Below are 248,923 nucleotides of genomic sequence, written 5' to 3'. Positions count from 1 at the left end.
TGTAATTTACATTATTCGCATTTTTAAAAATGTAAACAAGTGGATGTTATTCAATATATTGTTATTTCTCATAGTGTTGTTGCTTTATATTTACTCATCTATGTTATTTAGTATTTAAAGCAATATTTATTTAAGATATTTATTTTGTGTAATATTTATTTAAGATGATATTATTTTTTAACATTATTGACAAATAATGTTATATGCATACATTTAAGCATACATTTTACATATTTATCAAATCGAAAAAAAAGAAAAACACACACACACTTGTTACAATTCCAATACATTGATGACTTTTTTTGTTGAAGGGTTATTGTTGTTTTTTTTATTTTTAATATATTTTTATAACTAACTCGGAATTAAGAAATTAAAAAAAAAATTTATATATATATATATATATATATATATATATATATATATATATATATATATATATATATATATATATATATATATATATATAAATGTATCATTGTTTTTATAGTTTGTATATTTATTAATTCTTAATTGTAGAGTCAATAACAGGTCAATGAGGATATAAAATTATACAAAACTAAATTTTTGATTTAAAACATCCTGACATTTTTTAATCGAATATCGAGATCAACGGATCCATGTTATGGTCTTTTCGTACTAGCGGTAGAATACGTTCAAAATATGATTTTTCTGTTTGCCACAAAATTCAGCACTTGTGAACAAGCAGGGGTTATTATATTTTTTTTTGTTTCTTTTTTAAATGTTGTTTCAAGGATCATAGAAGCCATAGTCATGGATCTTTAAATATATTTTACGGGGTAACAGACAGTGAAATTGTTATGTATATTAACGAATGTCATCATAAGGTTCAAAAAATATGCACGGGATATTTAGGACATAATTGTAGATTGTAGAATTTTTTTTATAAATAAAAAATGAATCTACAATTCTGGATATGTTCTACGATTTTTGGCAGTGAAAATTGAGGCCAAAGTCGAGCATTGTTGTAAACGGGAGCTACAATTTCATGAATTTTAATTGTTAAGGGAATGGCAGTTAATTTTTTTAGGGCTATAACTAATAGTCGTATAAGACCTCAAAGAAAAGAACTTTAAAAAGGGAAATTCAAGACGTAATTATCATTTTTTTATTAATTTTGAAAAAGTGTGCTGCAATCCCGGATTTGTTTTAGAAAATTCTGCTCCGAAATGTCAAAACATAGTGGATTTTTAAATAATATTAAACAAGTAGGAAATGCAATAGATAGTTTTAGAAATAATTTAAAGGGAAATAATTGTCATTTTACAGTTGTGGATATTTTAAATACACATTTTTTAAAGCAAATCTTTATTATTTGTTTTTTCATCTCACCCTGTATGTAAGAATTATTTATTTTTTCATCTCACCCTGTATGTAAGAATTCCTGGCGTTTAGGTAAGATATAGATCCCTGAGGTCTACTAAGACCTATAGTAGAAGTTTATGACAAACAATTTGGTGGAATATTTTAACTTGCTACGATCCCGTTAAAATGGGAGTTTTCAACCATATTTTAAAGAAGAAACATAAACATTTTCGACCAAAATATTCCGGTTATTTTTATCTGCAATACTGCCGAGGACACTGTGTACCTAAAATGCACGGATTTCAAGGAATCTTAATCAGAAAATTTCCAAAAGTGTGGGAGCGGGGGGATGTAAGCTTTCGAAACCCCGATACACGGGTCTTCTGTTTTTATACCTTCCACCTTACGTAGTATGGAGGGTATATTAAGGTCGTCATTTCGTTTATAACTCATCGAAATAATAATTTTAGACCCAACAAAGTGTATATATTTTTAATCGGCGTCCGTCCGTTTGTTGTAATCACGCTACAGTCAAAACGAATTAAGATAGGAAGCTAAAATTTTGCACAGATCTATCTTTTGTCTGCAGGCAGGTCAAGTTCGAAGATGGGCTATATCGGTCCACGATATCGCATAGCCCCCATATAACGGAACCCCCGATCTCGGTATTTTAATGATTTTAGCCACATTTCAATGGAATTGCCTGAAATTCTACACTAGGAGTTCTTTGTGAGTACTTTACACCCTGAAAGAGAAATGTTTATATAGGTCCACAATATAGTAACGGTACCCACTATATTCGGTATATTTAATGATTTTAGCTACATTTTCAATGGAATTGTCTGAAATTCTACACAAGGATTTCTTTGTGAGAAATGTCTATATAGGTCCACGATATAATATATTCCATATATAACGGTTCCTTCCGATATTCAATATTTTGATGATTCACCGGAATTGTTTCAAATGTCATATATAAAGTCGGAAAAGTTACTACAGCCTATGACACAAATTACTTATGCAGGACCAGTTATAGCCCCCATATAACGGTTTTCATTTAAGCGGTATTTTCCAGCGGATCTTTTTTTTTTGAAAATTTTCAAGTTTCTTCCAAATGGTCGAGGGTATAAAAGTTTCGGCCCGGCCGAACTTAGCTGCTTTTTTACTTGTTAGCTCTCATCTGTTGGAATTTCCCCGTTATTATTGAAAAAAATTAAATTTGGGTTTGACCTCAATTTCTAACCAAATCAGCTGCCATTTGACATTTCGGCTTCTCAGTGCGGAGTTTAGGGCACATAATTTTTAATTCTTTTGAATTTCATTTAAAAATGTCTTAATTATTATTATTTTTTTTATTTTTTTTCTGTTGCACTGTGTAATAAGTCGCTGAATTAAAATTCCATTGATCTTGATCTATACCTTTATTACGCTATATTATAGGCCTATTATGCTTTCTATTTAAAAAAAAAAAAACTGAATAAAAAACATAGCAATATTTAAATAAAAAACAGTAAAAATTAATATTAAATTAATTTAAGTATTTAAATGTAATGTAACATTAAGGATATAAATATATAATTAAGAAAACTATAGATATTGAAATGTCTAACAACAGGGTGTTCGGTAAATGTCTCTGGTTTATAAGCAATATTTATTTACACTGTATGTTTGTATGAATGTATGTATGTAATGTATGATCAAGAAACGTATACGTATTGGAATAAATTAATAAAATTTTCAAGAAATTAATTTTTCTGTTCGAATGATTTTTCAATATTGCCGAGTTGAAGACGTATACAAATATTTCATAAATACGCTCGTCTAATTTAGTTTTACTATTAAAGAATTGTAATTGTCATTTGTAATGAGTTCGGAGAGTTCAAAGTTTGCCTACATTTTCTCTTTCCATTTAGTTGAGAGAACTTTTTCACGGAGAGTAAAAAAATCCAGCTCTGAGCTCTCTTCATGTGTTTTCCTTAATGTTTCCTAATAGTTTGCAATTTCTTTGAACAAAATCTACCATAAATAAGTAATAACATAAAATAATTTAAATTTTAGTAAATTAAGTGAGAAAAACAATAACATCCCAAAAAAATAATTAAATGTGAATTAAATGTATAAATGTGTGTTTTGTGTATAGGTTATAACATTAACATTACAATTAAAGTGAAAAAATTTAAAACAAACATTAGCAAAAAGAAAATATGAAAATAAATTAACAAATTACATTAAATTAACAATAATTGAATTTAGCAATCCGAATGCTGCAAAAAATTTATTGCATACAAAATTATATTAAATGCGAAACGAAAAGAATTAATTAATTAAAACAAAAAAACATCATTTCTATCTCTATTCTAATGCAGCAGAGACAATCTTTCAAATGATACGAATTGAAAAAAAATTAAATAATTTAAAGTCTTATTTTCAAAACAATTGTTTTGTTTTTAATCTTTTTTTTTTTTTTATTAGTATTATTATTCTTGAATTGCTGAATAAGAAGAAGAAGAAAACAAAAATCTTAGAATATTTCATGAACAAAAAGGAATTGTTAATTGTGTTTAGTATTAAAAATAAAACTGTAAATTCTTTTCAACACAACTGAAAACTATAAACTATTAAAAGACAACAAAAACAAGAAAATGGAAATTAAAGAAAAAAGATAAAAAACAACATAGACATGGTGTTTTCATTGGAGGCAAAGGGAATTTCTTGGAGGTAAGGCATCGCCGACCCAGAAAAATTTAGTCGTTAATATGCTATGCCATAATCATGGAGTTAAAAAAAAAAAAAAACATATTTTTTCAAAATCTATCACAAAATAGTGGATTTAATATTGCTCAAACATAATCACAACTATTGAAGATTATTGTAGTTACAATCGTGGGATTGTTCTTAAATATTTTTCAAAGACTATCACAACTGCAAACTTGGACTTTTCTTAATTTTTTTTTCAAAATCCTAACAGTAATTAATTAATATTTTTTGTTAAGGACCACACAGAAATAACAATATTTTTATAAATATTTTTTCTAAGGCCAAATCCTAATCCATGGTAGAACTAAGAAGGTAAGGCCATGTAATCATATGTTTATAATTTTTTCAAATTTATACATTGTATGCACACAAAATCAGATATGGAAATTGTTTTTTATGCATGGAAATTTGAAAAGGTAAATTATAGAAAATGCAGAGCTGGGAATGCTAATTTGAAATGAGGTTACCTCTATATCATTGTACCATGCCCTAATCATTGTTTAACATTTTTTTTCGAATACCAAACAGTAGTGAACGTGGATTTTATAAACTGTTTCATAAAAGAACAGTGTTGGCTTGTTTGTTCGGAATACCATAGTATTTTGTTGTTGCAAAATGGTTAGTGTTAATCCCTTTATTGTTGTATTGGTGGATCTTTCCGAAACCTAGCTATTCCCTGCCTTACCCCCTGGTAAACATTACCACCGTTCTCCACTAATAAACAAACGATGTTTTTATAAAAAGAACAATAAAGGGATTAAGCCTGTTTCATAAAAGATATATACGTTTTTTTTATTAATTTTTAGTATACTTTTTTAACATTTTTTTTTAATTAAAAAAAAATCTCAAAGACTCTCACATAATTTTAGATTTTATAAATATACTTTTTTAGACTTTGAAGAATCGTGGATCACCTATAAACTTAGTTTTTATACCCTCCACCATAACATGGACGTTTATAACATATCGTAGTAGTAATCATTTCACACCCAACAAAGTATATACAGATGAAAAAACTGCAACCAACTTCAAAATGCTGTCATTTCTAAGCCACTCGTCCGACAGCTGTTAAAATTATTTCTGTGACAGCTCATTATATCGGTTACAAGCGTACAAAAGCATATTGGTGAGAATTTTCTAGAAAAAAAATTATTCGTGATGGAATTCAAGAGTGATAGTGTGATTTCTTTATAATTGGCTGGAAAACCACAAAGTGGCTATCGTTAAAGAACTCCAGCAATTAAATGTGAATAAATCTTTTGTGTCTCGTGCGATCTCTCATTACCGTAATACTGGTAGCGTAGCCCACACGTCAAGGAAGTAGACCCAAGGAAACAGCAACATCAGCAGAAATGATTCGAAAAGTAAAGAAGCGACTTGATCGTAACCCGCGTCGCAGTGGCCGAAAAATGACTCGTGAGCCGGACATATCGCAATATTCCATTCGACAAATATTGAAAAATGAGCTGGGGGTAAAGCCATTGAAATTCCAAAAAGTGCAACAACTTACACCGCATTAGAAAGAAACTAAACTCAAAAGAGCTAAAGAGTTGCTTCGCTTGGCCGTAAGTGGTGAGCTGTGGAATTTGGTTTTCTCCGATGGGAAACGAATGTTTTCCAGCAGTTGGTAAACAAACAAAATGATCGTGTTTTTTCTTGCCAAAGAGGTCAGCTGAAAATGCGCACCTTCGGTTGGCCACCAGAACTCAAGCGCCGGGCATGATGGTGTGGGTCGCCATAACAGCCAATGGTCGCTCTCCGCTTGTATTAATCGACCGTGGCATCAGAATAAATGCCGAATATTATCGCGAAAATATTCTGGAGGGTGTATTAAAGCCTTGGGCACGCAAACATTTTAGCCGCAGACCTTGGACATTCCAACAGGACTCTGCAACATCGCACTCAGCATGCGCCACCCAAGAATGGTTACAAAATGAGGTCCCTCGCTTCATTTACAGTACACAATGGCCATCAAAATCTCCGGATACCAATCCGTTTTACTATTGCGTCTGGAGTATTTTGGAAAGCAAGGTTGGCACTAAAAAATACCAAAGTGTCGATTACCTCCATTCGCCGGGAATGGGTCAAAATCCTGCAGAGCAATATTCGGGCGGCGTATGACGGCTTCATTGGCCGTTTGAAGATCATAATTCGTACCAAAGGTGACCAATTCCAACAAATGTAAACTTATTCAAAAATTTGATGCTATTTCCAATATTTTTTGCTTTCATTCAATAAAATTAAAAAAAAAACAGTAAACATTATGGCGTTTGACTTTGTTGCAGTTTTTTATCTCACCCTGTATATTCTTGATCAACGTAAAATTCTAAGACTATTTAGCCCTGTCCGTTCGATCGTCTGTTGTAATCACGCTAGAGTCAAAACGAATTAAAATAGGAAGCTAAAATTTTGCACAGATCAGTCTTTTGTCTGCAGGCAGTTCAAATATGGGCTATATCGGTCCACTATATCGTATGGGTCTCATATAATGGTACCATCGAAGTTCGTTGTTTTAGTCACATTTTTCAATAGAATTGTGTGAAATTCTTCTGAGTACTTTGGTGTACCGATATTCGGTATTTTGATGATTTTAACCTGATTGTTTACCGGAATTGTGTTAAATTTCGTATTTAAAATTTCTAATGGGCATTACAGCCTATGACAACAAATTGTGTATGCAGGTCCCCATATTAGGATACCCCCATACATAATACCACCACCTTCCCCATATTCGGTGTTATGATTATTTTAACGATTTTTTTCACCGAAATTGTGTCAAATTTATGACAAAAAATTACTTTTGCAGGACAACGTTTTCGTAAAGCCTCTCTCCTTTGAACGGTATTTTACGACATATTATTTGGGAATTTTTCAAGTTACTTTAAATTGGTGGGTGGGATTAAAATGTCGGCCCGGCCGAATTTACCTGCTTTTTTACTTGTTGGACTTTTTTGTCAAGAATTTTTTACAATCTTTGATATTTTAAATACATTTGAAAACATGTTTTTTTAATTAGTTGTCTTTAAAATCGTTTTTGTTTTTAATTCTTGGATGACATTCAATATTGCATTGCATTCAAAATTGTAATTTTTTGTTTTTTTTTTATTATTATATTTCTTTTTTTTTTAATTTAACGTCCTATTATTTAAAATCATTTTTGTTTTTAATTCTTGGATGACATTCAATATTGCATTGCATTCAAAACCGTAATTTTTTGTTTTTTTTTATTATTATATTTTTGTTTTAATTTAACGTCCTATTATTTTAAATCGAGGATTTTTAGGAAAATTTTATATCTTTTAATGTTAATTTTTATAATTGCTAAATTTAAACATTTTAAAATAGTATTTTTAAAATAAGACTATGTATCTATGGCAAAATGCTTTTATCCAACAAAACTTTCACATTTTAGAAATATGTTCTGTTCAAGAATTGCAGGAAAGTATAATTTTTAACTAGGATAACCAAATTTTCCTTTATGATATCAGAAAAAATAGCAAAACTGGAAGATTCTTGCAGGATGTGGAACAGACCAATAGTAAATCGGTTTATGCCAAAACGAGTTGAAATTGTTTTTGTTAGGTCCTTATAAGGTCGGCCAAGAAGGCTACTTTTGTCAACAATAAACTTTGTAATCAAATGGGCTTATTTGTCGACGTTCCATCAAAAACCTGATACGGGCATTTAAAAAATATATTTTTTTAAAAAATGTATATTTTTGAGAATTAAATTTTTTTAATATCTTTATTATTACAAATTTGTTAAATAAGATGAGCTTATGAAGAATACTAACAGGCAAAATAAAGATGTTAGTGATCTAAAAAAATGACTTAAAAATTACAAATCTCAACTATGATAATTTAATTTTATTCCTATTCTAAATTCATGGCAAAGATCAAGATGTCGTCGGTCTAAAGAAAGTTGGCCCGGCGTACCAAACCATCACTGCAGGCAATGTAAACGGCTTTATTGTTGGCACAACAACACAAGGCATTAACACAGCTACCCGTATCCACTTCACCCAAGGCCTTAAGTTTGCCCTGGCTCAAATCCGACCAACCTTTGACTTTGTTGTCATAGCCGCCCGTATACAAATGGGTGTCATCGGTGCAAATTGCATTGATGATCATTTCATGGCAGTCCTGGAATATCACAAAGAGAAAAACATTAGTAACATTCTTAAATTGTTTAAAAAGAAGTTGCACACCAACCTGTTGTTCGATTAGCACTTTAAATCTATCCGCCATCGAGTTGCTGGCAATGAAGAAACCCTTACCGGTACGATCGGCCACAGCAATATATTTGTGTCTACCATCGTCTGTGGACGTTACAAGACATAGAGGAGATTTTCCCGGCAACACCGCCTTCGTAACATATTTTCCCGACTTGCCTTGAACAATTTCCGATATAACCATATCCAAATCACGCACCGTATAAATCCAACCCTTCTCCGCCGCCAGTGATTTAACCTCCTCCACAAGATTATATTTGAAAATCATTTTGTCATTTTCCCAATTCGACACCACACCTTTGTCATCGCCCGTGAAAAGGACATCTCCTTCACAGTACATCGACTGGATAACATCATCACAGCGAAGGAGTTCTTCAACCTTGTCATAGGGTGGCTGCATAAATTTGACACAGCCATCACAGGAACTGGAATACAATTTACCCTTGCTGTTAACGGCCAGGGCGTAGATGTACGATTCGTGGGCATCGACACTCTTCACAAGATTTAAATCTTTATCCCAAATCTGTAAGTAAATAAAGAAAAGAGAGATGTGAAATTTTCAATTAGACCAAATGAAAATGCAAGGGGTCTCTATTTGATTTTGACATTTTATGTTAGGTTTTTATGTGCATTGGCTATATTTTCGAAATTCTTATGCAGTTTTTTACGGGAAAAACAATTTTGCATAAAACTGTTGATATTTTTTAAAAATTATTTTTTTACTCTATACCGTACACTGTAGGGTATATTAAATTTGTCATTCCGGTAAATCCAGATTTTCGATATTTCGAAGGATTCTGCGAATTTCCAACCAAGCCAGCTGAAACTTTACATTTGTGGTTCTTTGTAAACTTGTTCTCTTCCTACAAAAAATATTCACTATAGCTTCACTAATTGGTATAACCCCCATATAACGGTACCACTCGACTTTCGGTAGTTTGAAGGGTTTTGCCACAAATCTCAGCTGAAACTTGAGATTTAGAGTTCTTGAAAGGTCGGTTCTTTCCTTGCGTAAAATTTTCGACTAATATCCATTATGTGGTATATAACGTAACCACCCAGTTTTAAGTATTTTGAAGTTTTCTGCCACAATTTCCAACTAAATTATATTAAACTTGAAAGGTATGTTCTCTCCTTGCGAAAGTTCTTAGACTAAGGTCCACTAATTGGTGGAATTGGAGATTTCTGCAATATCCACCCAATTTTCTCCAATATTTTCTACTCTTTTATTATTTCATTTTTCTTTGATAAAATAGTCGAATTTAAATCGAATTTTACTTATTACTGGGACATCATGGAAAATTGAGGAATTCAAAAATTATTTTGAGAAGGACTTCTTGTACAAAAATTATTGATTTTTATATTCTTAGTCTTATGGCTACAGAGGTTATATATCATTAGATACGATAAAAACCTGCCTCATCGAGATAACGTTTTTTCACCCTAGGTCTCTTTGGCCCAAATACAGGGTGAAATAAAAAAAACTGCAACAAAGTCAAACGCCATAATTTTTACATTTTTTTTTTTTTTTTTTTTTTTTTGAATGGAAGCAAAAATTTCGGAAATAGCATCAAATTTTAGAATAAGTTTAGATTTGTTCGAATTGGTCACCTTTGGCACGATTTATGGCCTTCAAACGGCCAATGAAACCGTCACACGTTGCCCGAATGTTGCCATTGTGCACTGGAAATGAAGCAACGAACTTCATTTTATAACCATTCTTGGGTGGCGCGTCCTGTTGGAATGTCCAAGGTCTGCGGCCAAAATGTTTGCGTGCCCAAGGCTTTAATACACCCTCCAGAATATTTTCGCGATAATATTCGGTATTTATTCTGATGCACGGTCGATTAATACAAGCGGAGAGCAACCGTCGGTTGTTATGGCAGCCCACACCATCACCATGGCCGACGCTTGTGTTCTGGTGACCAACCGAAGGTGCACATTTTCAGCTGACCTCTTTGGCAAGTATACACGAGCATTTTGTTTGTTAACAAACTGCTGGACAACGAATATATTCTCATCGGATAAAACCAAATTCGGCAGTTCACCACTTTAGGCAAAGCGAAGCAACTCTATAGCTCTTTTGAGTCTATTCTGTTGCGGCTCATTTGTCAATATTTGCCGAATGGAATATTGCAATATGGTCAGCTCACGAGCCATTTTTCGGCCACTGTGAGGCGGGTTTCGATCAAGTCGCTTCTTTACTTTTCCAACCATTTCTACTAACGTTGCTGTTTTCTTCCGTCCACTTCCTTGACATGGGGCTACGCTACCAGCCAGTATCACGGTAGCGAGCGATGGTACGAGACACAAAAGATTTATTCACATTTAAATGTTGGAGTGCTCCAACGGTAGCCACTTGTGGTTTTCCCGCCAATTATAAAGAAATCACACTATCACGCTTGAATTCCATCGCGAATAACTTTTTTTCTGGAAAATTCTCACCAAAATACTTTTGTACGCTTGTAAACAATATAATGAGCTGTCACTGGAATAATGTTAACAGCTGTCGGACGAGCGGCTTAGAAATGACAGCAGTCTGAAGTTGGTTGCAGTTTTTTCATCTCACCCTATATACAGGTCGCAATTATCGTCCGATCATCACGAAATTTTGCATGGGGGTAGGGTTAGGGTCAAAATGAAAGCCTATTGTTGTGGAGATGTACATTTTGATGTTCAAATGGACCAAAAATTAAAATTTTCCTGATTTTGCAGTCAATCTATAGGTCATCAATCGACACGGAATTTTGCATGAGGAGAAAGTCAAGGTTTTTGAATTCGCCTCCTTTGGGACCATATTAAATTGGCCATGACCTTAACCATACACAAGGGCACCTCAATACTTTGAGTTATATTTCGCAACATTTAGATCACTTCAAGAATCATTGTATTAAAAATGGGACTTTGTGGAATGGCCTCTATTCCAGAACCTGCAAGAATCCACAAGTATTACATTTTGTTTTTCAATATCACAAAGGCAAATTTGGTTATCGTAGTAAAAACTTTTACATTCTTGCAGTTATGAAATATACCAAGGGTCAACTGCGATTTCAAGTATATTTTACATTTTATTAATATTTTCCATTTAATTTGGCCAAGTGTTGGTATTTTGAGTTCTTATTATGTAGAAATCCTACTTGTAAAATATTATAACATTGGTCAATATTTGGGTATAGCCCTTATATAAAGATTGTAATTATTACGAAGTTCTTTACCACATTCTCCAATCGATTTGACAACCAATTTTTATTTTGGTTTCTTCATTAGTTCTTCTTTTTTTCAATTTACTTTCAACCATTTCTAAAAGTTTCGTGATAGGAAAGATTTTAGACTGGAAAACACTAGAATTGTCAAATGAACAGTTAAAACTCCTTTCTTCTGAGACCCCTTTCTTTCTTCCATTTTATTTGTTTACCCTTTTATATTAATTATTGCATATGGAATATTTCAGTCACACGATGACGCCTAAACAACTTTCTAGCATTTTCCTTATTTTTTTAATTAAAAATTCAAAACATTGTTTTTCTTCAATACCAATTAAAATGATCGGAAGTTTTTTGCAGAGCAATAACATTTCTGTCGGCAAAACACCCACCACAGCGCAAAAAGAGAACATTCTCTCTCACACACATTCGCACAAACATTCTTCAAAACAGATGTTTTCCTTCATAAAAAAATGCTCATTTTTAGTGAGGGAATTTGCCAGAATTTTCCCAATTTTTCATAATTTTTTAATTTTTTTTTTTTTAATAAATAACAAATACTAACTTTAATTTTACCATCGGCACCTCCGGTGAAAATCTGATCTCCATAGGAGGCAATGCAGACAATATCACCTTCATGTTTTTCCGTTGAAACTTTGTCAATGGCAGGCATTTTTTGTACTTTTTTACTTTAAAAAATTATTTTTTAATCTTTGTATTTATTTTATTCTTTTTCACACACAAATAGTGTTATGGTTTTTTTGTCGCTTAGCGCCTTTATTGTTTTCAGCTGAAAATTCGTTGCAATACTAATTTCAATTCACTTATGCCGCGAGAGGCAAACAGATTTTTATACTGCCAACATCTTTACGTAGACATGATCTATATTTAGATTATTGATGAGATACATTTGTGTACAAACATACATACTTGTGTATGAATGTCCTACATACAAGACTAGACTATGTAGTAATGTATGCTATATATGGCATAATCGGTTTGTTTACTCATTGGTAAGCAGTAGAAAAATATCGAAAATTTCATTATGGAAAATATGAGAAGAAAAATAAATCATTGAGTCTTACAAATATTTATTCCATAATTTATTTAAATTTACAATTTTTATGTAATTGAAACAATAAATGTTACATAGAAGAAGGACTGTTTAATATAGCAAGGCGGAGTTCAAGTAATATGCAAAATCATCTGTTATACCTGGCAATTCTGTGTAAATAACCTTAATCAAAATGTAAAGCATAACCTAAGGCGCATCGTTATTTTGACTTGTTACTCCTTTTTAAGTTATTTAAAGGTACTCGAAACAATTGTTCAAAAAAAGTGATAAAATGTATTTGAAATAACAAATTCATCCGAAAAAAATTAGAAATTACACAATACAACGCTCTGCTCAACATCATCCTCATAAATACTTTTTCATAAAAAATATGAGAGATTTTGTAGGTGGACAGGTGATCTGTTCTAGAACTGCAAGAATGTCAAAGTTTTTAATACAATAACCGATTTTCCCTCTATGTTATCGAAAAAAATTGCAGGTTCTGAAACAGAGCATATTTTTATAATTTTAAAAGGGTTGTGAACCCCACTAACTCATTAGGCACTTGTGTCTACAGCTGTCAATCGATTAAAATATCGATAGCATCGATACTTTACTTTGAAAGTAACTACAGATTGTAGACTTTTTTATCGATATTATCGAAAGAAATAACAGATGCCATGTTCTTAGAAGCATTGAAATTACATTACACCCTTTGGAATTAGTCACTGCTGGGACAATCAACTGTCAAACTAATATTGGAATTGAAAATGCTGAATGAAAAATTATTTAGATTTGTAAAAATTTTTAAAAAATGTGTATTATAACAACCTCCGATTTGCTTCGTAAAAGAAATCATTTAAAAATTAGATTATTTTCGAAAAAAAAAAAACATTTAAATTTTTTTGACATATCAATGTTAGTACAGAAATTAATAAGTTCATACCATGGCACAGATACAAAACAAAGCTACCTCCTAAATATTTTTTTCCTTTTATGTATTGTTTTGAATAAAACATAAATTTAAAATTTTGGGACAGAGCAATCTTTTCTTACTATCTTGGATTCAATTTTGTGGAGATAGCCCAATATTACATTCAAGTTTTGTGGGTTTTCCTCATTATAACAATTTTATGAAAAAATCTTAAATGAACAAAACCACTTTGCAAGTTTAAAATGTCTATTTGGCGCAGAGTTGCATAAAGGGAAAATCGGTTATGGTAGTAAAAACTTTTACATTCCAACAGTTCTGGGACAGAGTAATTATATCAAAAAATTGCTCATCTAGTAGTTTCTTGCAGATTCAAGGACAGAGCAATAGTTATTACTTTGTTAATAAACCATTTTTAAACTGGTTATGTACCAAATTACTATTTACATACACTTTTTCATTCATATTTGAGATTTATTAATATTTTTGTTTTAAACTACATCTTCTTTTGACACATGGTACAATAAGGAGGTAGAACAGCTTCGTAAAACTACAGAAATACAGCCATGAGGGTATGCCAGCTTTCTGTCAGAATTATTCAAAATTATAGGCAACAAGTTGTTTTTACGTATTGGATTTTTTTTCCATTTATGAAATTAGTCAAATAGCGCGAAAGATGAATGAAAAGCTTGGATGTTCTCTCAAAAATATGATCCTAAGTGTTCAATCTTTCAATTCCATGGCAAATCTCGTTAATATTATTAATGCGCCCCCTCAATTTAATTTTCTTTCAACAACAAATACACACACAAAATTGGCAGAAGTCGGGCACACTTAGAAGAAAATTGTAATCATCTGGGAGCTCTATATACCTTTTTATTGTACGATGTTTTGACATATCTTTCTACTGTCAGCTACGTTGATGCGACTACCTAACACATCTATCTTCGCACTGGCATTTCTTTCGATGGAAAAATAACTAGCAATCGATACTCCTCATAAACATAAAATATCGATACTATCAAAAGTACCATCGAATTTTTGCCAGCTCTAGTTACGAATGTGAGGAGAAAAACGTCACACTGCACTACGAATAAGAAAATTTCTATGCAAAACTAAAAAGAAAATATTTTATAAACGAATAATAATATTTATTTATTGATCCCGAATACCCCCCAAACAAAACGTCCAATGTGTGCTTGTTGTGAATTGAATAAATTAAATAAACAAACAATAGCTCTTTGCCGCAGAGGAGGAGCTAAAGTGATTAATAGGAGTGAAAAATAATTGGAAAGCAAAGCATAGCCAGCGAACACAGCCAAGCAAAACAAAACAAATTCATACAAACACCAGGAGACAAATTTTGTGGCCAAAATATAATTATTATGTTACAAGAGGAGAACAACGAGGAATATCAGAAGGAACGATTTCTTTACATACTATTGATGACAGTGAATGTGTCCATAACATTAGTTATAATGTTGGCGGCGTGTCTCTGTTGCAAGAAAAAATTGCCAAAGTGAGTAATAGAAAAAAAAAAAACGACAATGATGATTACAACTACTGCAGGCAGTTTGTGTCACAGAGGTGACTGACAGTTGTGGTTTGGAGAGTGGGAGGGTATGTGTTTTGTGGGGCTAGCACATTTGATGGCCCAGGGGCAGAAGGGGCAGCTTACATTGTGAATTTGCTTGTTTCATATGTATTGGTGCTGAAGCCTTTCTAAATCATAGCGTATTGATGGAGTATCACAGTAGTCATTTCATTGCTGCTATTTTGCTCAGTACAAATGTTGTTGCTGCTGCTGCTGGTTAGCTAGTTGATTTGAGTTTAGGTGTTTGCATCGCAATGTATGTTCGTCGTACTTGGGTTGTGTGCTGCTCTTGGACAAACACACAGTGATGTAAACATCACTTTGATTTCGGGGAAAGTATTGTTAGTCCCCATGAACAACAAACTGTAGAAAAGGTGGCACATAACAGACGACGAAGATCTATGTATTTGCTGTCGTGCTATAGTTTTTTTCGATAGTGGATGCAACATAATTCCATTCGTTATGGTTGCAAAAGCATTTTTTTCAGATGTCATGCTTGGTTTACTTTCTATTCAAACTTCCAACAATGTCCAGTACTAAACTAATTACCTTCACCATAGGATAGATTGTAAATTAGGTATATTTTCCACAAGTTATAGAGCCACATGAAAAAGCTGGAAAGTACGGTCTGTACGAACTTTTTATGTCCTGCAGCGTGAGAAAAAAAATTAAATTAGCAAGACGTTTGTGAGATTAAGTTTGCCTCTTACAAAACCGAAATATAAATGACTTTTCTTTCGTTTGCAAAATGTGATCGGGGCTTTCCAAATGTCAATACTAAAAACGGATATAAATTATGAACTGGACCTTTGTTGAAAATTGTTAAAGTTTGAGTTGGACATTCAAAACTTATACTGTGGATATCTATGTAAATCTCTTAAGGTCCTAAATGCAAATATATAAAATCGTTTTACATAAAAGTGTCTACTTCACCACACACAAGGGCCTTTCACTGAAAAAGGAAGGTTTTGTTGCACAGGCCTTGTTAAAAATTGCTAATAGCTTAACGTTTTAAATGCATCAATAGATCAAATCTTCAAATTCTGATAGCATAAATTGTTACCGAAAAAAAAAAAAATATTCCCTGAATGCACTTTCGGATTTCCACCAGGAAATGCTTTTCTAATAATCAAAATATTAGCAACCATCTGTGCTGATAATTTTTTATACAAGCTGATATTGTGCTGGAAGGGATAGAGACATCTAAATTTTACAAATCCAAAATCTGATTAAAAAATGTCAAAGCTCTATACATATATTTCTTTTGTATCGTGATTACGTCATATATAAGTTGTTTTTCCAACTTTAATTATAATTTCTAACGAGTTTTGCATTTGTCTGCAGCTAACGGCCTTAGAGATTACTTAAAAGCAATATCGCCCCAATCATATACATTCCGATTCTTGTGATTATTTTGAGAACGTAGCTTTTACCTTTGTTGTCCTTAAAGATATTACTTCAATTATACCCTTCTCCGAACGTTCCTTCCGGCCCTTAGTCACAGCTATTGGGAAAATTTGAATTTCTTAGAACTGACTCAATGGTCTTAAGTCTCTAGTCCCTAAATATAATTGCCATGGAGCTAATTGAACTCCAGGTTTATAAATTATTTTATTACCCGATTTAGGGATCACCTTAACCAATATTTTTAGAATATTATTTAATTTCATGTTTATTTCAATTTTTTCCAGAAATGACCTGCTGGGTTTGGAGGGCATGGTTAAATTAAAAAATCCCGATGAAGTAGTAGTTGTGACACAATTGAATGCCAGTGAATCTCATGTCGATCTTAATAATTCAACTGTATCTCAAGCGGATTCTGAAAAGAGGTTAGTCAAAATAATCAACATTTAATACCGTTGATAATATGCATTCCGATTTGTTCTTAGGGCCAGCACAGCAGCCCATCGTTCCTTACCCGATATACCAGTGGCTGAAGCAAACGGTGATACCGGTTCTGAGCTTTATGAAACGGTGGCCGACAAAATGCTTATGGATGCTCAAAATCAAAATAAAAGTCGTAAGTATCGCTATACAACAGAAAAAAATAATACAATTATATTACATTACTATACAACATATTAAACTGATTTAATAAAATTGGAACATAAAGATGCAGATACATGGCTTGTGTCATCGGCTGGCTTTTTCGTAAAAGAACAAAGGAACGTAGGGTAAACAAATATAAATTATGAAACGCAATTAAACAAACTCAATCTGAAACTAATTTGTTCTTCTTCGAAGAAGCTAGCCGGTGATTTAAGGCACTGAAAAAAAATCGTTTTTGTATCTGCATCTTAACAGCAAGGATTACAAATGTAGGAAGTCATTGGAAAATGTCTATTGCCACAACATTGAGAATGGACAAGCAAATTACTATTATTTGTTTCCTTACAACTGTTAAATAACTCACAAAATTTTAGTTAGAACTTCCTTACATTGAAATGATACTAATTTAAAATCACAAACGCATTGCCATTGTTTTAGCCACACCAAGTTTAAAGAAACAAATAAGTGTTTCTCAGCACAGTTCCATAAGTCAGGCAGATGATGTTAGTTCCCCGTACTCAAGAGTTAAGAATTCACCACATGACTATGCTAAGGTATGCGATAAACAAAAAAACACATAATACCAAGAAAAAAAACCTAACATTGTCTTTGTTGTTGTTATTTCATAGGTGCGTCCCACAGAGCATCCATATGCACAGTTAAATGCACCGTCTACTTCACATTTAGCATCATCGGCGCCTTCTTCAAATTCTATTGTTGACGGCGCCCAGTCACAACAACACCATCATCACCATACGTCAGGTACTCAACTCAATGTAAGCAATAACGAATCGATCCATCAACAACGCACATCACATCACAGTGATAATGCGGAACATGCTAACGACAATGGTCAACATGAAGCTGAAATACCCGCTGCTTCGGCCATAGCCGGTATGATTTCGGCTAGCCAAGATTTGCCGTATATGACGCCACCCATAGCTAATCAACATTTTAGTGGTGATTCACAGGATTCGTCAAGTGAGATAATTCAGCTAACAAAATAATCGTATATAAATATGACAAACTCTCTTTAATTGTGCTATTTTTTTATCAGAAGGTTATACCAGTATCAGTGTACGAGAACCATTGGCAAATATATTGGCTCAACAGCCACAAGTACAGTCAGCAACACGCAGCGCTGGACATTCGCGAGATGTCAATGATTCACACTATGCTACAGTATCAGACGATTCAGGTATGAACATAAGGCAAGAAAATGGCAATTTCAAAAAATCTCGCGATATTTTGTAAGGGAAAGAGTTTCTAAAATTATCTGCCTGATGCATATAATGAACAAATGAGAAATATAGACCGAATTTGTAGATTATCTATACTCGGCGTCGAAACAATTTCAATTCGTTTGAGATGCAAGAAATGGTAGATAGGTTCATGTCTCAGGGTTTAGTTAGACAGCTATGGTTTCACAGAAACTTCAGCTGTGGCTTTCTTGAAAAGATATTTCAAAAACTCCAAAGTATGAGTACATGAGTCCTGGTAACATTTGAGTTTTCTTCAATTTGAGAACAGAACTGCAAAACAAAAGTTTTTAGAACGATAACCGATTTCCCTTTATGAAATCGAAAACAATTGCAAAAATAGTAGATTCTTGCAGGCTCTGGAACAAAGCAATAGTTTTAAAATAAATGAGTGTGTTCATAAACTCTGTAAAACCCGAATAAAACATCAATGCCACGAGATATAGGAAATGTCATCTGCTCAAAAAAAATTAGTTTTATTGTCATGAAGATTAAATTTATTAATGGCTTTTTCATTGTTTCAAATTGGGTTTAAATTATATGCATTGGATCCTCTAGGAAACGCGCTCCTAAAACAGAATCCCAAATCACTTGTACCCATATTTAACAGCATCTTTTGGATGGAATATAAAAATATTAGAAGAACTTAAGGACTTCAACGAATTTAATATTGTATCAAAACAAACAAATTTAAAACTTATAGTAAGTTAAGATTTTAAGGCATTTTACACGAGCTTAGCAATGGATCTTTTCTCGGCGAGACTAGAGCAATCGTCGTTTTTTTTTTCTTCTACTGTTGTCCTGCAACTGGTTATGGGCTTGCGCTGCGTAGTTAAGGTTAACTCAACACCCCCTAGGTCTCAACTTTGTTAGAGGAAAGCAGTAATAAATCTGCACGCTAAAGTGGCAGTACATATCCTGATGTTGATCAACATACTTTCCAGCATTCAATATATCAATCTATTGCTTCGAAACCATTTCAGGGAAACAGACGAAATATAAGCTTTTCCTAGCAAAATGTTTAGAAAATGTCTTAAAATTAATGAACTCTGAGGAAGTCAGGCAGATATATATTATTTTTTTATTTTTCGATGCTAATCTCATTCGGCTCTATTTACAAGGCAGTTTTTGATAGAAGATTACTGATGACTCTAACAGACATTTAAGACTATCTTACAAAGCCTTGCATCTAAGGCATCTCCCTATTCTGATTTTCTGAAAAATTCCATTCAAACTTAAATTGCAGATGCGGCCATAGCGCCTCTATTTCGAATTGTCTTGCTTTATTTCGTATTAAATTTCAAATTCATTAATTTTAGATGAAACTTATGCCGCTATTGAAGACCCTAATAATCGACCACAAACCAATGTCGCCACAGATATCTATACCAGTGGCTCCGAAACTTATGCCCAAATTCAGCCTATGCAATCACCAAATTCAATGGTAGTCTCCGTCGAAATAAATAACACAAATGCAAGCACTGTGCAATTGCCAGCCAGCAGCAGTGGTCATCTGTTGGCAACAGGACAACAAAATCTTTCTTCACTATCTTCACATTCTACAAGCGATCATCATAATGCATCGTTCAGTTCGCAACATTCCACAAATACATGTGTAAATGTCGGTGCAATGCGTTCAAGTTTAGAACTTATAACAAACACTACAACAGCGACACCAATACCACCACCCGTTGATAGTTTAAGAGCACAAATGCATTCGAGGCAGGCCTCAGCATCGTCTAACAACAGTACTTCTCTGTGTAATCTAGGTTCACCCAAGCCAGAAAAACGTCAAGCCAATTCACCGTTACCGCCAACACCAAAGTCCAATGTTTCGTCGTCCACAACACAATTGCAAGCGCTGAGTTCGAGTAATTTGACGTCGGGGCGTAACTCGGTAATATCTGTGATTGAATGCGCTGGAGAGCTAATGGAGGAGGGTGTCACAGATGTACCACTTGATAGTTCACCTCAGAGGAGAAACAAAAGTTTAAGTCCTTCAAAAGACATCGAAGGAATGTATGCCAAGGTATGGTAAAAACCCATCATTTTTTCAATGGGGTAATAACAATTTTTTATTTATTTTTGTTTTAGGTTATGAAAAAGAACAAATTCTCACGCAATTCACCCTCATCACAAAACAGTTCACCCATTCTGCAAAGAAAATACAACACCGATGACAGTGCCTCTGCTTTGGGTGTTAGTCCCTTGGACAAATTAGAGAGTAATAATTCGTATGGTGTTAATACCATCAATGATCGTCGTTTACGTAGCAATAGTTATGGAGCATCGAAGGATCATGGTTATGAAACTATACCCGCCGATGCTATGCGTGGAAACTCCACACAAGGTATAATAGAAAATCGTAAATCGGACGGATATGCTCATGTCCTACAGAAAGAACGACAGCGGGAAAATGGTGAGTAATAATGAAAGGTCTTTTATGCCGCTATTTTATATAACTTGTATTCCTCGTTATTCCAATCTTATATATTCCATGTGTTTCATGTGTCTAAACATTTTTCTTTCTTCCTATACAATATTTTCCAAAAACAAAAAAAAAACTACAAATGCTTATATGCTTCTCCTTCGTCCATTGTTAAACCAAAATCACTGAACCACATGTTTTGTCACCGTATTAATTTATTTAAATCGTCACTTTTTTCTAAAACAAATCATTGTTAGTAATACAAAAATGAAATTCTCAACGCATTATTTCTTTCCTATTTTGTGAAATTGAACGTAAACTCAAACAAATCTAAAAAATCCTAACGAATTTGTTAATTTGGAACCTGTGGTTAGTATTAACGAAAACCCTCCTTACAAAGGCTGCATGCTTTAATTAAACAAAAACCTTTTTACGGACATATTTTGTATGACGTTGTTTTGAAAAGGTGCTTGAACTTAAGTTTGTTATTGTTATTATTTTTAGTAAAAAACCCATAGATTTAAATTTTAATAATTGGAATTATGAAGTAGAGAATATCGTTAAAGCGTAATTTTATTGACTTCTAGCCCAATCCTTTTTTTTTTTTTTCTTTAATGGAATTTTCTTTTATCCTACTTTTGCGATCATTTACACCAAGAGTGTTGTAACTCAGAAAAATTGATTAAAAAAAATCTTTTAAGAAATTGAGTATATCATATATTAAGATGATAACAAATAGGATATCTTGGCTACATTACAGGGTGAGATAAAAAACTGCAACAAAGTCAAACGCCATCATTTGTGCATTTTTTTTAAATTTTATTAAATGAAAGCAAAAATGACGGAAATAGCATCAAATTTTAGAATAAGTTCAGATTTGTTCGAATTGGTCACCTTTGACACGAATTATGGCCTTCAAACGGTCAATTAAACCATCACACGCTGCCCGAATGTTGCTCTGCGGTATTTTGGCCTATTCCCGACGAAGCGCTTGCTTGAGGTGATCGACACTTTGTAATTTTTTTGTGCCAACCTTGCTTTCCAAAGTACTCCAGAAACAATAATCCAACGGATTGGTATCCGGAGATTTTGGTGGACATTGTACGCTGGAAATGAAGCGAGGTACCTCATTTTTTAACCATTCTTGGTTGTCTCGTACTGCTGAGTGCTGAGTCCTGTTGGAATGTCCAAGGTCCGTGGCCAAAATGTTTGCACGTCCAAGACTTTAATATACCCTCTGGAATATTTTCGCGATAATATTCGGCATTTATTCTCATGCCACGATCGATTAATACGAGCGGAGAGCGCTTGAGTTCTGGTGGCCAACCGAAGGTGCACGTGCACGTACTCAGCACCACCAGGACTCAGTGCCTGTTGGAATGTCCAATGTCTTCGGCTAAAATGTTTGCGTGCCCAAGGCTTCAATTCACCCTCCAGAATATTTTCGCGATAATATTCGGCATTTATTCTGATGCCACGATCGATTAATACGAGCGGAGAGCGACCATCGGTTGTTATGGCGCTTGAGTTCTGGTGGCCAACCGAAGGTAAAAATTTTCAGCTGACCTCTTTGGCAAGTAAACACGATCGTTTACAAATGGCTGGATAACGAATGTTTTCTCATCGGAGAAACCCAAATTCTGCAGTTCACCACTTTCGGTCAAGCCAAGCAACCATTTATCACTTTTTAGGCTATTTTCTTTCTGTTGCTTTTTTTGGAATTGCAATGACTTTACCCCGAGCTCATTTTTAAGATTTGCCTAATGGAATATCGCGATATGTCTCATCGGAGAAACCCAAATTCTGCAGTTCACCACTTTCGGTCAAGCCAAGCAACCATTTAGCACTTTTTAGGCTATTTTCTTTCTGTTGCTTTTTTAAGATTTGCCTAATGGAATATCGCGATATGTTCAACCCACGAGCCATTTTTCGGCCACTGCGACGAGGTTTTCGATCAAGTAGCTTCTTTACTTTTCCATCCATTTCTGCTGATGTTGGTGTTTTCTTCCGTCCACTTCCTTGACATCGGGCTACGCTATCAGTATCACGGTAACGAGCGATGTTACGAGACAAAAAAGATTTATTAACAGTTAAATGCTGGGGTACTCTAACGATAGCCACTTGTGGTTTTCCTGCCAAATATAAAGAAATCACACTCTTGAATTCCATCACGAATAACATTTTTTCTGGATAATACTTACCAAAATGTTTTTGTACGCTTGTAAACAATATAATGAGCTGTCACTGGAATAATTTTAATAGCTGCCGGACGAGTGCCTTAGAAATGACAGAAGTCTGAAGTTGGTAGCAGTTTTTTCATCTCATCCTGTATTAAAAATTGATAATTTTTGTTTTTCTTAAATCAAGGTTTGAACAAAGAGTTTCAAGGACACATTATATGAGTAGAACATGAAACTCCACAAAAGTTTTTTTTCTGAATTGTTACACTCGTTGAGTATGTAAACGCTTTGGTGACTCTTTTCCAATTATTTGTGTGTAAAATGTTGTCAAGATTTCTTTCATTCCCCTAAATTTCTTTAATAGTTAATATAGTATTCTATATCCCCGATTTTATACTCATTCAACGAATTTATTTTCGCATTTGTTTATTTTACGTACTTCTTTGCTATATGCGCTAATATGTTGCAGTTCATACCTCATCATCTGTACCACCGATAAATGTCTACAGTGTACAATTAAATAATAGCGATAAACATTATGAAACTATAGCTCAACCGCCCAATGCCGCCAGTTCAAATGATCCCGGCTATGAGACTTTAGAGAAACCAAAAAATCTTCACCACCATCAACAGCAACTGCTACAGGATGATTGTGAAAAGAAATCATCGGATTATGATCCCAACTATGAAGTACTCAAGGGTCCAACAAATTCGGCCGGAGCCTCCGATGATGGCTATGCCAAGGTTTTGGAAAAGAAAAATGTACTTGTCGACGGTGAAGATTCCCTAGATGGTTATAGTAAAGTGAGAGGAGAAACCGAAACAGCAGCTGGCTATAGTACAATAGCCGACGTTAAACGGACCGATGCCAATCATAATTATGCCAGTATTTTGGAAACAAAACGTGAAGCAATTGGCGGCGGCGGCGGCAATTCCGATGACAACCAATTAGAGACTGACAGTGATCATTATGCACGCATTGCTGAGAAGAATATTGCTGCCGGCGAGCAAGCAACGACAATACGAACACCACCCAACCTACCGCTGAGTGCTTCACAAAAATCAATGGTAGATGAAGAATTGTTAACACCACGCACAACCACAGAACTCTCCATTACATCACCAACGTCCATTACCAGTAGTTCTATGCTTAATACCACCAGCTCGATCAATTCCACTTCCACAAATTTAACAACCACTAGCACAATTAGTTCTCGCCAAACACCTACCTCATCTTCTCAATATGAATCCCTTACAGGCAGCGAAACAGATCCCAACTATGAATCCGTCTGCTATTTGAACACCTCAGGCCAAGAAGGGGAGGAGAATCCCTATGAACGTTTACATACGGAAATCTCAGATGACATAACTCAGCTAAGTAGTCCTGAAGCCTCTACCCACACAGCTGGAGCAACCACCACCACTACAACAACAAACAGTAGCAGCAGCAGTAGTAGCAATAGTTCGGCGGCAGCAGCAGCAGCTATGGCGGAACAACATTCCAAAATGTTAAAGGCAAATGGTTCCAAAGTAACTATAACAAACCAAGATAATACAGCAAATGATATTTTGGTCAATGACTATTTTCAAGTATAAATAGGAACTAAGAGTGATTCCATTATTGATTTTTACAACAACAAAAACAACCAAGTATATACAGAAAATCTCACCTTATACAGGGGGTGTGGTAACAAGTAACTACTATACTATTTTAGGGCTTTTTTGCTTAGCAATTATTAAGTATTGGCACGAACATATCATTTCACCGATGATATAGAAATATTATTTTTTTTAAATGATTATTGTTTTATGTGAATCTGTTGTTTTCTTTTTTCATGCTTTGAAAAAGTGTATGTATATTTTAAAATTATTTTGTTTTACTTTGTCGTTAAGTATAAATATAAATTATGTAAATTTCATTATAACATATGTATCAATATATATATATATATATATATATATATATATTTATATGTGTATTAGATAGTATCATTATTTTAGAATACATTATATACCACTCTGTTCCGTTTAAAATTGATGGCCAAAAGTGAAGATTTTAAACTCACTGGAAAAAAATCCAGTTTTGTATTCATTGAAAATGATCCACAAATAAATCAGTTAATCAATGGCTACAATAAAAATCGTCATTCAGAGGACGGTCCAAAGAATACCCATTAGCCCAATGCAAATTGAACGTCAAAGTAACTTTCTTAAATGAAAATTTCACTAAAAATTAATTTCCCAAATTATAAAAAAAAAACAATTTAGAATGTGTTTATTGGTTTATCGACAGATATAATCCCTTGGCATATGACCCTTTCGGCGATTAATACAATTCACAGCCATATGGAAGTGCTTTTCATGGCTGGTTTTTGTAAGACAATTCGAAAGTGAACTCTAAAGAAATACACGCACTCATTGTATTTTTTCAAAAGTATTACATTTAATAGATAAACATGGAATTTGTGTATTTGGTTCTGGTTCTGGTTCACTTCGTATCGTCATACAGAAACAGATTTCTAAAAAAATTTTGGGAATTTATTCGATATTTACATATTTTAAATTCCACCATTTTGGAGAGAGGGATAAATACAAGCCATTGCAATAACCATTTTTCAGCTATGATAAATTTTATAGCATAAATTTTATAATTGTCGAATAACTTCGAATATCTTCTTTACCATATGTAGAGGGGTTTCCAAAATGTTTTGTGTTTCAGAAAGGTCAGTTCTTTTTTACCATATTTTCCCACATCTGCTATTTCCGTTAGAAATATAAAGATTTGCAATATTTTGGAAAATATTAAGTTGTTGTTTATATTTCTTCTTATGAATATTTGAGGTTTATATGCCCAACTATCATAGCTGTCAGTTTTATACGTTCGGGCACTTTTTTGTCTCACTTTTAAAACAAAAAAGTAGAAAGTAGGGATTGTGAATTTCGCCTAATCTATTTTAATTTACCTGTGGTATTGTTAGACAAATTGGTTTCGCAAATGTCGCAATGTCTATCGGTCGGACTCTGTAAATATACGAATGCAGCTTTTTTGATGAGTAAATTATATTTGAATACTGTAAAGTATTACAGGGTAATTGCTATTTATATTTGAAATTTAAATTTTTTATTCTATCACTTCGATGCATTAGTAAGTAGACTATGAGTTAAAAAAACTGCAACAAATTCAAACGCCATAATTTTTCCTTTTTTTAATTTTATTGAATGAAAGCAAAAAACGTCGGAAATAGCATCAAATTTTAGAATAAGTTTAGATTTGTTCGAATTGGTTACCTTTGGTTCGAATTATGGCCTTCAAACGGTAAATGAAACCGTTACAAGCTGTCCGAATGTTGCTCTGCGGTATTTTGGTCCATTCCCGGCGAAGCGCTTGCTTGAGGTGGTCGACACTTTGGTATTTTTAGTGCCAACCTTGCTTTTCAAGATACTCCAGACACAATAGTCCAACAGATTGGTATCCGGATATTTTTGTCCAAGGTCTGCTGCCAAAATGTTTATGTGCCCAAGGCTTTAATACACCCTCTAAAATAGTTACGCGATAATATTCGGCATTTATTCTGATGCTACGGTCGATTAATACGAGCGGAGAGCGACCATCGGCTGTTATGGCGGGCAGCCCACACCATCACCATGGCAGGCGGTTGAGTTCTGGTGCCCAACCGAAGGTGGACATTTTCAGATGACCTCTTTGGCAAGTAAACACGATCATTTTGTTTGTTTAAAAACTGCTGGACAACGTTTTTTCATCGGAGAAAACCAAATTCAGCAGTTCACCACTGTCGCCCAAGCGAAGCAACTCTTTAGCTCCTTTGAGTCTATTTTCTTTCCTTTGCGGTGTAAGTTCTTGCACTTTTTAGAATTTCAATGGCTTTACCTCGAACTCATTTCATGTCGCTTCTTTACTTTTCGAACCATTTCTGCTGATGTTGCAGTTTTCTTCCGCCCACTTCCTTGACGTCGGGCTACGCTACGCTGCCAGTACCACAGTAACGAGCGATGGTGCGAGACACAAACGTTTTATTCACATTTAAATGCTCGAGTGCTCTAACCATAGCCACTTGTTGTTTTCAAGCCAAATATAGAGTTATCACCATATCCCGCTTGAATTCCATCACGAATAACTTATTTTCTGGAAAATTCTCAGCAAAATGCTTTTGTACGCTTGTAAACAATATAATGTGCTCTCACTGGAATAATTTTTCCAACTGTCGGACGAGTGGCTTAGAAATGACAGAAGTCTCAAGTTGGTTGCAGTTTTTTTATCTCACACTGTATATACACCAGGATGCTTCCACTGGCTATCATCGAATTTTGCCCTTTTTGCGATATTCCAGGTCTGGTATTGCAAATGATCAGTAGATAGAAATATTCGCTATAAAAATTTTTCAAAATTTCTAGATGTTTTGCATAGACCTCACATTCCAGTATCGATCAACGCAATCACACAATAGTATTTATAATTACTACACATTTTGCATATCCTTATTTCTAATTCCGAATTTAAAACCCCTTCATTTGTTTGCCATGAAATCATTAGATTTCTATATTCTTAAAGTAGAGATTCGCACTATATTTAATATAGGCGCTCAAGTTTCTCAAACGCAATCGAACATTTAATGGTTTCAACAAACAAACAAATATTGTTTTCAGTTTATATTCGGTGTAACATTTTTTAAAAAAAGAAAATGAAAAAGTCTATCTCTTAGAACAGAGTGGTATCCTGTATAATATAATTACTGGTTTTTCCCCCAACATATTTTGTTTTCCATTGAATTGTTGTTTTCGTTGATATATATAAGTCTTCTTATATACTTAAAAGAAAAATAAAATTAACAAAATACCAGAGCACAATTCAACGCACTCATTCAATGCACGTTGGCCTAGAAATTAATTAAAAACAACACATAAATATAGATATAATCTTTTGTAATTTTTTATTACTTTAATTCTTAGTATTGTAATTGAACGGATGATAAGCCAATTATGTGTAGCATATTTGTCAAGATAAATGTTTACAAAACACACAAAAAAAAAACGATAAAACAAATGACATAATAATTTGTATGTATTTTTTAAGAAAGAAAAGGATGAATTTTTATTTATTTAAAAAAAAAAAAAAAAAACAAGAAAAAATGAAGCGAAGAGAAAACAAAACTGTATTAAGAAGTATAAAGGGCCTTTTTATATTATGCCTACCATACAAAAAGAAAAAATCTGTATTTTTTATTGCTCCTCATGCAGCCGGCATTTGGAAGCTAGTTGATTCAAGGTATGTATGATGCAAGGTATGTATGTTTATAAATTTAATATGGTATTAAATCGAATTCCTTTGTGGTAGGTAAGGTATCAAATAGTTTAATTTCTCAATAAACTCCAATAGCAGTGGGCAAAAACAATGGTTCTTTATCATTGCCATTTGATGGCAATAGTCATTGCAAACGCCGTTTGTTTTGTTTCTTTCATTTTTGTTTATTAATAAAAGGAAACATATTGCAGCAATAACAAAATTATAGATAAATTTATAAATAAAATTGATAGGCGCATTAAACAAATGCGCTGAACTTTCTCAAGCATTTACCCTTATCTTGATTGGAAGAAAAATTAGTTTATCAATTCTTCTCCAATCTATGACGATAATGATCATATTCGAAAATTAATTTTACTTTCTTTACTATGTGCGTAGTTTGTATTAAATATATTTAACTAATTTTAAAGATGAAATCATAACCATGCACAGTGGATGGTCTAATTTATAATTTTTTGCAAAGGACTTTTCATATTCTTTTGAGTAAATATCTTCGGAGAAAATCGTCCTATGAACCAAATCCAAAACGTATGCCATCACTTAGTAATATTTTTATGGGATATGGCTGGATATGTGCCGATTTTTAAAAATGTCTTTTTCTAATCAGTGCTGATTATTATATCAATAAAAATGTTCCAAAATATGTGCATAATTTTATAAACTTTTTAAAAATAACAGACTGGAGCCCTAAGATTTCAAAAAAAAAGTACAACTGTCTATGGGCAATTGCTTAGAATTAGAAATGAATACAGACATTCCACTTTTCAATCATAGTTAATTATTATACCCTTAAACGACATGTGGGCTATTTGAAATACTTCGAAATATCGGTCCTAGACGTACGATGTTACATATCAATCTTGCCATCTCACTGAGCTGTCAGTCTAGCTATGTGTGGCTGTCCTTTCGTCCGATACTCGCGAGACTTTGCATGGAGTTAGAGTTAGGTTCAGAATAGAAGTACAGGGTGAGATGAAAAAAACCACTCGTCCGATAGCTGTTAAAATTATTCCAGTGACAGCTCATTATATTGTTTACAAGCGTACAAAAGCATTTTAGTGAGAATTTAAAAAAAAAAGTTATTCGTGATGGAGTTCAATACTGGTAGCGAAGCCCGACGTCAAGGAAGTGGACGGAAGAATACAGTAACATCAGCAGAAATGGTTCGAAAAGTAAAGAAGCAACTTGATCGAAACCCCCTCGTAGTGACCGAAAAATGGCATCTGACCTGAACATATCGCAATATTCCATTCGGCAAATATTTAAAAATGAGTTCGAGGTAAAGCCATTGAAATTCCAAAAAGTGCAAGAACTTACACCGCAACAGAAAGCAAATAGACTCAAAAGAGCTAAGAGTTGCTTCGCTGGGCCGAAAGTGGTGAACTGCCGAATTTGGTTTTCTCCGATGAGAAAAAAATCGTTGTCCAGCAATTTGTAAACAAACAAAACGATCGTGTTTACATGCCAAAGAGGTCAGCTGAAAATGTGCACCTTCGGTTGGCCACCAGAACTCAAGCAGCCGCTCGACGCTCGTATTAATCGACCGTGGCATCAGAATAAATGACGAATATAAATATTCTGGCTATCTTCTCTTACCGACCCTTGACCTAGACGTGCGCGATGTACTTAATATACTTAAATTTAAATCTGAACAAATTTCCAGGTCCAAGGTTACTTGAGGTATTCATTAGAAAGAAAGTTAATGCTAGGTTTTCCGGATTTGTGAATCAAGGTCATCGTTACCTCTTTCCACAAGCGGGATACGAGGCACTACCTTGGACAAGCCTTAAATATCTCAAGCAATGTGACCGACACCGGCTTAGATACATTTTGCAACATTGACGGTATAATGTCATCAGGATCAAGAGACTTGAAGGTGTGACCGGTGTTGATCGACCTTTAAATCTTTGGGGTAGTAGTTTGTTTCCCATTCCATAAGACTCACATCTTCCGCTGGGCCATGTAGGAGACGATTGCTGATGTGTCTGATAGAAGGTCAAGAGAATATGGACCAGATTTGTTCCATGTACCATCACCTCGCTTTATACTGCCTATTGACTTGGGGTGCTTAGACAGTATTCGACGAAATCTGGCAGCAATATCCACCCTTCTATAGTTTCACAAGATGATTTTTCAAGGCAATACCAGATAATTTTTATAATTTTAAAGCACTCAATCAGCAGCGGCAAGACATAATTAATTATCGGCCGAATTGAGTTTATGAGCCTCAAGACCGAATAAGGGGTGGTGACGTCTATGGAATATCCATAGGAGTGAACTTCCATAGATACCGAATTTGAGTAATTTCAATCCTTTCAACTTTTGGGGTTGGTTCAGAAAACAACAGCAGAGATCGTAACAAATTTAAACGTTTTGCAATAATAACCAATTAAAATGTATGTGTATATATTTTTTATTAACTATTTATGTTTCCATTAATATGTTTATATTAATAAGAAAAATTAAAACAATTTGTATATAATATTGAACAAACCATCATCATGTTGTTGTATTGTATGTAGCAAAACCCAGTCAGATTTTTGTGAGAGAATTATTGACTGAAACTAAATTAAAACCAAACAAAAAACACAATTCCTAACACAACAAAATTTTACATACAATTTCCTTCTTTGCTGTCGCACATTTACTGGTAGGATGGTTCACAATGGAATTTCTATCGAAAACAATTATATCTAAATAGATAAAAATGGAGAATCGTATATAATTCTGAATAATATATAACTAGTCTACTAATTATTTATTTTTGTTAAGTGTAGAGATAATGCATTAAACCTTTTCAAGGTTTTTCATTTCGTTTTGTTTTTTGTTTGTAATTGAATATCTAAAAGTATTTTGTTGCTGGTGGTTTTTATTTCAGGGAAGATGATATTGGTGATTTTTGTGTTTATGCATACCATCAGGGTGCTATTAGAACGCATAACATCATAATTGTTAAATAGAATATAGTAAAAAATACAATACGCAGACATTTACAGCGAATTTGTATGTCATTCAACGTTAGATGAAACACTGCAAATGATGTATTAATACGCCCGACCAACGCCGCCTCTGGGAACGTTGCTACCGTATTTCATTCGCTGACATTGCCACCGCCATGGCCGCGTAACTGCCCCGAAGAATGCGAGCCCGGTTGTTGTTGCTGGTGCGGCGCATGTTGTGATGACAATGTCGATGTTGACGCCGACGAATTTCCTGTTGATGATGACGATGCCGGCTGTTGTTGCTGCAGAGATTGATTGAGCAGGGCCAAATTGCTGGCTTTCATACGCGCTATAGTGTTGTTGTGTGCCATGCCTGCCAAAGCTGAGAGACATGGTGACATACAAGGCGTTGAGCAGAGGCTATTACTGATCTCACATTGGTCAAGTAGGCGGAGTAGCTCGTTGGTGTCGGGTCCGCCGTTGATTTTCTGCTTCTGGTGGTGGTTTTCATCCTTTTTGAAAAACAAAGCTAGCGCCGTAGTGAGATCCCACATTTGTATGTTGCCATTACAGTGACCCGTCAGTATGAAACGAGATCCCATGCGTGAGGATACCTCACATTCGTGTACACAAAACGATGTAATTGATGAGCCGTCAACAGATTTTATAACACAAACCCGTTCACCGTTCGAAGCAAATCGAACATACAATTGATCCGTTTCCGGGACAACCTTTTGCACAAAGATCTGTTCATCATAGTCACCATATGGTCCAAAATCATTGCCCGCAACATAACTATAATTGGTTTCGGTAGCATCGAGTGATACAATTTTAAATGAGGCCTCCGGAGTAGATCCCGGCTGCGTCGATAACATACCACGAAATCTTGTCAGACTCCATGTACGTACATGATGATATTCACTGCATACTGAAACCAAATACTTTTCGGAAAGCATTACTTTGGTGACCGGACTCTGGTGCACTGTAAACGTCTCGAATAGATGTGGTCCATGTCCAGCTGTTTCTGGATGCTGTACAATAATGCGAACCGCACCACTTTTAGTACCGTAAGCAATTTCAATCCAATTGCCGCTAATACCTAGAATACAAAAAGAAGGGAAAAGTTATCTTTATATAACACCAAGTAAGTTTTTGTTATAGGATTTGCTGCGTATTTAAATCGTTTAAAATTTTAGTCCAGAAGGGTCAGGTTTTCTTATCCATTCAATATGTGTTTAAGGCTCCTGGATTATTTAACCAAGGTCAAAGATTTAATAAAACATACATGGGAAAGCGCAATCACTAGATTTTTGTGCATCCATGTTGGTTTAATTCAACCTCCAGAACAGTCCAGATCCCATAGTTTAAAGAGTTTAGACGAAATACATCCCTGTAACTTCCTCGTAGTGGAAACTATATCGGCAGAATAAAGAAACGACGGATTAACGCAATTCTTCTCCATTAAAACAGAAGATGAAAAGTCCCGTCTTGGCTGCGATTTTCTTAGATATATAAGACTGATTGATAGGCCCTACACCCATCATTCCTCTCCAGAATGAAAATATCAGCTGTTGGGAGCCATAGAGAGTGATCAGTTTGCCCCCTCTTCTTCTAAATGTTAACATTTTTCTTGACTTGTGATACCCTGAAAGGCTTAAATTATTTAGTAACTATATTTTACTTACTTGATGTTTTTGGTGTTAAATATACTGATATGGCTGTGATTGGATCCAAATTTGGGTCTTTATACAATTCTGTTACCAATAGGTCATTATCTTTCATGCGCAAGGGGAATTTTTGCATATCTAAAAGGAGAGGGTACAAAAGTTATTATTATATTCATATTTAAATGATGCATAACTCACCAATATAATATATAGAACCATTATTGCAACCCAACAAAAGAAATGAACCAGCTGAATCGAACGATAAAACCGGTACTAAATCTTGTATTTGCCAGTGTTGAGTCATGGCATGCCAAACGCCAATCTTGCCAGAAGAAGACGAAGACAAAGCCACTAGTTGACTGCCAATGAAAAATAAATGTTCAACTCTCACATTTAAGTTGAATGTTCCAATATCGGTTTTATCACCACCCTCTTGAATGCTCCACAAACGTATTTGACTGCCGTATGAAATGGCAACCATTTTACTAGGTATTGCCTCTCCGGTGGACATATTAACTTTGGAATTTATGGCAATACGTTCAATTGTGGAATCGATATAGGGCGAAGTGAAGACCAATTGCCAACCATTGGAATCTTTGACCCGATAGCAGGCCACAAAATGAGCATAGGCCACGGCAAACCAGTTTTGATGGGCCTTGATAATTTGTACCCGAAGTGGATCGACCCAATTCGAGGTAAGAGTTGGCGAAAACACCAAACCCACATCATTGCGTATCAGTTTGTTCAAATCAGCTGAAGAGTTTCGAGAATGACGCATAAAATCTAATGAAGGATTTCGAGAGTGTTCACCACGTGTTGTAGAAGGCCAGCAGCGATTTTCGGGTGCTGTCGAGTTTCCACGACCTACTCGCAAATCCCATGATGAATTGCGTGAATGAGAAGAATGACGATTCGAGACAACGTTTGTAGGTTCCGGTACACGTACCATGGAACCGGGTCTGGCATTGCCACTTGTGGATGAAGCTGCTGCAGCAGATGTTGATGGCAGACATGGTTCCAATGGGATTGGTGCAGCTGCTGCTGCTGCTGACGCAGCGGTAGTAGTATTACTTCGAGAAGAATTTACCGGTTCCTGGTTCGGAAGGCCTGTTGCTGTTGATGAAATTGTATTTGCAGCCGGAACATTCTGCTGCTGATTAATTATTATGTTATCGTTTGGTGGTATAGGTGGTGCTGGCAAGAATCCATAAAACAATACATCCCCACACGAGGAATGATTTAAGTCTTCGCACAAAGCCAAACGCTTTACTAGTGGTGTCAAACCATAGTATTCCGTTTCATGCCTCAAAGCTCGTATTTCACAATTTTTCACATCAATTTCCTTGGTGCGCAAATAGTTTAGAATGATGGAAAACAATGCTGGGTCACGATCAATAAAAATTGCACCAGTTTCATCTTTTAAACTTGAAATGCGACCACTTAATAAAGCCGTAAAGAAAGTATCGGGTATCCATGTTAATGTTTGTCTTGAAGTTGAGAATCTGAAATTAAAAAGTGAATGATGCTTAGTGATCCTGGAGCAAACCTCATATTTTCCAGAAAAATAGTGAGCTGTAAATGTTGGTCGCTTTGGTTAAATCCCAAAATGTGGCCAAAAATTCGTTTAAAAATCTAGATATTTACATGGAAGTTACTAGAAAGATTGGGACAAATCGAAGGAAGCAATTCCTCAATTTAAGACTTTAATGCAATTTATTATTTAGATTTCATTTTTGCATTTTTCTTCGTTAAAGGGTATCTGGACCTATATTTTCCCTTTTTAGTTCAAATATAATTCGGATTGAAATGTTTTAAAAAATAATAGACACTAATGGTCCATCTTCGAACTAATTAATATTTGATAAAAATTCATATTAACTTAATTTTGACTTAAGGTCAATTGAAAACATCAGTGTTTTATTTTTATAATTTTAATTTTTTATTTTTCGATATTTCGACTGTCTTTGACAGTCAAATATTACAATGTGGTTGACAGACACCGATATAGTATCTAGCATCCCAAGATTATTATCAAACTTGATATAATTTATCAAAGCTCCATGAGCTCTCAACAAATCGAAAAACGGAAACGGCAATATTGGCCCATTCCTTCGGAAACTACTCTATAGAGGGTCAACAATTTGAATAGTCCAGTCAGAAGTCCTAAAATATTTTAATAATCGCACTTGGGCTGAGGGTATACATCTGTCGGCAAATCCGACTGATACTTTATAACTTATTTTACTTCATTTTACATTCCAAACAACATCACGCATCATCACAAAGCACAAATGAACATTTGATTATTCTTAAAATTACAAGCTCAACATATAACTTGTTGGCGACTCTAAGAAATGTGATAGGTACTTGTTTTCGAAATGAAGAATGATACAATAACATGCCACGCATCATAATAACAACACCACAAGACAAGTGGTACGTCCCAACAGAATTTGTTGAACAGAGCTTGACTAACCTGATATCAAAGTAAGCGGAAATATGAATCTATATTCAAGACTCTTCGCAAAACTAATCATGTATATTTTTACATTGACTGATGTGTATATATTTTTGCATCCATTCATATTTGTATTTAAAACTATCACCCAAACATTTCATTCATAACCCATTAAACTATTATTTGCTTGTGGTGGCATCCGTCTCGGTCGTCGCGGTAAAACAATAACATTCCCTGCGTAGATAAGCCGTATAAAGACAAAACAACGATTGTTGTTGTGACCCCGAAAAAAACAACAAACTATGAAAAACAAATGATTCAGTACATCTGATGGAATGTAGTAACAACATTCAACAGTACTCTGCTGCTTGCTATGTATACACAAATATCATTTGACACACAAATTCTGCCAGATGATGGAAAATTTCTGCACAATCCATTTCTTTTAACAGCAGATTAAACTGATCCATCCGAAATAGTTTCAACTCACCTCTGACCCCCTACATTGAGATTAACCAAATCACCACTATGAGCAAAGTAGGACATGTCTTGCACAATCCAATTCCTACTACAACGACCCACTAATATTTGTTGGCTTCTTAGTGGGGTCTACTCCCTTAGTGGTGATTTTTGTTGTCTTTTTTCACAATTCTTTTAATATTTCTCGTTTGTTACTTGACGACGTGTACACAAATTAATGTCACTCTTTTATTTGTGTCTTATTCAAGTGCCAATACACAAATGAGATGTGTTTTTAAACAAATTTATTGACAATTATGACGTTGTTGCATTTTTCTAGAGAATTATCGAATATATCGATGTTATCACTAAACGATTATGTTGATTTCGATTGAAAGTTTATAAAACAAAATCAGTGAAAAATGATAACACAGTTTTCTACTAATCAGCTGATACATATGAATTACACCATGTTCTCACTGGCCCTTGAAGTACTTTTTTCGGTCTGACAATTATGTACACAAATTAACGTATTAATAATGATAAGCAAAGCAGAAATAACCAACGTAAACTCCTGCAAACATATGATATAGAATTTCTCTATACAAACTACGTAAATATGTCAGGCCACTTTATTTTCTAGTTTGGGAATTGATTTTGAAATTTTTTAAAAATGATATGACCTATTCCAAATGCTTCCAAAATTTGCTATTTTTATATCATAAAAGAAAAGGTTTACATTCTTGCAGACGTGGAATTACTTATTACCAATGACAAGACACTTTTCATTTGTTCTAATCAATTTTATAATTTGTATATACATTCAAAATAGGCGGAAGGTGAATATCCTAGAAATCATTCTTTAGTTTTTTTTCAGATTTTCATTTTTTTTTTTTTTTTGTATTTTCCAGTAACTGCTAGAATCTACTATTTTTTACAATTTCCTGCGATATCATAAAGAGGAAATCGGTTGTCGTAGTAAAAACTTAAACTTTCCAGCAGTTCTGGAACAAAACAATAGTTTCTGGCTTTATAGGCAAATAGGAAACCGTGCCCAGGCCCGCTCCCACTCGAAGGCGAGTGATTATCACTCTTTGTACAAATTCGAGCGAGTGTAAAGAACTTTAATCACTTTTGCGACCAAAAATCATTTGTATCACTGCCTTGCGTAAACAAGAGGTATAGCTATATAATTATTTTTAAAAAAATCTACAGTTCTTGCTTTTCACCCTTCTCTTCAAAATAATAGCATTTCATTTTAAGCTTGCTTTATTCATTCATCGATACCACCAGCGTATTTCTCCAACAATTCTTGTTTACGTTTTCTGAGTAAAGCTTCTTCTACATCCTTTTGTGTTGGTACTGGAACATGTGCGGTAAACTTCGGAGCTAATAACTCCATAGGATTTTCCTCCTTATCTAATGGTTGTTCAGAATTTTTCGCATCTTCAGCAGCTTCTCGTGCAGGTATTGATAATGGATAAATATCATCATCACCGTCATCATCATCTAAATCGATTCGACCATCTCGAGCCATTTTCTCCTTCCATTCTCGTACAGCACTTTGGACGGCTATTTGTTCGATACGTTCCTCCAGTGGTATCAAAATGCCATCGTCGTCGTCACGGTAGCCATAGTATTCGGCATCGACATCTTTCATTAATTCAGCACGTGTCTTACGCGGTGGTGGTGGAGGTTCTTGTTCAAATAGTTCTCTTACTCCCGGCAAATCTTTGGCTGCACCAAAATATTTATAGCCACGATTTCCAGGCACTTCTCGGCCTTCAGCATCAAACATTTTTGGGCCATATCTGCGATAATGTGGTCCACCCAATGCTGATATTTGATTTTCCCAATGACGTTTTTCTCTTAGCAATTTGTTGATTTCGTCATTTAGGTCACGTATTCGGAATTCACCAAGACCGGCTAAACATATATATGAAACGATAAATGTATGTTGAATTGCACATAAAGCAACGCTTACCGTTTTGTATTTGTGCCACTTTGTTCGAGATTTCTCGAATAATTTCCAAGCGATACTTTTCACATTTCGGTAAATCTTGACATTCCGATGCCAAGTATGGCCGTCTATCCTTTTCCCCGGATTCAATCTCCTTAGCGGCACGCCACCGTGCCAGCGTGGTCCTGCATGATGGGAATGTTTAAACATGTTAACTGTTTTAGAATGTATAACGTTAAACTTACATTGCCTTTTCAGCATTTCGCGCCTGTAGACGAGAAAACAATTATGCATAAGATTAACATTTATTTCAATTATACAAATATTTACCATATTCCAAAGTATTTAATCAAGACAATAAAAAACAAAACGTTTGTTTACTATAAAACGATAGAAATAAAAAATCGATTACAATATTCTTGCACTATCGGGTTTTGGCGGTATTGTGTTCCCGTTATTATTTTAACCCATATTTGTGCCATGTTCTTACGGCATTTAACAAATGTTTTAATTTCCCAGAAATACATGAAAACACACGATACGATTGTTTAAATATTTACAGTTATGCTATGTTTACGTTAGAACTTTTTGCAGGGTTAACCTACTTCAAGAGGATTTATTTGAAGTATAAGTAATAAATATGACAATTTTAATCCAAATCCAGTGGGTTAACCCATTAATTAAAGTAAAGTCATTTCAAATAAGCATATCCATTTTAAATGATATCCAAGATCAAATGATTTGTCTATATATAAAGAATTTGTAAATACATATTTTGACAATGAGATGTTTTCAAATGAATAATTTTCGGAAAAATTGTAAACACATGATTGCATGACTTTACCAAATGATAAGGTCCTTAACATACAATAATCTTAAACTTTGGGAACGTGTTCCTTTACATATACACACTGTTGCACTGTTCTAGAACTTGCAGAAACTACTAGTTTAGTAATTGTTCAATATCATAATAGAAAATTCGGTTTGGTATACATAGGCAGCTTGGCATTGTTGCTTGTTACAGAACCTGATAGAATATACCAGTTTTGTTTTGGAAATATTGATTATTGTAGTAAAAATTGAGATTAGAGCTACCAGGTGATTACAATTTTTTTCTAAGTGTGCCCGACTTCTGTCAATTTTGTGTATGTATCTATTGTTTTGAAAAATGAAAACAAAATATTTTCAGAACCAATTGTTGGAAGATACATTAAAGCCATTGATCAGTTTAGCCATGAAATTGAAAGATTAAACAGCTCGGATTATATTTTTGAGAGAAAATCCATTTTTTGCGCTCTTTAACTCATTTTAAAAATGAGGAGAAATACGAACACAACTTGATGTATATAATTTTGAATGAGTGTGACAGGAAAGGGGTATAGTCACAGGGCTGTATTTCTGTAGTTTTACGAGGTTGTTCTACCTTCTTATTGCACCATGCAACTTCCTATAAAAATCAACAAACAAAAAATAAAATTATGTTACTATGAATTACGAATCGTGCAGTAAGAACGGGTTAATTCGTGTACCTAATTTTGAGAGCGAACAACGTGATTGAAATTTCAATGAGAACATAGCATAACAACAATCGACTATGAATAGTCGAGTACTCGGTTTTCACCCAAGTCCATAGAGGAGTTCGTGTTTCAGAACTTTAAGTCGATTATTCGATTAATCGAAAGTCGACTTACCTATCCCTAGTGTATGTTTACAAGTGGATGTAGATTGTTTACGTTTCATACTGATTGATTTGATTTTGTGATATTGATCCAAAATCGGCGTTTTTCTTATCCTATGTGATGGTGCACACATTTGGTGTCACATCTCAAGTAGATCTTGAGTCGTTCAGATCGCTGCCGCTTCGACGCTTCATACATTTTGAGAATAAAAATAATACAAGCATTTTTCCAATAGATTGAAAAGCAGTGAAAATGCATGAACTATCCGCTGGTGTTTTGCCGGTAAGTAATGATCGTGAATATAAACAGAGTTTTCAGAACATATCTAATAATTATTCCACATATTAAATATTTCTAATTTTATTCCTAATTAATTTTAATTTTTTTTTAGCGTATGAAGTCTGGCGAGTACATAGATAGTCCTGTCCTTCAATTACTGACCAGTAAAAGCCATGCATCCGTTCCTGATAAACGCATCTGTCTACTTCTTTCGGATGGGGTATATTTCGACAAAGATGTGAAGTTGACCGCAGACTTGAATAACATATATGATGTGGGAAAATTATCCAATTTCAGTGTTCTTAGAGTGGACGAATACAAAATAGCGGACAAGTAAGTAGCAAAAGTAGAGTTTTTCAGTGTAAAACATAAACCCAATAGATAATACACAAATCTGAAGCCGAAATCTTGCAGTCGATATTGAAAAAATTCGATCGAAATGAATTGGTCTGTGCTCATTTTAGATCAAATTGCGGTAGAAATAACTATTGATTAAAACTAACAGTTGGTTTACATATAAATGGTAATTGGTTTAAAATAGCCATATCCTCTTAAATCCTTCTCTTAAAGTAGGTTAACCCTACAAAAAGTTTTAACATAAGCATGACATAATTTACAATATTTACCGGAAATTCTCTCGATATTCAAGGAAAGAATTTGGCCCCCGCTCTATTAAAATAACATAATGTTGCCATGGCCTCTACCAATAAGACAAAAAAAGATTAATGGAAATGTAGTATGGAATATTGTTCCTGTCCCAGTATTAAGTGTTCCAATGAGGCAACCTCAAATATCCAGAATTTCCAATTTATTAAATTATCTTCAAAAGAGTTTTTAAATGTGATGTATATTACATTATATTCTATCCGCTGACAGCCAAATTACAACCAATTTTGATTGGGACATTTGTCTATCGATTACTATTCAAGCCGACGTTTTATTCAAAGTGGAAAATTGCATTTGTTTTTCCCATCAATTCTGAAAAATGTAGTTAGTTACCTGTGTTTTTTTTATATTTGATATTTATAAGAAATGTAGGTGCCTACAAACTTATCAAAGATAAACATGAAAATGTAAAACAAAATGTCGTTTTATGCTGTACTACACAGTTAAGTGCACAACATAAACTAAAATGTAAATATTTAACCTGAGATGTGTTTGTGTAATAAACCGGACATCATACAAAATAACACAAAAGTACAGTGCACAATAATATACAGCAAATGTCATGGGTTCATAAATGCAATATTTTTGTGGACAACAGTTTGTGTTCATAATTACTTCTGTAGTGTTTCAGTTGTGCTGCGATGTTCATTATGTAGCACATACATATGTGTGTAATTAGGTTTCGGAGAAAAACAAATACTAGTATCATGTATTCATGACGGAATAATGATGCCCATCACAAAAATATATTTCAGTTTATTTATGATTATTGTATATGTATATAAGATAAAGAATTTTGGGAACACTCTAAAACAGAACCATGAAACATGGCGCGCTTTTAAAAATTTGAATGTTTGAATTACATAAATAATCACAAATTACAAACATTACATTGACGCACGTCGAACGGAACCATAAAAATTGTTAAGCCTTAAGGTCATGGTTTATCAGCAGGTCACGCAGAATGGCCTGATGAGTGATTTCGAAATACTTTTTGATACTTTTGATTTGATAAAAAAAGTGAAAGCGGATTCTGTGCGACATCAAGAGTGTTTTTGATTTTTGGAATGAAATCAGAAAATGTTTGTATTTATTTTTGGAACAATAGGTAGCATTTTCATTAAATTCTTCTATTCAAACCACGTTTCAGATTAATAAAAAAAGAATTTTGTGACATCAAAATTGATTTCATGCTCAGTTTTTAGTTTCATTATTGCTTTAGATCTCATAAATTTTTACACTACATAACTTTTCGAATTTGTTTCAAAATCATTCCCAATTTTTATTTCCCAGGAATATGCTGATTATTTGTAAAATGACAATTCTTACCCCTGGGCAAGAAACAAATGGAAAAATTGGCGAACCTATTGATTGCAACAATGCCTTGACTTTAATTGCTTCCACAAATGTCGAACCAGATCACACTGCTGCTTTAACAAGTGGTGCCCTCTTGGTTAGTATTGCTGAAATGCCTTAACATATAAGTTCACTGTGACCCAATCTACTTGTCTTTTTTTTATTTTTCTTTAGAGTATGATGTCTGGTAAAAACATAACTAGACCCGTTCTTCAAATACTGGATTCGAAACTTATATGCGATGGGCGTGATGAGCGTATCCGTTTATCAGTTTCGGATGGTAGATTTTTCCATACTTATACTTGGTTAAGCTCGACATTGAAAAACATGTACCATGAGGGAATATTATCGGATTTCTGCATTGTTAGCTTGGACGAATACTTAATAACAAGTGCCGGTACGATAACAAACCGTAGGTAAGTATTGTTGAAATTTGATTTTTATTTTATAATGGGTTATTCCTATTTATAGTAGTTTTGAAAAACGTATTTTTGTGCACTGCTGAAAAATATTTTTAACTCTGACTTACGTCTTAAGTCTCAGGTTTAAGTGTTATGCCTAGTTCCATATGTTCTGTTCGCTTTTTAAGCGATATGTGATTTTTACAGAAACAGAAATGGCCATTACGCATATAAACATTGATGAGAAACCACATCTACATCGAATATTCCTTTCCTACCAGCCAGGCATAAAGAAGAGCTTACGAACTTGACTACATCGACTCCAAATGTCATAAATATTTAAATATTTCGTCCATACAGGGTGAGATAAAAAACTGCAACAAAGTCAAACGCCATAATTTTTAAATATTATTGAATGAAAGCTAAAAATGTCGGAAATAAAATCAAATTTAAGAATAAGTTTAGATTTGGAACCGTCCCACACTGCCCGAATGTTGCTCTGCGGTATTTTGGCTAATTCCCGGCGAAGCGCTTGCTTGACACCTTTGGTATTTTTTAGTGCCAACCTTGCTTTCGAAAATACTCCAAACACAATAGTCCAACGGATTGATATCCGGAGATTTTGGGGGCCATTGTGCGCTGAAAATGAATTGAGGAACCTCATTTTGTAACCATTCTTGGGTGGCACGTGCTGAGTCCTGTTGGAATGTGCAAGGTCTGCGAACGAAATGTTCGTGTGCCCAAGGTTTTAATACACCCTCCAGAATATTATCGCGACACTATTCGACATTTATTCTGATGCCACGTTCGATTAATACGAGCGGAGAGCGATCATCGGCTGTTATGGCGGCCCACACCATCACCATGGCCGGCGCTTGAGTTCTGGTGGCCAACCGAAGGTGCACATTTGGCAAGTAAACACTATCATTTTGTTTATTTACAAACAGCTGGAAAACGAATATTTTCTCATCGGAGAAAACCAAATTCGGCAGTTCACCACTTTCGGTCAAGCGAAGCAACTCTCTTTTGAGTCTATTTTCTTTCTGTTGCGGTGTTAGTTCTTGCACTTTTTGGAATTTAAATGGCTTTCCCCGTGCACATTTTTCAATATTTGCCGAATGAAATGTTGCGATATGTTCAGCTCACGAGCCTCTTTTCGGCCACTGCGTGGGTTTCCATCAAGTCGCTTCTTTACTTTTCGAACCATTTCTGCTGATGTTGCTGTTTTCTTCCGTCCATTTCCTTGACGTCGGGCTACGCTACCTACGGTAACGAGCGATGGTACGAAACACAAAAGATTTATTCACAATTAAAGGTTGGAGTGCTCCAACGATAGCCACTTGTGGTTTTCCAGCCAAATATAAAGAAATCACACTTTCACACTTGAATTCCATCACGAATAACTTATTTTTCTGGAAAATTCTCACCAAAATGTTTTTGTACGCACAGCTACACGAGAGTCGGCAACGTCTTCTATTGGATACCTTTTTGGTCTCCTACCTTGTGTTCGTCCTAGGTAGAATATTTTTGTTGGTGGTAGGAAAGATATTGAAGCGAAAATGATAAGTAAGAGTTTATAAAGAGAATTATAGTTAGCAAATCGGTCTGCATACCCAGGAAAAGCTTTTAGAAAACTTGTAGATAATGATGAAATCTATGACTGAGAAGAACGTTAGAGTTTATATCTGCAAGCTGCCAAATAATCTATGCCTCTTGTTGAATAGCATGGGATATTTGCATAATAGGTGTCTAATCGCTATGGCAGTAAGCACTCTTAGATTAGACGTACTAAGACGTAAAATGTATTTTACTCTTATTCTCGATATTAACGAATAGATGGCTTTGCAACTGGTTTCCAAGTGTCATCTTCTTCGAACTTCTTTGATTAAAGACTTTTTGAAGCAGCAGTATCATCAATCGGAGTCTCCCATCTCGAGCTAATTCATCAGCTACCACCACTATTTTGTTATGTCTTGCAACCCATAAAACTTAATGACTACGTATTTCAAGGAGGATTTTCTTTATTTATAGGGAGACTCTTATGATTTTAAAAATGAGTCTTCTTGTACCTGGAGACCAAGTGAAGGTGAAAATTGGCGAACCTGTAGTTTTGGAACCATCTGTTACCACACGTGTCAAATCTACCATTCCTACGCTGACAACTGGTGCTTTACCGGTAAGTATTTCTCAGACACTTCAACCAAATATGTATAAACTATAAATATTATTTAGTTTAGTTTATTTCATACAAGTAATGCAAGAAGCCGTATTTAGCCGAAAATATACATTTATTGGACAAATCTAATGATATCCACATATCTAATTTTTCTAAATTTATCCACGACTTACACCAAATTGTGTGAATTACAACCCGAATACTAATTAATTTTACTTTTTTTTAGCGTATGAAGTCTGGCGAATACCTAGATGGTCCTGTACTTCAATTACTGACCAGTAAAAGCCATGGATCCGGTCCTGATAAACGCATCCGTCTATTTCTTTCGGATGGTGTTTATTTCGACAAAGATGCGAAGTTGGCCACAGACTTGATTAACATATATGATGTGGGAAAATTATCCAATTTCAGCATTCTTAGAGTGGACGAATACAAAATAGCGGACAAGTAAGTAGCAAAAATAGAGTTTTTCAGTGTAAAACATAAACCCAATATATAAGACAAATCTGAGGTCGAAATCTTGCATTTGATATTGAAAAAATTCGATCAGAATGAATTTTTCTGTGCTCATTTTAGATCAATAAAAAGTAAATTTTGGTAGAAATATCTATTGATTAAAACTAACAGTTCATTTACGTATAAATGGGTTAACCCACGACATTTGGATTAAAATAGCCATATCCATTATTTATACTTTAAATAAATCCTCTTAAAGTAGGTTAACCCTACAAAAAGTTTTAACAACAACATGACATATGATACAATATTTAGCGGACATTTTTTTCGATATTCAAGGAAAGAATTTGGTCTCCGTTCTATTAAAATAACATAATGTTTCCATGGCCTCTACCAATAAGGCAACAACATTTATGGAAATTTAGTATGGAATATTGTTCCTGTTCCATTATTGAGTGTTCCAACGAGTCAAGCCCAAATATCAAGTATTTCCAATTGATTAAATGATCTTCAAATTAGCAATAATGAGGAGTTTTGATATTTGGGACTATTTTTAAATGTGATGTATATTACATTATATTCTATCCGTTGACAGCCAAATTACAACCAATTTTGATAGGGACATCTTTGTCTTTCGATTACTATTCAAATCGGCTTTCTGAAAAATGTGTGTTTTTTTAATATTTATTTATTATTATTTTTAATGTTTATTTCTATAGAATATGTAGGTGCCTTCAAACGTATTAAAGATAAAAATGAAAATGTAAAACAAAATGTCGGTTTATGCTGTACTACTCAGTTCAGTGCACAACCATGGTAGAAAAATATTGATAACAGCAAGTGTTGTTGTACAACAATCGCAACAAGAACCACATACAAATTTGTTTTTGTACGTAATACAAGTGTCAGAGTTATGTGTCCAAAAATGTAAACAAAATAATTAATTTTTAATAAATTATTTAAATTTAAAAAATATACATTTTTGGAATTTGAATTGTTAAATTGAAAATGCAGAAGAATAGTTCTTAAAATATTTAATTTTAATGCTTTCACATCAGCTGTTGGTCCTAATCTCTCAACATTTCAAGCAATCGCTAGAAAATCGTGGAAAAAGCAACATCACTTTCAAATTGAAAGCAAACTGCATACCCACATAAAGTATACTACATTTTGCAATTTTGGAAAACATGAAATATACGAATATATTATCTAACGTGGTGTCGCAGTTCCTTAACCGCAAAAAAAGTTTAGGAACCATCGCCTTTAGCGTTTTGTTTAGTACAACAACGATTTTTTCTATTATTAGGCAAAAACTATGTTCACACTGCTCTGCCGTTAAATTTTTATATCAAACAAGTAAGCAAGGGCTATAGTCGTGCGGGGCCGACTATGTTATAGCCTACAACACTACAATATGTTAGAAGCCCCCTTATGTCCAAATCCATATTGGAAGATTTCGCTTTTGAAATTAGGATTTTGACTAGGGACATTTGCCCAATATTTACGCACTTCGTAATGCTGTTAGTTGTTGTGGTCCATATTACAGCTAAATATAATCCAATGGTCATCCAAAATGCTAGAATTCTACCCTGTCCTTAACTCTCTTCACAGGCGGTTCGATGGGCTTCAATTGTGTGATCGGAAAAACATTTCTGTTGTTGGTTAATTTGAACCCCTAAATATTTTGCAATCATCTCCAAAAGCAAGAAGCCCCTCCGTATCTCCAAATTTAGACTCATCTATATGATTTGCTTGTCTACGATATTTGACTACATTCGTCAACGAAATCAGCATAAAAAAGCCAGAAGTTCACCTTTTGTGTATGTCGGATATCGCCTGTAAGTAATGCTGGTATTTTTTCACGCAAAATTAGTTGTCCATTGTACCCGATGTCCTAAACTCTAACTTTATGCGAGATTTCGTGTCCATTGGTTTCTATTTGTGACCTTTATAACGGCAGCAAAATCAGGAAAATTTTTAGTTGTTGGTCCATTTCAACCCCTAATATAATGCGGACATCTTTGAAAACAATAGGCCTAGCCCTTCTAAGCCCCAACCTGTGTTGTAAGGTGAAAAAATATTACAAAATATTATAAGTCAAATTGAAAAAATCGCATGCGATAAAAAATATGAAAAAATAAAAATATTTCACAAAATACTACAAAATCTTAATTAACAACATTATTTGCATATTTTTCTGCGGTTTTTTTATTCTTTATACTTTTATGTCAAGAGGGCATTCTGAATTGACAAAATTTGTCAAAACCGGTCCAGCCATTCTTGAGATACAAGCATTCTAACTAACATCACCTTCCTTTGTATATACACATTGTATATATTTCGCTATATATAACCGATATATTTACTATCGGCATCTACGTAACGGTCAGAATTGACCTGTCCGTCTATTTGTGATTTCGCCGGGATAAAAAATATTCGCGGTTTAATGGAAAATTTGACTTTTATTTAACGCAAAAGTTGTGGCCTATCTCACCCACTAAATATTATCCGATAACCATTAAAATCGGAAGGCTTCTTCCCAGCCCTATGATCTAGCCCCATGCTAACTTCCACTTTGATTGGTCTATAATTGCGACCTGTAGAGCAACTGCAAAATCAGGATTTTTCAGTTTTTGGTCCATTTCAACCCCTAAATATTATGTATTCTGACCCTAGCCCCACTTCCATTCTAAATTTCGTAAAGATCGGACCATAATTACGACCTGTAGAGTGATTACAAATTAACATGGACAGACGGACATACATAGTTAGATCGACTCAGCTCCGCGAGATAGGAAGATCCATATATACTTTCCTCTGTGGGGAACCAATATTTCGTGGTGTTACATAATTTTTGGCCCAATCAAACTTATAATACCTCCAACACATAGTGTTGAAGGGTATAAAAAGTATACCCCTTTTATATGGTAAAATTAAGAATATACCCATGGTAAAATTAAGAAGGTAAAGTCATTTCAAATAAGCATTCCCATCTTTGCATTTTCTGTAATTTACCTTGTCAAATTTTACTGCATAGAAAGCAGGTTACCATCTCCGATTTGTGTATGTACAATGGGTTTATAAATAAACATTTGTCATTGTCAAATAATTATTTATGATTATTGTAAATGTATACAAAATTCTTGGGAACAGTCTAAAATAGAACCATGAAACATGGCTCGCTTTATTTCAAGGCAATTAATTATGTTATAGGAATAAGCTATTCCATGCGCTAAACATTTTAAAAATTCTAATGTCTTAAAACTATAAATAATCACAATTTACAAACATTACATTGATACAAGTCGGGCAGAAACATAAACCTTTTTAAGCCTATGGTCTATCAGCAGGTCACGCAGAATGGCCTGATGAGTGATTTCGAAATACTTTTTGATACATTAGATTTGATATAAAATTGAAAGGGTACAAATCCTGTGCGACTTATTTTCGAATTATGTTCATGCTCAGTTTTTAGTTTCATTATTGTTTTAGATCTGCTAAATTTTTACACTATGTAACCCGATTTTTAATTCCCAGGAATATGCTAATTATTTGTAAAATGACAATTCTTACCCCTGGGCAAGAAATAAATGAAAGGATTGGCGAACCTATTGATTGCAACAATGCCTTGGCTTTAATTGCGTTGACAAATGTCGAACCACATCACACTGCTCTAACAAGTGGTGCCCTCTTGGTAAGTATTGCTGAAATGTGTTAACATGTAAGTTCACTGTGACCTAATCTACTTGTTTTTTTTTTTAATTTTCTTTAGAGTATGATGTCTGGTAAAAACATAACTAGACCCGTTCTTCAAATACTGGGTTCGAAACTTATATTAAATGGGCGTGATGAGCGTATCCGTTTATTAGTTTCGGATGGTAGATTTTACCAGAGTTATACTTTGTTAAGCTCGCCATTGAAAAACATGTACCATGAGGGAATATTATCGGATTTCTGCATTGTTAGGTTGGACGAATACTTTGTATCAAGAGTCGTTACGACACCAAAACGTCAGTAAGTAGCATTTATTTTGTTGAAATTTGATTTTTATTTCATAATGGATTTTTCCTATTTATAGTAGTTTTGAAAAATGTATTTTTGTACATTGCTGAAAAATATATTTAACTCTATAAGACGAAAGGCTGGAAATACATAAAGAGCATATTTGGCTGGCTTAAGTCATCGCCTGGCTACTTCGATGAACAAAGGAGTTTTAGGTTGCCTTATTTCGATTTTGGCCCCAGCCGATGACTTAAGCCAGCCAGATAAGCGTTTTATGTATTTCCACCTTAAGCCTCAGGTTTAAGTGTCATGTCTAGTTTGACATAAATACAAAATCGTTCCATATGTTCCGTTCTCTTTTTAAGCAATATGTGATTTTTATAGAATATGGCCATTACGGACAGGAACATTGATGAGAAACCACATCTACATCGAATATTTCTTTCCTACCAGCCAGGCATAAAAAAGAGCTTACGAACTTCTTGACCAGATCGACTCCAAATGTCGTAAATATTTAAAGATTTTGTCCATAAATTATAAACCCATGCAAAGGCTCTGTCCTCGTCAATTCTGTAGTTGTTCAGCTGTTCTGTTCTGTTCGCTTTTTAAGCGATATGTGATTTTTATAGAAAATGGCCATTACGGACAGGAATATTGATGAGAAACCACATCTACATCGAATATTCCTTTCCTACCAGCCAGGCATAAAAAAGAGCTTACGAACTTCTTGACTAGATCGACTCCAAATGTCGTAAATATTTAAAGATTTTGTCCTCTAACTTCCGAACGAAATGAAGTAGGTTGATAAAATTTTACTCAAATGTGTATTATGTCTGCTGGACTTTTGGTATTGAAAATGGATGATTTAGATCGTTTGGGATAGCCCCATATAATGGTACCTCCCTTTTTTCTGTATTTTGGTGATTTAAGCGACTTAATTCACCAGAAATGTTTCAAATTTGGTATTCGAAGTTTGTAATGGTTACTACAGCCTATGACAGAAAATTGTGTGTGCAGGTCCACGATAGCCCCCATATAACGGTACCTCACGATATTCGCTATTTTGATGATTTTAGCGGCATTATTTCCCGGAATTGTTTGGTATTTGAAGTTCGTAACGGATGCTACAGCCTATGACAGGAAATTATCTGTGCAAGTCCACGTCTTCATATAGCCCCCATATAACGGTACCTCCCGATATTCGGTATTTTGATAATTTTAGCGACATTATTCACCGGAATTGTTTCAAATGTGGTATTTGAAGTTCATAATGGGTACTACAGCCTATGACAGAATCTGGTCTGTGCAGGTCCACGTCTTCGTATAGCCCCAATATAACGGTACCTCTCTATATTCGGAATTTTGATGATTTTAGCTGCATTATTCACCGAATTTTTTATTCAAGTTTTGCTTTTGGATATTGTAATGGTTTATGGCAAAATCTGCCTATGCAGGTCCACGTTGTTGTATAGACCCTAATATAACGGCTACATTCGGTATTTTTAAGATTTTAACAGAATTTTCAAGGATTTTTTTTTGAAAATTGCCAAAATCGTCCCAAATGGTGGATCGGCATGGCCGAACTTACAGCTTTTCTACTTGTTTAGTGTACATACTAACTTGTTTATCAACCAGAGTAATATTTAGATTATATGCATGGTAACCATGGCTTTAGTCTTGAACGGATGCAATGTCAATGAATTTTCAAGACACCACTGATTAATATAAACAAGACGATTATAAATGTCACTTTCCAAAGCAATGGGAAAAATATTTGCATCGATTTCGTTAAAGGATGCATTGGTTACCCTTGTTGTCCTACCTTGTGTTCGTCCTAGGTAGAATAGATTTGTTGGCGATCGGAGAGACTTAGAAACGAATAAGATAAGTAAGGGTTTTAGGGAGAAGTATAGTTAGCAATGTGGTCTACGTACCCAGGGAACGCTTTTAGCAAACTTGTAGATAATGATGAAATCTATGACTGAGAAGAACGTTAAGGGCTAAGTACATAAGAAGCTTGAAGTCATGGCTAGGCATATTTTGTGACATTTCACAAAGGGATTACAGAGCCGCACTAAAATCCAGCCGTCGTTTTCCATTATAATTTGACATTAATATGCCTAGCCATGACTTCAAGCTTCTTATGTACTTAGCCCTTTAGAGTTAATATCTGCCAGCTGCCAAAAAAAAAAAAAAAAAATCTATGCCTCTTGTTGAATAACATAGGATATTTGCATAGTAGGTGTTTTATCGCTACGGCAGTAGGCACTCTTAGATCAGACATACTAAGTCGTAAAAGGTATTTTATTCTTATTCTCGATACGGCCTTGCAACTGGTTTACAAGAGTCATCTTCTTCGAACTTCTTCGATTAAAGACTTTTTGAAGCAGCAGTCTCATCAATCGAAGTCTCCCATCTCGAGCTAATTCATCAGCTACCACCACTATTTTGCTATGTCCTGGAAACCAACAAAACTTAATGACTTTAAGTATTTCAAGGAGGATTTTCTTTCTTTATAGGGACGTTCTTATAATTTTGGAAATGAGACTTCTTGTACCTGGAGACCAAGTGAAGGTGAAAATTGGCGAACCTGTTGTTCTGGAACCATCCATTACCACAAATGTCAAATCTACAATTCGTACGCTGACAACTGGTGCTATAGCGGTAAGTATTTCTCAGACACTTAAACCGAATATTTATAAACTATGAATATTATATAATTTTACAGGACATAAGGGCAGGTATAAAGAATAACAATCCAGTTTTGAAAATTGTAGGCGCAAAAGTTAGAAAAATTGGAGATATTGAACAAATCTGTTTAGAAGTTTCGGATGGTAAATACTTTGAAAGCAATGTACTCGTTTCTATCGGTTTAAATTACTTGTTCTATGCCGGCAAATTGTCGAAAAACACCATTATAAAGCTAGACGAATATATGTATCACACCAATTACCAGAGGTATGTACCATTGTCGTTTTTTATTTTATATTTGCTTAAAATAATTATATAAGTTTCGAAATGATGTTTTCCCCCGATTCAATTGTGTTGATATGATCTTTTCTTATAGCCCTACATTCTTGATTTTAAAAATGACTATACTTGCCGCTGGCGACAAGGTGAAAAAGCCAGCACGCACTGCTATGCATTATATAGAGGATTTAACCAAAGAGACAACCCCAATGACTAACTTGCCTGAACTTTGTACAGGATACCTGCCGGTAAATATTGATATATTCAAAACTGCCAAAAAAATGGAAAAATAATTATGACTTTTTAGATTATTATGTGTGGTCTTAACTCCAATATCTACCCAGTTATTCAAATTTTGAAAGCTGAAATCGTAATGTGTGCAGGCGCCGAACGTATTCGTTTGTTAATTTCAGATGGCAAATTCACTAATAGCAATACGTTGTTGTGCGAAGATTTAAATTTCATTTACCATGAGGGAAAATTAAGCAACAATGCTATTGTTAAGGTTAACAAATATCTTATGATTGCACTTAACCACGATCGAAAGTAAGTATTGCTGCTGATGTTATTAACATTACAATTTGTCTATTGTTGACATACCATGTTTCTAATCTACGTACTGAGCCACTACTAGCTGGAAAGGTTTATAATATTTTATATTTTTACATTTCATTCCTGATATTATATAAAAAAATACGTAGAAATGGTTTAAACTGAAATGTACACATCTTATTTGGCTACATATAGATTACATCAGGATCTATTAACATTTATTAATTTATCAATTTACATTATTTAAATTTACATTAATTTTTTTAAGAACAGAAATTATAAGAAATGACAAACAGCATTTGTCATTAACTGTCTTTAAAATTTTTGCATAGAGGGTGAGATAAAAAAACTGCAACAAGTCAAACGCCATAATTTTTACATTTGTTTTTAATTTTTATTGAATAAGCGAAAAAATTTCGGAAATAGCATCATTCTAGAATAAGTTTAGATTTGTTCGAATTATGGCCTTCAAACGGCCAATGAAACCGTCACACGCTGCCCGAATGTTGCTCTGCGGTATTTTGGCCATTCCCAGCGAAGCGCTTGCTTGAGGTGATCGACACTTTGGTATTTTTTAGTGCCAACCTTGCTTCCAAAATACTCCAGATACAATAGTCCAACGGAAATGAAGCGAGGAACCTCATGTTGTAACCATTCTTGGGTGGCGGGTGCTGACTGCGATGGTGCTGAGTACTATTGAAATGTCCAAGGTCTGCGGCCAAAATGTTTGCGTGCCCAAGGCTTTAATACACCCTTCAGAATATTTTCGCGATAATATTCGGCATTTATTCTGATGCCACGGTCGATTAATACGAGCGGAGACCGACCATCGGTTTTTATCACGGCCTACACCATTACCATGGCCGTCTCTTGAGTTCTGGTGGCCAACCGAAGGTGCACATTTTCAGCTGACCTCTTTGGCAATTAAACACGATCATTTTGTTTGTTTACAAACTGCTGGACAACGAATGTTTTCTCATCAGAGAGGGAAAAAACCAAATTCGGCAGTTCAACACTTTCGGCCAAGCGAAGCAAGTCTTTAGCTCTTTTGAGTCTATTTTTTCTGTTGCAGTGTAAGTTCTTGCACGTTTGGAATTTCTATGGCTTTACCCCGAGCTCATTTTTCAATATTTGCCGAATGGAATATTGCGATATGTTCAGCTCACGAGCCATTTTTGAAGTTGGTTTCGATCAAGTCGCTTCTTTACTTTTCGAACCATTTCTGCTGATGTTGCTGTATTCTTCCGTCCACTTCCTTGACGTCGGGCTACGCTACCAGTATCACGGTAATGAGCGATAGTACGAGACACAAAAGATTTATTCACATTTAAATACGGAGTGCTCTAACGATGGCCACTTGTGGTTTTCCAGCCAAATATAAAGAAATCACACTATCACGCTATCACGAATAACTTTTACTTTGGAAAATTCTCATCAAAATGCTTTTGTACTTTTGTAAACAATATAAAGAGTTTTCACTGGAATAATTTTAACAGCTGTCGGACAGCAGTCTGAAGTTGGTTGCAGTTTTTTTCATCTCACCCTGTATTCCTCCTCATGTACCTTTAACCAAAATTTAAAAAGCTAGGAGATCATGCCCATATTTGCTTCTAATTTTTTAAATTTCCCACAGTGGATGACATAACAGTAACATTACGTTTATATATATGAGGTTTAACCCACTGGATTTGGATTTAAATTGTCATATCCATTACTTTTACTTCAAATATATCCTCTCAAAGTAGGTTAACCCTACAAAAAGTTCTAACGTAAACATGGCATAAGATTGGGACAAAATTATCGCATTTATTCATGTACGATCCATTGAAACAAGTTTTCCGTTTAATATTAGGGAGCCCTACATCTAGCCTCATCAAAGACATAGAAGTATAAAGATGGGACAAGACAGAGTCAAAATATTGTCACCAGGTTTAAATACCTCATAACAACATACTCACCAATGTTAAAGGAATTTAACAGCAAATGCAATTTTCAATTAATTGAAAACGTCAAGGAATGCAATTTTTAGTCCAAATTTTTGGTTTACAGAAAATGTTATTCTTAAAATTGCTCTGTAAATATGATTTTTATGCCAACATGTCACTGTTGTGAGCAGCGCCCCTATATATTTTTCACATTAACTATTTTTCCATTATGCATTTTGTCCAGTCTTTACCATTTGAGGTCTTTGGCCTTATTTATTGATATTTCTTTTTTATTTCAGACAAACGGGCATACTTATTCAAGAGATGACCGTTCTCACTCCCGGACAACGTGTAAGTAAAATAGGCAATCCTATTGATTACAGAAGAGCAAACGAAGGTAATGAAACTGAAAGATCTGCTTCTGACCCCCAACAAAGAAATATATTTAGAAGTCTTAGAAACCTCAAATTTTATAATCTTCCGAGTGTTCTTCCCAAAACAAGGAGAAACAAACCAAAGACCGTAATAAAGTATAAATATCAAATCAAGAAGAACTTAAAGGCAATTGTCGATGGTGGACTTACATATGACCTTGGTGGCTTAAGGCCAAATGAGGACAAATGGACGCTAATCCTTTTGTTGTTGTATATGTATTCACATCAACGTCAACTCTTAATTGTCAAAAGCACATACAATTAAAAATGCCGTTTTTTTTATAGTTCGCCTCAAAAAAATCGAGACATAAAATTTCTTCCATAACTTTTATACAATTTATTATTATGCTATCTAGTTGTAAGGCATTTATTTTATTAAAAATAAATCCATTGAATAGAAATCAACTCGAAAAAATTTGTTTTTTTTATTTTTTAGATATGGTTTTTGGTAAAATATCAATACCAAAAAAGTTAAAATGTATTTAAGCATGGATAACAAAAAAACGATATTTATTATGATTGATGATTTGTAAAGAAAAACAACCAAAATTACATCAAACAAGTGAAAAAGCAGCTAAGTTCGAAAAAATTAAAAAAGTAGTCAAAAAATGTCGCTCAAATAACAACCTTTATATGGGGGCTATACAAAGACGTGGAGTGGATAAGTAATTTTTTGTCATATTCGAAACAATTCCGGTGAATAATGCCCCTAATATCATCAAAATAGCGAGTAAAGAGAGGTACCGCTGTAGGTGGGTATACTAAGACGTGGAACAGACCTGTAGTATCCATTACGAACTTTAAATATGAAATTTGGCGCAATTCTGGTGAATAATGTCGCGAAAATCCCAGAAATACTGAATATCTCGGGGTAGCGTTATATGGATGCTATACTAAAACTTAGACCTATATAGACAATTCTCTTCCAGGGGGTAAAGTACTCAGACGGAACTCCTTGTGTGTATTTTCAGACTTTTCCATTGAAAAATGTAGCTAAACTCATGAAAATACCGAATATCGGGGGGCACCATTGTATGTGGGTTATACGATATCGTGGACCTATATAGCAAAATTCTATTTCAGAGAATTCCTTGTGTAGAATTTCAGACAATGCCACTGAAAATGTGACTAAAATCATAAAAATACCAAATGTAGGGAGGAACAGTTATGTGGGGGATATATGATATCGTGAACCTATTCTCTTTCAGGGGATAAAATACTCAGAAGGAACTCCTTGTCAGGATTTTAATCTAATTCCGTTGCAAAATATGGCTAAATTCATTAAAATACCCAATATCGAGGGGCATCATTGCGTGCTTTGATATCGTGGGCCTAAATACACAATTCTTTTTCAGGGGGTAAAGTAGTCACGAAGAACTCCTTGTGTAGAATTTCAGACAATTCCATTGAAAAATGTGGTTAAAATCTGTAAAATACGAAATATCGGGTGTACCTTTATGTGGGGGCTATACGATACCGCTATTGCCCATCTTCGCTGATCAAGGATAAATTGATTGTAATGCAGAGCAAGCTAAATGCCATGGGTCAAGCATAAGCTCCCTTTGCAATCAGGCTGACTACCAAACGAAATGCGTTATTGTGATTGAAATACAGAAGAAAAGAAAAACGACAGGCAAAAATAGTGTAAACATGGTAGAAGAATATAGGTAGATGCATGGTACAATAAGGAGGCAGAACAGCTTCGTAAAACTACAGAAATACAGGCTATGCCCGCTTTCTGTCAAACTCATTCAAAATTTTATATTTTTATTTTTTAATACTTTCCTTTTAATGAGTCAAATAGCGCGAACAATGAATGAAATTACCGGATTTTCTCTCAAAATCATGATCCAAACTGTTCAATCTTTCAATTTCATGGCTAAGCTGGTTAATATCTTTAGAACATTGATATGTCACAATTTTTAAAATGTTTTAACAAAAATAAGCATATTTTCAAAATGTTTTCTTATACGACGCAAATCGGTGGTTGTTATAATATGAGTTTTTGAACAATTTTGGCAAATTTCAATAATTTTTATACAACATTTTCAATTCCAAAATCGGTTTGACAGTTCATTGTCCCAGCAGCTGTGTCGATGCGACTACCTGTATTCTCTACCATGATCTGGTTTTTAACATTTTCAGGAACACCTTGTTATTGCGTCACGCTAAATGCCATAACAAATGCTCTGTTCCAGAAGCTGCAAGAATCTACTAGTTCTGCAATTTTTTTCGATATCATAAAGAGAAAATCGGTTATAGTAGTAAAAACTTTTGCATTCTTGCATTTCTGGAACATTCCGAAAATGCGTAAGGCCTACATAAGGTCGCATGGCAGAAGAATACGGGTAGATGCATCAACGCTTGGGAGCATTGATATGTCAAAAAATTTAAATGTTTATTCCAATATAGGTAGATTTTTATATGTTTTCTTATACTACGTCATTCGGAGGACATTATAATTTGCGTTTTTCAACAATTTTTACAAATTTAAATAATTTTTCATTCAACATTTTCAATTCCAAAATTGGTTTGACAGTTCATTGTCCCAGCAGCTGCGTCGACGCGTCTACCTGTATTCTTCTACCAAGTAAGGTCGCAAGAAGACTACTTTTAACAACAATTTGACAACAAACTTAGTAGTTTTTGCACTATTGTGACTTAACTCTCTTTTAATTTAAACTTGGTTGTCAGCATGGTAGAAAAATACAGGTAGATGCATCAACGCTTGGGAACATTGATTGATATGTCAAAATTGTTTAAATATTTCTGCAAAAATAAGTACATTTGTCTATGTTTTACCACACAACGCCAATCGGAGGTTGTTATAATATGCATTTTTTAATAATTTTTACAAATTTGAGTAATTTTGCATTCAAAAATTTCGATTCCAAAATTGGTTTGACAGTTCATTGTCCCAGCAGCTGTGTCGAAGCGGGTACCTATATTCTTCTACCATGGTTGTCAGACGTACTTACTTACTTACTTACTTACTGGCCGACCTTTTATAGGCCACAGCATGGCAGAAGAATACAGGTAGATGCATCAACGCTTAGGAGCATTGATATGTCAAAAAAATTTAAATGTTTTTTAAATATAGTTAGATTTTTAAATGTTTTCTTAGTCTTATTATTTCGGAGGTTATTAAAATTCGTGTTTTTCAACAATTTTTAAAAATTTAAATAATTTTGCATTCAACATTTTTAATTCCAAAATTGGTTGTTACATTATCGATAACGATTAACAATAATCACCATGCCCCAAAGCGTTCCTTTTCATGTTGCCTTATTATCGCGCCATTGAAATGGCTGGATTTTCTTTTAAAATATGATTCAAACTGCTCCATATATTTTATTTCCTTGGCAAAACTGCCTAAGGTGTTTAAAGCTCGCCCAGCAATGTACGTTTCTTCCCATAATTTATTTGTATTTTATTTATTAAAACACAGACACAGTTTTATTCGATATCATAAATATCGGTTATCGTAGGAAAAACTATTACATTCTAGCAGTTCTGAAACATAGCAATTAATATACATACATGTGTTTTACTTGTTTGGCGAAATACGTCTACCATGGTAGAAGAATATAGGTAGACGCATCGACACAGCTGCTGGGACAATGAACTGTCAAACCAATTTTGGAATTGAAAATGTTGAATGAAAAATTATTTAACTTTGTAAAAATTGTTAAAAAAAGCGAATTATAATAACCTCCGAATGATGTCGTATAAGAAAAAATATAAAAATCTACTTATGTTTGAAAAAATATTTAAATTTTTTTTCTTCTGCCATGTACGTCTACCGAGAAACATTAGTTGTGTTCCAGTACTTTTTTAGTAGTAAAACTAGCAGAAGAGAGAACAGTTCGAAATGTCATTCTCATTTAGGTTTGCTCAGAAAATAAGGGAACGGAAAATTAGCAGAAATGCGATAAAATGTCAAAATTCAAAATTCCAAAAGTAAACAGCCTAAATCGGACTGGTGAAACCTTACTGAAAAGAGCTCCAACATTTAAAAAATGAGTATTGAAGACGATAAGTTAAAATAAATAATTTATAATAATAATTAATAATCTGATTCCTCATTCAGCCAGTCCTCTTCACTTTTCTCTTTTTGTTTTTTGCACGACAAATATTGGTTTTTCCTTTAGTTTTCAAGTTGATCATTTTCTTTATTGAAATGTATCAATACATTTTTCAGCCTTGTTAGCCCTGCCAATTAAATGTCAAATTTACAATATGCACATTTCTGCTCGGCCAAATTCATGTAGCTAAAACAAGCAGAAATGTGCACCACTCAGCGCCATTTTTTTCTCGAGAGAGCTGCAAGTTTTGCTAGTTTTTGGAGTACGGGAACACGTTGTAGCAGAATTAGTGCTAATTAGTACTAATTTGCAGGTTCTGGAACACAACTAATATCTTTTGTTTCGACCAAGTATGTCGAATTTTTGGTAACGCTATTATGCTGGTATATTCACACGCCTGTTTTACGCCACACGCCTTTCATGAAGGGTACTCATTTGTCATTCACATGAAATTTCCCAAATGATAACATCAACAATATATTCCCGCCTCATTTTCGTTTTGATGCAAAAAGTTTTGCAATTACAAGCAAGAAGCATACATTCTAAACAAAGGCGTCGAATTGATAAGTTGCAACATCTGCTGGTCTCAGAAAAAATTGCTGAAAAACAGTACGATAAAATAGATTTCATTTTTAACTGTCTCTTAAATTAATTTCAACAAATTTAACCATGCCCGGAATTCCTCCATTGTCAACTGGCGTTTTACCGGTAAGTATGGAAGGATTTACCCAAGTTGTGAAATGTAATGAATGCTTATTATTCTTTTAGCGCATGATGTCTGGTGAAGAAATTGAGGGTCCTGTTTTTCAAATAATGGGTGCTAAACGTATAAATAGCGGCGATTCAGAACGTGTCCGTCTATTGGTTTCGGATGGTACATATTTCAATAGTTATGCGATGATGGCTACCCAGTTAAACACGAAATATGCTGACGACCAATTAAAAGAATGGACCATTATTAGAGTGGACAAATACATAACATCTGTGGTCAATAAAAATGATGCCGGCAAGTAAGTTTATATGATATTTTATCAGCAGCCCGATATACATTATTTTTTATTACGCGATATAATTGTCTCATATTTGCGTATTATTTCTCGTTCCGAATGGACAAGATTTGCGTTTTCTTAATAGCTATTCTCTGCGAATAACTATAGATTGATGTAGAGGAATTTTTCAGGGTAACCATACAATAATCGCTTTACGGTTTTCATCAGATATTTCCAAAGCCTCTGTCAGTGGTGTTTCAATTTATGCCTTCTAAATGGTTATCCTGTGCGAATAACTATGAATTGATGTAGAATAATTCAGGGCAACTATTCCTTCATTAATCACTACGGATTCCATTAGATAGATGTCATTGGTATTTCAAACATGAAATGAAATCGCAACCCTTCTTAACAAATAAAATATTTTATTTAATTTATGATATGATAAATCGATTTTCTCTCAAAACGAGTTGAATTAGTTGCCATTATAAAGAATAATTATCCGCATATGTTTACAAATCTATTCAGTTTGATATGTCTTGACTCGTCTGCGGTTGGTTCTAATGTATTTTTCTTATTTCTTAAAGGCGAGTGTTGATCATTTTGGAAATGACTGTTCTTATGCCCGGCTCCCAAGTGAAGCATAAAATTGGTGAACCCGTTAATTATCAAGAAGCCATATCAAAAGGCGAAGTTTCAGCTGCAGCTCCTTCTCATAAAACTATTGAGAATAAACCTAAACCAATGTACACTAATCACAACAACAACAATCTGGATTCGACCATTAATTCAGGCCTTACACATCCCATCGCCAGTCTTAGTCCTTATCAAAATAAATGGGTTATAAAAGTTCGTGTAACCTGCAAGTCCCCGCTACGTACTTGGAGCAATGCCAAAGGTGAAGGTAAACTATTCAGCATTGATTTAATGGATGAATCCGGTGAAATACGTGCGACTGCATTTCGCGAGCAATGCGATAAATTTTATGATATGATAGAGGTCGACAAACTCTACTACATCTCCAAGTGCCAATTGAAGCCAGCAAATAAACAGTACTCTACATTAAAGAACGATTATGAAATGACATTTACCAGTGACACTGTGGTCCAACCTTGCGAAGATGATGATGATGGTGGAGTACCTGTTGTTAAATACGATTTGGTTCCTATATCTCAGGTTGCAAATATGGAGCCAAAAGCTGCTGTAGATATTGTTGGCGTTTGCAAGGAAGTTGGAGAATTACAGGCCTTTACCTCACGTACCACCAACAAGGAGTTTAAGAAACGGGATTTGACTTTGGTAGATACCAGCGAGGCTGCTGTGACGGTAACCATATGGGGCGATGAAGCTGTTAATTTTGATGGACACGTACAACCGGTAGTTTTGGTAAAAGGCGGCCGGATCAACGAATTCAATGGCGGCAAATCTGTTAGCGTTGGTAATGGTTCGGTTTTGAAAATAAATCCCGACATACCCGAAGGTCATAAGCTCCGTGGTTGGTTTGATAATGGTGGCGGAGCCAACATTACCAATTCCGTTTCAGCCAGGTACGAATCCATATCATTTCTCATTTGTTTTTGTCGTAACTAAAATTAAATATTTCCATTAGAACTGGAGCTGGAGGTGGCTACAGCACTGAATGGCGTACATTCTACGAAGCCCGTAATTTGGGCACAGGAGATAAAGCGGATTATTTCCAAACTAAAGCTGTTGTACATTTGATTAAAAGCAATAACGCCTACTACAAAGCTTGCCCACAACCAGACTGTAATAAGAAGGTCATCGATGAACAAAACGGTCATTATCGCTGTGAAAGATGTAATGCCGATTTTACCAATTTTAAATATCGTCTCCTGGTCAATGTAAGTGTTGGTATATCTCGTTAATCATTTGTAGTTTCAACAAAGCAAATATTTTTTTTTTTCAGATGAGTATTGGTGACTGGACTTCCAATCGCTGGGTTACCTGTTTCAGTGATATGGGCGAACAGCTGTTGGGTCGTAGTGCCCAAGAAATTGGAGAAGCCTTGGAAAACAATCCCACAGAAGCTGAAGAAATTTTCACTTCAATAAATTTCCATTCATATGTTTTCAAACTGCGTTCCAAAGTCGAAACCTATGGGGTAAGTAGTAATTAAATTTTCATTCAATTACTAAAAAATAAATAAATATTTCGTTTCGTTTTTTTTCTAGGACATGAGTCGCAGTAAGTTGACCGTACAATCAGCTGCCCCTGTCAACTATAAAGAATATAACAAATATTTGATTGATAGTCTTAAAGAAATGACCGGTATTAATAAGGCTTAATTAGATTACGTTGTATTTAAGAATTATTTTGTTTATTTGCACATCATAGAATTTAGATTTTTATTGTTTACCTTATTTGTACACGTCGTTTATAGTAACATCCAAAATTTATACCTATTGTAATTAAAATTATTTACACCTACTTGGAGGCAACATGTTTGTGAATACATTGAAGCATTCATTAAAATTATTCCTATCTTTAATATTAAATTTGAAGTATTTTATTTGTGACAACCCTATTGTTGTCACAGAATGGGCAAAGTTGATTGCTGGATTTATTTTTGGAGACTGTAGTTGGTGATTGGGATTTTCTCCTTCCAAGTTCCCCAAATCTAACATAAAATTCTTTTCATATATGATTTTGTCTTGTTCTAAACAAAGTTCAATTGTGTGGTTATTTTACTTGGGGAAAATGTATGTACTCGGAAGGAGGTAAACAGGGAGATTAGAAACTCCCCAATAAATGTTGAGGTTAATACTTAAAGGGTTCGCAATCTAATGTCTTTATTTTTTTAACCAGTGCATATTTCGTGAAATGTAATACTTAAATCATGTCTGATTTGTAATATAATTAGTTTATCCTTCGAATGTGAACGTGTTAAAGAATGTGTACGAATTTGTGAAGATAAGAAACTATCATCAGCTTTGTATATAAACAGCGATATTGTCGTGTTTAGGGCACAGAAATCCCGACCGCATCCGTTGAAAAGCCGATGCAACCGAAACGAGACACTGTTTGGATCGGATTTTCCATTTTTCTTCGAAAATGAGTAAGGAGTGGCCGTTATAAATTGGTCGTCCTGGATTCAACAGAACGAAAAACGTAAATAGATAACCAACATTTTATGGAAAAGAAAAGTGAATTGCTTGGGATGTAATAGGATTGAAATGAAGTTCTCCGACCAAAAAAAACTAGAAAAACCTGTTAGGGGAAAAGGTAAAAACGACGGTTAGTTAGAATATTGCATTTTAACTAAATGGGTTGTCCTCTAAACCCTTGAAATGTAGATTTTATACCCTCCACCATTCTATGGAAGGTATATTAACTTTGTCATTCCGTTTGTAACTCCTCGAAATATTCATAATAGACCCTACAAAGTATATATATATATTCTGGATGAGCGTAAAATTCTAAGACTATCTGGCGATGTCGTATGTCTGTCTGGTGTAAACACGCTATCTTTCGAACGAATTGAGATAGAAGTCTAAAATTTTGCATACATGCTTAGTTTACCAGTAGGCAGGTAAAGTCTTAAATGGGCCACGTTGGTCCACGTTTTCGTATAGCCCCCATATAACGGTACCTCCCGATATTCGGTAATTTCATGATTTTAGCGGCATTATTATTTAAAATTTTGTATTTGAAGTTCGTAGTATAGCCTATGACAAAAATTTTTGAATGCAGGTCCAAGTCTTCGTATAGCTCCCCTATATAAGGGTACCTCCCGATATTCGTTTTTTTTGATGATTTCAGTAACATTATTCACCGGAATCGTTTCAAATTTCGTACTGGAAGATCCAAATGGGTACTACAGTCTATGGCAAAAAATTTTGTATGCAGATTCAAATCTTAGCATAGCCCACATATAACGGTACCTCCCGATATTCAGTATTTTCATGTTTTTATTTATTTCGAATTTCGTAATTGAAGTTCGCAATGGGCACTACAGCCTATGACAAACAACTACAGTCTATGACATAACGGTCTTCATTTAAATGGTAGTTTTCGGATTTTTATTTGAAATTTTTCAATTTCTTTCGAAATAGTGGAGGGTATTAAAAGTTCGGCCCGGCCGAACTTAGCTGCTTTTTTACTTGTTAACTTTTGCATCAATTGCTCTTGGTGTAACTGTAAATCTTTATTCAACCCACGTTGAGCCAGGATTTTTTTTGTTGAAAACTTAAATTTCTTTTATTGAATTTAGTTTTAATTCCTTTTTAAATTTTTTTCCTTAAACTCATAATTTTCCCGTAATTGGTTGTCTGTTTTTAAAGCGCAGTGGCAAAATCCACTACCACAAATACGTAGTCTTAACTTATATTAATACGCAGTAGTCGCGTAAGAATCATTCCCCGCTGATAAGGATGGCTTTTGGCAGATGTTAACAATTTTCTGTATTTTTTTTAATATTTCCCGCAGTGTAACTTAAACGTGGTTTACCGGTTCAAGGCATGTCTGTTACGATGCCAAGTTGGTGATGACGATCAATTATGCAACGAATCATTTCTTCTGAAGGCAAAATTCTGACATTAATACATCGACGATATGCATAAAATGATAGATCTCTGTAGTGCAATTCTATAATTAACGACAATTAATTCAACAACAATTAAAACTTTTTTTATTAAATAAACATTCTACTTTCGAAAGATACAGCATTTTGTCGGTAACTGCAAAAATTGGTGGAGATCCCACTACTGATTTAAATAATATAACTGTATTTTTTGAACAATTGCATAACTCACCATTGAAACACAATAAATAAAACCAAAATATATTTTTTAATGTTTATTTTTTTATTTGTTAAAATTAAAAACTATGATATTTTGAAGGTTATGAGTAGAACATGATTTGTTTGCTTTGTCCATTTGTTTTTCTTCTTTTTTGATTTTACTTTTAAAGATATCTCTTTATTTGTGTATGAGTGTATGTATCTGTAAATGTATGCATCTATTCAATTCGTTAAATATAAATTTATATAAGTATAAATTTATTATCTGACTAGTTTATATATCGATAATAACTTGCATATATGTTTTAAATATGTTATTGTATTAAAATTTTTTAATTCCATTTGTTTTAGTAAGAAATATAAACAGCACTCTAAATAATAACAGAAATTATCAGATGATTTTCTGATTAACAAAAACTAGAAATAAAATTAAAAAAAAAACATTAAATTTTTTAAATAAGGTAATATACAAATTCGAATGCCAAGGGGAGGGAGGCGTGATACAACAAAACTTACAGAATAATGTAAATATCTTATACAAAAAATATGTCTTATGTTTCATTTGCGCTTTTTTTTTTTTGTTTTAGCCCTAAGAGTATGCATAATTGTGTGCGTATGTATGCGTTTTTTAGCACTTTATTGTTGAAGATAATTTGTCTTACTAGTTCGTTTGTTTTGATTTGAAATATTCAAAAATTGTATTTATTTTTATTTTCTTTTGAAATGTTATTCTTATAAAATTATGTGTATAAACATTATTAAATTTTGTTGTTTTTTTTTTAAATATAGTTTATGTATTGCATGTTTGTTTGGTTATATAGTTTATTTCAATAAAGTAATGCCTGCATTGCACAAAGTTTTCAATTCTAAGGTAGTTTTTTTTTTTAATTTTTGAATGTTGTTTTTGCTTTTATTACGTATGTGGCTTTTGTTTTTCTTTTGCTATAAAAATGTGGTGTTTTTCGTTAACATGTTTGCAAAAAGATTTTCTTTTGCCGCATAATATATATTTTTTCCGATACGTCATTGGTTTCACAACATTGGTATTTTGATAATTGTTGCTGCGTTGTAAATTATTTTTTGTTTTATTTTAGGAATACACGTTTTGATTTGTTTCGTTTTTTATTCATATAAATAATTTGTTATTATTAAAAAAGAAAAAATAAATTTGTTGGCGCCTAGAAGCATGCTTCAATTTTGTCTCCTCAATAATACATTGTATAAAAGGTTCATCAAGTTCTTCATCGAAATAATCATTTCTGACCCAACAAAGTATATATATTCTTGATCAGCGTAAAATTCTAAGACTATTTAGCTTAGAATTTTTCGTCCGTCCTATGTAATTACGCCAGACTTTAAACCGCATGTGATAGAAATCAAGCATTTTGCGTTTTGCTATCTTTCGTCTGCAAACAGCATTTGATTTTAGCCATAATTTTTAAAGAAGCTGTTTAAAATTCGGTATTTAGATTCACCGGAAATGTTTCAAATTTGGTATTTGAGGTTCGTAATGGGTATTACAGCCTATGACAGAAAATTATCGGTGCATGTCCACGTTTTGTTATAGCCCCCATATAATAGTTCCTCCCTAAATTCGGTATTTCGATGATTTTTCACCGATTTTTTCAAGTTTTGCATTTGAATATTGTAGTGGTTTATGACAAAAGTTACCTATGCAGGTCCACGTCGTCGTATAGACACTAATATAACGGCTACATTCGGTATTTTTAAGATTTTAACAGAATTTTTAAGGGTTTTAATTTTTTTGAAAATATCCAAAATCGTTCCAAATGGTGGAGGGTATTCAAAGATAGGCCCGCTCGAGCTTACAGCTTTTTTACTTGTTTTTAAGTTACTTTTCAAGTGGTGAAGGGTCGGCCGAACTTAATTTCTTTTTTACTTGTTTAAGTTTACTTTATCAAAATTTTGACCATTTGTATGGAAGTTACCTCAAGGATATTGTATATTTGTATATGTACACTTGTCATTTTAAAAATTGGATAATCACTTTCTGTTGAAAATTTAGACGTTTTGTGTGAGAGGTACCATAAGGAGTGGACTTATATTGTCCATCTCATAACTCGATTTAAGTTTAACCATATTATACTGATGTACAAAATTTGGATAACCCCTTTGAGAATTCTTTTGCATATCAGCCAGTCGGACGAACACCTCTAGATCTATTCCTAATCTTCGAAAACAGAATTCGTCCTAAAAGATCTATGGTTTTACGTGGTACTTTTTGGCCGTATCAAATGACATTTAATAGTTTGGCACTTTTAAATTAAGATCATTTCTGACTCTCCTGGCTAGGTCCATTCAAAATTTCTTAAATCAATCATACCTTCGCTTCTATAAGAAGATATTCCTCATGATATATAGATCAGTTGGTGGTTTTGGTAATGAACTATTTTTACATGGACCAAATGACGATTGCACGATTGTAAGACGATGGCAAAGCAACATCTTAAATTACTTTTTACCACACGATGTGGTAGCAACAACGATACACAGCAACCGCCATATTACCCAGCAAGGATTGTTCACGTTACATGTAGCTCAAGTAGGATTTAGCTTGCATTTTTTTTTGCAAAAATCAGACATAATTTACAGAGATGTAAAACTACCTGGAATTTTTTTTGGAGATTTAGAATTGAATGAGACCGTCATAAGGGCGCTATGACCAAATGTAAAAATATTTTGAAACATTTTCAAGAGGTGGCTTCCCAACCATAGTTTTTTAAATTGCTTGGGCCATTAGAATATCTTATATCTGTGTCGTACTGTCATATGTGACAAACTTGTAAGATACTGGATTAAAATTTAAATAAAAACTAAAAAATATATATTTATTCATTACACAATTTGTATACATACAATGATTTATAAATTAAATTCAATAAATTAACTGTGACCCAGCACAAATTTAGACAGGCCTTGGTATTGACTTTTGATTTGGGTTTCCAAGGGAAATGGAAAAGCCTTTTATTGAAAATCGAATATGTTTTTGACGGCACAAACAAAATGAATTCTAAACTCCAAGAGCATAGTTCTTCAGAACAATTTCTTCTTTCTATGACTTAGTCAGAAAAGAACTATATATCAGTTCTTTTATAGCTTCAGATTGTGATCAACAAATTTCTGTTACGTTTAGTCCAACCATTCTAAGCGATTTGCAATTTGAAGGTGGGAAACTTGCAGACTTTTTAACGGCATGACCCATGCTATTCGACAAAAATTCCGCTTTACCTAATGAGTTATAGGAGTTTGGGGCAATGATTGCCTTAACAGATCCCAATCTTTCACCGAGTCATACAAAATTAGATTATCTAGATCAATAATAGATAAATCACATACAAATTGCAAATGAAAGTGGGTCCCTGTTGTTAGGCCCATATGGGGATATATCTAAATACAAAATGTGAAATTATAAGTTCTCTACATCTTGGGATTCCGCAACACATCTTACATTTCTCATTTGGAAGCATGTCATCGCTGGCCATAGCTAAAATCCGTTTGGGCATGGACATGTGAATGACGATGACAACTATGAGGCTGCGGCTGCTGTTGTTGTTGCTGTTGCTGTGGCTGCGTAGTAGTAGCATGAGGACTAAAAGCCATTGTGGCCGTATTGGTTGTCAGCGATTCCTGGGACTCCTGAGAAAAATATTCATGTGTATGAATTTCGGGCGGTTCAGTTGGTTGGTATTGCATCAAATGTGGCACAGCATAATCGTGTGAATCGTGACGCCTATGATGACAATGTCGAGCATGCTGCGGCTTATGGTGATGCGATTTACTCAAGTACGATTGCCTCTGACTACTGTCGAGCAGAGCAACGGAGCTACTGGTTTCCAGTGAACGTGTGGTACTGTTATCGTTGTTATACTGATAATGTTGATTATTTAAACTCAACAGAGATGTCGAAGTGGTACCCATCATTGCAAGATTATTTGTATTTCGATCGACTTTAAAGGAAAGGCCACATGAACAGTGTTCAATGTTGGAATTGAAATTGTTGGATATATCAAACATGGACGATGTTGTTGTTGTTGTGCTCTCCATTGTCGTTGTGGTCGGTAAGGAGGATGGTAAGGTGTACGAATGTTGTTTGGCGGCATAATTTAATTGTTGTTGTTGTTGATGAATTGAGGGTGGAGCATGAGTGTGTGCATGAGAATGATGGACATGGGAGTGTGAGGCGAATGCATTGTGTTGTTGTTGTTGTTGGAGAGTCTGAGATTGTGTTGTTGTTTTGTGATTTATATTTGCATGGTTAATGGATGATCCCTTTAAGTCATTGTAATGGTGATGATGCTGATGACTGGGTGAACCTACTGACGTATTATTGGTATTTGTGGTCATATTCATTGTCAACGATGTCATTGACTGAGAGGCATGCACCACCGCCTGTTCCGTGAACATGGTGCGCGTTGGTGGTGGCGAGGTGCTATTTGGCGTCGATGATGTCTCGGTATTTGTATTAAAGTCTATGCTAGATGTCGATGTTGGCGATTGATGATGGCAGCGACATATTGTAACTCAAAAAGTGTTGCCAAGTTCGTTATGAGTTTCGGTTTCTGTGTCGTCCAGGCTTGCTCTATTCGTCGTCGCCGATTGGGCTTTGTTGCCCAGGGCATTTGCCATAGTTGATTTGGGTGAGACATAGCCATCGTTGTTAGTGTGACCGTTTTGGGCATGAATATGACTATGGTGATGATGATGGTGCGGGTGTACATGCGGTGTTGTCGAGTTGGATGATGCCGTTGCTGTGTGTTGCAGTGTATTGGAATGAGTGTTGAGTGTCGAGGGTCCCTCCAATGAGGCCGATGAGGATGATTCATTCATTGCCGAGTTACCAATTATATTTAGGGATTTTGGTGGTATAGGTGGTGGAGGCATGGGTAAATCTTCCACATCAAAGGAACTTGAAGAGTTCTCTCGTTGCGTTGAACTTAAGCCACCGCCATTGTTGTGGCTGGATGAAATATATTGGCCATTTTCCATGCTTCCGCTGGAGGAGAGGCGACAGTGATCACGATGATGTACTGTGCTCATAGAATTGGTGGATGATTCCTCACTTAGATTATTTAAATGGTTCAACTCATGGGCGCTGGCTGTGGAAATTCCTGAATCACGAAAATCATTGGGGGCATACGACAGTGTAGACAAATGATGGTTATCAGAGGCATGACAATTCAGTGAATGTGCCAGTTGTTGTTGATCTGCCTCGGGATCATCGAAACTAATATCAACTACGGCATACTTTTGATTGTGTTGATGCGAAGTGGAATGTGGTCGCCTGGGCATACTTGAGACGGGTGACTCGCTAGAGAAATCATTGAAAATCATGGGATTGGAAGCCCTTTTGTCGGGAGTTATACCCCTTGGCGGTAGAGGCGGGGCTCCCGGTGAGCCTGGTGCCTGATGATTACGTTTTGGTGGCACTTCTGGTCCATCCATTGTAAGTGAATTGGAATTGGAAAAGTTTTGTGATCGGGGCCTATTTGGTATGGGTGGAGGACAGACTTCGGGATTTTCTTTGATTCCCGCTGCAACCTCCGAATGGCCAATGCTATTCGATAAATTCTCTTTGCTTAGTGTTTGATAAGAGTTCTGGGCACCAAATCTGTTCATGATTGATTCCACAGGTCTCAGAGTGTCTCCGGGTCTTGTGTAAATCTCATCGTGTTCGTAATAATTTGAAGCCGGTATAAGAGAAGTTGAGCCGGTGTTATTGCTGGCCAAACGTTTTTCTGTGGGCAATGGTGGTAGCGGTGTGTTAACTATACTCTCAGAGGCTTGGCGTTTTAATCGTCCCAGCCCTGAGAGGCTTTGTTTTAGCTGTGAAAAGCGTTCCAATAAACGATTATGCAACGGCTGTACTCCAGGCGGAGCCAATTGGCCATGTAATTCCAATGCTTGATCTAGAATTTGTATTTTCTCCAATATTAAAGCTTTCAACTTTTGTACATTGGCCTGTTGACCCTGACCCTGGGGTGACTTTAAAAATTGTTCCGTAAAGAATGCCTCTTGATACTTGCTAATACCGCCCATAACATTGGCATCTATGACGCCCTGTAAACGCATCGAAAACGGATTGATGTTACGCTTGGGATCTTGACGATATTGCTGTATCAAGTCCCAGATATCTTTGCCCACATTGTGCATAGTTTCACAGGCAAATTCGACGGGTGTCAATTCCTGCACCGACTTCTGTTTAACTTCAAACCAACGCAGTATGCCCGGCAATGGCGAGGCAATATCCAAGGTGGTACGTTCAATCCATAGGCTTTTGAATTCGTTGTCTTTGTCTACGGGACCCTTGTGGATGGGACGATCCGATATGAAACGACTCACGTCATTCACTTCATAAAAGCGAGCGATTTTTTCCGGCACCGTAACCATGGCTGTCTTCAGGGCCTGAGCATCGGCCACCGGTCGTACATTGCTTATTTGTATATACTGTTCGGGAGCCGATAAAATTGAATTATCCGGTGGACTATTTGTGTTGAGTGTTTGGGCAGCTGGAAATTCGGTTTGTAAACGTTGTGTAAATGCACTGATGCGTTCATATTCGAGGCCACGATAAACAAATTGTTTATTCTAAAAAGATATTACGATTTAGGGGTTTTAATTGAAAAAATTATAATTTGATGTTGCATTTACTTACCCTAACAAAAAGTGGAAAACCCAAACCATAGAAACCCACACGAAAATATTCCGGTTCGGGTCTTAGTTGAGTCAATATATTCTGAAAGAATTTAGCTTCCAATATCAGTATTTCACTTAGCTTGTTGTAATCGAAACGTTTCGTTTCGTAGAGTAGGGCCAGTTCCTTGCACAGTGGGATGCCCTTTTCCCAGCATTTGCCTTTGTCGAAGTATTTTAGAATCTAAAATAAAAATTGAAAAAACTTAATAAGGTTGAATATAAGTTAAAGAAACAATTGCAGTTTATTTGTTTGGGCATTGCACAAACCCCGATTTATAAAAGCAAATATATTAATATTCCAAAACGGCGTTTAATGTACAAATTAAGACTATATAGCAATCAGATAATATAGCAGTCAGTCATGAAGCCTATAAGTATTACATTTTGGGAGAAAGTTACAAAAGCAATGCACCGAAACAGTACAACTTCATATAATTTTTTTAGATATAGAACTACATCGCAGTTCTGATATGTAGAGTCTGTAAGAAAGAAAAGTGCGTTTTTGGGGAGGTGGAAGAAAAAGTGAAATTTTCAATGTTCTTCTTTCCCATAAATCTAACTTTTAACTTTTGGAAAACTTTCCCCGTGCGAGGATTGGAATTTTTAAAATTGTTAATAGCTAACTGATCTCGAAAGAGAAATAAACTGGGCTAAACTTTCCCTTTGAAAACATCTTGTTTCCGTGCAGGCCAGGTTAAGGTTAATGAAGACTCGATTAGGGTAATCATTTAGGAGGCTGACAGGACTGAACGTAAGCGTGAATAACATTAATTTTTAAAGTGATTTTATAGGAAATCCGGATCGGACGAGATGACTTTTTTCAAGCGTAGTCTCCAAACACTGTTATGAACGACAATAACCATAAAGATACAAGCGTCCAAGAGCCAATAGTTAGTGATAAGAGCTAATAGTTGGTGATGGAAATCAAATGGGGGGCTAATGATGTGCATCTAACGACACATCCCGATGGTAGTGGATGGATACTGCTTTTGAGACAATCGAAACCGATCTGGGGGAAGTACAAAAACCATTCCTAATTACCGAATGAGGATGGGAAATTAAAATGCAGAGATGCATCTATTAATGGTGTACATTAATCATCTACGATTCTAGTGGCTTTTGTATCGGTAGCACTCAAAAAGATATTGCTTCGAAGACTGAAAGTCTATATTGAGATAGGCGAATAAATTCGACTTATGTTCCAATCAACGACACCGTAAAAACCACCGATAATCTATTACATTGACTGCTTTAAGAAACTCATTTAAGAGGAAGTTGACTTGAGGTGTCTCATGGAATCGGATAGTGTGGTATCCCCGACAGTTCGTCCAGAAATCACGGGAAGTAGAATCACTTTTCTTCTGGTTCGAACTGAAGGTTTAAAAATTCGGCTACCTTCGCAGGCTGTAAGCAAAGATCTTCTGGAGTGAATAGTACCCTATTCACAGGGTAATTAAAGAGGTGCACCGTAGTTGATTTGGGTGAGACATAGCCATCGTTGTTAGTGTGACCGTTTTGGGCATGAATATGACTATGGTGATGATGATGGTGCGGGTGTACATGCGATGTTGTCGAGTTGAATGATGCCGCTGCTGTGTGTTGCAGTGTGTTGGAATGAGTTTTGAGTGTCGAGGGTCCCTCCAAAGAGGCTGATGAGGATGATTCATTCATTGCCAAATTACCAATTATATTTAGGGATTTTGGTGGTATAGATGGTGGAGGTAGAAGTTGTGCGAAACATCTGCCCGCCGTGTGATATGTGGAAGATTTACCCACCACATATCACATGGCGGGCAGATGTTTCGCACAACTTCTACAATTCGTGCCCAATACGAATTGAGACGGATGCACCATGCTGAACATAATTGTGCCAGAAATACAGGGTGAGATGAAAAAATGCAACCAACTTCTAAGCCACTCGTCCGACAGCTGTTGAAATTATTCCAGTGACAGTTCATTATATTGTTTCGAAGCGTACAAAAGCACTTTGGTGAGAGTTTTCCAGAAAAAAAGTTATTCGTGATGGAATTCAAGCGTGATAGTATGATTTCTTTATATTTGGCTGGAAAACCACAAGTAGCTATCGTTAGAGCACTCCGGCATTTAAATGTGAATAAATCTTTTGTGTCTCGTACCATTGCTCGTTACCGTGATACTGGTAGCGTAGCCCGACGTCAAGGAAGTGGACGGAAGAAAAAAACAACAACATCAGCAGTAAAGAACCGACTTGATCGCACCAAAATCTCCGGATACCAATCCGTTGGACTATTGTGTCTGGAGTATTTTGGAAAGCAACGTTGGCACTAAAAAATACCAAAGTGTCGATCACTTCAAGCAAGCGCTTTCCGGGAATGGGCCAAAATACCGCAGAGCAACATTCGGGTAGCGTGTGGCGTGTGGTTTCATTGGCCGTTTGAAGGCCATAATTCGTGCCAAAGGAGAACAGTATAAACAAATCTTAACTTATTCTAACTTTTGATGCTATTTCCGCCATTTTTTTGCTTTCATTCAGTAAAATTTAAAAAAATTACAAATTATGGCGTTTCTCACCCTGTATTATGGGAAAAAAATCGAAACCCCCATTTAACATACCTCATGATATAACTGTTCCTTGCGCTGCCATTCTGGTTGGCCATCATTGCCATTTGGTGATAGACTCGATGATTCACGATCCCAACTTAACATATCAGCGTAAAGTTTTAGCGTAAAACCAGCTTCTGTATAATTTTCCGCTTGTAAATGCAAATCGTGTAATTTGTAAATGTATCTGCAATAAAGACAGGAGGTTTAAAGATTTTGATATGCTACGAAGATGTACTTTAAATAATTACCTCAAATACATTTCCTTGCGATTGATTTCATTTTTATAGAAATTCAAGAGATTCACGGTGCAGGACATACGTTTATCACGATTCTCTTCACCCTGCATAACACTGCGATAATCGAGTAAACGTTCCAATAGCCGTGTAACCGAGGCAATGAACGCTGTGCCGGCATCCTTCCAAATGGGGTTTTCATTTTGTACCTTTTCAAGGAGTCTTTAGAATAGAACAGATATATTGAGACATTAAGGAATGTTGGGAAATTAGAAAATAATATTTAAAAAGCTACAGAAATAGTTTCAAAAGTTTTAAATAAATTTTTAGAAATACATTTTTAAAATTCAAATATTATTAGAAAATTACAGTTAAAACTACTTAAAAATATCATGGCCTAATTTAAAACTTGAAAATAAAATATTTTATTTTGCAATATTTTTGCACAAAAAAAGCAACAGGCAAATGCATTTCTATGAAAAACAAAAAGGAAAACGAAAATAAAATGAATGAATTGAAAATCAAATCTATGCAATGTGACAACGACTGATGATGAGATTCAAGTTAACTTACACCAGACTTAGATGTTCCCTTTTTTGTAGTATGTTTTGGGTTCGGTATTGAATGCATTGTTATTTAGAAGAAATTTGAATAATGACAATGATGAAAAGCACATAGTTTAAGAAGAAAAGTTGATTATAAATATTGTGTTAATTATCAAAATTAAAACGAAATTAAATAAAAATGCAACATTTGCAATGAACAACATCAAATGGCATGTGTTGATGTTAGTAGTACAATTAATATGAGTAGGTATGTATGTATGTTTGCTCCTCTTACAACAACAAAACACTTACATTGTACTGAAAAGCTCACGATATTCATCGTCACCCTTATTTTCGCTGATTAGCAAATCCAATTTGTCAATCAGTTCACTTTCAACCCAACGGAATGAACCACGGGCACTCTGAAAGAAAATAAAATACACACACACATATGAAATAGACAATATAAAATTCCATGCTGAAATTTCTTATAATTTTGGAAAGCTATTTCTAAAAACTCCAACATTTCATTGATACATTTTTGAAAATTATTCCTAAAATACAATTCATTAGCTCTAAAAATTCTTAAAGATATTCCTAAAAATTTCACTTTGATAGCTCTGGCGAATATTAAAAAAATATTCTTAAAAAGTCCAAGTTAGGAGCTTCTATATATCTTGACAAAATATGCTTAAAAGGAGCGATCTGGAAATTAAAAAAAAATCTCCAAAAGCCCAGTTTAAGATTTGTCACACATCTTCGTAAAAAATATTCTGGAAAAACTGTACGTTGATGATTCTGATAGTTGATTTAATAATGAGATTAAGCCTTGAAATCCCTGCATGAAACACGTGGATTCATTAATCTTAGTTGGGTTTCAGAACATAGCAGTATAGTGGGGAATGAGGTGGCTGATGCATAAACTCTAGACGGAACTTAGTCGATTTATCTACCGATGCTTCAAAATATCTCTTGGCGTCCGGTTGAAGGGTATCCAAGGTAATTTGGTCGGTAACCTCAAGAAGAAGAACAAGTAAAAAAGCAGCTAAATTCGACCGGGCCGAACTTTTAATACACTCCATCATTTGGAAAGAATTTGAAAAATTTAAAAAAAAAAAAAAACTTCCGGAAACTACCACTTAAATGTAAACTGTTATATGGAGACTATATGAATACTAAAAATTTTGTCATAGACTGTAGTACCCACTACGAACTTCAAATACGAAATTTGAAATTATTCCGGTAAATAATGTCGCTAAAATCATTAAAATACCGAATATCGGGAGGTACCGTTATATGGGGGCTATACAAAAACGTGAACCTACATACGAATTCTTTTTGCCATAGGCTGTAGTACCCATTACGAACTTTGAATACGAAATTTGTTACAATTCCGGTGAATAATGTCGCACAAATTATAAATATACCGAATATTGGGAGGTACCGTCATATGAGGGCTATACGAAGACGTGGACCTGCATACAAAAATTTTTGTCATAGGCTGTAGTACCAATTACAAATTACAAATTTCAAATATGAAATTTGAAATAATTCCGGTTGATAATGTCGCTAAAATCATTAAAATATCGAATATCGGGAGGTACCTTATATAGGGGCTACACGAAGACGTGGATCATATGATTTTTTTCCACAGGTTGTGGTAACCGTTAAGATCTCCTAATACGAAATTTGGAACGATTCTGGTGAATAATGTTGCTGAAATCATTAAAATACCGAATATAGGGAGCTACCGTTTTATGGTGGCTATACGAAGACGTGGACATGCATACAAAAATGTTTGTCATAGGCTGTAGTGTCCATTTCGAACTTTAAATATGAAATTTGAAATAATTCCGGTAAATACTGCCGCTAAAATCATGAAAATATTGAATATCGGGAGGTTCCGTTATATGGGGGCTATACGAAAACGTGGACCGACGTGGATGCAAAATGTTAGCCTTCTATCTCAATTCGTTCGAAAGATAACGTGATTACAATAGACTGACTGATCGTCTTAGAATTTTACACTGATCCAGAATATATATACTTTGAAGGGTGTATTATAAATATTTCGAGGAGTTACAGTTTTAGAATGGTGGAGGGTATAAAAAGCTCTCTTCTATCACTAAGTAGTTCTGATCTAAGAATCGCGGTAGGGATACTGACTGGTCAATGATAAATGACCCCTAGATGTGACAACAATGTTCATGACTACTGTGTGACTACTGTGAAGGCGAAGAAGAGGTATAGCTGATTGACATAGGCTATTTGGCAGATGGGTTAACTTAAACTTCTCTCTATAAATCTTTTCTTCTGCTTGTCGTTTCTATATCTATCCTATTTCCGACAATTTTTAGCTGCGCTCTCTTAAACCGAATCAACCAACCAAGCTTGATAAGAAACTCCCAAGAAACTCCCAGTCAAGACACCTATATCGGCGTTTTGAAAATCGACGTCGTAAAGTAAGCCAATTCCTCAGTTATTGACATTTTCGGATAAGATTCCTCGGAAGCCATGCATTTTAGGTATATAGTGTATTTGGCAATATTGCAGATAAAAATAAGGACAATATTTTGGTTGAAATTTTTAACCCTTATGCAATGCAACAAATGTTTTTTTTGGTCCTTTTTTCAAAACATGTTTAAAAAGTCCGCTTAAATGGGATCGTAGTAAGTTTAAAATTCTACTATAGGTCTTAGAAGACATCAAAAGTCTTGATCTTATTTCAACGCCAGGAATTCATATATATTACAAAAACATTTTAGGGTTAAAGCAGTACTTCACGCGAGTTTATGGATAAATATCCAACAAAGCATCATTTTTGAATAATGACATCAAAGAAAAAATATTCTTCATAAAATTTCGCAATAAGCCACTGAAGAAATGAAAACGCTATTTCCATAATATATCTGCATCAACATTGCCAAAAAAACGCGAAAAAATGTCCTATTTTTTAATAAATTTTTCCTTGGCCATTTTTCGAGTTGAGTAACATAATTTTTTTTTTTTTTTTTTGAATTTGATAGTATTCTGTTTGAAGATCAAAAGCCCAAAAGATTTTCAAGCTCTTAGGTCAAGCTATTTTAAGGCCCCTATATAGCCTCAACCATATACTAAAGGAACTCAATATAAATGTCGTAACTTTTAAATATAGTGCGTTGATAGATAATTTTGGATTACTTCAAGAATAGAAATAGGTCATGGCGATCCACTTTGTTTGACTTGTAAGGATCCTGTTTAAATGGAGTTTTTAACCATATTTTGAAAAATATATATACAAAAAAGGCCCATGTGGTAAATCGCCTTTGGGTCACATTTATCGTATTGTTATCTGTATATGGTATAAGTAAAATAGTAATCCGCAAAATTGCAAAAAAGTTTGAAGAGGGGGAACTTGTTTCATAATCTACTAAGTTTTTCCTGTTAATATTTTAGAAATTAATTCGAGCATTCTTTTAAAATACTGATTTGAGTTATATTGCAACTTACCTGTTCACATTGTATCATATCGTAGAATACGGTCAATGTAGCCTTTCTCAGTGATGGCTCGGGAACCAGTGTAACCTCCAGGAATGGCCCCACCATATATGGTATAAAATTCAGCTTTTGTTCACCCAACTGTGACCACATACTCAGTATTTGAAAACCCATCAAAACACGCATATCCCCGTGCGAATGTAAAATTTTACGCCGTTTCGGTTCACGATATTTTTCCAATTGCAATGAGGGTTGCGTCAGAAAGATCACAGCCAAATGGAAGTATTTTCGCCACAATTGAAAATCGAATAATTTAGATGACAAAAAACGATAAACCAATGGTTTGGCAAATTCTTCCAGAGATTTGCGCAAAACATCGTTACATGCCAATTTCATGATTAACCAATCGTTGGGAAAGACCAACCAATCCTGTGACAATAGCTCCTCGAAAACTAACAATGAACTTGAGAGAAAATCTTTGAGATCACGTGGATCCTTGTTGGGACACAATTCATCCCAATAACGTTTGTATTGTGTCTCGTCCAACAGCTGCAACAGGCCCAACATACAAGCCACCAATTGTGGTACCACCGGATTGGAACCTTCAATTATAATGATAATCGTTTTGATTAGTATGCCCAAGATGTTTTTACACAGCGAATCTAAATCGTGTTGCAGCGTATTGGTGACTTTGTCTTTTTGCTCCTTTTGCAGATCATATAAATGTGTTAGGATTTCTGCCAGAATATCGGCACAAAGTTTCAATTCATTACGGCGTCCCAAATGCATGCGTAGGTGTTTGCAGGCAACCGATAGGATGACTGTACGGGAATCTGAAATTAGAAAAAAAAAACATTGTCACCCATTAGTAAAGTTAGCTCTTTAGAAAAAATCGTAAAAAATGCTTCTAGTTCCAAAAACTCTTTCAAAAACTTCATGACCACTGTGCTAATAGTGCTCCAGAAAAAATCTTGAAAAAATGCACAATTGTGGCTAGGGTAGTTCCTAATGAAAAATCATTAAAAAGGTCACAATTGGGACTCGTAAAATTTCCTACCCAAAAATTCTTGAAAACATCCGTGTAACCCATGAAAAATTCCAGAAAATACAAGATTTTTGCTCTTCTAGTATAAAAGCTCCTTAAAAAGTAGTCTATTGTGGCATTGGTGCTTTTTTACAAGGTTGTTTAAAATATCACTATTACAGCTCTGATATACCTTAATAATATACCGATTGGGGCCCTGGTAGTTTTTTCTACAAAAAATCTTTAACGGGTTTTCTACAAAAAAATTAAAAAAATCCACAATTGTGGCTTCGGTAGTTTTTCTACATTTTTTTTTTAAATTCACGGTTAACCCTGATAGTCCTTCGAAAAATTAATTAAAGGTTTTATAATTATGGTCTAACAGACCTGTATAAAGGTTCCAGCACTGATAGTTCTCTAAAAAATCTTAAAAAAGGGCAGATAGTCCTCTACGAAAAATCTCTACAACAATCCATGATTTTGGCTCTGATTGTTCTCCTAAAATTCCCAACAATTTTTACGTTTGCGGCCTGACAGTCTTTCATAAAAATTCCTAAAAATAACATATTCAGACACTGACCGTTCTCGAAAAAATTCTTAAAAATGGCTGATATAGTTCAAAATAGTTGCTCCAATAGTCCTCCACAAAATTCTCTTTAATATAATCGAAATTTTTATCTAATCGCCCGATATAAAAATTCTTGAAAAATCCACGATTGTGGCTCCTAAGTCTCTACGAAAAAACCTTTGAAAGCCGTAATTATGCCTCTTTAGAAATCGACCTTTGTTCCTCTCATAGACCTCTAGAAATCGGGATCTACACAACTAACAGAAAGTGAATTGAAAAAAAAAAAAATACAATGAATCGACCATTGTTTTCTTACTCACCATCCTCATGGAAAAGTTCACCAGATACCAAATCCTTAACAGCCTGTAGTTTGGCCTGAATCAAACGGACCGGAGCATCCCTGGGTATGGCATCTAACATATTACGGGCCAACATTCCCAATTCCGGTGCTGGTAGGGTATCTTTCAATTGTTCCAAAACCACTCCCGTTGAACTTAGCAGAGCCTCCTGTGTGGGTATGATAAGATCATAGGATGGCACCGCCAACATACCATTCAAGGCAGTGAAAAGTGAATGCAAGTCCCGGCGAAATGAATCTTCGTATTGACCACCGGTGGCTCGGGCAAACAACTTGCGAGATTGTATTAAAAGTTTAAAAATATATTCCAAGGAGCCAAAACACTTTTGAAATGGATCTGGATGTTCGGCTTTCGTTAGAAACACGGCCATATGTTCGACAGAGGTAATAAGGCCCTTGTAGACCAAGGCGGCGGCAAAATGGTTTTCAATGTACTCATTCATGACCGGGCGAAAATGTTGAAATTTATTGCTTTGCAGGAGACTAAAAATGCTCACCAGCACATGGAAGACTAGGCCCGAATGTTGGGTACTGTTGCCCTCCTCATTGGAGAACATGGCAAAGAGGGCGTCCAAGACATCTTGCAGAAATTTAACAAGTTCTTCATCGTTTAGACGCAGCACACCCGTCAACGAGTCTTGGATCTTTTCGGGATGGGCCCGCCATTGTAGCAGCGACAGTAAATCGGCATTTTGTGTTAGTTTTGTGGAACACAGCAGGGAGCGCATAACAAACACTTCCTTGGAGCTACGATGAAACGTTGAGCTACATTCCACTTTGGCATGCGGATCTTTGGGTTTACAGGGTAATATCAAATAATTGGCAGTGGTTAGTTTTGCAGCATCCTCACATTTGTAGACATACAGTTCATGTTGGCCATCAGCCAGTGTGGCTCCGCTGGGATCCATGAGACGGGCAAAACTGAAACCAAACAATTTTGGTTCCGATTTTTCCCTGGTCGAACAGTGGCGAAACTCAAATCGGACATGGGCTGCAGAGAACTTATCAATGGGTACACTCAGCCGTAACATTTCATTCCAGCAAGGAGCATTTTGATGATATAGAATCATGGATTTGTAGTAATTTTGGGTATCCATACCCGAAGCACCCCATAGACATTCTGTCAGGACATTGCCAGCAACGTCCAAGACCACAACCGTAACGAGAATATTTTTCGCTGTATTTTTGCCACCCCGCTCAAATTCACCTCTTTCCAGGGTGATGAACATATCGTTGCGTACATCACCGGGCATTATTACATCGGGGAAGCCCATTTTACGGGTAATCGTACTACCTTGGAAGAGTAGGGGTTGTTCCTGTCGGGCCTGGCCTAAACCACCGTGCAAGAGTTTCAATGACACAATAATACCCTGATTACTTTGATTAATTGTTGTAATCGGCTGGAATTTGCTGCTGGATTTCTTAATGATCAGTTCATGTAGCTGATGGAAATCTTTCTCATCATTGTGATAGACCAATTTGATATTGTGATCCTTTTCCTCTGACTCAATGGTGGTATCATAGTGGCCAATATCGGCCAGTGAGAGGACACCCACACCGAAGGGACGCCGGTATGCAGCTGTGCCGGTACAACAGGAATTATTGCTTGACTTTTCCGAGGGGAGAATTTTTCCCACACGCATTACAACGGCCACCAAATAGAGGTCTTCATTCAAGTCGGCAGCACCTAGAAGAGGGAGGGAGGGAGTTTTAAATTTCATTTGGAATCGAAGGAATCACACCACAAACATACCTAAATCTGTGAATACTGTACAATTACTGTTGACCCTTTCAATATAATTCGCATAGCCATCTTTACAGATCTTCACCACAAATCGTTCGGACACGGCTTTCATGTGATTCGCATCGTATAGATAGAAATAGACTTCGGCATCATCGCCACCACCAATGCGATAACCAAATTCACGCATGCAAAAATACAAATGGTGGGTGAGAATTTTTCGTTGGGTTTTTCGGCGCAAAGTACCTCGACTCTGGGAAAGAGAAAAGTCAGGAAATGAGGTTATGTATGTCAAGTAAATATTGCATGTTGGATATGGTGGGCATTAACTTACCGACGAGGCTTTGGCATTATCGGCACTTGTGACATGAACATTGTATAGACCAACAATTCCTATGTTATGGGGATCCACAGCCAAGGGACCAATACGTGGCACCAAATCAAGGCCTAGTTTTCTGTAAAGAAAAAATAAAATTTAATTTTTAAATATTTTTTTGCAGAAAAAAAAACTATTTTTTAAAGAAATTTTCAAGAAAAATATGTTTGTATAAAATTAAAATATTTTTTTAAGAGAAAAAACTTAGAAATTCTCCAATTAATTTTTTGAATAACTTTTTATGAAATTTAATTCATAAATATTTTATTTTTTATGAGATATTATTTTTTATTATTTGTCATATAATTATATATTTTTATTCATAAAAATATAAAAAAAACTGCAACAAAGTCAAACGCCATAATTTTAACACTTTTATTTATTTATTTAAATTTTTTTGAATGAAAGCAAAAAATGTCGGAAATAGCATCAAGTTTTAATATAAGTTTAGATTTGTTCGAATTGGTCACCTTTGACACGAATTATGGCCTTCAAACCAATGAAACCGCCACACACTGCCCGAATGTTGCTCTGCGGTATTTTGGTTCATTCACCCCGGCGAAGCGCTTGCTTGAGGTGATTGACACTTTAGTATTTTTTAGTGCCAACCTTGCTTTCCAAAATACTCCAGACACAATAGTCCAACGGATTGGTATCCGGCCATTGTGCGCTGGAAATGAAGCGAGTAACCTTATTTTGTAACCATTCTTGGGTGGCGCGTGCTGAGTGCAATGGTGCTGAGTCCTGTTGGAATGTCCAAGGTCTGTGGCCAAAATATTTGCGTTCCCAAGGCTTTAATATTTTCGCTATAATATTCGGCATTTATTCTGATGCCACGGTCGATTAATACGAGCGGAGCGATCATCAGCTGTTATGGCGGCCCACACCATCACCATGGCCGGCGCTTGAGTTCTGGTGGCCAACCGAAGGTGCACACTTTCAGCTGACCTCTTTGGCAAGTAAACACGATCATTTTGTTTTTTTTACAAACTGCTGGACAACGAATGTTTTCTCAACGGAGAAAACCAAATTCGTCAGTTCACCACTTTCGGCCAAGCGAGGCAACACTTTAGCTCTTTTGAGTCTATTTTCTTTCTGTTGCGGTGTAAGTTCTTGCACTTTTTGAAATTTCATTGGCTTTACCCCGAGTTCATTTTTCAATATTTGGCGAATGGAATATTGCGATATGTTCAACCTTTTTTCGGCCACTGCGACGCGGGTTTCGATCAAGTCGCTTCTTTACTTTTCGAACCATTTCTGCTGATGTTGCTGTTTTCTTCCGTCCCCTTCCTTAATGTCGGGTTACGCTACCAGTATCACGGTAACGAGCTATGGTACGAGACACAAAAGATTTATTCACTTTTAAATGCTGGAGTGCTCCAACTCATCCTGTATTATTTTCAACATAATTTTAAAAATCATGTTTTTTAAATCTCAAAAGTGTTGTAATTTTTTGGAAAGGAAAAAAATAAAATTTGATTTTTAAATGTTTTTTTTTGGCAGAAAACCCATATTTTTTAAGTGTTTTTAAGACAAATTTTTTTTGTTTTTAAATTAAAACAATTTTTTTTGAAGAAAAAAAAAAACACAAAAATTCTGCAATTAAAATTAAATTGTTTGAATAACTTTTAAGGATAAATATTATTTCCGAAACTTAGGTATTCCCTGCCTTATCCCCTGGTAAACATTACAATCGTTCTCCATTAATAAACAAACGTTGTTTCTATAAAAACAACAAGCTTAAACAAGATTATTTTTCTTATCTTATTTTTTTATAAAATATTTTAATTTTTAACATAATTTAAAAAAATATATTTTTTTTCAACAGAAGAAAAAACTCAAAAAGGTTGTAATTAACATTTAATTTCCCACATTTTTTGGAATTTTGTTTTTTTTTTTTTCAATTTCTATTTGAAGATTCCATGATTTATTATGTGTCGTCGTTCCAGTGCTAATAGCATCCACCACAAATGACCACAAGTATGCCTGTCCGATTGTCGGCATAGCAGTGACCAAAAGTGATAATTTTTCAATCATTTATCTCAACCAAGAACAAAAAAAGCTACTCATTGCGGGTGGTTTAAGGCCAAAGAGGCAAATCGAACCCAACCAAGAACCAGTATCGAACAAACATTGCCAACAAACATAACAAAAACAAAACAAACGACAAAAAAAATAGAGAAACCTCAAAAACCACTGAAATCGAATATTTTGACATGAAACCCATTTAAAACTAATGGGTTTCCAGCCATTCCTGTGGCCATCAATGATCATCAATTGCATGGTAACGTTTTGTATGTTTTTATGTGTGTGCGTGTAATAGGGTGTAATGAGGGCGAATGAGATTTTTAAAATTATTTTCTATCCAAGGCTTTTAAATGTTATTTAGAAATTGTTTTTAGTAGGAGGCTGTATATCTTGTCAGGAGTCCTTACAATTGCAGCAACCCAGCTGAATGAAAGTTCACGAACACAAAAAAAATGAAGAAATAAAATTAAATAGGAAGATAAAATAACGTTTATTATCGAAAATGGTTTTTGCATACCAAATTTTTCGAGATCTGAATCAATATACCTTATATGGTGTAAGGTATACAAAAACCAGTAAGGAAAGGTCAAAAGTCGGAAGGGTCCGACTTCCTGATATAGAGTGAGTGGTGAAAAATAACCGTAAAATCGGATGAATATGTATATCGAAGCTATATAAAATTCTGATAAAAATCTGCATCCGGTACCAAATATTATTATTGTGGAGTAAATATTACGCATGTGAGAGACTTAAAACCCCTAATAGGACGAAACATATATATGAAAGCTATAGCTATATCTGAACCAATTTTCTTTAAATTTGATGTAATTGCTTCTAGACTGAATTCGGAAGTGCCGAAATGCAAATGGATGCATGGTTTTGTATTCCACCCTAATGTCCATACATTCGTGCAGACACTAATGGGCGTTGAGACTATCGAATAAATGTGTGGTAAATGTTTAAAATGTAAATGTAATTAACACGAAAAGAAAAAAAAAGGAGTCTAAATGAATTGCTAAGTTTTATACGAGTTCAGATGGTGTGGTTAGTGGTAAAAAAATGTAAGAACCATTATATGGAAGCCTCAGCAGACCGTTATGTACTACGCAAAATTTGGAAAATAAAATATTTGGCGGTAAAAAGGATATGGAAGAAAATACTTAAAAACAAGTAAAAAAAAAAACAGCTAAGTTCAGGTGGGCGGACCTTTTTATATCCCCCACCATTTCGAAGGAACTTGAAAATTTTCAAAAAAAAAAAAAAAAAACGTAGAAAAATACCTCTCAAATAAAACCCCGTATGGGGGTTTCATAAGTAATTTTTTGTTACAGATTGTAGTACCGATTACGAACTTTAAATACAAAATTTGAAACAATTCTGTCACCAATTGTCCCTAAAATTATCAAAAAGCCGAATATTGGGAGTTACTATAACATGGGTGCTGTACGTAGACATGGACCTGCATGGACACTTTTTTTGTCATATATTGAAGTTCCCATAACGAACTTCAACTATGAAATTTGAAACAATTCCGGTTAATAATATCGCTGAAATCATCAAAATACCGAATATCGGAAGTTATCGTTGTATGGGGGCTTTTCGAAGACGTGAACCTGTGTACTCGATTTTTTGTCATAGGCTGTATTAAGTATTACGAACTTAAAATACGAAATTAAATAAATTTCGAAATAATTCCGGTAAAAAATATCGCTAAAATCGCCAGAGTACCGAATATTGGGAGGTACCGTTATATGGGGGCTATATGAAAACGTGGCCTTGAAAATTAATCCATAATTATAGCTTCGTCAAATTCTGAAATTATCATTTTGAAAAATCCACCTTCTGATGATTATCGCAACTTGTACTTAATTTTTTTTTTAAATCCCCAACCATAGCTCTGATAGTCCTTGAAAAAAATATTAAAAAAAATACCCAATCCGTGAAAAATAATAAAAAAAATTAGAAAATATCAGTCGGTTTTGCCGACAGATGTATACCCTCAGCCAATGTTTGATTATTTAAATATATTTTGATTTCTGCTATGATTATTCAAATTGATGGAGTAGGTTTGGAAGGAATATTGTCCATTTCGCATCGGGATCGGGAGGGGTTCGCAGATATATATCAACTTTACATTATCAACATTACACATCTTGTGTTAGAAAAAATGTTTGTATGTGTGAAATTTGTTTTTCAAAATCTTGAACCCTATATGCGGGAGGTACCAGAATTAATGGTGCGATCTCTACCATCGTTATAACAGATCTTGTGTTGATAGAAATATTGATATGTACCCAGTCTTGAATGGAATCGGATGTTAATTTCGCTTTTATGAGCTTCATGGATATTTAAAATGTTTAAAATGTTGTTTGTGGGGGAGGTACCAGAAGGAGTGGACCGATGTATTCCATATTAACACCAGACCTAGGGTTAATAAAATTATTTGGAAGTGTGAAATATAAAGACAATCGGACACTCACATCACATTTTATAAGAGTTGTTATTATTCAAAATTTTAACCCTTTGTGGGAGAGGTACTTGATGGAGTGGACCGCTATTGTCCATTTTCGCACCTGACCTAGAACTGACGCAAATATTAGCATTTGCAAAGTTGGAGCAAAATCGGATTACTGTTTCTCTTTATGTGTAAAAAATATATTTTTTGAAAATTTCGACATTTTGTGGGGGAGGTGACAGAAGGAGTGGACCGATATTGCCCATCTCCGAACTTGATCTAAGTTTTACAAAAATATTACGATGTATCAACTTTGGGCCAAATTTGATACTACCTTCGAGAGTTATCGTGCACATCAGCCAGACAGACGGACGTACATCGCTAGATCGACTCCAAATGTCCTGAAACGGATTTGGAAATCTAGGGTCTAAAACCGTCATTTCGAGGCACGTTTTGAACGTATCAAATGATATATACCTTCTGTAGCTGAAGGTATAAAAATACCCAATAATAGCTCTGTTAGTTCTTAAAAAAATAATCCATGATTCTTCAATTCTTTAAAAGAGCCCTTAAAAATCATAAAATCTTTAATTATATCTACTTCAGTTCCAGATCTAATGATCTTTGGAAAAAGTTTTAAAAATCCATGATTAGTTTTTGAAAAAAAAACTCTGGTAGTATTAACAAAAATCAAGATTATAGCTCTGATTGTTTTTGAAATTATTTTTTTTAGAAAATTCACGATTATCGCTCGGATACTCCGTGAAATTATCTTCCACAATCATATGTAGCTCTGATACTCTTTGAAATCATACTTTTAAATTCTGATTTTAATATTCATGTTCCTGGATCTGAAAGTCCTAAAAAATTATAAACAAAATGGCTTGAAAAAATCACAAATAAGTTCTGCTAAATTTAATTTAAATAGCTACCCGTTTTTCAAAATTTTAAACCAAAATAAAGTGCGGTTTTAAATTCATTTCAATTTACTGCCTGCCTTACGTTGATTCAAGATGCTGCTGCTGGTTATACGCTGGCCTCCGTTCAGCTGGGTTTACCTGTCTTACGCATAGAAAGAGATGGCAAATCGAAAAGAAACCATAAGAAAACAATTCACAAAATGAAATTGATGATTGTTACTAAGCGGCGAGGGGGTTAACAAGTAGTAGATGCTCACGAACAGCGTATTTGCTGCAACGTCGTCGATACATCGGCTGTAGCGACGACTTCACCATGTAGATCGCGTCGTCGCCATTGTCGTGATGATCGTCATAAATGATTTTTTTGCTTTACATGGCGTTGCTTTAAATGGCTGTATAACAAAACATAACTACTGCATTCCGCACAACCACTTTACGAGCCGAACGAAACAACTGCGCGGAGTACAGGTAATAAAGTTGTTATAACTGTTATACGACCGCTCTTAAGAGATGTAAATAGTGTTTAAGAGAAAAGGTCTCCGACGATAGTCTTCTCTGCCGTATTTACGTATGCAGCCTGTTTCAGTGGTGTTTCAGATTTGTTTTGTTGTAATATTGAGGTTATCCATAATTTAAAAATGTTGTTGTTGGTTCTCGTTGTTGTTATCGAATAAATTATAATGTCGTTAGAAATGTTTTAAAACGGTCCGTTGAAATTTATGATGATAATGATGTTTTGTTTTTTTGGGAGAAATGTGAGACATGTGATTTTGAAATTCAATAGATACCAGATAAGGGTTGCCATGAGAGTATTTTCTGTATTTGTGGACATAAGAAACAAAAAATTGAATTTCTAAAACTATTTTTCAAGGACTAAGGGTAAGGTTAAAATATTTGTATAAGGACTTTTGAAGCTATAAGCGTAGATTTTTTATGAATATATTGTTTAAAATACTATTTGAGCTATAATCGTGGGTTTTTAAAATTATTTTTCGAGGAAGTTAGCTAAGTTACAAAAAAAGATTTTTAAATATTTTTAAGGGGCTAACGAAGCTATATATTCTTGATCAGTCTAAAATTCTGAGTCGTTCTATCTTTTGAACGAATTGAGATAGATGGTTAAGTTCGTAAATGGGCCATGTGGGTCCATGTTATAACGGTACCTGGCAAATTTGGGTTTTTATGATTATAGATAGGAATTGTTTAAAATTTCGTATTTAAAGTTCGTAATGGGTACTACAGCCTATGACAAAAAATTGGGTATGCAGGTCCACGTCTTCGTATAGCCTCCATATAACGGTACCTCCCGATTTTCGTTATTTTTATGATTTTGCAGTCATTATTGACCGGAATTGTTTCAAATTTAGTATTTAAAGTTCGTAATGAGTTCTACGTCCTATGACAAAAACAGAGTAACGGTTGCTCCCGTTATTCTGTATTTTTATGATTCCAGCGACATTATTTACCGGAATCGTTCCAAATTTGGTATTTGAAGTTCGTAATGGGTACTACAGCCTATGACAAAAATTTCGTAAGCAGGCTTACGTCTCCGTATAGTCTCCATATAACAGTTTTCATTTAAGTGGTAGTTTCCGGAAGTTTTTTGAAAATTTTCAAGTTCCTTTCAAAAGTTCGACCCGGCCGAACTTTTTGCTTTTTTACTTGTTTTCATTATTTTTGTCAGGACTATCAGATTCATAGTATTGTTAAATTATATTTTAGCACATTTTGAGCTATAATTGGGTTGTTTTTAAAGACATTTCTTAAAAATTATTACTTCTATCGCCATTAATTAAAAAAAAAATAATTTTGGTTTAGAAAGTCTCACCCATCTTCCACACTTTTGGAATTTTTTTCGGATTAAGATTGCTCGGAAACTAAAGTGTAAGGTTTCCTAGGAATATTAAGGAATATTTTGGTAGGCAATTTTAACCGCAAAGCATGTCACCAAAATGGCCTTTTTGGTCTTTTTTTAAATATAGTTAAAAACCCCTATAAACGGGATCGTAGCAGGTCAAAATATTCTACAAAGCTATTTGTCACAAAAAATCGACTATACAGGGTGAGAAATACTGCAACCAACTTCAGACTGCTGTCATTTCTAAGCCACTCGTCCGACAGCTGTAAAACTTATTCCAGTGACAGCTCATTATATTGTTTACAAGCGTACAAAAGCATTTTGGTGAGAATTTTCCAAAATAAAAGTTATTCGTGGTAGCATGATAGTGTGATTTCTTTATATTTGGCTGGAAACCCACAAGTGACTATCGTTCAGAGCACTCTAGCATTCAGAGCACTCTAGCATGTGTATAAATCCTTTGTGTCTCGTACCATCGCTCGTTACCATGATACTGGTAGCGTAGCCCGACATCAAGGAAGTGGGCGGAAGAAGACAGCAACATCAGCAAAAATGGTTCGAAATATAAAGAAGCGACTTGATCGAAACCCGCATCGCAGTGCCCGAAAAATGGCTCGTGAGCTAAACATATCGCAATATTCCATTCGGAAAATATTGAAAAATGAGCTCGGGGTAAAACCATTGAAATTCCAAAAAGTGCAAGAACTTACACCGCAACAGAATGAAAATAGACTCAAAAGAGCTAAAGAGTTGCTTCGCTTGGCCGAAAGTGGTGAACTGCGAATTTGGGTTTCTCCAATTAGAAAACATTCGTTGTCCAGCAATTTGTAAACAAACAAAATGATCCTGCTTACTTGCCAAAGAGGTCAGCTGAAAATTTGCACCTTCAGTTGGCCACCAGAACTCAAGCGCCGACCATGGTGATGATATGGACCGCCATAACAGCCGATGGTCGCTCTCCGCTCGTATTAATCGACCGTGGCATAAGAATAAATGCCGAATATTATCTAGAAAATATTATGGAGGGTGTATTGAAGCCTTGGGCACGCAAACATTTTGGCCGCATACCTTGAACATTCCAACAGGACTCCGCACCATCGCACTCAGCACGCGCCACCCAAGAATTGTTACAAAATGAGGTTCCTCGCGCACAATGGCCACTAAAATCTCCGGATACTAATCCGTTGGACTATTGTGTCTGGAGTATTTTGGAAAGCAATGTTGGCACTAAGAAATACCAAAGTGTTGATCACCTCAGGCAAGCGCTTCGCCGGGAATGGGCCAAAACACCGCAGAGCAACATTTGGGCATCGCGTGACTGTTTCATTGGACGGCACCAAGAGTGACCCTCGTGCAAAATTTTAAGATTGTAGCTTCATCTGTTTGGTTTGAGCGTTGACTCCCAATCAGTCAGCCAGTCAATAGGTCCACCTTTTGGTACAACCCTTTTATAAGGATATACTTTGATTTTAGTTATTTCAAGAGTCTGGGCCATATTTCCAGTTCATATGGCTCTAACATGGTTTCTAAGTACGAAGAACGCTTTTTCGTAATCAATTTCAATGTAGTTCTATGTTTCGGAGTAGCGCCTGGATTAAAAGGTTGTTTTGTTTCAAATTCCAACCAAAGTAAAGAAAACTTTTGCTGGACCTGGCAACCCTATATGATCTGGTTGGTAATGACATATATATACAGACGAAAAAAACGCTGCTCATATATGTAGAAGGAGAAGTTAAAAAACAGGCTAACCAAAGAGAACGCAAGTCCATGAAAAAACCTGGCTGTTTTGTATCTCAAAACTTGTTTGAGATTTTTTTTTTTGATTTGGTTTTCGAAATTTATCATTGTATATGTAACGATAAAGACAAGTTCAAACCAACACACATTAGTCGATGACGAATATTCTTTAGAGTAGAGTATGGGTGTTGAAGACCGGCAGCGGCACAAACTATGGATCCATTGGTTGTGTATGGAGAGCGTGTAAAGAAGTCTATGGTATGGTGGACCAGATAGACGAATGGATGGATACAGACAACTTGTTGGCATGTCAGAGTAAAATTTTAACCAAAATTTTAAAGTCAAGAGATCACGATCAAAATGGTCTGAGAGAAATTTGGCAAAATTGCCGAATTCGCACACACACATAGTTTATACCTATGTGTTGTAAAGTGGTTTACCAGATTCCAATGGCAGTTATTAAAATTTTGCCAAAAAAATGGTAATAAAAAATTCTCGAAAAAAGTACTGAGAGAAAGAGACTAAAGAACTCCGAAGAAGAGGCCAAAACCAGCTCCAAACTTCTGTTTCTTCTTCTTCAGCAAAAAGCAAGCACAGTAGCCGAATGGTAGTAATGAACTCTTTTTAAGTCAGTTTTAATTAAGTACCTTTATGTAGACCACTGACCGACCAACCGACCAGCGGCTGGAATGTACTGCCTGACTGACAGCCAGTCCGCATGATTTGGAACATCTTTATGGAACTTGTTGTTAAATGGGGGGAAATATGGTTTATTACCACTGAATTACGTTGGCCATATGTCTTCTGTCCGCCTATGCGGCAGCGGCGGCGGATGCTTGAGGTGATCTTCGTCGGTTGTTGGTCGTTCGGTTTTTATTTTTCGTGGAGAGATAGGTGCTAACATGGCATTTTGCTTTTTAACTTGGCATGTGGTTCTTGTTTAAATAAAAATAAAAACACAAAAAAATGAAAAGCTCAAATACCACAACAACAACAAACATAAAAATAAATTAAATCAATTCATTTTCAAACAACCAAAGGCAATAAAATGAACAACAAACAACGACAAAAAAATAAACAATTTCAGATAAGTGATGTAAATTGGATTTGACAACAAATTGACTCAGAAAAAAGGGAAATTAAATCGAAAAGTCATATTCAAATGTTTTATGTCAACAGCATTTAACTAAATATGTAATTTGTTTGTACATAGTTGGTTTGAAACAATAAATAATTGGACAACACACATTCATCGTCATCACGGGTGTTTATTGCGACAGATTCATGATGGGGTTACGAGGGTCAATATTGACAATTCTACTTTACATTTTAAGTTGATGGCAGTGTTAGAGCTTCAAATTAAGTAGAAAATTTTGAAAGATTTAGAAATAAATTTTATCTATCCTTCCTTTATAGGGTTGTACATAAATGAGTACAAAACTGGATTAAATGGGTATTAGTTGAAAAAAGTACTTTTTCCTTAACTCCAAACTTCTTGATTACAAAGCGATCTACGTATCAACAACATCCATCATTGCATTAAATACAGACAGTTATGTCTCCTCAGACCATAAACTTTTTTATGAAATGTTATTTAAAATATACACACATACACAAAGTCTGATGCATTTATGTTTGTATGTAGATATCTAACAGACACACAATTATTATTGTATTTACACATCGATAAGCAAAGGTAACAACCTCGACCAACAACATTTGATGAAAGCATGCTTTTTGGAATGGATACGTGAGTTACATGCGTCAATGCATGTAGAAAGTACGTAACTATGTGTGTGTGTGTGTGCGTATTTACATAATTACAATGTAAATTGAAATTTGTGTAAATTTTCATTATTTACATCTAAAGACAAAATAAATACTATTCATAAAAGAAAATATCATAAAGTCATATGATATCAGACGAGCATAAGGTCCTCAGCAGAAATTCATAAAGTCTTCACTAAATGGCTATGAGATTTTCAGGAAATTATCATGAGGTCTTTAAGAGAAGACAAAAAAGTCTTGAAGAGAGATCTCTCAATGAGATCTGCAATAAAAGAGCGAGTCCTCAACATATAGAGAAGTCTTCCAGAGAAGACCTAAAAGTCTTAAAGAGAAGACCTCAAGGTCTTCCAGAAAGGACCTTCAAGTCTTCTAGAGAAGACCTTCAAGTCTTCTAGAGAAGACCTTCAAGTCTTCTAGAGAAGACCTTCAAGTCTTCTAGAGAAGACCTTCATGTCTTTTAGAGAAGACCTTCAAGTTTTCCAGAGAAGACCTTCAAGTCTTCCAGAGAAGACCTACAAATCTTCCAGAGAACACCTTCAAGTCTTCCAGAGAAGACTTTTAAGACTTCTACTGAAGACCTCTATATCATACTACTGTGATGACCTCCAGTTCTTCGTCCAGTGAAGACCTCAAGGTATTCTAGTGAAGACTTCAAAGTATTATAAAGAATACCTTGAGGTCTTACAGAGAAGAAATCTAGTTCTTATTGAAAAGACCTCTAGGTCCTATACATAGGAAGGACTATAAGAGCTAGAGGTCTTCGCTAGAAGACCAACTGGTCTTCACAATAAACCATAACTGTCTTAAGGAGGGGACCTAGAGGTTTTCACAAGACAATCTAGAGGCTTTACTTATGTTCCCGTGAGGCTTCACTAGAAGTCCTGGAGGTTGTCAATAGAAGACCAAGAGGTCTTCACAACAGGACCTAGAGTTTTTCACTAGATGACCTAGAGTTTTTCACTAGAAACCTAGAGGTTTTCTCCGGAAGACCAACAGGTCTTAACAAGTCGTTATAAGAAGACCTAGAGGTTTTTACAAAATGACTTAGAGGTTTTCAAAAGAAGACCTTGAGGTTCCTAAAAGAAGATCTAGAGGTCTTCATAAGAAGAGCTAGAGGTTTTCACATGAAGACATAGAGGTTTTCACAAGAAGACCTAAAGGAGATCACATGACGTCCTATAGGCCTTCACTAGAAACCCAGAGGTTTTCACTTGAAGACCTAGAGAACTTAACAAAAAGACCTAGAGGTTTTTATAAGAAGATCAAGGGGTCTTTAAAAGAAGGCCTATTTGTCTTTAAATGAAAACCTAGAGGTCTTCACAAGAACGTCTAGAGGATTTCACATGAAGACCTAAATGACTTCACTAGAAACCTACAGGTCCCCATAAGAAGACCTAGAGGTCTTTATAAGAAGATCTAGTAGTTTTAAAAGGAAGACCTAGAGGACTTCAAAAGAGGTCTTTACATGAAGACCTAGAAGTCTTCATAAGAATACCTAGAGGAGTTCCCACGAAGACCTAGAGGACTCCACAAGAAGGCCTATTTGTCTTTAAATGAAAACCTAGAGGTCTTCACAAGAACGTCTAGAGGATTTCACATGAAGACCTAAAGGACTTCACTAGAAACCTACAGGTCCCCATAAGAAGACCTAGAGGTCTTTATAAGAAGATCTAGTAGTTTTAAAAGGAAGACCTAGAGGACTTCAAAAGAGGTCTTTACATGAAGACCTAGAAGTCTTCATAAGAATACCTAGAGGAGTTCCCATGAAGACCTAGAGGACTCCACAAGAAGGCCTAGAGGACTTCACAATAAGACCTAGAGGTCTTCAAAACAAGACCTTGAAGTCTTCAAAAGAAGATCTAGAGGTCTTCAAAAGAAGATCCAGTGAAGAAGACCTAGAGGTTTCTACAAGAAGACCTAGAAGTATTATAGACCTAGAAGTCTTTATAAGAATACTTAGAAGTCTTCATAAAAAGAACTATGAGTCTTGATAAGAAGAACTTTAAGCCTTTATAAGAAGACCTATAGGTTTTCACAAAAATTCCTAAAGGTCTTCACATGTGTGCTGTCTTTTAGTGAAGATCTCAACGTCTTCAAGTGAAGACACCCATGTCTTTAAGGGAATTCCTCGAGGTTAAGGTAAGTACCTCTAGGTCGTCCAGTGAAGACTTATTGGTCTTGTAATGGAAACCTCTAAGTGTTCTAGAGGTCTTCACTAGAAGACGTAAGAAATACTAGAAACATATAGCACTTCTAGTGAGGACCTGAAGGCCTTCTAGTGAATATCTTTATGGCTTCTTCCAGTGAAGACCTCAAACTCTTCTGATATTCTTTTGAAAGAGGCCTTAAGGCCTTAATACTTCACGGTCTTCTAGTAAAGGTTTTATAATGGAGACACCTCTAAATGTTCTAGATGTCATCACCAGGAGCCCTAGAAGTCTTCACTAGAAGACCTAAGAAATACTATAAATATCTAGCGCATCTAATGCGGACCTGTAGGCCTTCTAGTGAAGATCTCTGTGGCTTTCTCTAATGAAGACCTCAAACTCTCCTGATATCGTTTTGAAAGAGGCCTTAAGCTCTTCGTTTGAAGACCTTATCATATTATTTGAACGTCTCAAACTATTGTAATGAATAATTCACGGTCTTCTAAAGACCTCAAGGTCTTCTAATGGAGACATCGAGATCTCAGTGAAGACCTCAAGTCCTCCTATTGAAGATCCTAAGGTTTTCTGATGAAGGCACTGTCTGCTATTGGTGAGCTTAATATCTTCTATTGAAGATCCCAAGATTTCCTAATTTTCTGAAATCTCTGTTAAATCTTGACATAAAGTATTTTTTTTTTTCTTTAATCCTTAAAAAAACTATTGACCAATATTTACAAGGACTTCTCAGAATTTATTTATCACAAATGCTTTTGTTTACAGTTAAGATGTAGATAACAATGGATTTTTTCTCTGAACAAATTAACTCTTCATAAACAATATCTCCGATAATCCATTTAAAATCCCAAATTAGGGTGACCTTTAACAAAACACCAGCACTGTACACAACACCAACAAAACAAGGAGTTAAAGAGCTCATCCAAAAGGAAAACCCGAACTGATTTAATTTTTGGTCTGTTACCTGTGGATGATAATTGTTGTTGGTGGCAGGTTGGTTGGTTGGCCGGTTACCTGTGAAAATATTCATCCAGCTTTCCTGTATGTGTATGGAGATAAAATGCAATATGACGGCCGGACTAAGATGACAGAAAGAATTCACAGATTACGACTACGAAGACGACGACGGCGGCGATGATGACTGACTAGTTATTACATTAAGATGTCGTCGTCGTTTGTTGTTTGTTTTTTTCTCTGAAACCCCGCGCTATTTGTATTTTTGTTTCGGTTATAAATTTTAAGAATTTTTAATGTTTTGAGTCTCTGGCTTGGTTGGCTGCCGGTCCGTCTCGCACACACACGGCCAACATACTATGTACCTTTTTAGGCATCAACAAAAATAGCTATACATATGTATGTTTGTATACGATACCACACACCATATCACCGTATCTATGTAGGTAAACAGTCATAAATATTTTTGTTATTAGGCATTTAACGCTTATGAAGACATTGGCGTGTTTTTCTAAAAGTGGCATACTTGGCAGTGATGCGAGCCGTTTTTTCTCCTGTCAATGGTAAAACCAACGGACACATATTCCAAATGTGTGTGTGTCGATTGGGAAAATTGCAGTTTTCAAAAAGGATAAAAGGAAATATGTCTTCATCTTCGAAATATGTTATCTATCTTGATCTATACTTAGAAGTCGACACTAGAAGACCCAGGATTCTTGACTAAAAGCTTTTCTCTTGACGACTTTGAAGTCTACACTAGATGATCTAGAGAGCATCAAATAAAGATCTCTCTGCTTCAAGGTCTGACTAGAAAAGCTACATGCCTTAAATAGAAGGCCTAGAAGTCTTCACTAGAAAAGCTCGAGGTCTTCTCTAGAAGAGCTCGAGGTCTTCACTAGAAGAGCTCGAAGTCTTCACTAGAAGAGTTCGAAGTCTTCACTAGAAGAGCTCGAAGTCTTCACTAGAAGAGCTCGAAGTCTTCACTAGAAGAGCTCGAAGTCTTCACTAGAAGAGCTCGAAGTCTTCACTAGAAGAGCTCGAGGTCTTCACTAAAGGAGCTCGAGGTCTTCACCAGTGGAGCTTGAGGTCTTCATCCGAAGAGCTTGAGGTCTTCACCAGAAGAGCTTGAGGTCTTCACCAGAAGAGCTTGAGGTCTTCACCAGAAGAGCTTGAGGTCTTCACCAGAAGAGCTTGAGGTCTTCATCCGAAGAGCTTGAGGTCTTCATCCGAAGAGCTTGAGGTATTCATCCGAAGAGCTTGAGGTATTCACCAGAAGAGCTTGAGGTCTTCACCAGAAGAGCTTGAGGTCTTCACCAGAAGAGCTTGAGGTCTTCACCAGAAGAGCTTGAGGTCTTCACCAGAAGAGCTTGAGGTCTTCAATAGAAGAGCTAGAGGTCTTCAATAGAAGAGCTAGAGGTCTTCAATAGAAGAGCTTGAGGTCTTCAATAGAAGAGCTAGAAGTCTTCAATAGAAGAGCTAGAGGTCTTCACTAGAAGAGGTCTTCACTAGAAGAGCTTGAGGTCTTCACCAGAAGACCTCGGGGTCTTCACTAGAAGAGCTCGGGGTCTTCACTAGAAGAGCTCGGGGTCTTCACTAGAAGAGCTAGAGGTCTTCATTGGAAGAGCTAGAGGTCTTCACTGGAAGAGCTAGAGGTTTTCACTGGAAGAGCTAGAGGTCTTCATTGGAAGAGCTAGAGGTCTTCATTGGAAGAGCTAGAGGTCTTCCTTAGAAGAGCTAGAGGTCTTCTTCACTAAAAGAGCTAGAGGTCTTCTTCACTAGAAGACCATGCGGTCTTCTTCACTAGAAGACCATGGGGCCTTCTTCACTGGAAGACCATGAGGTCTTCTTCACTAGAAGACCATGTGGTCTTCACTAGACCTACAGGTCTTCACAGAAAAACCATGAGGGCTTTATTAGAAAATCACTAGATTTCCGATATGAATTTAAAAATTGGAGGCGAGGTCTAGCCTTGGTGTGATTCCGAAGACTCGCTGAAGGATTTCAGCTTCACAGTTCTTTGTTCCCAAATAAAAATTTTGTATTCTAAGCCTAAATAAATAGTCCCCAGTATTATTTCCGAGCCCCACCAGCAATGCGGTAGGGTAATATGAATGGCCTTTTTAATGGCTCGCCTTGTTATGCGACTAGGCGAGTGCATTTAAACTGTGTGTGTGTGTGTGAGTGTATGTTTGTGCCCATGTGTTTGTGTTGTGTGAAATATGTAACGTTTGTAAATGAAATTTTCTAAAAAGTGATAAAACTAAATAAACATTTCATTATGTTAAGGAGAAAAGATGAAAAGACACCAGCCAGTCAGCCAACCACCAACAAAGTAGAGAGCGAGCGATTCAGCCAAACAAACAGAAATACAACAAACAAAACAACAGCAATGCAATTTTCAAAAGAACACATTACGTGGATGGACGGTCGGGACAAACGTATAGACGACAGACAACAAACGTCACACATACGGCCATCTATGGAACAGGCCAACCAGCCAGGCCATAATGACAAACTGTGATTTTAGAAGAGCTAGAAGAAGTAGATACAAATTATGACTTTTTCTTGCAAAGACCAACGTTTAAAAAAGGAAGAATCATTGAGAAGCATGGCAAGGCTTGGCTGGCTGCTGTTGCGTTCTTGACTAGTTAGGCCGCGTAGGAGAGGAGAGCCTCAACTCATATGGCTTGTTTTAATATACAAGTCAGGAATCAAAACGAGTATTCCAACATCGTGTTGTTTTCCCCCAACATTTCCCCCTTTCGTTTAAAGCCATTCGAACTAGCAAAGCAAAAAAATACACCAAGAATGGTTATAAATATCCATGGAGACTAAATGAATATCTGTCATATATTTTATAAATAATGCTATGTCATACTTGGAAAGCTGCACCCGTTTTTCTTTTTGAGATTCACCTCCTTGTTTTTCGTTTCGGTTCCATATTGCTTGGCCGTTTGTTGTCGGCCTCACTTAATTTCGAGACTAACTTGTGTTCCTATTATCCTCTATAGTCATCCTTCTTCAACTATTCTTGTGATTTTGTTTTATTCTTTCCTTTGTGATTTTGATTCGACTCAACTAGGCGGCAGGCATAACCACCACCACACCAGATAGGGTCATGGTTGCAATGCAATTCCAGCAAGCCATGGCAATAATATTATCCTCATCATGGCCCGGTCCATATGTAAAAGACAGATGGATGGATGCCCTGGTAACAAGCTTATTTTTAATGGCAACGGAAATAAAAACTGCAATGACGAAGGCGATGATAATAATCTAGGCGTTGCAAATGGTCAGGGGTTAGGGGGGATTTGGTTAATAAAAGTTTTGGAATTTCTCACAGCAAGGGGAGTGTTTTTTTCGGAAATTTTATTGTGATTTTTAAAATTATTTAATATTTAAGATATGTCTCCAAGAATTGGATAAAAACTAAAAACCTTAGATTTGAAGGGTAAACAATAACAGTACAGACATAAAAGTGGAGATTTAAACACAAAAACTTCACCCAGATACTGTGGATGATGTATCTGCGTTATCCTGATACCATGGATAATATATCTACGTTATCTAGATAACTTGGAAACTATATCTACGTTATCCATATAATGTGGATAATGTATCTACGTTATTCAAATAACGTGGATAATGTGTCTACGTTATGCAGATAACGTGGATAATGTGTCTACGTTATCCAGATAACTAGATAATACAGATGAATGTATCTACGGTATCCCGATGCGAGGATAATGTATCTACGGTATCCAGATAACGAGGATATTGAATCTATATCCAGACAACGTGAATAATATATGTAACGTAGATTAATTGTAGATAATGTATCTACGTTATCCAGGCATTTTAGATAATGTATATGAGTTATACAGATACATTGGGTAATGCACCTACTTTATCCATTTAACGTGGATAATGTATCTACGTTATTCAAATAACGTGGATAATGTGTCTAAGTTATGCAGATAACGTGGATATTGTATCTACGTTATCTAAATAACATGGATAATGAATTTACGTTATCCAGATAACGTGGGTAATGTATCTACGTTATCCGGATAACGTGGACAATGTATCAATATTATCTAGATAACGTGGATAATGTATCTACGTTATCAAGATAACGTGGATAATATATCTAGATAATGTGAATAATGTATCTACGTTATCCAGATAACGTGGATAATGTATCTACGTTATTCAAATAACGTGGATAATGTATATAGGTTATCCAAACAACGTGGATAACGTATCTACGTTATCGAATTAACATGGATAATGTATCTACGTTATCCAAATAACATGGATAATGTATCTACGTTATCCAAATAACATGGATAATATATCGACGTTATCAAAATAACGTAGATAATGTATTTACATTATCCAAATAATGTGGATAATGCATTTACGTTATCCAAATAACGTGGATAATGTATCTACGGTATCTTGATAACATGTATATTGGATTTACGTAATGTATATAATGTGGATAATGTATCTACGTTATCCATATAACGTGGATAATGTATCTACGGTATCTAGATAACATGTATATTTTATTTACGTTATGTTTATAATGTGAATAATGTATCTACGTTATCTATATAACATGAATAATGTATCTACGTTACCCAAATAACGTGGATAATGTATCTACCTTATCTATATAAAATGGATAATGTATCTACGTTATCTAAATAACATGGATAATGTATCTACGTTATCCAGATTAGGAGGATAATGTGGATAATTTATCCACGCTACATAAACAATATCTACGTCATACAGATTACGATATTCAGATAACTGGTCATGTGGCAACTGCAACCAACTTCAGACTGCTGCCATTTCTAAGCCACTCTTCCGCCAGCTGTTAAAATTATTCCGGTGATAGCTCATTATATTGTTTACAAGCGTAAAAAATGGCTCGTGAGGTGAACATATCGCAATATTCCATTTGGCAAATATTGAAAAATGAGCTCGGTGTAATGCCATTGAAATTCCAAAAAGTGCAAGAACATACACCGCAACAGAAAGAAAATAGACTCAAAAGAGCTAAAGAGTTGCTTCGCTTGGCCGAAAGTGGTGAACTGCGGAATTTGGTTTTCTCCGATGAGAAAACATTCGTTGTCCAGCAGTTTGTAGCCTTGGGCACGCAAACATTTTGGCCGCAGACCTTGGACATTCCAACAGGACGCACTCAGTACGCGCCACCCAAGAATGGCTACAAAATGATGTTCCTCGCTTGGCCACCAAAATCTCCGGACACCAATCCGTTGAACTATTGTGTCTGGAGTATTTTGGAAAGCAAGGTTGGTACTAAAAAAATATCAAAGTGTCGATCACCTTAAGCAAGCGCTTCGCCGGGAATGGGCCAAAATACCGTAGAACAACATTCGGGCAGCGTGTGACGGTTTCATTGGCCGTTTGAAGGTCATAATTCGTGTCGAAGGTGACCAATTCGAACTAAATTTAAAATTTAATGCTATTTCCGACATTTTTTGCTTTCATTCAATAAAATTAAAAAAATGTAAAAAATATCGCGTTTGACTTTGTTGTAGTTTTTGTCTCACCCTGTAAACCAATGCAGATGACATAGATTATGTTCTATGCTATCGAAACAACCTGGATATGGTATCTACATTATCTATAACCAATATAGAATTCATCTACGTTATCTGAATGCCACAAGTTACCAAGATTTGCTTTATTTTCTTAAAGGACGTGAATATATTATTGCTACTATTGTATTGTGGATAACACTGCCCTTCAAATTTCCTGAAGTTATTTTTTACAGCTACAAACAGTTTGCAAATTGGCAACATTGTTCCATTAAAAAGTATGCTTAAGCATACAAACACGATGCGTAACTTTATGATTCACCACCGCCATCCTTACACTTAGAGAAAAGTTTGTTTACAATGGATGCCCCATAACTTATTGGCTAAATAAGCGAACTGTCTACGAAATTCCATGAAAATAAACAAACTACTCCAGCAACTTTTATATTGCTTATGAATTTTTAAAGTAACACAAAAGAAGACAATCATCATCATCATCCATGGCTGGTCAGTTCGGTGGACAACCGACAACATTCCCAACCCACACACTGTCTCCGTATTTTCAATATCCAATGAATATAAGATGAGGTATTTCTTCTTTTGCTTTTCGGAAGTTTGTAGGTTTGTGTGTGTGTGTTTGGTATTTGTTTGGACAAATCTAAAGATTTGTTGCCTCTTAGAGTCCAGACTTTCTTCGACTCGAAAACAATGGAGAAGCATTTTCACAGAAATTCTTCACAAGAAAATCATTCAATTCATATCTCTGTTGTTCCCCCGTCCTCGACCTCCTACGCTCTTCTTTACAAAATGTACTTTTAATCTGTTTTCGAGTTCTATGCGACAAATCCAAAGGCATAACAGCAATTGAAGGAGTTCGAACGACAGTAGTAGTAGTGCTGCGGACCAGATGAAAAGACCTGGGGTGTGTGCGCGCGGTGGTATTGTGTGGAGAACACAAGTTTTTTGTGCGAACTTAAAATTTATGGCTTTATAAAAACCTGCTTGGCTTTTTTGTTTTGTTTTCGTTTTTTTTTGTCTTTCAAAGCAATGGACTGACTACCAAAAGCAGCAAAGCGGCTGTGGCACACGTAGTCAACTAAGGCCAAGCCCAACCGGGCAGCAACCTACCTATCCCCCATTTTCAAACCTCCACTGCAGACAACAGCAACAAGTCATCTCGGCACGTCGCTGCCACAGCATCAACAACAACAACAGCCAGTTCCGTCAGTCATATGGACAGCGACTGGTTGTCACACTCTTGGTCACATTTGTTGTTGGTTTTTGTTCATTTCATTCGTTCGTTTGGCTTCTTGGCCAATATTAATAGTAAACTATCAGCTTTAATGCGATAGCTGCCAAAGTGTGAAAGGTGTGATGTGCGGTGGTGTGGTGGTTTTGCGGTATGTATGTGTAACGGCGATAGGTATGCATCCATTGTAGGCTGCTGCCACCTCCAAGAATCAGACGGAAACACGCACAGACCTTCGCTATTTCTCTGGGATCTCTTGTTAGTTGCCCTGACACATTTAAAGGGTACAAAACGTCGACGACCAGACGACGAATCTATAGGATTTCTATATTTATCTTTGTGCAATTGAGCCAAGCTGCAACGCGAAGCAATCGAACATGATACCATACCAGTTTTCTTCTTTTCCTCCCATACTCGCTGGCAATAATTCTTTGATTGTGCGAAGAATCGGCTGGCAAATGAAGGAATAGATGGTGAAATTTCTTGGTTAAGAGCATGCCAATAACATGAAATTCTTATTCTTGTTATATGGATACATTATCCACGTTGTCTGGATAACGCAGACATCCTCTTAACGTTCTCGTGATAACTTAAATACATACATGATATTTGGATACACGTAGATATCATTATCTGGATAACTTAGATACATTAATCACGTTATCTTGATAACGTAGAAACATTATCCACGTTATCTGTATAACATAGATAACATTATCCACATTATCTGGATAACGTAGATACATAATCCACATTACCTGGATAACGTAAATACATTACCCACGTTATCTGGATAACGTAGATACATTATCCACATTAAATGGATTAAGTACATACATTAATAGATAAATTAAATACATTATCCACAATATTTGGATAACGTAGATACAGTATCCACATTATTTGGATAACGTAGATACATTATCCATGTTATCTGGATAACGTAGATACATTATCGATGTTATCTGGATAACGTAGATACATTATCCACGTTATCTGGATAACGTAGATGCATTATCAACTTTATCTGAGTAAGGTAAATACATTATCCACGTGGTTGGGATATCGTAGATACATTATTCACGTTATTTGGACAACGTAGATACATTATCCACGTTATCTGGATAACGTAGATACATTATCCACTTTATCTGAGTAAGGTAAATACATTATCCACGTGGTTGGGATATCGTAGATACATTATCCACGTGGTTGGGATATCGTAGATACATTATCCACGTGGTTGGGATATCGTAGATACATTATCCACGTGGTTGGGATATCGTAGATACATTATCAACGTGGTTGGGATATCGTAGATACATTATTCACGTTATTTGGACAACGTAGATACATTATCCACGTTATCTGGATAACGTAGATACATTATCCACTTTATCTGAGTAAGGTAAATACATTATCCACGTGGTTGGGATATCGTAGATACATTATCCACGTTATCTGGATAAAGTAAATACATCATCCACGTGGTTGGGATATCGTAGATACATTATCCACGTTATTTGGATAACGTAGATACAATATCCACTTTATCTGAGTAAGGTAAATACATTATCCACGTGGTTGGGATATCGTAAAAACATTATCCACGTGGTTGGGATATCGTAGATACATTATCCAGGTGGTTGGTATATCGTAGTTACATTATCCACGTGGTTGGGACATCGTAGATACATTATCCACGTTATCTGGATAACGTAAATACATTTTCCTCGTAATCTGGATAATGTAAATACATTATCCACGTTATCTGGATAACTTAGATACATTATCCACGTTATATGGATAACGTAGATACAATATCCACGTTATCCACGTCATCTGGATCGTACATCCTTAATAACATAAATGGCAAGGAACTAGAATGGCAACTCTGGCCATTAAAGTTACGGCATCAGCAACAGAAGTTGATTATTCCACACACGCACACCACCATAGTAACCAAACGATGGTTGGAGAATCGCACAAAAATTGTAAACTAACTACACACCACAACAAATCCCGACAGAATGCAAATATATGTACGTGTTTTAGATCAATCATCGATGCTAAGTGATCCTCACTGGTTTGTGAGAAGTTAGACGTGGAAGGGCAGCAATGCTGTTGGTGCGAATGAACCGCAGAATTCTTTTTCTTCGCTGCCTCAAGAACTTCTGCAACAACTCTACATAAAAGAAGTACTATGAAGGTTGGTAAAATCCGTTGCAAGTTTTAATGGCCCTTGGTATGGGATTCAATGAGGGAGCAATTTACTTAAATTGGTAGCCGTAAAAACGATGAGACAAAATTGGCAAGAGTTTCAGAGGGTGATGTTGGTGGGAAGACTTAAATGATATTAGGGCACTCCACAAATTGAAATTGAATTTGCCATCAAATTTCAGGATATAGTGTTTAAAAATGTGGAATTGTCACAAATTATTTAGCGTTTTCTTAGTTTACTGAGTCCAAAAGTTCTTCAAAAGAAATTTAAAAATATATCCCGCCACCCTATAGGGTAGCCGAAAAAAACACCCAACCATAAAGAATTCAATTCGCATCTCCATGACTAAGTCAACGAAAAGGAATTGGCGAACAAATAAAACGAACAGCAGCAGCCGCAGGAACAGCAGCAACATCATCATAAAACGCATCTTCAGAGTAATGAGAAGCAGGTAGCAACAGGTTCCGTATTAATCATTTATTAAATAAATTGGTTTCCAACACACCAACCAAAAAAAAGAGGATCGTATAACAGAATTTTCATTGCGAAACGTCAGTGGCTGGACATCGAGCGGCGTCCAGCCATGCATTTCACATAACCCATTGTATCAATCTCGTCGTCGTCGTCTCAGGCTTCATGCCAACCAAGTGTGTATTTTTATTTCGAAAGTGAAAAACGAATAGGCATCTATCCCGAAAATTACATATGTATCTGAGAGTTTCAAAAACAAAATGACGTTTATCTTTCGAACATTAGGCACTGAGCCTCAGTTACTGAGGTCAATTGTTAAGTTGAGAGATTCATATTTTTTGTTGCAATGAAAGAGAGTGTTATACAAAAGGTGAAGTGGTGGAGAGTAGTTCAAACAAAAACTCAATTGAAGTGCAGCAATAAAGATAGTGTTGCCACATAGTCTGAGGAATTTAGTACCCATTTTAAAAGAAATAAATATTAAGAATTGGACAGAGAAAATTAAGAACTCTAATCCACATAATTCTCAAAGACCAAAGAAGCAATAATACACCTATATATAGAATTCTACCATTGCATATGTTTCGAGATAATTTAACTTAGCTCTAAGAACCCGAAATGCCAAATTACAGCTAATTCTTTGGAAATTTGGTCCGAACCATTAAAAATTCCTTAAATCAGAAAATAACGTTGTTATATGGGGACAGTAAGTGGACATATATCGAATATTTTCTACGGGGAGTTTAACAAATAACTCAGAAATCAAAACGTAAAATTGCTGCTGATTTGGTTGGAAATGGGACCGAAACCTATATAAAGTCGAAAATCAAAAATAATATTATATGGGGGACTTTACCACAAAAAAGGACCCACATTTAATATGTTTGCATTTGAATACGGATAGCGTGAACATTTTACCCACGTCATCTGGATAACTTGGATACATTATTCGCGTTATATTAAAAACTGTAAAATCATACATATATGTCATATAGAACGATACGAATAGCCGATATAGCCCAACTATGCCCAACTGCGATTATGGAAAATATTGGCCTGCTGCTTTTCGTACCTATCCCCAAAAAGTGAACAAATAGTTGAGTAAAACATGAAATCAGTTTTTGATTTTCTTTAAACTTCTCATTCCTAAGAAGATTTAATTAGGTCTCTGAAAAATCATAACTCTCACAAAATGCATAATTATTCTCTAGTTCTCCTCAACATGGTGTACGTCCAATCTTTATGTATGACCCCAAAAAAGTATGCAAGGTGAGATGAGAAAACTGCAACCAACTTCAGACTGCTGTCATTTCTAAGCCACTCGTCCGACAGCTGTTAAAATTATTCCAGTGACAGCTCATTATATAGTTTAAAAGGATACAAAAGCATTTTGGTGAGAATTTTCCAGAAAAAAATTATTCGTGATGGAATTCAAGCGTGATAGTGTGATTTTTTTATATTTGGCTGGAAAACCACAAGTGGCTATCGTTAGAGCACTCCAGCATTTAAATGTGAATAAATCGTTTGTGTCTCGTACCATCGCTCTGACGTCAAGGAAGTGGACGGAAGAAAACAGCAACATCAGCAGAAATGGTTCGAAAAGTACAGATGCGACTTGTTCGAAATCCGCGTTGCAGTGGCCAAAAAATTGCTCGTGAGCTGAACCTATCGCAATATTCCATTCGGTAAATATTGAAAAAAGAGCTTGGAGTAAAGCCATTTAAATTCCAAAAAGTGCAAGAACTTACACCGCAACTGAAAGAAAATAGACTCAAAGAGCTAAAGAGTTGCTTCACTTGGCCGAAAATGGTGAACAGCCGAATCTGGTTTTTTTCCGATAAGAAAAAATTCTTTGTCCAGCAGTTTTTAAACAAACGAAATGATCGTGTTTACTTGCAAAGAATTCAGCTGAAAATGTGCACCTTCGGTTGGCCACCAGAACGCAAACACTTTAGCCGCAGACCATGGTCATTCCGCGCCACCCAAGAATGGTTACAAAATAAGGTTCCTCGTTTCATTTCCAGCGCACAATGGCCACCAAAATCTCCAGATTCCAATCCGTTGGACTATTGTGTCTGGAGTATTTTGGAAAGCAAGGTTGGTACTAAAAAATACCAACGTGTCGATCACCACAAGCAAGCGCTTCGCCGGGAATGGGCCAAAATACCGCAGAGCAACATTCGGACCGTTTGAAGGCTAAATTTTGTGCCAAAGGTGACCAATTCGAACCAATCTAAACTTATTCTAAAATTTGATGCTATTCCCTACATTTTTTGCTTTCATTCAATAAAATTTATAAAAATGTAAAAATTATGGCGTTTGACTTTGTTGTAGTTTTTTTATCTCACCCTGTATATGGTGTTTAGTGCATCAAATATATGAAATCGACCGAAATTATATATGAGAGCTATATCCGAACCTCAACCAATTTCAATATAATTTGGCAATTTTCTTTGTACTAAATTCCCTCACTTATTTCAAACTTCATTGGAATCAGACATACATATCATGTTTGGGGCATCAAATATGTGAAATCGGCCGAAAATATATGTGGGAGCTATATCCAAACCTGAACCGATTTCAATATCATGACGAAATTATTTTTGCTCCAAATTCCGTTATGCACTCCAAATTTGAAGACTATATCTGTAATCGATCCATAGTTATGTGCATACAAAAATTAAAATTTTTTGAGATACCTCCGATTCTTATGCTATATCTTGCGTTCCAAGTGGAATTTCAAAAATTTACATATCCTATGTTACTTTCAGATTTTCAGGAAAACCTTTTCAGCAGTTTTTTAGTTTTTAAATTACAAACAAACAATCAAACGCACACACATTTTACTTGGCAGAAGAATACTGGTAGAGTCATCAACCTTTGGGACATTGATATGTCAAATTTTTTTTTTCAAATATAAGTAGATTTTTATATGTTTTCTTATATGACGTCATTCGGAGGTTATTATAATTCGCGTTTTTAAACAATTTTTACGAATTTAAATAATTTTTCATTCAACATTTTCAATTCCAAAATTGGTTTGACAGTTCATTGTCCCAGCGGCTGTGCACATTTTCCTTTAATCTATCCAAACACGAACACGCTCAAATATATTTTAGAGGTGGCAACCCTTTATCGTAACCACGACGACCACTTTTGTTGGTACCAATCAGATAGCATGGGACCAAGCTGCAGTTCAGAATTAGTATGAAGCTAAAACAAATTGAGATTTAATTCGGTATGTGTTATAAATCAGAGAACAAGAGAGCACTCCAAAGAGAGTGATAGTGTGGAATTTAAGAGAACACCCTTTACAGAAGAGAAGAGAAGCGAAGTTAAAACATGTGTGTTCGAAACTTCATCATTTTTTTTTTTTTGAAACGAGATTTCAGCTAATCAGGCAGCTAGAGTTTGGGGGAAATTTGTGTATGGCAGTTTTAGTTGAAACGGCGAGTAGATCGGTGGCATGCGAAGTTGGTCCACGCTTAGGCGGATTTATGTGAATGTGTAGAATTTTTTGTTTGTTTTATTTACTGAATGGTGTGTTGAATTTCATGTAACAAAAATAATTTGCATTGTATTGCATATAAGAAGAGAAAAAGTAGAAAAAAAAAAAAAACAAAAACGAAAGAATATAAAAAATAAAAGTGAAAAAAAAAACGGCAAAACCCTTTGGGAAAATAGGAAGAAGTAAAAAACGCAGCTGCTTGCCATTTAAATGCATGGGGGGATTACACAGCAGAGCAAAAATCGTGATATTGAAAAAGAAGTGTGAGAGAGTGTGGATTTTTGCAAGGCAAAGTAGGTACAACAGCAAAAACAACAGGGCGACAATAAAATAGCAGGCTTGTTGTTCTTGTTGTGTGTAATCACCCAGCAACCACCGGGGAAGAGGACCTTTACCTCTACCACCACAGCATCATATTCACTGTTGTTCACTGCCACAAACAGCAGCCAGTTGCAGTTGGTAAGACAGGCAGCAGCCAGTAGTGGCACCATAGTCATCTGCTCTGACATACCTACCTAGCTACCCATCGAACAACCGACCAACCAACCTACCTTTCCTACGTGGAGAGCGGCAGAAAAACACCAGCAGCCGTTTAAGTAGCATCAGACATTTGCAACAGTAGTTAGAAGCGCGACGTCAGAAAATTTATTTGTTTTAACATTTTTTGTTGGTTCCGTTTTGTTACACTCTCCGTCGTTTCTGTGGTGTTTTTTCTCTCTCCATGTGTTTGTTTCAAAAGTGCAACGGTGCATGAAAAAGTGCATAAACCTCCGTATATATTTTATTTGTGTATTGTTTATTTTGCTGAGCGTTAACATTTTTTTTTATTTCGAAACAAGCTTGAGTTGAAAAAAAAATTGAAATTAATTTTCTAAATTGAAGCCAGCGCGTGATGTTGACGACGGCGACAACGACGATGATGATTAACCGCAAACAAATCCAGCACAAATGACAGAAATAAATTTTATAATAATATTGCAATAATAACAGTAACAACAAAAAGGTTTTGAAATAACAAAAACAAAAATAATAACAAGGTGAGCAAAAAAAAAAAGTTGTAACAAAAACAAAACAAAAAAACGAAATGAATAATTGCTGAGTCTAAAATAAATCAAAACGAAATATTATTTGAATTTCGCAAAAAAAAACAAGCGGTAACGAATTTTGGCAATATTGGATTGTCTGTCAAAATAATAAATTTCGAAATAGTTAAACGACCGACTCTTAATTACATGGGCTATAAAAATGGGCAATTGATCTGTTCCGGAACTTGCTAAAAATTAAAAATGTTACTACCATAACCGATTTTTCCTTTTGAACGATTTTTATAAAAAACTGGGGTAAATAGGGCTTCAAGGCTTAACTCATGGTAGAACAGCATCTTAAAACCACAGAAATGCAGCATTGAGGCTATGGCCGCTTTTTGTCAGAATTATTCAGAATTACATGCAACAAGTTGTTTTCATTTTTTTTGATAGTTTTTTCTCAAAATTAGTTAAAAAGCGAGAAAAATGAATGAAATTCCAAGATTTGTTATTCAAATATTTCTTCTCTTTTTGGCACGAATTATGGCCCTCAAACGGCCAATGAAACCGTCACACGCTGCCCGAATGTTGCTCTGCGGTATTTTGGTCCATTCCCGGCGAAGGGCTTGCTTGAGGTGATCGACACTTTGGTATTTGTTAGTGCCAAGCTTGCTTTCCAAAATACTCTAGACACAATAGTCCAATGGATTGGTCTCCGGAGATTTTGGTGGGCATCGTGGGCTGAAAATGAAGCGAGGAACCTCATTTTGTAATCATTCTTGGCCATTGTGCGTTGAAAATGAAGCGAGAAACCTCATTTTGTAATCATTCTTGGGTGGCGCGTGCTGAGTCCTGTTGGAATGTCCAGGGTCTGCGGCCAAAAGGCTGCCCAAGGCTTAAATACTCCCGATAATATTCGGCATTTATTTTGATGCCACGGTCGATTAATACGAGCGGAGAGCGATCATCGGCTGTGATGGCGGCCCATACCATCACCATGGCCGGCGCTTGAGTTCTGGTGGCCAACCGAAGGTGCACATTTTCAGCTGACCTCTTTGGCAAGTAAACACGATCATTTTGTTTGTTTACAACGGAGAAACCCACATTCGACAGTTCACCACTTATGAGTCTATTTTGGAATTTCAATGGCTTTACCCCGAGCAAATGTTGCAATGTTTGCCGAATGGAAAATTGTGATATGTTCAGCTCACGAGCCATTTTTCAGCCACTGCGACGCGGGTTTCGAGCAAGTCGCTTCTTTACTTTTCGAGCCATTTCTGCTGATGTTGCTATTTTCTTTCGTCCACTTCTTTGACGTCGGGCAACGCTACCAGTACCATGGTAACGAGCGATGGACACAAAAGTTTTTTTCATATTTAATTTCTGGAGTCCTCTAACGATAGCCACTTGTGGTTTTCCAGCCAAATACAAAGAAATCACACTATCACGATTGAACTCCATCACGAATAACTTTTTCTCTGGAAAATCCTCACAAAAATGAAAATGGAAATTGACAAAGGGTGGCTGGCCTTTGGTCGGTGTTTTCAGACTTCTACCCATGGGAAGAATACAACAACCAGTATGCGATTAGATCTTCCATAAACTTAGGAAATTTCCGGCACTTGAGCCGAAATTGACAACTTTCACTCATGTAGAAATTCGAATATCGACCAAGCCTCATTGTAGTCCGAATCCATTTAAAACTCTGGTCGCCTTGAAAGCCATATTGGCCTCGCTGGATTCGAAATGGTAATAGGGGCATTAATTAGTAAGCAAGTGGTTCATAACGATTCTGTTGGCTTATTTTGTTTTAATATTGGTTTTACCACACACCAGTACCCTGTTGTCCTTGTTTACTAAGTGATTCATCAAATCCTCCGTTCATTTCCGTTACCATCATGATTTTGTTAAAAAAAAACTCAAGAGAAATCTTCATCTCTTATACGTTGGGCGCCACAAAATGTTTCATATTGTATTTCTGTCAACATGGGTGACCAGACCTGATTTAATGCCAACTGGTCTTTAATATCCTTATCACAATTTATTTTCTTTTGATATTTTACCAAAAGCCAAGAAAGAGTTTTTTACGTTGGACGCTATAAAATGCTTACCACCTGTTGTGATCCTACCCATTATTTTCAGAAAATATTAATCGATAAATGAGGTTTACCACAATCATGAGCCATAATATTCCACTTTTAAAAGGGACCGACTTTAAATTCTGCTCTCCTTCTAGAACAGTTATCCTTTGTGCTTCCTTTCTTGTGTTCTTGTGCCATAATATACCAAATTTAGAATGAGATTTTATGTGGAGGTTTTTATATTTATCTAGAAAAGCATTACCTCCCCCAAAGTGGCCAGATCGGTGTTACAATATAGTCTTTTTTTGTCTTTTCCACGTTGGGCGCTACCAAGCGATTTTAAATTGTCTACATTGGTGACTAGCCATTATTCATCATATCACCATACAAAATAGTGGTCCTAACTGCTGCTTTAAATAGATTCTTTCATACTTCATATATTGTGTTGCCTTAAAGGGTAACTAAGGGTAAGGGTTCGACCAAAAAAAAAATATTATTTTTTTGGGTGGAATAAAACCTTTAATACGTTGGGCGCCACAAAATTGTGTAAATTTCTGTTGCTGTATCGGCACCCTTACATGTTTTTTAGAAAATATATATTTTAGAAAAAATAAGTATTATAAATTAGTACCGCACACATCGACTATTTTACAATCAGATTTCTCAATGGGGACTCTATTGTGAAAATGTTCTATACTCCTGAAACAAAATGGTTATTTGGGAAAAGTTTATACTTTAATTTACAGAGTTTCATTGGGAAATAACTCATCTTTTAAAAGTAGGGCGCCACTGAAGATGAATTATTTTTTAAAACTTTAAGTTACAGAGTTTCATTAGAAAAATAACTCATCTTTTAAACGTTGGGCGCCACTGATAGCCACTGGACATGAATTATTCCCCAAAACTTTCCCTACCGGCCAAAAAATTGACCCATATTTATGTTTCATATTTGCCGGCATTTGCAGTAGCAGGAAAAATCTGAAAATTTTTAGGTTCCGTGAAGGAATTGTTTGAACTTCGTCAAAAAAAAATTCATTATATTCTATTTCTTTGTACGATGTTGAAATGCAAACCATTTTTGAGCATCAGTTAGAAATACCCATTCTCATTTTTCTAATATTTAGTAACTATCAAAAATCGATGGGAAATTTATTCTGATTTACTCCTATAGCTTTTTAAAAATCCTATTTTTATAGATGAAGTCAGAGTGCCAAATAAAAAAATAAATTTTTTCGCATTCATTGTTCTCAGATCAACAGAATTTTTTTTTTGAAAATTTTCATTTACATAAAAATGGCTTTGTTTGCCAAATTTGTTGTCACACTTGTCTCCACACGAAAGAAGAACGAGAAAAAAAAAAAACAAATCAAACAAATTAATTAAAAACGATTTTAAAAGAAATGATCATTGAAAAGCAAAATCCACTGAATACAAGATTATCTAGTTCGCTATTAGGCCGCCTATATTACAATAATGGTTGTTGGCGGTGGCCAATACAAAATGAAACCAGCTAAAGACGGCAGCCACTCGCAGAAGTAGAAGTAGCAGCAGCAACAGAAGAAGAAAATTATTTCAAAGTTGAACCGGAGTTATACATTTAACATTAAACCACTACTGGGGACCGAACGACCGACCAGGCTACATACATACATTTATATATGGCTACATAAAAAACAAGACAGCCAGATAGACAGTCAAGAAGTTAGTTTGCCCAAACGACCGACCGATTGACTGACGACCGGGCAGCAGGCTACCACCGTACTTTGAAAATACCTTAAAACCAGTTTGTAAAACAAAAACAGCGACAACAACACTAAATGTAATCAAAATTCAAATGTATACAACAAGATTTTTGAGAAGAACAACAAAAACGAAATTGGAAAAAGAAAGAAAGAAATACACAAAAAAGAAGAAACTATGAAAACGAAACACACGCCATCCAGTCAGCCACCAAGAGCCAAAAAGATAAAATGGAAGAGTAAATAAAAGAATAAAGAAAAGTATTGTTTAAATTTCATTCTTTTATGCACTTCTTGGGGTTCTTTTACCTGAGAACTCTTCTTTGTTTAACACACATACACTCACACACACATACTGCAGTACAACATAACTTGTATTATCATCGAAGAGAGTTTAAGTCTCTCTTTGGTTTTTCTCTTGTGTCGCAGAATACAACAGACAAGATAAGAGGAACCGGTACGAACAGTGTTGCCAACACTTAAGGAATACAATTTAGTGCTCAATTTGCAATTTGTTTTGCCGACAGATGTATATCCTCAGCTATGACAGTTTATGAGGTGCCAGATATAGTGGACCACATGATCTAAAATTGATAAAAATATTTGGATGAAAAAAATTTCAAGAAAATCAGACATCGATTACCATCTTTTTTATTTATAATTGTTAATTATAATTTGAACCTTCTGTGGAGGAGGTAGGGGAAAAAGTGAGCCGATAAATTCTATATCTCCTGTTAAAAATATGAAGAAGGATCAAGTTTTAAAAGAACCGCCGAATTGTTTCGCCAGTTATGAGAGATATAAATATTGAAAATTGCGACTCTTTGTGGGAGAGGTACCATAAGGGGTAGGCCGATCTATATCATCTTCACACCAGATCTTGCATTAGTAAAAATATTGGAATACGCGAAATATGAAGAGATTCAGATGCATATTTCGCATTTTATAAGAGTCATGAATATTCAAAATTTCGACCCGATGTGGGACACGTGCCAGAAGGCGTGGTCCGATATATATGCCATCTTCACACCTAATATTTCGTTGATAAAAATATTGGGATGTGCCGAGTTTGACATTTAATGAGATGCTCGTTTCGCGATTTATGAGCTTCATGGTTATTCAAAATGTTGTGGGGGATGTAGCAGAAGTAGTTGGTCGATATCTACTATCTTCACACCAGAACTTGTGTTAATAGAAGTAATGGGATGCGTGAAATTTTAGGACAATCGGATGCTTATTTCGAATTCTATGACAGTTGTTTCTATTCAAAATTTAGACCGGTTGTGAGGGAGGTACCAGAAGAAGTGGTCCGATTTCTACCTTCTTAATAACAGATCTTTTGTTGATAGAAATATTGAGATGTGTTAAGAATGGAATGGAATCGGATGTTAATTACGTGTTTTATGAGCTTCATGGATATTCAAAATTTTGACCCTTTGTGGAAGAAAGGAGGAGTTGGCCGATATATCCCAACTTCACAGCAGATCTTGAGTTAGTAGAAATTATTGGATGTGTGAAATATGAACAGAACCGGATGATCATTTGGGATTTTATAATCGTTTTGGTTATTCAAAACTTTGACCCTTTGTTGGGGAGGTACCAGAAGGAATGGTCCGATTTCTACCATCCTTACGAAAGAACTTGTGTTGGTAGAAATATTGAGATGTGCCAAGTCTGTATGAAATCGGATGTTAATGTCACGTTTCATGGACATTCAAAATTCAGACCCAGGGGGAGGTACCAGAAGGAGTGGACTGATATATTCCATCTTAACACCAGAGTAAAAATATTATGATCTGTGTAATTTGGAGACAATTGGACTCTTACACCACATTTTATATGAGTTATAGTTATTCAAAATGTTGACCTTTTATAGGGGAGGTACTTGATGGAGTGGACCGATACTGTCCATTTTCACACTTGGTTGGAGAAAAGGCGGATTATCCGTCCTCTTTATGTGCAGTAATTTTTTTTGAAAATTGAGTGGACCGATATTACCCACCCCCGAACTCGATCTAAGTTTGATAATAATATTACGATGTACCAAGCCAGACAGACATACGGAGGGACGGACATCGCCAGATCGTCTACAAATGTCCTGAACCGGATTTGGTCCAAGGAGAATATGGGTCTAAAACCGTTATTCGATGAGGCACATTTTGACCTTTCAAATGATATATACCCTCTCTAGCCATATGGCTAAGGGAACTCTTATGGCGCCAAGACTTTCTAGATAGGAGTTCTAACAATAAACCGAATATATAGAGTTGAACCAAACTTCGAGTTCAGATTTATGTCCGCCCGATATTTGCCACTTTCGCTCCTGAGACCTATAACATTTCTGGCCCTTCTTTGGAATGGTAATATTTTTGGTATTTTTTGAACATTTTACATGGAAAAGTGAATATTTTGCCAGAAGACCTTTAAAATACCCTTTTAGGTCACCCATTTATAAATGGCCTTTGAAAAACGATTCGAATGTATATTTTTTATTTTTTTTTTAAATATAAACTTGTCATTTCTATCACAATTTTTGAAAGTAGCTTCGAGCGTTTCTTTTGTAGGTCAACAACTTAACCCACCACATCTTTTATGATTTACTCCACAAAAAAATAGTTTTTTTGTTTTATATTTTTTTTATTTCTTTACTTGATTACTCATTACAAGTGGCTTTTGGTTTTTAGTTGGCATTGTTCTACAATTATTCTAGTTGATATTTATTATTTTTGTTTTTAGTTTTGGTTTCTTTTCATTTTTTTAGATTGTTTTGATTTGTGGTCTTCGTCTTTTTTTCCTTCTCCCCGATAATGTAAAGTAGTTGGAAAACTAGGTTTTTAGATTTTAAAGCCGCCCAGCTGGAATTATTATTTCAATGTAAATCTAATAAAAAAAACCACTGGATGAGTCTAAGTGGTGAGTCTGGTCTTATCGTTAAAATTTTAAAGCAGGAGACTACAAAAAGAAACAAATGTGAGAGAAGAATAAAAAACAAAAACATAAACAATTGTGACGTGATTTTATAGTAAAATGAAAGTGAAAGGGGAGGCTGTGAGGAAGTTAAAGTTAATTTTGTAAAAAAACACATATATGTCCTCATCAAGTGACCGATTACATGCATATATGGGTGTAAAGTATATAAAAATTCAGTATATTCTTGAACAATTAAAAACGATGTAAGTTCGACTGGGCCGATATTTTTACACCCTCCACCATATGAAAACTTGACTTATGACTAAATCAAAAATGCCGAAAAGAAAATGTATTGCTATATGGGAGTTATTCCCAAAAGTCGGCCTATATTGTACATGTTTTTGCAAGGAGTAAATTCGACCCAGAGAAACTCCGAAGTATCAACTTACTGCTTACTTGTTTTTAAATTGCGCCAAAACTCTTCAAAATAGAAAAACTTGAGAGCTACAATTATAGAAGGCTAAAAAAGGGCCAGAGTTCGAATTGGGGTGGAAATACTGAAAATCCGGTGGTGTCGTTTTATGGTGAGGTTCAAATATCTACTGATAATCCAAAATACCAAGTTACAACTGATTAGGGGCAGAAACCTTTGAAATATCGAAAATTAGGAGGTACCATTGCACGAGGGGCTATATATAAATGTGGATCCTTCCTGTTACAACATCATCATTTAATAACTCAACCTTTAATAGAGCTTTATTATGATAGGGTAGGTATCTCCGAGGAATAATTCAGGGCGAGGCAAACCTAATGATATATTTAATATTTTAATACGGAGATCTTGAAAAAAAACTTCCCTAAAACTACACGATTTTTTTCAGAAGGACACTCTAAATATTTTTAGAAAAAAAAATACGATTCTTGCCTAAGAAGTCCTTTTAAAAATACAAAGAAAAAAATTCTCTAAAAAAAGTGCTGGAATGGAATTCTTGACCAAAAATTCCTAAAAAATCTTGACATGTCCCAATATGGATCCTCCTTATATGGATCCCAATATAAGGCGGACGTAATAAGATGCACATAGATTAGGCCAAGTCGGAAAATTTGTTCGAACAATATATGATTCATTGGTTTTAAAGAATTAGATCATTTTTTTGGGAAGGTGGTACCAAAACAATTGGGCCTATGTTTTCCATTCAAAAAGTTCGCCTACATTTTTATATCCTCCACCTTGAAAAGGAGGGTATATTAATTTTTTCATTCCGTTTGTAACATTCCTAAATATTCGTTGTAGACCCCATAAAGTATATATCAAAAACCAGGATACAATTCTAAGCCTTTTTCTGTCTGTCTGTTGAAATCACGATGCAGCCCAAATTATTTGACGTAGGGCTTAAACATTTGGCACACAATTTATATTAGGCCTATGATGTTTGTTATTGAAAATGAGATATGTCGGTCCACATTTTGGAACAGCCGCCATATATCGATACCAGTACCACATTTTTTCATGGAGTTGTCAAAAAATTGGTATATGTAGATCATAATGGGTTCTAGCTCCGGTGGCGAAACATTGAATGTATAAGTATACGTTTTTGTATAGCCCTCATATAACAGTACCTCCCGATATTTGGTATTTTGATTATATTTGCCAAATTTTTCCACGGATTTGTCTAAAAATTTGTGTTTGTAGTTCATAATGGGTTCCAGCTCCGGCGGCAGGACATTGATAATTTAGGTTCAGGTTTTCACATAGCGCACATATAGCGATACCCATCAATAATTGGTATTTGATTTGGTAGATGCAATCCTTGAAGTATAAAATTGTCTATAGAGGTTACCATTTTGGTATGTGCCCCATGCAACGCTTGTTAAAAGCGTTACGACATGGATAAATCCTTGAAAATCCTTCAAAAAAATTCTTAGAAAATTATGATGTTTGATAAGGAGGTAACTTAAAAATTAATTAATTTTTGTCAAAAGGCTCTAGAAAACCTTTTTTTAAAAAATAAACAAAAATGCTCTTGAAATATTTTTTTAATCCACGATTTTAGGTTAGAGGGCCCTTTTCACGACTTCTAGTCACGATGTCCTTAAAAGTTTTTTTTTTATAAAAAATGCGTAGTCAAATTTTAAAAAAAATATTCTTGATCAGAAATTCCTTGAAATCAGGTGGTCCTTAAAAAAAACTCTCTGAAAACAGGGTTCTTGAAATATTTTTATTAAAAATTCGCGAGTTTTGTTTTGAGGGGCCTTAAATTGAAAATGTTTATTTAAAAAATTCTTAAAAATATCCATTTTTTCTGATTTTTTAATTCATGATCTATGTTGGCGGATAGTCCTTTTTAAAAATCCCAAATGCATGCAAATTTTTGATCAACACCTGAAAGTATGCTACATAAATACGAAAGAATCTACTTCCCTTATGAATTGGAAATAGGACAGTCACAGTCTACGATGCGATTTTAATTTCGTAAATCGAAGAATATAATTTTTAACCTAAAATTCAATTGCTAAAAGAAAAATAGAAATAAAAAATGGTAACATTAAATTACATATTACATATAACATGATGTGTAAATTTCAAATAATATTTCAAATAATATTTCGTTTAATTTTTTTTAAATCTTTTTCAAATTTTCTTTATAATTTTTCCTTTACTAATTTTTGTTTCTATTTTTTCTACCTTCTTCTTTTTCCAGCCAAGCAAGAGAGAATACACTCAGCTTCTAAGAAGTTGCTTATAGTACATATTTATAGAAATTTAAGGATTCTGCCGGAGCAAACGAAAGGCAAAGCAAAGGATTCTATTGTGATTTAGTTATAATCGAAGTCAAACTCCATACTAAACTACAAAACCAGGACAAAATCAAAACACCTCCAAAATGGCAGTGTTTGGTATGGTATCGGCCGTTTCCGGCTTTATAAAAATCCGATATCTTCTGGACAAGGCGGTCATCGATAATATGGTGTTTCGTTGTCACTATCGGATAACAACGGCCATATTGTTTGTCTGCTGTATTATTGTGACGGCCAATAATTTAATTGGTAAGTAGATGAGAGACAAAAAATATACAAAAAAAAAAATAAATAAATAAAATAAAAAAATTAACACAAAAATAAACAGTAATAATTCAAATGCATAGACTAAAGTTAATATGCATATGTAAATTTTAATGTAAATAAATTGATTAACAATGAAGCGAAAGAAAAAAACAATCAATATGTCGATGAGCTAATTAATTTCTTCTTTATTACTATTATTGTCATTATTATTATTATCATTTAAAAATACAAATTCTTTGAAGCGTTTCATTTTCTTTGTGTGTGTGTTTTTCCAATTTCCCTTTTCGTTTGTAATGGAAAGGGTGGTGGGGAGACTGCATTGATAAATGCTTGTTTAAATAATAAGCTTTCGCCATAAATGTAGCTTGTCGCCATTTAACACTTTTGAAAAAACGCAAACATTGTTAACACCAACATCGGGCTTGGCCCCCACCGCCCATTGTTGTTGACCATTTAACATATTTTTAACACGACAAACAATGTGGAAAAAAAAACATGTCGACATCTAATTAGAATACATGTGTGGAAATATGAAAATGGAAAAATGTGTTGGCATGGAAAAAGCGATTGCCGATAACTTTAATTAGCAGGAGAAGCGCAGAGGAAGGAGAATGACACGGATGTTGTAATTGTAATAACACTAATGCAATTGCAACACCTAGCTAGAGGCTAGTTTACACATCATATCGAGAGTCGAATGCAATGAATAACACTGTGATGATCTTAATTTTCATATCCTCCACCATAGTATGTAGATTATATTAAGTTTGTCATTCCGTTTGTAACACCTCGAAATATACATTTTAAACCCCACAAAGCGTATATATTGTTGATCAGCATACAATTCTATGTCGATTTAGCTATGCCCGTCCGTCTGTCCATCTGTGGAAATCACTCTAGCTTCCGAACGAAATGAAGTAGATTCTTAAAATTTTACTTAAATTTATATTATGTCTGCAGGACTTTTGGTATTGAAAATGTGCCATGTAGGTCCACGTCTTCGTATAGCCCCCATATAACGGTACCTCCCGATATGCGGTATTTTTATGTTTTTGGCGACGTTATTTACCAGAAGTTTTTCAAAATTGGTATTTAAAGTTCGTAATTGATACTACGGCTTACGACAGAAAATGGGCCATGTAGGTCCACGTCTTCATATATATAATTATTTTAGCGACATTATTCACTGGAATTGTTTCAAATTTGGTATTTGAAGTTCGTAATGGGTACTACAGCCTAGACAGAAAATTGTCTGTGCAGGCTCACGTCTTCGTATATCCCTCATATAACGGTACCTCCGGATATTCGGTATTTTGATGATTTTAGCGTCATTATTCACATAAAACGTTTCACATTTGGTATTTGGAGTTCGTAATTGGTACTACAGCCTATGACAGAAAATTGTCTGAGCAGGTCCACGTCTTCCTATAACGGTAACTCCCAATATTCGGTATTTTGATTATTTTAGCGACGTTATTCACCGGAATTGTTTTAAATTTGGTATTTGAAGTTCGTAACGGATACTACAGCCTATGGCAGAAAATTGTCTGTGGAGGTCCACGTCTTCGTGTAGCCCCCATATAAGGGATCCTACCTTTATTCGGTATTTTGATGATTTTAGTGACATTATTCACCGAAATTGTTTCAAATTTGGTGTGTGAAGTTCGTAATGGGTACTACAGTCTATGACAGAAAATGGTCTGTGCAGGTCCACGTCTCCGTATAGCCCCAAAATAACGGTACCTCCCTATATACGGTATTTTGATGATTTTAGCTATATTATCACCAATTTTTTTATTTAAGTTTCGCATTTGAATTTAGTAATGGTTTATGACAAAAGTTGCCTATGCAGGTCCAAGTGGTCGTATAGACCCTAATATAACGGCTACATTTTGTATTTTTATAATTTTAACAGAATTTTTAACGAATTTTATTTTATGTTTTTTGTCAAAATTGCCAAAATCGTTCCAAGTGGTGGAGGGCATTCAAAGATCGGCCCGGCCGAGCAGCTTTTTGATCATTTGTTATTTTGTTTGATCATTTTTTCGCATCATCCTCCTACAAAATATATTTTTAGGAGGGTGACCTCAAAGACAAAATTATTCTTAATCCGATTGTACTATAAGTCACCAAGGATAAGAAATCTCTAGTTGCATTTTGTATCAAGAAAATATCCGCATCAATGTTGGCAAAAATCCTGAAAATATTTCATAATTTTTTGATAACTTTTTCTTGGGCTCAGCCGTACTTCATATGAGTTTCCGCAAAGTACTCCTACAGAACAACATTTAAGAAGGATATTATCGAGGACAAAAATATTCTTCATCAAATTTTACTATAAGTCATCAAAGAAAGGAAATCTGGATATCTATTATTTATAAAAAAATATCCAAATCAATGTTGGCAAAAAACGCAAAAATATTAAAAAAAATTTTGCTCAATTTTTCTGGGCCCCTGCCATACCTCATATTTCTTGAAATATGATGGAGATAGGGATTTCTTGTCTTTAGTGACTTATAGTAGAATTTGATGAGGAATAATGTTGTCTTTGACATCATCCGTCCAAAATAATATTTTCTTGGAGCATTTTTTGCAAACTCACATAAAGTATGGCAGGGGCCTAGATAAATAAATCGAAAAATTATGAAATTTTCAATATGCCAATGCCAAATTTTGTGATACCTATCGGAAATAGAGATTTCTTTTCTCTGGAAACTTATAGAGAAATTTGATGTAGAAAATTTTTGTCTTTTTTTGCCTTCCTTCTAAACTGATGTTTTGTTGGATATTTTTGCATAAATTCGCATGAAGTACTACTTTAACCCTAAGATGTGTTTTTTATATATATGAATTCCTGGCGATTAGGTCAGTTTTAGACTTTTGACTTCTTTGGGGACCTACAGTAGAATTTTATGCTTCACAATTTTGTGGGATATTTTAATATGGTACGGATCCGTTTGGAGGTGGTTTTTTACCATATTTCCAAAAAATGACCAAAAAGACCACTTTGTTGACTCGATTGAAGGTTAACATTTTTGACCCCGTATTTTTATCTACAACATTGCCAAAGACATCAATTACATAAAATCGACGGATTCCAAGGTATCTTAATCCGAAAATTCCATTAAATTCAGTTTAGGCTCTTCTGCATAAATTCACAGGTGTCTTCTAGTTTTAGCTCCACTTCCATAAAGATTATGGTATTTTCTCTGTAATTAATATAAATTGAGTTTTGTCGCACAGTGTAATTATAATAATAAACGCCGTTACAGGTGTCTCCTAGTTTTAGTTCTACTTTCATAATCTTCCGGATTTTCCCTGTAATTATTAAAAAAATTGAATTTTGTCGCACAGTGTAATTATAATAATAAACGATTGTAACACATTGTAAACTCCAAATTACTTTACAAAACATTTGCCTTTAACAAATTATTTCATAAAAAAAACATTAATTATTGTACAACGCAATCAATTACTTATGGCTCAGTTAATATCCAGCTGTTTTTTTCTCTTTAAACATTGGCGGTTTTTCGATTTACGAAAAAAATCCAGTCATACACTTTCACACGTAACCAATTTTTGCCGGTTTGTTTGAACACATTCTCAGCGTCGACGACGACGGCATCGTCTCTATGTCAGTGGCAGAGGCGGCGGCTCGCTGTCCTCTTTTTGGGATACAATCACTTCCAACATTGTGTCTCAACTCACATTGTAGTTTCCTACCCATCGGAATGATTCATCAACGATTCGATGGAAAGAAATCACTTTGTATTTTCCGAATCTGTGTGTTTTGGGAATTTCTGTGTGCGTTTGTGTGTTTGTGTGGTACTACACTATTCATTAAATTGTTTAGACAGACCAGTCCAGTCAATCCATTCCGCTGCACACATCGAAAGTCAAATAAAAAAAACGGATCATAAATAAACAAAACCACATTGACATCTTCAAATCAAATCATGAGAAGCAGAAGTAGAAGAAGAATTTATATGCAAATGGGTATTTCACCATACAATGTAAACATGGATATTGGAAGAAAGAAAGCCACAATTTCCCAAGACATGAAAAAGTCATTGACTTTGTCCTCGTGATCAAATGACTGCTCTACATAATTTTATTGGAATTCCGAAACAAAGGTAGATATCTCAATCCATCATCGGCTTACAACACGAATTCAGGTTATGACAAATGACTCATAAAAGTGAGGTGTCTGTCTCCTTGACATGTTATCGTTATCTGTTTTGCAGTTTTGCAAATCATTGAACTTGTTTTAAAAAAGGGAGGAGGGAATACCAGTAAAGAAAGTTTTATATTCGGCTGGGTAGAATATTTGTAAATCTTCACCTGGTGAAAATTTCACTTATGGCTAAATCGAAGGCTATCCTCAAAATCCCAAGAATTTCGGAAGTTTCGCTACATTGAATATATTGTGAGAGGAGTTAAACTAGCCATCTATTTGAGTTGGACATTAGGGTCGGAACTTTCAAAGTGCCAGAAATCAAAGGCTATATATAAGTAAACCTGTTACTTAGGCGAAAAGCAATCCTACTCACTAAAAATCCGATATTCCAAATTTAGTTATAATTTGGAAATTAGGACCCAATCCTGCAACCTACCGAAAATCAGGAGGAATACTTATATGGGGCTAGAAGTTAATCTTCCCACAAGAATTACAGCTGATTTGGTTGAAATTAGGAGCCAAAACCAGAAATCTCTAAAAAAACTCCAAAAATTAGGAGTTGTCGTTATATGGGGCTATTGTAGGGAGGTCTTAAAATACCCTCACAATGACGAGGTGCGCATTATTTGGTCGGAAAACCTTGTTCACGCCAAAAATTCAGAGGGTAACGTTTATATCGGCCTAAATCAAATAGTGGGCCCATAAAAAGCCCGATATACCAGCTGCAAAAACCGTCAGGAGGTACAGTTATATGGGGCCATATCGGTATTAATTGCATATTGTTTTCTTAGTACTAAATGTAATCAAAGAGAATCCGAAATGTCTACATGCAGCAGATTTGACTGATGTTGAGACCATCAAAATATCGAAAATTGGGACATACTCTTATATGGAGAACTATACCTAAGAGTGAGCTATCTTGATTTTTTCCTGTTAGGAGTTAAACTTACGGGTTTTCGTTATATGGAGACTATATCAAAAAGTGGACCCACATCAACATTTTTTGGGAGGACCTAAACTACCCACAGAAAACCTAACAATGCCAAGTTGCGCCTAATTTGGTCGGTTGCGCTTAATTTGATTATGTCAAAAATTCAGAAGGTAGAGTTAGATAGGGCTAAATTAAAAATTGGATCCAAAATCCAAAAATTGAGAGAAGGAGATGTGCCCACAAAAAGCCCGATATATCAGCTGCTTTCGATGAATATTGAGACCTAACCCTTGAAATCGCCAAAAACCAGGAGGTATAGTTTTATGGACTATATCGAAAGTAGACTTTACTTGAATGTGTTTGGCAGGAAATTGGCACCAGAAGTAACCGCTATATGGGGATAATTTCAAAAAGTGGACCGAAATTACAATTTCTTCAAAAGTTGACCTACGACCCTCTAAGAATACGAAATGTCAAATTGCATTTGATTCACACTGAAATTAGAAAGGCGGAACCGTTAAAATGCCAAATCCATCCATTGTGCGCTGGAAATGAAGCGAGGAACCTCATTTTGTAACCATTCTTGGGTGGCGCGTGCTGAGTGTCGGTCGATTAATACGAGCGGAGAGCGGCTGTTATGGCGGCCCACACCATCACCATGGTCGGCATGAGCTCAATTTTCAATATTTGCCGAATGGAATATTGCGATATGTTCAGCTCATGAGCCATTTTTCGGCCACTGCGACGCGTGTTTCGATCAAGTCTCTTCTTTACTTTACGAACCATTTCTGCTGATGTTCCGTCCACTTCCTTGACGTCGGACTACGCTACCAGTATTATGGTAACGAGCGATGGTACGAGACACAAAATATTTATTCACATTTATATGCTGGAGGGCTGTTGGAAAATTCTCACCAAAATGCTTTTGTACGCATGTAAACAATATAATGAGCTTTCACTGGAATAATTTTAACAGCTGTCGGACTGTCGGAGTGACTTAGAAATGACATAGTCTGAAGGTGGTTGCAGTTTTTTCATCTCACCCTGTATACCCTATCTAGCCATATGGCTGAGGGCATAAAAATCAATCACCAACGTTTTTCTATGTAAAGTCGGTTCAGCAATTTCTTTTTGAAAGAAAAAATTATTTGAGCAAATTGCTTCTCAAAAAAAAAAACAATTCAGCCAAATTTCAAATCAGAAAAAGGCAATTCCTCCAATTTTTAATATAGCAAAAATGTAGTTCATTCAACTTTTCTTATAGTTACTTTAGCTAAATTTTTGTTTAAAAAATATATGTATATTCTTTCGAAAACTTCAAATCAGCCATCCCTTTCCGATACAAAACGTGAATAAAACAGATTGTGAAAATTTTAAACAACTTCAATTTAAAATAATGCTGAGAGTGGCCTCAAATTTCTTTTCGAGTTCATTCGACACTATCACGTACTGCTAACAACTATCTATGATGTGTGATACCATCTAGACCACGTGTCCAACTCCCGTGTCATACATACACTCATACAAATATCGACAATAACAAATTATCGGAAAGTTGATATGTTTTCAAAAAAAAAGAAGTTTAACCAACTCTTTGGTAAAACGAGCCATGGCACCAACATCGCATTTTATGTTGTACTTGTTGTTGTAATGTGTGACAAAGTTTCTAAAGAATCGGTTGTTGTTTTTTTATGTATTTCTCTTTAATTATTCCAATGAAGTGTTGGGAGCACCACTCCCAAAAAAGTAGCAGTAGCCGGAAAAAGCAAAAAAAGAAGAAAAACCTCAACTGAAAAAGAAAAACCAAGTGCATTTCATGGTCCCTCAGACCAATGGTTGGTTTGGGATGGCGGCGGGTTCGTTGGGTCTGTCGCTCGGTTAGTTAAAAATCCAACTCACGTCATTACAATGCAGTTAAGGTTTGGTTTGATGTTGGTTGTTGGAGGTATGTTCGTTATAGCATTTTTTGTTTGGACTACCATCTACCCGGAGAGATAGTAGTCATGGATATTTTGGTATATTTTACATGTAGAATATACCTATCTTTAAATTTAAACACATATTCATACATACATATATAGCATGTATATATGTATATGTACATTGTATGCCTGATTTTTATATGATCCCCACTTTATCTCCGAACAAAAAAAAAAGAACAAGAGAAATAAAAGAGAGAAAATATAAAAAACTTTGGTCCCTCAAACGGAAAAAAAAGTTTTGAAGCCTATTAAAAAGCCAGTTCTCTCTCTTTCCCAGTTAAGTCAAAAAGGTCCAACTTTTTCCGTTCAAGTACCATTGTGTGAGTGTGTACATGCAGATATGGTTGGCAGAAGCCCCATCTCTTAAATATTTATGGTGCATTTCAAATGATGATAATTCTTGATGGGGGAGAGAGGGACCAGAGGAGGATGAGGGAAGGATGAGCTTACTGAACTGTGGGAAAATATATGGCCAATAACAAGACAACAAGAGAGCACTTGCCTGCAACAAACCATAAACAAAGTTTTAGCTTGGCCAAAAAAAAGTATTCGAGAGATTCGGACATTGAACAACAATTGTAAGGGCCTTAACGAGGAAGAGTTTTTTTATACCCTCCACCATTCATACATATGGAGGGTATATTAGGGTTCGTCATTCCGTTTGCAACTCATCGAAATAATAATTTTCGGACATTGAAAAACAATTGTAAGGGCCTTAACGAGGAAGAAAGTTTTTTTATACCCTCCACCATACTTGCATATGGAGGGTATACTAGGGTTCGTCATTCCGTCATCGAAATAATAATTTTAGACCCGTCCGTCCGTGTGCCTGTCCGTCTGTTTTAATCACTCTAGAGTCAAACCGAATAAAGTTGGGGAAGCTAAAATTTTGCACCGATCTGTCTTTTGTATGAAGGCAGGTTAAGTTCGAAGATAGGCTATATCGGTCCCCGATATCGTATAGAACCCATACAATGGTGCCCCCTGATATTGGGTATTTTGATGATTTTAGCCACATTTTTTCAATGGAATTGTCTCAAATTCTACATAAGGAGTTCTTCGTGGCTGCTATACCTCCTGAAAAAGAATTTTCTATATAGGTCCACGATATCGTATAGCCCCCGTACAATGGTGCCTCCCGATATTCGGTATTTTGATGATTTTAGCCACATTTTTGAATGGAATAGTCTGAAAATCCACACAATGAGTTCCCTCTGAGTACTTTACCACCTGGAAGAGAGTTGTCTATATAGGTCTACGTTTTAGTATAGCACCCATATAACGCTACCCTGAGATATTCGGTATTTTGATGATTTCAGCAATATTTTTCGCCGGAATCTTTTTAAATTTCGTATTGGAGAATCTTAATGGGTACTACAACCTATAGCGAAAATTTTCGTATGCAGGTCCACGTCTTTGTATAGCCCCCATATAATTGTACCTCCCCATATTCGATATTTTCATGATTTTTGTGACATTATTTACCGGAATCTTTTCAAATTTCGTATTGGAAGATCTTAATGGGTACTACAACCTATGGCAAAAAATTTCGTAGGCATGTCCATGCCTTCGTATAGCCCCCATATGAAGGTACCTCCCGATATTCGATATTTTAATGATTTCAGCAACATTATTCTCCGGAATCTTTTCAAATTTCGTATTGGAAGATCTTAATGGGTACTACAACCTATGGCAAAAAAATCCGTATGCAGGTCCACGTTTTCGTATAGCTCTCATATGACGATACCTTCCGATATCCGATATTTTAACGATTTTACCGACATTATTCACTGAAACTGTTTTAAATTTCATATTTGAGGTTCGTAATGGGTACTACAGCCTATGACAAAAAATTTCGTAAGCAGGTCCATGCCTTTGTATAGTCCCCATATAATGGTTTTCATTAAAGTGGTAGTTTTCGGATCTTTTTTTTTTTAATTTTTCAAGTTCCTTGCAAATGGTGGAGGGTATTTCAAGTTCAGCCCGGCCGAACTTAGCTGCTTTTTTACTTGTTCCATAAAAAATGTTGCTGAATTAATTTTTTTTATCAAAAAAAGTTTGTTTAAAATTCCATAGAATGCACCCACTTTTTCCGAACCAACGTCAATTTCGCCTACTTTAAAAAAAAAAAACTCAATTCACAAAATTTATATTCAGCAAACTTTTTTCCAAAGCCAAATAAAATAATCCAAATCAGCTTACTTCATCAATTCTTTCCAAGGGATTTTCTCCTCAAAGCTTGGCACACAATACCACTTCTTCTAACTTCATCACTTCACCCTAAACACACACCCCGCACTCACATAGAGAGAGAGATAAACTTCACCACATTCTTGTAGGAGTAGCAAATAAACAAAAGTTACAAATCCTCTTTAAAAAGTGCCCAACAGCCGGAGAGAATACGAAAATAAACTGCAGACAATGGGATGGACACAGAGACAGGACACTTTTTCCCTCAGCATAAAACGCTTCATTTAAAGTGAAATGTATATTACAGAGATATGTACTTCATTCTCTCTATATCATATCATGGATCTTTGGGTGCAATGCATTTCATGGCCCCTCAATTGGGTATGTCTTACACATAGGCTGGGGGCCTGGCCTTTGGTACCCCCATATGGTCAACATGACATTTGACTATGACAACTGTGGGGGAGTACTTTTGCAAATGCGAACTCCCGGAAGATATGAAGGAACTATCCTCTTCCTGTTCCCTTGTTTGCCGATATGTGGAAAAATCTGAAATGACTATTTGTGTAGTGTCATTGTTAAAAACGGGGTATCGCATGATGGCTCCACCTCAGCATCATTGCCCCAACGTCATCGTTGTGCTCCAAAAGATGGAAAAATGAAAAGTAGTAATCTAATGTTGGAAAAAAAAAGAACTGATGGCTATGATGTCTGTGACCCCCAACCCACACACACACACACACGCACACTGACAAGTGGCCACAATGACCACTACCGCCAACACCCCCCGATAATACCATCATGACCGCATATTGTCTTAGTCTTCGGACATGAATGATGATGATTTGTGTAAATGCAAATGGGAGGTGGTGTAGTGCAATATGGGGGCATATATATCTGATGGTTAACCCATTGTGATGATATGAAATTTATTTGGAATTAACATTTCAGGGGATATGGAGAAAGCCGACCCCGTGAATTGTTATTTTCTCTAGAAGAACGTTGCTGAATTGAGATTCTCTATAGGAAAATTTGGGAGCAACGACTTTTTTCTATAGAAAAATTTTACTAAATTTAATTTTTCTTAGGAAGACGTTTGCTGAAATAAATTTTTTTTATAGAAAAACTTTGCTGTTTAATCGTTTCTTTGGAAAAACTTAGCTGAAGTAGCTATTCCCAAAAAGAAAAGTTAGCTTTATACAACAATAGATACACTCGATGTTCAAAAAAAAGGAAAAATGATTTGGCGAACCCTACATATTAACACAAATATATATAAACACATCTAAAGGCAAGAATGCAGACAATGTTTTATATATTTCTAATTGTCCCATAATGGGACCATTTTCGACTCTTTGAGATCTGCTTTCAAAAAGATCTGCATTATTTCGGAGCCATTAATAATATGCCGTCGTTTTTTTTGGATAGGTAATTCAAAAACCTTTCATATGATACCCATATTGTATATAACCGGTTCGGATATTATCCGGTTTTTCTATTCGGATAACCGGAACCGTTAAGAATTTCTCCTTCGCGTGACAAATTTTTGGACAGGTATTTCTATAAGCTTTCATATAATACCCATATTATATATAACCGGTTCGTAATCGGATATTATTCGTTTTTAATGTCCTGTTAATGGCCTGTTTTGCCCACGATTCCTTAAAAATCACCCCATCGTATGACGTTGGATAGGCATTTCTATAAGTTTTCTTATAACACCCATATTGTATATAACCGGTTCGTAACTGGATATTATTCGGTTTCAGTAACCGGTTAATAGGCTCTTTCCCCGCACGAACCGTTACAAATCACCCCATCTTATGACCAAGAATATGTATCTCTATAAGCTTTCATATGAAACCCATATTGTATATATCCGGTTGGTAACCGGGTTTTTCCGGTTTTAATATGCGGATAACCGGAACCGATAAAAATTTCCCCATTGTATGACCATATTTTGGACAGATATTTCTATAAGCTTTCATTAACAACTATATTGTATTTAACCGGTTCGTAATCGGATTTTTTTTTGCTTTTAATATCCGGATAACTGGGTATTTCGTATATGAAATTGTTAAAAATCACCCCAATCGTATGACCATATGTTGGAAACGTATTTCTATAAACTTTCATATGAGACACATATTGTATATAACCGGTTTGTAATCGGATATTATCCGGTTTTAGTATTCGGATAGCCTGAACCGATAAAAAATTTCCCCATCGTATGATCATATTTTGGACAGATATTATTAGCTTTCATATAATACCCATATCGGATAAATCCGGTTCGTAACTGGATATTATTCGGTTTTAGTAACCGGTTAATCGGACTTTTTCCCACGAACCGTCTTATGACCTTTTTTTGAATTTGCTTTTTTATAAGCTTTCATATGAAACCCATATTGTGAATATCCGGTTCGTAACCGGATATTATCCGGTTTTAATATCCGGATGACCGGGTCATTTTTCCCACAAAAAAAAATATTTTCCCATAATCTGTTTTAAATTCCTCCGATCCAAACATAGCCCTCAAACTCAAAATAACCCACAATTTCACTTCCCCAAAAGGGTTAACATGCAATTTGAGAACTTTTCCCCAACATGACATAGCCCCAACCTAATTGCATAATCCACACACAACCACATTGGCTGTTGTATGCAAACACACACATAAATATGTATGTATGCTATATATATGTGTGTGTGGTTTATGAATATAAATTGTTAGCTCGAAATGACTTTAGTTTGAGTTTAAATTAAATTAGAATAAATTGCCTACAATTTACCCAGAGAATTTCAAATATTTAATAAAAAATTTGGTTTTGTTTAATTTCAGGTGATCCCATCTCGTGCATCAATGATGGCTCCATTCCAATGCATGTCATCAATACGTTCTGCTGGATTACATATACGTTTACCATACCGGGTCAACAGCATCGGCAAATTGGCACAGATGTGGCGGCTCATGGCCTGGGCAATGAATTTGGCCAGGAGAAACGATATCATAGCTATTATCAGTGGGTGCCGTTTGTGTTGTTCTTTCAGGTGGGTGTAATATTATTTTAAAATTTTAAATTTAAATTAATTCATTGCTTTTCAATTTTTTTAGGGTCTCATGTTCTATGTACCCCATTGGATCTGGAAGAATATGGAAGATGGCAAAATGCGCATGATCACGGATGGCCTGCGTGGCATGGTCTCCATTCCCGAGGATTATCGCAAGGATCGCCAGAATCGCATTATCAAATATTTGATGGATAGTTTGAATTCCCATGCCGGCTATTCGTTTGCCTATTTCTTTTGCGAAGCCTTGAATTTTGTCAATGTCATTGTGAATATCTTTTTGGTGGATAAGTTTTTGGGTGGAGCCTTTATGACCTATGGCACGGATGTCATTAAATTCTCCAACATGGATCAGGATAAACGTTACGATCCCATGATTGAAATATTCCCTAGACTCACTAAATGTACATTCCACAAATTTGGCCCTGGTGGTTCACCACAGAGACACGACACTTTGTGTGTGTTGGCTTTGAATATTTTGAATGAGAAGATCTATATTTTCTTGTGGTGAGTAGGGATTTACTTTTTTCCAAAAAAAAAAAACAGCTGAATTTAATTTTGGAAATCGGTTGAATTTTTAACTCGAAACTTGACTCGATTTTAATCTATTCCCTTTTTAATTATCTTTTAGGTTCTGGTTTATCATTTTGTCTGTCATCACTGGCGTTGCCATGGTCTACTCTTTCATGGTTGTGACCATGCCCACCACACGTGAAACCATCATCAAACGCTCATATCGTTCCGGCCAGAGCAAAGAAATCTCAAGTCTTGTTAGACGTTTGGATGTAAGTAAACCAAACACACACACACACACTCAAAAAATGGAATTATAAAAAAACAACTCTTATTTTTTACAGATTGGTGACTTCCTGCTATTGCATTTTGTTGGCCAGAATGTGAATACGAAATCCTATTCGGAAATGGTACAGGAATTGTGTAATCTCTTGGGCACCTCAAGGACACCATCGGCCCCCTCAACATTGGAAATGCATCCAATTTATCCACAAGTGGATAGCTTTGGCAAGGAAACCGAAACATAAATACAAAAGCCACTGCAACAAAAAAAGGAAGTGCAAAAGAAGACTAACGAATGTCCACACACACAACACAATAATTCCAATGCAATGAATCATCATCATCATCTGACGACGACGACGAAGAAGACGACGATGGAAAGGCAACAAATGATTTCTCATTTATTTTTTTTTTAATTTTATATAATTTTAAATTTTATGATTTATTTTAAAAAATAATAATAATAGACACAGCTATAGCTATTTTGTAATAGAGACTACTAAAAGCATTTTACAAAATCTTAATATTTAATCGAAAAACCTTATGTTTTGTAAAATTCTATAAAAGCAAATGTTTTGTCCCAAGTTCATTTTTCAAATATCACTCACAAGTTTCCGTGCAATTTTTGTTTTTTATAAAAAATACCAGGCCAAATTGAAAAATAGGAAATTTCAAAACGCCACACTGCCCCAAAATCATATTTTCAATTTCTCCACTTTAAGTATAAAAAAGACAAAACATTTTTTTATAAATGTTTCAATGATTTCTCGAAATTTAAAATTTAATAATAATACCATAAAAAACACAAACGCCATCAATTATATTAGAAAATATATAAGTTTTAACAGATTACTTTTTAAAAAATAATTACAATAATAATTATTATATAGCATACAATTTTTTATATATGTATTTGTCCCTGATTATTGTATTTGTCCATGAAATATTGCTTCCATTTTTAAACTGAATAATATTATATCGAAATTCCAAATTGTTATAAATTATGTAATAACTTTATGTCCTCTCCTTTTTCTCAATATTTATCGAAAATTCACTTTTTTAGAATTTTTTAGTTAAGCTATATCGATAAACATTTTCTTTTTTAAATAATAGTAATGATGATAATAATGCTAACATTTTTATAAAAAAAACACCGAACTACACCTACATATATTTTAGAAATTGTGTTTATAAACAAAAGTATTGTGATTATGATGATAGAAACAAGATTATTTTGTATGCTACTTTTTTTAAAATAAATATTTACGATTTTAAATATAAATAGAAACTGTTATTTGAGTATTTGTTGAAACAGTTTTCAGCTCAACTACCCTTGAATAAATATTTAAGCAGTTGGGAATTTGAGGTTTAGGTAAAGACTAGTTTCGCAAAAGTGGAATTGTGTCATTATACTCTACATAGTAAGAGTTGGCAATTTAATATGTCATTCGTTATATAACATCCCGAAAAAATTATCTGAGAGTGTATGATAAGTATTTTTTTTTTCATTATGATCAAATATTTTGAACCAATTTTTCTAAGGGGTAATACTCCCCTATATTTATCGCAGATTCTTTAGAGAAACGTAGCTGTCCGCATAGGTTTTCTAGGCTGAAAAAGTCCCTGAGAGACTACTGAGAGATTTTTCTCTCATTAAATTGTTGTAATATGGCAAGTGTGTGATATTGCATGATTAAATCATAAGATTTTAAAATCCAAATTAATTTAGTGACAACATTTTCCCAATGAATTGATTCGATCGCTTATATGGCTGGTAAAGCCTCTTGCTTTTTTAAAGACTTTAGAAATCCTTCTGGATCCCGATATCAGCAGCTCCTTAAAGAGGAGATTTATAGTTATATTACTGTGAAATATCTTGTTGGCCTTTCTTTGTTTTTGGAAGCTAACGACGCAACGACTGTGCTAAAATGATTATTTTATTTTCTTTTGAAAAATTTTGAGCTTTTGTAGAAAAGGTAACAGATTGCTAAGATTGGTAAAAATACTGCGATGTGCCAAGTTTACAGAAAATCACTGAATCTCCATATAATACGAATTTGGACGACAGAATTATCCAGTTTTTATTTGGCCTTATATACCTTTTGTTTTGTAAAACCTCAAGTGCAGCCAACAAGCGACTTGATGGTATTGTTCATACTTCTGTTAATTTGGGCGGTCGACTAACCTAAGCTATCAAGACTTAGTCCCAACGTTAAGTAATATGTGTAACCATATGTTAATGAGCCAATCAGCGAAAGACATATCCATAATCCTCTAATAGCTGTACCGGACTAGATATGTTAGCATTAATTTTTCGCACAAACTTGGGGGCTGTATGAGCCGAATAACCCATTTCAACAAACTACCTTCGCTATTACCGTAGGCTGAAAATAATGGATTATTCCTAAAAAAGTACAAAACAAAGTAACTTATTTCTCTCATTACAACGTAATAAGTAACGGCGGCACAGCAAGATAACGTTCGACCATTTCGAAATTGAAGGTTGGGAGTCCTGTATCCCTTATGTCTCACTTTTACTAACTGGGACTGAAGGTTACTAAAATTTTACTCAAGCCCGTAAACTTAGGACACTGAAAATGGGCAATATAAGTCCACGACTTAGTAAAGCGTCCACAAAAAATGTATCTTCCGATTAAAGGTATTTTTGGGGTTTAGTCACATTTGTCCAACGAATTTGCAGAAAACAAATAAAGAACCCTTCCGATATTAGGTATTTTAATGATCTTTGCGATATTTTCAATAAAATTGTTTAAAATTTGGTATATTATGTTTGTGAGTGCTACTGGCTCCTCTGGTAGCAAATTTAAGCCCACCACATTTGTTATACCCTACACCATTCATACTATGGAGAATATATTAACTCATTCTAGACCCAATAAAGTATATTCATATATTCTTGATCATCGTACAATTCTGAGCCGATTGGGCATGACCGTCGCTCGTAATCAAGCTAGACCCAATAAAGTATATTCATATATTCTTGATCATCGTACAATTCTGAGCCGATTGGGCATGACCGTCGCTCGTAATCAAGCTAGAGACCAAACGGCATGTGATTGAAAGCTAATATTCTGTCTATATCTGTTTTTTTATCTGCAGGCAGGTAAAGTTCGAAGATTAGCTATATTGCTCAATGTTTTGATGTAGCCTCCAGAAAAGAAAGTCACAAAGTCGGGCGGGCCGACTTTATGATAGTTTACACCCCTTTGCATATTTAGTAAAGATAGAGATAACAAATAAAAAATATAATAAATCGGATAAACAATATATATGGGAGCTATAGCTATATCCGAACCGATTTCGATTAAATTTGGCATACTTATTTCCAGGCATATTTTGGTCGTATATGCAAAATTCCATTCTATTTGGGCGTGTAGTTTGGTGGACAATACAAAAAACAAATCGGACGAAGATATATATGGGAGCTATATCTAAATTTTTACCGATGATCTCCAATTTCATTAGGGTTCGTACTTGGCTCAAACAAATTATTTGTGCAAAATTTCATCTGGATCGGGCTATAAATGCGACCTGTACTTTGTTTACAGAAATACATCGACGGACGGACATGCATAATCCGACTCAGAATTTGATTATATACAGATCATCAAAATGAGCTATGGGTCTATCTTGTTTCCTTTTGACTGTTACAAACAAGTGCACAAAGACATTATACCCAGACCAGCTTGTAGTGTAGGGTATACTAATATATTTGAGTATGCCGAATTAACAATATTGCAAAGGTTACGCCTTTATGAATTTTTTATTATGCTACTAGGTACCATTTTATTTTTTCTACAAGATACGATTAATTCGCCATCCTAAAAGTATGCTTTAAATTTTCACGGATTTATTATACGACTCACTATGGTACTGGTTATTATTTCTGCGGATTTAGTTGTAACATGCAAATGAGAGGTTTACCCATGATAACCTCCATGGAATCAAATTCCGAGTCGATTTATGCATGTCCGTCCTTCACTCTGTCTGCCGTTTACTTTTTAAATATTATTTGCTTAGCGGGCGAACCCTATTGAAATGAGATTTGGCAAATAAGTTCGAAAACAATCTATAAATAAGACCGGTTCAGAACTACATTCCTTAAAAGATGTCAGATACAGATCGGTTGAAAATTATCGATCAAATTCGATGCAAATTAGGTTTGATTTTGGATCATTCTATCATGTTTCGACTAGAATTCGTTAGGCGTAGCTTTGCTAATCATGCATATATTGTCGGCCCTACCCATCTTTTGTCCTTTCTTCACAGGTTTGTTTTTTCTGAATTTCTTTAGAAGAAACCCTCCACTGGACCTTATTAAATGATCAGACCTATGCAGGTTTTAAAATCTTCTAAAGGTCTTCTTTACATAGAGGATCTAATAAGAATCTTCTGCAGGTTATTTATGGTTAGATCCATTCAGCAGGTCCACTGCAAATATACGACTTCCTGTAGTTCTTCTATCAATAGAAGGCTTTCTAGAGGTTTTTTATAGCTAAAAAAGCATCTATAAATCTTCCCTAGAGAGAGATCTACCCCTCTGGAAGTCTATAATAGATAAAATATTTTCTAGAAGACCCTCTAGAGGTCTTTTATAGTTAGCAGATCTTCTAAAGGTTTTTTATAGCTTGGTGATCATCTCCTTCATTTTTACGCCTCGAAGATGGAAGGCTCTTTGGAGGCCTGTTATAGATGCAAGAACTTCTCCAATAATTAGAAAAACTCTTATGAGATATTTTATTAAGAAGGAGGTACTAAAAGTCAAAGAAACTACATCATGGCGAAATACTGTTAAGGAGCGATCGTCAAGAGATAAATCTTTGGAAATTTCTGGGTTGGATGGAAATTTGAAATTTTGCTCTCTTCTTTAAAGCAAGCCGATCGACAGCAACTTTTATGCAATAACTTGGTATGATCATCACTCTTGGGAGAGATGTGGCGGAATATTTGGAAATTCGTACCGTTGTTAAATTTTGATTTGTTAAATAAATATCATTTACTCACCGATTACCCCAGTCGATTTTCGACACAACAGTCATTTGCAATTCCAATGTTTGATCTTGGGTTAAAGTGGCGCCCAACAATTCGCGACGGCTTTCCAATATTGACAACATCACCTTGCGTAACGTTGTGAATTTGTAGGTTTCTCGATCCTAAAAAAAATGAAAATCAATGAGACAAACTTATCAAAATAAATTCTCCATTTACATACCACAAACAGTTTCTTCCATATTTCCGACCATTCCCGGAGAACTTGTGTACATTCGGCAACGACCGGATCGATTTTGCTCAAGTCTTTTATGTGTATATAGGTTTTGGGAAATATTCCCACCGCCCGCGATTTGCGCGGACATGTGCCGCGAAACCATTTGGGACATTCTTCTAGAATTTCCACCGAATCACCGACATCTAAGGCCAAGCCGCAACGCACGTCACCATGCCAGTTGTGTATTGCTGGAAAAGGAGGAAAGAAATGAATTATAAAATTATATTGAATGACATATTTTACGATATTCTAATCAAGGATTGTTAATTGAAAAAGGACCATTTTTGTAGTGGGATTTTCGAACTTACTTCTTTAGTTTAATTAAATATCTATAAAATTTAAAAGAAAAAATATTTATGAAAAGTCCAAAATCTGCTATGGGTAGATCTTAGGGACTACTTTATTTGCCAAAAAATTTATAAGATTTTTAATTTTACTAATTTTTGGTCGGTAAATAAAATAAATGGACAGTTCTTCTACCAATAAAGTCCTACAGTCTTTGCGATATAAGCCAGGACCATTATGCAAAACAATTCGAAATTTCATTAGTAAATTAATTGAGCCAGCAAATTTAAAATATTTGTTTCACAATTTGAAATCTAGGCCCTTTAAAATTTTAAATCTTTCTAAAAATTTCCAATCCATTTGACGGAATCCAAGCGTGAATGTTTCCATTAACATCTGATGGCATTGGGAATAGAAATTTGCCACGTTGTATAAATTTGTCATTGTTGCTGTTGCAAATTATCCATGTCGTAATGAAGTTTCAAATCATAATAATTAAAAAATATTTAACTGTTCTCAAAAATAATGATGAGTGTTTTTTTAAATTGCATCAAAATTGAAATTTCCTGATTTAAACTGATTTTATAAAACCCAAATGAAAGTGATTCATAGAATGCAGAATGCTACTTACTTTCATACATATACACAGACATGTATTTATAGCTAATTGCGATAGGTCTTGTTTTTTAAAAAAGAAGACACAACAACAACAACAATGTATTTTCTTGGCCAGCGTTATTATAAATCAAGTAAACTGCCTTCTTTGGGGTTTATGGGTCACGTTTATTTTTTAAGGAAATTTACTTATTTACATTAAATATTAAATATATGCCCTTAAAACTCAAACTGACGTTTTAAGGTGTCCTTATCTCTAAAGGGTCGTTATCTCGTCTCCCTCACCAATCTCTACGGGTGAGATAAAAAACTGCAACAAAGTCAAACGCCATAATATTTACATTTTTTTTAAATTTTATTGAGTGAAAACAAAAAATGTCGGAAATAGGATCAAATTTTGGAATATTTTTAGATTTGTTCGAATTGGTCACCTTTGGCACGAATTATGGCCTTCAAAGGGCCAATGAAACCGTCACACGTTGCCCGAATGTTGCTCTGCGGTATTTTGGCTCATTCCCGGCAAAGCGCTTGCTGATTTGATCGACACTTTGGTATTTTTTAGTGCCAACCTTGTTTTCCAAAATACTCCAGACACAATAGTCCAACGGATTGATATCCGGAGATTTTGGTGGCCATTGTGGCCATGATGCGAGGAACCTCATTTCGTAAGCATTCTTGGTTGGCGCGTGCTGAGTCCTGTTGGAATGTCCAATGTCTGCGGCCAAAATGTTTGCGTGCCCAAGGTTTTAATACAACCTCCAGAATATTTTCGCTATAATATTCGTTATTTATTCTAATGCGACGGTGGATTAATACGTGCAGAGAGCGACCATCGGCTGTTATGGTGGCCCACACCATCACCATGGCCGGCGCTTGAGTTCTGATGGCCAACCGAAGGTGCATATTTTCAGCTGACCTCTTTGGCAAGTGAACACGATCATTTTGTTTGTTTACAAACTGCTGGACAACGAATGTTTTCTTATCGGAGGAAGCCAAATTCGGCAGTTCACCACTTTCGGCCAAGCGAAGCAACTTTTTAGCTCTTTTGAGTCTATTTTTTTCTGTTGCTGCGTATGTTATTGCACTTTTTGGAATTTCAATGGCTTTACCCCGAGCTCATTTTTCAATATTTGCCGAATGGAATATTGCGATATTTTCAGCTCACAAGCCATTTTTCGGCCAATGCGACGCGGGTTTCGATCGAGTCGCTTCTTTACTTTTCGAACCATTTTTGCTGATGCTGCTGTTTCTTTTCCGTTCACTTCCTTGACGTCGGACTACGCAACGTACGAGACACAAAAGATTTATTCACATTTAAATGCTGGAGTGCTCCAACGATTGCCACTTGTGATTTTCCAGCCAAATATAAAGAAATCTCATTAACCCGCTTGAATTCCATCACGAATTACTTTTTTTCTGGAAAATTCTCACCAAAACGCTTTTGTACGCTTGTAAAAAATATAATGAGCTATCATTGGAATAATTTTAACAGCTGTCGGACGAGTGGCTTAGAAATGACAGCAGTCTGAAGTTGGTTGCATTTTTTTTTTATCTCACCCTGTATACTTTTGGCACTTTTGAAGAATAAAGCATCGAATTTAGCCCCTTACGCAAAATAAGATTCATTGCTCTAGCTCATTGCGGTCACAAAATTTCCGTGACGTACCACTATTCCAATCCAAGATTGAGCCTTATGCAAAATTTCAAACTTGTAGCTCGTATCGGTCGCTCAATAAAATGTTGTGGCATTAATACCGTCTTGTACCCAAAGTAAGATTCATAGCTCGAGCTCTTTGCGGTCACACAATTACAGTATCGTACCATTTTTACCTATTGACGTCTTTCGTACTCCTAGAGCGATTTATAAATACTAGTACATTTGAAAAGTCAATAACAATGTTGTTACATTTTGTACTTTTCGTAATATTACAAAAACTAAATTCCACAAAAAATCACACTTTATTTCACCCTAAAGAGGCCCTCAGGCAAATCATCCACTAGTGATGTCCAGCACATTTTTCAAATTCTATCTCTAATCCATCGTTTAATATTAATTATGTACCATTTTGTACCTTTTAGCGCTTTTTGTACGCTTGAAGTACGAATCTCTCGAAGCCGGCCATATTTCATTAAAACATGTTGTGACATTTGGTACCTTGTTTGTACTTTTCGTACTTTTGAAAAACGAAGTACCGAAAATTTGGTCGAAGCCCACCTTTTTTTAAAGTATGAGGGTAGCTTGTAAAATATGATAGCTCTATCTCTTTGCGGTACGACAATAATAGGGCCGTACCATTGTGTACTTATTGGTACTTTTATATTACGAACATAAAAAACCTGTCTTATTTTAACTAACAAGTAACCTTCAAACGCTATTTCTAAGCTGTAGCCCTAATGTAGTGATCAATAACAATTGTGTACCATTTTTTGTACTTTTCGTACTCTTTAAATACAAATTTCCAACAATCTCACCTTATTTCACCCACAAATAATCCACAAATTTTCTATGATTTTCCAAATTCTTAATACAAAGGTACGAAACAAACAACATTATTATTGATCGATGAATTAGGGCTAGAGCTTCGAAATTTTGTAAGAAAGTCTTAAAAAAGTTGGAATTGGTACAAAATGGTACAATATTCTTAGTGATCGTTCGAAAAGGGTGAGAACTTGAAAATAGCGCAAAGGGCGAGCCCCTTTCAAAATTTAAAAAGCTTCAAATCCTATCTGACTCCCGACGACAGTGTTCTACCATTTTGTAACTTTTCGTATCCTTAAAGTACAATTTTTTCCGCATCTCTTTAACCTACTTTACATATATTTGTCCAATTTGTAAAGTGTGTACATTGCTCCCTCCTTTTCAGATACTCATTTCAGTATCCACTTCCACCCTCTCCACCACATAGAGGCTACTCATCAGCCAACCCTTGCTACGAATTTTCGGTATTGAATTAATTATTTCGCAATTCATTCCCGGCAGTTTTGCATTACGGCAAAAGTGTTGATGATGGGTGATTGCAATGCATTTTCGAAGTTCGCAGTTTGTTTTTTTCTCTCTGCCCCGGCTTAATGGTTTATGATTCGCTTTATGTTCATTTTTATGTTCTCTTCACTTTTTTTCAGAACAAAACAAAGAACAATAACAGATTTTTTTTATTTTGTTTCATCCATGATTGGCACTTATATTGGTAATTTTCAAGATGTCTTCTTCATCATCATCAGGTTTTTATGACTTCGATGTTTGCACCAAACCCCTTTTGCTATCTTTGGGGGAAACAGTAGCGGCGCCTATTGCCGCCCAAGTTCGACCCCTCCCTAACTCCTCAGCCACGCCATTGTTCAGCCACTGTTGGATACTTCAAACTGTACTTGTGCTACTCCACCAAAGCACTTTTAAAAACGAAGTCAATTCTTCCTTCCTTCCTGCTTTGCTGGATGGCTCTTCATTGGATTGTCTTCATTGCCTGCTTCATGTTTTGTACCTCTGTGGATGTGGGTGTGTGAGTGTGTCTCTGCTGCCTTTATCTTGAGCCACAATATTGAAGTTGAAGTAGTTTGTGAAGTATCCAAAGTATTAATAGATTAAATATTTATTGTGTTGAACACATATTAAAGACATAAAAAAGACGCCACTCGAAATGGAATGAATACCTATAAACATCTGCACACACACGTCTATACATATATTCTTGGTGTAAGGAGCAAAAAAGGCGATCCCCCTTTTGGGGGATGGGGTATAAATGGTGCACGCCGCCCATAGACTTAACCGAATGCCAGCGAATGAAGATGTTTTGTCTTTGGGAATTCAGTTTTGTTGTCTTATTCTTTTTTACATTTAATTGCATTTCGCGAGAAAAAGGCAGCAGTTCTACTTGTTTTCTTATTGACCGCCACTGTGTAATATGAACAAATACGGCAGTTCAAAATGAATTACAATTAAAGCAAGTAAAGTCAATATCCTTGACTTTACCTGATATGGCAGCAAAAGTTTATGGTTAACAAGAGTGAAGATATATTTTGCTACAATGCATTCTAGAGCTGGGTGGATATTCTTTAAGAGTAGATATTTAAAATTTAATTTGTGTATTTAAGAATGTTTTTAAATCCCATAAAGAATTAGAAATGACTGTAGCTTATATTTTCGAAAGTCCACGGTCCACGGTCCATGGGGAAATAATCCCCATTGGGATTTTTTGTTGTTTGTAGTCCCCATAATAATGTGGAAATTATGTCCTCTGCCAAATCGTTTTCTGTGGGGATTATGTGCGAAAAGAAAACAAAGCTGAAATTGGGTCTACAAAAATTATAAAATTTAGAAACAATTATGGATCGCGTAGCCGTTGTTGGACATACCCGATAGAAGATCAAATCTTAAGCCCAGACCGAAGACCGTCTACTTACAAAAGTTATAAAGTTTAGATACATAATAGTGGAGAAAATCATGATTTCATGACTTTTATACCCTCCACCTTGAAAACGAGGGTATATAAACTTTGTCATTCCGTTTGTTACATCCCTAAATATTCGTCGTAGACCCCATAAAGTATATTCAGGGTGAGATAAAAGAAAAACTGCAACAAAGTCAAACGCCATAATTTTTACATTTTATTTTAAATTTTATTGAATGAAAGCAAAAAATGTCGGAAATAGCATCAAATTTTAGAAAAAGTTTAGATTTGTTCGAACTGGTCACCTTTGGCACGAATTATGGCCCTCAAACGGCCAATGAAACCGTCATACGCTGCGCGAATGTTGCTGTGCGCTATTTTGGCTCATTTCCGGCAAAGCGCTTGCTTGAGGTGATCGACACTTTGGTATTTTTTAGTGCCAACCTTGCTTTCCAAAATACTCCAGACACAATAGTCCAACTGATTGGTATCCGGAGATTTTGGTGGCCATTGTACGCTGGAAATGAAGCGAGGAACCTCATTTAGTAAACATTCTTGGGTGGCGCGTGCTGAGTGCGATGCGATGCGATGCTGAGTCCTGTTGGAATGTCCAGGGTCTGCGGGCAAAATGTTTGCGTGCCCAAGGCTTTAATACACCCTCCAGAAAATTTTTGTTCTGAAAGCACGGTCGATTAATACGAACGGAGAGCGACCATCGGCTGTTATGGCGGCCCACACCATCACCATGCCGGCGCTTGAGTTCTGGTGGCCATCCGAAGGTGCACATTTTCAGCTGACCTGTTCGGCAAGTAAACACGACCATTTTGTTTGTTTACAAACTGCTGGACAACGAATGTTTTCTCAGCGGAGAAAACCAAATTCGGCTGTTCACCACTTTCGGCCAAGCGAAGCAACACTTTAGATCTTTTAGGTCTATCTCCTTTCTGTTGCGATGTAAGTTCTTGCACTTTTTGGAATTTCAATAGCTTTACCCCGAGCTCATTTTTCAATATTTGACGAATGGAATATAGCGATATGTTCAACTCACGAGCCATTTTTCGGCCACTGCGACGCGGGTTTCGATCAAGTCGCTTCTTTACTGATTTCTTTTTTACTGCTGATGTTGCTATTTTCTTCCGTCCACTTCCTTGACGTCGGGCTACGCTACCAGTATCACGGTAACGAGAAATGGTACGAGACACAAAATATTTATTCGCATTTAAATGCTGGAGTGCTCTAACGATAGCCACTTGTGGTTTTCCAGCCAAATATAAAGAAATCACGCCATCACGCTTGAATTCCATCACGAATAACTTTTTCTCTGGAAAATTCTCACCAAAATGTTTTTGTGCACTTGTAAACAATTTAATGAGCTGTCACTGGAATTTTAACAACTGGCGGCTGAGTGGCTTAGAAATGACAGCAGTCTGAAGTTGCTTGCAGTTTTTTCATCTAACCCTGTACAAGTAAAACCATTGCACAATGCACCCACGTCTATTTGAACGTGTCCATATGTAGATGTTAGAACCCAATAGTAGTCTCAATATCAAATTCAGAATTTCAGCTTCATTTCCACTCGCACTACCAAATTTACTAACATCCTAGACACGAACAGGGATCCAAAATGAGTACTTTTCGAACAATTTTAGTATGGATTTGTAAAACCACCACCAGATACCAGCAGAGACCTCAATATTAAATTTTTGGATTCTAGCTCTATCCCCTCACTCAATAGCTAATTTAGTACCACTTAATATTTTTCGAACAAATATACCACGCATCAAATTTTAGAATATCAGTTCTATTCCTTCACCCAGTACCAAATTTAGTACTATTTATTGTTTTTCGTACAATTATAGCACACATTTCGAAAACCACCTTTTTTTATCAATTTCAGATACCTCAATATCACATTTAAGGATTCTAGCCCTAACCCTTCACCCAATACCAAATTTAGTACCATTTAGTACTTTTTGTACAAATAAAGTACGAATTTCCAAACCAACAGTAATTTAAATATCAAATTTCAGAATTTTATTTCTATCCCTTCACCCAATACCTAATTTAGCACGATTTAGTACATTCCGTATGATTATAATACAGATTTCCGAAACCGTCTCCGTATCTCAATCCCAGATACTAAAAGTGGTCTTAATATCAAATTTCAGGAATTAAGTTCTTAAATTTCCCCCATTACCAAATTTAGTACCCATTATAGTATGCATATCAAAAACCAGCTACTTCTCTCAACCACAGACACCAACAGTGACCTTAATATCAAAATCGAGGATTCCAGCTCTATCCTTTCACCCAATACCAAATTTAGTACCACTTAGTACTTTTCGTACAAAAATATAGGACGCATTTCCAAACCACCTCCAAATCTCAAACTAACGTACCTTCAGTAATCTAAATATCCAATTAGGAAATTTTATCTCTATCCCTTCAACCAATACCAAATTTAGTACCATTTAGTACTTTTCGTACAATTATAAAACACACTTCCAAAATTACCTCCATATGTCCAGGCCCTATTAACAAATTTCAGATTTCTAGCACTATTTGTTGATCCAATGCCAAACTGTACCGAATATTGTACCATTTAGTACTTTTCGTGCACTTGTAGTACACATCTCCAAGCCCGCCTCTTTATCACAAAACCACCACCAACACGGACCTCGATACCAACATTTCAAATGATTAGCTATTTCCGTTTTCCCTAAACCAAACTGTTTAGTAACATTTAGTACTTTTCGTACAAAAATATAGGACGCATTTTAAAATCTCAAACTCAGATGGAGGTATCTAAAAATCAAATTTATATCTATCCCTTCAACCAATACCAAATTAAGTACGATTTAGTACTTTTGGTACAATTATAGTACACATATCCAGATCCACTGTCGTACGTCCAGGCTTCATATAAACTGCGACCCTAATACCAAATATCAGATTTCTAGCACCATCTGTTCATCCCATACCAAATTGTACCGAATATAGTACTATTTTAGTACTTTTCATGCACTTTTAGTACATATTTTTACACCCGCCTCTTTATCACAAACCTACCACCAACACGGACCTCAATACCAACATTTCAAATTACCAGTTTCTTCCATTCACCCTAAACCCAACTGTTTCAAATTTAGGATCATTTACTACTGTTCGTACACTTAGTGTATACATTTACAAAATCATCTTCACATAATATCAAATGGTACCATTTTAGCACTTTTCGTAACCTTAAAGTTCGAATTCCCAAAAACTCTTTGGTACATCTATCCGGAACTCGATTGACTTTTATTCAAAATTTCAGAATTCTACCAATACAAAGTATTCATTTTTTTGTATATTTTAGTACTGTCCGTACCCTTTTGGTACGAATTTCCAAAAACCCGGCCTTATCACAGGCCTATGCACCAAGACTGACCTCTGTCCCAGTCGTTATTAATATTTTCAGAACTCGTCCTGGATCTCACCTTTTAAACAAATCTTCTACGGGCTATAACTCGGCCTCCATTGGTGTGAAGACGGTCCAATTATCACCCATGGACCCAGGATGCTTGAGAGGTCTCTCTTCCAGGCTTTATTAACATTTTCAAAACTCGGCATGAACCTGCCTTTTTAAATAAATTTTCTATGGGCTATAACACGGCCTCCATTGGTGTGAAGACGGTCCAATTATCACCCATGGACCCAAGATGCTTGCGAGGTTTACAATGGACACAGAAGTCTTCAACTATGGTCTAAATGCTATAAATATGCCTTCTAGTGGTCAAAAACAAAAACTTTTTAAACATCATTGGTGAACCGAAGATTTTTAAAAGGGGTCTAATGACTAAATTCCTCTAAAGGGTCAACTATGAACAGTACTCCTTTTTAACTCATCTGTCGACCAAAGATGTAATAGGTCTTTCAAAACCACACATTTTTTTCCATTTTAACACTTTTCGTTACCTTAATGTTCGAATTCCCAAAACCATTTGGTACATCTATCCGGCACTCGATTGACTTTTATTCAAAATTTCAGAATTCCAGCAATACAAAGTATTAAATTTTTTGTATATTTACTGTGTACTGTCCGTACACTTTTGTACGAATTTCCAAAAACCCATCCTTATTACACGCCTACGCACCAAGATTGACCCCAGATATCTCTCTCCAACTCTTTATTAAGCCGTTCAGAACTCGGGAAAAATCGCACGGTTTGCGTCATGGACTACACCTTTTAAAAAAATTTCCATGGGCTATAACACAGCCTCCATTGATGTGAAGACGGTCCAATTATCGCCCATGGACCCAGGATGCTTGAGAAGTCTACTATGGACACAGAAGTCTTCAACTAGGGTCTAAATGTTATAAATATGCCTTCTAGTGTTTAAAAAAAATTTAAAACATCTTTGGTGAACCGAAGATTTTAAAAAGGTCTCTAACGACCAAATACCTCTAAAGGGTCAAATATGGACAGTACTCCTTTCATATCTCTTCCGTCGACCAAGGATGTAATAGGTCTTTCAAACCCACACAATTTTTTCCATTTTAACACTTTTTGTAACCTTAAACTTCGAATTCCCAAAAGCCCTTTGGTACATCTGTCCGGCACTCGATTGATTTTCATACAAAATTTCAAAATTCCAGCAATACAAAGTATTCTTTTTTTAGTATATTTTAGTTCTTTTCATACAATGTTAGTACGAATTTCCAGAAACCCAGCCTCATCACATGCCTACGTACCAAGATTGTCCCCAGAGATCTCTCTCCCTCTCTTTATTAAGCCGTTCAGAACTCGGGAAAAATCGCAAGGTTTGCGTCATGGACTACACATTTAAAAAAAACTTTCATGGGCTATAACACAGCCTCCATTGGTACGAAGTCGCTCCAATGATCACACATGGACCTAGAATCTTTGAGAGGTCTACTATGGACACAGAAGTCTTCAATTATGGTCTAAATCCTGTAAATATGCCTTCTAATGGTCAAAAACAAAAACTTTTAAAACATTTTTAGTGAACCGGCCAATAATTATTTTTTTCGGATTAGTCTTCTTGAGAACCCGAAATACTAAAATTTTGTCAAATTTATTGGATAATCACCCAGAATCAGGACGATTGATATACTTTCTGTTGAACCTTTGAGATAACTAATGGGAATATTGAAAGTCTGCACCAAATGAGAAGTGCAGTACTTCTAACAAATTGTTTAGAGAATCATTTGAAATTCTTAACCCTCTTTCCCAATCATCTATATATTGATCCTGCTATTCCTTCTCGTCAACTATTACTTCGACTTTGAATAATTAATATTCACATATGTACATAAATCTCATGGAGACTACACACACGACCTACAAAATGCAGATAACAGTTATACAAGATGAATGATGATGATTCACGCGAACTATGTATGTATCCACGCCACCACTAGTCAACTACCCACATTACAACTTAACACCAATATGAACATGCCCTAGCTCCCCTTCTCGGCTCCAAACCGCATGCACCAGCATCACTTAACCCAGACACCACCAGCCAGCCTACGTCTGATAAATAGTAAATTCTAGTTTGTGCGGCAGTAAAGCGTTTAAAGTGATTATGCTCGTCAATGAGCGAGCGATGATGTGTCGATGAAGAAAAGATGATGGCTGATGGTTCTGATGCTGCTGATGCCGAGAGAAAATGCAATTCAATTGATGTGCAGTGAAGCGGACAAACGATTTCACATAAAAATAATCGTCAAGTAAATGAATATGTGAAGTAAGCGTGGAAGCGTAATAAAACAACAACAGCAAGAACAAATTACAACAACAACAATAGCTTAACAACAATGCAACCTGCTGCTGCCTACAGAAGTATGGTAACGTACGTAAGTAAATGTAATAATATTCACCAAGCTAGGGAGGGAGGTAGGGAGGGAAAGGAGGAACCAAAGAAGAAGTAGAAAAAAGTGCGAAACCCATAAAAAACAATAAACCTGCAATAAACCAACACTTGGAGAAAGAAGACCAAGAAATTGTAAATGTCATTGCACAGAAAGAAAAAAAAAAAACAAAAACAAAAATCAAAACAAAGGCGACAAAAATTAAATACTAAAAATTACTCGACGACATTCATTGTTGTAATGCGAGATGAAGGAGAAGCAGAAGAAAGACCAACTATAAAAAACTAACTCGAGAGAAAAAAAAATACAAAACAGATTCTAACGAATGAACTGAGAATAAATTTCCTGTTATGGAGCTGCCGGGCTTCGATTGTTGGCTGCATTTCAATGTGCTTCCACACACAGCTCCTCACAGAATGGGAAATGCTAAACAAGAATCGTATTTGCAGTTAACAACAGTGATGTGGAAATTTGATATTTGTAAACCGGGTTTGGGCGATACTATGGTGATTGAAGGTTTCCCAAGGGTTTTGTGTAGATAGAAGACCTTCAGTAGGTAAAAACACTCACACAAATGTTCTGCTACAAATTTGCAAATATTTAGTAATCATATGTCATTACTGGTAATAACAACAAATTTCGATCTGCGTTACTATTAGACTTAAAAAAATTAGTTATTCCTAACTATACGCCTTGGTTAACATAATGGGTTGGTAAGGTATCGGGAATACTTTCCGAGTATTATTTTGAGCTCCGCCTCAAACCCGCTTCATTCCTAGTTTTTGTACAATGGGTCCTTCTATCTGTGATTTTACTATATTTGAGGGATACATTTTCAAAACATTTGAAAAATTCATGAGTCCTAAATTGTTAGTGGCCAGAAAATAACCATTCATTTCGTTCGATACGCCTTTTTTATAACAACGTGTTGGTAAAAAATCGGAGAATACTTTCCGACTTTTAATTTGAACTCGAACCCGGTTCATTTTGAGATTTTGTAATTTTTATCTGTGATTTTACTAATGTTGGGTGCTAAATTTTATGAAAATTGGAAAATCCCTGAGTCCTAAATTTTTGTTGCCTATAAGGTCCATATTTTGGGAAAATACACCGAGATTTTTGAGCCTCGCCTCTGTCTCATTCTTGGTTTTTATACAGTGGGCAGGAAACATTTTTAGAAAGTTCGCAAGATCTGAATCCGTGAAGACGAATTTAAATGTAACGGGAGGAAAGTTGAAGGCATTTTAACTCCTGTCAAAAATGTTCGTTTGCTCTCTCTCTCTCTCCCTCTCTCTCTCTCCCACTCTCTCTCTCTCCCACTCTCTCTCTCCCTCTCTCTCTCTCTATTAACCCCTTTTGTACTCGAGAAAAATGTATCTGGTTTGTCTCTTTGCTAGTTAATTTTTTCTCTTTACTTATTAATCCTTTCAGAACTCGAAGAAAAGACTCTCCAATGATCAACCATGGACCAAGGATATTTGAAGTCTTCTACGGACCCAGATTATTTAATCTATGGTCTAAATCATTTAAATATGCCTTCTTTTGGTGAAAAGTTTGTAAACATCTTTGGTGAACCGAATATTTTGAAAATGTTTTTTACGTCCGAAGACCTCTAAAGGGTCAAATGTGGACAGAACTGTAATAGGTTTTTCAAAAAATAAAAATCTTTTGCTGACTGAAGACTTAAAAATATAATTTTACTACCGGTTTTTTGACCAAAAATCTTCGAAAAGTCTTTTATGTACATCTGAAACCTTCAAAAAATTGTCAAAGTGTTTTTCTGAACAGAAGACCTTTAATAGGTCTTCAATGGAACAAAGACTTGTAAACGGTCTTCTATGAACCGAAGACCTTCAAAAGGGTTTGTATGGTCGAAAATCTTAATAAGACCTTTTTGGCCAAAGACCCTCAAAAGATATTCTCTTAATGGAAGCTCTTCTGTGGACCAAAGACCTTGAAAAAGTCTTTTGTGGACCGAGGCCCCTAAAAGACTCTTCTATGAACCTGCTGAATCTGCTGACGGAAGATCGTCAAAAGGTCTTCTGTGAACCGAATAACTTTAAGGTATGCTATTGACGGTGGACTAAGGACCTTCAAAAGATCTTATGTGGACCGTGGACCTTCTGTGAACCGAAGACCTTTAAAAGGTCCTCTATGGACCAAAGGACCTTTTTGCCCTCTATTGGCAAAAGACTTTGTACCTTTCTGCTATAATTTGAAGACTTTTTACTGGTTTTCTAAAGACAGGGAAGCATTCCAGTGGTAAAAAGACTTCATTTAAATACTATCTTGTAAGAATACCTCCCAAAAATACTTCTTTTAGAACCATAAAGCCGCTTGCATCTACCATAGAGTCAGTTGGCCTCCCAAAGTTCTTTAATAGCTAGAAGACCATCTAGTGGTATTCTATACTAGAAGAGCTTATACAGGTCTTCAATTGACAAAATGCAAGTCTTCTCTAGTCAGAGTACCTTCCCCCGGTCTTCCATCGCTGGAGACTTCTGAAGTGTCTTTCTTAAAGAGAAGGCATCATACAAGTCTTCAATATGTAGAAGACTTCATACAAGTCTACTCTCTTTGGAAAATCTTATACCGTTCATTGTCAGAGGTCTTTCTACCTGTCTTGTAGCGCTCGAAGACTTCTTCTGCGTTTTCTTTTGGAAGACCTACCAAAGATCTCCCATTGCCAAAAGACTACCAACAAGTCTACTAAAAACTGGAAGTCTTCAAGAGGTATTCTGTAGATAGAAGACCTCCTACATGTCTTCCATAGCTTGAATACCTTATAATGGTCCTACATTGCCAGAAGATCTTCTACCGGCCTTCTATCGCTACAAGACTCCTTACAGCTCTTCTATAGAGAGAAGCGGTCATACAGGTATTGATTGGATAGAACATTTCCTATAGGCAATGTGGAGTCATCAGACCTGTCATTGATCTTATATACGCAGAATACCTTCCATAGTACTTTTAAATCTAGAAGATCTTCTACAGGTCTAGGATTGTCAGAATAACTCATGCAGGTCGTCTATAGCCTGAAGACCACCCATTGGTATTTTACTACTAGAGGAACTTCTACTAATCTAGTCTACTACTAGTTTTATAGCCCGAAAACCTTATGGTGGTAAGACTTCCTGCAAGTCCTTTCAGAATCAAAGGACCTTGGAGACATTCTTTAACAATGAGATTTCCTATAATTCTTCTATATAAATAAGAGATCTTCTATTAAAAAGAAAGCTCCTAGACACAAGGCCTTAAACAGGCATAGAAGCTTCAACCTGCATTCTAAATCCAGTAGATCTCCTACAGGAGATTTTCTTCTTATAAGTCTTCTATATAAAGAAGTCCATCTGAGAGGTCTTATATAAAAAGCAAAGCTCCCAGAGGTCTTCTATAGACACAAGGCCTTAAATAAGTCTGCTACAGGCAAAGAACCTTCAACCTGTCTTCTAAATCCAGGAGATCTCCGACAGGTCCTTTATTTGCATGTCCTCTGCAGAAGAAAGCATTCTTTTAGGCTTTCTGTAGATCTGAAGAAATTCTACAGATCTCTTAAAAGAATACATATATTGCTTCTGCAAATAGTAAAAATAAAGGACTTCACTATACCGATGACCCTCTACAGGACTTCTATATATAAAGACTTCCTAGAAATCAGTCATTCCAAAGCAGGTTTTAAGGTCCTTTTCAATTGCCAAAAACTCTACTGCATAGAACACCTCCTTTCAATATTCTATAGAATATAGGTTTCATAAAGGTATCCCATAGTCATATCACCTCATACAGGTTCTCTATCAACAACAGTCCCTCTACAGGTCCTCTAACGTGTAAGGACCTCCAAAAGATTTTCCATAACAAAAGACCTCGCACAGGAGGTCAAAGGACCCATACAGCTCCTCTGTAGACAAAGACGACCTAAATATTTTCTCTTGATATAAAATCTCTCTAAAGGTATCCAAGGCAATTCCTATCGCGTTTCCACATCTCTAACGTATACGCAAAAAATAGTAATTTCAATATCGCTTGATGTCTAAATATGTGGATGTGGAAAAACGTTTGCCTTTTTTCTGCTATGTTAAACCAACAGGCGACAGAGAGGCAGACGGACGGACAGACCCACCGACCGACATGCAGCGGTGCCTTAATGTCGTTGAAGTTGTCCAATGGAACGGATGGATATATGTTTGAAATGAATGGATGTCTGGACGGACGGTCGGTAGCATAGTTGGCAGTGGATATGTTTCCTAGTTGTTGTGGTTGTTGGAAACTGACGTAATGTGTTGAATTAGTTTTTTCTTGCAATTCCTCTCCCTCGCTCTTCCTTCCATTCCTCTCTGGTCTCTTCTGACATCTTTATGTAAACAGTACACGTTCGAAAACACGGCGACGACAATACCCCGGCTGACTTATGGCCAGAAGACTGAATGGAATGGCAGTGGCGTTTTTTTTTTCTGCACAAAGCCAAGTGTAATACGCGATGCATTGGAGACAAAAAAAAAAGAGTAACGGCTGAGGAGCCCGGCTAACACATATTTTGTGTGTTGTAACGCTGCAAGTGTCATCACATTGGGGCTGGTGGTGGGGGCCATAAAAATGCTAACTAGGATCTATGGATGGTTGCTAACAGAAGAAAAAAACAGAAACATATCCCCATATATCCTCTCTCACCCATTAAAAAAGGGCTGTGCACTGGCTGGTTGTCATTTAAGTCTAATGCCTGAAGGTGTTTTCTGTTGTTGCTGTTGTTATTTTTTCTTGGATTCCTTTTACCCAGCCAAACTATGCGGCGACTGGTGTCCCATTCAGGTGTGCAAATATTTGAATACCTTTGGGGGTGGCGTGGTGAAAACCCTGTGCAGACACTGGGTACTTTCATTTAATCCTTTTAAAAACATTGCCGTCTTCCATGCCGAGCAGATGGAACTGCTGTTGTCACCAACAACGACGACAAAAAGGATAGTTGAATGGACGGACAATGGCTGGTAATAATGGAGAACTTTTTCAAATATCTCTAATTATATAAAGCATTTTAGTATTCGAATTGCTGTTAAGACAATTAGTCCGGGAAAAGTTTTGTGAAGTTGGGGATGGCAAAAACAAAAATAAACTAGAGAAGACAAAATAGATGTTACGAGAGAGGGAGACATAATTATGAGCAATTTGGGACAAAGAAAATCTATATACAGATATAAAAATGAGTTGCATTCTGTTAGTAATGGATGTCCTCTGGAATGAGTGAACCGATTTTGTTCCGGGTAACTTTATATGAAAGATGAGGTCAATAGCAAGGTTTTTATGTACAAATGATATTTGTATGTGTTTTTTTAACAACAGGCATTCTGGTGAACACTGCATTCATTTCGAAACTAGTGTTTTTAAAATATTTCACTTAGTGAGTGAGCAATTGTTTCACCAAAGCCCATGCGAAACGGCTGAAACCCGATTCTTGAAATTTTGCATGTGGGTCAATGTTGGTATGTAGCGGCTGGAAATTCAAGCAAAAAGTGTAGCAAACGTACTAAAAGGTACTAAAAACTTAATCAATTGAGCAAACGGATAGAGTTAGTACTGTGAAAATTGGAATAAGAAGTGTAGGGGGTGTAAGTGCTGATAGATGTACCATAGGTATTCTTGGTAAACTATAAGTGTACTACAAGTACTAAAAGCACCAAATTTGGTACCATTTGGTTTTGAATGAGCGGATTGGCTTGACATCTCGTTATTTGTTAGATGGGTTGAGTTTGAAGAGTAGTATTGATATAAGGAGGAGGTCTTGGAAATGGGTACTAAGTGTACGAACTGTACTAAATGGTACTAATTTTTGTACAATTTGGCTTTGGGTCACTTCTAATTGATACGTTTAAAATAAAGTGGTTGTATTGGAAATGCGAACTAAAAAAATTACTAAATGGCACTAAATTTGGTATTGGGTCAAAGGAAAATTCATGATATCTGAAATTTGACATTAGGGTCACTTTTAGTGTGTAGGATCGACATTAAGAGTTGATTTTGGAAATACGAACTAAAATATTACAAACAGTACTAAAAGGTACTAAATTTTGGTATTTGGGGAAGGAATAGCGTTGTAAATCCGAAAATTCATATTCATTTCAAAATGTACTAATTTGTATTAAAATTGTATTTGGTTGGGTATAGAGCTGGCAATTTGTAACGAGGGTCTTTGAAGTTGCGTAGGATTGTCGAACCAAAGGATTTTTGGAAAAACTAGTTTATTTCTGTATCCAATAAGGAAAGGCCAAAAGTCGGGCGGGGCCGACTATACAGGGTGAGATAAAAAATAAATAAAGTCAAACGCCATAATTTTTCAATTTTTGTTTAAATTTTATTAAATAAAAGCAAAAAAATGTCGGAAATAGCATCAAATTTTAAAATATGTTTAGATTTTTCCGAATTGGTCACCTTTGGCACGAATTATGGTCTTCAATTGGCCAATGAAACCGTCACACGCGGTATTTTGGCCCATTCCCGGCGAAGTGCTTGCATGAGGTGATCGAAACTTTGGTATTTTTTTAGTGCCAACTTGCTTTCCAAAATTCTCCAGACAAAATATTCCAACGGAGATTTTGGTGGCCAATGGGCGCTGGAAATGAAGCGAAGAACCTCATTTGCTGAGTGAGTCTTGTTGTATGTCCAGGCCTACGGCCAAAATGTTTGCGTGACCAAGGCTTTAATACACCCTCCAGAATATTTTCGCGATAATATTCGGCATTCATTCTAATGCCACGATCGACTAATACTAGCGCAGAGCGACAATTGGCTGTTATGGTGGCCCACACTATCACCATGGCTGGCGTTTGAGTTCAGGTGGCCAACCGAAGGTGCACATTTTCAGCTGACCTTTTTTGGAAAGTAAACACGATCATTTTTTTGTTTACAAACTGCTGGACAACGAATGTTTTCTCATCGGAGAAAACCAGATTTGGGAGTTCACCACTTTCGGCCAAGCGAAGCAACTCTTTAGCTTTTTTGAGTCTATTTTCTTTCCGTTGCGGTGTAAGTTCTTGCACTTTATGGAATTTCAATGGCTTTACCCCGATCTTATTTTTCAATATTTGCCGAATGAAATATTGCGATATGTTCAGCTCACGAGCCATTCTTCGACCACTGCGACGCGGGTTTCGATCAAGTCGCTTATTTACTTTTCGAACCATTTCTGCTGATGTTGCTGTTTTATTCCGTTCACTTCCTTGAGGTCGGGCTACGCTTTCAGTATCACGTTAACGAGCGATGGTACGAGACACAAAAGATTTATTCACATTTAAATGCTGGAGTGCTCTAACGATAGCCACTTGTTGTTTTCCAGCCAAATATAATGAAATCACACTATCACGCTTGAATTCTATCACGAATAACTATTTTTCTGGAAAATTCTCCCCAAAATGCTTTTGTACGCTTGTAAACAATATAAAGAGCTGTCACTGGAATAATTTTAACAGCTGTCGGACGAGTGGCTTAGAAATGACAGCAGTCTGAAGTTGGTTGCAGATTTTTCATCTCACCCTGTATTTTAATTACTTGTTTCTAGGTTCTTGTTCAGTAGCTAATATTAGCCATTTGGTGCACAATACACCTGAAAACTTATAAATATATATGGGAGCTATGTCCTAGTCTGATCCGGCATCGATAAAATTAGACAGAGGCTCCATAAGTTATCTGCTGCCAAATATCATTCTTGTGGCGTGCACATTACGCATGTGAGGGACTTAAAATCCCAATCGCTTGAAATATATATACATGGGAGCTTTAGCTATATCTGAACTAATTTTCTCCAAATTTGAAGTAGTTGCTTCTGGGTTGAATTAGTTCGGAATATCCAAAATCCAGTCCAATTTAGTGGCTAATATTAGTCATTTGGGGCACAAAAACCTGAAATCGGATAATGATATATATGAGAGCTATATCCAAATCTGAACCGATCTTGACAAAATTTCAAACACTTATTTCTAAGCTGTATCTGATATCTGGTACTAAAGATTATTGTTGTGGAATGCATATTACGAGTGTGAGGGACTTAAACACTAAATCGGATGAAATATTTATGTGTGAGCTATGGCTATATCTGAACCGATTTTCATCGAAATTGATGTACGTGGTTCTAGACTGAATTCGGTCGGATGTGCCAAAATGCAGGTCAATTGGACTGATATTAGCCATTTGGTGCACAAAAAAAAAATGAATTCGGATAAAGATATATATGAGAGCAATATCCAAGTCTGAACCAATCATGATACAATTTGGCGAAGGTATTTCTGGGCTGTATCTGATATCTGGTACCAAATATTATTCTTTTGGAGTGCATATTACAAGTGTTAGGGACTTAAACACCAAATCGGATGAAATATATATGTGTGAGCTATAGCTATATCTGAACCGATTTTCACCAAACTTGATGTACTTACTTCTAAAATTAATTCGGTCGCACGTGCCAAAATTCAGGTCATTTAGACAGATATTGGTCATTTAGTGTACAACTAACCCGAAATCGGTTGAATTTATACATGGGAGCTATATTTAAATCTGAACCAATTTCAATTCCTCAATTTCTCACCAATTTCAATAGAGTTCGCCCTTGGGTCAACCAAAAATTGTTTGGAAAATCGTATATCAATCGGATAATAAATGCGACATGAATTTTGTTCACAAAAATACATGGACAGACGGACTTACGGACGGTTTTTATGCAGATCCTCAAAAGTAACTATGTGAATTCCTCGCTTTCTTCTCCATGTTACAAACAAATGCACAAAGACTAAACACCCTTGCCACTATGTGGTGTAGGGTATAAAAAAATATAGGTCCAGTTTTTGGTAAAGGCTTTATAAAAACGATATCCCCAGCTTTTATTTTTTGCTGGTATCATGTCATGTTAAAATAAGAGGATAGTAAGTGGTTTTGAAAGTAGTCCTTAAAGTGGCTTTATTAAACCCATTATTTGGTAATGAGTTATTTAGCTGGTTTGAGGAATGTTACAGTTATCAAAATAATGTTTTTTTTCTGAAAAATCATTTTTTCCATGATCTGAGTTTGTTTTCTATAGAAATTCGAATCTTCTTGAACCAAATATTGCTGTTTAACTCCCTCCCCAAATTTCTACCAAATACCCTTTTTTCCCTCAAATGACAAACTAACGCTCGTCGACAACTACTCTTCAAAATAGAAATGTTCTTATTTTTATATCTCTCTAAGCTAAATACCCCCCATAGTGGATAAATAAATGGCATCAAAAGTACTCCAGTGAAGTCAGTCTTTTCTTTAGTTTTCGCTTTTTTTGTTGTTGGGTTTTTGTTCTGCCATCAGTCAGTCAGTCAGTCGAGTCGAGTTGAGTCGTTTGTCTGTTGCATCCACAAGTCTGAATGTCTAAATGGATAATCTGATGCCTGGAAGCAATTCTCTTCATTCACTAAAAGCTTTGGCGAAGTTGGTTCGTCTGGTGAATGGAGGAGTTGCTGCATGCAACTAACCCTCTGGATGATGACGACGAGATGGATGGTGATGCTGTTGCTGCTGCTGCTGAACAACTGAATTATGATATAAAACAAAGACAGTCACAGAACAGATGAAAAAGGGGAACAACAAAAAACCGAGCAGGGCAATGACAAAAAATGAAGCATTTAATTTGACTAAATGGTTGGTGGATGACGACAACGATGCAATGTTGCTGCTGCTGATGATGATGAGAATGTGGATTCCACATCTGATGAGGCTGATGGAAGAATAATTTATGCAATATTTTTTTGATTGCATATGTGTGAGGGGAAAGGGTGTGGGTGGGAGCGGGAACGGGAACGGATCGAGTGATGATAGTCAGGAACTTATTTTAGCGGGACAGACATCTGGATGCCTGGACAAACAGACACTTGCCTGACGTCTGGCCATTGTTGCAGCCCAGCCTTAGTTGGCAGGCAGGCAGGCAGGCAGTTGGAGGGCGGCATTGCAGCCACAATTACCGCGCAATATTTCACCGAGTTCAAGTGAATGGCACAAAGATAAATAAAATGTCCGCTAAATTGTGCACTTTTACAGCGATGTAATAATAAAAGCGCACAGCATAAAAAAACAGAAACAAAAGCAACGCCTGCACACAAAAACCCAAAACTGTAGGACAGAATAAACAGCAACAACAACAGCCACATACAAATCATCAACTCATTTATTTAAATTACAATTTTACGACTTATTAACTTACTAATGATATTACATTACCAGCTACAGGCAGCGTCGGCGGCATTTGATAGCGTTTGAGAGAAAGGGCTATACCCAGCAAAAATTTGATAGGAGTCAGTGCCAATTATGGCATTACTAGATAAGGTAACTTCACACCCTATTTAGTACCAGTAGGCCGAAAATAATGACATCTACATCTGTGTGAGCACATCTGACTACAAAACGTAAGATCTCGCTGTTTCGAATCTCAGTGTCAGCAAACACGCAACATATAATAAAAGAATTCGCCGATAGCCATACGTGTCGTTAAACCACAATTAATGTTCGCAACAGGGATTGAAATCGAAAAAACGGACCCATTTCAGGACATTTTGAGTCGATCTACAGATGACTGTCCGTCGGTATAGATGTTGGTGTAAATTTTCAAGGTTGAAAACGAACAATATTGGTGCATTCTAAGGGGTATCCTTGCTGCCTTCACAAAAGTTCAAAACTTAAGAAAACTAATTGGAAGGTTTGCCGACAGAAACGTGGACGAATATTGTCCATTGGGCCAATACTGTCGGATGGTTTGGACTATATTGGTTACTTCCTTCACTTTATGTGAGATATGTAGTAAATTTTAGAAAATGTTAAATACACGATATAGTCGACCAAAGTAATCCATTTTCATGCTTCAACTAATACAGATAAAAATATCGGCATGAGCAAAATTGAAAATTGTGACCCTTTGTGGGTGAGGTATCAGAAGGGGTTCGCAGTTTGTGTGTGTGAAATTGAAAGCAGTTGGATGCTCAGTTCACTTTCTTTGAGCGTTTTGTTTTTTAAAAACCCTATGTGTGGGAGGTAACGGAAGAAATGATCCGATCTTTATAGTATTTGGATTTTTTGATCGTTATAGTTATTCAAAACTTTGACCCTTTGAGGGGGAAGTACCTGAAGAAATAGTCCGACCTATACCATATTTATAACAGATCTTGTGTTGATAGAAGGATTGAGATGTGCCAAGTCTGCGTTTTATGAGCTTCATGGGTATTCAAAATGTTGACCCTTTGTGGGGGAAGTACCAGAAGGAATGGGCCGATATATTCCATCTCCACATCAGACCATGGGCCAACCAAAATATTGTGATGTGTGTAATTTAAAGATAATCTGACTTTAACATCACATTTTATAAGAGTTTAAACTATTAAAAATTTGATGGAGTGGACCGATATTGTCCATTTTCCCACCTGATCTAGCACTGATGCAAATATTACGATTTGCAAAGTTGGAGCAAAATCGGATAAACCTCTCTCTTTCTGAGCAGCAAAATATTTTTATTGCGACCTTTTGAGGGGGAGGTAACACAAGTATTGGTAACGATATTGCCCATCTCCGAACTCGATCTAAGTTTGATACTAACATTACGATGTACCAAGTTTGAACCCAATCGGATACTCCCTTCGAGAGTTGTCGTGCGCACTAGCCAGACAGACAAGCAGATGGAAGGACATCGCAAGATCGACTCCAAATGTCCTGAGACGGATTTGGTCCAAAGAGACCTAGGGTCTAAACCCGTTATTTCGATGAGGCACGTTTTAACGGTATCAAATGATATATACCCTCTCTAGCCATATGGCTGAGGGTATAAAAAACACAAATTTGAAAAGTATTCTAAAAAATCTTCGATTTTTGCTCTGGAGTTTTTTTACGCAATCCACATTTTTTGTCAAGAAGTCTTCAAAAACATCCTTACAACATAACATCCTTGAATAACTCGTAAAAATATATGGAAAATTCACTATTTTTTGGTCAGTAAATCTTAGAGACTATAAAAACATCTGTTTGGGCCAGGAATTCTTGAAGAAATAATTGAAAAAAACTATTGGTCCCAAAACCAAATCATTCTCATAAAATTGAACGCTTTTGTCTTTAGACATTTCGAAAAACATGGAAAATTCACGGTGTTCGGTTAGGGAAACTTAAACCCTCCAAAACACTTATTTGCCCAGAAGTCACTTTTTATATCCAGGAGGCCCTTAAAAATCTTTAAGTAAATGATTTTTGCTCCAAAGAACTTGGTAACAAAATAGTCCCGCAGAAACTCAAAAGAATTACAAAATTAACAATTTTTTGGCCTGACGAAAAATATAGAGAACTAGCAAGTGCCCGCTAACTCGCCAGCGAAAAGTCCCCCTTAAAATTTTAGCTTATTTCCAACAGTTCGTGTTATTCCTCTTTAAGTTCTCACAATGCACAATTTGCTCAGTTTGAAAACAATTTTCAAAATAAAAAAAAAAAAAAAAACTTAATACATCGTACTAAATTTTCAGACTTTCAAAGTTTCGGAAAGAATAAGACCTTTCACATCAAAAATCTTTAAAATTCATTTAATTTTGGAATTTACCGAGTTGAAACCATTGCTCAATGGACTCACATCCCATTTTCTATCCAAAGGTATTTTAATGTCTCCTCAATACTAAAGTTCAGGATTCCAGCCTATCCCATAATCTACACAATACAATTTCCAAAACCACCTCCATATCTCAATTCTAGATACCTTCAGAGACCTCAATTGCTGAACGAATTTTCAAACTCAACTAATTATCTTAGATCTACCCACTAGCAATGACCCCCCAAAAACAACATTTCAAATTACTAGGTTCTTCCGTTCGCCCATAATGTTTTTTTTTTTCAAATTTAGTACATTTCTTACATTTAGTACACATTTCCAAAACCACTTCCTTACATCAACCCCATGTCCGAAAATTGATTCTCATGCTAAATTTTAAGATTTTACCACTATCGATCCAGATAATTCCAAATGGTACCAAATTTAGTTCATTTCAATACTTTTGGTACAAGTATTATTAGAATCTCGAAACCCCCTTTAGTTAGCCTATCCTACACAACATCAAAGACTCTGACTCTAAATTTAGACAATTTTAGACTCTCAGCTGAATTTATTCCTTAAATACCTAAGTTAATAGTATTTAGTACTTTTCGTACGTCTTTAGAAATCCTCTACTATTTAGTACGTCTCTATCAACCGAACCGCATTCTAATGCGTTTTCTCTTCCAATCCCTTATCTAAATACCAAATTTAGTACCATTAGGTACTTTTTAGTACGTATTTCCAAAACCACCTCAAAATCCCAACCCTAGACACTAACAGCTAATGCCAAATTTAAGATTTCAAGCAGTATGAGTTCAAAATCAAATTTAGTACCATATAGTACCTTTCGTACGCTCTGAATCTTAACCCTACCCACTAGAGCAGAGAACCCCAAATACCAATATTTTTAATTTCTAGATCAATCCGTTCAACCAAAAACACAATGAGACCTAAGTTAGTACCATGTTGCACCTTCGTACCAAAATTAGTACCATTTAGTACAGTTTTTACACTTTGTACACATTTCGAAAAACATTTAAATATATCAAAACTACTTCCAATACTCGACTTTTATACCAAATATCAAGATTTTATCTGTGTCCGTTCCTAAAAATATCAAATGGTACGAAATTGTGTTTTTTAGTACTTTTGGTCTGAATTCCCAAAAACCCAGCCTTATCTCACCCCAACCCACCAACATTGGCCCACAGTCTCTTAACACCTTTAAATTGATTTTTCCAGTTGAATAGTCCCATAATTTCCAAAGTTTAGTTGCATTAATTTCTGTACCTATTTAAATTCCGCGCACTGTAACAAAATAATGATTAATTCGTTAAAAAAAGTCCAAAATAACGAACCTTTGTCCATTTTCTGTGGCAAAAAGAAAAAAAAAATAACACCAGATGTTGGGCTGGACAACCAGCCGAATTGCTAGCAAATTTTTTCGAAGCCCTGATTCTTTCTCTTTTTCCACAATTTCATGGAAATCTATTGTGAAAACATGTTTTTCCTTTAAAGTGAAAGTACGGCGGATGAAGGATAGGATCGGCGGTGGCGGTCAACACTGTACATGGCCACACAAGCAACCAACCAACAAAACCACAATCATTTCCCGTAAATCAGTTATAGCGGAATTGAGACATCATTAGCAAGTTCATTGGTTTCGGAATGGGAACTCAAATAAAAAAAAGACGAAATGAAACGAATGAAGGCGAATGGATGGATGAATAAATGAATGACGTTGGTGGTAAAATAATAATAACAAGTGTGCATGTGTGTGTGAACATTTATATGGTAGGTACGTTCGAGTGTGTGTGTGTGGGTATGCCTTCAGTTCAAACAACTTGTCATCGCCGACAGGCGGCAGGAAGTCCATGGAGGTATTGTTTTGAATTTTAATATGCATATATTCTTAACGTCGTCAACTAGGCACAATATATGGAGAATTATTTCATTGGCGATGTTGATAGCCTTTGAGGGGGGATAGTTTATGATTTGCTTTGGATATTTTGTTGGTATAAATATTTAACAAATATGGTGAAAAACATACTAGGTTTGGATGGGAGGGGAGCAGGTTTTAAAGGCCCATTGGAAATTGTTAGCAAATTGAAATGGATATCGACAAATAATATTCGGTGTTAAACATACATAAATTAACTTGTGTAAATTTTCGAAAATTTCCAAAAAAGGGGAAAGAAACTATTATAAAAATTATTACAAAATAATTTCAAAAATAAATTGAAAACCAAATAAAAGCGACATTAAGTTCGTCCGGGTTAAATTTTTATACCCTCCACGATGTGAAATCTTGACTCAGATTTAATTCGGGGTTTATACTTATAATATTGATTATTTTTGAACCCGAAATAACAACAAATTTGTTTAGAAATTGAGGCCGAAAACTTCGAAATACCGGAAAATCAATAGGTACCGTTGAATGAGATTATACAAATAATTGATCTACATTGAGTAATTTTTTGCGAAGATTTAAAATACCCCCAAGAAAACCGAAATGGAAATTGACAGCTGCTTTGATTGGAAAGGGCGGACGAAACCTTCAAAATACCCAAAAACTGTTATGTGAGGGCTCTGCCTTAACGTAGAACGATACATTCCATTTTGAATATTAAAATATCCTCCATATTTTTAAAATATCCATTTACTATGTTTGGGGCTTTTATATAGTCTCAACCAATCTCAAATGGACCCCAATATTTTGCAATGTATTTCGTAACATCTACTATAGAGCTTTGAAATTTTAAAGAGAGCTTTGTAATACTTCAACAGTAATTATACTTTTAGCCATATGGACATTTGGAGTCGATCGAAGCGAGTATCCGATTTGGTCCAAACTTGGTACATCGTAATATTTAAGTCAACCTTAGATCGAGATCGGAGATGGGCAACATCGGTCTACTCCTTCAAAATGTTGAAATTTTCAAAGAAAATATTCTATTGCACAGAAAGAGAAAAGATGATCTGATTTTGCTCCAACTTTGCCAATCCTAAACTTTTCATCAGCGCTAGGTAAGGTGTCGAAATTTTCAAAAAAAAAAATATATATATTTTCTGCAGAAGGAGAAAGAATAATCCGATTTTGCTCCAACTTTGCAAGAATTAATATTTGCGTTAGTGCTAGGTCAGGTGCGAATATGGACAATATCGGTCCACTCTATCAAGTACATCCCCAACAAAGGGTCAAAATTTTGAATGATTAAAAATCTTAAAAGAGTCCGATTGTCTTCAAATTTCACACATACTAATATTTTATGAACCGAAGATATGGTATTAAGACGGAATATATCGGTCCACTCCTACTGGTAGAGATTTGACCATTCCTTATGGTACCTCCCCCACAAGGGGTCAAAGATTTGAATAATCGAAACTAGCATAAAATCCGAAATAAGCATCCGGTTATCTTCATATTTCACACATCCCATTATTTTTACTAACACAAGATCTGCTGTGAAGATCGAATACATCGATTCCTTCTGGTACATCCCCCACAAAAGGTCGAAATTCTGAATATCCATAAAGCTCATAAAACGCATAATTAACATCGGATTCTATTTAGACTTGGCAAATCTGAATATTTCTATCAATACAGTTTCTGTTATAAATATGGTAGAGATTTGACCTTTCCTTATGGTACCTCCCCTACAAGGGGTCAACGTTTTGAATATCCAAAACTAGCATAAAAACCGAAATATACATCCGGTTCTCTTCATATTTCATACATCCCATTATTTTTTGGAACACAAGATCTGCTGTAAAGATCGAATATATGGATTTCTTCTGGTACCTCCACCACAAAAGTGTCAACATTTTCAATATCCATGAAGCTCATAAAACGCGAAATTAATATCCGATTCCATTTAGACTTGGTACATCTCAATATTTCTAACAGCACAAGCAATGTTATAAAGATGGTAGAGATCGGACCATTTCTTCTGGTACCTCCCCCACATAGGGTTCAAAAGGGAGGTAATACAAGATCTGTTTTGAAGATGATTTGATATCTGCGAAACCCTTCTGGTACCTCACCCACAAAGGGTTACAATTTTCAATACTTTTCTCTGGCATAACTTGCGAAACAAATCAGCGATTCTTTAAAACTTGCTATATGCAAATATTTCTCTTAACCAGATATGAATTTGGGGTGTGAATTCAGAAGAAATTTGTTAAGCACTTTGAGCACTTCTTATAATGGAAGCTACATACATTTTGCATTGCCAGTAGTCCAAAGATAAGGGTATCTACATACCCCTGTATTACTAGTAAGATAAAAAACCGGTTAAATATTCAGTAATTTTTACATTTTTTAAAAAATTTTATTGAATGAAAGCAAAAAATGTCGGAAAAAGTATTAAATGTTAGAATAAGTTTAGATTTGTTCGAATAGGTCATCTTTGACACGAATTACAGCCTTCAAACGGCCAATGAAACCGTCACACGCTGCCCGAATATTGCTCCGCGGTATTTTGGCCCATTCCCGGCGAAGCGCTTGCTTGAGGTGATCGACACTTTAAAATTTTGGAAAGCAAGGTCCAAAATACTACATACACAATAGTCCAACAGATGTTTTTTGGCCATTGTGCGCTGGAAATGAAGCGAGGAACCTCATTTTGTAACCATTTTTGGGTGGCGCGTGCTGAGTGCGATGGTGCTGAGTCCTGTTGGAACGTCCAAGGTCTGCGGCAAAATGTTTGCGTGCCCAAGGCCCATTCACACCCTCTAGAATATTTTCGCCAAAATTTTTGACAATTAATACGAGCGGAGAGCGACCATCGGCTGTTATGGCGGCTAACACCATCACTATGGCCGGCGCTTGAGTTCTGGTTCTGGCCAACCGAGGGTGCACATTTTCAGCTGACCTCTTCGGCAAGTAAACACGATCACTTTGCTTGTTTGCAAACTGTTGGACAACGAATGTTCTCTCATCGGAGAAACCTAAATTTGGCAGTTCACCACTTTCGGTCAAGCGAAGCAACTCTTTAGCTCTTTTGAGTCTATTTTCTCTCTGTTGCGGTGTAAGTTCTTGTATTTTTGGAGTTTCAATGGCTTTACCCTGAGTTCACTTTTTAATATTTGCCGAATAGAATATTGATCACGCTTCAATTCCATCATGAATAACTTTGTTTCTGGAAAGTTCTCACCAAAATGCTTTTGTACGCCTGTAAACAATATAATGAGCTGTCACTGGTATAATTTTAACAGCAGTCGGACGAGTGGCTTAGAAATGACAGCAGTCTGCATTTTGTTGCAGTTTTTTCATCTCACTCTGTATATGTCGTTAGACAACAATTTCTACGCGTTCTTCATTACATTACTTAGTCTCTATAGAGTGAAGTTCCACTGAGCATCTATAGGCACCTGAAGGCACCACTGAGTCTCTGTAGCCGATTTGAATGGTCATTGAGTCACTATAAAAGAGCTGAGCCTCTATGGACGCGCATAGTCTTCATAGACGAATATAGTCTCTAAGACGTGCAGAAGAGTCAGATTCTGATGGTCGGAAAATTACAAGTAGTGTTAATAATATTTGAACAGCAGTGTAACTTACCCCACGAAAAAAATTGGTGTTAATATTTAATCGTCTTTTAGTGGCTATTAAATAAGTAGTTACTTCGTGGGATATGCCCTCCTTAAAATAATGGGTTAGTAACCTCATTTGTAAAGAGTATTGTTTCTGCGGTAGATAGCTGCAAGCAGCTCGATAAGCTTGCCATAGCTCTGAAGGATTCGAAGTCTGTCCGATTTTTCCATCAGCCATTGTGGGCTGTCATTAATAGGCATTTTCAATAATGTATCTCCCACTTTTTATCTCAAATGACTGTAATTAGTTGCATTTTGTGGTTTCTAATTCACTGATCTAATTTCTATACCCAATTACAAAGGGAGATTTTATTTGCAGACCCTATATTGCATTTAATCATAATTTCCTGTTTAATCAAACAATTTCCATTTCTAAAATCTGCTCCAATAACATTGAATGCCACATGCCACAATCTAAATGTCACATAATACCAGTTATTTCATCCCAGATAATATAATTACATATGTATGGATATCAGAAAAAAATTCTGCCTCCTTTGCCTTTGGGCGCCATCGAAAATTTCTAAATGTTTTATTAAATAATCACTGTTGACCTACTAAGGTTGCACAACTTAATTTTATTTCCATTTCCACATGTTTTTTTTTTTTTTTTTGTTTCATGTTCATATCAATACAAAAAAAGAAGCCAACATTTTATTATGAATGGCAAATGAAAGAAACGACGACTTGCATTGTAAGAGAGTTTGTCCCAGTTTTAAACGTTGTTAATACGGCGTTTTGGAGCCCGAGAGTTGCCAGTTTTCTGAGTGTTCCGACAATGTTATAATCTCATCGTCATCAGCTTTTAGTTGAGTTTTTCCTATTCATGTGCATTAGTATGAGTTTACAAACCAATTAGCCCCCCATTCAGTTGTGACTTCTATGGAAGCTGAAGAGGCGGAGGATGAGGCGAATGCAGAGGACGATGAGCACAATTGGCATTTATGCAAGCGTTGATGGTGGCACTGAGGAAAAATTAGTTGGCATAGAATCTAGGTGAAGGATTTTTCTTTTTTTGCTTCGAAGTGTGAAAAGTTAGTTTTGTTCGATCAATTTCATTTCATTCAAAATAGGGGGGGGGGGTGTATTTTGAAAAGTTTACTCAATAATATCATTAAAAATGGTCATAATCGGAAAAAAATCCATAGGTGTAGAAAATCTCCTGACCTGAAAGCTGAAGTGACCCTTTAGCTCACCCAAAGGCTAAAAATGGTCATAATCGGAAAAAAGACCATAGTTGTAGAAAATATCCTGATCTGATAGCTGAAGTGACCCTTTAGCTCACCTAAAGGCTAAAAATGGCCATAATCGAAAAAATCCATAGTTATAGAAAATCTCCTGATCTGAAAGCTGAAGGACCCTTTGGCTCACCTCAAGGCTGAATTGGTCCTTTAGATCACCTAAAGGATGAATTGACCCTTTAGCTCACCAAAACCCTGATGTGAGCCTTTAGCTCACATGAAGCGTCTAGTGAGCCTTTAGCTCACCTAAAGCCTCTTCTGAGCCTTTAGCTCACCTGAAGCGTCCAGTGAGCCTTCAGCTCACCTGAAGCCTCTACTGAACCTTTAGCTCAACTAAAGCCTCTAGTGAGCCTTAAGCTCACGTAAAGCCTCTAGTGAGAGTTTAGCTCACGCAAAACCTCTAGTGAGTTTTTAGCTCACATAAAGCCCCTAGTGCGTCTTCAGCTCACCTGAAGAGTCCATTGAGCCTTTAGCTCACCAAAACCCTGATGTGAGCCTTTAGCTCACATAAAGCCTCTAGTGCGTCCTCAGCTCACTTAAAGCCTCTTGTGACCCTTCAGCTCACCTGAAGGGTCTAGTGACCCCTTCAGCACACCTTAAGTGTCAAGTGAGTCCTTCAGCTCGCATAAAGCCTCTAGTGCCCCCTCAGCTCACCTAAAGCCTCTAGTAAGCCTTCAGCTCACCTGAAGCGTCCAGTGAGCCTTCAGCTCACCTGAAGCGTCCAGTGAGCCTTCAGCTCACCTGAAGCGTCCAGTGAGCCTTCAGCTCACCTGAAGCGTCCAGTGAGCCTTCAGCTCACCTGCAGCGTCCAGTGAGCCTCCAGCTCCCCTAAAGCCTCTAGTGAGCCTTCAGCTCACCTGAAGGGTGTGGTGACCCCTCTGTCCTCTTCAGCTCAGTCCCCTTCAGTTCACCTGAAAGGCTCAGAATCCTTTTTAGCTCAGCTAAAGCGATCAGTTCCCTCTTCAGCGCACTAGAAGGGCTCAGTGTCCCCTTCAGCTCACCTAAATGGCTCCGTATCCCCGTGAACTGAATAGCATCGCGTCACCTTCAGCTCACCTGAATAGATCAGTGACCGATCCAGCTCGTCTATAGAGACTCACTGGCCCTCTATCTCCACTATAAAGGACACTCAGCTCGTCTGTTAGACCTTCACTGCTCCTTCTAAGCTCCTTTGTAGTAAGATTCACAGGCCTTTTTTTCAGCTCGTCTGAAGAGACTCAGTGGCGCTCCAGCTCTTCTATAGAGATTCAGCATCCTTTCAGCCCTTCTATAGAAACTCAGAGAATCTGTGGTCCTCCAGCTCGTCTTTGGAGATATTCTGTGGACCTCCAGCTCGTCTACGGAGGGACTCAATGGCTCTCCAGCTCGTCTATAGAGGTTTAGAGAATCAGTGACCCTTCAGCTCATCTATAGAGACTCGGAGACTTTGTGGCTCTCCAGCTCGTCTACGGGAAGACTCAATGTCTCTCAAGCTCGTTCATAGGAACTCAGATACTCTGTGGACCTCCAGCACGTCTAGGGAGACTCGATGGTCAGTCAGCTTGTATATAGAGGCTCAGGGGGCCTAGAGACTCGCCATCCTTCCCTGTGGATACTCAGTGAACCCCAGCTCTGTTATAGAGGTCCAGTGACCCTCCAGCTTTTCTATAGAGTTTCAGTGGCCTTTCAACCCTTCTATAGAGATTTAGAGACTCAATGGCCCTCCAGCTCGTCTACGAAGAGACTCCGGCTCGTCTATAGTGACTCAGATACTCTGTGGCACTCCAGCACGACTATGGAGACTCAGTGGTCCGTCAGCTTGTATAAAGGGGCCAACTGGGCCTAGAGACCCGGCGTCCTCCCCTATAGATACTAAGTGACCACCAACTCTTTTATAGAGGTCCAATGGCCCCCGGCTCTTCAATGGAGGTTCAGTGGTCTTTCAGCTCTTCTATAGAGATTTAGAGACTCAATGGTCCTCCAGCTCGTCTATAGACTCTGTGGCCCTTCAGCTCGTCTATGGAGACTCAGAGACTTTGTGGCCCTCCAGCACGTCTACGGAGAGGCTCAATGACTCTCCAGCTCGTCTATTAAGACTCAGAGAATCTGTGGCCCTTCAGCTCGTCTATGGAGACTCGGAGTCTTTGTGGCTTTCCAGCTCGTCTATGGAGACTCGGTTGTCCGCCAGTTTGTATATAGAGGCTCAGAGGCACTAGAGACTCGGCGTCCTCCCCTGTAGATACTCAGTGATCTCCAGCTTTTTTATAGAGGTCCAGTGGCCCCAAGCTCTTCTATAGAGGTTCAGTGCTCTTTCAGCGCTTCTATAGAGATTTAGAGACTCAATGGCCCTCCAGCTCGTCTATGGAGACTCAGATACTCTGTGGCCCTTCCGATCGTCTATAGAGACACGGAGACACGGAGAGGTCCAGTGGCCCCAAGCTCTTCTATAGAGGTTCAGTGCTCTTTCAGCGCTTCTATAGAGATTTAGAGACTCAATGGCCCTCCAGCTCGTTTATAGTGACTCAGATACTCTGTGGCACTCCAGCACGGCTATGGACTCAGTGGTCCGTCAGCTTGTATAAAGAGGCCAAGTGGGCCTAGAGACCCGGCGTCCTCCCCTATAGGTACTGAGGGACCACCAGCTCTTTTATAGAGGTCCAGTGGCCCCCGGTTCTTAAATGGAGGTTCAGAGTTCCTTCAGGCCTTCTATAGAGATTTGGAGACTCAATGGACCTCTAGCTCGTCTATAGACTCTGTGGACCTTCAACTCGTCAATGGAGACTCAGAGAATATGTGGCCCTTTAGCTCATCTACGGAGAGGCTCAATGGCTTTCCAGCTCGTCTATTAAGACTCAGAGAATCTGTGGCCCTTCTGCTCGTCTATAGGGACTCAAAGACTTTGTGGCCTTTCAACTCTCCTATGGAGACTGTGTGGTCCACCAGAGGCTCAGAGGCCCTGGAGACTCAGCGTCCTCCCCTGTAGATACTCAGTGATCTTCAGCTTTTTTTATAGAGTTCAAGTGGCCCCAAGCTCTTCTATAGAGGTTCAGTGCTCTTTCATCGCTTCTATAGAGATTTAGAGACTCAATGGCCCTCCAGCTCGTCTATGGAGACTCAGATACTCTGTGGCCCTTCCGATCGTCTATGGAGACACGGAGACACGGAGAGGTCCAGTGGCCCCAAGCTCTTCTATAGAGGTTCAGTGCTCTTTCAGCGCTTCTATAGAGATTTAGAGACTCAATAGCCCTCCAGCTCGTTTATAGAGACTCAGAGACTTTGTGGCCCTCCACCTTATCTATGGCGACTCAGTGGTCCGCCAGCTTGTATATAGAGGCTCAATGGCCCGAGAGGCTCAATGGCCCTTTCCGAGTGTATTCACGATTTTATAATTTTTCTATTCCTTTCAAAATTAAAGTGGATATTTGTTGTTAGACACAATAACAAAATTACCACCATTTCCTTATATATAATTCTAAGGACATTAAACTAAATGGAAAAACGTATTAAAACGTTTTACTCCAAGCCGAATGAGGGAGGTGGGAGAGGGTTGAATAAGGGATTTATACAATAATCTTGTTTAAGTTACGACTTTCATGCCATTTAGTCGGAGAATTATTAGAAATGAAATATGAATGAAATGTAGAGCACATAGGACGAAGTAGGGTAGAGGGAGGGAGAGAGAGAGAGGGGAGGAGAAAACGCTAAAGCGAGAATTAGTTGAATTGTTTGTTGTAGAATAGAAATGCATTTCACGTCATAGACATTTTTTTTGCGATGATGACAACTTCAAAGTTGTGATGATGGCAAGTGGCACACACAGTCGCCAGATTGCAACGAATGGCCTTAGCGGCAGAAGCAGCAGCATGAATTGCCCTAACCATCTCTCCCCAACTACTAGCCCACATTTTTTTCTGTATTGCAAAAAATAACACATAAGTAACAACGAAGGAGAAGTTGGAACATGCAACATTTATCGCGAGCGTGGAAAATTGGGTCAGTCACAATGTTTGATGAGAAGAAAGAGACAGTTTAGGGGGAAAACGGAAAAAAGGAGCCAACATGGAAAAACTACTTGTCGGGAAAAAAGTGAAAATTTATAGAAATTCTAAACAAAACTAAAAGTACGAATGAATGACTTTTCGTACTTACTTCCCCTCCACTTGCCAGGGCGTGCACTTGGTTGCGGGAAATAGGAAGTGATGGAAGTTTTTCATAACAACAACGAAAACAAAAACAATGTTGACTACTCCGTGTCTGGCTGGCTGGCATTCTGTCACATTTTGTAAATAAGTAGATGTTGTTGCTGTTGTTATTGTTGTTGTTGCAATTGTAGCATAATAGCAATAATTCATAATGAGCATTTAACGTCACTTAGTTTCTAGTTTTTGGAGTTCTTGTTGCACTATTTTTTCGTAAGCATTTCGTTTTGTTTCCTCTTTCATGGAATCATAAGCGAGGCAGCAGCAACAGCGGCAGGCAATAAAAATTAAAATGTTGCCATCACACCAGCCAACGAACATTCCGTGGAAGAAAGAAGATAAAAAAGTTTTTTTTTTAAGAAGAGTTAGCAAAAGTTTTCCGCGTTTTATCGCCGTTTTAAGCCGTAACTATTTGGCATGCCAGCTAAACATTTTCGATTTGGGTTGGAGTTGAGGTCGAACGAGAAAAAATGAAGAGCTTCTTAATTTCCTTTTAAGCCAATATATTAAAAAGTTGGGTATTTTTTCCGAAATGCCATTCAAACTTAGATGGTTTAACTCAATAAAAGCGTATTTGAAGTTCGTTAAATGTTTTCTAAAGAAGTGCTAAGTTGTGGTTAGGTCAAGCCGTGGGGAAAACTTAAAACATAGAGAGAGCGTGCCAAAAATTGAACAAACAATGAAATAAATGCTTCATTCTGGAATATATAGTTTTTTTATACACTCCCCCATAGTATGGAGGTTATTATGTTTGTCATTCCGTTTGTAACACCTCGAAATATACATTTTAGACCCGACAAGGTATATATATATTCTTGATCAGCATAAAATTCTATGTCGATCCATCTGTGGAAATCACTCTAGCTTCCGTACGAAATGAAGTAGACTGTTAAAATTTTACTTAAATGTATATTATGTCTGCAGGACTTTTGGTATTGAAAATGTGGCATGTAGGCCCACGTCTTCGTAAAGCCCTCATATTACGGTACCTGCCGGTATTCGGTATTTTGATGATTTTAGCGACATTATTCACCGGAATTGTTTCATATTTGGTATTTGAAGTTCGAAATGGTTACTGCAGCCTAAGACAGAAACTTGTCTGTGCAGATCCACTTTTTCGTATAGCCCCAATACAACAGTTTCTCTCGGCATGTTCATGATTTTTGGCGACATTATTCACCGGAATGGTTACAAATTACGTATTAAAAGTTCGAAACGGGTGGTACAGCCTATAACAAAAATTTCGTATACAGGACCACGTTCTGGTATATCGCCCATATAAAGATAACTTCCTATATTCGGTATTTTGATAATTTTACCTATATTATTTACCGATTTTTTCAAGTTTCGCATTTGAATATTGTAATGGCTGATGACAATAGTTGCCTACGCAGGTCCACGTAGTCGCATAGGCCCTAATATAACGGCTACATTTAGTATTTTTAAGATTTTTACATAATTTTTTAACGGATTTTATTTTTTTTGAATGGTGGAGGGTATTCACACAGCTTTTTACTTGTTTTTCTTTTAAGGAATACCTGGATGAACCAACGTCGACGACGACGAGGAATTCTATCACAACGTTTGTGGGTCGCCATCAAAAGCACTATTAACGAAGAAAAGCTTGGAATCCATTGGATACAGAAAATACGGTTTAAATACTTCTAGAGGAAGGCAATCCAAATTCGAATTTAGGTTCGCATTAAGCTTTTCGAGACCGAAGGGTCTGAGGTAAAAGTCGAACAGATATTGGTGTGATAAGTTTATGAAAATACTATATGGAAGCATTTGTTTATTTTTGGTCTCTTTTGATGATATAGAGGTGTGTTTTGAAGACTCAACATTTGAAAAGTAGTAGTTGCCATTATGTGAGCATACAGGGTGAGAAAAAAAACTGCTACAAAGTCAAACGCCATAATTTCTACATTTATTATTTTTTTTTAAATTTATTGAATGAAACCAAAAAATATCGAAAATAGCGTCAAATTTTAGAATAAGTTTAGGTTTCTGTGAATTGGTCACCTTTGACACCAATTATGGCCTTCAAACGGCCAATGAAACCGTCACACTCTGCCCGAATGTTGTTCTGCGTTATTTTGGCCCGTTCCCGGCGAAGCGCTTGCTTGAGATGATCGCACTTTGGTATTTTTTAGTGCCAACCTTGCTTTCCAAAATACTCCAGACACAATAGACCAACGGATTGCAATCCGGAGATTTTGGTGGTCATTGTGCTCTGGAAATGAAGCGAGAAACCTTAGTTTGTAACCATTCTTGGGTGGTGCGTGCTGGGTCCTCAAGGCTTTAATACCCCCTTCAGAATATTTTTGCGATAATATTCCGCATTTATTCGAGCGGAGAGCGACTATAGGCTGTTATGGGGGCTCACAACATCAAAACGGCCGGCGCTTGAGTTCTGGTGGCCAACCGAAGGTGCACATTTTCAGCTGACCTCTTTGACAAGTAAACACGATCATTTTGTTTGTTTACAAACTGCTGGACAACAAATGTTTTCTCATCGGAGAAACCCAAATTCGGCAGTTCTCCACTTTCGGCGAAGCGAAGCAACTTCTTAGCTCTTTTGAGTCTATTTTCTTTTCGTTGAGGTGTAAGTTCTTGCAGTTTTTGGAATTTCAATGGGTAATGGCTTTACCCCCAAACTCATTTTTTCAATATTAGCATGGAATGAAATATTACGATATGTTCAGCTCACGAGCCAATTTCGGCCATTGCGACGCGGGTTTCGATCAAGTCGCTTCTTTACTTTTCGAACCATTTCTGCTGATGTTGCTGTTTTCTTCCGTCCACTTCCTTGACGTCGGGCTACGCTACTAGTATCTCGGTAACGAGCGATGGTACGAGACACAAAAGATTTATTCACATTTAAATGCTGAAGTGCTCTAACGATAGCTACTTGTGGGTTTCCTGCCAAATATAAAGAAATCACACTATCACGCTTGAATTCCATAACGAATAACTTTTTTTCTGAAAAATTCTCACCAAAATGCTTTTTTTCGCTTGTAAACAATATAATGAGCTGTCACTGGAATAATTTTAACAGCTGTCGGACGATTTGCTTAGAAATGACATCAGTCTGAAGTCGGTTGCAGTTTTTTCATCTCACTTTGTAAGTGTCCGATTATCTTCAAATTACACACATCGCAAAATTTTTATTAGCCCAAGCTCTGATGTGAATATAGAGTCTATCGGTCTACACCTTATTGTACCTCCCCCCTCAAAGGGTCAAAATTTTGAATAAGCAAAAGAATAAAAAAAATCCGAAATAAGCATCCGGTTCTCTTCAAATTTCATACATGCCATTATTTTTACTAACACAAGATCTGTTGTGAATGTGGGATATATCGGCGCACTCCTTCAGCTACCTCCCCCTCAAAGGTTCAAAATTGTGAATATTTATAAAGCTCATAAGATGCGAAATAAAGATCTGATTCCATTCTGACTTGGTACAGCTATATATTTCTATCAACACAAAATCTGTTATAAAGATGGTAGAGATCGGACCATTCCTTCTGGTACTTCCCCCACAAGGGTCAACATTTTAAATAACCAAAACGACAAAAAAAATCCGAAATAAGCATCCGGTTCTCTTAAAAATTTATACATGCCATTATTTTTACTAACACAAGATCTGCTGTGAAAGTGGGATATATCGGCGCACTCTTTCTGGTACCTCCGCCTCAAAGGGCCAAAATTTTGAATATCTATAAAGCTCATAAGACGCGAAATAAACATCTGATTCCATTCAGACTTGGTACAGATATAAATTTCTATATAGAAATCGGACCATTCCTTCTAGTACCTCCCCCACAAGGGGTCAAAATTTTGAATAACCAATGGGATGAAAAAAATCCGAAATTAGCATCCGGTTATCTTTAAATTTCATACATGCCATTATTTTTACTACCACAAGATCTGCTGTGGAAGTGGGATATATCGGCGCACTCTTTCTGGTACTTTCTCCACAAAGGGTTCAAAATGTTTAAAAACAAAAACAAACAATTGCCCATCTAACCGAAGAGAGCAAAGCCCATATCGTCATCGGACTCTTCGGGTTCTTCTTCCTTTATGACTTCAACAGCGCTCATAAACCGCGAAATACGCACCCACCTCTCTTTAAATTTCACACAGCCAAACATTTTTGCTTACGCAAAATCTGTTGTGAAAATAATCGATAGATATCAGCCAACCCGTTCTGTTACCTCAACCACAAAGGGTCATAATTTCCAATACTTATATCTGTCATAGTTCTATACAACATCTAAATATTTCCCTTAACCAGAAATCGGATGCTAATTATGTTCGATTCCCTTTAAATTTTACCAATATTTTTATTGTACCAATTTTTTGTATCTGTAATAGATGAAGTGGAATATTTCGGTCCGTTATATCTGGTACCTTACGTATATTTCCACATTTTCCAAAAAATATCTCATATTAAGTATAGGAAGAAGATTATATAGTCCAAATATGGCACATTGTAATATTTATATCAGACTTAGGTTAGATACGAATTGGACAATATTGGCCAACTGCTTCGGAACCTCCCCCATAAAGGGTGTATACATCTGTCGGCAAAACCGACTGATACTATTTAACTTGTTAATTTCCGAACTCGATAAAAATTTAGTTAAAATATTACGATGTACCAAGTTTGGACCTAATCGGATACACCGCTCGAGAGTTATCATGCACACAGACCTACATGACAGGAACGACTCCAACTGTCCTCCAAAGAAACTTAGAAACAAAATGCTATGACATTTATTTGATTATTTTCCCAGCGGAATTTAACGAAATCCATAGTACCGGTATCTTAGCATAAAACTTATCATTCAAGGTATCGGTAACACAATTTATTAAATTCTAACAAAAAAAGGTCCCTCCTCCCCTTTACAATTTTCAACAAAAGTGCAAGCTGGCTAACTTATTGTAAATAATATAACAATAAATTTACATAAACTATTGAAATCATTTGCAAAAATATACGAGCACTCACACCCATGAACATATTAATGTTTTATATAAATGTGCGTATTTTTATGGACATGAATTTGCATGTGCTAGTCAGGCAGCCAGCCAGCCTGCCAGCCGGCACTGAACAAGGAACGAGTTGTTGCTGTTATATTTCTTTGGCATTGTGCTCATAAACTAAATGCCCAAAGAAGCGAAAATGCAAATAATCTCTAACATGCCAGCACAATATCAAGAGCAAGCCAGGGAAGTACAAGTGCCAAGTCGAACGAGTTGTCGTTGTGGTGGTGGTAATAGTAATAAAAAATGTGTGTGTGTGTGGAGGCAAGTGTGTCAAAAGAAAGGAGTACATATTGTAGTGGGTCATGGTATACACTAAGAAAAATTAAATGTTACCAATTCCTTTCAATTCAATTCATTTTTGAAAAAATAACAAGATAAAAAGTAGTAAGTTCGGCCGGGCCGAACTTTTAATTCCCTCCACCATTTGGAACGAATTTGGAAATTTTCTAAAAATAAAATCCTTATTCTGTTTAAATTTTAAAAATACCAAATATAGCCGTTTTATTGGAGTCTTTACGGCGTGGACCTACATAGGCATTGTTTGTCATAAGCCATTACCATATTCAAATTCGAAAACTTGAAATAAATGGTGAATAGTGTAGCTAAAATCATCAAAATATCATATATAGGTATGTACCGTTACATCAGAGCTGTGCGAAGACTTGGACCAGCATAGACAATTTTCTGTCATATGCTGTAGCATCCATTACGAAGTTCAAATACGACATCTCAAACAATTTCGGTGGGTATTGTATCTAAACTCGTCAAAATACCGAATATAGGCAGGTACTGATATATGGGACCTGGACCTGCATAGACAATTTTCTGTCACAGACTGTAGATCCCATTACGAATTCTAATAATTTGAAACGATTCCGGTGAACAATGACGATATAATCATTAAAATACCGAATATAGGGAGGTACCGTTATATGGAGGCTATACGAAGACGTGGACCTTCATAGACAATTTTCTGTCATAGGCTGTAGTATCCATCACGAACTTCAAATACCAAATTTGAAATAATTCCGGTGAGTAATGTCGCTAAAATAATCAAAATACCGAATATAGGGAGGTACTGTTATATAGGGGCTATACGAAGACTAGGACATATATAGACAATTTACTGTCATAGGCTGTAGTATCCATTACGAACTACAAATACCAAATTTGAAATAATTCCGGTGAATAGTGTCGCTAAAATCATCAAAATACCGAATATCGGGAGGTATCTTTATATGGGGACTATATGAAGACGTGGACCTGCACAGACAATTTTCTGACTTAGTCTGTAGAATCCCTCTCGAATACCAAATTTTAAATATTTCCGATGAAGAATGTCGCTAAAATCATCACAATACCGAATATAGGGAGGTACCGTTATATAGGGGCTATACGAAGACGTGGACCTGCACAGCTAATTTCCTGTCTTAGGCTGTAATATACCTTTGGTACTTTAAATATGAAATTTGAAACAATTCCGGTGAATAATGTCGCTAAAATCATCAAAATACCGAATATAGGGAGGTACAGTTATATAGGGGCTATACGAAGACGTGGACCTGCACAGCTAATTTCCTGTCTTAGGCTGTAATATACCTTTGGTACTTTAAATATGAAATTTGAAATAATTCCGGTGAATAATGTCGCTAAAATCATCAAAATGCCGAATATCGAGAGGTATCGTTATATGGGAGCTATACGAAGACGTGGACCTGCACAGTAAATTTTCTGTCTTAGGCTGTAGAATCTCTCTCGAACTTCGAATACCAAATTTAAAACAGACGTGGACCTGCACAGACAATTTTCTGTCTTAGGCTGTAGAATGCCTCTCGAACTTAGAATAACAAATTTGAAACATTGTCGGTGAAGAATGTCGCTAAAATCATCAAAATACCGAATATCGGGAGGTACCGTTATATGGGGGCTATACGAAGACGTGGACCTTCATGGCCCATTTACGAACTTAACCTGCCTACTAGAAAAATAATAATGTGTGCAAAATTTTAGCCTTCTATCTCAATTCGTTCGAAAGATAGCGTGATTAGAACAGACGGACATCGCTAAATCGACTTAGAATTTTACGCTGATCTAGAATATATATACTTTGTTGGGTCTGACATGAGTATTTCGAGGATATTTATTTGTAATCAAAATGATCTACAAAAAAAATATTTCAAATAAAATGGAAATAAATTTTAAAATTTCAGAAATTTTCCCTTTTAAAATCCTAGATTTTCATGCAGAAAAAAAAAACAATTCACTCAACATTTTTCCTCGAGTGTAGCCCATTTGACACAACTTCCATGAATAATGAAAATAACTATTGAACGTAGATACGTATGTAAAACGGAGGGAATCCAAAACCAGCCACAACTTAAAATTGCCAACCCATTTACAAGCCCCGCACCACATACACACACACACAAGAACATGATAAGAACTACGCCACGACAATGAATACGAAACAAGCCAACAAAAAGAATGAAAACTATGTTTTCAGTGGAAATCTTACAACATTTTACTGTTATGAAAGAACGTTCACTTTTTTATTGTAGTTGTTGATGTTGTACGAAATATATAAAATTTAATTTAGAACGGAAATTATGGACACGAACCAGAAGATAACCGGCTACCAACTGGAAATGCGATAAACATTCAAGCTCTTTGGTTTATTAGCATCCAGCTTTATGGCTAATACAGAACATTTTTAATCACAATGCAGCATTCGTAGAAACTTTGATATACATAGTATACCCATTCGGAATTTTAATATACATAGTATACCCATTCGGAATCTAGTACCTATATCGAACATATTACCTGGCACCAAAGAAGTAGCTTTACAAACATGTTAACAGTACGGTATTTTTGTTGTGTACGTCTTTGGTACCATTTTTATGCCCTCCACCATAGTATAGAGGGTGTATTAAGATTGTCATTCCGTTTGTATCATCTCGAAATATACGTTCTAGACCCCACAAACTACATATATTCTTGATCAGCATAAAATTCTATGTCGATTTAGCTATATCCGTCCGTCTGTGGAAATCAATCTAGCTTTCGAACGATTTAAAGTAGATTGATAAAATTTTACTCAAATGTATACTATGTCTGCAGGACTTTTGGTATTGAAAATGGGTCATGTAGGTCCACGTTTTGGTATAGTCCCCATATAAAAGTAACCTCCTGATATTCGGTATTTTGATGTTTTTAGCGACATTATCCACCGATTTTGTTTTAAATTTGGTATTTGGAGTTGGTAATGGACCCTACAGCATATGACAGAAAATTATCTGGACAGGTCCACGTTTTCGTACAGACCCCATATAACGATACCTCCCGATATTTAGTATTTTGTTGATCTTAGCGACATTATTCATCGGAATTGTTTCAAATTTGGTATTTGAAGTTCGTAATGAATACTACAGCCTAAGACAAAAATTGTCTGTGCAGGTCCACGTCTTCGTATAGCCCCCATATAACAGTACCTCCCGATATTCGGTATCTTGATGATGATTTTAGCTACATTATTCACCGGAATTGTTTAAAATTTGGTATTTGAATTTCAAAATAGATATTAAAGTCTGTGACAGAAAAGTCTCTGTGCAGGTGCACATTTTGGTTTAGCCCCCATATAATAGAACCTTCCTATATTGATGATTTTAGCTACATGATTCACCGATTTTTTTTTTCTTTTTTTGGAGTTTAGCATTTCATTTGGGGTTTATTCAAAGTTCGGCCTGGCCGAACTTACATCTCTTTTACTTGTTATTTTTTAGAAACTTTTGTACTTTTACGGTATGAAAAGGAAGTGGGCCAATATTTTCCATTTCGTATCTGACCTATGTCAGATATAAATATTGCAACCTGCTAGATTTTTACTATATTGACTACTTCCATTACGCTATAAAAGATATGAAAATCTCAGACTTATTTCACAAACGTTGACCCGTTGCGGAGAGGCACCAGAGGGAGTGTTTTGATAGAAATATTGGGATGTGCCGAGTTTAAAAGTAACTGAATGCTTTTTTTGAGCTTCATGGTTATTCAAAATTTGGACCCGTTTGTGGGGATGGTACCAGAATTGGTGCTCCGTACCGTTTTTCATACGAGTTCTTGTGTTGGAAGAAATATTGAGATGTACAAAATTTGCAGACATTCGAACTCTTATTTCACGTCTTATAAGAGTTATAACTCTTCAAAATGTTGACCCTTTGTGTGGGAGGTACCAGAAGGATTGATCCTGCATAATTCATCTTTACAGAAGATCTTGTGTTAGTACAAATATTGTGATGTGGAGAGTTTGAAAGTGATCGGATATTCATTTCGCCTTTTATAAGCTTCATGGTTATTCGAAATTTTGACACCTTTTGTGGCTGAGGTACCGGAAGGAGTGTGCCGATATTTTCCATAGCCACACAAGATCTTGTGTTGTGAGAAATATCGGGATTTGTGAAGAGAGAATGTATTTATTTAGCATTTTATAAGAGTTATAATAAATCACAACTTTGAGACTTTGTGGGGGATACATATTGTCCGATATTGTCCTGTCCTACAACAGAAAAAATATTGAGATTTGCAAAGTTTGCACAAAATTGGATGATATTTTCAAGTTTTACACAGTAAATGATTTTCTTTGAAATTGTTAACCTTCTGTGGGGCCAGAAGTATTCAACCGATATTGCCCATCTCCGAAGTCGATATAAGTTTGACAAAAATATTATTATGTACCAAGTTTGGATCAAATCGGTTACTCTCTAACGAGAGTTATGGTGCTCACCAGCCCGCCCATAGATGGATTCCAAATGTCCTAAAACGGATTTGGCTCAAAGAGACCTAGGGTCTACAACCGTTTTTTTTTCGATAAGACACGTTTTGGCAGTATCAATTAATATATACCCTCGGAAGCCATATGGCTGAGGCAATAAAATTTCTAAATTTTAGTAACTAAAAACAAGTCAAAAGCAGCTACGTTTGGTCGTCCCCTCTACCGTTTGAAGGAACTTAAAAATTTTCAAAAAAAAGTTCCGTCGAAAATTATCGCTTAAATGAAAACGGTTACATAGGGGCTATACGAAGAACCTGAACTTGTATGAGTAATTTTCTGACAAAGGCTCCAATACCGATTCCGCAAATACGAAATTAGATATAATTCCGGTGAATAATGTCTCTAAAATCTTAAAAACACTGAATGTTGGGAGGTATCGTTACTGGGGGCTAACGAATATCTAGGCCTGTATACGCAATTTTCTGTCATAGGCTGTTTTACCCACCAGGAACTTAATATACGTAAATTGATACTACTCCGGTAAATGATGTCTCTTAGATCATCAAAATAGCGAATATATTGGGAGGTACCGTTATATGGGCTCACATATGGCATTTTCTGTGACAGGCTGTAGAACCCATTAAGATCTTCAAGCACTAAGTTTGAAACAATTGTGGTGAATAATATCTCTATAATCATCAAAATACCGAATATTTAGAGTACCATGGACCGAACTTAACCTGCATAATGGCAAAAGACACTTGTGTGCCAAATTTTAGCCTTCTATCTTAATTTGTTCGAAAGATAGAGTATTTACAACAGACAGTCAGTCGGACATCGCTAAATCGACTTGGAATTTTAAGCTGATTCAGAATATATATACTTTGTAGGGCCTAACATGAGTATTTCGGGCATTAACAAACGGAATGATAAAATTAATATATCCTCCATAAAATGGCGGAGAGTATACAAATTTGACGGGAAATAATTTGTCTGCAATTTCAATACAAACAACTTTGCCCCTACCATGATGTATGGACACAGCCTTTGGTCTAGTCATGCCTCCGAGTAAATCTTAACACGTTATCTAATTTTTTCAAGTAGTACCTTCTTTAGTAACATGATGACAGTGACCACTTTCCTCTTTCAAGTTTGGTTAGTTTTAATTAACGTCTTAAAGCTCAACAGTTTGCAATGGGGTTTTATAGCCATCCATGTCTTCACAACTTCTAACATTTGACCCGTAAAGACCACTGAATTGTGGTGACAGTAGGCAAGAGTTGGTGTGTGTGTGTGCGGTTACCAAGATGGCCATAAAATTCAACTGAAAATTATTCTCGGCCTCTATTAAGGCCATCGGAGACAGCTTTCAATCATTTATGTCTGTCACTACTGTTCTCATTTTCTTGACATCCATATGAATAGTTGATAACTTAAGAATGTGTATGAGTGTGGCAAAGGGTGTGTGTGTGAACGAAGAAAAATTAAAATTAGTATTGTTTAAAGAAATGCGTTCTAGATGTTTTAAATTTTATTCAGGAAAGAAATAATTTCAATTTCTTATAATTAAGAAGTCTTACAATCCTAATCCTCTATTTTAAATTTCAGGCACAACTTACCATAGTACCAAACAAATTTTGCAGACACTTACCTAAAAGGAGAAGAAAAAAGAAATTATTAAAAAGGAATATTAATAAATTATTAATAAGAGTAAACCAGTAAAGAAAGTCTTAAAATAGGTCGGGGCCGATTTTTTTATACCCTTCACCACTTTGCATATTCAGTACAGCTTCAGATAATAAATTAACCTTAAATCGGATAAAGATATATATGGGAGCTATATCCAAATATGAGGCCATCTCGATAAAATTTGGCAAAAATATTTCTAAGCTGTACTTGATATATTTCCCCGAATATCGATGTTACCGAGTGTATATACCGGCTGTGGTGAGCAAATATAACAAATCGGATGGACAATATATAATAAATATCTCAACCGATTTCGATCCATTTTGACATGATTGTTTCTAGGCTCAATTCGGTAGTACAGGGTGAGATGAAAAAACTGCAACCAACTTCAGACTGCTGTCAATTCTAAGCCATTCGTCCGACAGTAGTTAAAATTATTCCAGTGACAGCTCATTATATTGTTCACAAGCGTACAAAAGCATTTTGGTGGGAATTTTTCGAAAAAAGTTATTCGTATAATGTGAATAAATCTTTTGTGTCTCGTGCCATCGCTCGTTACCGTAGTTGAAGTGGAAGGAAGAAAACAGGAACATCAGCATAAATGTTTCGAAAAGTAAAGAAGCGTCTTGATCGAAACCCACGTCGCAATGGCCAAAAAATTATTCGTGAGCTGAATATATCGCAATATTCCATTCGGCAAATATTGAAAAATGAGCTCGGAGTAAAGCCATTGAAATTCCAAAAAGTGCAAGAACTTACACCGCAACTGAATGAAAATAGACTCAAAAGAGCTAAAGAGTTGCTTCGCTTGGCCGAAAGTGATGAACTGCCGAATTTGGATTTCTCTCTCTCCCTCTCTCTCTCTCTCTCTCTTTCTGATGAGAAAACATTCGTTTTCCAGCAGTTTGTAAACAAACAAAATGATCGTTTTTGCTTGCCAAAGAGGTCAGTTAAAAATGTGCACCTTCGGTTGGCCACCAGAGCTCAAGCGCCGGCCATGGTGATGGTGTGGGCCGCCATAACAGCCGATGTTCGCTCTCCGCTCGTATTAATCGACCGTGGCATCAGAATATTATTCAGGAGGGTGTATGAAAGCCTTGGGCACGCAAACTTTTTGTCCGCAGACCTTGAACATTCCAACAGGACTCAGCATAATCGCAATCATTTTGTAACCGCGTGCTAAGATTACAAAATGAGATTCCTCGCTTCATTTCCAGCGCAAAATGGCCACCAAAATCTCCGGATACCAATCCGTTGGACTATTGTGTCTGAAGTATTTTGAAAGCAAGGTTGGCCCTAAAAAATACCAAAGTGTCGAATACCTCAAGCAAGCGCTTCGCGGGGAATGTGCCAAAATACCGCAGAGCAACATTCGGGTAGCGTGTGACGAACAAATCTAATCTTACTCTGAAATTTGATGCCATTTCCGACATTTTTCGCTCTCAAAAAATAACAAAATATGTAAAAATTATGGCGTTTAACTTTTGTTGCAGGTTTTTATCTCACCCTGTATTTGGTGTTGGGTGAAGGGATAGAGATTCTGAAGACTGAAATTTAATATTTTGGTTACTGCTGGTATTTTTGTATTTGTACGAAAAATGCTAAATTGTACTAAATTTGGTAATGGGTGAATGGATAGGGTTGCACAAAAAGTTCTATATGGTACTTAATTTGGAATTTGGGGAAGGCTGGAATCCATAAATTTGATACTTAGGTCTCTTCCATTCAGCCGGGCTGAATAGGAATAAACTTCTTTTCACCCAGGCAGAATAGGGTTTCTGATGGAGAAACTTTTATTCAGACAGGCTGAATAGGGTTTCCTTTGAGGAAACTACTATTCATCTCGGTGTTTTCCTTGGGGAAACGTCTATTCAGCCCGGCTGAATAGGGTTTCCGATGGGGAAACTTCTATTCAGCCCGGCTGAATAGGGTTTCCGTTGGGGAAACTTCTACTCAGCCCGGCTGAATAGGGTTTCCGTTGGGGAAACTTCTACTCAGCCCGGCTGAATAGGGTTTCCGTTGGGGAAACTTCTACTCAGCCCGGCTGAATAGGGTTTCCGTTGGGGAAACTTCTACTCAGCCCGGCTGAATAGAGTTTCCGGTGGGGAAACTTCTATTCAGCCTCGACTGAATAGAGTTCCGATGGTGAAACGTCTATTCAGCCCGGCTGAATAGGGTTTCCGATGGGGAAACTTCTATTCAGCCCGGCTGAATAGGGTTTCCGTTGGGGAAACTTCTACTCAGCCCGGCTGAATAGAGTTTCCGGTGGGGAAACTTCTACTCAGCCCGGCTGAATAGAGTTTCCGGTGGGGAAACTTCTACTCAGCACGGCTGAATAGAGTTTCCGGTGGGGAAACTTCTACTCAGCCCGGCTGAATAGGGTTTCCGATGGGGAAACTTCTATTCATCCCGGCTGAATAGGGTTTCCGATGTGGGAAACCTCTATTCAGCCTCGACTGAATAGGGTTTCCGATAGGGAAACCTCTATTCAGCCAGGCTGAATAGGGTTTCCGATGGGGGACACTTTCCGCTGGGGAAACTTATATTGAGCCTGGCTACTTATTAGTGGCTTTTGCTTTGGTTTTTTTTAAATAATGCTTAATTTATTTTGTTTAACTTTTTAAATTTTGATTAAATACCAGTCCCTTTACAGATGACAGTTCTCGTGGACCAAAAATGTGCAGACAATCCTTTGATAATTTAAAACCCCTAATGGCTTGTGACATTGTATGACATATTCAAATGCTCCACTGAAATCTCCAGCGGAATTCAAACGAGTGGCGTAAAACAAAGAGAGCCAAGGCATGAAGGCTGTGTCAATACAAAAAACTGCGCGCTGGCAAATATAAAAACGCATTAATTAGGTTAATTAAAAGTTACAAGTTTAGCCCCAACGCTCGAAAGCTGTGGAAGAAGACAAAGAAGTTGATGGGAAAATACAATGGCTTTAATGGGGGGTATTAAAAGTTCACTAAAAATGGGAACAAAGTTCTCACAGCTTTAATGCCAAGCAAAGGAACCGGTTCCAAAGGACAAAACTTATTTTGGGAATTTAGCCAAAAGAACAACAACAACAAAGTATGGGTTCATTTACATAACCACCCGAAAGGGGGAAAAAACAGGGTGTGGAGCAACAATTCAGATGGGAGTATTAATAACTGATGTGGTGGCGGTAGTGTTAGTTGTGGCAGGGAGTGCCATTGACATAATAGTTTGACATCTGAGTGTGTGTGTGTGTGTCTTGTCACCTCAAAGGATTTCCATTTCGCTAATAAGCCAACCTCCTCCTCCATTTGAAGACAAAACTTCTACAGCCATCATTACTCTGCATGTGAATTTTTGCTCCACTAACCTATATTTGGTGAATGCTTTTGTCTCATATTTCTTTGGCGTTTTTTTTTTTGCGACACGTTGTTATTGTATTTTGTGGTTGTTGTTGTTATTGTTGTTGTAGCGTAGTGCATTATAACCTTATTATTATTGTTGTTATTTATGTTTATACATTTTTTATTGGCCATTGTTGCCAATAAAGTCCATTGTCTATATATACCGGCAGGGTGGAGAACGAGCACGAGCCATTTGGCCGGTCATTGGAAATATGAAACACGTGTCTAATAAAATATTTATAAACATGATACACATAACAAAACATAACAACAACAAAAATACAATTATAGAACAAAAATATGGAATGTCGCTCAAATTAATTCAATCTTTTTCATCTGAGCTGTCAGTCGGGAGTGTTCGCGTTTGACATTGATGAGTAAAATAACAGATGTTAAGGTTGGTCAAATAAAAAAATTATCTTTTTTTCTGTGCAAAGATAATTGTCCCAAAAGCAAATAGAAACCGGTATGGTGACAGATGTATGAACCGAATATTGCAAATATTGGGAAAGTTTTTAAAACTTGTGCGAATCAGCAATAAATACCCTTATGGGGAAACCCTTAATTTGAACAGCCTCATAGCCTTTTGAATACATATGCCAAAATATGCCTCATCGAATTAATGATCTTAGACCCTAGGTCTTTTGGAGAAAATCCGTTTCAGGGCATTTGGAGACGATCCAGCCATGTACGTCCATATGTTTATCTATCTACTTTTGCGAATGATAATTCTCAAAGGGAATCAAAATTTGGAACATCGTAATATTTCTATAAAACTTGGATTGGGTTTGGTGGTGGCAAAATCAGACTACTCCTTCTGGTAGCTCGCCTATAAAGGCCAAAAAACCATTGGATACTCTACTACTCTTTAATTTTCGGAAAAGTTTATAAAGCCTTTAATTTTATACCTTTCTAATCTCCGCCATAATCTCTAATAATAATTGATATTTTGGGATAAGTTTTTAGTTTATACAAAACAAGGTTTTGCCGGTAGATGCGTACCCTTAGACCCTATCAGTTTAATTTAATATATTTTGACTGTTGACCCTTTAAAGAGGTGGTTCCGAAGAGAGAAATTGTTAATCAAAATATTAAACTTTTATGGGCATGTACGAGAAGGTGTGGGACGATAAATTCCATATTCACATCTGATCTCTGGGTGAGAGAAATATCTAGATATATCTAGTTCGAAAAGAATCGTTAACTTGTTTTTCAAGTTATAAGATATATATGTATTGAATATTGTCAACCTTTGTGGGGGAGGTACCAGAATTAGTGGCCCGATATGTCATATCGCCACATTAGAACTTGCGTTGACACAAATATTGCGATATGCCGAGTTTAAAAGTAATCGAATGCTTATTTCGCGTTCTATGAGCTTCATGGTTATTCAAAATTTTGACCCGTTGTAGGGGAGGTAGCAGAAGTAGTGTCCCGTTATATCGGTTCTTTTTGCCCGATATTTTGTTATTGGAAATATTAAGATGTGCGAAATTTGAAGACCATTCGACTCATATTTCTCTTTTTATATATATTTGTTCCAAATTTTGAACCTTTGTGGGGGAGGAGGAGTGAGCCGATACATCGCACCTTCACATCAGATCTTGTGTTAGAAAAAAATCCGTTTCAGGACATTTGGATTCGATCTAGCGATGTCTGCTCGTTTGTCTGTCTGGTGCGTACCATAACTCTCGAAGGAAGTAAATTGTAATATTATTTGGCAATATTATTATCAAACTTTGATCGAGTTCCGAATATTGGGCAATATCAGCCTACACCTGGTGCCTCCCCTACAAAAGGACGAAATTTTCAAAAAAAAAAAATATATATATATATATATATATATATATATATATATATATATATATATATATATATATATATATATATATATATATATATATATATATATATATATATATATATATATATATATATATATATATAGGAAGGAAGGAAGGGGACGGATAGTCCGATTTTCTTCCAAATTGCTCCTAATATTTGCATCCGTGCTAGGTCAGGGGTGAAAATGGAAAATAATATAGGTTCACTCCACCAAGTACCTCCCCCACAAAGGGTCAACATTTTGAATAATTATAACTCCTATGAAATGTAATGTAAGAGTCCGATTATCTTCAAATTGCACACATTACAAACAATATTCCTATTAACTCATGGTCTGGTGTGAAGACGGAATACATTGGTCCACTGCTTCTGGTACATCACCCACAAAGTGTCAAAATTTTGAAAATCCATGAGCTGATAAAACGCGAAATTAACATCCGATTCCATTCAGACTTGGTACATCCGAATATTTCCATCAACACAAGATCTGTTATAAAGGTGGTAAAGATCGGACCATTCCTTCTGCCACCTTCCCTATAAAGGGTTCAAAATTAAAAAAAAACACGCTCATAAAACGCGAAGTAATAATCCAACTCTCTACATATTTCACACATTCCATTATTTCTATTTACACAAGATTTGCAGTGAATACGGAATACATCGGTCCACTCCTTCTGGTACCTCCCCCACAAAGGATCAAAATTTTGAATATCCATGAAGCTCATAAAACCCGAAATTAAAATTCGATTCCGTTCAAACTTGCCACATCTCAATATTTCCATCAACACCAGATCTATTAGAGGTGGTATGGATCGGACAATTTCTTCTGATATTTCCAACACATAGGGTTCAAGATTTTGAAAAAAAAAAACATAACACTGAATGAAATCAAAGTGAGCATCCAACTTTCTTCAAATTTTACACATCCAAACATTTTTGCTAACACAAGATCCGTTGTGAAGATGATATATATCTGCGAATCACTTATGGTACCTCAACCACAAAGGGTCACAATTGTCAATAATTTTATCTGTCATAATTTTTCACGTCTGTGAATACGCTTATAAAATATACGACAGGCTCTCTGAACAAAGAGATCCAACATGAGGTTCCAAATGCTCAAACAACTCCTGAGCCCCCTGTCTTTTCAATGCCAAAAGTCCTGCAGACATTACACACATCTGAGTAAAATTTTATCAACCAACTTCATTTCGTTCGGAAGCTAGAACGATTTCCACAGACGGATGGACAGACGGCCGGACATAACTAAATCCACATAGAATAGTATGCTGATGAAGAATATATATATTTTGTGAAGCTTGTAAACCTAAATATACCATATCCCTTCGATCAACCCGGTGGCCTGTATAAGCCCTCACCCATTGTCCATATTACACCAAGGCAAGATGCAAGAAAAACCTATTAACGCTTCCACATCTGACAAATTTTCGTAATTACGACTTCAAAAGAAGTCATCCCACAAGAGCACCGCCAGAGACCTCTCATTTGTCTACGCCAACCAATTCCCAAGCACATTTCAATCAAGATAGTCCCCCATCTCTTCTTAACCCTTTATATGTTTATTTCTCTATTTGCGTCGTTGCCAACCCTTATCATGCGAAAAATATCAAATTTCACAACAAAAGGACAAACAAACCAGCCAGTTCGGTTCGGTTCGAACGTTTATTTTTCTTCTTCTTTTTCTCGGAACGGAATATCACATACAACTTGTTCATGTTTCAATCGATGATTATACCCTTCGCAGATAATATCATCTAACAGAATGAGCGCTCGTTTGTTCGCTCGCTCGCTCACAACAATAATAATCATAATAACAACAACAACAGCAACAACAATAAAAATCAAGTGTAATGAATGTAATGTGCAGAAAAGCAATACCCTCCTTTGTTCTATGAACAAAAAACCATAAAATAATAGTGTGGAGGGTGGGCGGAGAGCTCGGGGGGTAAGGGATATTATCATTCACTCTACAACCCGAATATAATCATTAACAACTTGTCAACGCATTTCGAAAAGTTTTATCAGAAAAATGTGGAAAAGCAGCGATGAGTTTGAGTGGTTGTTGTATTTATTACATGTACGCCGAACGTCATGCGTCGAACATTAGGTTGGCTGCTTGCTAGATATCAAACGATAACAATTGGCCACAATGCAAACAAAATATTCAATTTGCTTGGGAATCTATGGAATATGCCGCCAATTTGTACTTATGGAAATCAAAGATGGGAGTTCTAGCCTATCTATATCAATGGAAGAGTTGAATGATTCACGGACTGACTGATTCATCAAAGTTCAGGCAAAACGGTTGAGGCTAAGACCATGAAATTTTGGGGCGGAGATGGGATATAAGCTTGCGTATACGGATAGCGCAATGATTCTGAAATTTTAAGTGAGATATACCAAAGGGTTGTTAGAAAGGTCTTTTATTTATAGAAGACTTTTAGAAAATCCTCCAACAATAGAAGACCTTCAGACGGACTTCAATCCATGACAGACCTGTAAAAGGTATTTTATCTGTTGAAAAAGTGAAGAAGGTCTTATAGCCGTAGAGGATCTGTGGACGGTCTTTTATCCATAGAAGATCTATAGACGGTCTTCCACCCATAGAAGACCTATAGAAGATATTTAATCCAGAGAAGACCTGAAAAAGGCTCCTTTCCACAGATGATATGTAGGAGGTATTCTTTCCATAGAACTGTAGACTGTATTCTTCCGATAGAAGATCTATATACGGTCTTCTGTCTATAGAAGACCGATGTTTTGTTTATAGAAGACCTATAGACGGCTCTCTGTCCGTAGAAGACCTGTAGACTGTCTTCTGTCCATAGAAGACTTGCAGAAGGACTTCCTTCCACAGAAAATATTTGGAGGGTCGTCTACCAATAGAAGACCTGCAGAGGTCTTTCATTCATAGAAGTCTTGGGGAAGGTCTTCTCTCCATAGAAGCTCTGTTCACGGTATTCTATCCATAAAACACCTATAGAAAGTCTTATATTCATAGAAGACTTTTGGAAGATCTTCCAATAATAGAAGATGGTATTCAATCCATGGCAGACCTATAGAAGTTATTTCATCCATTGAAGAACTGGGGAGAAGAAGTTGGTCTTCTAACCATAGAAGAACTTCAGACTGTCGTCTGTCCATAGAAGACCTGTAGACAGTCTGGCCACAGAGGACCTTTAATCAGTTTTCTGTCCAAGAGGATCAGTAGATAGTCTCGTATCCATAGAAGACCTGTAGACAGTCTCCTGTCCATAAAAGATCTGTGAAAGATCTTCTATCCATAGAACACCTGTAGACGGACTTTTATCCATGGAAGACTTTTGGGGGGGGGGGATAGTTCGATCCATAGAAGACCTGTAGACCGACTTCTATCCATAGGAGACTTGTGGACGGTCTTCCATCCAAAGAAGACCTTTAATCCATAGAAGACTTGCAGAAGCTCGTCTTTCCATAGAACACCTGCCTTCAATCTATACAACGCCTGCCAAAGCCTTCTGTCCATAGAATACCTGTAGACGATCTCCTTTCCATAGAAGACCTGCACACAGACATCTATCCATAGAAGACTTGTGGAGGGTCTTCCATCCATAGAAGACCTATAGACGGACTTCTATCCATAGAAAACTTGCAGAAGCTCGTCTTTCCATGGAAGACCTACCAATGCCTTCTGTCCATAAAAGACCTGTAAACGATCTCCTTTCCATAGAATACTTGTGGAGGGACCTCTATCCTTAGAAGACCTATAGAAGCCCTTTAATCCATAGAAGACTTGCAGAAGCTCGTCTTTCCGTAGAAGACCTACTAAAGCCTTCTGTCCATAGAAGAGCTGTAGACGATCTCCTTAACATAGAAGACCTGTATGCGGTTTTCTCTTCATTGACGACTTTCTTTCCATAGAAGACCTTTAATCTATAGAACACCTGCCAAACAGACAGAAGGCCATAGAAGACCTGTAGACGGATTTCTATCCATAGTAGATCTATAGACGGACTTTATCCATAAAAGACATAGGGTCTTTGTGTAGGGTCTTCCATACATAGAAAACTTGCAGAAGGTCATCTTTCCATGGAAGACCTGCCAAAGCCTTCTGTCCATAAAAGACCTGTAAACGACCTCATTGCAAAAGCTCTTTTTCAATAGAAGACCTGCTAAAGCCTTCTGTCCATAGAATACCTGTAGTCGATCTCCTTTCCATAGAAGACCTGTATACGGTCTTCTCTTCATTGACGACTTTTTTTTCATAGAAGACCTACAGAAGGTCTTCAATCCATAGAAGACCTGAGAAAGACTCTTTCCATAGACGACCTGTTGACTGTCTTCTGTCCATAGAAGGCTTGTGGAAGGTCTTTCTCCCATAGGAGACCCTAAGACATGTAGGAGTTAGTGCTTCCTTAGAAGGAAAGAAGACCTACAGAAGGTCTTTCATCCATAGACGACGTGTGGACCTGCTATTCATAAAAAATCTGCAGATAATCTCCTATGTATAGCAGAATTGTAGAACGGAGTCTTTCCTTAGAAGACTTGCGGAAGGTTTTCAATCCATGGAGGACTTACAAAAGGTCTTTTGTCCCTAAAAGACCTGTGGAAGGTCTGCTATTCATAACAAATCTGCAGAGTTTATTTATAAAGGCTGTATTTAATTCCAACAGTAGTACAAAAAACGTATATCTACTCAAGACTTAAAGAACGGCTTCAACCTCTGCAAAAATTTTTGAGACCCTTGGAACCTAAAGTTCTTCCATATACAGAAGACCTAAGAGTGTAATTTATCTACAAAATTCCCCATTTGGAACTTTTGTCGATTAGAAACTTAGTTTTCTGTAAAGAGTATGCCTCCCATTTGTAGGAATAAATAGCCACTGCATTTCCCAACCCTGGCCAAGACAGCAATTGCAGTTGCTGTCCTCTGTTGGAAACATAAACAATTGCAGTGCCTTCCAAACAACCAATGTTTACTCAAAACTTCAAGGATATGAGGGACCTCTCAGCTCCAACTGAGTATCGTCTGGTTCCCTACACAATCAAGTATCCGATACTCATTCTTCTTTGATATCTAAATGGCGAATTGCACGTTCTTATTATTGTTGACATTATTTATTTGTATTGCTACTGCTTCTGCTGCTGTTTTTGTTATTACTGCCACTGATACGTATTTTCTTGTTGTTGTTTTATTTATATGCTTCATCCGGTGGTAGCTTGAATATAATCACTACTAATGATTGCATTTGTGTTATTGCGCTTTTTCTTTACTTCATTCACTTGCTCGCTCATCACGCATTCCGTTTGGAAGCAGTCGATTCAAGAAATGGCAAAGTGAAGGAAACCGAAAAGAAGGGAAATTCATAAACGTGAAATGTGTGTCCATAAACGCTATTTTTAGTTGTTTGGCAGGAACCTTTGCCCATGTCCGCCATTTGAAGAATGTCTTCAAAAAATGTAAACGAAACTCTTTGGCCATACATGTTGATACTTTGCCCAGCAGGTTAGAGTATCGTTTCGTGTGTACGTCCGTGTTTCTGTCATTTCCACCAACCATTCATATTTCTTCGACCCATTCATACTCCAATGGAATCTCCAAATAGTCTAGCGTAAGTTTGTTTGGAGTTGTATTCGGTTACAATTCAATTTCCTTTGTGTACACAGTCCATAGTTTGGGGAGCCAGTAGCAGGCAGGCAGCCAGGCAACTTGCCAACAATTCAATTAATAAACGGCAAGCGTAAATGGGAAATATCTGATCATCGCCGTTACACTCAAGTCGAATTGTCGGTCATTGTGAGATTTTAGATTAGAGCGGACTTTTATGAAAATTTAGGGATTGAATTAATTAAAAATATGTTGCAATGAATACTACATTTAAAATTTATTCCCTTTATTGAGATTTTCGAAAAAAAATCGTGCTTTGCCGGAAATTTTTTTTTTGTATCGGTAGTTGAAAGTGTAAAATTCGGCCAAACTCTAGTTTTGTAAAAAACTCTTCGATTTTTTGTTCAATTTTTTCCAGGTGTGTTTTTTTCTTGATTGATAAGGGGCGGATCCGGGTACCTTGATATTTAATCCCAACGTGGGGGTTCAGGATTCGGATCTTCTAAGCCGATAAAGACACTATACGTATCATTTGTGAAAAAAGAAAACCTATCCAACAGGTGGTCACTTGAGGTTATTTCAAACTGTTTCGGCGTTATAACAAAATATCAATTTCTGGACCGGACTACGCGGCAAGGGGTTTAAGGACCTACCGACTAAATAACTTGATAGAGTATCCGATCATCTTTCTAGAAGTTTATGGAATTTCTCAAGGTGATATACAGGGTGAGACGAAAAAACTGCAACCAACTTCAGACTGCTGTCATTTCTAAGCCAATCGTCCGACAGCTGTTAAAACTATTCCAGTGACAGCTCATTATATTGTTTACAAGCGTACAAAAGCATTTTGTTGAGAATTTTCCGAAAAAAAGTTATTCGTGATGGAATTCAAGCTCGATAGTGTGATTTCTTTATATTTGACTAGAAAACCTGAAGTGGCTATCGTTAGAGAACTGTAGCATTTAAATGTGAATAAATCTTTTGTGTCTCGTACCATCGCTCGTTACCGTGATGCTGGTAGCGTAGTCCGACGTCAAGGAAGTGGACGGAAGAAAACAGCATTATCAGCAGAAATGTTTCGAAAAGTAAAGAAGCGACTTGATCGAAACCCGCGTCGCAGAGGCCGAAAAATGGCACGTGACCTGAATATATCGCAATACTCCATTCGACGGGGTAAAGCCATTAGCCATTGCAATTTCAAAAAGTGCAAGAACTTACACCGCATCCGAAAGAAGATAGACTCATAAGAGCTAAAGAAGAGACTTGATCGAAACGAAATGATCGTATTTACTTGCCAAAGAGGTCAGCTAAAAATGTGCACCTTAGGTTGGCCACCAGAACTCAAGCGTCGGCCATGGTGATGGTGTGGCTGCCATAACAGCCGATAATCGCTCTACGCTCGTATTAATCGACCTTGGCATCAGAATAAATGCCGAATATTATCACGAAAATATTCTGGAGGGTTTCGTGAGTTTGAGTACGTGGATACCTGCCTCTTTGGCTTAACCCCACGGTGCTCTAAACACTGGGTGAATACTATGCGTCTACCAACGCCCCCACATAAGTGAGTACCAATTGTTCACACGTATTTGGACGTGATCACCCCCTTGGTTAGGGGCGGAGCCTATCTAAACTCCTGCCTTTCTATGGGTCAGGCACCCGGTTGAAAAAGCAACTCCACATTCGAGTTAAACTCTACCCGCGATTTGGGTACAAACCACAGCCACCGCGAAGCTCCCACAAGGGGGCCAACACCAACTGCCAGGCTAGGTCCAAGGACCTAGGGGCACCTGGCACCCGCGGTACCAGAATATAGCCTCCGGTCAGGCTTCGTAACCGAAGTTACTACCAGTTGGACTCCAAACAATCCTGGACTGGTGACCAACGCCATCACAAACCAGCAATGTTAAAAACAAAACACATCAACAGTGGACACACAGACAACGACTCAGTCTCCCTCACGGGTGACTTGCGACCAATAGATGGCCATCACCTTCACAAGCAGAGACAAAAGACACAACAATAAACAAGACCCTCCTCACGAAGGATCCCACAACATGACACAGTGGAAAGACAACAACAACAACGAAGACATTAACAGCATGCCACAAAAACCAACAACTGCCAAGGAAGACCACAATGCAGAGCTTGAAGCAGGCACAGCAACTGGAATTTACCACATTTTTAGCACATATTAACGTAGTGGTTAGTTTTCAGATTACAGGACAGCAGCCCTTCTTCTATTGAATATCTCCTTGGAGAACACGTCTAAGGCACGAAAAGTACCCTCATCTTCCAAACACCTACTGAAGTCCCAGCGGCCATCAACAAAAATCAAGCCCATTCTGTCAGTGTCTCTTATGTCCTCATAAAAAGGACACTGCGTCAGCACATGCACGGAGTTCTCAGGACCCCTGCCACACGCACACTCAGCAGTGTCAGATAAGCCCCTTTTATGCAAAAAAGCATTCAAGGAACCATGACCGGTTAATATGAACCCAAGACTGAGGCCAAAACCAAAGTTTGGACGACTAAAAACAAATGTAACATCAGGAATAAAACTATATGTTACCCTTCCATTTGGACTCTCATTCCATCTGGTTTGCCACCTGGAAATTAAACGCTCTAGAAGTAAGGCTTTATTTCTCATAACATCTTGAGACACGTCTAACGATGTAACCCAGTCACACTCAACAAGAGGTAAACCTCTCTTGATCTTAAATGCGATGCCACGACGCGTTACCTCCAAATCAAGAGGGGGAACACCAAGTAAAACCTGAAGTGCGTCCGTCGAAACTGTTCTACATACAGGCATACAACCAAGCAAAGCTACTCGCTGGCAAGTCAAAATCTTCCTTAACCCTGCAGCAGACATTACTGTATTATACCAAATCGGTGCACCATACGTAACACAAGCAACAAATAGCCCACCATAAATGGTACGTACAGCTCGTCTGCTGAGTCCCCAATCACTTCTAAGGATTCTTCTTACTTTACCCACCACCGCGAGTAGCTTATCTTTCACATATTTAATGTGCGCCAGGAAGTTCAACCTCTCACTAACCATTATGCCCAGGTATTTAACTTTTGCCTCATATTTAATACTTCTGCCACTGTATCTAATAAGCGGAGGACGCTCATGCGATAATCTACCCTTAAAGAGCATCATAGATGTTTTGTCGGTAGCTACCTCAACACCCACATTACGACCCCATTCTCCAGTGATACTCATGGCTTGCTGGCCACTTCTCTCAAGTTCAGCCCGAGACTGACCTTCAATTACAATAAGTAGGTCATCGGCGTAGGCACAAACCTTATAAGACTGAGAGAGGGAGTGCAGCAGAGGATCCATCATAATGTTCCAAATAAATGGACCACATATGGAACCCTGTGGACAACCCCTCGTCACTCTTCTCCAAACATTGCCACTAGAACCCACCACACATGCACTTCTGTCAGCAAAATAACTTCGCCATAGATCGAGCTCTCTACAACCAACATCTTCAAGTCTCTTGAGAACTTTATCCCATGAAAGATAATCAAAAGCACCCTTGAAATCCACAAATATACCAAGGACATATTTGGCAGACGACTGACTAACAACATTCTTAACATACATCCAGGCATCCTCAACACTACAACCCTTCTTGAAACCGTACTGGTGTATGGAAGACCTCTCACTATATATCTCCCTCAGTCTGGACACCAGTATTCTCTCAAGTACTTTTGCAAGTACTGGGAGGAGACTGATGCCACGATAGGAACGAGGATTTCTCCTGTCCTTATCAGGCGACTTCAGGAGGACTACCACACGGGCTCTCTTCCACGCCATTGGAAAACTTCGCTCTCTGAAACAGTTACCAAGAATAATCTCCAGGTATTCCGGAATACCTCTCCAAACAGCTTTCACCATTTTTCCAGTTATACCATCTAGACCTGGAGATTTACGGCTTCGAATGCTGCCCACACTCTCGGCAATCTCAGCACTATCCAGAGGCGGAGGGTCAACTGACACCCCGCTAAAAGACACGGAAGCAGCTTCCACAGCCTCTGGAAAGAAGTTCTCCAATAGAGTTGCAACACTTTCATTCCAAGAAGACAACACATTGGATGCCTGGAATGACGCTAAATCTGTCACCCTGTCTCTACCCCTGCATATTCGGTAAACCTTCCCCCAAGGGTCGTCACGGTTACCACGAACAAAGTTTCTCCAATCTTCATCCTTCCTTCTGGATATGCTATCTTTATAAGCTCTGAGAGCTGACAAGTATTCGGCTTTTCGCTGGGCTAGATCATCAGCATTGATCCGTCTTGACCTCTGGAATCTCTTCCTGAGGCGGCCAACTGATCTCCGCATCAAATCTAATTCACGTGTCCACCAGCTGACCTTGCTTGGCAAAGCATTACGACGCCTACCAAGCAAGGCGTCATTAACCTCGCATATCCATCGGTCCAGACTACTAACTTGGGCCTCAAGGGAGAGTCTTCTGAACTGCTCAATAGGTACAACAACGGCTCTGATACACTCTGCATAGATGCTCTCATTAAATTCTCGATCATACCAGACTCTGGGTTGCTCAAACGACATGGTCCTCCTATCACTAGAGACTTTAATATGGATTAGCCTATGATCACTGATCCCCCAATCCTCACAAATCCACCAGCTGAAATTAAAAGTGGCAAAAGCAGCGCGATTTGCAGCAGTAACATCTATATCACTAACACCGTTGGGCCCATCAAAGGTAAACATGTCACTCGGCTCATTCAACACTCCCACGCTCATCGCAATCATCCACTCACTAAGCATCTCTCCTCTCATGTGGTTCTGATATCCAGACGAATGCCTGGACATCTTGGAGAACCACATGGAGGATGATGCGTTCGCATCCAGGCTGAGGATGAGCGGATTATTACTCGCGAGGAGTAACACCGTATCCATGTACCTGAGATAGGGTTCCAACGGTGCACTAAATCTGCAATAGATGCTAGCAACAAGAGTTCTACCAAAACTTCCTTCAACAGATACACATACTCCCCACTCACTTCTACTGGCCACCATACAGTCCAAACTGGAGTCACAAACGATCACTGCAGCATAACCTTGGAGATCAGTGAAGACCCGCATTCCTCCTGGCAAACCTCTAACTAAACCACCAACAGTATATGGCTCCTGCACTAGAGCAATAGCAGCTCCCAAACTACGCAGTGCCTGTCCAAACTCATGCATCACTGACCTAGAACCCTGACAGTTAAGTTGGAGAATATGCAGCTCCATTAATGTCTAGCGTTCGCCCTCGCCATCATCGCAGCATACAAGGGACACATCGGCGAGATCATCATATGATCCGCAGGAAGGCCCTTAAACTCACAATTCCTGCAATGACAGGGATTTGGGCATCGAGACGCCACATGTCCTGCCATACTACAGCGCCGACAAACATCTTCGGTCATCCTGCAGTTCCTCACCCAGTGGTCAAAACTGAAGCACCGGTGACACGAAGGTACAGCATCTAGGGCACGTACAATAAAGCGGAACCACCTTATATATACGCCCTCTTCCACAAACTTCTCCATAACCCTGTTTGTGCATTCCAGCGTAACATTGACAGTCTTGTCAGGATCACACTTCCACGGAGTGGAGACCAGCCTTACCGACTTCTTGTAAGTCTCAGGAGACATTATTGTCTTCAGATTCATTTCATACATCTCCGTCATGAACTCATCTGGGCTAATCTGAGAATGTACTCTATGCACCACAACCTTTGGTCCCAATCTATCATTGACACTGACCTCCAGACCGACTTCTTGGAACTTCGCATTAGAAGCGATTCTTTCCCTCTCAGCAACTGACGGGGTGCGAATGACGGCACCACCATCACGCGTAGGCTTAACGCCATGGATACGCACACCCATTTCTCCCAGCGAGGGACCCACTTCATCCACCACTTTCTTAACCACTTCTTTGGACGTTGAACCTTTCTTCCCCTTAACAACCACGGACCACGTCTCAACCGGTTTAGGGATAGCCACAGGTACAGCAGGCAAGGTAGCAACAGCTCCCGGAACAGAGGGCCTAACGACAGGGGCAGCAACACTTACAGGAGGCCTTGAAACCATAGGTACGCCACTGGTCTCATAGACATCAAGTCTTCCCCTCAATCTCTCGTTCTCCACCATCATCTGCATCAACAACGTCTCATATCTGCCAGCATGAGCAATAATCACCTTGGCAACGTCACTACTGACGCCTCCGCCTAAGGCTACCTCAACCAGACTATCAGTGATTTGCTTCATAGCCCCTACTCCTATTCCTCCTCCAACAACAGTCTGTTGACCTCGCCTACGCGGTCTGCTCTGCCGCTTACTCCCAAGGGCTTCAACCTCACTGTCGCTCAAGACTACCTTCGCTGCAGCAGCGTTGCTGCAGCTAGGTCCGTCGCTAGCCGAAACACCCACACCATCGGTTACTGCACTAGCAGCATCACCCACACCTTCAACACCCACAGCTTTCCTCTGCGCAAGCGGAGTACCGGCTTTAAAGCGTTTCGCCCCATCACCTCCTTCTTCACCAGAAACCTCACTGTCTGTGTTCCGCACAATCTTCCTCGCAGGGGGAGGCTGCATCACCTCCTCCTTGCCTGACGATTCGTCCACCGTCATCTCCGTCTCAACCACAGAACCGTCAGCCAACACACTCGTCTTCTTCTTCCTCACTCTCTTAGTCATGTTGACTTAGTCCAGCCAACAACCAAGTCAGCAATGAACACTATTGTCCAATAGATGGCGTACAATAAATAAGTATAGCTACTTACCGACACCAACTATGTATGCGGCACAAAATAGCATTCAACTTAACCACACTTTTGTATGGAAGCCAAGCTCCTCAATGACCAGAGCACTCCGACCAAGAAACCAATGTCCAAAACGTTAACCAAACTCGATAGCCAAAACACTGCACTTGTCAATTCCAGATTCCAAATGTCCATATACCACTCACTGGCGCGCGCACGGAATGTCTGCTGCGGTGAGACACCAATGGTTACCCCAAAGGATTCCCCACCAACAACTTAATAAAACTGACAGAGTCAGAAAATTGCAAATTTCGCTGAAGAGCGAGACAAGAAATTTCACAATAAGTTCACTCGAAATTTTAATACTTTTTCCACTAAGCGAAAATACCACGTCTTCTCTCGTCAAACACTCAACGTCAAGTGATTCTGGAGGGTGTATTAAAGCTTTGGGCACGCAAACATTTTGGCCGCAGTCCTTGGACATTCCAACAGGACTCAGCACCATCGCACTCAGAATGCGCCACCCAAGAATGGTTACAAAATGAGGTTCCTCGCATCATTTCCAGTGCACAATGGCCACCAAAATCTCCGGATACTAATACATTGGACTATTGTGTTTGGAGTATTTTGGAAAGCAAGGTTGGCACTAAAAAATACCAAAGTGTCGATCACCTCAAGCAAGCGCTTCGCTGGGAACGGGCCAAAATACCGCAGAGCAACATTCGGGCAGCATGTGACGGTTTCGTTGGCCGTTGAAGGCCGTAATTGGTGCCAAAGGTGGCCAGTTCGAACAAATATAAACTGATTCTAAAATTTGATGCTATTTCCGACATTTTTTGCTTTCATTCAATAATATTTGAAAGCAAAATGTAAATATTATGGCGTTCGACTTTTTTGCAGTTTTTTTTATCTCACCCTTTATATATATATTCTTCATCAGTGTAAAATTCGACGACGATTTGTCTTTCCGTCCATCTGTTGTAATCACGCTAGAGTCGAAACGAATAAAGATAGGAAGCTAAAATTTTGCACAAATCAGTATTTTGTCTGCAGTCAGATCAAGTTTGAAGATGGGCTATATCGGTCCATGATATCGTATAGCCCCCATATAACTGTACCTTCCCATATTCGGTATTTTGACGACGGTTCCTTCTAAAGGATGAGTTCCTTCAAAGTACTTTACACCCTGGAAGAGTATTATTATATAGGTCCAAGATATCTTATATCCCCCGTATAATGCCACCTCCCTATATTCAGTATTTGATGATTTTAGCTACGTTTTTCAATGGAATCGTCTAAAATCCATACTAGAAGTTCTTTCTAAGTACTTTACTCCGTGGAAGAGAAAGGTCTATATAGGTCCACGATATCATCTGCCCCCACTGTACCCCCCGAAATTCGGTATTTTTGACAATTTTAGGGACATTATTCACCGTAGTTGTTTCAAATTTCGTATTTAGAGTTCGTAATGGGAACTACAGTCTATGACAGAAAATTGTCTATGCAGGTCCAGGTCTTCGTATAGGCCCACGTATCAGTACCTCTCTATATTCGGTATTTTGACGATTTTAGGTACAATATTCACCGAAATTGTTTCAAAATTCGTATTTAGTGTTCGTAATGGGAAGAACAGTCTATGACAGAAAATTGTCTTTGCAGGTCCAGATATTCGTATAGGCCCCATGTATAAGTACTATAGGGAGGTACTTATACAATATTCACCGAAATTGTTTGAAATTTCGTGTTTGGAAGATTTTGCTTTTGAAATTATTTCAAGGAGCACTGCCCGGATATTACCCTTAGTATTTTGACCAGGGATATGCTGTGGTTACAGCTAAATATAATCCAATGGTCATCCAAAAGGCTAGAATTATTCCCTGTCCTTAAATCTATTCTCAGCAGTGTCGATTGGCTTCAATTGGGTGATCAGGATTTTTTTTTTTTTTTTGTTTTTGGGTCATTTGAACCCCTAAATATTTTGCGATCATCTCTAAAAATAAGAGACCTCTCTGTATCTCCAAATATAGACCCATTTATTGTCTTCGACATTTGACTATATTCGTCAACGAAATCAGCAGTTTGCCTTTAAGTAATGCTGGTATTTTTTCACACAAAAGTAGTGGTCCATTCTACCCGCTGTCCTAAACTCTAACTTTATGCGAGATTTCATGTCCTTTGGTTTCTATTTGTGACCTTTATAACGGCTGCAAAATCAGGAACATGTTTGGTTGTTGGTCCATTTCAGCCCCCAAATATATTGCGGACATCTTTGAAAAATAAACAGCGCAGCTCTTCTGATCCTAACCCTACCCTTGTGAAAATTTTCCTGAGGATCGGACGATAATTGCAATCTGTATATAATAATACCTCAACCTGTGTTGTAAGGTGAAAAAATATTACAAAATATACATTTCAATATTATTGTCATCTTTTTGTGCGATTTAGATTTTTTAGATTTTATACTTTTATGCCTAGAGGGCATTCTGAATTGACAAAATTTGTCAAAATCGGTCCAGTCATTCTTGAGATATAAGCATTCTAGCTAACATCCCCTTTCAATGTATATTTACATTGTATATATTTCGCGATATATATCCGATATATTTACTATCGGCATCTACGTAACGGTCAGAATTGACCCGTTCGCCTATTTGTGTTTTCGCCGGGATTAAAAATATTCGCTGTTTAATGGAAAATTTGACTTTTATTTAACACAAATGTTGTCCCTATTTCACCCACTAAATATTACCCGATGACCATCAAAATTGGAAGGCTTCTGCCCAGCCCTAAGCTCTAGCCCCATGCCAACTTCCGCTTCGTTTGGTTAATAATTGCGAGCTGTGTAGAGCAACTGTAAAATCAGAAATTTTTCAGTTTTTGGTCATAATTGCGACCTGTAGAGTGATTACAAATTAACATGGACAGGCGGACGGAAGATAAAAATATACTTTCCTATGTGGGAAACAAATATTTCGAGGTGTTGCATAATTTTTGGCGCAAACTTATAATACCCCCAGGGTATGTTGCAGGGTATAAAAAACTATGTCACTAAAATTTTTTCTCGAGTGTCGATCTCTAAGACATGATGTTTGTTTTCCTTCTGCTCAATGGCTCTTGAATGAATGAAAGAACGAACGACTGGATGAATGAATGAAATTCCAACAAATAATAAATAAAACCACCAAGAATATCGAATACAACTGAATCAATTCCGTTCATTATGATCATCATTAAAAAGTATTGGGAAAAGAAGAATGGAATAAAGCGAATAAAAAGAAGACTTAGAAGACGTTTTTAATCAAAGAACAAATTCAATGAATCACGAGAATTTAAAGAAAAGGGAAAGCAAAAAAAAAAAAAAAAAAAAACAAAAATACTTGGAAAGAATTTCTATTCAATTTAAAAAACTACTAAATTTTGTTTTTGGAAAAGAAAAAAACAACAAATACTACAAGAAATATAGTTCCATTGCCCCTATCCCCAAAGGGGTAGGTAGTGCTTAGGTATTGGCAGAGATATCGGTGAACATAAAATCGAACATGTGTTTGCTGGGAGGAAACCAAAATAAAACTCCAATGTGAACGGGGGAAATGCACAAAACCAAAAACAACAAATTCCGTATTTTACAAAACGGAAGCCATAAAAACCATTGGCAAATATAAAATGCTGCCTTGCATGTGGATGTTATGGTATGGGCAATTGTGTCTCTAACATGGAGTTGTGTGTTTCTTTGGAGTACCTTTGTCTGGCTATTATTTTAGAGGGAATGCAGTGCCGTGAGCCCGTGCCAGCACTTGTGCTCTTGGCAGCGGTAGTGTAGCGACAATTTTGGAATTTATTCACATGCTGTAGTATTTTTCGATTTTTTTATGGTTGTACACTTTTTTACGACTTTCGTTGTAATTTGGAAGAGGTTTGATTTCGTTTTGGAAGAAGGACCTTGCACTGCCATTTTATTTTATTTCGTTTTTTTTTTTTTTTTTTTTTTGGAAAAAATAAATAAATAAAACTGTCCCATTTTTGGTAACCGTAACCGGGGTCAATAGTTTCATTTGTTTAAAGGGCGCTATGTTGCAGGGTAATTTGTTTTACATGTTTTATCCATGTTCGATTGTCAAACACATAAAGTGTCTTACAAACATGTGGGTTACAAGCAACTTCACCTCGGGATAGACATAAGAAATTTAAAACAAACCTCAATGGGGTCTGCTCTACCAATGCGATGTTTACATTTTTAGCAAAATCGGGAGGAACGAATAACAAGTAAACAAGCAGCTAAGTTCGGCCGGGCCGAAGAAACTTCAGAAATTTTCAAAAGAAATTCAAAAGAAAAATGAAAACCGCTATAAGGGGGCTATACGAAGGCGTGGTCCTGCATAAGTACTTTGTGCCATAGGTTGCAGTTACGGTTCCGAACTTTATATAGGAAATTTCAAATAAATCCGGTGAATAATGTCACAAGAATTATGAAAATACCGAATATCACAAAGAACCCCTTGTGTAGAATTGCTGATAATTTCATTGAAAAATGTTGCTAAAATCATCAAAATACCGAATATCGGAGGTACCATTGAGGGGCTACACAGGGTGAGATAAAAAAAACAGCAACCAACTTCAGACTGCTGTCATAACTAAGCCACTCGTCCGACAGCTGTTAAAATTATTCCAGTGACAGCTCATTATATTGTTTACAAGCGTACAAAAGTATTTTGGTGAGAATTCTCCGGAAAAAAGTTATTCGTGATGGAATTCAAGCGTGATAGTGCCTTTATATTTGGCTGGAGAACCGCAAGTGGTTATCATTAGAGCACTCCAGCATTTAATTGTGATTAAATCTTTTGTGTTTCGTACCATCGCTTGTTACTGTGATACAAGGACGGAAGTGGGCGGAAGAAAACAGCAACATCAGCTGAAATGGTCCGAAAAGTAAAGAAGCGACTTGATCTAAACCCGCAGTGGCCGGAAAATGGCTCGTGAGCTGAACATATCGCAATATACAATGCGGCAAACACTGAAAGATGAGCTCGGGGTAAAGCCATATATATTCCAAAAAGTGCAAGAACTTACACCGCAACAGAAAGAAAATAGACTCAAAAGAGCTCAAGAGTTGCTTCGCTTGGCCGAAAGTGGTGAGTGAACTGCCGAATTTGGTTTTTCTCCGATAAAAAAACACATTCGTTGTCCAGCAGTTTGTAAACAAACAAAATTATAGTGTTTACTTTCAAAAGAGGTCGCCATGGTGATGGTGTGGGCAGCCATAACAGCCGATAATCACTCTCCGCTCGTATTAATCGACGGTAGCATCAGATCAAATGCCGAAAATTATCGTGAAAATGTTCTGGAGGGTGTATTAAAGCCTTGGGCACGCAAACATTTTGGCCGCAGACCTTGGACATTTCAACAGGACTCAGCACCATAGCACTCAGCACGCGCCACCTAAGAATGGTTACAAAATGAGGGTTCTCGCTTCATTTCCAGCGCATAATGGCCACCAAAAACTGCGTATACAAATTCGTTGGACTATTGTATCTGAAGTATTTCGGAATGCAAAATAACAAAGTGTCGATCACCTCAAGCAAGCGCTTCGCCGGGAATGGACCAAAATACCGCAGAGCAACATTCGGGCAGCGTGCGACGGTTTCATTGGCCGTTTGAAGGCCATAATTCGTGCCAAAGGTGACCAATTCGAACAAATCTAAACTTATTCCAAAAATTGATGCTATTTCCGACATTTTTTTTTGCTTTCATTCAATAAAATTTAAAAAAATGTAAAAATTGTGGCGTTTGACTTTGTGGCAGTTTTTTTATCTCACCATGTAATTGTTCGAAAAGTTGAATGGACTAGTTTTGGATCACTGTTGGTGTCTTGGATGGAAAGATGAAGACTGTTTTGAATATGCGTTCGCAATGTTACTAAATTAGGTATTGAGTGAAGGGATAGAGCAGAAATTCGGAAATTTGATATTGAGGTCACTGTTGGTTTCTAGGGTTAACATATGGGTACGTTGTATGAAGTTTTGATTAAAAAGGCTTGACAACAAAAATTTCCAATAGTGTTTGGAAAGATGGGGAACTTGCTAACTCTATTTAGGTTATCTTTGTAAGCTCTACTTTAATAATCTGCTGGATTTTTCAAGCACGACTTTTTGACAATCTGAAATAAGTTTTTCAAAATCTTGCTGAAAAAATACCCCGGGTTTTATGAAGAACAATTTTCAAGGATAACCCCATATATATAGTATAGCCCCCATATAATGGTACCTCCCTTTTTTCTTATTTTGGCGATTTAATCGACATTATTCACCGGAATTGTTTCAAATTTGGTATTTGAAGTTCGTAATGAATACTACAGCCTATGACAGGAGATTGTCTGTGCAGGTCCAGGTCTTCGTAAAGCCCCCATATAACGGTACCCCCCGAAATTCGGTATTTTGATTATTTTAGCGACACTATACACCGGAAATGTTTTAAATTTGGTATTTGAAGTTCGTAAAGGATGCTACAGCCTATGACAGGTCTTCGTATAGCCCCCATATAACGGTACCTCCCGATGTTCGGTATTTTGATTATTTTAGCGACATTATTCAACGGAAATGTTTCAAATTTGGTGTTTGATGTAATGAATGCTACAGCCTAAGACAGAAAATTGTCTGTGCAGGTCCACGTCTTCGTATATCGCCCATATAACAGTACCTCCCGATATTCGGTATTTTGATTATTTTAGCTACATTATTCACCGATTTTTTTTTTTTCAAGTTTCGCATTTGAATATTGTAATGGTTTATGACAAAAGTTGCCTATGCAGGTCAACATCGTATATACCCTAATATAACGGCTACATTCGGTATTTTTATACCCTCCACCATACTATGAAGGGTATATTAATTTTGTCATTCCGTTTGTAACTCCTCAAAATACTCATGTCAGACCCAATAAAGTATATATAGTCTTGATCAGCGTAATATTCTAAGACGATTTAGCCATGTCCGTCTGTCTGTATGTGTGTCTGTCTGTCTGTTGTAATATCGCTATCTTTCGAACAAATTGAGATAGAAGGCTAAAATTTTGCACATATGTATAGTTTGCCAGTAGGCAGGTTAAGTTCGTAAATGGGCCATGTAGGTCCAATTTATCATATAGTCCCCATATATAAGTACCTCCCGATATTCGGTATTTTGATGGTTTTAGCGACATTATTCACCGGAATTGTTTCAAATTTGTCATTTGAAGTTCGTAATAGATACTGCAGCATAAAACAGAAAATGGGCCATATAGGTCCACGTCTTCATATAGCCCCCATATACCGTACCTCCCATTTTCGGTATTTTGATGATTTTAGCGACATTATTTACCGGGATTGTTTCAAATTTTGCATGTGAAGTTCATAATGGATACTTCAGCCCATGCCAGAAAATTGTCTGTGCAAGTCCACGTCTTCATATAGCCCCCATATACCGGTACATATTCCGATATTCCGTACTTTGATGATTTTAGCGATATTATTCTCCGGAATTGTTTCAAAATTGGTGTTTGAAATAATGAATGCTACAGTCTAAGACAGAAAATTGTCTGTGCAGCAGGTCCACGTCTTCGTATATCGCCCATATAACGGTTGTTCACCGAATTTTTTTATTCGAGTTTCGCATTTGAATATTGTCGTCGTATAGATTTTAATATAACGGCTACATTCGGTATTTTTAAGATTTTTACAGAATTTTTAACGGATTTTATTTTATTTTATTTTATTTATTTATTTATTTATTTATTTATTTATTTTTTTTTTTTTTTGAAAATCGTCGCAATTGGTGGAGGGTATTCAAAGAACGGCCCGGCTGAACTTACAGCTTTTTTACTTGTTTTTAAATATTTTTGAGATTTCCTCAAAATGGACCTTCAAGGACTTAACTTTTTCACGCATTTTTAAATTTTCCAAAAAAAAAAAAAATATCAAATATCTGTCGGCAGAACGTAGGATAACTTCTAAATTATTCGACAAAATTTTATTAAAAAATATCAAAATTGTTATGGCTTAATTGCCATAATGCAGTATTTCATTTTTGGCGTATTTCACTCTGTCTTTTATCATTTCTCAAATCCACCCAAAAGCCCCCAATGACCTCAAAATAAAATATCTGTTTTTTTAATTCCCCAATATGCCACAACAAGAGTCATTTGCTTTCGTTTTCCGTTTATTTTTAGAGGAAACAAAAATATGAAAAATCTATTAAGCCATTTCCCCAATCACCAGAACACACAAACTTGCACACACACACCCAACCACCATTACCACAATCAAGCATGGCAGCAATTAATTGAGTTATAATTTCGACCCTGACCTGATGGCAAGAGCATACTTAACCCTCATCTTGAGAGCATTTAGAAAAAATTCAACAAAAAAAAAAAAAAAAAAACGCAAACACCGAACAAAATATGAACTGAAAACAAAAATATCTTGGGAAGCATTATTTCCAACTTTGAAGGAAATCAAAAAAAAAAAGAAATACAGCGGAAAAAACGAGGGCACGAGGAAGAGCCATGCACACAGGAACAGAGAAACTTAACTCAATAATACTTTAATCCATATGGAGTGATATACGACAATGGACTGAATGGGAGCCAAAAGCAAATAGTGATGCATTTGTAGGAATAACAAAAACAACAAAGAAGGAAAACATAAATCAATTTAAATTGTAACAATAAAAAGAGAAGGAAAAAAAGAAAACACACACACCCAGTCACACACACATTGGACGATTCTCATATAACACCATAACCACTAAAACAAATCGCAGTTTAAACTACAGCAGGTCTCCGGAGTCAATGTGAAAGAATACTCGAAAAGGAAAGCAAAAGAATGAACTGAAAACAAAACTATTTGCCACCCATCACCCACCCCCTTCAAGAACAATGCCGGCCAATGCCAGCCTGCAAACTACCCAGAGAATGAATGACAGCCAACAACAAGGAGAACGAAAAAAATTGAGAGTTTCCAAAATCGAATCATGTTCATCTGAGTAAATAATATTGTGCCGAAACGGCCACAGGAGTAACGACGAACAAAGCCCATTTGTCATGTTCAACATAATCAGCTTAAATAGTGAAAATTCCCCAATGAATATGAACGGCAACAACAACAAATGCATGGACGTGCACTGAACGAACAACTGATGATGCTTCACTCTGGAACGCCAGTGACAGCAGTCTCTGTCGGTTGGACGGATAATCAGGGGTGCAAAACACAAAGACAATAAAATGCCATGGATGAAACTGAAAAATGAAAAAAACGGGAAAAAAATAAAAGTGCAACGGTGAGGGATGCAGCGGGCAGCAGCATGACTTCAATCCTCTCCAATCAGATGCTAACTCAGCACACGAAACGTGACCATGGTGAGAGGACACGTAGAAGGGTCGTTTAAAAAATGAGGTAAATAATAAAAATGGATTTAGATACCTTAGGAAATACGTATAAATATGTCAAAAAGCAAAATATTTAAAAAAGGTCCAATAGGGCTGAACGAAAAATATTGAAAAAATCATAGCAAAAAAAAAAAAAAATGAAAGTCGAATATATTAAAAAATTGGCTTAAAATCTAGGTTAGTAAATACTTTCGGTGTTTTTCCAGATGATTCTGGGAAAGTAATTTTCTCCAAAAAGAATGGGTCTTTTTTGTCTTTTGGGGGTATTTTTTCAAAAAGATCCAGGTCCAAAAAATCGATAATTTTTATATAAATCCCGAGCCATGTGGCCACTTGTTGGAGAGGTATTTTAATTAGTTTTCATATCGTTTCCATATCGTTTTAGTAGATTTCGATCTATCCCTGGTCTTGGAAACGGTCTTTCCAGGTCCGTCCACAAAAAAAAAAAAAATCCCCAAACCAGGGTACAAATCCCTACCTCTGAAAACAAAAAACATGTAAAAAACATTGAGTCCGACCGGGCCGAACTTTTGATACCCTCCATGATTGGATAAAGAAAACATTTTTATATAAGAGTATTTAAATTCAAACGTGTTCCATGCTGTTAAACTTTTCAAAAAAAACCATAAAGCGGCCATACCAAAACGAAAATCTCTTTAGACAATTTTATACTTCAAGGATTGTCATCTAGCAAATCTTCTTAAATACCAAATTTGAAACAATTTCGTGGGTAAATAAGACTAGGATTATCAAAATACCGAATATCGTGGGTATCGCTACATGTGCGCTATAGAAAAACGTGGACTGAAATATTCAATGTTTTCCCATGGGAGCTAGAATCCATTATGAACTACAAATATCAATTCTTAGACAAGTCCGTGTAAAAATGTGGTAAAAATCATCCATCCATTAGGAACTACAAATATCAATTTTAAGACAAATCCGTAGAAAAAAATGTGCTAAAAATCATTGAAATACCGAATGTCGGGAGGGACCGTTATATGGGGGTTATACAAAAACGTAAAGCTATACATACAGTGTTTCGTCACCGGAGCTAGAACCCATTATGACCTACAAATACCGTAAAAATGTATCGAAAATCATGAAAATACGGAATGTCGGGAGGTACCGTTATATGGCGGTTATACAAAAACGTGGACCGATATATCTCTTTTTCATTACCAACCATGCTAATCACAATACAAATTGCTCTGCTAAATTTTGAAGCTCTAAGTCAAATAATTTGGGATGTATTGTGATTTCAATAGACAGACGGACATTGTTAAATCGACTTAAAATTTTATGCTGTTCATGAATACGGGTGAGATAAAATAAACTGCAACAAACAAGTCAAACGCCAAAATGTTTACATTTTTTATATTTTATTGAATGAAAACAAAAATATCGGAAATAGCATCAAATTTTAGAATAAGTTTAGATTTGTTCGAATTGGTCACCTTTGGCACGAATTATGGCATTCAAACGGCCAATGAAACCGTCACACGCTGCCCGAATGTTGCTCTGCGTTATTTTAGCCCATTCCCGGCGAAGCACTTGCTTGAGGTGATCGACACTTTGGTATTTTTTAGTGGCAACCTTGCTTTCCAAAATACTCCAGACACAATAGTCCAACGGATTGGTATCCGGAGATTTTAGTGGCCATTGTGCGTTGGAAATGAATGGAACCTCATTTTGTAACCATTCTTGGAATGTCCAAAATGTTAGCGTGCGCAAGGCTTCAATTCACCCTCCATAATATTTTCGCGATATTTGGCATTTATTCTGATGTCGCGGTCGAATAATACGAGCGGAGAGCGACCATCGGCGCTTGAGTTCTGGTAGCCAAGCGAAGGTGCACATTTTCAGCTGACCTCTTTGGCAAGTAAACACGATCATTTTGTTTGTTTATAAACGGCTGGACAACGAATGTTTTCTCATCGGAGAAAACCAAATTCGGCAGTTCACCAGTTTCGGCCAAGCGAAGCAACTCTTGTAAGTTTTTGCACTTTTTGGAAATTCAATGGCTTTACCTCGAGCTTATTTTTTAATATTTGCCGAATGGAATATTGTGATGAGTTCAGCTCACGAGCCAGTTTTCGGCTACTGTGACGCGGGTTTCGATCAAATCGCTTCTTTATTTTTCGAAAAATTTCTGCTGATGTTGATGTCTTCTTCCGTCCACTTCCTTGGCGTCGGGATACGCTACCAGTATCATTGCAAAGAGCGATGGTGCGAGACACAAAAGATTTATTCACATTGAAATGCTAGAGTGCTCTAACGATAGCCACTTGTGGGTTTCCAGCCAAATAAAAAGATATCACACTATCACGCTCGAATTCCATCACGAATAACTTTTTTTCTGGAAAATTCTCACCAAAATGCTTTCGTACGCTTGTAAACAATATGATGAGCTGTCTCTGGAATAATTTTAACAGCGGTCGGACGAGTGGCTTAGAAATGACAGCAATCTGAAGTTGGTTGCAGTTTTTTCATCTCACCCTGAGAGCTGGAGTCTTGAAATTTTAAATTAAGTTTACTGTTGATGTATATATTCCAAAACTACCCAATATTGAAGTAATTTTGGAAATTTGGCACAATTTCGAATTGGGTGAACCGATAGAGCTGGAATACTGAAATTTGGAATTAGGATAACTGTGGAATAGTAGGATTGGAGCTTGGAATTCGCATTTATGTGCACTAAATTTGCTACAATTTGAATTTGGGTGAACTGGTAGGGCTGGAATCTTGAAACTTGAAATTGGGATTATTGTGGGGTATAGTTTGTGCCATGCAGGAAGCTTTTTCCTACTTATGTGTACTAAATGTAAAAAATGTGGTAAAATTTCAATTTGGGTGAACCAATCCTAAATTTGGAATTGGGATTACTTTAGGAGTGTATGATTTGGGCATGTACGTAATTTTGGAAATTCGTATTTATGAGTACTAAATGGTACTAAATGTTATACAATTTGAATTTGGCTACAATTTTGAATAGGGATGGAATCCCGAAATTGGACAATAAGATTTCTACTGATAGATATAGGTTGTTATGGAAATTTATACATATGTGTATGGAAATGGTGCTAAATTTGGTACAAATTGGAATTGGGGATAACCGTAAGAGCTGAAATCCCAAAATTTGATATGGATGTCACTTTTGGTATCTCTGGCTGGGAAGCAGATACTTCATAGTTTAATTATATTCTGACTTGCCCAGTGACTATTCAACTTTTGTGGGAAGGTAAAAGAATTGGTGGACCGATGTATTCGATGTTCTCTTTAACATAAGATAAAATTGTAAGTTTGGAGAAAATCTGATTATTCAAAATGTTGACCTTTTTTTTTGTCCATAACTTCAAATTCGCTTCAATCAATTTAAAATCGAACCTATTTAAATACTAATAAATTAATTTTATTGTCTTTTTTTCCTGTGGTTGTAATTTTCAAACCACCCTCCCATTTGGCTGTGGCAGTGACATTTTCAGGAAATGAAAATTTTACTTTTCAATATTTTTCTCCATTGTTTCGTTTTGTTTTTTGGGAAAGGAAAGGGAAACTTTTGCCATGCGTACGCACAGCTTGCTTTAACCGACAATTGAAAACTAAAAGCTTAATTTTCAAATTAATGTTAATTGAACAAAGGATGGAATGCAGCGACAGCGGCATCAGCACTGATGAGGTCGTGGTGGGGGTCGGTGGCTCAGACATAGAATGACATGAAGTCGACTTATGCCACACGGTGGCAATTAGTTGTTCCACTCAATTCCACATGAATCTGCTTTCGGTGAATCTCCTTAGCTGGCATTTTGAGTTGGCATTTGTCGAAATCTCAAATGACAGCCGGCATGGATATATGGGCGGAGCGGGCGGACGGGCGTATTTGTACTATTTCAAAAGAACAACCCTCCAAAAAAATAAATGTCAAATTGATTTAAGTGCAGAAAAATTCTTTTACCGCAAATTGTTTTAAAAACCGTTGTGTTGCAGTGCAAAGGATGCGAAGAAATAAAGGGTGTCCATGGGGAGAGACATAGAGAGAGAGTTTGAGAATGGGCAGCATGCGGCAAGGTTAGGCAATGAATGGAAAAGTGGTAGTGCAGTTTTAGGTTTTTGAAAATCCCAATTACATTAAAAGCTAACGAAGCGAAAATCACTTGCGTGCCAAGGCAGGCGGGGGTGACCAAGCATTTTGAAGGAGGAAAAGGACGTTGAGAAAACATGGATCAACATTTGTTCGTTGTCGATTTGAATAGAATAGAGCGTTAAAAAGTGTGCAAATTGCACAATGTCAAAACCCCGATGGGCATACAGGCATGTGTGCGATGACAACCGCTCTCCAAACAAAACTCCTTTGGTCCCCTGGTCCTGCTGCCTTGTTTCAAACCACACATATGGGTTTCTGTTATTTTTTTTTACAAATAGACCAACAAAAACACACACACGCTTTGACACATGTCCTTTACCAATAGATGGATGGATGGACAGACAGACAGACGCCGTGCCATTTGCTAGCAGAGTCAAACCAATGGAAAAAAGGACTTTCCAGTCATGCCACACGTTTGTCATGGTTTGATAGTTGTTGTCAGAGATTCTCCTGTGACGATGACGACGACGATGATGATGATGTTGACACCATCAGAAGGGAGTTGGCTTTTTTGTGCCGTTGCCGCACATCACTGATCTGGTGTTGGCCCAGGACAACGTCATCGTCCTTGATGATGCAGCTGATGAATGTGTGACAAATAACCCAAACCAAGTAAACTTTGACAAAAACAACAAAAAAAAAAATTGAGAGGTGTGTACGTGTGTGCATAAATTCTAAACCAAATAGAAAAATTGAGGTCGATTAAAATCGACCAAACACATGTCATGCATGCACACACACAGCCAGGCATACACTCACACATGGCCATATGTCAACATTCAAATATTGAATATTTATTTTGATGTTGGTTGGTTTTGTTTGATTACCCATCAAAGCTGTGAAATTTGCTGGTAACGAAATCAAATGAAAATGGAATAAATATTGGACCCTATTATTTGGGGGTTTCATGCAAATTTTAGGTCATGCAAAATTTGGAATATTTTAAAACCAAAACAAAAAAAATTACAAACAATTAAAAAAGCTGTAAGTTCGGCCGGGCCGAACTTTGAATACCCTCCACCATTTGGAACGAATTTTTCAATTCTCAAAAACAATAAAACCCGTTAAATATTCTCTTAAAATCTTCGAAATACCAAATGTAGCTATTATTTTAGGGTCTATACGACGACATGGACCTGCGTAGTTAACTTTTGTCATAAGCCATCGCAATATTCAAATGCGAAACTTAAAAAAAATCGGTGAATAATGTAGCTAATATCATCATCAAGATACCGAATATCGGGAGGTACCCTTACATGGGGGCTATACGAAGACGTGAACATGCACAGACAATTTTCTATCTTAGGCGGTAGTATTCATTGCGAACTTCAAATAACAAATTTGAAACAATTCCGGTGAATAATGTCGCTAAAATTATCAAAACACCGAATATAGGGAGGTACCCTTATATGGGGGCTATACGAAGACAAATTTCTGTCTTGGGCTGTAGTATCTATTACGAACTTCAAATACCAAATTCGAAACAATTCCGGACCTGCAGAAACAATTTTCTGTCACAGGCTGTAGTATTCATTGCGAACTTCAAATACTAAATTTGAAAAAATTCCGGTAAATTATGTCCCTAAAATCATCAAAATACCGAATATAGGGAGTTACCGTTATATGGAGGCTATACGAAGACGTGGACATGGACAGACAATTTTCTGTCATAGGCTGTAGCGTCCATTACGAACATCAAGTACCAATATCAGGAGGTACCGTTTAATGGGGTCTATACCCTAACGTGGACCTACATGGCCCATTTTCAATGCCAAAAGTCCTGCATTTGAATACAATTTTATCAATCTACTTCAATTCGTTCGGAAGCTATAGTGATTTCCACAGACGGACGGACAGATAAACGGATCGACGGACGGACATCGCTAAATCGACATAAAATTTTATGCTGATCAAGAATATAAATAATATATAAATTGTGAGTCTAAAACGTATATTTGGAGGTGTTAAAAAACGGAATGACAAACTTAATGTACCCTCCATACTATGGTGGAGGATATAAAAATGTATCAGTCGGTTGTTCGTTTATTAAAAAAAATTTATTGACCAATTATGGGTGATAGGATCGCTGTTTATGTGTAGCCTGGACAAATGGAGGTGGTTACGGAAATATGTACTATAATTGAATGCAAAGTCCTAAATAATACTAAATAAGGTATTTGATGAAGTAATAGAGACGAAATCCTGAAATGTGATATAGATGTCACTGCTGGTGTCTATGGTTAAGATACGGAGGCAGTCTACGAAATATGTGCTATAATTGTTCGAAAAGTACTAAGTGGTACTAAATTGAGTATTGGGTGAAAGGGGCCGAGCTGGAATCACGAAATTTGATATTGAGATCTCTGTTGGTATCTGGTGGTGGTTTTTAAATTTGTGTACTGTACGAAAAGTACTTAATAGTACCAATTTTGGCATTGGGTTGAAGAAAATTCAATGCTTATTTCGTATTTTATGATTGTTTTTATTGTTCAAAATTTTGACCCTATGGGGAGATTGTCGTGGTACCAGAAGGATGGAGCCGATATCTACCATCTTCACAACAGATTCTGTGTTAATGAAAATATTGGGATGTGTGAAATTTAAATTAAAACGGATGTGATTTATGTGACTTTTAATTATTCAAAATTTCAATTGGTTTTGGGGAGGTACCAAAAGGAGAGGTCTGATACATCCCATATTCATACCAAATCGTGTGTTGATAGATATATTAGTATGTTCAGAGTTAGAACGGAATCGGATGCTTATTCCGCATTTTATGAGCGTTTGCTATTAAAATTCTTGACCCCTTTATGGAGGAGGTTCCAGAAGAATAGGTCCGATATCAACCACCTTCACACCAGATCTTTTGTTGATAAAAATATTGAAATGTATGAAATTTGAAGAGAATCCAGTGCTTATTTCGCGTTTCCTGAGAGATATAATTATTCAAAACTTTGACCTGTTGTCTAGGAGGTATCAGAAGGAGTGGTCTCAGATATATCATCTTCATACCAGATCTTGTGTTCGGAATATTATTTCACATTTTATAAGAGTTATAATTATTGAAATTTTTGACCCTTTGTGAGGGAGGTACTTGATGGAGTGGGTCGATATTGTCCATTTTCGCACCTAAAGCAACAATAATAGAAATAATTAGGATTTGAAGAGTTTGAACAAAATTGTATAAACCTCTTTTGTTCTATATGGAAAATTATTTTCTGAAAAAATTGTGGAGGGATGGTCCGATATTGCCCATTTCTAAATTCGATCTAAGTTTGATAACAATATTACTATGTACCAAGTTTGGACAGAATCGGATACTCAATTCGGAGTTATCTTGGCCACCAGCCAGGTAGACAGACGGGGCGGATGGATCAAGAAGGACTCCAGATGTCCTGAAACGGAAAACAGAAAGACCTATAGCCTAAAACCGTGCCTACTCGTAATGTTTTGGCCGTATCAAATGATACAGGGTGAGATGAAGAAACTGCAACCAACTTCAGACTGCTGTCATTTCTAAGCCACGACAGCAGTTAAAATAATTCCAGCGACAGCTCATTATATTGTTTACAAACATACAAAAGCATTTTGGTGAGAATTTTCCAGAAAAAAAAATAATTCGTGATGGAATTCAAGCGTGATAGTGTAATTTCTTTATATTTGGCTGGAAAAGCACAAGTGGCTATCGTTAGAGCACTTCAGCATTCAAATGTTAATAAATAGTTTGTGTCTCATAACATCGCTCGGTGCCGTGATACTGGTAGCGTAGCCCGACGTCAAGGAAGTGGACGGAAAAAAACAGCAATATCAGCAGAAATGGTTCGAAAAGGTGAAGAAGCGACTTGATCGAAACCCGCGTCGCAGTGGCCGAAAAATGGCTCGTGAGCTGAACATATATTGCAATATTCCATTCGGCAAGCATTTAAATGAGCTCGGGATAAAGCCATTGAAATTCCAAAAAGTGTAAGAACTTACATAAGAAAAGAAAGAAAATAGACTAAAAAGAGCTAAAGAGTTGCTTCGCTTGGCCAAAAGTGGTAAACTGCCGAATTTGGTTTTCTCCGATGAGAAAACATTCGTTGTCAAGAAGTTTGTAAATAAACACAATGATCGTGTTTACTTGCCAAATAGGTCAGATGAAAATGTGCACCTTAGGTTGGACACCAGAACTCAAGCGACGGCCTTGAAAAAATATTCTTATAGAATCCACGCATAATTATCTGATGACCTTTGAAAAGTAATTATTTTAAAATCCTTGCTTAAAGATCTAATGGTCCTTAACAAAATATTTCAAACAACAAAGGAGAAGATCTAAAAACTGATGACATCCCCGATGTCGTAGCCTTCCTCTAATGAAAGGATAAATTTAATAGAACATGTAACCACCGATGACAATGTTCTCCATTCGATGTGTGTGCATGGATATTATTACCATGCAACGACGTATGTCTGACATATGTCGCACTCCCCCCAGCTCCCACCCCCGATGCTTGGGGGATATTTATGTTGTCTTCGATGACATTCTTCCTTTTTTTGTGTTTTTATTATTATTTTTATAACATCCTTGCAATTGATGATTGTATTTTGCTTCGATGAGGATAACTCGACATTGTTGTTGTTGGCGTTTTGTTGCCAGCTGGCTGGCTGGCAGGCAACGTGCATGCTTGCTTGCCTATTGTTGTTGTCGCCAGTGCCATTGTTGACTTTGTTGTTTGCAATTCATCCTTCATCATCAAAGTGTGTCAAAGGGTAGATAACAACGACAATGATGTGACTGCTGGACTGACTGACTGTCAGACAACACATGACAACAACACGGAGTCGGACAGACGCAATAGTGCAACGTGGATAATGTTGGCAATGAAGTCATCATCAGGAGCACTGCCGCTGGCGGGCGGGTGGAGATTTAATAAAAACAAAAAAAAAAATGCAAACAATTAAAATTTCAAGAGGCCCATAATTTTTGTTTGGATTGCATCTAAAAGATATATCAAATTGAAAATTAAATCTAGATTTGAAATTTCTTTAGAATAGTTTTTCAATCACAAAAGAGAGAATATTTTAAAACTATATTTCCAAAAACCCAAGACATGGATATTTACAGTGTTAAAGCCTAGATCGGAAACATAAAAATTGTGTTAAGAACCCAAGAAGTGATTTTTTTAAAGCCTGGACCATTTACACCATTTTTCCGTTTTTTCAAGAATATTTTTTTAAAAACCATCAGAACCAAAAACCTGGATTTTTGAGAAATAGTTGTTCAAGAACCATCAGGCATGGTTTTATGTCAATATTTTTTCAATAAGCTTCCCATGAGGGCGTGAATTTTTTAACAATATTATTCCAAGGGCGATGCAATTAATATTTTTAAAAATATTTGCTTTGAGAATCATCTGATCATTCAGTTTTTTTATATTAATACAAGGGCTTTCAGATCCTTAAGCGTGGATTTTGAAGAATTTTTTTCAAAGATTTTTGAAAACGTTTTTATTGACCACCGGAATTTTGAGCGTGGATTTTTCCAGAATTTTACGGACCTTTAGATCCACTTATTTATATTTTTATACCCTTAGCCATATGGCTAGAGATACTGTCAAAACGTGCCTAGTCGAAATAACGGTTTTAGGCCCTAGGTCTCTTTGGACCAAATCCGTTTCAGGACATCCGTCCGTCTGTCTGGGAGTATCCGATTTGATCCAAACTTGGTACGTCGTAATATTATTGTCAAACTTAGATTGTGTTCGGAGATGTGCAATATCGGTCCACTCCTTCTGGTATTCCCCCACAAAATGTCGAAATTTTCAAAGAAAATATTTTATTGCACAGAAAGAGAAAGGATGATCCAATTTTGCTCCAACTTTGCAAATCCTAATATTTCCATCAGTGCTAGGTCAGGTGCAAAAATGGACAATATTGGTCCACTCCATCAAGAACCTCCCCTACAAAGGGACAACATTTAGAATAATTATAACTGTTATAAAATGTATTTTTATTAATCCAAGGTCTGGTGTGAATATGGTCCACTCCTTCTGGTACCTCCGCTCGGTCGGTCTACCCCTTCTGGTACCCCCCCATAAAATTATGAATATCCATGAAGCTCATAAAAGGAGAAATTAATATCCGATTCCATTCAGACTTGGCACATCTCAATATTTCAATCAACACAAGATCTATTATAAAGATGGTAGAGATAGGATTACTCCTTATAGAAATTACACCCCCCCCAAAAAAAAAAAAAATATTGAAAGTTTGGAATAACGAAAACGATTTTAATTTGAAATAAACATCCGGTTCTCTTCGTATTTCACACATCTAATTATTTCTACTAACACAAGATCTGATGTGAAGGTTGGATATACCGGTCCGCTCCATCTAGAACCTCCCCCACAAAGGGTCAAAAAGTTGAATATCAATGAATCTCAAAAAAGTGAGATTAACATCCGATTTCACTCAGACTTGGTGCATCTAAATATTATCATCAACATTTTCATCAAAGATGGCAGAGATCGGACCATTCCTTCTGGTACTTCCCCACATCGGGATGAAGATTTTGAAAATTATTTTTTATATTTTTAAAAATTTGTAAAACATTATACAATTTTTCATGCATTACATTTTTCAAAAATTGTCATAAAAGACCTCCCATCCCTGTTAGTGATGCGACGACATCTTAAAGAAATATCCATATTGTTGCATTTATTTGGTAAGCATTCCTCCTGCACCCCTCCTTCTCTCCCTCTATCGTGGCTCCGTCCATTTGTCCTTATGGTTCGAGAGGCGCCTTTGGTTATATTTTCATTACAAATGTTTTCATTTTGTTAAATTGCAAAAAAGGCAACAACAACAACAATGCCATGCTAAAGAAAACGAATGCTTAACTCTTGCTACCCATGGTTCGTCTATGTTGCAACGGCAATATAACCATTGTCAATTGTTAGATTCTCCTGAGCTATGGAGGAATGGAGGGTATACTAAATTTATGGGTTTATTTGTAAGTCCAATCTTGGATAAATAAAGGTATACAGGGTGAGATGAAAAAACTGCAATCAACTTCAGACTGCTGTCATTTCTAAATTACTCGTCCGGCAGCTGTTAAAATTATTCCAGTGATAGATCATTATATCGTTTACAAGCGTAAAAAATCATTTTTGTGAGAATTTTCCAGAAAAAAGTTATTTGTGATGGATTTTAAGGCCGAAATGGCCGAAATGGCTCGTGAGCTGAACATATCGCAATATTCCATGTGGCAAATATTGAAAAATGATCTTGGGGTAAAACCATTGAAATTCCAAAAAGTGCAAGAACTTATATCGCAACAGAAAGAAAATAGACTCAAAAGAGCTGAAGAGTTAACTCGTTTGGCCGAAAGTGGTGAACTGTCGAATTTGGTTTTCTCCGATGAGAAAACATTCGTTGTCCAGCAGTTTGTAAACAAGCAAAATGGTCGTGTTTACTTGCCAAAGAGGTCAGCTGAAAATGGCACCTTCGGGCCGCCATAACAGCCGATGGTCGCTCTCCGCTCGTATTAATCGACCGTGGCATCAAAATAAATGCCGAATATTATCGCGAAAGTATTCTGGAGGGTGTATTAAAGCCTTGGACACGCAAACATTTCGGCCGCAGACCTTGGACATTCCAACCGGACTCAGCACGCGCCACCCACCTTTATCATCAATTATGGTTAAAAAATTAGGTTCCTCGCTTCATTTCCAGCCGACAATGGTCACCAAAATCTCCGGATACCAATTCGTTGGACTATTCGTTGGACTATTTGGAAAGCAAAGTTGGCACTAAAAAATACTAAAGAGTCGATCACTTCAAGCAAGCGCCGGGAATGGCCCAAAATACCGCAAAGCAACATTTGGGCAACGTGTGACGGTTTCATTGGCCGTTTGAAGGCCATAATTCGTGTCAAAGGTGACCAATTCGAACAAATCTAAACATATTCTAAAATTTGAGGATATTTCCGACATTATTTGATTTCATTCAATAAAATTTAAAAAAATGTAAAAATTTTGACGTTTGACTTTGTTGCAGTTTTTTTTTTTATCTCATCGCCCCACTCAAACTGTAGAAAATCGAATAAATAGATTTCGAAGTCAAGTAACTTCACTGACCCCATGTTCAACCACGGTGACATCTGCCGGGAGGGATATTATTAAATATTTTCACTTTATACCGTCATTTGCCTATAGTCCAACAATGAAAGGCTCCAAACGCTAATTTCTTTTTAAAATCTATTTTTCAAAATTTCAGTGTTGCTATCTTCAAATATAATTTGAAGTCGTATAGCATGCATACGATTCGTTACGAACCCATTCAAAACGCTCTTTGTTTTTGTTTACATTTAACTTTTTTGATTTGTGTTTTCATTTTCATGAGTGCTATAAAGTCGGGGCATAAAGAGTTTGTTTTCTTTTCATTTCCTTCCGTTTTGCTTTTTCAACGTTTTTTTACATTTTATGTGAAAACATTCAATTTAGCTTTATTTAATTTCTCTCATTTGTTTTTGTTGCTCTTGTTTTCTTATTGTACCTCATGGTTTTTGTCTTCTGCTATTTGTTCTCGGCGGTAAACAGAATTTGCAAAAATTGGAGCAAAGTGAAGAAAAAGTCAAGTGAGCGCATTGTAATTTATAATGCTGACGACTGGGTGAGAGAGCGTGTGTGAGTGGGTGTGTGTTTTTGTTTGCTTTTTTGGGAAGCTAAAAACAACGACAATAACAAAAAAGTGGCAAAGGCAAACATATGTCGTCTGTGCTTAGTATTTTTCAGATGTTCTGTTCATCTTTCTCCACAATATCGAAGATTCGACATCCAAGTCATTTGGAGGGAGAACAATAGGTGAAGAGGGCTCGCATATATCTTTTTAGCGAGAAGCATCACCGATACTAATGTTTTTTTCTGCGTTGATTTGTTTTGTTTGTCATATTGACAGTGGGACATGGTAAAATCGAGGAATTTTTAAGAAAAAAATTTTCATGGATTATCACAATCGGAATAATCAAAATGTGGACCTTCATTGACCTCAAAACAGCGGAAATTTTAATGTTACAGATGATTTTGTTGAAAATTGGAAAATTGGAATTGCAATATCTGGGCCTATATAGACAGTTATATTTTATGGTATATATAGAGATAAAAAACTGCAACATTGAGATAAAAAAAAATTTAAAGAAAAAACTGCAACAAAGTCAAACGCCATAATTTTTACATTTTTTTTTTTAATTTTATTGAATGAAAGCAAAAAATTTTGGAAATAGCATCAAATTTTAGAATAAGTTTAGATTTGTTCGAATTGATCAAATTAGGCACGAATTATGGCCTTCAAAGGCCAATAAAACCGTCACACGCTGCCCGAATGTTGCTCTGCGGCGAAACGCTTTCCTGAGGTGATCGTCACTTTCGTATTTTTTAGTGCCAACCTTGCTTTCCAAAATACTCCACACACAATAGTCAAACGGATTAGTATCCGGAGATTTTGGTGGCCATTGTGCGCTGGAAATGAAGCGAGGAACCTCATTTTGTAACCATTATTGGGTGAAAACCAAATTCGATAGTTCACCACATTCGCCCAAGCGAAGCAACTCTTTAGCTCTTTTGAGTATATTTTCTTTCTGTTGCGGTTTAACCATTATTGGGTGGCGCGTGCTGAGTGCGATGGTCCAGAGTCCTTTTGGAATGTCCAAGATCTGCGGCCAAAATGCTGGCGTGCCAATGGCTTTAATTCACCCTCCAGAATATTTTCGCGATAATATTCTTCATTTATTCTGATGCCACGGTCGATGAATACGAGCGGAGGGCTATCAACGGCTGTTATGGCGGCCCACACCATCACTATGGCCGAAAACAAATGAAGAAGAGCATCCCAAAGAAGAAAAAACACAATATCCAAAATCATCAGAAAAGAAAACAATCTACCTACAGTAGAACACATTCTTGAACATTGGGATCTCGACAAAAGTTGAATCTGCTCGATTATGACCGAATTTTGCTCCCTTTAAAAAACGAGGAAGATATGCTCACTTATCCTCTTAAAACCGAACAAAAAATGAAAAAATTGTCTTCAGCTACGAAGCTCATTTTTGGCTCAATTGGTACGTAAACAAGCAGAATTGTCGACTTTGGAGTGAAGAAGGCTATCGATGCATCCAGAAGAAGTTCCAAGTTGGGTGCGGTTCATAGGCTAAGGGCATCGTACGAAAGTACTCTTTCAACTTTTTTCCCAAAATGCAAGATATGTGGGCAAAGAAGTCAAAAATTTGGTCCTTTGGTCCTTCGTTAACGCCACGACATAGCTCGTCTATTAAAGATAGGACTTTGAAGTATTGCAGAAATACTGATATTATTCCTAAGATTTTTGGTATTGAAAGTGAAATAGAACAGTCATAGTTTAGATGCAACCGGCCTATATCCTTTGGTTTTTGATTTTGAAGGCTTCAGCTTCAATTTCAAATAGAATCCACCAAAAATTTGTGTGTCGTGCTCTATGTGACTACGTTAACTTCTTTCAAATGAAATTACAATTAGGTCTCTTTCAAAAAAGTATTGATTGTTAGCCCTCTTTTCGTTTAGTTTCACATAAGACTGCGTCCATTTTTATACCCCCCACCATACATGGTATGGTGGGTATATTAAGCTCATCATTACGTTTGTAACTAACAAGAAAAGCATTTTGGTGAGAATTTTCAAGAAAAAAAATTATTCGTGATGGAATTCAAACGTGATAGTGCGATTTCCTTATATTTGGCTGGAAAACCTCAAGTGGATATCATTAGAGCACCCCAGCATTTAAATGTGAGTAAATCTTGTGTGCATCGTAACATCGCTCGTTACCGTGATACTGGTAGCGTAGCCCGACGTCAAGGAAGTGGACGGAATACAGACAACAGTAACATCAGCAGAAATTGTTCGAAAAGTAAAGAAGCGACTTGATCGAAACCCGCGTCGGAGTCGCCGAAAAATGGCTCGTGAGCTTAACATATAGCAATATTCCATTCGGCAAATATTGAAAAATGAGCTAGGGGTAAAGCCATTGAAATTCCAACAAGTTAAAAAGCAGTAAGTTCGGCCGGGCCAAACTTTGAATACCCTCCACCATTTGGAACGAATTTGGAAATTTAAAAAAAAAATCCTTAAAAAGTTCTGTTAAATTTTAAAAATACCGAATATTGCCGTTATATAGACCATACGACGTGGACCTACAAAAGCATTGTTTGCCATTAGCCATTACCATATTCAAATTCGAAACTTGAAATAAACGGTGAAAATGTAGCTAAAATCATTAAAATGTCGTATATAGGGAGGTACTATTATATCGAAGCTGTGCGAAGACCTGGACCAGCATAGACAATTTTCTGTCACAGGCTATAGCTTCCATTACTAACGTCAAATTCGATATCTCAAACAATTTCGGTGGGTATTGTACCTAAACTTGTCAACATACCGAATGTAGGGGGTACTGATATATGGGACCTATACGAAGACCTGGACCTGCATAGACATTTTTCTGTCACAGACTGTAGTTCCCATTACGAACTCTAAATACGTAATTTGAAACAATTCCGGTGAATAATGGCGCTAAAATCATCAAGATACCGAATTTTGAGAGGTACCGTTTTGCACACGTATTTATTTTCCCAGTAGCCAGGTTAAGTTCGTAAATGGGCCATGTAGTTCAACGTTTTCATAGCCCCCATATAACGGTACCTCCCGATATTCGGTATTTTGATGATTTTAGCGACATTATTCACCGGAATTGTTTCAACTTTAGTATTTGAAGTTCGAAATGGAAACTACAGCCTATGACAGAAAATTGTCTGTGCAGGTCCACGTCTTCGTATAGGCCCCATATAACGGTACCTCTCAAAATTCGGTATCTTGATGATTTTAGCGCCATTATTCACCGGAATTGTTTCAAATTACGTATTTAGAGTTCGTAATGGGAACTACAGTCTGTGACAGAAAAATGTCTATGCAGGTCCAGGTCTTCGAATAGGTCCCATATATCAGTACCCCTACATTCGGTATGTTGACAAGTTTAGGTACAATACCCACCGAAATTGTTTGAGATATCGAATTTGACGTTAGTAATGGAAGCTATAGCCTGTGACAGAAAATTGTCTATGCTGGTCCAGGTCTTCGCACAGCTTCGATATAATAGTACCTCCCTATATACGACATTTTAATGATTTTAGCTACATTTTCACCGTTTATTTCAAGTTTCGAATTTGAATATGGTAATGGCTAATGGCAAACAATGCTTTTGTAGGTCCACGTCGTATGGTCTATATAACGGCAATATTCGGTATTTTTAAAATTTAACAGAACTTTTTAAGGATTTTTTTTTTAATTTCCAAATTCGTTCCAAATGGTGGAGGGTATTCAAAGTTTGGCCCGGCCGAACTTACTGCTTTTTAACTTGTTGGAATTTCAATGGCTTTACCCCTAGCTCATTTTTCAATATTTGCCGAATGGAATATTGCTATATGTTAAGCTCACGAGCCATTTTTCGGCGACTCCGACGCGGGTTTCGATCAAGTCGCTTCTTTACTTTTCGAACAATTTCTGCTGATGTTACTGTTGTCTGTATTCCGTCCACTTCCTTGACGTCGGGCTACGCTACCAGTATCACGGTAACGAGCGATGTTACGATGCACAAAAGATTTACTCACATTTAAATGCTGGGGTGCTCTAATGATATCCACTTGAGGTTTTCCAGCCAAATATAAGGAAATCGCACTATCACGTTTGAATTCCATCACGAATAATTTTTTTTCTTGAAAATTCTCACCAAAATGCTTTTCTTGTTAGTTACAAACGTAATGATGAGCTTAATATACCCACCATACCATGTATGGTGGGGGGTATAAAAATGGACGCAGTCTTATGTGAAACTAAACGAAAAGAGGGCTAACAATCAATACTTTTTTGAAAGAGACCTAATTGTAATTTCATTTGAAAGAAGTTAACGTAGTCACATAGAGCACGACACACAAATTTTTGGTGGATTCTATTTGAAATTGAAGCTGAAGCCTTCAAAATCAAAAACCAAAGGATATAGGCCGGTTGCATCTAAACTATGGCTGTTCTATTTCACTTTCAATACCAAAAATCTTAGGAATAATATCAGTATTTCTGCAATACTTCAAAGTCCTATCTTTAATAGACGAGCTATGTCGTGGCGTTAACGAAGGACCAAAGGACCAAATTTTTGACTTCTTTGCCCACATATCTTGCATTTTGGGAAAAAAGTTGAAAGAGTACTTTCGTACGATGCCCTTAGCCTATGAACCGCACCCAACTTGGAACTTCTTCTGGATGCATCGATAGCCTTCTTCACTCCAAAGTCGACAATTCTGCTTGTTTACGTACCAATTGAGCCAAAAATGAGCTTCGTAGCTGAAGACAATTTTTTAATTTTTTGTTCGGTTTTAAGAGGATAAGTGAGCATATCTTCCTCGTTTTTTAAAGGGAGCAAAATTCGGTCATAATCGAGCAGATTCAACTTTTGTCGAGATCCCAATGTTCAAGAATGTGTTCTACTGTAGGTAGATTGTTTTCTTTTCTGATGATTTTGGATATTGTGTTTTTTCTTCTTTGGGATGCTCTTCTTCATTTGTTTTCTTTTTATGTTTTTGTTTTGCTTGTCTGACGATTTGGCTGGCTGGCTGGCTGGCTGGCTGGCTGGCTGGCTGGTTGATTGGTTGACTGCTGCTTGCGTTGTGTGTATTCAAGTGATAAATTGGCAGAGCAAAAAGCAAGCCAATCATGGATTTAGAAAAAAAGACAAACAAACAAAACAAAAAGACACAATTTGAAATAAGAGAAATTTCTGACCGAGACACACAAAAATTGATGGGGCCAAACAAAAAGAAAGACAAAAAAGCAGAAGAATTTCAAATTTTGTTGTCAAACACTTTCACGCTTGTAATTTTACATTTCGTTTGTATTTTTTTTTTTTTTTTTGCTGAATGAATGAAATATAAAGTGACAAACTTATAACTAGATATGCATATAGAGTTTCTTGAGGTTGGGAGTATTGATGACAATTTTGGTAAATGAATTCAGCATTTATACGTCAAGGACATGGATAAAAACTATTGGGGTCACAAGACGAATAATATTACATTTCAGCCTTATACTAGACAAACCAAGGGGGGTTGCAGACACCCTTGCAGTTCTAACTTATACTACGTATTTTGAGGTTTATGAACGTATACAGAATGAGATGAAAAAGCTGCAACCAAATTCAGACTCCTGTCATTGCTAAGCCACTCATCCGACAGCTGTTTATTCCAGTGACAGCTCATTAAATTGTTTACAAGCGTACAAAAGCATTCTGGTGAGAATTTTCCAGAAAAAAAGTTATTCGTGATGGAATTCAAGCGTAATAGTGTGATTTCCTTATATTTGACTGGAAAACCACAAGTGGCTATCGTTGGAGCACTACAGCATTTAAATGTGAATAAATCTTTTGTGCCTGGTACCATCACTCGTTACCGTGATACTGGTAGGGTAGCCCGACGTCAAGGAAGTGGACGGAAGAAAACAGCAACATCAGCAGAAATGGTTCGAAAAGTAAAGAAGCGACTTGCTCGAAACCCGTATCGCAGTGACCGAAAAATGGCTCGTGAACATAGGCAGCTGAACATATCGCAATATTCCATTCGGAAAATATTGAATAATGAGCTCGGGGTAAACCATTGAAATGTCAAAAAGTGCAAGAACTTACACCGCAACAGAAAGAAAATAGACTCAAAAGAGCTAAAGAGTTGCTTCGCTTGGCCGATAGTGGTGAACTGCCGAATTTGATTTTCTCCGATTAGAAAACATTCGTTGTCTAGCAGTTGTCCGTTTTTACTTGCCAAAGAGGTCAGCTGAAAATGTGCGCATTCAGTTGGCCACCAAAACTCAAGCGCCGGCCATGGTGATGGTGTGGGCCGCTATAACAGCCGATGGTAGCTCTCCGCTCGTATTAATCGACCATGGCATCGTAATAAATAAAATATTCTGGAGGGTGTATTAAAGCCTTGGACACGCAAACATTTTGGCCGCAGACCTTGGACATTCCGATAGGACTCAGCAAGCGCCACCCAAGAATGGTTACAAAATGAAGTTCCTCGCTTCATTTCCAGCGCACAATGGCCACCAAAATCTACGGATACCAATCCGTTGGCCTATTGTGTCTGGAGTATTTTGGAAAGCAAGGTTGGCACTAAAAAATACCAAGGTGTCGATCACCTTAGCAAGCGCTTCGCCGGGAATGGGGTAAAATACCGCAGAGCAACATTCAAGCAGCGTGTGATGGTTTCATTGGCCGCTTGAAGGCCATAATTCGTGCCAAAGGTGACCAATTCGAACAAATCTAAACTTATTCTAAAATGTTGATGCTATTTCCGACATTTTTATACCCTCCACCATTCTATGGAGGGTATATTAACTTTGTCATTCCGATTGTTACTCCTCGAAATATTCATAATAGACCCTACCAAGTAAAATTCTAAGACGATCTAGCGATGTCTGTCTGTCCGTCTTTCTGTCTGTTGTAATCACGATTTTTTTCGAACGAATTGAGATAGAAGGCTAAAATTTTGCATACATGCATAGTTTACCAGTAGGCAGGTTAAGTTCGTAAATGAGCCATGCCGGTCCACGTCCACGTATAGCCCCATATAACGGTGCCTCCCGATATTCGGTATTTTTATTATTCACCGCAATAGTTTCAAATTTCTTATTTGAAGTTCGTAATGGGTACTACAAACTATGACAACAATTTTTTATGCAGATCCAGTCCCTAATAAAACGGTACGCCCCGAATAGTCGGTATTTTCATGATTTTTAGCGACAGTATTTACCAGAATTATTTCAAATTTCGTATTTAAAATTCGTAATGGGTACTACGACCTATGACATTAGCGACATTATTCACCGGAATCGTTTCAAATTTCGTATTTGAAGTTCGTAATGGGTACTACAACTTATGACAATTTTTTAAGCAGGTCCACGTCCCCCATAAAACGGTACCCCCGGATATTCGGTATTTTCATGATTTTTAGCGACATTATTCACCAGAATTATTTCAAATTTCGTATTTGAATTTCGAAATCGGTATTTTCATGATTTTTAGCGACAGTATTTACCAGAATTATTTCAAATTTCGTATTTGAAATTCGAAATGGGTGCTACGTCATATGAAAAAACATTTCGTATGCAGGTCCACATCTTCGTATAGTCTCCATATCACAGTACCTCCCGATATTAGGTATTTTCACGATTTTAGGGACATTATTTATAGAAATTGTTTTAAATTTCTTATTTGAAGTTCTTAAAGGGTACTACAGCCTATGACAAAAAATTTCGTATGCAGGTCTACGTCTTCGTATAGTCCCCATATAAAGGTTTTCATTTATGTGGTAGTTTTCAGAATTTCTTTTCGACATTTTTCAAGTTTCTTCCAAATAGTGGAGGGTATTAAAAGTTCGGCTCGACCTAACTTAGCTTCTTTTTTTCTGGCTGAATTTCAATATTTAGGTCTAAGAAAATTTGGTCTCACTTTCCTACCTCCCTCCCTTAAACCCCGTAAAGCAAATTCAACAAATTAAAATTACTCTTCTAAGCCTTTAAAATAATTTGCAAAGAAAACAAATTCTTACTTTTGTGAAAAATCAAAATAGTTTTCATTTCGTAAATTATCACACACTCAGTGACCGGGCAGCTATTGAGATTAAGATTTCCAGCAACGATAACGGTGCGATGATGATGTGATGTGATATTTTTAAAATATGATGTGAACTTAAACGTGTAACTAGCATCATAACCACAATCTGCCTGCCTGCCTGCCGGCCAGCCAGCAAAACATGGACATGACTCATAGCATGGCAAGAAATGAATTATAAATATTATATGGCGTCTAAATTAGTCCATGCCCACATACATATGTACATACATTCACACACATCAAACAATTGACCACATAAATTATTACAAACAGCAGCAAAAAAATGTAATTTACATCAACAAATATATAAACTATTTAAATTAATAATGTGTTTATTTATGTACTTAGATGTGTGCAGATAGTTATTTGATGTGTCTTTAATCTCTTGATGATGGATTAGAAAAAAAAAAAAGAAGAACATTGTCGTCATTAAAATGGATTATAAAAGCATTTCATTCATATAACAATAGAATTAAGCAATGTGTAGAAAAAGAGGATTAGAGGGAAAATAAATAGTTTGATTTCGCCCCAAACATATGTGCAGATATTCACTTAAATATGAGTAATTTTAAACATTTAAAGTGATAAATAAATGCATATAGACATCTTATTTTCCAAAACAATTTAAAATGATATGGAAATTAGCAGGATTTGCAAGAATAAAAGGGGCATATCTAAAAGTTTCACAGATTCATATGGGGAAAAAATATGGAGAGGATCTAATGTTGATCTAATCGGTGGGGCATGATTCACAATATCTAAAATGGTTGTTTAAATTCAATAATTGATATTATAAATCAATATTAAAGTTTAAACTTGATTCAAATCAGTTGAGCATTACAATTCCATGTAGCGCATTCCCAACGGACGTAGAGCCTTTTGCGCCGATAATTATTGAAAATTTCCACTTTTGGTGATAAATTGTGTTTTAAAATCATGTTTACGTGGAATATTGAAAATTTACAATGCACAGTAAATAAGAAAGCAAGCAAAATATTTTTTGCAACATTTTACATGTTCGACTTCCTACAATTTAAAATATACTCAGATGTGATTAAGGTCCGTAGAATATTTGACAAAAACTAAAAATAGGCATCAATAAACGCCTCAATTGAGAGACTATGACATAGCCCCAAAACAACTATTCTAACGATTTAGGTGGTCAATTGATGATTGGTAAAATGTTCTCAGAACTCTTCCCTCAATAAGAACATCATTACAACGTTTTGTTGAAATACAGGGTGAGATAAAAAACTACAACAAAGTCAAATGCCATAATTTTTAATTTTTTTTTTTCAATTTTATTGAATGAAAGCAATTATTGTCGGAAATAGCATCAAATTCTAGAATAAGTTTGGATTTCTTCGAATTGGTTACCTTTGGCACGAATTATGGCCTTCAAACGGCCAATGAAACCTTCACACGCTGACCGAAAGTTGTTCTGCGGTATTTTGGCCCATTCCCGGCGAAGCGCTTGTTTGAAGTGATCGACATTTTCATATTTTTTAGTGCCAACCTTGCTTTCCAAAATTCTCCAGACAAAGTATTCCAACGGATTGGTATCCGGAGATTTTGGTGGCCAATTTGCGCTGGAAATGAAGCGAAGAACCTCATTTGCTGAGTGCGATGGTACTGAGTCCTGTTGAAATGTCCAAGGTCTGCGGCTAAAATTCGGCATTTATTCTGATGCCACGGTCGATTAATATGAGCGGAGAGCGACCATCGGCTGTTATAGCGGCCCACACCATCACCATGGCCGGCCCTAGAGTTCTGATGGCCAACCGAAGGTGGACATTTCCAAGTAAACACGATCATTTTGTTCGTTTAAAAACTGCTGGACAACGAATGTTTTCCCATCGGCGAAACCAAATTCGGCAGTTCACCACTGTTGGCCATGCGAAGCAACTCTTTAGTTCTTTTGAGTCTATTTTCTTTCTGTTGCGGTGTAAGTTCTTGCACTTTTTGGATTTTCAATGGCTTTACCCCGAGTTAATTTTTCAATATTTGTCGAATGGAATGTTGCGATATGTTTAGCTCACGAGCCATGTTTCGGTCACTGCGACACGAGTTTCGATCAAGTTGCTTCTTTAGTTTTCGTACCATTTCTGCTGTTTTCTTCCGTCCACTTCCTCGGCGTCGATAAAATTTGGCAGAGATATTTCTGGGATGTGTCTGGTACCATAGATCATTGGAGCTATATCTAAATTTGAACCGATTTTCACCAATTTCAATAGGGTTTGTTCTTAGGCCAAACAAATATTATTTGGAAAATCTCATCTCAATCGGATAATAAATGCGACCTGCATTTTGTTCACAAAAATACATGGACAGACGAAAAAAGGCCGGACTGACATGCATAAATCGACTCAGAAAGAGATTTTATGAAGATCCTCAGAAGTAACCAAGCTTAAAGAAATTAACTGACTTATTTTGCCTTTTATAAATGTTATAATTATTAAAAATTTTTAACATTTATGGTGGAGGTACGAGAAGTAGTGGACCTCTATATCCCATTTGCACACCAAATCTTGTGTTGGTAGAAATATTGCTATCTGCAAACTTTGAAGACAATCGGGCTCCAACTTCACATTTTATAGGAGTTACGATCATTCAAAATTTTAACCCTTTGTGTGGAAGGTTCTAAGAGTAGGGTCCAATATTATCGCACCTGACCTAGCACTGATACAAATATTAATATTTGTAAAGTTGGAACGAAATCGGATGATTATTTCTAGTTATAGGAGATATTTTTTCTTTTTCTTTATAAATATTGACCTTTTGTCGGGAAGGTATCAGAAGCAGTCGACCGATATTACCCACCTCCAAACGCAATCTAAGTTTTTTAAAAATATTACGATGCTCCAAATTTTGAAAAGACACATTTTGGGCGTATCAAATGATATATAGCCTTTGTAGCAATAAGGCTGTGGTACGACTCCCGATATATGTAATTGGTGATAAAATTCAATAGTAGATTCCAATAAGATATCAGCCGAATTTCAAACTTATGTTTAATCAGTTGCGTATTTCAGTTCCATAGAACGGAACCCGAACGATCCCATTTCATTTGAAACTTCATTCCATTTGAAACTCGTTAAACTCTATCCACCCGGACCCGGATACCCAGATATTGAACACGAAAGTCCGGGTCCAAGCCAAAGTCCAAAAGCGATATGGACTATATAGGTATAATTTGAAAGTGGTCACATGATGTGGTTATTTAAAACGGTTCCGGAACTGTATCATCCGGATTAAAAAAAAAAAATCCCCCAAAACGCAAAAAGGGCCCCATTTGGGAGTCCATAAAATGTATGCCTATTTCGCAAGAATCCTAGAGTTTTTATTAAACTAGAGTTGTTCCAATGTTTTATAACATTATTATATCAAGGTTTTAGTATTTGGCTTGTTAACAATATTAAACAATCAATAGATACTGCTGTTTAAAAAAGTTAACAAAAACAATAAAACATCAAGAGAAATGCAATTCTCCCTAAAATTGGCATTTTCTAGATTATTCATCAATGTATTACAGACAGTACAATAATATGTACAGTACAGTACAGCATTAATATCATAATCATTTGTAATTTTTGTCATTGTCGATAAATAAAAAGAATAAATCAGCGAATTGATGATAATGACCGCAACCGAATAAAAAACTACAAAGAACACAACAAGAAAAAAACTACACACTAATGACACTTACCGACACCGTATTTATTATTCGATGGAGTCCACATTGTGCTCCCCTTTGAATTTCGGCACTCTTTGTTTTGTTGTGTTGTGTTGTGTTGTTTTTTTCTGAACTCTCACTCTCAGCCACTTGCGATTTGTGTGACTCTTTCTCACTCAATAACCTCTTTTGTTTGTCGTGGCTCTGTTTGATCAGTTAAAAATGTGCGTTGTTTTTGTTGGTGTTATTGTTTCAAGTTGTGCTCATGTGGGGGGAAGCTGGATGCTGCTGCTACAATGGGAAGCAGCATTCGTACAGCAGCGGCAGCGACAAAGCAGAGACAACAATAATTTATTGTTATTAATTTCTTCTATTGCAAAAGCAATTATAAATTTTGTTGGTATTTATAATTTATTTAATGGAAGTAAATTAATTAAATTCCATTTAGGCATGTAGGTAGTAGCTATTACTTCAATTCACATTCTCAGAACTTTTTGTTGTAACATTTACACACTTTGTTTTCATTTGTATTCGCTTGCAAATTGCAATGGCATTGGAAACGAGGCAAACTTGAACTTTATTTGTGAACTATTTTTCTCTTTTTTTTTTTTTTGTTATTTATTTTTTGTTGATTTCTTCTATAAAAATCGCCTGCTTTGGCAAAAGAACCACATTCATGTTGTTGTTGTATTTTTACTCTTGCTTTGGGGGGTTGTGGTGGTGGCCGCCTTTTTTTGTTGTATAGTGGATTATGGTGGTGCGTTTTTTCCCACAATTTTGCACTTTTACTTTTTTCCCTTTCCTTGCTGCTACACCTAACTCACGGCGCAACACTCACCACAGAAGCACACACACACACACGCTCGCACACCTTTATTACTACGCCTATTTTCGTCGAGCAGGATTCTTTTTTTTTCCAACTTGAATACAATTATTTTCTTGGTGTGGTTTACAACAAAAAGAAAAAGTGCAGACTTAACAAAAGTAATAAAAACAAATTGCACGTTTTCGTTGCTGTTATTTCTTTTTTCACACGCGCGAGTTATGTTTTACATTTTTCCACTTATTTTATTATTAAATTTAACAATTTTTTTTTTTTTGTAATTTTCTTTGCATAATTTACAAAAATTTTGCACACAGACACTTTTCCATTGGATTTTTCACAACCGCTTTTATCGTTTGTCGGATGACAACTACAACTGCGCGTTTGAAAATCGATAAAAATTTGCCTGCTCTAGGTTGTGTCGGCCAGGCGGCTGGCTGGCTCTCTTCCCAATTGGAGGATATTTCTTCAACACATGTACACATTGACTGTCATGCTACTTCCTCTTTTTGTTGTTTTCTTTTTTGGGTTGTCAAATTTGTTGGTGTTTTCTCCCGATTCTTTTGCCTTGGTTCGTTTTATCTTTTTCTACAAAACTACAACAACAAAAACTTCACTTCCTTTTGTTTGAATGTTGTTGCTGCTGCTGGTGGCTGCTCTTTAATATGCAGCTCACATACAATTCTAAATGAAGACTTTGTGACGGCGGGCGGCGGCTACACTTGTGCTGGAGTTACTGTTTTATTTTGCCCTCATACAGTGTCTCTGCGAACACACACAGTCTCACGCAACAAAACTTCTACAAACGGTGGGGCGCACTGTGCACTTTTCGTTGCCTTCCGTACGACTCACGACGACGACTTTAACGGCACGAGCTGAGAATTAAAACTGATTTGATTTTTGGGGAGTGTAAATATTCTTTTGTTTATTCCGTTCTGTCCGTCCGTTGTGGCGCTGCGTTGACTGCACGAGAAGGGCGCAGAAGCATCGCAGCAGCTGTTTCCTATTTTGGCACAAACAAAGGGAAGTACAATTCTAATAAGAAAGGCAACATAAAAGAGAATCGCAACAAAAACAAACGCAGTGTTGTGCAAGAGAGTAGTAGATGAGCGACAATGCAGGGAAATGAAATTTGAGTAGTAAATTTGTAACGTTTAATTGTATTTATAACGGAAATTTAAAAAGCAGACCTTGGACATTCCAACAGGAATCAGCATCATCGCACTCAGCAAGCGCCACCCAAGAATGGTTACAAAATAAGGTTCATCGCACCAAAATCTCCGGATACCAATCCCTTGGACTATTGTGTCTGGAGTATTTTAGAAAGCAAGGTTGGCGCTAAAAAATATCAATTTGTCGATCACCTCAAGAAAGCGCTTCGCCGGGAATGGGCCAAAATACCGCAGAGCAACATTCAAGCAGTGTGTACAACCGTCATTGGCCGCAGTCGATCTCAACAAATGCATGAAATTATTTTCAACCATTAAATTATATGGAATGTTTATCAATTCACATAAAGATTTCAAACATGATTTTCTTTTTAACGTTCTTAAATATCATATAATCACCCTATACAAGCCCCATAAAGCTTTGCATTATGTAGAGAATGTATATGTCAAACTATTGCAAGTACTAACCATTGCCAGTGACTTTAAAACTTTACTATCGAATGTGTAATCGATAACTTGCCAACCTGTTGTTGCCTTGTTACGGTTGTTTAATATGTTGGTATTGGTATTAAAAAAATGTGTGATTGTGTGTAATTTAGAGTTTTTGCATTTGCTAGAAAAATTATTTTTATCGTTCCTTTTAGCTGACAGACCTAATTTGTTCACTTCCTTCTAATTATTCCTTTCCATTCTATATTGACGGCGACAAAAGCACAAGACGGCTCCGTGATTAAAACCATCAGCTGATAGAGTTATCCTATGTCTCATTCGTAAACAGTTTAGTTTTATCGGTCTTTTTCCTTTGATTCCATATTCGTAACTCTGGGAAAGCTTTTCATACTGTCTGGTTCGTTGATATTTAATAACTAACGATATTCTTGCTCTGTTGGCACTGCCATTCGCTCTCTGTTTTGTTAAATTATTTAAAGAAATATGTCTGATTCGGATGATTGTGATTGGTTTGACAAGGACGATGATGCCTTAATGAGAGATTTTGAAAGGAATATGAAAGCCAAAGAAGCAGAACGTATGGAGGAACATATCAAAGTGCCGACAAATAATTTGGGTGAGTTATTGCAGTGCAATTTGAAATTGAATATCCTAATAAATCTCCCCACTTTAATTTTCAGATAACTACATCAAAGAGTTAACATTAAAGGCCTCTTCATCCCACACAAAAAAGAGCGGTAATGCGAACAAAAAGAAATGCAATATTGCAGAACTGCGAAAGATAAATGCCTTGTCACCGCTGGATCAGTTTCTTTATACACACACAATGGAATATGACTTTTACAGTGGGCAATTGCAGCCCAATGACAGTCAGGAGAAGGTTATTTTATATACCAGCATATTGGCTGCGATATGTCGCTTGGAGCTACCGGGTTTCCAGAAGCCTCTGCTGCAGGCTTTTCGTGACAACATTTGTTTACAGGAGCATCTACGCCTGCTGTTGGCCAAATTGTTTTGCAAGCGCTTTAAAGATATGTGGAAACAGCCAAAGGATATGGAGTATTTATTGGAAAACATAGAATTGTTGTTTATACAAAGCTGTAGCAGTGAAACCATTAACGTTGGTCATGATAAAGAACAGGATATGCTTAAAGACTTATTGAAAATATTGGACAAAAGTGATAACGACTTGGCCGTGTGTAAAAAGTATAAAAATCGTCTCAAAGAAAATCTTCAGGCTCTTGTAGATAATGCCAAAAGTTCAGAAACAAGTACCTGGGAAATATATCCAACAATTGATGAGCTATTAAATGATGCATCACAGTGTAATGGAGAAGATATGACCAAATCCCTTCTACCCGTCCAACAATACTTGAACAGGCATATGCAATTTCTTAAGGAAGATTTTCTCTTGCCCCTGCGTGAATGTGTTAAATATGTGAAGAGTAGTGCATCCCAATGTCCTGATAATTTCCATCTCTTTGATGATGTTTTTATTGTATTGAATGAACAATTTCTGGATGCAAATCGTCATGAACTGTTATTTGTGGATATCCTTGGAAGTCGGCGGAATTTAGATGACGATGGTAACACGAATATACCATGGGAGGTACAGGAAAAGTTGTGGAAAATAAAATCCGGCGCCTTGCTGTGTTTCACTACATCCCGGGATTTTGATAATCTGATTTTGGCCACCGTCACCTACACCAGTCAGGATTGCCTGAAGGAAGGATATGTGAGTATGCCATGTTTAGAAGGTCTAAGGTCTAAAAATTAGAAATAAATACTTGTCCAGCAAATAATTATTTAGATGTGTCCTGTGAAGACGTTTCCAATAAGAGGTGATGTTTTGCAATTCAAAACCAAAACCAGTTTAAGACATTAATTTTCAGAGCTTTATTTTATAATAAAAAAAAAACAATATGAGCCAAAGAGGCACCACGCAAGCCTACATGTCCAAATGCGGAAAAAGCATGAATAATTGGCACATCAGTACCGTATCGAGTAAATTGTGGTCAAAGGAAAAGTCGAAAATTTATATGACACCTGTCGTGGACGATCTCGTTTCCAACTTAGGAGGTACCACCACAATTAACTATGGATGATGTTGGGTCCTGACGATATGTTTTTGGTGATGTTGAAGCTACTCGATGAACTTTTAGTTGAGTATCTTACCAAACTTCTCAACTTGTAGTTAACCAGCCTAATAGTTACCGATGCTTTGGAAAGTACAGGGTGGTCCGGCTACTGAAGCCCATATCAATAGGCGCTTGAGGCATTATTTCTCCCCAGCATAAGGTAGTGTTTCGCAGTAGCTGATCATCAACATGGATTCCGAAAATTGCATAGAACAACAACAGCTTTACATACCATTTCCACACAAGTCAGCAAAGGACTCAACCAGAACGACTCCTCCCCAACATTAGAGGAAGCTATCCAGTTGCCAACTATCAGCACGGATTCCGTCCATAAGATAGTACGATCATGGCGTCGGGCTCAGTGGTAGAAGATATATGTGAAAAGTTGAATCATATCTCGCAGAGATTGAGTGGAAGTACATCCAGACTTGCCTGAATGCTGCCCTGAGAACTGCGACAGGGTGCCTCCTCATGAAACATGTGGACCATCTATATGAGGAGGCGAAAGTCCTTCCCTTACGTCAGCATAATCATATGCTTTCTTTGCTTGCTTGGGTTTTAATTATCCCAAACATCATGTGGTGGATACAATTTGACACCCATGCGTTTCAGGAAGGACAAAGAGAGGAGGAGAGGAAGAATCCAATTAGGCAGGTTTGAGTGGCATTCATACCGATCTAGTTGCAGATGCCTTCAGGAATTAAAGGATGTCGAAGTTAAACCCCATCCATTTCAGCTAAAGAACGTCAGGGAGGTCCAACGCTATAAGAGAGAACCTCTAGATCAACAAGCCTATTAGGCAGGTCTGAGTGGCATTCATACCAATCCAGTTGCAGATGCCGATGAATGCCGTCCATTGCAGCTGAAGAACGTCAGCTGTGATATCTAAGGAATTTTTTAGCCTCTACCTTTCTGGCACTCCACGCCCTTTAGACGGTATTGAGTTAATAACGTACGCGGATGATTTTACGATCATGGCAAATTATTGATAACATTTGCGAAAGTTTGAACCCTACTTACTTGAACATATGAAAATATTCGTCTAGAAACCGACGGCCACACTTTTCACCACATGGACAGCAGAGATGATAAACTAGGTTTACATTCATCCATATATAAAATTCTTTTCACCGGACTTATATAGTGTCTTGATAAAGTTGGAGAGGCTCATTTTATTTTTCTATAATAATTTGTAGCGATTATAATAATAATCAATATTTTTCTCTTTCAATTCCATTTCAGATTGGCATTGAAATAGCTCGTCAGCATAATATTGGCAACATCTATAAAAGACCATTGCTAATGTTTGAAACTCCAGCCTTTTTCGAACCTTATCACAATGTTTTCAATTACTTGAAAAATTGCAATTCAGCCGAATTTCCCATGAAACAATATATTGTGGATGAAGAGCATCCCACCACGGCGCCCAAATACTTAACAAACGATACTCTATATCAATGTAATGGGCAAAAATTCCATCCCTTAAGAGAGTCTCTCGAAAAAAATACTCTAGAATTAAATCTCTCACAACTGGAAGCATTTTCCAAGGCCTTAAAACAAGAGTTTGCATTAATTCAAGGTCCCCCGGGAACTGGTAAAACCTACCTATCCGTCCAGATAGTTAAGACATTAATAGAGAATGCCGAAACGCCGTTAATTCTGATTACCTACACAAATGAGTCATTGGATAAGTTTTTGGTAAAGTTATCGGCCTTTACAGAGAATATAGTTAGATTTGGTAGCCAAACCAGAGATCAACGTATTGCCAAATATAATGTCAAAGATGTTGTTGAACATTCACTGATTAATCCCAAATTAAAGAGGTTATACTATCTCTGTAGCCTGGAATTCAAGGAGGCTTTTGGTTATCTGCAACAAAAGCATCGGGAATTTGATGGCGCGGACGAATCTTATGGAGAGATTTTAAAGGCTCAAAGTAAACTGGCTGAGGTCAGTGAAAAACTAAGAACCCTCAAAACAATGTTTCAGTACTATGTGGCTCGGGAGAAATCCATTATTGGCATGACCACAACATGTGCGGCCAAAACTAATTTTTTGTTTCGTTTGCTGAAAAGTAAAATTGGTAAGTTCAAAGTTTGGATAAAATCTATTATTATTGTTATAATTATTTGTTATTCTTTTAGTTATTTTTGAGGAAGCTGCTGAAATCTTAGAATCCCATATTGTGGCCTGTCTGACACCCCACACCCAACATGTCATTATGATCGGTGATCATCAACAACTGCAACCGTATACCTCAAATTATCAATTGCAACAAAAAACCCAAATGAACATATCTCTATTTGAGAGAATATTTTGCAAACATCCCAACCCCATTGTTTTGCGTACCCAATATCGTATGCATCCGAAAATTGCTGATCTTCTGTCGAATACAATATACAAAGATTTAGATAGTGATGAAAGTGTTACTCACTATCCAGCCATAAGACAAATGTCTACAAATCTATTCTTTATGAATCATAATAAGCCAGAGGCCAAGACCGAACAAGATTCGTCACTCTATAATCCATATGAAGTCACACAAGTTGTGCAATTGTCTTTGCATTTGGTACAAAATGCTTTGTACAATGTGGAGGATATACAAATTTTAAGCCCCTATGCAAGACAAATTGAGATGATACGGAAGCAGGTAGGTTTTCTTCATAAGTTTTTAATTTGAAATAATATTTTTGGTCTCCTTTCAGCTGCAACAACATCCCTCTTTACAAGCTCTTAAAGCCTGCACCGTGGATAGTTTCCAGGGTTTGGAGTGCAACATTGTTATACTGTCATTGGTGCGCAGTAACAGTACATCTCAAATTGGTTTCCTGAAACAAAGTAATCGCATTTGTGTGGCCCTGTCACGTGCCAAGCATGCCATGTATTGTATCGGCAATTTGGATCTCTTAAGTCAGTGTAGTACCATTTGGAAGGAGATTGCTGAGAAATTGCAACATCACAAGGCCGTGGGTGATAAATTTCCCATTGAATCGGAGAACTATTTTTATGATAAATAAGTAAATCGATGAAACAATAATTGTATTTATTTGTAATTAAATTTTTGCATATCAACCAAACGAACAAAGAGACTGACAAAGAAGGCAAATCTAATATTTTTGTCTGTTACAACATACCCACCAATTTTGTACTTACTCTTCTTAACCTTGTTCTTGTTTATATTTAAGAAAGAAAAGATTTAATTTAAATTTTTCACATTTTCAGTTTTTATTAGATTTTTTCTTATGATCTTTTTGTTTGTCTTTTGGGATGTAGATTTTATTATTATTATTTATTATTTGTAAACGTATTTCATTTTTATATTTTCTCATGTAAACTACATTGTAATGCTTTAAAAACCAAAAGAAGAAGAGTAAAAGTAAATAGTTTTTTTTTTTTTTAATTTATATTATTTATTGTTTCGTCTCAATTGGTATAATTTTGTATTACTTTATTTATTTAAATTAATTTTAAATTTTTTTGATTTTTGAAAGCAGACAAGAATCATTATTTTATTTGTAAAAAATAACTTGTGACAATGTTGACGAAATGTAATAAACATTTAAGTAATCTTAACTGCTAAAGTACTAAAGAAGTTTGATGTGGAATCAATAAACTATTAGAATGCCTAGGGATTTTTGAGGTGATGAAAGGCCTTTTACAGAAATGACAGATGGCGGACCTTCTAAAGATCAAAGTGCAGGCAGAACATATTTTTCAGGCTTTTCTTTCTAAATAAAAAACACGACCTTTTAAGTTTCTTTTTTAAACAAATGAAATGTTTCTAATAAGAATAATGTTTATTGAAGGCTTTCTAGAGGCCGAAAAAAATATTTGAAGGCCTTATTTAAATTGAAGACTGTTAAAAAATATTCTCATAATAGAAGACCTTCAAAAAGACTACTATACATAGATGACATTTTAGAAGACTTAGACCCTTTAAGTTCCCATAGGCCCTTTAAATGTCCTATAACTAGAAGACCTTTCAATGATCTTCTATAAGAAGTATATCCTTTAAAGGACTCGAGCTTTTTCTAAAAGCATAAACAATTTTTAAATATTCTATACACATATAAGGTCATCTAAAGGTCTTCCATTTGCAGACAGCTTCTAATAACACTGTGCAATAAAAAAAATGAGCAGATTAGGAAAGTAGAGCCAAGTAAAAGAAGATATGTGTATCGGCTTTTTGAAAGTTTATATGTCAAAGTAACCTAAATAGTGAGGGCCTCATGTGCCTCCGGTTTCCTTCACACTTTTTAATATCCTCCACCATTCTATGGTATATTAGCTTTGTCATTCCGTTTGTAACACCTCGAAGTATTCACAAGAGACCCTATAAAGTATATACAGGGTGAGATAAAAAAACTGCAACCAACTTCAGACTGTTGTCATTTCTAAGCCACTCGTCCGACAGCTGCTTAAAATATTTCAGTGTTGTGTACAAGCATACAAAACCATTTTGGAGAGAATTTTCCAGAAAAAAACACAAGCGGCTATCGTTAGGGCACTCCAGTATTAAAATGTGAATAAATCTTTTGTTTCTCGTACCATCGCTCGTTACCGTAGCGTAGCCCGACGTCAAGGATGTGGACAGAAGAAAACAGCAGCATCAGCAGAAATGGTTCAAAAAGTAAAAAAGCGACTTGATCGAAACCCGCATCGCAGTGGCCGAAAAATTGCTCGTGAGCTGAACACGTCGCAATATTCCATTCGGCAAAAATTGAAAAATGAGTTCGGTGTAAAGCCATTGAAATTCCACAAAGTGCAAAAACTTACACCGCAACAGAAAGAAAATAGACTCAAAAGAGCTAAAAAGTTGCTTCGCTTGGCCGAAAGTGTTCAACTGTCGAATTTGGAAATGATCGTGTTTACTTGCCAGAGGTCAGCTGAAAATGTGCACTTTCGGTTGGCCAGAACCAGAACTCAAGCGCCGGCCATGGTAATGGTTTGGGCCGCAATAACAGGCGATTTTCGCTCACCGCTCGTATTTATCGACCATCCATGGCATCAGAATAAATGCCGAATATTATCGTGAAAATATTCTGAAGGGTGTATTAAAGCCTTGGGCACGCAAACATTAGACCTTGGACATTCCAACAGGACTCAGCACCATCGCACTCAGCACGCGTCACCCAGGAATGGTTACAAAATGAGGTTCCTCAATTCATTTCCAGCACACAATAGCCACCAAAATCTCCGGATACCAATCCGTTGGACTATTGTGTCTGAAGTATTTTGGTTGGCAATAAAAAATACCAAAGTGTCGATCACCTCAAGCAAGCGCTTCGCCGGGAATGGCCCAAAATACCGCAGAGCACATTTGGGCAGTGTGTGACGGTTTCATTGGCCGTTTGAAGGCCATAATTCGTGCCAATGGTGAACAATTCGAACAAATCTAAACTTATTCTTTTTTCATCATTAAAATACCGAATATCGGGAGTTACCGTTACATGGAGGCTATACCAAAACGTGGACCTTTCAAGCCCATTTTCAATACCAAAAGTCCTGCAGACATAATATACATTTGAGTAAAATTTTACCAATCTACTTCAATTCGTTCGGAAGCTAGAGTGGTTTCCACAGACGGATAGACGGACGGACATCGATAAATCGACATAGAATTTTATGCTGATCAAGAATATATATACTTTGTGGGGTCTAAAATGTATATTTCGAGATATTACAAACGGAATGACAAACTTAATATACCCTCCATACTATGGTGGAGGGTATAAAAAACTTTGTTTATTTCTGAAAATTTAGCAACTTTTCCCAATTTGCTACAAATTTTCGTATAATTTTAAAAATATGTTGAAGACCTTCATACAAAAAGACTTCTACAATCAATTAACAAGAATTTTTTTTTATCAAGAACTGCCTTTAAATTGGTCTTGGGTGTAGAGTTAAAGACTTTACCGTGGAAATATTGAAAACTGGACGGCATTAAAAGCTAATCATCGAAAGGACGCCACATCATCAACATTGTCTATCGAAAATAATTTCACACACACATCAAATATATATTTAAATATAATTTTTATAACATACAAAATGGATACAAGCTAATTAGAAAGGGAAAAGATTTGGGGGAAAGCCAATTGGATTTAAATATTTTCTCAGTTATTTTGACACATTGATCGGAAACAAAACAGGAAAAGGATGGTCACTATAACATTGCCAATATATATATATTTGTTTTTTTTTTATTATTTTTATCATTATTTTAGAATATTTAAATACTTAAATATTTCTATATATGTTTTGGATTTCTTCTTAATTTTTTCCTCCAATGGTTGTGTGTATATAATGTATACATATAATATTCATTTGATTTGATAGTTGTTTTTTTTTTTGCTGTTTATTTTAGTTTTTGGATTTATATTATACTTTGTCCTTTTTCATTATTATTATTTTTTTTAATTATTATATGGTTAATTACCTTTTTACTCTGTTAATTTAAACTTTGTTCATAATTCAACGTTTTGCTTTTGTTTTAAAGGGGATTTATTTTATATCAGTTTTTGTTGTTTTTTTATTTGGTTTTTAAAGGGGTTTTTTTATTTTATCTCAGTTGTTGTTGTCTTTTTATTTGGTTTTCAAAGGGATTTTATTTTATCTCAGTTGTTGTTGTTGCTTTTTTATTAATTTCGTAATTCTATATAAAAATATGCTAAAATTCATTTTTCTTCTTGTTATTCAATGTCATGTATGTGCGTTGATGATCATAATCTGTCAAAAAGTAGAAATTATACAAAATATTAAAATTAAAAAAAAAAATAGAAAACATAAAAATATTTAAGGCAAAGGCCATCTTTGTTGCGTACCATTTATCCGGGGTGCACCTGCCCACGAAATAAATTAGCGGCCCTGCGAAATTCGATTTGAAAGAAGTTAGAAAGTATCAGTATATTTATATCAAATTTCACAATACAGTAGATGTTTTTAAAATCCAAAATTTTCAACACGCGTCTTTAAAAAAAATTAGCAAAAATGTTCTATTTTTTGACCAGGAAGCTCTTAAACAACAAAAATGTTAAATTGAAATTATTTTTTTTTTTAAATCCTTTGATTTTTCAAAAACAAAAAAAAACAAGTAAAAATTCTGTAAGTTCGGCCGGCCCAAACGAATTTGGCAATAAAATCCGTTAAAAATTCTGTTGAAATCTTAAAAATGCCGAATGTAGTTCTTATAATAGGGTCTATACGATGACATGGACCTGTATAGGTAACATTTGTCATAATCCATTACAATATTCAAATGCGAAACTTAAAAAAATATGGGGGCTATGCGAAGACGTGGACTGGCATAGACAATTTTCTGTCTTAGGCTGTAGTATACAAATACCAAATTTGAGGAATTTCGGTGAATAATTTCGATAAAATCATCAAAATACCGAATATCGGGAGGTACCGTTATATGGGAGCTTTACCAAAACGTGAATCTACATGGCCCATTTTCAGACATAACATACATTTGAGTAAAATTTTATCAATCTACTTCAATTCGTTCGGAAGCTAGAGTGATTTCAACAGACGGACGGACATCGCTTAATATACCCTCCATACTATGGTGGAGGGTATAAAAATTGAACTCGAAATATAAAAAAAAAGACACAAATCCTGATCCGACAGACCAGAGGGCTGCAACGAGTATGAATAATTCAATCACACTATATCTCATACATACGAAAGCCGCATCGCTGTGGCCGAAAATGGCTCATGAGCTGAATATATCGCAATATTCCATTCGGCAAATATTGAAAAATGAGCTCGGGTTAAAGCCATTGAAATTTCAAAAGTGCAAGAACTTACACCGCAATAGAAAGAAAGTAGACTCAAAAGAGCTAAAGAGTTGCTTCGCTTGGACGAAAGTGGTGAACTGTGGAATTTGGTTTTCTTCAGAAAACATTCGTTGTCCAGCAGTTTGTAAATAAACAAAATGATCGTGTTTACTTGCCAAAGAGATCAGCTGAAAATGTGACCTCCAGACCTCAGGTTGGCCACCAGAACTCAAGCGCTGGCCAGTGTGAAAAGGTGTATATTGACAACATTTGGTCTCAACAGGATAGTGCTATGAGACAAACAAACCACAATCGATTTTCAAAAAAAAAAAAATATATATATATATATTTGGCGGATTTTTGAAAATTTCGAACTTTTTTTGA

The 248,923-nt window shown here is 36.4% G+C and overlaps 10 protein-coding genes across 19 annotated transcripts; 5 read left to right on the top strand and 5 right to left on the bottom strand.

The window, feature by feature from the left end:
• Positions 1 to 7,824: 7,824 nt before the first annotated feature.
• Positions 7,825 to 12,314, bottom strand: LOC131803309 (E3 ubiquitin-protein ligase TRAF7-like). The gene is made up of 3 exons (XM_059124421.1): positions 12,080 to 12,314; positions 8,292 to 8,834; positions 7,825 to 8,222 (listed from the first exon to the last, which is right to left on the bottom strand). Exons 1-3 carry the CDS (start codon positions 12,185 to 12,187, stop codon positions 7,992 to 7,994), a joined length of 882 nt encoding a protein of 293 aa, XP_058980404.1. The 5' UTR covers positions 12,188 to 12,314; the 3' UTR covers positions 7,825 to 7,991.
• Positions 12,315 to 14,533: 2,219 nt separating this feature from the next.
• On the top strand, positions 14,534 to 26,935 carry LOC101892775 (serine-rich adhesin for platelets). 4 transcript variants are annotated; one of them, XM_059120486.1, is made up of 10 exons: positions 14,534 to 15,018; positions 16,785 to 16,922; positions 16,983 to 17,113; positions 17,581 to 17,696; positions 17,772 to 18,123; positions 18,200 to 18,340; positions 19,721 to 20,430; positions 20,496 to 20,820; positions 23,479 to 24,077; positions 24,268 to 24,452. In XM_059120486.1, the coding sequence occupies exons 1-10, from the start codon at positions 14,885 to 14,887 to the stop codon at positions 24,307 to 24,309; spliced, it is 2,688 nt and encodes an 895-aa protein (XP_058976469.1). In that variant the 5' UTR covers positions 14,534 to 14,884; the 3' UTR covers positions 24,310 to 24,452. The 4 variants fall into 4 exon arrangements, with proteins under 4 accessions (XP_058976469.1, XP_011290586.2, XP_058976461.1 ...); XM_011292284.3 differs by having other exon boundaries at positions 14,535 to 15,018; positions 18,203 to 18,340; positions 23,479 to 26,935; XM_059120478.1 differs by having other exon boundaries at positions 14,535 to 15,018; positions 20,171 to 20,430; positions 23,479 to 26,935.
• Positions 26,936 to 30,726: 3,791 nt separating this feature from the next.
• LOC131801634 (BTB/POZ domain-containing protein KCTD3-like) lies at positions 30,727 to 36,170 on the bottom strand. The gene is made up of 4 exons (XM_059120495.1): positions 35,887 to 36,170; positions 33,137 to 34,440; positions 32,957 to 33,076; positions 30,727 to 32,370 (listed from the first exon to the last, which is right to left on the bottom strand). Exons 1-4 carry the CDS (start codon positions 35,940 to 35,942, stop codon positions 31,421 to 31,423), a joined length of 2,430 nt encoding a protein of 809 aa, XP_058976478.1. The 5' UTR covers positions 35,943 to 36,170; the 3' UTR covers positions 30,727 to 31,420.
• A 936-nt stretch (positions 36,171 to 37,106) lies between these two features.
• On the bottom strand, positions 37,107 to 38,203 carry LOC101895769 (pre-mRNA-splicing factor ISY1 homolog). The gene is made up of 4 exons (XM_011292287.3): positions 38,146 to 38,203; positions 38,061 to 38,083; positions 37,840 to 38,000; positions 37,107 to 37,781 (listed from the first exon to the last, which is right to left on the bottom strand). The coding sequence occupies exons 1-4, from the start codon at positions 38,146 to 38,148 to the stop codon at positions 37,129 to 37,131; spliced, it is 840 nt and encodes a 279-aa protein (XP_011290589.2). The 5' UTR covers positions 38,149 to 38,203; the 3' UTR covers positions 37,107 to 37,128.
• A 497-nt stretch (positions 38,204 to 38,700) lies between these two features.
• LOC131801606 (uncharacterized) lies at positions 38,701 to 55,116 on the top strand. 2 transcript variants are annotated; one of them, XM_059120427.1, is made up of 13 exons: positions 38,701 to 39,776; positions 39,886 to 40,106; positions 41,733 to 41,892; positions 41,970 to 42,211; positions 44,207 to 44,372; positions 44,599 to 44,819; positions 48,366 to 48,522; positions 48,601 to 48,842; positions 51,350 to 51,494; positions 51,559 to 51,788; positions 51,898 to 52,048; positions 52,108 to 52,346; positions 54,577 to 55,116. In XM_059120427.1, the coding sequence occupies exons 1-13, from the start codon at positions 39,747 to 39,749 to the stop codon at positions 54,974 to 54,976; spliced, it is 2,604 nt and encodes an 867-aa protein (XP_058976410.1). In that variant the 5' UTR covers positions 38,701 to 39,746; the 3' UTR covers positions 54,977 to 55,116. The 2 variants fall into 2 exon arrangements, with proteins under 2 accessions (XP_058976410.1, XP_058976418.1); XM_059120435.1 differs by having other exon boundaries at positions 38,707 to 39,776; positions 44,228 to 44,372.
• A 4,164-nt stretch (positions 55,117 to 59,280) lies between these two features.
• Positions 59,281 to 62,301, top strand: LOC131801615 (replication protein A 70 kDa DNA-binding subunit-like). Its single transcript, XM_059120449.1, has 6 exons — positions 59,281 to 59,504; positions 59,565 to 59,806; positions 60,373 to 61,332; positions 61,395 to 61,647; positions 61,713 to 61,907; positions 61,978 to 62,301. Exons 1-6 carry the CDS (start codon positions 59,466 to 59,468, stop codon positions 62,089 to 62,091), a joined length of 1,803 nt encoding a protein of 600 aa, XP_058976432.1. The 5' UTR covers positions 59,281 to 59,465; the 3' UTR covers positions 62,092 to 62,301.
• A 2,916-nt stretch (positions 62,302 to 65,217) lies between these two features.
• Positions 65,218 to 69,073, bottom strand: LOC109611831 (LIM domain-containing protein A-like). The gene is made up of 2 exons (XM_020035135.2): positions 68,014 to 69,073; positions 65,218 to 67,952 (listed from the first exon to the last, which is right to left on the bottom strand). Exon 1 carries the CDS (start codon positions 68,967 to 68,969, stop codon positions 68,034 to 68,036), a length of 936 nt encoding a protein of 311 aa, XP_019890694.2. The 5' UTR covers positions 68,970 to 69,073; the 3' UTR covers positions 65,218 to 67,952; positions 68,014 to 68,033.
• On the bottom strand, positions 69,073 to 238,004 carry LOC131801556 (dedicator of cytokinesis protein 3-like). 2 transcript variants are annotated; one of them, XM_059120329.1, is made up of 13 exons: positions 236,212 to 238,004; positions 138,289 to 138,530; positions 138,081 to 138,229; positions 82,122 to 82,242; positions 81,800 to 82,040; positions 80,009 to 81,733; positions 78,109 to 78,929; positions 74,932 to 75,041; positions 74,648 to 74,665; positions 74,090 to 74,296; positions 73,851 to 74,025; positions 71,218 to 71,439; positions 69,073 to 71,150 (listed from the first exon to the last, which is right to left on the bottom strand). In XM_059120329.1, exons 1-13 carry the CDS (start codon positions 236,243 to 236,245, stop codon positions 69,087 to 69,089), a joined length of 6,129 nt encoding a protein of 2,042 aa, XP_058976312.1. In that variant the 5' UTR covers positions 236,246 to 238,004; the 3' UTR covers positions 69,073 to 69,086. The 2 variants fall into 2 exon arrangements, with proteins under 2 accessions (XP_058976312.1, XP_058976321.1); XM_059120338.1 differs by lacking the exon at positions 74,648 to 74,665.
• LOC101893631 (innexin inx3) lies at positions 108,986 to 134,343 on the top strand. Of its 4 annotated transcripts, none has more exons than XM_005178704.4 (7): positions 108,986 to 109,122; positions 109,973 to 110,127; positions 119,548 to 119,893; positions 132,034 to 132,242; positions 132,307 to 132,767; positions 132,892 to 133,045; positions 133,118 to 134,343. In XM_005178704.4, exons 3-7 carry the CDS (start codon positions 119,731 to 119,733, stop codon positions 133,298 to 133,300), a joined length of 1,170 nt encoding a protein of 389 aa, XP_005178761.1. In that variant the 5' UTR covers positions 108,986 to 109,122; positions 109,973 to 110,127; positions 119,548 to 119,730; the 3' UTR covers positions 133,301 to 134,343. The 4 variants fall into 4 exon arrangements, with proteins under 4 accessions (XP_005178761.1, XP_011290592.1, XP_011290597.1 ...); XM_011292290.3 differs by having other exon boundaries at positions 109,930 to 110,127; XM_020035133.2 differs by having other exon boundaries at positions 109,041 to 109,055.
• Positions 238,005 to 238,907: 903 nt separating the features above from the next.
• Positions 238,908 to 243,780, top strand: LOC131801565 (NFX1-type zinc finger-containing protein 1-like). Of its 2 annotated transcripts, XM_059120361.1 has the most exons (6): positions 238,908 to 239,017; positions 239,100 to 239,236; positions 239,301 to 240,355; positions 242,001 to 242,841; positions 242,903 to 243,408; positions 243,464 to 243,780. In XM_059120361.1, exons 2-6 carry the CDS (start codon positions 239,104 to 239,106, stop codon positions 243,773 to 243,775), a joined length of 2,847 nt encoding a protein of 948 aa, XP_058976344.1. In that variant the 5' UTR covers positions 238,908 to 239,017; positions 239,100 to 239,103; the 3' UTR covers positions 243,776 to 243,780. The 2 variants fall into 2 exon arrangements, with proteins under 2 accessions (XP_058976344.1, XP_058976341.1); XM_059120358.1 differs by having other exon boundaries at positions 238,912 to 239,236.
• The last annotated feature ends 5,143 nt before the right edge of the window (positions 243,781 to 248,923 follow it).

Source organism: Musca domestica, unplaced genomic scaffold (assembly GCF_030504385.1).
Source record: "Musca domestica strain aabys unplaced genomic scaffold, Musca_domestica.polishedcontigs.V.1.1 1, whole genome shotgun sequence".
In the NCBI taxonomy this organism is placed as follows: Eukaryota; Metazoa; Arthropoda; class Insecta; order Diptera; family Muscidae; genus Musca; species Musca domestica.
This window is presented reverse-complemented; position numbering and strand designations above follow the sequence as displayed.

Coding starts and splice junctions, on each gene's coding strand:
- LOC131803309 (XM_059124421.1), bottom strand. CDS start 12,187: ATGCCTGCCATTGACAAAGTTTCAACGGAAAAACATGAAGGTGATATT. Junction 8,835..12,079: donor GTGCCGATGGTAAAATTAAA/GTTAGTATTTGT, acceptor ATTTACTTACAG/ATTTGGGATAAAGATTTAAA. Junction 8,223..8,291: donor AAGTGCTAATCGAACAACAG/GTTGGTGTGCAA, acceptor GTGATATTCCAG/GACTGCCATGAAATGATCAT.
- LOC101892775 (XM_011292283.3), top strand. CDS start 14,885: ATGTTACAAGAGGAGAACAACGAGGAATATCAGAAGGAACGATTTCTT. Junction 17,114..17,580: donor TCAAAATCAAAATAAAAGTC/GTAAGTATCGCT, acceptor CCATTGTTTTAG/CCACACCAAGTTTAAAGAAA. Junction 17,697..17,771: donor CACCACATGACTATGCTAAG/GTATGCGATAAA, acceptor GTTATTTCATAG/GTGCGTCCCACAGAGCATCC.
- LOC131801634 (XM_059120495.1), bottom strand. CDS start 35,942: ATGTCCTACTTTGCTCATAGTGGTGATTTGGTTAATCTCAATGTAGGG. Junction 34,441..35,886: donor CTCAATGTAGGGGGTCAGAG/GTGAGTTGAAAC, acceptor TTTTAATTTCAG/ATTCTCAACTTCAAGACAAA. Junction 32,371..32,956: donor TTTAACACCAAAAACATCAA/GTAAGTAAAATA, acceptor TTTGTATTCTAG/GTATTAGCGGCAATTGGATT.
- LOC101895769 (XM_011292287.3), bottom strand. Junction 38,001..38,060: donor CGAAATGCTGAAAAGGCAAT/GTAAGTTTAACG, acceptor CCCATCATGCAG/GACCACGCTGGCACGGTGGC. Junction 37,782..37,839: donor AGTGGCACAAATACAAAACG/GTAAGCGTTGCT, acceptor ATATATGTTTAG/CCGGTCTTGGTGAATTCCGA.
- LOC131801606 (XM_059120427.1), top strand. CDS start 39,747: ATGCATGAACTATCCGCTGGTGTTTTGCCG. Junction 42,212..44,206: donor GGTACGATAACAAACCGTAG/GTAAGTATTGTT, acceptor ACGTATTTCAAG/GAGGATTTTCTTTATTTATA. Junction 51,789..51,897: donor TATCACACCAATTACCAGAG/GTATGTACCATT, acceptor CTTTTCTTATAG/CCCTACATTCTTGATTTTAA.
- LOC131801615 (XM_059120449.1), top strand. CDS start 59,466: ATGCCCGGAATTCCTCCATTGTCAACTGGCGTTTTACCG. Junction 59,505..59,564: donor TGTCAACTGGCGTTTTACCG/GTAAGTATGGAA, acceptor TTATTCTTTTAG/CGCATGATGTCTGGTGAAGA. Junction 61,333..61,394: donor ACCAATTCCGTTTCAGCCAG/GTACGAATCCAT, acceptor TATTTCCATTAG/AACTGGAGCTGGAGGTGGCT.
- LOC109611831 (XM_020035135.2), bottom strand. CDS start 68,969: ATGTTCACGGAACAGGCGGTGGTGCATGCCTCTCAGTCAATGACATCG.
- LOC101893631 (XM_005178704.4), top strand. CDS start 119,731: ATGGCAGTGTTTGGTATGGTATCGGCCGTTTCCGGCTTTATAAAAATC. Junction 132,243..132,306: donor CGTTTGTGTTGTTCTTTCAG/GTGGGTGTAATA, acceptor CAATTTTTTTAG/GGTCTCATGTTCTATGTACC. Junction 133,046..133,117: donor GTCTTGTTAGACGTTTGGAT/GTAAGTAAACCA, acceptor TATTTTTTACAG/ATTGGTGACTTCCTGCTATT.
- LOC131801556 (XM_059120329.1), bottom strand. CDS start 236,245: ATGTGGACTCCATCGAATAATAAATACGGTGTCG. Junction 82,243..138,080: donor AAAATCGACTGGGGTAATCG/GTGAGTAAATGA, acceptor TTTTCTTTACAG/AAAACTAGGCCTTGATTTGG. Junction 81,734..81,799: donor TACAGTATTCACAGATTTAG/GTATGTTTGTGG, acceptor TCCCTCTTCTAG/GTGCTGCCGACTTGAATGAA.
- LOC131801565 (XM_059120361.1), top strand. CDS start 239,104: ATGTCTGATTCGGATGATTGTGATTGGTTTGACAAGGACGATGATGCC. Junction 240,356..242,000: donor ATTGCCTGAAGGAAGGATAT/GTGAGTATGCCA, acceptor ATTCCATTTCAG/ATTGGCATTGAAATAGCTCG. Junction 243,409..243,463: donor TTGAGATGATACGGAAGCAG/GTAGGTTTTCTT, acceptor GTCTCCTTTCAG/CTGCAACAACATCCCTCTTT.